This window comes from Sander vitreus, chromosome 6 (assembly GCF_031162955.1).
Source record: "Sander vitreus isolate 19-12246 chromosome 6, sanVit1, whole genome shotgun sequence".
NCBI lineage: Eukaryota > Metazoa > Chordata > Actinopteri > Perciformes > Percidae > Sander > Sander vitreus.
In genome coordinates this window covers 22,524,975-22,796,006 of record NC_135860.1, presented here as the reverse complement: position 1 = coordinate 22,796,006, position 271,032 = coordinate 22,524,975, and the positions used below count along the sequence as shown (strand labels likewise).

At 40.9% G+C, this 271,032-nt stretch overlaps 12 protein-coding genes across 16 annotated transcripts in view; 3 read left to right on the top strand and 9 right to left on the bottom strand.

Moving 5' to 3' along the window:
* Window positions 1-134,176: 134,176 nt before the first annotated feature.
* On the top strand, window positions 134,177-151,939 carry rspo3 (R-spondin 3). Its single transcript, XM_078253472.1, has 6 exons — window positions 134,177-135,143; window positions 140,446-140,640; window positions 141,200-141,343; window positions 141,562-141,708; window positions 145,012-145,197; window positions 150,869-151,939. Exons 1-6 carry the CDS (start codon window positions 135,044-135,046, stop codon window positions 151,084-151,086), a joined length of 990 nt encoding a protein of 329 aa, XP_078109598.1. The 5' UTR covers window positions 134,177-135,043; the 3' UTR covers window positions 151,087-151,939.
* A 1,211-nt stretch (window positions 151,940-153,150) lies between these two features.
* mdh2 (malate dehydrogenase 2, NAD (mitochondrial)) lies at window positions 153,151-154,726 on the bottom strand. The gene has a single exon (XM_078253469.1). It carries the CDS (start codon window positions 154,618-154,620, stop codon window positions 153,607-153,609), a length of 1,014 nt encoding a protein of 337 aa, XP_078109595.1. The 5' UTR covers window positions 154,621-154,726; the 3' UTR covers window positions 153,151-153,606.
* Window positions 154,727-154,808: 82 nt separating this feature from the next.
* On the top strand, window positions 154,809-158,170 carry LOC144519933 (E3 ubiquitin-protein ligase rnf146-like). Its single transcript, XM_078253468.1, has 3 exons — window positions 154,809-154,942; window positions 155,553-155,616; window positions 156,735-158,170. Exon 3 carries the CDS (start codon window positions 156,747-156,749, stop codon window positions 157,899-157,901), a length of 1,155 nt encoding a protein of 384 aa, XP_078109594.1. The 5' UTR covers window positions 154,809-154,942; window positions 155,553-155,616; window positions 156,735-156,746; the 3' UTR covers window positions 157,902-158,170.
* A 2,947-nt stretch (window positions 158,171-161,117) lies between these two features.
* echdc1 (enoyl CoA hydratase domain containing 1) lies at window positions 161,118-164,762 on the bottom strand. 2 transcript variants are annotated; one of them, XM_078253470.1, is made up of 7 exons: window positions 164,713-164,762; window positions 164,130-164,204; window positions 163,322-163,488; window positions 163,022-163,164; window positions 162,860-162,912; window positions 162,232-162,312; window positions 161,118-162,080 (listed from the first exon to the last, which is right to left on the bottom strand). In XM_078253470.1, the coding sequence occupies exons 2-7, from the start codon at window positions 164,201-164,203 to the stop codon at window positions 161,663-161,665; spliced, it is 936 nt and encodes a 311-aa protein (XP_078109596.1). In that variant the 5' UTR covers window position 164,204; window positions 164,713-164,762; the 3' UTR covers window positions 161,118-161,662. The 2 variants fall into 2 exon arrangements, with proteins under 2 accessions (XP_078109596.1, XP_078109597.1); XM_078253471.1 differs by lacking the exons at window positions 164,130-164,204; window positions 164,713-164,762 and having other exon boundaries at window positions 163,317-163,402.
* Window positions 164,763-170,709: 5,947 nt separating this feature from the next.
* Window positions 170,710-187,422, bottom strand: mtcl3a (MTCL family member 3a). Of its 3 annotated transcripts, XM_078253465.1 has the most exons (8): window positions 185,619-186,534; window positions 185,064-185,231; window positions 177,962-178,264; window positions 175,578-176,132; window positions 174,706-174,785; window positions 172,745-174,599; window positions 171,840-171,875; window positions 171,667-171,757 (listed from the first exon to the last, which is right to left on the bottom strand). In XM_078253465.1, the coding sequence occupies exons 1-7, from the start codon at window positions 186,030-186,032 to the stop codon at window positions 171,846-171,848; spliced, it is 3,405 nt and encodes a 1,134-aa protein (XP_078109591.1). In that variant the 5' UTR covers window positions 186,033-186,534; the 3' UTR covers window positions 171,667-171,757; window positions 171,840-171,845. The 3 variants fall into 3 exon arrangements, with proteins under 3 accessions (XP_078109592.1, XP_078109590.1, XP_078109591.1); XM_078253466.1 differs by lacking the exons at window positions 171,840-171,875; window positions 185,619-186,534 and adding an exon at window positions 187,312-187,422 and having other exon boundaries at window positions 170,710-171,757; XM_078253464.1 differs by lacking the exon at window positions 171,840-171,875 and having other exon boundaries at window positions 170,710-171,757.
* A 1,172-nt stretch (window positions 187,423-188,594) lies between these two features.
* mtcl3 (MTCL family member 3) lies at window positions 188,595-193,571 on the bottom strand. The gene is made up of 10 exons (XM_078253467.1): window positions 193,220-193,571; window positions 192,788-193,012; window positions 192,151-192,309; window positions 191,545-191,616; window positions 190,862-191,181; window positions 190,442-190,601; window positions 189,876-189,945; window positions 189,109-189,649; window positions 188,853-188,982; window positions 188,595-188,705 (listed from the first exon to the last, which is right to left on the bottom strand). The coding sequence occupies exons 1-10, from the start codon at window positions 193,358-193,360 to the stop codon at window positions 188,595-188,597; spliced, it is 1,929 nt and encodes a 642-aa protein (XP_078109593.1). The 5' UTR covers window positions 193,361-193,571.
* Window positions 193,572-200,173: 6,602 nt separating this feature from the next.
* elovl4a (ELOVL fatty acid elongase 4a) lies at window positions 200,174-206,736 on the bottom strand. Its single transcript, XM_078253463.1, has 7 exons — window positions 206,514-206,736; window positions 205,438-205,520; window positions 204,609-204,796; window positions 204,347-204,427; window positions 203,550-203,721; window positions 202,923-203,050; window positions 200,174-202,309 (listed from the first exon to the last, which is right to left on the bottom strand). The coding sequence occupies exons 2-7, from the start codon at window positions 205,502-205,504 to the stop codon at window positions 201,992-201,994; spliced, it is 954 nt and encodes a 317-aa protein (XP_078109589.1). The 5' UTR covers window positions 205,505-205,520; window positions 206,514-206,736; the 3' UTR covers window positions 200,174-201,991.
* A 1,414-nt stretch (window positions 206,737-208,150) lies between these two features.
* On the top strand, window positions 208,151-211,770 carry prelid3a (PRELI domain containing 3A). 2 transcript variants are annotated; one of them, XM_078253462.1, is made up of 7 exons: window positions 208,151-208,510; window positions 208,961-209,129; window positions 209,562-209,651; window positions 209,812-209,882; window positions 210,039-210,141; window positions 210,906-210,980; window positions 211,144-211,234. In XM_078253462.1, exons 1-6 carry the CDS (start codon window positions 208,479-208,481, stop codon window positions 210,963-210,965), a joined length of 525 nt encoding a protein of 174 aa, XP_078109588.1. In that variant the 5' UTR covers window positions 208,151-208,478; the 3' UTR covers window positions 210,966-210,980; window positions 211,144-211,234. The 2 variants fall into 2 exon arrangements, with proteins under 2 accessions (XP_078109588.1, XP_078109586.1); XM_078253460.1 differs by lacking the exon at window positions 210,906-210,980 and having other exon boundaries at window positions 211,144-211,770.
* Window positions 211,771-214,414: 2,644 nt separating this feature from the next.
* Window positions 214,415-222,497, bottom strand: fbxo32 (F-box protein 32). Its single transcript, XM_078253459.1, has 9 exons — window positions 222,223-222,497; window positions 221,550-221,671; window positions 221,134-221,183; window positions 220,918-221,010; window positions 218,046-218,139; window positions 217,204-217,388; window positions 216,528-216,710; window positions 215,845-215,988; window positions 214,415-215,701 (listed from the first exon to the last, which is right to left on the bottom strand). Exons 1-9 carry the CDS (start codon window positions 222,333-222,335, stop codon window positions 215,612-215,614), a joined length of 1,074 nt encoding a protein of 357 aa, XP_078109585.1. The 5' UTR covers window positions 222,336-222,497; the 3' UTR covers window positions 214,415-215,611.
* A 6,979-nt stretch (window positions 222,498-229,476) lies between these two features.
* Window positions 229,477-234,021, bottom strand: LOC144519037 (kelch-like protein 38). The gene is made up of 5 exons (XM_078251919.1): window positions 233,759-234,021; window positions 231,474-232,694; window positions 231,220-231,361; window positions 230,960-231,065; window positions 229,477-230,745 (listed from the first exon to the last, which is right to left on the bottom strand). The coding sequence occupies exons 2-5, from the start codon at window positions 232,691-232,693 to the stop codon at window positions 230,423-230,425; spliced, it is 1,791 nt and encodes a 596-aa protein (XP_078108045.1). The 5' UTR covers window position 232,694; window positions 233,759-234,021; the 3' UTR covers window positions 229,477-230,422.
* Window positions 234,022-265,474: 31,453 nt separating this feature from the next.
* On the bottom strand, window positions 265,475-267,883 carry lratd2b (LRAT domain containing 2b). The gene is made up of 2 exons (XM_078253458.1): window positions 267,757-267,883; window positions 265,475-267,462 (listed from the first exon to the last, which is right to left on the bottom strand). The coding sequence occupies exon 2, from the start codon at window positions 267,255-267,257 to the stop codon at window positions 266,427-266,429; it is 831 nt and encodes a 276-aa protein (XP_078109584.1). The 5' UTR covers window positions 267,258-267,462; window positions 267,757-267,883; the 3' UTR covers window positions 265,475-266,426.
* A 2,181-nt stretch (window positions 267,884-270,064) lies between these two features.
* The window catches only part of nsmce2 (NSE2 SUMO ligase component of SMC5/6 complex), a 4,657-nt gene continuing 3,689 nt past the window's right edge, over window positions 270,065-271,032 (bottom strand). Inside the window, exon 6 of the mRNA XM_078253457.1 lies at window positions 270,065-271,032. This exon is cut by the window's right edge and continues 13 nt beyond it. Within this exon, the coding sequence (XP_078109583.1) occupies window positions 270,934-271,032 (99 nt within the window). The 3' untranslated portion in view covers window positions 270,065-270,933.

Below are 271,032 nucleotides of genomic sequence, written 5' to 3'. Positions count from 1 at the left end.
CTTGCCAACCTGCAGCCATGGTGAGCATGACTGGCAGGTGTTGGTGGCTGTTTCCACTGGTGGCGTTTCCCAGTATGGTTCACACCATACTGGGAACCGGCTGCATCTGTTTTAAAAGCGGCTATATGATCTGAGCGGTCAACACAAAGGCTTTGTAAAAGGTTGGTACTTTCATGAGGCATAACGGATTTTATGGTTTTTGATGGCAGCCATACTCTTTTTTGTCTTTCAAGTTATCGGATATTTGACATATGTTTGTCTGAAAAAATGCAAGCAACAAAGCTAATCGGTTCAGCTCTACGCCACACTGCTCCACACATTTAGACCAACATCACATGCGAAGCACAGTCGCATTAAAGGGAGGGAGTTGGGTGTGAAATTCCTCTCTGACTTCATAAGCATTAAAGTCATTTTTCTTGAAATGTGCTCTCATTCAGTCAAATAAACTGACCAATTTACCTTTCAATGACTAATTGAAATGGTTTTGAGGAAACCTTAATTTTTAAGGAAGAAAAATAGGACTTCATCCCTCTTCCACCTCACCAGCCTCCTACCTCTCCTCCCTCCCTCCACCCCTCATCAAAGGTACATGTGCCCGCAGTATAACACTGTGTGCGCCTCCAACGGTCATTTATCATCATATACTTGTTTCCAAAAAAGAACCATTTGTGTAATGAAAGCTCAGAGGGAAAAAAATGAGGAAAAAAAAACTTTTAACCTGTAATAAAAAACAGACATGCCATGTAGGAGGCGAGGAGGTGACGTCTCATTTGCTGCCAGCACTCCCCAAGGTGGTGGTGGTGGTGGGGGGGAATGTTACATTATAAGGAATGAATTAAAGCTTGGATGCAAAGAGGGAGCTTTAGATGCTCTTCGCTTTTATGAGGCTGCAAGCAGAACCAAACGCACCGTTGTTGGGTTGGCTCTTTATAGCTGAATGCTCTTGCACAACGGCATCACCACCAACTGCCATGTTCCCAGAACTGAGGCACATTTTTCCACTGTTAAGATGTCACCAAACAAATGTTGAGAAGGTATGCCCAGCAGAAGGCAGATGTAGGAACAGGCAGAAAGGGTTGGAGAACATCTGCAAGGAAACAGTGTTTGTGCTGAGATTGTAGTGATGGTGGTAGACATTAAACAAATCAAAATTTAGCAGATTTGGACAAATTATTATTTTTAATAATTTTTTCTATCATTGCTAAACATCTATGCACAAGTAAAGGGATACTACTTAATTGTTGCAATAGTTTATCTGTTTCAATATACAGTACATTTCTGTATATGTCAAAGCTATTTTTTGAAAGTGAAAGAGGCACAGATGCAAAAAACTAACATGCTTCCGTGATTACAATAATACCATATAGGTGGTAATAATAATAATAATAATAATAATAATAATAATAATAAGTTTATTTGATATAGCACCTTTTACAGACAAAGTCACAAAGTGCTTCACATGATAAACATTTGTAAAAATACAGTAAGATCCAACAGAAAATAAGCGAGGAAAAAAGAATTGAAAGACCAATAAAAATAATTTAAAAGATTAAAACTTAAAGTTAAAAACATGAGTCAAAAGCGAATTTAAACAAGTGCGTCTTCAGCTGCTTTTTAAAAGCTTCAACAGAGACTGCAGAACGTAAGACAATAGGAAGGACGTTCCACAGGTTTGGAGCCACCAATTCAAAGGAACGGTCACCTTTAGTTTTTAAGCGAGTGCGTCGGACCTACAGTAATCCCTGGTTAGAAGACCTGAGGGACCCGTTAGTAGTGTACGGATGGAGCAGGTCCGAGATATAAACAGGTGCCTGACCATGCAAAGCTTTATAAGTCAGAACAAGAACTTTAAATTGGATCCTGAACTTGATCGGAAGCCAATGTAAGGAGTATAAAATTGGAGTGATGTGCGACATCCTGCTGGACCTGGTCAACAGCCTTGCAGCAGAGTTCTGGAGCAGTTGTAGACAGTCCTTGGACGACTTCTGGGACAGGTGAAAATGGAGTTGCAGTAATCAAGCAGGGATGATATAAAACCATGAATGATCATCTCAAGCTCAGAATGCAAAACCACAGCTCTAAGTTTGGCAATGTTTCTTAATTGAAAGAAACATGTGCGGGTCAGTGATTTGATATGTTGATCAAAATACATGTTATGATCAAATATAACACCAAGATTTCTCAGTTTGGACTGTACCGCTGAAGAAAGGGACCCCAAAAGCTGAATGACCTTGGAAGCTGTAGTGTCCGGAGCAACAATAAGGACTTCGGTCTTATCTTCATTAAGCTGTAGGAAGTTGTTTGTAGAGAGAGGGACATCCTTTCCTTTTTGTACTTGGTTTTCTGTTTTCTGTTTATTGTGCCTTTGAAAAACAAAAGAAAACTCAATAGGTATGTTTAAGAAAAAAAAGTCTACCGCCACATGCTCACAGTTACAGTGCTAACATGCCGATGCTACTGTAAGTGGGTATAATGATTAGCTAATTTTCACCATCTTTTTAGCAATCAACAAAAAGTACAGCTGAGGCTGACGGGAAATACATACGTTTTCAAGAAATGTGCTCCTAAACCAAAATATGGATAGGCAGATTTTTTTGACTTGATGATGACTTGATGAAAAAGTTAAGCGATCACCAAAGTTGTAGCAAGTTGGACACACCAGCACATAATTCTTCTCTGCTGCAGCTGCTGTTTGGCTCCTTATGTTTTGTTCCATTCGCACACAGTTTATCAGGTCTTTTTCATGTGACTTTTGTTTTTACTCTGGAACAGGTGTGAAATGTAGCAAAGTAAAATTACTGATTTAAAATACTCAAAAAAGTACCCATTATTCATCCATAATATTGCCGACATGCATATACTGCATATAATGCTTGCATCTTGCATGGTGGAGTGTGAATTAAAACCTGTGAGGCGCTGGTCAGGGAGTGGAAGAGCAGCTCATTCTCATAAAAGCAACTTACATATAATTTAGTTAGGTTGATGCAAACAGATGTGCAGAAGTGTTTTTGTCTTACATGGACTATTAACTCTATTACCTTGGATAATCCTGAACAGGTGAGCAGTGGGTTCACTTCAACTGTTGCAAAGATTGAGCAGCAGCCACAAAGGATCGTGGTCCTGTTCATGCAGGGACCCCCATCATAGACTACAGTGTGTTTTCAAAAATGAGAATGTAGGAGTTACCTGTAAGATGAAAAATGTTTGATAAAACCCTGTTCAATCAAACCCATCTCACGCACACAGCTAAATTAAATGCTATTATTGTGAGTTCTGATTTTCACCTGTAACCACCCTGGCAACTAAGTTGGCTTTGTGAAGTACCTTCAGTAATTGGCATAAAATACCCTCTAAAATCCACACTGTGACTATTATCATACAGCAAAAGCTTTGAAGCCACGAGGTAATGGACTACTGTGCTCAATTATTTCTTGACACCCTTTTTAGCAGGGAATCAAATCCAGCACATGTGGTGGCAATGAAAGCTGATTTAACGTCCAGTTAACTGACGGTGATTGTTGGTAATTGGTTATTCGGCTTATTTATCGAGCATAAATAATTTACAATTTACAGTTTTAGCCACACCTTGTTTCCTTACCTATCTCTGCAGAGGGCACTGACCCATGGATGTGCACGAGGAGAGGTAATGCTTATTAGGCTGAGTCATACTGTACACACATAAAATAAATGGTATGGAACAACTTGAACTCAGACAGGGCTTTTTTATTACTGGTGAGAAGAAAAAAAAAGAGAACATTCATTTGCGAGAACTGTTTGTCTTTCGTAAGTGTGAGGTGTACTGTAAGTAATCTGTTATGTTTTTTTTTTTTCTCTTTCGCTCCTGTGAGCTGATCCGAGAGGCAACAAACACTAAAGAAGTGTAAGAGCTTTTATTACAGTGGTTTATGCAGCCTAACATTAAACATAAGCTTGTATATGGTAGGCTTCACTATGTTTACAATCCATCCATAACTTCTAAACTTCTCTTGTTTAATTTTATGTTCCAACTTGTAGACCATAGCAACTTTATTCTCTACTTCCGCCCACTTTGTCTGGCCAGTCTCTGTCTCATTTTATCTCGCCATATTTTCCTGCTTATGTCCTTGGTTTTCCCTCTTCTCCTCTCCTCTCACCACAAGATTGGCTACTGCTGTCACTAAGGATAACAGTTAGGAGAAAGTTATGAGATGAGATGAGTGCTACCGTGAAACAGACTCAGGGCCGGTTATGGTTCCCTTGAAGCAGCGGGTCCTGGATCATTTTGGCAGTTGTCCCTAAAGGTTGAGTGTACAGTACAATGTGTTTACCCCCCCGTAAGGTGATCCAACAGCTAGGGCAGCAATTTAGTTTGAGTCATATTCAGAGTGATAGCAGTGCCAAAACACCAACATTGGCATTAGCTACATTACACATTTGTATTCGTAGAAACGCACACTCAAACACACCATATCAAGTCATCCATGTGTGAAGGACCTCATTAGGGAAAAACAATCAGAGATGACATCACTTCTTGGGCTCAGAAGAAGGACTTGTAGTGGAGGTGTCTGGGCAAAGGAACAATAAAAAAACAGTATTCAGGATTCATTTCTTTTCGTTTCTTTACTCTTGTGCTGATGATGAAATGGCATCATGAGGCAAACATGATTGTAATTTCGAGTTAGAGGTTGGAGGATATATACAGATATATATATATATATATATATATATATATATATATATATATATATATATATATATATATATATATATATATCACTGTAAGAGAAAGGGTTATCATTAGAAAAAAATAGAAAAAAAGATTTTATTGTTCTGATGTTTAAACCTCATGAGGTTTGTGAGAGACTTGAGCTCCTTTACATCTAAACCAGACTGAGGACAACAGAGTAAACACAGATGATAGCACCGATATGGATTTAGTTTGCACATCATGTGACATCTGACATATTTAGAAGGGAGAGAGGCTACATGTGGTATCTTGAGACGTGTTCGCTTTAAAATGTATAGAAGTACAATAACTGTAGGGTTGACTCATGAAACATTTATGATGTATGGCAGAAGTTATTTTCAATGGACATTGACATTTGTCATTAGATGTATCATTGCTTCTATGTTTTTCATCAAACTGTTGGTTATGGTTTTCCCAGGTCTTGTCATGTCTGTATGGCTTCTCTTGTGTTATGTCTCTTAACTTGTTTTATTTGTATTCTGTTTGTATTTTATACCTGTGTGAGTTATGTACTTTATGTCTTTATGTCTTCTGTACAGCACTTTGGTCAACTTTGGTTGTTTTAAAGTGCTCTATAAATAAAGTTTGATTGATTGATTGGTATCAACATATTTTTGCTAGCATGTTACAAAACAGTATGTGTAGTAGCATGCATGCGTGCCATGCATATTTGAGAGCTGCGATGCCACAGATAGTGTTTCGGAAACTAAAGCAGACGTTGGATCAGATGAGGATCTGACTTTAAAGTTATATAATGCGCCAAACTCTGTCATGACCAACTCTGCTCTACGACCAAGTGGAAAACATTACCTCAGTTACTTAAAGTGTTTCACAACATAGCAAGCAGCAATATGTATTACAAAAATACAAATCAGGCTCACAACCAGCTCCACAGGTGCTCATATGTGGGAGGAACACAGAAAGAAGAAAGAAAAAAAAATGGAAAGACTATGCCTTTGGTTTCTTAGAGACTAGAGACACAGTCGGTGCTTATCATTGTGTTTTATACGTGATAATTCTTTAGTAAAGAGGGCAAATGAGAAATAATAACTATTAGTGTGTTTCAGCTGTAACATGGCTTCACCTCAGGGTTACAGATCAGGAAGAAGAAACTTATATAGATAAGTGCAAACAAGTAAATAGATCACAGGTGCGTCCTGAATTGGTAACTGTCTCTTAAAAAATCCTGTTCCCATACAACGAAACTGCATTCTCAATTACATTTCGAGGGAAACTTATTTTCCAGCTAACAGTGCACGTTGTGGGGAAATGTACAGTGGGACAAGAACAGTGGTCCTGTGTTTAGTTTTGACTCATCCATCCATCCACCCCAATCTCCTTCCTACGTCGACTATAATTATAAATGTATTTGTAATGCGCCAAAGACATACGTAACTTGATGGTTAAAGGCCCCATGGCATGAAAATTTCACTTTATGAGGTTTTTTAACATTAATGTGAGTTCCCCCAGCCTGCCTATGGTCCCCCAGTGGCTAGAAAAGGCGATAGGTGTAAACCGAGCCCTGGGTATCCTGCTCTGCCTTTGAGAAAATGAAAGCTCAGATGGGCCAATCTGGAATCTTCCCTTTATGACATCATAAGGAGAAAGGTTACCTCCCCTTTCTCTGCTTTGCCCGCCCATGAGAAAGAGAGAGACATCATGGCTTGCAAACGAGCGAAGCATGGCAGTTGGTCAAGGCCGCACCCCCACCCTCCACCTTGCCGCCCCCCCCCCCTCTCTCCTCCTCAATAGCATTTAAAGCTACAGACACAGAAATGGCACATACTAAGTAAAGCTCATTGTGGGACTGGCTCTAGTGGCTGTAATTTTGCACCAAGGCTGAATTTCGGGAAAGAGACTTCAGATACAGTATTAGGGGACCACTAAGGCCTATATAAAAGAGACTTCAGATACAGTATTAGGGGACCACTAAGGCCTATATAAAAGACACTTCAGATACAGTATTAGGGGACCACTAAGGCCTATATAAAAGAGACTTCAGATACAGTATTAGGGGACCACTAAGGCCTATATAAAAGAGACTTCAGATACAGTATTAGGGGACCACTAAGGCCTATATAAAAGAGACTTCAGATACAGTATTAGGGGACCACTAAGGCCTATATAAAAGAGACTTCAGATACAGTATTAGGGGACCACTAAGGCCTATATAAAAGCATCCAAAAAGCAGCTAGTCTTTCCTTCTTCTCTGCAGGCAGCAGGCCATACCGTATGCATAGCATAAGGCATAGGGAGTGGGGGCTACTGACATTGGGTTTGAATTTGTGTTGATCATTTGCTGGAAATTACGTTTTAATTTCCATATTGTAAAGATGTAGGACAGAGATGATTGTAGATTTTGTTTAGGTGAGAATGTACTGTGTTAAGGTAATTAAACATGCAGTGTGTTAGCTGTTTAATATCTGAGTAGATAGTATAGAAATGAAGAACAACACGTGACACAGATTCTACACATGCTGGTTATTTCAACTCACGTCTACGGTAGTTTGAAGCATGGGCGTAAATCTGATCTAACAGTAGGGGGGGGGTACAATAAACATAAAATTTCTGAAGAGCAATTTTTGAAGGGGACACAAATAATACAGCCACAATTATACTCGTAGAGGACATGTGTACACAAGCCACAAAAATACCTTAAAACATAATGACTTATTTTGAAAAAGTGTCCCCATATAAAAGAAATACAATACTTTTGTACACTTGTTAAATTAGCTGATCATAATGTAAATTAGTGAGCCACTAGTAAAACTCATCAAATATGAATTAGGTTCATAGGTTCACCACGCGGTCATATTATAATTATAAAATTGCGTCTTCCGCATAAATATTAGGTTTTGTCTGGGACAGAGGCTATATATATTTAACTGCAGTAAACCCACTGATCAGCCACTTCAAACACAACTGTAGATCTTCAATATTAACCCTGACAGTTCACACACATAACGTTAGGCTTATCGCCGTGGTAACGTTAGTTGTAGTGGGTGCATTTCTATCCAACAAGCTATTAAACAAGCTAGCTAACGTTACATTATATTACACTAACATAGCAAACTTTTTGTCATAACTAATTCATTAATTACTCAGCATCATTTCTATTTGAGAAAAGAACAACTTCATCCGATGTTTAATGTGAATAAAATAGCCTTGAACCGCCTACTTACTAAATACCTGTCACTACCGATGTGACTGTGAGTCGAGTGCAGAGCCGATTCCTAACGTACGGCATGCAGTGGACCAAACCACTGTGAGGCAAGGGAGGGGGGACTCAAAATGTTTCTAAACTTAAAAAGCATTTTTTGGGGTTTGTATTGTTTTATTACTTACACAGATATTTTAAGTGTACATCATTATGTTATTTATAATACACAGCATTGTTTTAATGATATTTCTAAGGGGGGACAACCCTTAGAAGGGGGGGGGGTCCTGACCCCCCCGACCATCCTGGGATTTACGCCCTTGGTTTGAAGTGGGAGCACAATTTGGAAAGAAACACCAAGACACAATATTTTGATAAATTCAGTTTTAGTGTGGATGATTACTGTAAGGTCTGAAGCTACAGAAGGTTCATTGGGTTCAACTGCATGATTAAATGTGAGAAAACCTAAAATGGAACTAAGCTTAATGTTAGCACTGTGTTGCTTTTGGGAAAGTGGGCTGAAGCTTGGTTTGTTTTCATTCACACACTCTGAGGTATCGCAAGCACATAAACACATCTGACCTGTATCACTCAATCTCTCTGACATATTGATCTCTAAAAAGCTCAGAGGCTCTGTACCTTTTCAAGCTCAGTAAGCATTGTTATGATTCACTGTCTTTATCCATAGGCCAGAAAGAACCACATTCTAGTAGTAGAGTAGTACGTTAGCCAGTTAAAAGGAAGCATTATATTTTTGACGTTATATTTTGTGGTTATGGCTGAAACTGTGGCGGGATCAGCAAAAAGAAAAAGAAAAGAATCCTGAATTGGCCCTCTTCCTCCTAGACAGGTACAGTGTTGGGCAAGTTACTTCCAAAATGTAACACATTATTGATTACTACTGAATGTCATTTGAGAGGAATTAGTTATATTACAATATTACTGTCTCTGAATTGTAATGCTTTACACTACTTTTGCGTTAGTTTTGAGTTACATTCACCAAAATAAAAGCGGAAGTATGACTTGGCAATACTTGGAAAATGAAAATACTCAATTAAAAGCACCTTACAATTGAATCGAAGTAGCATACGGTATAGTTACTTTCCATCGCTGATAAAATGTAATGATATTACGTGTAGCAAGACAAAACAGTGATTCCCAACATGTTATCTGTCAGTTGCTTGGGCACATTGCTGTCGGCACTGACAGGACACAGATGTCCCTAGCTTACCGTCTCTGGTTCTGGCTCTGACCACGGGAACAGTGATGGGACAGCTCGCTTCAACGCAGCGTAAACAACTCCTGAAAATAATGTCCATCTCGCAAATGTATCCGTCTCTGCAGTCATTTCAACCACCGAATCCAGCAACAGGAAATAACACTCGCAGACTTTTTTTTTCTGTGCCAAAATGTTTCGCGGTGTTGATGAATTCAACACAAACGCCACTAAATGTCGGGTTAAAAAGCGTTGTAACTTGCGTTACTGAGATTGTAACGGGTATTATATTACCAACATTTCTATTTTATGTTGTGGACATAGACAGATTCTGTCACCAAGATCGCGTCACAACTGTGCAAGATTCAGTCAGGTGTGTAGATCAAAATGAAGGAAGAGTTCGGAAATGGGTTTGGTCTGAACAAGGGCACTGAAAGTAAGGGAGTAGGAAGGAGGGAATGGTCCATTACGCCCCTGGCCCGATTTGGTGGCTGGTGTGATCCCATCGCAAGATAGTCTAGTTGTGCTTGTGAGTGAGCTTTGGTATGTCTTCGTGACTGCAAATGGTGTGTAAAGCATGCATTGGCTGCTGCTGTGAAGCACCTGGCATGCCCACACTCTCTTTCTAACAGGGCCTGACAGATCTGCTTCATGCAGGTCCAGAGGAGGAAAGCACTCAAAGATGGGTCTTAAATTATGATGAGTTGGCAGGTCATTACTAGTATCTCCATGGGCTCCATACGTCAGCAAGATGAGCTATGATCAAAAACGTAAGCATTTTGGCTACTTGCATCGCAGGATTAGGAATATCCATTTTTATAAACTCACATTCATGTTATGACCTATGAGGAAAAGTTTTCAATAGTGTTTATTATTATTATTATTATTATTATTATTATTATTAGTATTATTATGCGTGCAAGCATGCATTCTTCTACCCAGACAGATAAAGCTACATGTTGGTGTGTCCCTGACTGTGTGTGTGTGTGTGTGTGTGTATGTGTCTGTGTAATGTATTGTATGTGTGCACATATGTTCTAGCATTTTTTATGAGCCGTTGTGTGTGCATGTGTGTGCATGCATTCTGTACTCTCTAAGCCCCTGTCCGTGCCCTCCCTGAGTTGAAAGGTAACATGAGAACTCAGGACCCACAATGCTGCTCTCACCTGTGTCCTTTGATGATAGGACAGAGGCTAAGTAGACCAAACCATGGATGTCTCTGTCATGAAACACACACACACACACACACACACACACACACACACACACACACACACACACACACACACACACACACACACACAGATATTCTCCATGACCTTTTATTGTGGTTAGTGCAAAACTCAAACCATTCCAGCTGCCTTTGTTGGCCGTCGCTCCGATGCGCTCCTGTTACGATGGTGGATGGATGGGTGTCATACAGAGGTGATGGCTGTGCTCTCTTCTCTCCATCACTCAGCCCTGGCTATAGGAGGCACACATCCCTCATTACTCACATTACTATACTCTTCATGCATCTCTGTTTATTCATAGCGTTTCAATTTTCATAGTTTCACTGAGAAAACAGGGTTCTATATTTTTACATTCAAATCAAAACACTTGACTTGAATTTCTACTAACAGGGCATTCCGTCTTGATTTTTAAGTGCACTAGTCTGTACTGTATACTGTAGGTTGTTAAAAATTAAAACAACTGAAACAAACCGTATACCTCGTTTAGTACAGATTCACTCTCACAATGTCTGTATTTGAACAAGTAAATTAGACATGATTGACACTTGGTCATATGTGACTGATTTGCCCACAGGAGGGAGCAAAAGGGCCATTTCTCATCATCACCCCCCACCCCCCTGTTTCCACCCCCTGCACCTTTACAGTTAAATGCGTTGCTATACAGTCACACCTGCAAAGTTACATTTCTTTTAGTCATTCTAGTTTGATTTTTCACACTTAGTGTTGAAACCATTTTACGGCAGCAGATGTGATCAAAAAGCAGAAGAAAAAAATCATTTTCTGTCTTTAGCCATGTCCTTGCATTATTAGAGCTTCCACGTTTATCTACCTGGCTCTACTGAGCGTAAATCATTATCTAAATCCCTCTCTACTTAACCTATTTATGTTAATCTTGCTTATTTCACCGTTATTGCAAACAGGGTTTAACAATAGCTGATAGTTCCATTCTTTCTGTCCAGTCTGCTGCCACAGAGGTATAATGGTTGGACAGAGAGTGATGAGTTGACAGCGGTATGAGGAGATCCCCTGTGGACAGGTGAACCAGATACTGGCTCAGGTCAGGACAAGGGCAGAGCACAGAGCGAGAGAAGAGATCTGTGTCCTTCTGTGCATGTGTGCATGAAGAGGATATTGCTTCCACGAGGTAACAACTCTTCCTCCCTGTCCTGCACTCTATCACATACACACACACACACACACACACACACACACACACACACACACACACACACACACACACACACACACACACACACACACACACACACACTCCTGACCCCTCCTACATAAACCCGACGTTTAGCCAGGCAGAAGCAACCCATTGTCAAACCAAAGAGGCGCTGAAGGGTCCTGTCCTCCGGTCACTTCATCTCTCCCTTCATCCCTCCACCCCTCAGCGGGGGTGACAATGACCTCTGTCTGAAACAGAATAGGTGCTGCACCTGTGGAGAGAGGAGGTCCCGTGCAGGCTGGTTTGATTCACTTCTCTTCTTTTACCCTCATTATCAATGTCATACAGCACCAGGTCTCAAATGCTATGTCCAGAATAGATCACAATCCTTCCTATGTTGGGTCTTTTGCATAAGTGAAGCACTTTTCTATTCTTTTCAGATGATCTTTGATTTTTGAGTATCAGCCCGTGGGAAAAATAGGTAATTGCAGCAGAATGGCAGTGATACATTAAATAAGATTGTGTCTTTTTGACAAAGGCAATTCAGAGATTGATGAGTAAAGGGGGAATCCAATGCAATTCTGATTTACTGATATCATCGTTCTGCACCGGTGATAGTTTGCATTCCTGGGTTTTTCAGTATGCAGTATGTTGGTGTATTTTCTTAGTCTACATGACAGTTAAAGGCAACATGAAGTCTTTGCAACCGTATCCACAGTGGAGCTACAATAAACTTTAGAGAAAAAAGTCAGTCCATCAGAATCCAGGTGCAAGATCCTCTGTTAAGATGCATTGATTGCACTGATGTGTCTGTAACAAATGTCTAACATGTCCAGGCAAATTCCTTACATCCAGGGGGTGAAGAAAAGCACTGTGGGAAATGTAGGAAGGAACTAACTGAAGCAAAGGGTAACGTAGTAGATGTTTCTGCTCATGAGAAAAACAAATAATTACAAAATAACTCTTGGAATGGATTAAGCAATGCCGGATTAATCATCAGAATTTAAAGGTGGAATCTTTAACGTCTGCACATCATAAGATCCAAAAAACAGATGTTCAAGTACCTACTACTCACCATTCAAACAAACAGAAGAACAAACTATGCTACACTGACTGTGCACACTGAGTGACGTCTACTCGTGCCAAAAGTCATGATAACAAAATTCCAAAATTAAATCAATTTACCACCCTTCATTTCTCAGTAAGACAACCTCACTTCTGATCTGTTTGCAAATCCTCATCTCTTTTTCCTCCCTCTCATCTTTCCTTTAAACAGTTCCCTTCCTCCTCACCAACATACTTCCTTACTTTTTATCACCCTCACCTATCACCCTCGTAGCCCCCTCCCCACCTCCCACTGCTGTCTCTATGCCAGCCCCAGTCTGTCTCCAGTGGCCCAGCCTGAACCAACAGAGCTCTAATCCCAGGATCACCTCTCATCGCTGGGTGACAGAGAGCGGGATCAGCTCTCCTCCAACCTCCAGGAATCGCCAGTCCAACTCTCGTGACTGGGCCACATCGCGCAGAGGTGAAAGTGGCAGGGCAGGGAGGACAGAAAGACTGACAGAGATAGACACTGACACATGCATATACGTATATTGTCCATGTAATTAGAATGAAAGTAGTGGCTGCTATATATTGACACAACTGAGCCTGGGTGTATTGTGTGTGTGTAATTGTCAGTCGGATACAAGGTGAACAAGGCTTGTGGCAGCATTTCCCTCATAGCTGTCATGCTGTCTGTGTCCTCGCCTCTGTAATGGTAAGCTATACTTCAGACATGCACTTTAATACAGCAGACCAGCCTGCAACAACAGGCTGAGGCTTAACATGATGAATCACATCACACACACTCACGCACACGCGCACACACACACACACACACACACACACACACACACACACACACACACACACACACACACACACACACACACACACACACACACACACACACACACAGCTTAAAGGCTGACATCACACTGGCCATAGTCCATAGTCTTTCTTTGATTCTGGTTGGGAAGCAAAAATCAGTTTTTATGGTGTTAAATGCAGAACATTCACTCATACTCAAACATACTGTACTACATATACCATGGCATGAGCACACACAAAGGCCATGCAGCTCAGGTGCAACCTTTACACATGCTGTTAGATGTCCAATATTAACACACCCAGTTCTCTCTAAACGGCCCTACAAGTAAGAGTTAATAGTTCATAATGGGTCCGGTCATCCCCCCTATTGCACTGACAGCTGCTGTTAATCAGGAAACTGTTAGAGCCGTCACGGGCCACAAAGAAGGGCAGGCAGGCAGGCAGGCAGGCAGGCAGGCAGGCAGGCAGGCAGGCAGGCAGGCAGGGCTCTCTGAAAACCGAGGTTGACTTTGGTAGCACTGTAGCATGACAAGATAATGATAACACTGAGCACATCTGATTAGTCTCAGCACTCACACTTTATGATGATCAACCATTATTTTAGGATGTTGAGAAGGTCTCAGGCCCTAATGGTATAATTCAAAATTTAAGCCTCACACACATTTTTGAATATTCCAAGAACTGCACTTTGTTTTAAGGTCATTTAACAAATTAGTAATAACTTCTCCTAAATAGCTTGTTTAAGGCAACATTGTCAATAGTGTCAAGTATTCTATTATGGGACAAACAGGCTTGTGTTGCTGCATTAGTGTGTATCAGTAGTCTGATTCTAGCCAAAAGCCTGAATCTGATTTCCTGTAGGCCAGACCCTGTGTACTGACTGTGTAGCTAAGCCTACCTCCAATTGGCATCTGCTCAGTGTCAAAGCTCAGACATTTTGTCATCAGATTTTTATATTACCATTACACACAATCCTGCAGTTAATGAGGTATCAAATGGTATTGAAAATCAAATGCAGGCTGAACCTCTGAGTCCTAAGGGTTTCCTTCAGTAGCTCTGTGTCATGACAAGATAAAACGCAGCACATCTGCTTAGTGTCAGCGATCCGCCACGGCAGAGGGTTGGAGGGATGAACTAGTCGAGGGGAGTGTGTGGCAGCGGTGGGTGATTTAAACTCATGAGCTGATGGCTCTGCTTTTCCTCTTTCGGAATAGGGGGCTGCTAAAAACACAGAGGGTTTATTGCACAGGTCCATACTGAATCAGATTTTGTGTGTGTTTTTGGGTGTGTTATGCAAGGGTTGGGTAATAATGGAGTACTTGTAATGGCATTACATACTATAGGATTCTGTATTTATCAGATTCTTTGATTACTGTCAGTACATGAATACCTGACTGATATCTGAATTTATTTTCATCAAACCTGGTTGTTTGGGGATGCATGGCATTTGAATGTGTGTGTCTGTGTGTTCTCATACTCTGCCATACACACATTACAGTACAACCAGATGTATTTGTAGTATCCTGCATGAACCGGTCAGAGGTTGACACAGCACAGTACAATCATCTCAAGGAGGAGTTGCATCCTCCGACTAATAGCTTTAGGTTTATCACCATGTCAATAGCGCTTCTCACCACAGGATGATTCACACAGTCAGCCTCTAATTAAGTCTCTCTGGAGCTGAAGATTATTGGTTTCGAACTACAGACCTGATGAATTAAACTGGGAAAGTGAGTGTGTTTCCCTCTTACCTCTGCGAAGCCACAGTGGTGCCACAATGGTGAATGAGCAAGGCACTTTATCCACTTCTTCTCATTGGAGGTACTATTTCCTTGTTAACATAAATGAAAACAGATTCTTCTTCTTACTTCCACCTAAACTGCAAATGCAACAAAACCGGTATAAATCAGTATAAATATTTCACCAATTACACAAAACCAAAGCACCAACAAACTCATATAGTCTAAATTAAAAAAAAATTATTGTAATAATTAATGTTTTGCTACAACCTGACAAGATGTCCCTCCAGCAGCAGCAACCAGCAGCGGCACCCTCAGCACTGGTAACTCCAAGAAATACACATAAGAATGACTAGAGTCACACTTACTTATTTATTTACATCAAGCAACATTAACCGAAACCTCTGAGCAACGTTAAAGGCTGAAAAAAGTTTTAAGGGAAATGTGACCGTGCAACAAAGCAGGCCTGCTTGGTTCGTTCGGGGAATGATTGTAAAGATTTTTAACCATGTATCCATCTAATTTAAATAGCTTATATTACGGTATCATGTGAACAGTTAACTTTATTTAATATTGTATGTGACGTTTTCTTTTGCAAAATGTTGTAATAGAAAATGTTTCACCAAAACAAGTTCCTTCCCAAGATCAATTTTCAGAGCCACGCTTGCTGCGTCCGGCACCTTGCGCTGCCCAAGACGTTTGTGATTGATTTAAAAAAATGCAAACAACCCCTGACCGTTTATTCTCCTATCCAGGAATGTTGTCTGGACTAGGCAGACCTTCCTCCCCAGCGCTGTGAAGATAGGTCTGACATGCAAGACTATGTGGGTATAAACCATGTAGTAGACAAATTTACAATTTAAAATTGTAACTTCTTTAGCACAAGTATTTACGTCGCTGCATTTGATGTCACATTAGTGACATCAAAACAGTTACAAAACACAGTTACAAAACACATGAAAAAGTCCGATAAATGTGTGAAGATGTAACAGATGATCAGCAGCTACAGCTGAGAAGAAGCTGCTGGTGGGTCTGTGGCCACAGGAGGGCAGATTTCCATGTCCAGAGAGGTGACAGTCTGCACTCAGCTGACACTCTGGAAGACATGTATGTTCAATGTTTACATTCACTGGCCGAGTGTCTGGAGTTATAGGGGGTGCAGCAGCACATGGGCCAGGGTTAGTCAACAGTACATAAACGCACAACAATGCAAGAAAATTAGGATGACGTCATTATGGGTTATGGTTAGCATTATTATGCTTTGCATAGTTAAAAATAGGTCGCGTCTATCTTAATTAATCACTGATATATATATATATATATATATATATATATATATATATATATATATATATATATATATATATATATATATACATACTGCAACACCCAGTGAGAATGCTAGTGACCCAAATCAAACACACCCATGATGTTGCGTGACCAACTGGGGTACACTGAGTCTGAGGAACTTTTAGGAACCTTTATGCAGTTTCTGATAATAATCCCTGATGTGATGAGCTCTTTTTCTTTGAGCACAGTCGGACAGAGAGGCTGTGTGGACTGGTTATAGTTGGACAGTGAGGCTGAGTAGACTGGTTACATTATGCTTTGAGAATAAACAAGCAAAGAAGTTGAACCTAGAGCAGATTGAGGAGGACTTTTATTATTGATACATCTGTGTTGTCTGCCTTTCTGATGAATGTACTGTCGGTCATTTTTGTTTAATTGTCTGAGTCTGGCTACACGTGACCATAGTAAGCTACACTGTGACTGAACCATATTATCATATATCATAACATTCTTTCTCTACCTCCTTACTTTTTACTTTGATCTGAGTAAATTTTTACACAAGTACTTTTACTTGTATTTATGATTTTGCATTACATAAGTAGACATAATTATCATGTTGTCAAGTTTGCATAAGTTATTAGTTCAAGTAAGAACCAACCGCTTTGGCTTTACTAATGAAAGCGGAATCATGTTTCACTTGTTTAAGTCATCACTACTTGGAGCTTCTAGTTTATCTACCTTTACAACCCCATTCAAATGTACTGTATGCCATACTGTTACCCCCTCAGCAATGTGAGATAAAATGATAAAGAGAAGGTACGCTTGGCTACAGTGCAGTGTAAGACATCTCATAGTGTGATGAAACACTTTCCTCATGTTTCTATTTCTCTCAGCTCTCTCCCCCTTCCAAAGACAGGACACCTGCCTTGCACAACATCCCTGTGGCATGGCACACACTCACAAGTAAACAAGGGTCTTTTCTCTCCTTCATTCTCTCTCTTTCTCCACATCGCATTGCACTGCATTTGCTTGCTCTGCCATGCAGCCCTTTCTCTTATCTTTCAGTAAAAACAGCTAAATTACATGAACATGTATCTTAGAAATTGGGAGGATTCATGGAAAAGTTAAGTACAAACCTTAAGAACAACATTGGTTCATGTGTAAGTCATACTTTTGGTCTTAAGAACGTCCATGATGGTTATTATTTTATGTGTATCCTATTCTTTCCCTTAAAAGGTTTGTGTGTAAGTCTATACATATGTGTCTGTGTTACAGTATCTGCCTGCATGTACAATCACAGGTCTATCACAGAGCAAAATTCCCATCCATCGTTCTATGTGTGTGTTAAAAACTGTATGTATGCATCTGTGTATGTGTGTGTTTATATGTGCCTGAGAGTGTCTATGTGTTACCTGGGGTCATAACTCTGCCCAGGACAGTTTTATAAAGTGTTGTGCAGCCAGTGAAGCGGCAGTAAATCAGTTTTATTTGCTGTGTGTTGGGGGTCAGCTCTCTTGACACCCTGGACCCTGACACCGCAGGAATGGACTGGCTGGATTTAGCTATTGCAGCTGTGTTGTTGTAGGCTGGTAGTTAATTTTTGCACGGGTGTGATTCACCTGAGGAAAAAGAACGGTTGCCATTGCTTTTTGCAATATTTAGTTTAGTTTGGATAGTGCACAATTTTTTTCAGGAGACAGTTACTTACTTAGCTTAGCATAAAGAATGAACACAGGGGAAACAGCTAGCCTAGCTCTATTCAAAGATTACAAAATCTGTCTACCAGAACCTCTAACATATTGATTAGTGAGCTTTAGAGGTGCTCGTAGGCACATTTTGTTCCCTTTGGACACATACATGCTAGCTGTTTTCCCTTTTTTCCAGTCTTTATGCTAAGTAAGCTAACTGGAAGCTGGCTGTAGCTCCATATTGAACGGCATAAAAAGTGAATAAGCGTAATAATAATAAAAACTTTTGTTGATTAAAATCCAGCTCTGTGTCATGAAAGTGTGGGCGCTGTGTTTAGGTGAACAGTGTTTGGCTTTCCTCCATGGTGCCAGTGAGCAGCGGAGGTCTGCCGAGATCCGCCGGATGATACGAAATGATCCACTGGATCTCAGCAGACCGCTGCTGCTTGGAGCTCTGTGCACTAGCACCATGGAGGAAAGCTAGTCATCGTTCATCTTAACACACTGCCCACACAAAAACGACACAGAGCTGGTTTAAAATCTGCAAAGTATACCTTTAAACCACTGATACCAACAAAATTCTTCCTTCTTATTCAACAGTATATTTCTTCTGCAAAACACAACCAACTGAACTGGAACGGACGGAAAGTGCATAACTGTAGAGGTTTTTGACAAAGCAGAATAAGCTATTATGCTTTTACTTATTGATCCATACTGTGGAGTTGGTCTACCACTACAGTTAAGATTTACTACAAAGCATAAACTTTAAAGTCAGACAAGATTAATAATAGATTATGTTATTACTTTTAAATAAATATGTTTCTCATAATTGGGGAAAAACAAGTTTGTTGTACAGAGAAGTAAACTGTAGTGAATTTTGTGAATGACATGTCCTTGGTCTACATGTCAGGTCTAATGGTTTCACTTTGCTGTCAAAGACTCACCCCAAATCCCAGAGAGAATGATTCATTATTCACCGATGATATAAACACTATGTGGGAATGCAAACAAACTCCCTTCTCTCTTTCTCTTTCAGCAAACCTCTTCTCAAAAGGTCATTTTCTCAAAGCTCATTTCCTCAAGTTCTCAGTTTCAAAGTTACCAGACGTAACAAAAACGTCTTAGAAATTCAAGACTCTTCTCATATAAGCAAACTACTGATTTATTGAATTCAACTTTGAAGATAATTTATAATGAATATGGAAACTCTCATGCAAGCAGTTTGTGACTTAAACATATGTGTAAGCTAGAAAATAGCCATGGGTGTATTATACACACCTGCATCATGGGCCTTGGCGGGCACTGAACTTGTTACAGTTCTTAGTTCTGCAATGCATGCTAATGCAAATTTTGGAGATTTCATTCTGAATGAAAATGTATTTCATATTTTGACCTCAGAATATTTACTCAATACATTAAACAGCAGGTATATCTACTCTACAGTATTACTGCATGGGAAACCTGTAAAGTTAATTCCAGGTGTTTTATTATTTCCTTTGTCAAAAGTAAAACAAAATGTGAATCTCTAGAAACTGAAACATTTTAGAATAGTACAGCTGTGATACAAACAGAAAGAAATTATGACAAATTACAGTTTTCACTGATATATTTAAATACTTTGAAAGACAGTTATATCACATCAGAGTCAGATTTTTTTAAAAGGATGTCTCTCTGGAGATGGGGTGTACAGTCACAGTAAGTAACTGTAAAATATCTGTCAGCAACCTTGTCCGTGTCTGAATCATTTGCTGGCTGTCCAATCTTCCTCTCTTGACCTCCTCCTGGATCCTCCAGGCAGAGAGCTAGAGGAGGGCACTGATACTGCCTCTTCTTCCTCAGCATCGCTGTCATTGTCACCATCAGAGATGGCGTTAGTCAAGCACCTGAATCGCTTGCTGCTCATCTCATCACCTTCATCATCTTCCGCTCTTGACCTCCTTCTGCATCCTCCAGGTAGGGAACCTTCTGCTTCCACAGGCTGGTTGACGTCCATGTCAACTTGAGGCTCAGCAGTAGCGTCTTCAGCTTGTAGAACTTCATCACTGTTGTCAAGATTGTCATCAACAATGGCAATGCTGTCATCATCGTCATCGCTGGGCTGCCCTTCATCCATAATTCCCCTCAACAAAGCAATTTCTTCGTCCTCCAGTCCGTTCATTATTATAATATGTAGCCTGCCGATCACTCCGGCGCCAAGTCGCTCGTCCTGTGTAATATCCTCAATTGCATCAAGTCGCAGGCGAAGTTCTGACAAATACAACATAACAAGTGTGTTACCCTTACCACTTATATGATAGGAAAAGTATCCACACACTTGCAATATTCATTTATTGATGAATTAATAAACTTTCATCACTTAGTTTAAAGTGTGTGGATGCTTTTCATATCCTTACACATTGTGTTTTTTATCTGCAGTACCTCCAACAAGCCTTTATGTGGTGAGCAATCATCCGTAAATATTGACTGATCATAAAATTCAACATGAAATCAGTATTTTATAGCTTTGGTAAAGAAATATCTTGTGTTGTGACAACTTGTTAGTTTATACATAAGAAATGGGAAAAAATAGGAGTCAAATTCTTACCCTGATTAGCACCAATGTGGGTTCCGTCTCCTTTGTCCATTTTAACTAAAAACATTATAACAAATAACATACCATCTTAAATGCACATAACCGTATTGTCAATCCTCAAAATAACCTTAAAACGTTTTCAATACATTACAGGAAATTATTGGAAATACTGTACTGTAACTAGAACATCCGCACTCATTGACAGCAGCATGTTTGTGCTTTGTGAGAAGTGTTCAAGACAAACAAATGTGTTCATTTAACAATTAACCAAGGATTAAAGTTCCTACCAGAAAAGTTATTTTAATATTGTCTATATAAATAAATATAATATAATATTTAGAAAATTATGCCATGTATAGGTCTCTGGACTTACCAAAAGAAAACGTGTCAGTAAACCACAAATTACAGACAAAATGTTTGGTTATAGAAATACAAATATTTCTGAAGAATTGTTTGCCTCTGAGAAAACGTGTAGTGATGCAATGTGTTATCTGCTTTAGATCATGGTTTTCTATATCTTATGATATTTATGACTAACTTCAGAGATTGCAGTGGAATATGTTCTACTGGGAGAGAGCAGTGTCATTATCAGCTGACGTCACAGAACATGTGAGTTCCGGAGCTTTCAACGCACAGGAAGATTTTGGATTCTAATCCCCTGAAAAATTTCGAAACAAATCCCAAATTTCCGACAATTAACTATCTCTCCCTTATCTGTCTCACGTTGTTTTAAAACTATTTGAGTTTAAGAGATATTTTTCAACTTAGTCTCCTTAAAGTTGTTATTTAGTTTCTCTTTTCTATTTTAAGTTAACTCAGTTCTAAGTTCTTACTTTATCCTACTTAGGCCTTTTTTTAAAGTTGCACCTTGTCATTAGTTTAGATTTTGTAGTGACACACTTCATTACATTTCCAATTTACCAGAAAAAAAAAAAAAATACAATTCAGTGTGGTACCAAGGTTCACAACTCAAAATTGATAGATCATTCTGTGATCACTAAACTCAAACTCCACAAACCAATATATAATTAATAGAGCATTCCATTAGTCCCACTGTGTGATGCAACAAAACAGTGAAGAACAATAGTTAAAGGGCAACTATTATATAGTATTTTCAGGATAATACTTGTATTTTGTGTTTGTACTAGAACAGTTTACATGCTTTAATGTTAAAAAAAATGCCTGTCTCTTTAAGGGCCTTTTTACAATCGCCGCAGCCGACCTGGCGCGTGCCAATGTGACGTCAAAATTACATAGATCTCGTAGGATTTTGAGTGCGCGACCTCCACTCTATTTTTTTCAGCGGTGCGCAACAAAGCGGAAACAGGAAGCATGGACGAGTTTGAGGGCAACCGGATGCCAGGACTCTCAGAGTGACTGCAATTCTCTCTTGTAAACTTACTGGGTTAAGATGAGTTCTTTTATGGTGAATGAAAGGCTTTATCTGACAAAGTAGGTCATCGAATCAAATCGAAACATTGACGTCAATGCTGCTGCCAGTTCTGCCGTTATTTACCTTTTTCTTCTTCTTCTAGTCCGTTGAAATAGCAAAGTCGGTAGCCTTTCCTCATTAGTGACACCTCTGTTCAGGAGAAGACTGCAACTAGTGTCGTGACCACCACGCGCACCCCCACGAGTATAAATAGTTACGGCGCTCCCATGACATGTGGCGAGTATACCACCCCCGTCCTGAAAAAGCACTGTCTGCTCTGATTGGCCAGATTGTTTCGTGGAATCTGCGCTCCGCTCCACTGAAGCCTGCTGTTGTTTCGCTAGTTGAAGCTGGAGCTTCTGCAACGGAGTATATAGCAGGACTTTGTAACGTGAAAAAATCACCAATAAAGTTAATAAAGTAAAGAAATTACCAGCATTGGCCGCCAAGATTACAGCTATCTTGCGTTAGCATGCAGCTACTTAATATTTAGCACTAGGCTAATGTTAGATTGTAATGGAAGGAAGCAGTACTTTCTACGGTCAAAAATAGCAGATAAAGGCTTCTCAACCAAGTACTACCCAATCGGGCATGTTTCAGCAGTAATGCGACCCAGAATTGGGGAGAATTTAACAAATTGGTTGCCGAGATGACATCTTTTGTTGCCGTTAGCATGTAGCTACTATAGTTAGCAGTGGACACTAATAGACTAGACTAGGCACAAGGCTAATGTTAGATTGTAATGGAACGAAGCAGCACTTTCTACAGTCAAAAATCGCAGATAAAGGCTTTTTAACCAAATACTACATAACCGAAAATGTTTCAGGAGTAATGTGACCCGGAATTGAGGAGAATTTAACAAAACTGGCCAAGATGACATATTTTACCGTCGTTAGTATGTAGCTACATGTGACAATGTTACAGTAACACTGCAGTAGCTAAAAAAAAACACTCCAGTCCTGTCTACCTGGAGCAAATGACCAATCATAGCAGGCCGGCTTAGAGTTTGGTAACACTTAGCCGAGAGTAGAAAAACTGTTGAAACCTTAGCATTCAGAACAGTTGGAAATCTGAACGTTTTAGCTCACAGGGATTAATCTAAAATACATTAACCTGATTATTTGAAGTTTTGGCCACGTTTAACATGAAAATCTGACATTGTGACATTGTAGATATGACAGAAAATACAGAAAAGCATAATATGTACACTTTAAGTGCTACTACCATCTATCTATAAATTGCAGGAACATCTGTCTGTCTGTCTGTGTGTCTGTGTGTCTGTGTGTTATGTGAATATCTCTCGAACCGTTAGTTTGATGGATTTCAAACTTGACAGGTGTCTTGCTACAGGCACCAGTAAGTGCATTGCCAAGTTTGACATTGTTTGAATTAGAAATGCAAAAGATATCGTTAAATATATAGGTAAAAGAAGCACACATTGGCACGAGACAACACCGTCTTCCTCTCTCGCTCTCTCTCTGCGTGCACGCGTGCGCACACACACACACACACACACACACACACACACACACACACACACACACACACACACACACACACACACACACACAGTAGTAGGCTATATAGTGGAGTTGCATATTAAGTGGTTTGGGGTCCTTCTGTAAGTAATTTTGGGGTACAATTTGGTTTTGAAGAATTCTACAAGGAGCAATACCACAGGCCAAGCAATCGCCCGTTCCAAACAGGCACATTTTCAACGGGCACTGCACTAGTTCAGATAAATAAAGCAATGTCCTTACCAGAGTAGGTAGTTCTAGCAGAAGGTAGATGTCTATTCAGTGTGATTCCTTTTATGGATGGCTAGTTTTTCATGATCTGCGTGTGAACAGCAGACAATCTACAAACTAAAAAACCTGGCCGGTTGTACAACAAATAAAACTAATTTGTGCTCTCAAATTAATAATTTGTTTTCTCGATTTAATATTTTTGTGCTCACAATAATTTGTGCTCTTGAATTATTAATGACCCTAACCCTTAATAAAGACCAGTTAAACTAAACGGCCAGTCAACAATGACCAGTAAAACAGAATATTTATACATTTCTGAGAATTAAGAAATGTCTTTGCGAATCTACTCACTGACTGCTACTTGCGTTAAATAGCAGTCCACTTCATGAACTGTACTCGAGACCACCTTTTTGTATGGATTGATGTACTGTGCCCAGCTATGGTACACAGTGTTCACACTATTATCCCGAATTAGTTGACTTTACTAGAAATTTGCGTGGAAACCCATTGCCTTAAACTGTCTAAGTTTTTACACAAGGTGAAACTTAACGGGTCAAGTTGTATTAACACAGAGCATAAGTTGATGAGGTAGACAAATCAAGTTTATATTTGTAGCCATTACAAAAAAAAATCATTAGTAATCATAAATTATTTTTTCTGGAGTCATGTTGTCTAAAATAAGCATGTTAAGTTAAACATGCAAAGAGACATTACAAATACAAAACATTAGGCTGCTTATCAATATTACAGAAATAATTTGTCTATATAAATATTGTTTTTTTCCTTTGAGTCAGCATGATTTTTAGAATAATGTATCCAATACATTTATTCCCAAAAAAAAACCCACAAAGAAAATCAATCAACATAAAACATTAAAATTTCCAACATATTGTAACGCATGGAGACTTTCTCTCAGGAGACAGAGTTTCTGATTTTCAATCTGTATATATATCATTGAATCCTTTCTCACTGCCCAGAGGCCATCAGTTCCCACCCGGGTCTCGGTCATGGTGCAAAACCTTTCAGAACATATTTTTTTTCCCATGAGCCTTTGCACTGCTTCAGCACAGAACAGTTCAAATGACCCCACCCCTCCCATACAGAAACTTAACATCCTTAGTTATCTCCGCTTAATATGATCTGTGCACTGCATACTTAATCTGATTATTACAAACCACTAATGTGATTTAGTAATGAATATGATTTTAACAAAACATGAAAGAATAAGTAGTGACCACTAAAAAGTTTAATTACAACTAAATCTGGGTTTACAGTGGCATAATTGAACAAAATGGATCTTTGTGGTCAAGTGTAGGCCTACTCAGATCAGAGGCTGGGTCCCTAATGAAAGGTTTCTAAGTCAACAACATAGCTAAGCAATTCTTGCCCTCTCTTTCCTGTTATTCTTTGATAAATGTTATTTCATAGATAAGAAAGCAGAACAAGTCATATTTCACACTAGACAAGCGGAATCATTAAAACCGTCACATTCTGCCAGACCCCCTGCTGTTTCTAAAAACCTTGACAAATTGCTCTCCCTGCATTCCTGATATCTGCAATAACCTGCGTCTGGCTACTATAGAAATACATATGCATACTCAGCAGGGGGTAAATAGCGGACTCTCTGATGCTGTAGGCTTTGTGAGATAAGATAAAAAATATATAAAGAGCTATACAGTACTTCAACTGATCTCCTATTTAATCTGAAATGTAATGTATGTTGTTAAATACTCTAAAATGTATCTGTGAGGACATTTCCTGATCCCATAATGTTATTATAATAATGTGTATTTTACACTTTGGCTTCCTGCTGAGAGAGAGAAGAGTATTAGATTAATAAAGTGTATTTTATGTGAACAAATTGTTCTAATGGCATCCTATTTTACTGTTTTTCATCTACATGTTTGCCATCAGACAGCATATAGTAAGTTGACCAACCAGATTAGATGAAGAGCACTTTGACAGGTTGATTCATTCACAGTTCCATATGGTAGTTTCATCCCATAAGTAGCTTTTACATCAAACGATGCCCACACACCTCTGCACATGTGCTTTAGTGTTTAGAATAAGATGCATTGATATTCCGCAGGAGCAGGAAAAAAACACTTTGCACATTCTCTGTCAGAATCTGGGGGCCATTTCCTCTCTTTTTCTCTGTGTGTTTGCATGCACCTGTTTTATGTTTCTTAGCCATCAACTCTGGAGGTCTTTCGAGGCAGGTTGCAGAGTCCAATAGTCAACAGATGCTTTTTCACAGGGTCAAGATTGGCTACAGCCTGTGTGTGTAATAGAGGAAAAGAGAGAGGAATACAGTAACAACAGAGACAGAAAATATTTTTTATTGTGTGCATCTGACCCTAATTGAACTTTTCTCCATGATAAGCTCAATACAATGAACTTAAAACACAAGATTCATCAACAAACACATGTGGACAAATACTGCAGTACTGCTGTTATTTACAAAAAAATTACTTGTTTTCATTCTTAATTATGTATGCATATATTTAGGTAATCATGAGTGAATGTGAGTGAGTTGAACTTGGATTGTATTCATCTGCTGTAGGTCCCTAATTGGAGTAGACACAGCGCTGGTCACAGAGTTAACCTATCAGGTAGTGAAGCCCTCTGGCAAGGCAGACTCTTTTGTTCGTGTGTGTGTGTGTGTGTGTGTGTGTGTGTGTGTGTGTGTGTGTGTGTGTGTGTGTGTGTGTGTGTGTGTGGGTGGGTGGGGGGTATGACCTCAGGTTGCCAATTCTTGGACCCAAATGACATCCAGATCCAGCACTCAATCAGGCCTCTTAGACGACTGGAAACCATTTCACCTCAACAGGCCCAAAGCCCAGCACTTTAACACCAGGGAGAGAGAGAGAGAGAGAGAGAGAGAGAGAGAGAGAGAGAGAGAGAGAGAGCAGAAACATGCTCCCTTGGGTAACAAAGGACACCTGTATGCATGTATGTGCATTAAAACATTTTAAAAGGTTCTATATTGTATTGAGATGCACTATTCTCTGTTCTCTTTTCAATGAAATCCTACAACTTACATGGTCTAAATTCATTCAAAGTACCAGCCGAAATGCATACAATTCCATGTTTCATAATGTTAGGATATCAGTTATGACAGAGTTATCAATTTTGTGAGATTTTATTTTTGCAGATCACATTTTTACTTACAAATGGATAAATTAAGCATGATTATGATTTGACACATTTGGTTTTATTTCCAGCATTTTAACTTTTAAGTAAAAGGTGATTAACTTGACAGTTTGTTGTCTAATCAAAACTTATGTGGTCAAAAGCGTTGATGCTGTAAGAAATCTGTAGGAGCTTCGCCAAAGCATCATCTACAGTATACCAACTACTAACTTTTAGGCAAGGTGGTTCTGGCAGAAGTTTTAACTACCTGCTATCATCAACTGTTTCTACATAAAAGGAAAAAATACTCAGAAACAACCTGCTGCTATTAATTATTAATTAAAAAAAGGTAAAGTTAAAGGGAAAGTTAGGGTTAGCCAATGGCATCACTAGCCTAAGGCTGTTCTCATGAAACATTCGTACGTATAGCTATGAAAAGTTATGCACTGGAATTCATATGTTTTCCATGCTTTTTTCCATGATTGCTGATGTATCTGAGCACAAAGCATTGTGTGGGGAGGATAAGTAGTTCATTAAACACAAGGCCTTCAAGCGGGGGAGTGGAGTTCTTGCCCCGAAAGAAGTTAAGGAGAAAACACAAGACTTTTACCCAGGAAACGGGTGTTCGTATCCCAGGAGTACTTCTTAAGGGGACCGGTGTTTTAAACCGAAACCACAGTCTTTTTTCTAATCGTTGCCGCATTTAAGTTAACTTTTGTCGGCTGCAACAGCTCACAGCCATCTTTTCTCACCGTAAAGACCGCTAAACTTAACTGACACGTGCGCGGTCGTCACGTGACCCACCAAGAGATGAGATTGAATGAAAAGCCACTCATTCACACACACATTCATTAGATCACACTGTTTATAAACTGGAAAAAGGAGTTGAAATTTTGAAATAGGGAGCTTGTTCCATTGTTCCACTACTATTATACTGTTATCATACATCATATTTATGTGAAAGAGATTGGGTGCATCTGAAATGAAAGGATTTATTCTGGGTGAGTGCAAAAAAATCCAGGAGAATTCAGGAAGGGTGTCAAAACTGGCAACAGCCTTGAGTCGTTATGGCAGCACTTCCTGGTTAATGGTGTATGGAGAGCCTTTGATCACCTATAAGAGCCCTAAGCCACCATCACTGCAAAGCAGAAAGTAGAAGAATGTGTAGAGGCCAGCAAATGACTTGCTAATTATATATATATAAAAAAAAAGGGGTTTTGTATAATGGTTATCTACAAAATGAGTTTAAAATAGCTTCCTTAGTCTGTCCAAACACATACAATGTGAATGAACTCAACTCTAACAATCTCTCAGGAATATGCAAGCCTGTCTGGGGGTTTCTGATCTTTTCATTTTCAGCATCACAGTTTACTGTTAAAGCTTTAAGTCACTATTTGATTTACGTTACAGATAAAATGCCAATAGCAGCTGCTACCAAGCTGCTCTTTTCTCGACCAAACTAAGAAACTATTTTTGAACTTTTCCATAACCTTTCATACAGCATGTCATACCATCTGTGGTGCATAAATGGCCTTCATTAAAGGGCAGGTTTCTTTATTCTGCCCGCTCATAAAAGTTGCATTCATATTAAAGCAATCAAAAAAATAAAACTGTCACGTAACTATGAAGTCTGTCCACTACACACAGTACTCTCTGATGTTGGATGATACCACTAATACGTTCTAAAACACTACAGCAAATATCAAATGTAAACGGAATTATAATGTAGTGTAACATATGTACGATCTACTGAAAAGCATTAGAAGTACCAAGCGTTGGTATCAGTTAATCTTCACTGTTGGAAGTTTAAGTTTTCATGCTTGAGTTGTGTTTCCGTAAGAACATTAATGTCTTATCAGGCTTCTTATCATCATGCATAGCTGGAACATTATATTCACACTTAATTTAACCTCTTACCAGACACGGACACATTTGCACTTCAAGCTCAGTAATTTAGGATGGAAAAAGTGAGGTAGAAAAAACCTCCGGCTTCAATATGTATTTTTATTAGTAAATATGATGTATTTTGCCTGGGGCTAGTCTCTTTCATTTCAGCTTGCTGCCAAACGCCAAAGCCCAGGGTAAATTAATACAAACCATGAAGCCATGTGCCAGTAAAGTGGACTCAATATCCTGGCAGAGCACCAGACGCCCATTATTATTTATTAATTTATTTTTAATTCTGCAAATGCTTTGCAGATGTTTCGCATACCACATGTTTTTTGGGAGACAAAGTGAAAGAATAGTAGTGGTACCTGCATGTGCTGAATGTTTTTTTTCCTATCACTTACATGTAACAGAGAAAAATGCTGCAGCTTTTAAAATGTAGTCTGTTCTAGTTTATTTTCAGGTGCATGTCTATCTGGAACTCCCTTGTACCGGCTGTGAGATAGAATTTGTACTGATCTAAGTAAGCGGCCGTGAATCATAAGGCTTTTCTTGTCCTCCGCTTCTTTATATTTCTGACATGGAAGACAACATCAGGATTAAAAAAAAGAGTTCATGAGTATGCCGTTTAACTGCAAGGATGCCTATAATCAATGTGTTACAATCTTGGTTTATAGACAGCTTTCAAACCTGTGCTTTTAGGAATAGAAAATGCTTCCAAAGTGGTATAAAACACTGTGTAGTTTGACTAAATGTTGTGTCACCACTATGTTCTATAGATCTGAAAACCTTCTTTCCTTTGAAAAGGTTGGATTGGGTCATTAAATCCATCCGGAAGTGCATCTATGTGCTTATATACAAGAACAAAAGCACATTAAAGTCATATACTGCCTACGCAAACACACACCAATCAGACCACAACAGTCCAAACCAGAACTGTTTATAGAGACCTTACTGTTTTCTCTTAAACCAAAGCAGAAGACCGCTTCTGTAATGGAGGCTGTTTGAAGTCCTTAATCAGTTTTTAATGGTACGGAGTGAGGTGGATATTAACTACTACATGTGTGGTTTTATGGTTACTTGCCATTGCAGTAGTTTGCGTGCTATATTAAGCCATGCCAGATGCACTTAACCCACAGGCTCTTTTTCAGATAGCTGGCTAATGACAGTAATAAACAGGTGCTCTGCGAAATATTTTCTATTTTGTAAAGTAACATTTAGTTCCTCCAAATGGATGCAACTGTTGGTCTGTTGACTTGGAAGAAGAATTAGATGACGTTGCCTGTTGCCATGTGCGGCCTTTAGGGAAGTCAGTGAAAATGTGTTTGTATTTTTCTGTTATGATTGGAAGGGCAGTAATGACTCAAGTTATGAGGCACATTATATATACAGTATTTCTAATGTGGTAAATGTGGGTTTTAATCCGCATGTGTATGTAGGTGCATGTCCACTATTTGGCAGTGGCTAAGTATGTCTTACTGGAACTTGGTGGCCTCGGTGGTTAGCGGTTCACACACATACACAACGACAGAGAAAGTTGTTTGAATAGAGGGCACAACATAACAAAAATAAAAAGGTCTAAAGCCATGCTAGCAGCTCTGTAAGTCTGCACTTAATCACAGCAGTGCTTTGAGCTCAACGCTAATGTTCCAATGCTAACATGTCATGAAGTCATTAGGATTTATCCTCTGGGGATCATGAATATATGTCCTCAATTATATTGCAATCCATAGTTTTGAGGACATTTTACTAAAAACCCAAACTGTAAACCTCATGCTGGTGCAGGGGAACCACCAAAGTTATTAAGCTATGTCCTCTACTGTAATAATGATCATGGGATTTCACAGCAATCCATCAAATAGTTGTTGAGATATGTCAGTCCGGACCAAAGTGGCGGACCAACCAACCGACTAACCAACAGCCTGAAATTGCCATCCATATAGCCAATGCGCTAGCGTGGCTAAAAAGGTTACCAAAGATACCCAGTTACCTGTGGACCTTTTTGGATGCTTATTTACCTGCCTGTTGCTCTGTTGTCTCAACAGCAACTCTGTTGTCTCCCTGCTTATCATTTTCTCTGTCAATGAGTTCTGTCTTTCTGACTTGCTTTCGCTCTCTGTCATGTAATTAATTAAATTCATCTGTCAAGGGCCAGCTGGCTGGACTTTATAGGTGAGACCCCGGTTGCATGTAAAAGTAGACCCAGTCTGCAAGGTGCAGTGCTTTACAGGGGTCTAATCCAGCAATAAATACATAGAAGAGAAAGAAACAGAGAGAAACAGTGAGTGTTCTTTTACATCGGCCCACTCTTTCCTTCACTCTGGTTTGATCTAGCCTCCGGTGCCACACGGTTTAACATATTTTTCCATGATTTAATTGGCATTTGTTTGCCTCCAGTTTTTACACTGAGGGTCATGGGGTTTGTTGAAAATTAGCAACTGTTCTGTCGCTTTTATAGCTCTGTTAGTACCTTTCCAGTGAGACCTGGCTCTTTTCTGGTCATAAATCTCCCCTCATAAATATAAAATCAATGCATGGACATATGATTTAATGGATAATTGTGGCAGAGAAAAGCCATTCACTCCAATCTTATGTCACTGTTATTAGTCCAGCATTTGTGTTCTTAAAGCGGTACTAAAAAAGCTGTTAGTGGTACTGGGTTTAAAAAATGAATACAATGTTCAAAATTCATTCAGTTAGTTTTTTATTCTCACAAAAGTCTTGTAGCTGTTTTTCTACTAATCATTTCCAGTTTAATAATTTAGCAGATTTCCCTCAGCATCTGCAAAATAAACTGACATAATATTGTCCATTATAAATACACAATACAATAATCACACAATCCTAAAACAGTGGACGCTTCAGAAGTGAAAAGGTGCTGACTTCTACAGCACATTTTCAGCCTGTCCTGTGTTTATATGTGCCGAGCTTTGAGGGTGGTTGTCATGACTTTGGGCTCGTTCTGTTGTTTTCCCTCTGCACTTTCGTGGCCATGGCCACGTTTGATGGTTGATTGAACGCGAAAACACTTGGCTGCATTCTGCGAGAAAGCCGTGAAACTGTCAGCCTCCCCTGTCGAGACTGACAGCGGTGGACAGACAGATGATCTTCTAGACCTCAACACTCCAAACTTAACAATCCCATGTCGACAACCAGTAGATGAAGTGCTGAGTAGTAATTGGACGAGTTTTGGGAAATGGGAGTCAGTCTACTTCTCAGGGTTCCTCTCTCTCTCTCTCTCTCTCTGCAGGTCATCAGTCACACCCAGGTTAATGAGAGTTTACTGAGGCCTATGTGCTTGTTTAGAGATCTTAATGGAAAGCAGTAGTGCTTTTAAGTAGTGCTACCATTTCTCAGTCTGAATTTATTTCTGATGCTGGACAATATACTTCTTGGGAAATTATTTGACAGCCTTGAAAAAAACATACATTTGTCTAAAATACTTTTTGTAAATTAAGTCACACTGTTCTGAGTTTAGAAAGGAGATTATAAATAACGGAGAAATGCTTCTCCTTGCATACTGAAAATCAACAGGATGAAAAGAACTTAGCTTTCTATAAACAGTCCAGTGAGGCTGCTGTTTGATTTTGACTGATCCAGTAGCATGACAGCTGGACATATTTTAATGCTTTATTAACATTAACGGCTTTAAGGTGGTAGATGTTGATTGTTTTCCCCTCTAGATACATAGGGTTGGTATTGTTGGTGAGTCAAGGAACAATCATATGTAGTTTGATTATACAGTTTTAAATGGCAATAAAAAGGACATTCTCTGCCACACATTTTAAAAAGCCTGTCAGTTTTCATTTTATAATTTAATGAAACGTGCCAAACAATCACCTTTGATTTGACAGCGTAACTCTAACCAGACTCCGAGCTTTGATTATCTCCCTGGCCAGACTAAATTCTGCTTTGCAGCCAGCTGTTGGGGAAATATCCAGACACCCCAGAGATGACCCCACAATTATGAAAATGAAGTATTAATAGCTTAAAATTGCACCCAAATGGCTATCATGCAGGCGCACAAGAAAAACCTGTTTGTTTTTACTTTCCATTGAAATCATTAGCAGAGTTTGGAGAAATTTCTTGGATGAGGTTCAGAGGTATTCTGGACATTTGCAGTGTATTAAAATAAGGAATGTGTGTGTGTGCATGTAAACCTGTCCATTGAATTTCAGTATCTACCATCTCTACCTTAAAGCTCAATCTGACAAATATCCGGCAAATATGCTGTTGCCAAGTTAGTGTCAAATTTGGGCAGACTGGGGCTGTGTGTGTGTGTGTGTGTGTGTGTGTGTGTGTGTGTGTGTGTGTGTGTGTGTGTGTGTGTGTGTGTGTGTGTGTGTGTGTGTGTGTGTGCAGGGGGGGACCTGATCAGATGTTAAGGGCTTTATCTACATATTTTCTCTATCCATTCTATCCAACAAGCTTCGAGGCTAAATGAAACTTATAATTGAGAAGTGCATTCAACTTTAGCTCAATTATGAATTTGACGTATTAAGGAAAATGTATTTCCAAAGCAAAGAAGACACGATTTTGGTCTATTTTGTTTAAAAATATCAAAAGAAGCAACGTGATGCTTCTTGTTTCCCCAGTTGCAGAATGAAGGTCACTTGTTTTATTTCTGCAATGTTTCAGCTATTCAAAGTGAAGTAATAGAAGGGGAACGTTGACGTTAAAGCTCTCTTTAACGTCAGAGCATTGAAGAAACCCTGAACAGTCAAGGGAGCAGACTCTCATAATATATTAGGTAGCAGTCAGAGAAAAACCTCCTTAGATATTATGCACCTTTTAATCTGTTTTTTTGGCAGTAAAGCTTTCACTTTTTGCTGACAGGGAGATATAATTGGTAACATATCTTCATTCTTGTGAAAGAGTCACTCTGTTATTGCAGCTTTTTTCTGATTACCTCAATGCTGTTCCCTTTTGTGCATGAGGGTGCTGAGGACTGTTTGGTTCATGTGTGGAACGACTACATCAATCCAAACAGAAATCACTCACGTTTTTGTTGTTAACATGTATTTAAGTGGACCTGTATTATCCGGGCCTTGTGCGGCTCCTGTGTGGACCCCTGCAGCTCAGCCTCTCGTGACGAGCCGGGGTAAGATGGATGAGACCCTGAAAACAAGACAATTTCCTGGTCTAATCCCAGGTGGAGGCAAAGAATGGTGAGACAGGAGGAGATCCAGCAGTGCATGTGTGTTTACTACTGTCTTTATGTGCGACCTTGCTTTATAGTTTTATAGTTTGCATACAGTAGTATTAATACAGACCACCCAAGGATGTCAAGTCCCTTATAAACTAGTGGCTGTATTCCTACACATCTTAATCAAAAATGTTAAGGCTTAAAGGAATAGTTTGTCATTTTACTTTCTCGGCGAGGGTTAGATGAAGATGAAGATCGATACCACTCTCTCATTGGATTGAATGTAACGTTAACTGAATGTCCACTGGTTGCATTTTAGTTGTGCCACAATGACTTACAAAGATACATAACAACTACAAGTGTATGCACTATACAGGATTTACCCTATTATACTTTATCGACAGGAATTGATAGGTCAAACAGCAAACAGCCAGCCACAAATAGTCTATAAACAAAGCATCAGGCTGTCTTTGAGATTTCACATGAACAACGGTTAAAGTTACCCAGGCTACCGAAGAATACCATAATTCCTCCATTCAATTAGACCTAAGCGATGCACCCCAAGCTTCCATCCTTAACAAACAGCCATGCATATCGACTCTTTGAGTCTCTCGACTGCTGGCTGTTCCAATTTAACGGGAGAGAGGAGCAAGAGGGGTTAGGATCGTGACCGGCCTATGACGAGCTGTTACCACCACCATCTTCAGCCAGAGAGGACAATATTTCTTCAGCTTCTTCTTGCGTTGTCACCCCGGCGGGAGGTGTGCTAAAAGGGCTTGCAGCAGGTGAATCGGTCGTGCTATTAATGTCATCACTACACAATTTCTGAGTAAAACCAAATTGAATTAAACTGCCTTGTTTCCTTTTTGTCATGGCTATATGATGCTAACTGCAGAATGGATTTCACGGACTTTGCGTGCCGATTAATGGCCTCCAACGTTTATATTTTTTCTACGAATCTTTGAGTTAACATGTACTAAACATGAGTTGAATGTGCACCGCAGCGCCGCCACGCCTTGATGCTCATGACAAGAATAGCATGTATAGTTATCTGAAGTGAATTAGGTTTAAATCACCATGCATGAATGAATGATATTTTTGCAATTTTACACATAATAATCCACGATGATCACATTACACAAAACTGAAATTGCACGTCAAAATGACACATTGTCAATATTTTTAGAGACCCCACAAAATTTCACAATTCACATTTTCAGGGGAGCCCATGTCTTATTAAGGGGAGCCGAGCTCCCCCTAGTTCCCCCGTAGTTCGCACCCTGCTACTTCCGACTACAAAATAATGCATTTGAATTTAGGATAAAAGCATTCCAACAACAGCTAATAGGTGAGACAACTAAAAAGGCCCAACACTAGATGCAGGCAATTGCTTTGCAACTTTACAACATTAATGCTGTATCCTGTGTGTATTTATTACTATTCTTTCTTTAAACATGGTTTCTTCTTTCCAAAAAAATACCCCAACTGTGCCTACACAATGCTACATAAGGTTACTATTGCTGATTTTATGGCCCATTTCCTCTTCTTCCTCACTCTCTATTTCACGTATTTCTCCAGCGCTCAAGAGAAACATGCTGCATCTCAACAGGGACAGGCAGCATTACCTTTGTTTCGATGTGAGCCACCTCCAGCATTATTGGCCAGAGAGAGATTGAGTTTCCAAGCCACATATTAATTTAATCATGCAGCATTGTTAACAGATGTCACTGTACCACGCTTGGCCCATTGATCCTTCATCAGCATGTGTTACTGCAATCAATACCCTCATTAGCGAGTTGTCAGGGCCAAGGAAATGCTTAGAGAGAAAGCCTTTTTCATGTTCGATTACACTGCGAGCACTGAGCCGCTGTCCAACTTTGGTGCTGGCTGAGCTTTCAGTGAGCTCTGGGAGTGTTTCACTTCACACGAGGGATTTTGGACCGAAACAAGAAACACGATTTTACATTTGTTGGAGAGTCTGATAAATGAACAATGTTTACGCCCATTCTGCGGCTGATTGTAATGGAGTCTCTGGTGATTCCTCTGGTCGAAGAATGTCCCAGACAGATGTATTCACACGCAAATACTTACATACACAAACTCCTTCTCCGGTGCACAGAACACGCATACAAACATGCATAGTTGGTGTTTTGGTGCAGACACAGACTCTAGAAGATTGTGGAAAACATTTACATACAATAATGCACATGAGGGACACATACAAACACACATTCACAGGCATGTTGATGCTACAAAAATTACATATTTTCTTTTGCAAAAATACTTATATTAGTTTTTGCAAAATGTACTTTTTATCTGTAGTTTAATTTTTGACCTGTTGCAAGTCTAACTGATACAAACATTCCATCAGCCTATAAGCTGTCCACTTGACACTCAGTGTCTCTGTTTCTTATCTGACTCTTATCAGCGCTTCAATAAATCCTTTTCTCTCTGTTGGAAGTCAATTTGATGAAATGCCTTTACTTTCTGGACTTTATATATGAGGGTTTCTATTCTGAATGTTTCTTTGAGTACCTATCAGTGCTTTTGTTTTGAAGGTACAGTACTAGGCAGTCTGAGCCACCAAGATTACATATACGGGTAAGCAGGGATAGTACCAGGTAGACACCGAGGAGGGCTTGTGGTTTTTGACCAGGGCAAAAGAGATGTCATTGTTCTTTCTTTGTTTGTATGCTTGTCAAAAACGGTGAAATAAACCTCACAAAAACGCCACGCTTGCCTGGACAATGAACGTTTTTAAGATTCATTCCTTCAGTGCCTGTTGATTTTTTTGTTTTGTTTTTGTTTAGTCTGAGGACAAATCGCCACTACACTTAATCTGATTGGTTGTCTGGAGCAGATGTGTGAGTTGGCCTGGTCCTTTCTTGATGTTTGAAGGATTCTGTTTTTCTGGATTCTTATGAATTTGTTCCTAAACTAGAGAGTTTCCTCATGTGTCTAGACATGTATGAACAGTTGCTGGATGTACATGTGTATATGTGCATGCTCTCTTACCTCTTGACAGACATTATCAGATCTGTGTATCTGCAGGCAGCCCTTTCCCGCCCTCATGTATTTGGATTTCACTATTACTTAATAGCTGCTAATAAACATTTATGCCACTTAACTGGGGTAATACATTATATCCTGACACACGATTGAGTAACCACCTTGACTTTCTCTCCCTCTCCTCTTCCAGCTGTGGAAAACAAAATATTTGGCAAACGTCCACAGACAACACTGAGGCCCATTATCTTCTGCATGCATGCTACAAGGCAGCTTTGAAACAAGGGAAGTTCAGCGAGTCCTCTCTTGCTGACCAGGTATTAGGTATTAAATAACTGAATCGCATAGTTATGAAATATGGATACTGCTGCGGTTTGTGAGTCTGCAAGCACAATCACCACCAAATTTTGTAGATTTGTACAGACTTTGCAGCAATTGCATTGATTAAATATCAATCTTGATCCTTTGTAAACATGTAATGCAAATGTTAGACATTATTACAGCTCAGAAAAAAAAGACATAACTTGTATGTGACTTGCATATGTGAACAAATCTCTGGGCATCCAGAACTTCCAGATGATGGAAAGTTATAATGATAGATTGTAATGATATGATGATGGATTATATGGTAATTTAATACACCTGAAGAGGTCCAGAGGATTTAGTAGAGACAGTAACATATGCATGTTTGCTTATGCCAGTGCACATGTATAAACAAGCATGCCTGCACAGATACACACACAGAGATGCACGTACAAATAGCTCATCCAGTACTCACACATGTCTTAGGAAAACAAATGATTCCCCCTGTACTCTCCTTTCACACACACACACACACACACACACACACACACACACACACACACACACACACACACACACACACACACACATTCACACACACTCCTCTGTGTGCTATCAGTCCTGTGTGTGTCTCCAGAGGGAAACTGTATCAGACAACAGGGTTCACGTGACCTGGGGAGTCAGCCTTCCTTAATCCTACTGTCAGCCCTAATTGGGCAGTAGGGGATTGATCTAGTATGCCCCCCCCCCTCTCTCTCTCTCTCTCTCTCTCTCTCTCTCTCTCTCTCTCTCTCTCTCTCTCTCTCTCTCTCTCTGTGTGTGCCCTAAATAGCTTCATAGCTGAGGTTCATTTAAAGATGTACTCCTGACTCCACAGTCTAGAGAAGCTAGGCGGGAGTAAAAGAGAGACAAAGAACTGCCTTTTTTGGCAATTGGTCTTTTTAAGACCAATTGTTTAATTAACAATTGAGCAATAAGTTCAGCTAATATTTGAGTTTCCCTTCACACCCCAGGTGAAATTTTAAAACTGGTTAATCTACTGTATATAACACAAAACAGAGTGAAACAAATACTGTACCGGTGTTACTTTTATCCCAAATTAGTTGTTTTTACTAGAAATTTGCATGGAAACCCGTTGCCTTAAAACGTTTTTACACAAGGTGAAACTTAACAGGTCAAGTTGTATTAACACAGAGCTGTTAGGCTGGGCTGGGCTGTCCAGATTCAGGAGTAGACACGGAGGAAAGGTTGGAAACAGGTATAAAGGTTTATTGAACACAAAGGTAATAATGGTGTTTAGAAATCCTCTGGGGCTGAGAGCAGGCAGACAGGTGGGAGGCAGGTCCAACAAAAACAACAATTCGGCTCAGGCAGGCAGACTGGGCTTCCAGGGGCCTGTTGCACAAAAGTAGAATGAAGAAATCCAGGATAACTGAAAAAGCGCAGCTTGACTTAGTGTGGTCCGCTCATCGCGGCTTAATCGGTTGCACGTTTGCCGAGCCAGGATGAGATGGTGAAGCTATGTCAAGCCAGGTGTAGATAGCTGGGATAAGTGCACGTTCAGGGAAGACGCGTGCGGCATATGTTTAACTCGCTGAGCAGCAGCTGTTAATGGAAAATTACAAGGAGGTGAAACATATAATATGCAAAAAGTGAAATACGGCTGTTGTTATCAGACAGAGAGAAAAAGTCCAACAGACAAAACAATGCGTAAGGATTTAAAAAGATCTACTTAGGGCCTACTAGTCACTCCACATTTTTACAAAGTTTGAATTGCTTTTAATATGCTTGTTTTGTGTTGGTTTTATTGCTGTATCTGTTTTTATGTGCTAAATGTGCTGGTTGTACTGTAAAGTGTCTTTGAGTAGCCTGTAAAGCACTATATAAATAAAATGTTTTATTATTTATTACTTTGCCTTAAAAATGAGCAGAGGGAATTCATGTTCCTCAGGCAATTTACCCTAAGGACTAGGCTTAATTTCAAACCCTTACTCATAATGAGAGAATATGTTTTACAACCATATCCACAAATCTCTATAAGCTATAATTCTAAATATCTTTCTACAATTAATGTTCATACAGAACAAACATGACTGAACAAAAACTAGAAAAAGAAGTAAGTGACTTCAATACACACTGTAAGCATATCTGTAAAACAATATAGCCTATTATTCATGTTTTTTTCTCACTCCTAAGCTCCAAGATGCGTGACGGCACCAAAATAAAAAGATTAAGAAGCTTTGTGGCATTCCAACACATTCTCACTCCCATCTCGTAAAATACGGACGTTTGGTCAGGTGCCATTGTCGTCGTTATTGACACTAAAAGTCTCCTTTAGAGTCCGCTGCACGGTGTAGGGAGGATCCCCCTGCCTCCCCCCGCCTCTCCACGTTGCACGGGGCATATTCACGGGGAGAGCAGTGGAGGAAAAGCCCCTTTCCTCCGCATTGTCCCACTTTATCTCTGGTGCATGTGCAACCAATTCTTACCATCCAAACAACTGCAATAGAAGGATTTAAATCAAACTTGTGACGGCAATAGTGACAAGTAATGCATGTTATTAAAAATAAAACAGAACACATTCAGAAGACAACGGAATAACTGTTAAACACGTTTATTTTGTATCAGAGCAGCAGCTGATTTAACACATCAGAGTCCAGGATTAATCTTAGCCTGGCTGTTAGCCTGCTCTGGAGCAGGCTAGCTGCAAAGAATAAATCTCCATGGTTACTTGGCTGGGTTTAATTCAACCTGCTTTTGTGCAACCAAATCAAAGCAAAATTCATCCAGGATAACTTGAATATCCCGGCTTAATCCCTTATCCTGGTTTTGTGCAACAGGCCCCAGGACTGAAGCAGGTATCTGGAGCAGGAGCATAAAAACACACAAAGTCAACAAAGCTTGAAGGAGGAGATACTAGAGGCAGAGCGTCAAAAAACACTTAGGCTGGCCGTAGCGAGCATTAACACTTGGGTGAACGGACGATCTGGCAGAGGCTGGTTGGAAAGCCAGGGTTTAAGACAGGAGCGGTGATTGCTGGATCTGCTTCAGGTGAGTAGGAAGCCACAGGTGTCCTTACGAGTAGGGAGAGAGAACCAGGAACCCACTCAACCCAGGACAGACAGATGACAAAACAAAAACACAAGGGAGAGGGAAAACAGACAGACTGGGGAGGCAGCAAGCCAAACCATGACAAGAGCGGTAAGTTGATGCAGTAGACAAATCAGGTTTACATTAGTAGTCATTATTAAAAATCATTAGTAAACATAAATTATTTTTGTTGTCTAAAATAAGTATGTTAAGTTAAAGCTTTCGTGCGTAACCTTTTGATATTAATGAACATACATTCAAGCCATTGCCAAATGAGTTGATAAAAAGCTAATTAAGACTATCAGCTCCACACAACTCTCTCTGTATTTCTCAGTATGTTCAGAAACTGGTGTTGTCCGGCGACTTTCGCGCTCAGAAAAACGAGTGAAGATGATTACCTCTTCTGAAGAGTCCATCATGTTTTTGTAATCCTCCGTGTCCTCCTTGACTACAAGTAACTGCGTGGAGGAGAGGTGGGGGTGGTGCACGATCACGGAAGGCTTGTATCATGTGGATGTGCCGAAAGTTTTATTTCAATTCATTATTTTGAATTCCTCATGGGAGGAATTCTAAGTTACTTATAGCTTTAAGCTGATTATTACAAACAACTAATGGAGCTCAGCGTAAGTTCTTTCAGGAAGACTTCAGTAACCTGTTACATCACTCCTAGTTGATCAGCTGTTTCTAGGCATTCACTTGTCAGTAACCAATCGGATTCAGCCATGTATGTACACAAGCCAATCACAGCATGACATCCTGTTTTAAATCTGAGGCCTGTACTACGGAGCGAGATCAACATGTCCTGGATTTCTTTCAGTTACCCGGCTTCACCTAACCTAACACCCGCGGTCCCGCATAAGCTGTATCACGACGCTGGTTATCAACTAGTTCAGTCAACCCAGGGTTTCCCAATCCAGCGGCGCACGTTCACATAAAAGAGGTGGTGTTTGCACAGCACGACCAATCGCAAACATCTACCAGAGCCACATATTTTACATAAGAAGAGGAAATTATAATTCTACATAAATATGAATAACACAGACACGGTTTTGCAGGCAAAACGCAATACAGTCGCTGCTTCCTAAAACAGTCATGACCGAAAGAACAAGATCCAGGGTACAAGCGGCCGAAATGGGTTTCCTCAGGAGGGTGGCTGGCGTCTCCCTTAGAGATAGGGTGAGAAGCTCAGTTATCCATGAGGAGCTCGGAGTAGAGCCGCTGCTCCTTTGCGTCGAAAGGAGCCAGTTGAGGTGGTTCGGGCATCTGGTAAGGATGCCCCCTGGGCGCCTCCCTAGGGAGGTGTTCCAGGCACGTCCAGCTGGGAGGAGGCCTTGGGGGAGACCCAGGACTAGGTGGAGGGATTATATATCTAACCTGGCCTGGGAACGCCTCGGGATCCCCCAGTCGGAGCTGGTTAATGTGGCCCGGGAAAGGGAAGTTTGGGGTCCCCTGCTGGAGCTGCTACCCCCGCGACCCGACCCCGGATAAGCGGATGAAGATGGATGGATGGATGGATGGCTTCCTAAAACAGGAAGGAAAGCTGGCAAAAAAATAGCCGATGCTGTAGATGGGTAAATCACAACGCTTATTAATATCACTTCCCCATCAGTCAGGACCAAGATCTGACCATAATTACACTTGTGCACTTTCCATAAACTGTCATTGATTTAGCCTAGTATTTCAGTTGCAACCCTGGCAGTGGGAAGCCATCGTGAGAGCAAATAAAATATAGAAAAGCAAAATTCAAACTGATGTGCGCATTGGCAACACACGGCTCAAGAAGCCGAGCCGATATGTAATTCCCTGCCATTACAATCTATATATTTCATAAATATACACATCAGGGAATGTTAACGGGGTTGTCGGTCTCTAAATGTTTTAACTTTTATGTGCACACCCCTTTCTCCCTCTCTCTCTCTCTCTCTCCGCGCACCGAGCTCCGCCTGATCTTCTAAGAACGGTGACGCCGTTATCAATCGAGTATTGATTGTTCAGTAGGCGGTGCTTTTACACTGGTTGATCTCTGATCTCCAACTTAACCTGCTCCCGACCAGGTTAGGCGTTCAGCATAAGTTACCACAGTGATTGAACCCGATCACAAGTGATCCACCTTCGTAGTACAGAAAACCCTGGGTTGAACCTGAAGTTAGCTCGTTAACGCCAAATCTCACTTCGTAGTACAGTCCTCTGGTCTCCCCTCTGCGGTTGTCGGTTGTCGTTTCAGGAATAGAGTGCGTCCCGCCTCCTCCCCTTCAACCACCGGTCGTTTCACCCATGTACCCTGGGTATTCGTCAGCTAACTATCCCCTTGGCACTCTCGATTGGTTCCTGTACACCTTCGTCACCACCACCAGTGTCTGGACTCCATCGGGGTATATGTCTGGTTTTCCCTACCCCTTTAAAATATATTGATAAGATGGAGTCTAATCTCCAAAGACTTTGCACATTTCATATTTTCGTGTTTCATATTTGCAAGGAAGTCTCTCCTGATTGAAATGTGATTTAGTAATGAATAGGGTTTTTAACAAAACATCTAAATCTGGGTTTACAGTGTAGGCAGATGTGTGTACCATGAAAGCTAGTCATAATTATTTCATGTTTCCTTTAAACTGTCTATTTGATGGTAGGTAATACCATAAAGCACGTTATCTAAATCGAAAGTCCATTGCACTTCACCAGTAGAGGGCAATACTACTAAAACCACAGTGACCAATGTCCAACTCCCTCTCAAACAAACAAATCACATCCATGATCTCTGTTGTTTCAAGAAGGTTGCGTTGCTTTCAGAGAAGACATATATTTGTAGAACAAAGAAGGAAATTATAACAGATAATACTGTGATGTGTCTTGTAACAGCAGAGAGAGATGGGAGGGGTGGCCCTGAATCATGACACCCATGACCCATCATTGCATTCAAGACCAAAGGAATTCATAATTCCAGCTAAGATCTTCCACATCTCCTGGACCGCCATTCATCTGCATGCTCTTTACTTTAAGTAAAGGAAGTGGCTGTGTCTCAGCCTGAATTATTGAAGGCTAAAGGTGAGCAGCTTAAAGTAAGACAGTGCAAGATGAAAAAAAAGAAGCGAAATGGATGAAAAAGTGACCAGCTGGGTGAAACTAACCAGACTTGGCACTGCAAATCGCCAAGAACATCCATCAAAAACAGTAAACTCCATCACATATGATGTTACTGCTTTTCTTTCTCCTTTTTCACCATTTGGAAGTTTTTCTTCTGTGGATTTTCTTTTTCAGTTTGGCGAGAGGACAGTAAGTTTAGTCACGCAATAAACGTCAGAGACACTTAGCACTAAAACCAACAAAACAGGATCCCCCCACTTCACGTTAGTTTGTTTAATCACTCTCTTGCTAATAAGTTTAATTTATTTCCTTTGCTTTTTTATTTGATGCCACTGAGGTTCCATTGTAAACCCAGCTAAACACAACCTTTGTATGACATCATGGGTACAATTACACATTTTGATTGGCTATTAGACCTTGTCCAGTTACCATGAAGACCAACACTTTAGAAATTATTTGTTTCTGCAGAGGCCAACAAAATAATCTTGCAAGATGTGAGAATGTGGGATGACACTTGCACTCCCCTCAGCTGTCCAACAATGCAACAAAATCCCAAACTAACCAAATGTATAATCAGTAAACAAAATAGTTGCCAACTCTAAAATACAACCCTAAACTAGCCACAAATGTCTGCCATTTGTGAGAAATTACTGCCCTGCAGTCTCGTTTTTGTCTGTGAGCTCCCTCTGATCTAATCTAATGCAGACCATTCACATGGTATCATTCATAATATTTAGTGAAAAAGTTATTGTGCTGCACATGATCTGATGATCTGCACTTTGAAGACTCTACACTACAATGTCACTCTTTTGTTGATCCCTAATTTATGACATGTTTTTTTTGTCACCACATGTTTGCAAGCATCAGACAACACAGCTTTTATTAATAATAGTAAAAACAACCAGTGATTGTGTATCTAAGAAACATCACTCGATAGATGATGAAATAGTTTGATTTAAAAAATATGAAATATACATTTTAATATTTACAATCAAATTTCTTTTTGACTGTTACAATTCTTGCCATGAATGAACCCCAGCGTTGTCTTGTACTCTCCCTGAAGATTTCTTGAATGACAGATGTCCTTACAGAGAACTGTTGTTTAGACAGGTAATGGGCTGAGAAAAACCCGACCACAGAAACCACTGTTACGCCGGATCTGGTTACAAACACATAGCCTTTGTGTGTGTGTGTGTGTGTGTGTGTGTGCGCGCGCATCTGCTTCTATACATGTGTTCAGTGTGTGCATGCTGTGTGCATGCTGGTATGATTGTTCACACAGCTCATACAGTATGTGTAAAGTGTGTGTGTGTGTGTGTGTGCTTTTGTGCGTGTGTTCGTGAGTGCGTGCGTGTTTGTGCATGTGTGTGCGTGTGCGTTTGCACACTCACCATAACATAACAGCAGGTTATGAGGTTAGGGTGTCCGTGTTTATTTGTTTGCCTAGCAGATACCCTTATGCAGGGCACTCAGCTTGTGGTTCATTTAACATATCCACATATTTACACAGCTGGATATGAGCTGATAGGGGGACGCTTGTGGTCAAGCAGTTTAATGTTAAAGGAAAGGCAGAGAATGTTTGACACATTTAGTTTTTCTTCTTGACATATTGATAGTTCTGCAGAGTGAGTGCAAAGAAGCGATGACTTCAGTTCCACATGGACGCCACTGTCTCTCCCATCATCTATACCTCTTTTCCCTTATCAATTTAGCACCAGATACTTTACTCCACCATCTCTATGTCCACATGAACTGAGCCACATTTCTTTGCCATCTTCCCATCTCTTTCTTCCTCTCCTGCACTTCACTTCCCACCTCTCTCCATAGTCTATCACTCAATTTGTTGTCCTTCACTCTCCCCTCTCCATGCCCACCATGTCCACCTTACACTCTCTCCTCTGTTCTACCTTTCCACATTTTTTCCACCTCGTATATCCCTCAGTCCTCCTCTCAGTTTCACCCTCCCTCTTACTTTTTCTCCATACCTACAAAAGCCACATGGAGGGTCTGCTTCTAATCTCCACATGCTGGGGTCTTCATTTGTTTTGCTTGTCCAGGGACCCCACAATGCCGTTTCCAGTGCCCAGGACCCACTGAGTGCAGATTTAATTAGATAAAGCGAATGGTGGAAGGAGCTGGAGGATTGAAATTGGAAATGGGGGTTTTACAAGGAGGGTTGGTTGGTCCTTGGCACTGCAGGAGCCCAGCACACAATGCACTTCACACTGAGCGGTGCAATGAGAATGTGGGAAAAAAATGGGGAATGAGAATGAAGAATGGATATGGCATACTTAACTCTACCCTGGTAGTCACTAAGGGTGTGTGTGGCTATTGTGCTCCATGTCTATAGGCTGCATGTGCCACACCTACTCATGCCAGTGAGCCTGTGAGCCTAAAGTACATTCCTACACCAAACAAGATAGATAGATAGATAGATAGATAGATACTAATAATAATAATAATAATAATAATTTATCTCAGGAGGGAAATTCATGTCACAGCAGCAGTACATGAGCGAAAAAAACACTGAACAAAGAATAGTGCATGGAATTAAAATATCAAGATCAAAAACACAATCAAATATCAAAAACACAAGTACTAATGTAAGAGTTAAAAGTAAAAAGGTAAAACAAAAAGGTATGCCCTTTAAACGTGCATGCATTTGGTGTGCAGATTAGGTGTGCAGAGGTTAAATTAATGGATAAGTCCTATGTAGAAAAATATATATATATTGCACTTTGCTAAAGTTGCAGAGAATGTAAAGAATTATAATGTTAGTCCAGTTACAGTTAGTGAGTGAATCCAGCAATGGAGTGGGGATGAATAGTTTGATGGCCACCGGCAGAAATTGGTTGAAGCCGTCCTCTTATCAAGCAGCATGTTGAGGGGGAGGGAGACATGCTAACCAACTTGGACAGCATCCTCTTCTCTGTCACCACCTCCAGAGAGTCAAGCTCAACTCCTCCACCAATCACTGAGCCAGCCATCCCAACTAACTTGTTGAGCTTGCTAGCGTCTCTCGCCATTACGCTCCGTCCCCAGCACATGGCAGCATAGAAGATGGCGCTGGCCACCACAGACTGGTAGGACATCGGCAACATCCTGTTGCAGACGTTGAAGCCTCTGAGCCTCCGCAGGAAGTAGAGCTGGCTCTGGCCCTCCTTGTAGACAGCCTCTGTGTTTCCAGCCCACTCCAGCCTGTCATCCAGGTGGGCTCCCAGGTATTTATAGGAGTGAGCCACCTTGGTATCGACCACTTCGATGGATACAAGGGTCAGAGGACAGAGGCAGTGTGATATGTACAGTAATCACTACAAAAGGTTTCGTAAGAATTGGTGATATTTTGTGATTTTGTTGTTTTTTCCCTCTCATATTTTTGATGTGTTTCTCTCACATTTCTGTTCATGATTCACTTGTTTACAGTTTAGGTTCAAGATTTTTATTCATGCTGTAACCTTGCTCTGACCAAGCGTCAGCTCTCAGGTCACCAGCTTATTTGCTTAGCGTGACAGAAAATATCCCAATGTTTTGATTTCCATTTGTCTTCCATGTACCTTTTTTTCCCTGGTTGGCACTAAAACAATACTAGCATGTATGATGACATCATTCTTACATTGACAACCAAGGGTTCTCATTATCCCACCTGTCATCACAAACTCACATTAATGTCTAGGAGACAAAATAACAAATAAACATATTGGAGAACAGATGTAAAGCAGAGATGCAATGGTAGAGGGAGTGTAGAGTGAATAAGAAAGACAGGGTGAATGTGTGAAGAGAAAGACAAAATGGATATGTCAAAATATTGGATGGAGTATTTCCCTTTGATGGAGAATGAGTGTCTGCACAAAACTGAGCATAACAAGTGTGTAGTGGCTTTTGTGACCCTGGGCAACAACCCTGCCATCATGTAACTGCAGCTGCTGCATTTCTTAGCCACAGCATGACTATTAGCAGCACGATTCAGCTGGGTTTGAATACAGAGCACAGGCTGTACCAGATAGTCACTAAGATTATTGGTTTTCAATTGGCAGGTGGAGAATGTTGTGATATTGTTGCTGTTCATTTTTGATGATCGTTTTAATCATGAGGGGTTTTCCTGCACTTTATCAGCATACACACTTGCAGGAGCCCACTGCCATACTTAACATGTTTAATAGTCTTTGTGGCTCAAATTCATTCTTTTAAAAGTCTTCCTTCATAGTATTATTGTCAGCACATGAAGTTTCAGGCATGTCTCCTGAACAATTCACCTCATTTAACCAACACACTGAACTCTCTGTATCTTTGTAGCTGTTATGCACTGCTCCTTATTGTTCTCCTCTGCCAGGCTTAATGCTAAATTACAGCGGTTTTGACTAAATAAGAGACAATCGCACTACAAGGGCTGCAGTGGAACATCTTGTGCCTTGTGGTCTGAAACAGACCGTATCACTTCTCTTTCCTTCACTGCCCTACAGCCAGCAAGTCCATAGTTGTATTTTATTTATTTATTTTTTTAACCTGTCCTGCCCCACAGCCTGGTATACAGTATGAAGAGCTGAATACCTTGTTGTGCCAGATTTTACTTTAACAAGAGAGTTTTAATAAACTCCTTTGTTTTATTATTTATTTAGTCATGTTATGATTTGTCACCGGGCCGGACAGGGGGACAGAAATGGGGATGGGGGGCACAAACATCACACAAACAGACACCACAGAGAAGGGACCATACCTGCAAGAGAACGGGGATGGGGGGTGGGAACAACAGAAAACAACAGAGGAAGACAACAATTGCACAAAGCAACGAAACCTGCAATGAGAACGGGGAGGGGGACTTAGCAAGTCCATAGTTAACAATGTGTTTTATCTTTCTTTTTTTGTTGAGGAACTCTCCCTGTTGGTTCTTCTTCTCTTTAGTGTTCCCTCTGTTTTCTCCCTCCTCTTTTGCAGTTTATCTGTAGAGACGCCTGCATGTTGATCCATCCGTCAGCCAGACTCTAAGGGGCCCCCATCACTTTTGAGCTTCCTATCACAACTTTCCCAACCTTACACACACACACACACACACACATACACACACACACACACACACACACACACACACACAAAACACAGATGTTATCTTTACGCCATGTCATTTTATTTGTACTCTTTCTTAGAGAGACTATTTCTTTGTATTGTGGGTTTGCATGTAATGTGTGAAAATCCTTGTGGGGAGTAATTAGAACTAAATATAAATACCAGGAATTCCCCAGGAAACTGACCATACAAGTCCAGCTGGTCAATATAAACTTTTTGCAACCTTTAACTCAAGGCTCTATTGGGAAACATGTGTCTAATTGTTGGTTATCAAGATAACTTCAGCCTGGTGTCTGACCTGCAGTGCAGTCACACTCTAGCACCTGAATGTGACTGTTTTGAGCTGTTTGTCTCTACTTTTCCCAACTTGTAAAAACTCGCGCAGGGTGTGATATCCCATACTATATGTGTTGTACCAAGTGAATCGACTGAAAGGGAACTCAGAATGTTATGGCTGCTGTGATGAAACTGTGAAGCGAACGGACGATGTGACCGATCCATCACTTGCTGAACTGAATCAGTCAGATAGTGATGCATCATTATCAGTGTAGTTATTAGTAGATGTTTAAACAATCGCATCACTCCTCAAATGTATAGCCTTTGCTGTGCAATACCCCTTGCTTTACCTAAAACTTAGAGTAAAGTCACAGTGAAACGGAAGTTTGAGCGTCTTTACCTTCAGGAAGTCATCAAAAATGTGTTTTACAGGTACATAAATTAGATGGATTTGAATATAACAATACTCAAACATTATTTAATTTTACACATATTAAGCATGTTACAAGATGTAAATGAATAACTAACACAGGGACACAGAATTAGAAAATGGATAATGTGTTATGATTTCACTGTCTATGGCTAATATTATGTTTCATAAAAATGTATTCTTCTGACAATTAGCAGAGATGCTCTTACTGTAATTTCAGGCGAGGTGGGACGCCTTCACTAACCTTACTTGACACTTTCTATTCCATATATATATATTTTAGATTGTGCATAAATAATATTGCCAGCATATTACCAAATGTAACCATTTTCAAACGCAGTAAGGACAAACATTTCTGCTGCCTGTGTGGATTGTAACAACAATGCCTTTTCAGTACAGTATATGGATGATTTCCCACTTCCATATCCATCCTGGTATGTTCTTGAAATAGAACAGGAAGTGTCCTCTAATGATAAAAGTAGAGGTCTCACACTTTGTAAGCACAATAAACGAGTATCACTTTTCCGCTGTCAGACATCACAGACTTGTTGTTCTGTGTGAACTGTTTTCGCTGTTTATCTATACAGATTCCAGACAAACTCTCTCTGAAAGGACAGTGGCCAAACATCTGTGTGCTGGCACTGAGCAGCGACAGGTCTGCTGCAGATTGGTAACGTGCACGGAAAAACATGCAAGCACATACACACACTTCTGTATGCAGACAAATGCTTGATGTCATGTTCTCGTCCATGGTCTCATACCCTGGATACATTTTCATAATCGGAGTCAGAAACACTCATTGATGTGTATTTATCAGGTGCTCAATAATTTTACTTTCAACACAGACGTGGAGAGGTGTAACAGCTGGAGAGACATGCAAAGAGTCATGCACACCTTCCATTAACTCATGGCTCACCTTGAGGCTGCCGGCTAGAAAGTAAACAAGCCAAGCACGAGAAATCCTGTTTACAAAGCTACTATGTCCTTGCAACTAGAACCTCAAGATGTGGAAGCAAAATTAGGTTACAAAGACCACAAAAGCAGGAAAAAGGTTATCATCTAATTTCCAGGACACAGATGTGATTGTTTTAGCTGTGATACTGTTCCAGTTGGCAGCTATTCTCAGGACTAAAGATGTTATTAAGCCTCTCCCCCTCATGTTTTCCTTTTTAAACCATGCTTTTCTTTTATGAAGGCAGTATATTTACGACTAAAACCGTTTTCCACTGTTTGGGATGACATGGAACACCTGCTGTTCACGCAATGTGCTTATATCCATTCCAACATAAAAATCATTCTTGTTCTTTCTGTTACAAAGTCAAGGACACTGAAAGACAGATCGTGATAGTGATGATGTTTAACAAACTCAAATCTTTTTCTTTTCATACTTCTGTGTCTTTTTTTGGCCACTTTTCTCTTTTTTTTGGCTTGAAATAAAACACGTCATGTCAACAAACCAGACCTGATGACTATCCAGAGCAGAGGTAATAGCACTGAGGACAAGCTATGGTAGTTGATATTCACAGACCGCTGCATAATCATATTCTGAAAGAGTCCAAGTAACGTTGATCTACCAAGCATTGTTTTGATGTTCTCTTTTTCCCCCCGTGAAAAACAGCAGGTTTGTGTTTGGGCAGATGGACGGGAGTTGGCTGATGCTCCCTGGGGATGAAATCAACTCTGCCGTAGACCGAGGTCCATGTTTATCTTTGGGCTTTATTAGATGTTGATGTTGGCTGTGCGAGAGAACCACTTGTATAAAAAAATATTTTCAAGGGAAAAGGGAGAGAAAGAGAGAGAAAGAGGTTGGCTGAGGAGGGGGAGAGAGAGAGAGGGACAACAAGAGTACGTTTTTTGGATTTCATCAACTGTACATCTAGATAAAAAGATACACATGAACATAGGAATTTAGTCTCTTGTTTTGCACATATAGTACATGTTGTTCCAGAACTAACGGAACGTAGTTGAGAACTAGGATTTGTATGTTTGCCTGAAAGAAAGACTGTCTGTAAGTGATCAGATTTAACTCAGCCTTGAGTCACACGTCTTAAGCCATCGGTCTGATTAAAGTTGATGAAGTCAAGTTATATTCTCATCTCTGGGAGAAGTGCTATCCTTGGAAGGATCAGTCATTGGTGCAGCTGTCTGTTACACTGCTGGAGACATGACTTATGGTTTTGGGCCTTTAACACTCGGTGCAGCGCTTGATTTGACCCAGTGTTGGCCCCGTGTGTTTAAGTGTATTACACTATGTGTGCTTTGTCAGCACTTGGAAAACACACAGTTTTGAACTACACCTACAGCGGGACTGTGAGAGATGTTTTTGGTTGCCTTCCATTTAAACAAGCATTAGTCATGTTGGTTTAAACCACGTGTAGAAAGCAGCCTTCTTGCAGCACACCAGGGCATTTTTGACCTTGCAATTTGCAATAGTAAAACATTTTGTATTAGTTAAACATAAATCATATATTTTGCTCATTATGACATTGTTTTTTTGTGGAGAACCTGTTTTTTCCCAACCAAAAACCAACCAGCAGTGATGTTTCTGAGGGCAGGCATTTCCCAACTCACACCCAGTTGAAAAAAGAGCTGCCTAAGGTTTTTCATGGATATCATTATCCAAATCACCTATGTGACTTTGACACAGAGGTCTGGTTGCACAAGACCGTGAGTATCCTGGATATGTAAGGTGAAAGCTAGGATTAAAGGAGGAGAAGAAGAGCAAAATATAAGTAGAAATTATCAATTTGGATAGGAAGACAAAGAGATGGCACTAGCAGAAAAGAAGATGAGAAGAAAATAGCGGGAGAGCTTGGGGGTGGGGTGCGTTTCTGATTGCCAGAGGTGCACCTGAGCGCTGTTTAATGATGACTCATGGGAAAACAAACTGTGGATCCATTGGGCTGAGGCCACAGCTGGCAGACCTTTGGCTGCTGCCGCCATGTTGTGTCAAACTGCAGTGATGTGGGGAGACACAAGCGGAGGGAGCATTACTCTGTCTTCTTCTAAAATGCATTCTGATGTTGATACAACAAGCTGGTGTGATCGGTGTACAAAAATATTTTATGAAAACACTAAATGAATGCTTATTTCTTTGGCCACTGAGAGACAGTCAAATGGATGAAGAGGGAAGCAGGAAGACGTATAGACAGACTGGAAAACAAACAAGCAGATGGGAAAATTGTGGGCAAGTGCAAACACACACACAAAACAATAAAGTAAAGTGACCAATCGCTGGGTGGATGGATGGATGGATGGATGGATGGATGGATGGAGAGCTGAGTGAGGAATGTGGAAATGATGGATCCACAGATGGATGTGAGAGAAGACAGATTAACACACCAAATGAAAGACGAATGGAGTTTAATGGCAGGGTGCAGTGGCACACTGACAGACAAACAGGGGCCTACGCTACACACACAGGAGCACCAAAAATGCAATTATCCTATCAGTTTTACATGCAATGATTGTCGACCGAAAAATGCTGTTGATGACACTCTTTGACAAGTGATGGTGTTTGACCTGGTAGATGCAACTCTCTGATTCTCTTAAGAAAAAGACCTGCATTGTGAGTTCTCCTCATGATAAACGGTGAATATGTCACCTGTCCAGCAGCTGGTGTGTGCCGGATCAGGAGAAAGTGTGTGTTTGCACCTACCCCTGCTGCCTTGTGTATGTATGTGTATGTATGACCACATGCGCTTGTGTAAAATACACAAATGTCATTGTGTGTACAAGCAGTTTTTCGTGCTTGTTCAGTCCAAGACAGAACATGTCTGGCCGTGACTAGAGGTCACGTCTGGTGCCAAACTAAACAAAGAGGTGTATCTGCTTTCCCTGCGAGAAAAAAAGACCTGGCAGCACTCTGGTGTCCACTGGATTAAGTTCAAACATGCTCTGTTTTTGGCACAGTGCTAAACCTTGCAAGGTGTTTGATGTTAGTACCTTGCAGAAATTGGATCAATTAGCTCTCAGGTTTAATAATGGAATAGTTGAGTTTGAATATAAGTATTTGTCTTTCGTACAGTTTTACATTGTACACTAGCTGACTGGTATTTCCCACCGAAACACTTTATGACTTAAAATGCAGAATTTGAATTGCTAGAATTGCAAGTTTTAGGTTGCAATTCTCATGTATTACAGTTATATTCCAACAAATAAAGTCTGCAATATTCTGTTTCAGAGGCCCTGTCACCATGTTAGGAAAATATGCCTCTCATATAGCAAGCACTCAAGATGAAAGCTCAGTAACTTGATTGAAAAGACAGAAGATGTTTTTGTGATCTATTGTAAGTGGTTGGAATGAGTGACCACAGTTTAAGAGGAAGGAACGAGAACAGGAGGGGTAAAAGAAGATGTATTGGTCCATGAGGTCATTACTGATGGTTGGCTAGAATGAACATCTCTGTTTTCCTTCTCGCCAACTCCCCTTGTCTGTCTGTCCACCCCCACCTCCCATATCTGTCATCCTGGTGTTATTTATTGCCTCTGTCCTCAATCCCCAGGGTTTATTTACCTGCTTTGGAACCCCTGTTCCAAATGTGTATGTGCGAGGTGATGTATTAATGGGGTGTCGAAGACAAAAGGATAGGCTGGGGGAGTTGATGTACATGAGGCTAGAGAGTTAGTCGCCCAGTTAAGATGAATACTGAATCTCTTTATGGCTCTGTTCTGTTTGTTAACATGTTCCTCATGTCTGCCCTCACAACCTCAAACTGCCCCTCACAGACAAACCATCAGATCAGGATCACGGTGTGAGAGTGAATGTCTGTATACTTCTTGAAGAGTTGATTGCAACCTTCTTGGCGGATAAGATTAATAGGATTTGCCACAAGTGCAAAATGTCCGACCCTGTAAGGTCAGGGTATGGTTTAGGTTAGGCAACTAAAACATTCAAGTTTGGGAAAGCTCATGATTGCTAATACAAAGGTGAACATTAACTGCGGGTCTGTGATAGGATGCAAACTTCTGTCACCTGCATGAAAGTCACACACGCAACCGAACATGCTCATCCACCACCCCAACCTCCACACCCTTACATTGTGGATAAAGGATGTAAATTGTAAGGTGCAAAATTATCCAATATAGACTCATCTCCTAGGGAAACTATAGGCTGTGTTCAGCTGTATCTTGTTATATTGTGGCATATCATGTAATATCGGGTAATATACCACTTGTTTACTTATTCCTTTGTACATGCGTCATGAAATATCTCACTTTCAGTTAGACTGTGACAAACGTGGTGCATTTCACCACAGTGTGCCACAGGAAACACACTAAGAACACACAGTGGTTCCAGATTGGCTCCGACTTTGATTTAATAATGTTTACTGTATTCATATGATGCAACACCATGTTTCCAAGACTTTCTGTACATGTCATAGCAGGGAAATGACTGATTGTGAAATGGTGCAGTTAAAGTTAGATAGATTCATCCCTACTTTCCTTGGTAAACACACACACACACACACACACACACACACACACACACACACACACACACACACACACACACATACACACATGCATAGCCCCCCCTTCTCACCCCATCTGTGGCCCATGAAATAAAGGTGCTGATGAGCAGCCCCTATCAGCAGATGCCATCTTGGCCTTGTCATCGGTGGCTTGTATGGTCACAGAGAAGGGGGCTGACGGCTTCTCCTTTCAAAGGCTCTTCGCCAGCCGCTGCCTCCCCTCAAATTCCTTCGCTCTCCATCTCTTTATGCTACATTTATTACTTGCACTTAGATAATATCCTGTCTGATCGTCCCTTTTTTTCCTTTCAGGTCAAATTGCAGTGACTCCGAAACCACCAGCCTCTGGAATAAGTAGGGGTGTTGAAAACCTGACATCACCATTATGACGGCCATTTTCCCTTATTCACATGAAGTTTCTCAGAGGAAGATGCAGAATAGCTTGGCTCAGTGTACTTGTGTCAAAGTCATCCATTTTATAGCTGATATGTTGATATCTCATTTTATATATATATGGACTTACAGACCAATAAATTATATTTATTATATCAGTATGAAAGTTAGAGTAAAGCAATTTGGCAACCTCATGAGTATGAAAATTGCAACATAAGTCTGTATGTACGCGTCAGTCCATCTGGTTCTTGCACTTATCTGCATACATGTTTGTCTGCTTTGTCTATATCCAAACGATGTATTTGTGTCTGTGTCTAGCACACACCGTTTCATCTGGTCTGTGTGAGTGTTTGTATGAGTCGAACTTAAAGTGTCAGCGTTAGCATGGCAGGAAACCAGGTTGAACACTGTGCCCGTCTGGTTCCTGGACTCCACAGGAAACAGACATTTTCAGAAGACACCTGGTGCCTATTTCCTCTTCAAACATTTGAAGAAAAACAAACACCTGAATGGGAAGGCAGGGGATTTCTCTCTGCTGGCCTCCATGACGTCAAACAGGGCCTCTGGTCCTCATCGCCCTGCAGAACTGACACTAACAGAAAAAGGAAGAGAAATAGAAGCAAAACAAATAAAAATACTGAACAAGTGCTTTACAAAGTAAAGGTAATGAACAAGCCTTCAACTAAAACGTATTAGGGGTGCCGTGCTGATTTTCATTTGATTTGATTTGACCTCAAAAATAGCACATATCACATGACCATCCACGTAAACTGGGCATGCATGTGCTGGTGTAAACACTGTGTAAGGCTAATAACACCACTGGAAACGGGAATTGTCACAAATCACTTGAATAATAGCTTGCCTTCTGCACATGTAAGCAGTAGAAGCATCATACAATTCAGAATTCAACTGCACAACTGCTGCTAGCATTGACAACAAGGTCAGCAATGCCTATAATCTGTTATTTGAGGGGTTTTTTAAAAAAATTGAAATGGGGTCAGTAGTGTTTTCAAATGTCTCCATTTTAGGGGTGCAAAAACGCTGGAGTAATGTGGTGCCAGGTGTAAATGTAGCTAAATCTATGCATTTTAAAATGAAAACGTACTGGTGTGGATGTAGCCTCAATGTGAGGACGGGACATGACTGCTGCATGCAGTCACTTGGGCTAACATAAAGATAGCTGGGCCATTTGCCATTTAGGAGATAAAATCATTCAATCATTTGACTTTTGACCCAGTCTTTCCCAGTTTTATGATTAATATCTGAGCAATTGATGTCACATGTATGATATAGAGTAATAATATTTAGAAAAAGCTGCCTACAATTAACAGCATTGTCTGAGGTGGATAAGAGTATTATCATTTTTTTTAAATCCAGTTAATCCAGGTTTCAATGAAGAGCAAGATTCATTGACCTCTAACTTTCGTGCTTGTTGCCAACGTCTCTCCATCCACCATGTCACACAAATGTGACCTTTTTCATCTGTTGCATTGCCTTTTCCACCCAAATTGCAGCATATATGAACAAAGCTAATTGTTTTGTTAATGTTGCCCGTTTGTGTTTTCGCAGGTGTGCTTAGAGTGTGCCTGATCATAGTCCACGTGTCTTTCATTGTGTTGTGTGCTGTTCAATGGTTATATACAGTGGTGAAAGATGTATTCAAATCCTTTACTTTAGTAAAAGTACTAATACCACACTGTAAAAATACTCTGTTAGAAGTAAAAGTATTGCATTGAAAATGTTGCTTAACTGAAAGTATGTAAGTATCATCAGGAAAATGTACTTAAAGTATTAAGTACTCAATACAGAAAAATCCTCACATTTTAGAAACTGGAAAAGATCAAAACAGATCTGTCAATCAACTAAGTGTTTAATCGGCTAATCATTTCAGATGTACTTGTAGGCCATTATATTGTTGGGTAGTTTAATTTATAATAAACGTCCTATTTCATAAACTACATGTGTTTTGTGTACAAAAATCTTAATTTGTAAAGTAACTAGTAACTAAAGCTGTCAGATTATTGTAGTGGAGTAAGAAGTACAATATTTCTCTCTGAAATGTAGTGGAGTAGAAGTAGAAAGGGGCATGAAAAGAAAGACCCAAGTAAAGTACATGTACCTCGAATTTGTACTTAAGTAAAGTACTTGAGTAAATGTACTTAGTTACATTCCACCACTAGTTATATAACTCGAATCACGTGGCGTGTCTAGTATTTGTAGTTTCCATTAGCTTCAGGTCTGTTCCCAGCTTTACACCCCTGAGAATAGCCATTAAACTGCTGCAGTTGTCCTAAAATGACTCAACAGCATCATCTCATTCCCAGTGGGAATGTCACGAATACAACAATGATGCATCATCTGTTAACTTATGACAGAGTTCATCGTGTCACTGTAAATTTTCTCCTGGAACAGCAGAGGAAGAGAAAGGGACAGAAGGCCACCCATCTCACAAGAGCATGTTCCAGAAACGTATCCACAAAGGACTCACTAACAATTCAAGATATGGTAGAAGATGGAGATTTCGGACGGTTTAATGTGCTTTTTGTTGTGTTTGTGTGTGTGTGTGTGTGTGTGTGTGTGTGTGTGTGTGTGTGTGTGTGTGTGTGTGTGTGTGTGTGTGTGTGTGTCCAGCATTCTGATTGTAAATCACATGTAAACAGATCAAATTACACCCTCTGTTCATGGATCCACAGCAAGTTAACATGCTAAGGAAATTTAAAAGGTTAAATAAAGAGCAGCCGTGTCTTTTTGGCCAACATAAAACCCAGGTCCTCAATTTCAGAATCAGGGCCGATCATTGCACGGCTGTCAGCTGCTGGACCTGTGACTGTGTAGGCGTGACGGACACACACACTTCCCTAAGTATACCACACACACACACACACACTCACACTCAAGCAAGAACACGCTATTACTTAAGCGTCCGTAAAACTGCAACCCCCCTGCATGAGGAAAGACACTTTCTACCATTCGCTGCAGAACTAATTTTATAGACAGTGGTTTAGTACTCTAACTCGTAGAAACTTAGAGACACAAACACACTAATGATCACACGTGTTTATAAATAGAAGGTTTGATTTCATTATATGGCATGGTCATGCATGACAACATGAAAGACAAGCTGCATTCCCGCCAAAGGCTCCAAACTGTGAGGGACAAATGAGTTAGCATGGTGGTCACAACCACAGATCCACTACTTCCTCACATCGCCTTGCCTTCATCCTGTTCACGTCGGGCAATCTCACGAGTATCAGAAACCCTGCTCAGAAATTAATCTTATTTACCTATATAGACTACAGATGTAGCTTTTCTTTAAACTTCTACTTCCTAATGCTAGACTGCCCCCAAGAAGAATGAAAAGAAAACTCAAACCTGGTGGTATTTTTTTATCAGCCGATTAATTTATAAAGTCATCTAGTAAAAAAAACAAAATACTGACATGTTCAGTATAAAGATTTACAGACAGATCAAGATAAATCCCAGTCTATATCGGCACTCCAGGAAATAGATGTTTTCTAGAATCTTGAGTCTTTCTCTAATACCACACGTGTCAGCGTATCATTATATTCAGTCATTTACAAAATTCAACGTTGATTCAATCCATTTCATAGATCTAGTAAAATCAGAACTCGGTTAAAAAATTAAACAGTAAATTATTCATTCCTTTAAAGTAGTACGCTAACCCTCAAATTATTAGCTTAAGTGTTGGTGAGAAGAGGTTGTTGCTGTAGGTTGCAGTCTGTTGATCCATAATGGCTATCGCCACTGTTCTCTCTTCTCTATTATTTCAAACAAATAACTGTTGGTGTTGAGCAAGTCTCTGTACGCTAGAGGATTTTCAAGTTAGCTCTTTCTGTTTATAAGGACAACAGCTTGCAGGTTGAGTCACTGCTATGTAGCCTACGGCATGGTGTCAGGGTAGTTCATCTCAGAGTTATGTTTCTGGAGCTGCAGCAGTGCAATACGCCTGTGAAACTCTGCATTTTCACTATACTTTCACCTCTAGGTGTTCCCAGGCTGCAAAGAGCTTCACAGGCTAATCAGATAGGTGTAAAAGATATAAAAGTACACTTCCTGCTGTTTTGTTGCTCTGTTGGCCATACCTGTGTGTGGGGTATTGTCTGCACGTGGGTGCCCACACCGCATAGGAAAGAGAGTCAAGGCATGTGTGTTAATGCATCTCCCCTTTAACTAGAATGGATGAATGTGGGAGTCTGAAACAGCACATACAGTAGGTCTTTCTGATTGTGTTTAAGTGTGTGTGTGTGTGTGTGTGTGTGTGTGCATGTTGGGGATGGCCTGGGGTACTTAACTGGGCTAGTAAACTTTTGTAAGAGTAGTGATTAAATACAGTTAAAGCGGCTGGTTCTGCTCTGCCGCCGCCTGACAAAGCATTGCCCACCCCTGGAGACTAGCATGTTAGCACAATATTAGTAAAAATGTGCTTTTATGTAGACAGGGTCGTTGGTTTATGTGTGTGTGTGTGTGTGTGTGTGTGTGTGTGTGTGTGTGTGTGTGTGTGTGTGTGTGTGTGTGTGTGTGTGTGTGTGTGTGTGTGTGTGTTTGGTGGGTGAGGAGGAGAGAGAGAAAAGACCTGATTCAGGCTAGTGTGGTTGTTTGTTGCACTGCTGTGGACGCAGTCATCTTTTTGACTTATGACCCACAATAGACCCGGTCATATGAAAATGTAATATTCTTTAAAGCACACTTCGCGTCGAAAGGAGCCAGTTGAGGTGGTTCGGGCATCTGGTAAGGATGCCCCCGGGCGCCTCTCTAGGGAGGTGTTCCAGGCATGTCCAGCTGGGAGGAGGCCTCGGGGAAGACCCAGGACTAGGTGGAGGGATTATATCTCTAACCTGGCCTGGGAATGCCTCGGGATCCCCCAGTCGGAGCTGGTTAATGTGGCTCGGGAAAGGGAAGTTTGGGGTCCCCTGCTGGAGCTGCTACCCCCGCGACCCGATACCGGATAAGCGGACGAAGATGGATGGATAGACCTTTTATTGTGTTTTTTTAAATAAATGTCCCATTCTCGGGTTGCCATATGTCATATATGGATAAGTGCATTTCTCATAGACCTGCAGTCTGAATCAGCCCTACTCTAATTCTACAATTTCTAAATAAATAGTAAAAGTACTAAAAAAAAACACACAAACAAGACTAAGATCTACAGCCATGGTAGCTCTATGAGGCCATACCTAAGCACAGCGGTGCTTGAAACTAAATGTATCAGCACACTAACATGCACATTAAAAGTCAGGAGATCAAGTGATTAAAATTCCTGCTGAGGGGGACAGATATGTCTGTTCAAAATGTCATGGCAATCCATTCAGTAGTTGCCAGAGCATTTCACCAAAAGCCAAACACGACAACCTCATGGTGAAACAAGAGGAAAAGTCAGGGAACAGAGTCATTAGGATTCATCTTCTGAGGACTAAAATGGTGGACGAATCGGCTGACGGACCAAGCAACATTCCCTTTCCTAGAGCCATACAGCTAGCATGGCTAAAAATGACACAATTTAAGGACTAAATTGTAAAAACATGACTGAAATGAAAGAACAATATAAACATTTTGTAAAAAAAAAAAATGGATATGTAAGGCAGTGGTGTGTGTGTATGTGTGTGTGCGTGTGTGTGCTTGTGACATGCTGTGTAATTAGCCCTGTGGTCACTAGAGGTGACGAGGAGAGCAGGCTCTGGAATCCCATCCCTTACACACGCACGCACACACACACACACACACACACACACACACACACACACACACACACACACACACACACACACACACACACACACACACACACACACACACACACACACACACACACACACACACACATGCAGTCTCTCCACCTTGACGAGCCCCTGCAGCCCAGTCTTCATTACCCTCCAGCCCCCCTGAGGGCCACGAGGCGGTGGGGGCAGACAGAGCTCAATCCCCCCTTCTATCCGGAGCCCTGGGGCTGCACTGGAATTTACACCCCTGGTCCTGAGAACGGACAGGATCCACACTCCTCCACTCTCCCATTGTTGTGGAGGAGGTGAAATGTAACTGATTTCCCATGTCTTGGAGAGGGCTTTAGTGATCATGCCTCTTAGGGGTTCTGAATGCTGGAGGGATGGAGCTCAGCAATGGGAAAAATCTCATCTCATGTTTCCTGTTTATCCTCATCTTTCAACAAATCATCTCCTATAAAGTTTCCCCCTTTCTCTCTTTTTTGTCTCCTCGCTGAATGTCTCCATAGCAGTGTTTTTTTCAAAATTGTTCCACAAATGTTGTAACCCCCATCAATGATCATTTCTCTGCACTTAACAGGCCACATTACACCCATAATAATCTTAACTGGTAAGGTGAAAATTAGTGCCATCATTGCCTGTCTTGTCTACAGTGCACAGGGGGGTGTATGTTGTAAACTGTTTTATAAAGAAATTTACATTGTTCTGAATTCATTAGTTCACACTCACATTGTGTGTCTGTGCATACTGCCAGAGAGGCCTATAAAAAAGCACTTCCCCTGTAATTGAGGACGGTTTCATCCCCTCCCGTCCTGTTAAAAACAATCTGAGCAGTCAGACAGAATGAGAGAGAAGGAGGGAGGGAGGGAGAGAGAGCGAGAGAGAGCGAGAGAGAGAGAGAGAGAGAGAGAGAGTGAGTGAGCGATCTCTTACCACCTGAGGTCTGTGTGTGTGCGTGCGTGCTGGCCTGCTAACCATGAGTAAACACAGTAAATGGTTTAGACTCTAAAAGCTTAAGTTCGGCTGCCCTTTCTCACGAGGAGGGAGCAACCAAGCCCTGCTCTCCACACCGGCCAGCCAAGACAGACTCAGACAAGCTCTATGAAATTACAATTCAGCGATGTATGAATCGGCATTGTCACTGATGCTGACATTGCTTTGCTCAAGTTGACGTCATTAGCTTCACCGTGCCTTTAAAAGCACTCGTTCCTTCGTTCCTTACAACGTCTGTGCTTTTGGAGTCTCACAGTAGAGTGCTCTTCACATAAAATACAGTAGGCCTAATTCTGAATGATTTTCTGGAAACGCACAGCCTTCATGCTGTTGACACCTGTGTTTAATTCTACTTACGTGAGAGTTGCCGATTCAAGTCTATTTAATGCTTTGTGAAGCCGGCTCATTGTGAAATGTTTACACCAACACACTGGAACACGGGGCCCCATTGTGCCTGGTCCCGGCCCTGGAGCTCGCGAACTGAGTTATACCACCGGCTGGGCCAGAGTGCCCCATTAGCTTAATGGCCGTCTAGGATTTCACAGGGGATGCATTGCTGTTATGGCTGAGAGCTTTGCGTTTCCCTTTTTTTGGCTCCTTTCGGATTCACAACACCCAGACATAGGGGTTAGAGAAGAGAGGAGAGGAGGAAGAGGTGGAGAAAACAAAACAAAACAAACATAATGGCAACTTTATACCGGCTAGGGCTGGGCTCGGGCAGACAGGTCAGGCAGGGAGAGATGGTACAAGGAAGAGCAACGGAGGAAGACGCAGAAAACAAAAAGGGAAACAGAGAGAGTGAAGGAAAATATTTTACAACACTGAAATAATAAAACAAGGGAAGTACAGCATGGTGATAAAAAATAGAAGCTGCTGTTTTATGTTTTAGCAAAGAGTCCTGGATCTCATAGTTTCTCTTTAAGTGTCTCTCCTGGGTATTGACTGGCAGTCAACTCATGACCTGATTCTCTTTCCCATAGCTTTGACCTTTCACCTCAGTGACTTCCCCAGCTGGTCAAAAAGCAATAGGAACAAAGGGTCAAGTTCCATTTCAGCCAAGGGGTGCATGTAATATTTTAGCATTTCATTTGCTGACTTCCAGCCTTCTTTTTCACATACATCAGAGAATAGGTATATAAATATGTCAATGTCTTCATAATTACTCTTACGGAAGCCATTAGAGAATTTTTTTTTCATCTGTGAAAACGGGGTGGACATTTTTATTTGTTTTTCAGGCTCATTCTTTCTAGCTTTTTTTTTCAGTTTTTTCATCAATGAAAAGAGGTGAATTTTCGGGCTAATTAGTCTTAGCATTAATATTTTCTCACATCACTTACAGCTAACAGCAGAATAGCTCTGATTAAAATACATTTCTAGCCAAAAGAAAGACATGACAGTAACGTTACATAACTTGCGAACAAACAACAAATGCACCTTGTGTTCAGCTTGCATGGAAAAGTTAAAACTCACCTGGAAGAAAACATGAATGCTTTCAGTCCTATTTAGAACAGAACATTGGCACAAAGCCTCTTGTGGCCAAAATGAGTATGACAACAACAAACACTTCTGAAAAAGAAAATGTTTCACCTCTTTTCACAAATGAAAACAGATTTTTTTTCACAGATGAAATAAAAAAAAATTAAATAAATAACAACTTCAAAAAATGAGACTGAAAAAAAGAATTTCTCACTGGCCTCTCAGGGCCTCCGTATCGTCCTGACAAATATTTTAACATAACTTTTAACTTAACACTGGTAAATCATTCTGTCTATTTTTATGTTCCTATTTTTCGTTCTTCCCTCATTTTGTCTGTAGTCTGTATTACACATATGAAAATCTAAAAAGAAGCCAGATATCCAGCCAAGAAATTCAGAATACATCAAATTGCCCAAACATGTTGTAGACTACAATAAATCACAAATTCTCTCATCCTTCGTCAATAGTCTTATATTAAATCTGTGATTTATACATTTGCTGGTCCAGATGGGATTTAGCATTGATAGCTGATACCTTTGTGGACAGGCATTGATCAATAGCTCTATTATAAACTAGCATTCCTTTTTCATGAATACCACTCTGCGTGCTCTATTTTGGTAACTGCAGCATGCATTTGGGTGCCACAGAGGATATATGCTAAAGGCTTTGCCCTTCTTGAATTATGAGGGGTGATTTCATCCTGTCTTGCTCATTTTACGATGTGTTATTTGATGCTGTTACCAAGCACAATGACCATCTACATTGGCAGTGAATGTTTTTAGTCAAATGTTAGGCTTCACTTAAGGACCCGCAGTATCATATCTGCTTGGCATACATAGGGCACATGGCCAAAGCTATTGAGACTAACCACCCATGACATACAGTACGTTTGTCATGCTATACAAAGTAACTTGATACTATTATAGGGCTCTGAGGATTATGAACTCGGAAACCAGCCATCTGGTAGGCATTAAGGAAAACTGATTGTGATGAATTGGCTTTTATATGAAGATGAGTAAGGCAATGGGTAGGATGATACTACAGCAGCACCGATGACTTACAGAAAGTGCTCTAGTACAGAAAAACAGACAGTTCCGATGAACGTTTTAAATTAGTTGTTACTAGTACTTTTGTAATCCTATCAGGATGTTCAACCAAAATTCACTCAGTGATTAGTGAACAATGGCTTAGAAAGGGGATCACATAACACATAAAGGACTAGTTTTGGGAAATATGTTTTTTTTACCTCCTGTCCTAGAGTTAAATGTAAACACTGACACCACTCTCATGTTTGTCTGTTAATAGTCTCACTTTGCCAGATCTTCCTCCACAGCGCTGCAGATGAGGGTCTGGCTAGTCCACACAGGGATGGGAGAAAAACGTGCTCTGGGAGAAAAACGTGCTCTGGTTTATTGGCATTTCTTTAACCCAAACACAATCGTCATGGGCAGCAGTTAGCGCCGGACAGAGCCACGGTGCCGCTACAAAATAGCCTCAGGAAGGAACTTGTTTTGGTGGAACATGTGTATGTTCAAAAGTTGTTTTAGTCGTGCAACAGAAAACTCAGATTGGACAGATAGTCTAGCTAGCTGTCTGGATTTACCCTGCAGAGATCTGAGGAGCAGTTAACCATAGTCCTCAGAAATCCACCGGAGTTTAAAATTACAAAACAAAGAAAGCGGAAGGTAGCGGACATCCGGCGGAATTTCTGGCGGCACCGGAGCAAACGTTGTGGATATAGAGTCTGTTAAGTATGAAGCTACAACCAAAAGGCCATTGATTTAGCTTACTAAAAAGAATAACAAGCCTGAAACATCACAAACAAAACACTAGGCTGCTTATTGCTACTAAGGCATTCGTTTTTTTACTTATCTTAATATTGTTTATTTTCCTTTATGACAGTGTGCTTTTAAGGCAAATGTTTACAATACATTTCATCTAGCAAAAGAAGTCAGGGAAACAGTCAATTTGCAACAATGACATTTTACAGTGTACTGCACTCCATGGGAAGACTCTCTCAGGAAAGCGTGGCTGATTTTCAACCTGTATGGTTGGTTACCCAATCGCCATCAGTCCCCACCCGGGTCTCGGTCATGGTGCAACAATAAATGTAGATAAACATGAACACTAAATCAATCATACAAAACTAAAACCCAGATAACATAAATGCACACCCAAAACATTAACAGAACATTATCACAAAAGCCTTTGCATTGCTTCAGCACAGCTCATCAGCTTATCTTTGCTTAATATGATCTGTGCACTGCATACTTAATCTGATTATTACAAACAACTAATGTGATTTAGTAATGTACATGGTTTTTAAAAAACATGAAAGAATAAGTAGTGGCCACTAAAAAGTTTAATTACTAAAAAGTTTAATTACAACTAATAAACAACTGGGTTTATAGTTGGAGACCTTATTTTGATACAGTCAATCAAATTTTGCATAAATCAGTAACGTCAGTGTTCAATCATAGGTAGAGAAGATGGTCACACTTATTCCAGACAGCAGCCTGCTACACAATGCAAGAAGAACCCCAAACTCTGATCAACAATATTAGCTTTCCTTCCAAAGTCTCCTTCTTATCGAACTTACAAACATGAACACACGTCTTGTCCTGCACCTCAGCTTGCTGAACGAGCGACCAAGCAAACTTTCACCCAGGAAAAAAGTGCACTGCTAACGTCAGTTTGCAGAATAGATAACTAATTAGCTGCTCAGCTGCAGCACATTATACAGCATGTAAACGTAGTAGGGCTGCAGCTATTATTATTATTTTAGTAATCGAGTATTTTACCGATTATTCCATCGATTAATCGAGTAATCGGATAAGAAATACTTAGTAAGAAATACTTAGTAAACAGCTATAGTAAATATTTATTATTGCTGTTTACTAAAAAAAAAAAGGAAACCTGTCTTTTGTATATATACACAAAAGACATGTTTCCAAGACCCTTAAAAAAAAGTACATTTTTTGGTGGCCCAAATGTTAATATTTTTCTTCCCCTTCCCCTTCTTGCCTCTGGCTCTTTGCACTGGATATGCAAAAGAGCTATTCACTAACCAGAGGGTAAATGTGACTGTACAAAGCTTACAGCAGGGCTATTCAACTACACTGTTCTGGGGGACACATTTTCAGAAGCCTAATACACAGTGAGGAGAAAGAATAAAGAATGCAGACATCACCGGCATGATGACGTCATTCACGTGCATATTAAGTGGCCATGCTGGGGGGAGGAGCCGGTTTGTCTCTGGCAGCAGCTAAGTTTCCAAAGATTAGTAGCAAACTAATAAACAGTTAGACTACAAACCGACAGCTTTCGTTTTAGCTTGTTGGTAAAACATCGCTATTTGCAGAGTAGCATGCTGTAGGCTAGTTGAGTAAAACCTTGTGTTGGGTTCACTCCGTGGAATGGATGAGTACACTGAATGTTTTCTACAGAGATGATGTAGCACCATGTTTGCAGCTTAAAACGATCCCAAACTTTTTGTTGTTTTCTCTCCCCTGTCTCTTCTCTTAGACCCTCGCTATTTTTGTCTTCCTTCATTTGTAATCTGGGCGGAAACACAGTGAGCCGTACAACCTTAATTGTACCTTAGTATACTATAATTAATACTTTGAGAAGCTTCTCCACAATCACAGAAAATGTTATATAACTGTTTTAACAGGCTGAGTGGTACTCTTTGTGACGAGTAAACTGAACTGGACAGACATGAGCATGGTATTACTCTTTTCATATATAAGAAGTCAAATATGCATACTTCTTAAAACTGTTCCTTGAATGACACCCTACATGTTTTAGTTAGAAACTTTTTGTGTCTTCCATAACGTCTCAGTAAGACCATGATTTGAGTGGAATTCATTTTTCATTTCACTTAGACTAATTTAATTTAGTTTTTTCGACCTTCTGGGACTCAGTTGGCATCACCAGATCTCAAGGTTAGGACATTTGGTATACATGAAGAAATATGTATTGTGACTAACCTATGATTTTATACAGCCCAAATTATCACAATGGGCATTGGCTGGTGGAAATCATTAAAGACAGATATTAAAGATGGAGTAGGATGATACAGTATTTAAAGAGGAACAGCCATTATTCTTCATGTTTAGCCAGGAGCGTTTTCACTATGTGACCAACTTTCTTTGATATATCTAGCATGGAGCACAATGTGGTTATTGAACTTAAAGTGAGCATCTGCTTGTCATTGACAACATGTGACTGTGATTTATGACTTAGATTCAACATCAAGACATGAATGGGATAGGATAAGAGATGTCTTCAGGGAATCATAAACAGAACAAAAAAAGATTGTTGTCTTGATATTTACCTTTCTGAGCCAAGGTCAAATTGTGTATCATAAGTATGACGAAAATCTTCAGATACGTTAGCACTGTGATGAATGTTCATACCAAGATGAGATCATGATTGCGTAGGGAATGTCATTAAAGGGATAGGGATGTTATAAAGAGAGATGTGTCAGATGTATTTTGTCAATTTTACCTACTGACTCACATGGACTGCAGAGTATTAGGCTGTGAGCCATCAGTTGATGTTATTATAACACAGCCATAATTCAATAGGAACTTATCTGATCTGTGTCTCTGACAGAGTTGACATTTTGTGAATAAAAACACTGAACTGTAAGCAACAGACCCATTCTTCTGGTGACCCAAAAGAACAAACTTAAGAAAATTTCAGGACCAGTTGCCATTAAAAACATTTTTGTTTTCGGTGGAAAAATAACAGTTATTTTATATTTGAAAAAATAGTAGACATGATCCTTAATTTGACAATATTTCCATTGTTTATTAATGTATTATTTACATTAACTAATTGTTTCAGATAATTTGTTTAAAGTAGATTTTTTTAAAGGTTTTAAAAATATTGTAAAACATAGTTTTGATGGAGACCAACGACAGGTCCATCATAATGTTGTGCCGATTAATGTGGGTCAGGTCAACACTTGAGCGTCTGTACCACTACAGGGACAGATGGAGGTCCATGCACTTGATACCACTCTACAGGACGTCAATAGTCCCCATTTGAACTTTACAGTAAGCGCCTTCCTGTTCTTCCTTCTGTTCATCTTTTATTATTTCCCTCTAAACTTCAGGCCATTGGCACGCTTGGCTATCTAGATTAAAGAACCTGGATTGTTGGGAATAAGAGGGATCTCTGGGATCGAAGAGAGCCATAAATGGCTGCATTCACAAACCTTACCCAAACTGACTTCAGTTTTGAGTTCCACCACAAAGCAGAACTGTGTACTTTGATTTAGTAAATATGACTAGCGGTTTGTCATTTGATAGAGGGTTTGAGTGTGAGAAGCATGATACACAATAACATTTGGACATATTTTGTCAAGATAGGGTCTAGCTCAACTGGTCTAACCCAAGCTGGGATTAAGCATGTCACTCATTATCAAAATAACAGATGTGGTGAACTTTAGAAAACATTGTGCCATGAAATGGGTGAATGCTCATTCTGGTTTGCTGGATGCTCTACTTGTTTTTTTCCCAGAAGACGGACTAATTTCTCAACATCTGATTAACTAAGAAATGTGTTACTGTAAATGTCCCAAGTCTTGAGTATAAAATAAATAAAACATTACATTATAGTCAAAGTGAAGGCAGTATTTGGGCTATTTGCAATTGATATGGGATAAATGAAGAATGATAATCACATTTAATTGCAAATGTGGCCTTCTGTATTGTCCGTGTAACACCTTCAAAAAAGATGAGCTCAGTGTCACAAATAACTATTTATCTCCCGCCGGCTGTAAGTGGCAGAGCAGCCAGGGCAGCTCTATCAGACTGGCGCTCTTGACCCTGCATGACTCTGCTCGAGTACCAGTTCCTCTGGCCAACAGTCAGGACACCTTAGACCACTTTAGCCAGTCTGCTAAACAGAGGAGTAATAGGAGATATCCACAAGGTGAAACTCAGAGGATTGCAACAGTAATACAGGTATCCTTCATTATGGTTAATTTGAAATGTATCTTTTTATTCTGAATAGATAAAGAAAATACTCTGTTTACTCTGAAATAAACAGATGAGTGAAGGAAACTGGAGATAATGAACCGGTTGTGCCCAACTTCCTATGGTTCTCACTGCTTTTCTAAGATTATTTTTTTGGGCTTTTCCGCCTTTAATGGACAGGACAGGTGAGAAAGGGGAGAGAGAGGGGGAAGACATGCAAGAAATCATCACAGGTCAGAGTCGAACCCTGGACCTCTGCGTCGAGGCATAAACCTCTAAATATATGTGCGCCTGCTCTATCCACTAATGCAACCCAGCCACATGGTTCTCACTGCTTTTTAAAACTATTTCTGGTTTGCTCATTCACCATCTCTGCATTCTTTACTTTTCACTATCTCATTGTTTCATTACTTCTTTCTATCTTCTGTACCTTCTGCCTATCGAACCCTTTTCATTCACATATTGCTGTCTCTAAGTTTTTCTACTTTCCTCTTGCAGCCTCTTTCTCCCCTCTCTCGCCTTCAGCTCACTGCCCTGACACCTCATCATCAGGGAGCTGTGCTAATCTTTTTGACCTGCCACATCCTCCACAGGCTCTTCCGCCAGCTTAAGTAGGGGCTCTACTACAGTATGTGTGTGTGTCTGTTGGGGAGTCGGTGGAGGGTAGAGTTTGTTGATGTTGTGATGTGTCTTTCTGTAGTTGTAGAGGCCTGTTTGCTCGCCTCTCAGGGTCACTGAGCTCTTGGTCATGTAAGCAACATCAGAAAAGAGCAGACGGGGCAAACACAGACACATCAGGTCTAATTAATACTAACATCAGCTTAGTAATTCAAAAATGATGTTATTTTATAAATTGTAAATAATAATAATTTAAGATTACAACATTTTAGAATCTCTGATTTACCCAAATTAATCTGTGAGTTTAATGCTGTCATGATATGAGCAATAAAACATTATGTTTCCCAGCTTATCTTTGTAATTACAAGTACATCAATGTTCATGCATGTTCATATTATTTAGTTATGAGAACATGCTAACGGTTTTACAACGGTTTTATTTTGCTGAATTAACCTTTTTACATTTATACATTGTTTTTCTACAATTCTTATAGTTATATTACTTTTTAACAATTCTTACTGTTGAGTGTACTAAATATTATATGAGTATTTCACTACACAAGTTGTGTGCGTGTTCGTTAAACCTAAACCTCTGAATCCTTCGATATCTAAACCATACTTGCAGGACTAACAATTCCTAAATAGAAAGTGAAATTTGATTGTGATATCAGGCCCAAAGGGCCACACACTTTCACCCCTAAATTAGCTAAATCTCCCTCACAAAAACACACAACCGCACCCTTTCACATTTACATACAGTACAGTACATATTAACACAAAAGCACAGCCCCACATCCACTGTGGATGTACAAACAAATGCACAAAGAAAATCTAGACGCAAGCACTCTCCTCAACCCATAAACACACGCTCGCACACACTTCTCACTCATTACCCAGAACTCTGTTACCCCCCAAGCCAACGTCCACTGACAGGCGCTCGCCCCGACTTCTCTCTGACACGTCCCCCAGGGTCAAAGGCCAGCTCAGTAGTGTGAAGAGCAGGGGGGTGTTGAGGGCCCTGTGGTGTGGTTGGGGGATCAGACAGGGAGTGCAGTCATATTCCTTTTGGTTCCTTGCGGAGCAAAGGGCCAGGGGGACTGAAAGGGGGCACATTGTTGAAGAATACTTGTGATAATGATGTTATTTGGGTACTCGCAAGGCCTGCTCAGCAGCTGTTGACAGTAATGATGTAGTGTGTGTGTGTGTGTGTGTGTGTGTGTGTGTGTGTGTGTGTGTGTGTGTGTGTGTGTGTGTGTGTGTGTGTGTGTGTGTGTGTAATTAATGATTCTCACAGCTCTCCTACATACCAGCTGCTGACTGAGGCAGGAAGTGGATGATTGATGGGAATTATTGATACCTTTCTCCCTCAAACACACACATACATGTAGCAGCACCATACTGCCCAGGGTTGCTGGATCCTTGATAGGGTCTTTAGTTTGTTGCTTTTTCTCCACATATTCACAAATGGACTCATCAGTCATTGGTGAAGGAATGTCAATACTCCACTTTGTTTTAAGTTACCATCTCCCATATGCTATTTTTTCCTCCTATACTCAGTCTATACTGAGTCCTTCTAATACAACAACAATTTACATTTACATTTGTGATACATTTATATATACGTAAGGAAAGATTGGTGGATGGCATTTGGGGCCAGTGTGTACATGATTGGGGATTGAAAACCTCTCATTAAGGATGTTTTACTGAATTTGGTCCCCAACTTATCACAATGGTAAACATGAAAACATAACTTTTCACTAAACAAAATGATTCATTAGATATGCTTGATGATTTTCTTTAAATTTAGAAATTGTTAAAAATGGACAAAACGTCAACAATCACACAATAATTAGAGAAATTATTAGCCAGAAGACCATTCATATAATATTACAAATTCAGCAAGAACACCTCTAATCACAGGCGTCAGTATGCTTCTATCAATGTGCTTGTCAGATGGTCGAACAGCGTCTGAAAGCCCGTCCCAACACACCCTTTCAAAATCACAATTTGCATCTGACAACTTTTGTAACTTAAATGGACATTTCCAAAAGTATGTCCCACAGCAACTACTGGCCGGGTGTGCAGAGGTAAAAAAGTAAGCAGGGTCTTTTCTCTCAAGCTCTCACTACTTCACTACTCACTACAACCGATCAATACTATGATGGCAGACCATTAGGAACAGTTATAAAACCTTTTGCTGACTGACACTTTAAACTAAATATTTGACCCATAATGTGTCTGTGTTACTGTAAACACCTAGGTGCTGCCACATATGCTGCCATAGCAATATATGTTATAATAACACATTGTATTATTAAATGTAGTGACAAAAAAAATATCATGTGTAAATTCTAATTTTAGCCATGAGAAGGATTTCCATCCTTCCACCTGATCGTGGTGTTAGGACCAAGGGGGTAAGCTTCGCTTCAGAGCTCGAACCTCCTATGGCGCCATTTTGATGCTACAAAGCGATCACCCCCCGTTAGCATTCCATTGACTGCCATTCATTTTGACGTCACTTTGACAGCGAATAACTTTACATCTGAAGCGTTTAGAGACTTTATTTGTCCATTGTTTATTTCTAAAGAAACACGACCATGTATAAAAGGCTCCACTACCTTGTACCTCACGTTATGGCTCCGTAGTAGACGCTTTTGTAAAAATAGGCTAACGATTGTGTCATAACCACGCGAATTACTGTCGCATAGTAGAGGAATTACCGTATAGTACAGGAGAAGCTCGCAGGCAGTTTCGACTCAGATTAGCTGTTTAAGTTTAATTACTAATGTTAACTAGCATTTTAGTTAGCAGTAATTAGCCTGTGTCCATATTATCTCCTTACATATACCTACGCTCTCCGTCTCTGCAAGATTGGGAATGATTGAGATTTCTCTTGGCACAGCTACCAGAAGACTTACAACTTTCAGACAGGTTGCTTACGTCACATTTACATTGTCTCTCTCAGTTGGAGGCTGCGCAGTAACGCTCAGCGCTCACCAGAGAAAGTGCTTCTAATATCCTTCACTGGTCTCCGTCCAGAGCAACGGGATCTGTTGGTCCATTCTTATATACTTTCTATGGTTAGGACTTTAAGTTTCTGACCTGTGACTTCTTAAAAAACTAGATGTGAAGCTCAGGGATCTCTCTCCTCATAAATAAAGAATTATTCTGTGTGCACTGTGTGATGTCATTGCGATGTAAAAAAACATGTGTCTAATGTCTTGCTGTTTTCTTTTAGCCAAAACACCTGCCAGACAATGTGTTTTATTTTTTTATTTTTACCATTTGCGCCTATTTGCATTTTTATGTGTAAGAATTTTAAAGTATTTTTAATCATCAACTTATCTCATGGCAGGTACTCTGAGGGAATGCTTTTTATCACTCTGTCATCACAGATTTTAGGAGAATCTTGCCAGCAGCTGTAGCCATCAGTAATGTTGTGTTATACAGCATGAGTCAGGAGGGCAACCATGTTGATTTTATTCCATTTCAACCCAAGCACTGCTGACGAATATTCATCCATTGAGTTATGAAGTCCCTGCATGTGCTCCATACACACATGTTCAATCCATTGAATTTTTAAATTTGTTAAATTTACATTTATCACATGTGCCCATTGGTGATACATATACAGAGAATAATACGCCTCTTAACAAGTTAAATTAAGAGACCACATTTAGATGTTGATCTTTGTCCTGATCTGGATCTAGATTTACAAATCATGCAGCACTGCTCACATCCAGGAAGTTACAAATCAATGGCGGGTCATGGGGGCATGGAGAGGGAGGTGGAGAAAAATGAAGACAAAGGATGGGTACAGTAGAAGGGTGGGGAGAATGAGACACATTGGAACTGACAGGGTACGAGAAAAAGTGATGGACCAAAACAGAGGTATACATGGCTCTGCATTTCTGCATGTCTCATGCTCCTCTGCATTTGTTCAATGTGTGTCTTGGTGTGTGTGTGTGTGTGTGTGTGTGTGTGTGTGTGTGTGTGTGTGTGTGTGTGTGTGTGTGTGTGTGTGTGTGTGTGTGTGTGTGTGTGTGTGTGTGTGTGTGTGTGTGTGTGTGTGTGTGTGTGTGTGTGTGTGTGTGTGTGTGTGTGTGTATTTACAGTAAAACAGGTTCTGAAACATGTGGCAGCTATTATCACCACAACTCGTGGTCAGTGTAGGATCCACTGCCTCTTGTGAGAGCATGTGTGTGTTTGTGTAAGGCTCATCTAAGCTATAAGAGAGCTGTGTCGGAACTGAGTTAACCTTTATAGCATATTATTGTGCCTACCACATACATGAGCAACCTGTGGTTCTAGTTTTTGTTATAATTTTGTCTCTTTTTGTGTGCTGCTATCACTGTCAATAAGTAGGCTACTTTGAATTTACACTCAAAACGAATGATATTCGTCACTAGTTAAGGCACCGTGATACCCAATACACTGTAAAAGAAAGGAGACAGATACATTAAAAACATACCAAAACAGGTAAAGACAGGGCAGAAGGTAAAGTTGAGCTAAGTGAGTAAAAGATACAGATTGAGAGAAATAGAAGGAATAGAAAATGATTTAAGAAATCCTCAAGTGTAAAACACTGCCTGTGTTTATTCCAAGACACTGTCTGTCTGTTAGCAGGTCATAAAGTGGAAAGTCTCTGGCAAGACTGATGGATCTGCAGCATTTTAATTGATGTGATTATTTAAACGCAAACCAAGGTATACAGAACGAAGGAAGAGTTATTACTCATCACATACGTCATTGGTGCTCAAAAGTCAAAAGTGTTTTAGTGGCCTAACCCTAACCTTAACCATAGTTTATATACCAAAACCACAATATCTAGAAGGTATTAATAAGCTACTATCCCGACTATGTGGCAAGCAAGAACATCTCTGCGTCCATCTTCATCTCTACATCACAAAACATTCTCAATGATCGTTATCCAGGGTTTTGCAGAACTGTCTGATAATGATAGCATTGGGCTAACACACAGACACACAAAAACATTCACACCAACAAACAAGGCTAGAGGAAACTAGAACACACAGACATAACATATGCATCCACAAAGCTAAAACCCAGCCAGCTGTGTAGGGCTTACACCCGGCACCTTCTTGCTGTGAGGTGACATCGTGTTAAAATAGAAGACCTGTGAATTGGAGGTACTGTACATTAGTTGCTGACATAAAATAATAAGTACAACCCACATAATAAATTGCTGTCTACTGTCTACTGTACATGTAAATAGGACATCAGCTGTCATACACAAAGCATATCCGGAATTAGATTGAAGACCACATGTGAAACAATTTTGATTTAAGGTCATACAGCAACACCCACTTAACTCATCCTAGAGGCTTCAGTAGCTGCAGAACATCTACAGCTTGTATTCAGTGTACTGTTTGTGTCTTGCATACTGTTGACAGTCAGTTGGTAAAATCAGACATCAAACAGTGAGGCCTGATGTTCGTCTGCTACATCTGTCTCAGTGCTGCTCACTGTTTATTGTTTCATCTCTACTTTATTTACTGTTGGCGTAATTATTTCCATGTTTGATCTTTTCGAGGGATGTCGGGGGCAGCCATTTTCCTGATGTATCCACACAGTCATACACGCCAAACGCCACACACACAGTGTTCTTCTATTAACTTGCAGTACAGGTGACAGAGACCTCAACAACAAGATGGATGAGTGTCTGACTGCGACATCTTAAACCTGTTACCTCTGAGTGGATGTTTATTTGAATTCTCCTCCCCGCTGTATCACATACAGGGGGGAATTCTCTTGAACTGCAGCAACAGGAGTGTAAATATTATGGGGAAAGCCACTGAGACATGGAATGTAGCTTTAATTACAACATTGATATATCGAGGTCAGTCTCTCAGCGCATGTGGAGGGAACTTGACCTTACCTTTTTCTGCCCATGATTTCTTGTTTGATTTGGTGTACACACTCATTAAACAAATGTATATACTGTATTATATATGGTACAATATGTTTGTATAAGAGCAAGATGTATGGTAAAAGCTAAATGGGGAGGGGGCTGATTTTAAGGCAAAGGCACAGATATCAAAGGCCAGTTATGTAAAGCCATGATTCATGCAATCAAGCTAATGGTTCCTTTTTATCAAGTATGTAGGTATAGTAAAACAGGTTTGCACAGGGTTAAAAGTATTCATAAATAATTATCGAATTTAATAACTATAAATAAGCTATTGGTTGAAAACTGCATCTGAGGCCATCATTTATTCATTTTAGAGGGCACATCCTCTTCTGTTTCTCTACTCTACTGTATCAGTGTGTCACACCATCACATTTTCAGATCAATAATCTTGACCTTAGAATGGCGTTATTATTGTAAGGCCTGTTAAACATGTGGCGTGCTTAAGCTCCAAGAAACTTGGTTCATGTTTCTCTAGAACAACACAAATTCATGACATACCATAACAATCAAAGTTAAAGTTCAGAAAAAACATCCTTATTATCATTTACTTAGATGAAACAAAGTAAATAAACAAAGTAAAAATAAGTAAATAAGAAAACTAAGTAATTAAACTCAGCTAGCTTTAGTAGTCTCGCATTGTCAGCCCTATCTCCACAGCGCTGCGGAGTAAGGTCTGGCCCCTCCACACATACATTCCAGGATGGAAGAAAAAAACACTTGTCACAATCACAATTGTCTTGGGCGGCTTAAAACTCCGGTCGCAAAGACTGTGGATCTGCAAAATAGTCTTTGGAAGGAACATACAATATTAAATCAAGTTAACTGTTCACACTTATTCAGAGACCAGAGACTCAAACGGGGCTGTGTGTCTGTCAGCAGAGCAATCACATAATGCACAGCAGGCTATGGTGCAGGTAGATTATTTTCTGAGATATAGTGACTTTCACGACTCCTCCAAATCTCAGAGAACACAGATGGAATGAGTTATATTTTGAATGTGCACACATTTTTGGACATGAGCAGAAATCTTGCTCAAACATCTGAAATATTACAGTCCAGGGGTTTATTAATAAATGTATAATTGAGGTGAATAATTGGCATATGCACATTTAAGGAGGTTACTTCCCCAACAAAAGACGCAAAAGAGGAGGGAAGAGTAAATGATGCCTAGGCTACATGTGTGCTGACTCAGATAGAATTAGAAAAGTCGATCCAAAGGAGAATAAATAGTTGAAAGCAATACAGAATACCTGAGAGCCTTACTGCAATATTTTCTATTATTTTTTATATTTGGATTGTAATCTATGTTTCCCTTTACATAAAGATATTTCCAGCATATTGATTCAGAAAAAGGTAGAAATAGGTGCATAAAAATTCACCTGAATGCAGGAAATTAAGTGTTCAATGCACAGAATCCTCCCCCCATCATAAGTCACCACACAAATCTGGAAACCAAACCCTGGCCTTTGGGTTGCCAGGCCAGTTATGATTAGGCCAAATGTTGGTGCCATCTAACTAACATCTACAAACTGGCCAACTGAAAAGACCTTACACTGGCTATTAACAAGCTGGGCAATCGCCGTTTTGCATTTCATTCAGTTTATTGTAATGTGTCCGGGCTAAGCCCTGAACCTCCTCAAGTCCTAGAAACGCCCCTGGCCCTGAGCTCCACAGTTTATACTGTAGGAACACGATAACCATCGCCACCCCCTCTATTCTGTCAAGATTAAACCTCTATCTGTAAAGAGAGGCGTTTAATGGCAGCCATCTATCTCTACTCCTTTCTATCTTTGGCATGAAGAGGAATCCATGGCATATTGTAACGGTATGTTTTAAAAATCATGTTCTTTTCATTTTCACTTTACTTTCCATTTAACCATTTTGATGCTGATGACTGTATGGTTACACAAAGTTTTCCATCATATTCATTTTAGAAAAACAACTTTTTGTACAAACAGCAAGTCATTGTTCAGCAGTGAGAAATGAGAAGGCTTTCTTTTAGGCCGCAGGTGTGTTTCCATGTGGGGTCGTTTAGGTTTAAAACAGACAGGCACCCAGACTCCCCCAGCTTACTGACCAGGCTTTATGCTGCATGGTCCCCAAGAGCAAAACAATCCCTCCCCCACTTGCTATTCCCAAAAGAACCCAATATAAACTTATGTCAGTAATGTCAGACATACCTCTTGTTGTCATGCCTACTTCATAATTTAATAAGACATAAACCAAATGGATGAGCTGTAATAAAGATGGTATTTACTCCCCCCAGCTAAATGCTCGTAACCCAATACTCAGCACTGGTGGAATTTAAGACCTGGTCTGGGCCAAGCTGTGCCGTGCCAGGCTAGTATATGCCTGCTCTGTGGCTCAGGGAACTGACAGGCTCTCAAACACAGAGGAGGGACTCTCATGATGCTTCACGGTGGAGGTCTAGTTTGATTGTTTTTTGGAAAGTAAGGCACAATGTCAAAAAGGCATAACACATAAGGTACTGTGCAACTGATCCTCTGCCCAGTTCTATGTGGACTTTTTATGGGTTTCCTCTTGGTGATGAGCAGGAACGCTTTTGTCACAGACATGCCAGTCAAATGGATTACTGGAGTGTGTGCAAAATGTCTTGTAGAAACAACATGAGTGCACTTGTCTGTCTGTTTGTGTTAGCCCTGTGATAAACTGGCCACCTGCCCAGTATAGGTACTCTTGGTCCCTCACCCATATGCCACAAAATGTGTTTGTTTCAAGTTAAGAATATCCATTCTAACATATGGGTACTGAGAAGGATTAATTAAATGCAGTCTTGCTGTGGGTGAACAAAATGGAGGAGAAAAAAATATTTTTTTGTTCATTCAGTGTCGGCCGCTATAGGCTACTCCAATGATGGCTCTGTCGGGAGTTGGAATTTTTTGGATGGGCTCACCAGCATGTGAAAAATTACAGAAGATCAGTTACTGTTGAATCCCAGTGTTGTGTCACAAGAGTTGAGTGTCTCTTCCAATGAGCTGTATTAACAAGGGGGAAACACAAGGGAGCCTAAGCCATTGACAAAGTAGATCATGTGTTTGCTTGCACGATATAAATCACTGTGGTGTTTTTATTTTATTTTATTTTAATTAATTATTTTCTTAATCGTGATTAATCGTTGAATTTCTATAGTTAATCGCGATTAATCACATGTTTTATCACATTATTAAAATTATATTATTTTGCATTTCAGTTTTTAACTGAACAGTTTGTAACAGAACTGTTTTTAAGTACATATTAACAATGGAAAGCCATTCTTACCAGTGTATCTTGATTGGGAATCAAATGAATGCAAAGAAAGTGACTTTATGAACTTGATTTTAAGATTTGTATTTGTTTATTATATATTTACTTTAGTCACACATTTGAATCTAGAGTCAATATTAGGGTTGGGTATTGTTTAGTTTGGATACCGGTGCTAGAGCGGTACTTTTAAAACGGTACCGGTGCCTGAACCGATACTTTTTAAGAAAGTTAAAAAAAAGAAGGGTACTAAACAGTTGGCAACATTAAAAAACAGCTTGTTTATTGCTAAGGCCATATCGTCAAAATTAAATGTTTAATAATAATGTAATCACTATAACAATAACGTATTTCACTAGTAAATAGCTGTTGAATGACAAAAACAACCACCAGATGGGAAAACGGCATTTAACAACAACTTTGAATGCACCACGAGGCTGTAAATTACTAATTAATTAGTTTCATTGAACGCACCGTCTGTGTTTTTCCGACAACGGCAGCTGCAGACTGCTACATCCCGGTGTTGAATGACACCATTTAGCGTTAGCTGTCAGCATTGTAACAGTGTTTAATCCAGCTACTAGCTAGCGGTAGGCTAACGTTAGCTCCTGTCGAGTATAGTGTTAACTAACGTCACGTGCAGCAATGTTTCTGTTGCCTGTAACATCTGTTTCAGAGCATCAGAGAGAAGTGCAGGCATATCAGTGGCACCAGAATGAGGCACCGAAATCCGCGTTGCTATTTCTGCAGCAGCAGGATTTGTTACGAGGAAGTACGGCAAAATAGTAGCCTGTTAGGCACAACACAAAGCCGAGTGAAGTGAAAATAAATTAATAAATAGCGGCATGCGATTAATACGATTAAAAAAAATTTACGCATTATGCTCGGCCCTTAATCGCATCGCGATTAACGTGTTAATGCTGACAGCCCTAATTCAAACACATGAGAAAATTGCTTACTTAAATGTTTGGATGCACACTGTTATCATTATCATGTGGGATACAATTCCCAGTAGATGAATGTGGTAAGGGCACATATATACCCTACCAATCCATCAATTAAACTTTACTCAAACATCAGCATTCAAGCATCAATCATGTATTTAAAAAGAGCAACTGATACTGTAAAGCTGAGAATCGGCATACATACAGATTATGGACACCAAGTGTTCCTTTCCCCAGTGGCTGTCTTGTGGTTGAGGAAAACATAATGATATGCTTCTAGCACAATGGCTAATCCAACAAACATAATGTTGCTTCAGTGACGTTGTACCATAAATAATGTGTATCAGTCCTTTGGGCACATTTTAAAGCAGGACAGTCCATATGAAAATATTGCGCCAAATAAAACACCAGATCGATGTTTCCATTTAGGTTCTTCATTGATTGACTCCAGTGGGACTAAATATATTTGTAAAAATATTTATATTTGTAAAGAAATATAAAAGAATCCACCCCCACTCTACTGCATATAACACAGATTTATCAAATTAGACATATTGAGTATTCATTTCAGTTCGACTGAAATATATTTTTTATACCATTCAGTCTAATTGAGCCGAAACCAAACTTAACTTTCAGTGGCTGTACTATGCAATCAATCAGCCTTCAGCCAGAACAAAATGGTAAAACAACATTAACCTCACAGGAGTCAAGCAGCGCATGTTTAATGTTTGGACCAAAAGTAGAAATCACATTAGATTTTAACAATGTGGCATTTCTATATGAGGTTTGGACCAGCCAGACTGTTCACAGGAAATGTGAAGTGTAGCCAATTCTATTGTCCTGATAGTCTTTTATCCCAACATGGTCCCACTGTGGTGTATGCAGCAGATAAACAGTCACATAGTTGGGAAGCCACCACAACTGTTTTCTATAACACATAACGATGCAGGGATCCCATTACAAAACAGATGGATTGAGAAACAGGGAAAGAAAGGAAGTCAGGGGAGAGAGAACAATCAGAGAAAAATGGTTCCGACAATGATTTAGAAATAGGATCTGATCATTTGAAGGATTGTCCTGATTGGGAAATGTCTAAATAAGCCGTAGTGTCTGCTCACGTTTGCAGTGGAGGGCAACACACTGTATTATGCAACCCACATCCGTAACTAAAGTCTTGTCAATATATCTGATAAATAAATGTGTCAAATGAGAAGCCAATTTTAAATGAAATACACAAAGTAGATGGTGGTACCCCACTCTACACACACAGTGTTACAAAACTTTGTCCTCAGCGCTACCCCATACCTCCTGACAAGAGTTAACAGTCATGCTAGAGGCTCTGGGAGGCTGTTCTTAGGCCCAGAGGGGCTTTGAGCTGAATGCTAACATGCTCACAATGACAATGCTAATATTTACCATGATAACAATCTTATTTTAGTGTTTTAACATGCACAAAATACACAGGTAAAGCTAAGGCTTGTGGAAATGACATTAGTTTACAATAATTTAGTCATTGGAGAAAACATTTTACATAATGATGGTGCTACATTAAAAGTCAGGTGATTAACAAAAGTCTACCAGAAGGGGACACATATGTCTGTAAAACATATAAAAAGTTATGGTAATTCATCCAATAGCTGTTGGGATATTTCACTCAAAACCCTAAATGTCAACCTTAAGATGAAAAGTCACTACCATGAATTTTCCTGGCACGTCCTGATCTGAAATATTTGTTATTCCCTCACTTGGAGACGGCCAGGTTTTGGCTATTTCTGTTCTTTTTTTTTGTGCTAATTCCTTTTTTCCTCCCTTTTGGCCTCAGGAGGATGTGCCTCTCCAGCAGGGCATATCAATACCCCCTCTTTAGATTCTTTCTTTCTCTGCACAGTTGCTCCAACCATCCAAAAGGAATACTGCAGTGACAAGAACATGATATTGCCGGCTTCCCACCAGCAAACCCTCAGTGGGGTGAAACGGCATGAGATGGAAGCATTGTACACAGGGATTGAACCCATTGTCCCTGCAGAGGATTGGAAGTGATTTCCCCTCTACACTGAAAAGGTTTGTTTGATTTGTTATATACAGCACTGTGGGATAGATGTTTCCTCAGTTGATGGATCTGACAGTGGTTTGACCAATGTGAATTAATTTGGTTTCTGTGTGATACAGATGATGTCCATCAGGACATAGGTGGGGTTGCAGTAGTATCACATTCTATTGCTTTTTAAGTCTGACAGAGGAATAAAAGCTCATTTAATCCTGTTTTGGTATTTATAGATACCATACGTGCTTACCAGTGGTCTGTACGGGCAAGCCTTGTTGCCCACCTTGCAGAATATTCTTTTATCTTTACTAGCAATTCCACCACACCCATTCCCACCAGCCTCCAATCCCCCACCTCTGTCACTGACCTCCAGTCTCCATGGTGGATGCACAGCTAAAGAGCCCTGGAGGCCAGGGTCACTGCTCCTGACAGGCAGCCTTCACTGATCTGTCTGTTGGCTAGACACATCGACAGGGATTTGGTTACTGTCAGCAGGGTACTTCAGAGGACGACCCCACACACATGCACACGCACACGCACATGCACACACGCACACACACATACACACACACACACACACACACACACACACACACACACACACACACACACACACACACACACACACACACACACACACAGAGCAAGTCACATACTGTAATATGCATGCATGCATATTACAGGGAAATACTGGAATTGTTGGGTCTTTGTAAATTATAGTGTGGTCTAGACCTACTCTGTCTGTAAAGTGTCTTGAGATAACTCTTATTATGATTTGATACTATACATAAAATTGAATTGACTTGAATTGAGTGAATGAACAAATGCTTTCTCTGTCTCATAGGAACAAACACACATTTAAATCCCTTCCAGTTTTGACACATATACACTCACATTCACATCCCACTAGCCTACAAATTGAGACACAACCGTACACACACACACACACACACACACACACACACACACACACACACACACACACACACACACAGAGACAGAGAGAGAAGGAGCTTGGAGGACATGAGTAAACTCAGGTTTTTTCGTGATTTCCCCATGAACAGATGCTACCAATTAACATCTGTTGTCATTGCTGCTGAAATAGATGCACCGGCCTTGCTCCAACACTATTTCCATGATGACCTTTTCCCGGTAGCGTTTTTTTGTTGTTGAGGGAGTTGTTTTGTTGCCGTGAGCTCTTCCGAGCAGGAGCTGGGTGTGCTATACGCCTGTTACATTGAGAGTGTTGACAGTCTAACTCTCCAACATGCTTAAAGGCCTGTCTCTATAGTGGAAGTTCTGAACCTCAGTCTTTAAGTGTTCCAGTCTGCAGAACTGCTGACATTTATTTCAAACTACTGATTTTATATAAATGATGACAGTGTCAAGTGTTATTACTGTAAATGTCCACTGACATTGTTAATTTACGTGTTGCATTCTACAGTAGTTTCGGTTTCTGCTTGAAAAGGCCATTAAATTTAAAGGCATACTGTATTTATGCCTGGAATTATGTCAAAGAAATCTGTTATCTGTCACCTGCATCAGCTTGGTCTGAGTGCACCTGTGCAAGGTTAGTTAACTCAACTGGAATGTTTCAGAGATATAATTGGAAATACAGTGCTTCATTCGGTCATATTGCTTGTTCACTTGTACACCAGCGTACATTGAAAAACAGAAATGCTCACTTACTGTATGCATGCTTATATCATTTTTGTAACATTTCTTCATGCTCTCTGCCTCTGGCCCTTTGAGCTTTCCTCCCTTTGCTCTGGTAACCCAATCCCTGTGAATAACCAGGTGATAAATGATCATTTCTTTCCAGCAGAGTATGGGTGGTTTCGCCTGACCCTACAGCTCGACCCTCGCTCACACAGACATAGAGAAAGCAGAACAACAAACTGCCATAGTCTTGACCTGGCACGGTAAGCTCCCGGCTTTTTCCTCAAAACACCAGGGATATCTGTCACACAAAAGAGTACGGGAACAGAGATTTTGTTGTATGTTCAACAGAAGTGAAGGTCAAAGTCAAGATTATAAAAAATGTCCTACCTTAATCTCGGATGCAGAGGAGATATACAGGTAATTTAAACAAATCACTTTTGACCCAGTGACCTGTTGCAACCTGTATATTTAGAAACAATTGCAGTAATTTATTGTACAGTATGTGTACATTTAACCTGTACTGCTTTGTATCAACCTAAATCGTTCTGGTGTGAGTTGTTGGAGAAATCGGCCATAGATATGTCTGCTTTCTTTCAAATATAATAGAGTTACATGGCATTGGACTTGTGGTCTCAAAGTGCCAAAAAAATACATTTGAGGCAACAGCAATATCTCTTTCCAGGAATCATGACCCGGTCACTCAAAATAATCCACAGACCTGGTTGTGAGCAGTTTCATGTAAAAACTATTTTTATTTCCATTGAACTACACCCGCCATCCATATCACCACACAGGTACGACATTGCTAGTTGTGTGGATTAGTTTATGGCTAAGCGATACTGCTAGCTCATCTGAGTTAGCTAACGGTACAGCTCAGTTGAGTACGCCATTAATGTTTACATCTCGCACTGTCACGAGCATGAGCCTCTCGTCCGTGAATATGCTTCCTTCTGTGCGGTGATACGGTTGGTGGGTGTAGTTCGGTAGAAAGAAAATAGTTCCTATACGAAACGGTTCACAACCAGGTCTGTGGATGATCTTGAGAACTGAGTCATTATTTTCTTTGGGGTCAACTCTCCCTTTAAATACTGATTTGTTTGGGTTTATCAGTAGTTAACGCCTATCTATAGCTGAATGTTATGATTATCTCTAGATTTATTTGTAAAAGCTTGGTTTAATACTCAAGGAGTCATGACTGAAATAGTTCTTGAAATTATTTTGTAGGCACAAATGTATGTATGTATCCTTATGGCCATTAACAGAATAGTACAATATAGTCAGTTGCATGGATCTCATTTCAGGCCATGGAAATCTTTTTTCAGTTTATTTATGTTGCTGATTTTCAGGATCTTCCGATCGGTTTCTGAGGAGCGTGTGACTTCCTTGGTGAACGCTTCTCTGTTAACCCTATCAATATAATTAGATTCAACTGAGGCTTACAATCCCTGGAAAAGACTTTCCTGAAACTACATGTGCACACAATGTTATCAGGTATTTCCATCTGCGATTTCAACACAGCACAGGTTTTCTAGACAAAAACAAGGAAAGGAGGCTCGCAAACTTTGAAAAAATGTCGATATACTGTAAATACCCTCCGATTTCCATCATGATAAACATGACATGCCCTATTGAGTGTAACAACCCTTGATCTGGTTTGAGGATTTTAATCAAGAGTGACAAATGGATGTATTGGACTACAAGAGTGGTGGAAAATTTGTGATCGCCTTCATCTCGGTGAAACAACATCAAAGTCACTTCACATCCTGCACAGGATACATTTGGGTAATGTTCCACAATGAAGGGGAAACAAAGGAATCATTAAAGCTAATATTGGACAAAATTAACATCAGCAACTTTGATGAAGAAATGTAATTGCCAGAGGAAACTGGCATACACTTGAACAATGGAATTAAGTTTCCAGTGCACCTGTAAGATTCCTCAACATGACGTCGGCCCTTCAGTATGCCTGTCATGCATGGCTCACGGGTGGCTCAGCCGTGGGAAGCAGTGGTTCCTGGTCCGACACGCATTCCTGTCCCTGAGTGCACACATGAAGACACACCTAGACAAAAATACACACACACACACACACACACACACACACACACACACACACAGACACACTCCCCCAGCCCGCCCACCTGGGCTGGATGACCCCGTAAACAGCTCCAATTACCAGGCACTGAAAGACAGACAGATTAGGTCTGAACAAGGGTGCTGAGGTCTGCGCAGACAGACAGATAGAAAAGGCAGGCAGACAGAGACAGACAGACAGACAGACAGACAGACAAAGAAACAGGTAACAACATCTATATGGCTGCCACAGACAGTCATGGAGAAGGAAAGAGGGATGGGAGAGAAAGAGAATTCACAAGGGAATTCTGTCATTTATTGCAGTGAGTATGTATACATGAAACCTTCATCAGACCAAACTAAGGTGGAGATTAGTTTGCTCTTTCACCATGACTGATGTTCATGTGCCTCCCTCTACCTCCCCTTTGTACATGCACACACACACACACACACACACACACACACACAAACACAATTGCGGCAGCCACCTTCTCCATGCAGTCACCTTCACTCATTACCTAAAGCAGACTATAACACAACCGCTATTAATGTGAGTCTGAAGGCCTGGAGCCACACACACACACACACACACACACACACACACACACACACACACACACACAGGCATGCATGGACACACTCCCCCTCTGTGTCACTCTGAGTTCACACACTGCCTGACCAGCAGCAGGATAAATACATTTTCTTTTATGAAAGTTTTTCCTACTGACGCTAGAAAAATACAAATGCACAGGGTTGAATGCCAGACCTCAGGAACAAACAGGGCATTTTCAGGGTTTAACTAAAGACCAACCAATAAATTGACTCCCGACCACATTGACAGCGTGAAGGTACCAAAGCGTTTTGAATGATTATTATTCAGAGAATTTGAACGTTTTTCTGTGTTTTGACTTGTTTGGTCAGCCAAATGTTTTTTTTTTTTTTTTTGGGAAGACTTTGGGAACATTGCTGGTTATGGTGGATTTTTTTCCCAATTAAGTCAACGTTTACGCATAGTGGATGAGGTGATGACAGAGCACACTATGTGTTTAGACAGGGGTGGAAGAGAGACTGCCCTTCTAATAAGGATTTTGGGGAGCACGATTAAAACAGTGAGTTTTTTGTTTGGAGTGCCTGACATGATACAGCTGATCCCCCTTTGTCTCAATCCGACCACTAACCCACTCTGGAATAGAAACACACAAGTACACACACACACACACACACACACACACACACATACACACTGATTCCTCACAGAGCTCATGAGGGCAACTCCGTGACAATCATCTGACAGTCAGTAAAAAACATTAGATCGGGTTGTCCCCAGCAACGGGTCATGCTCACAGCAGCTGTGGAGGAAATGTCAAGTGTGAAACTTCTTTTTTGTTCCCTAATAGATCTCATGTGTGACTTTGGTTTCTCTCAATGTTGCTTTCTTTGACTTTCTGTCACTTTTTCTGGCTGTGATATTGAATGTTTTGCATTTTGTGCTTTGTTTTTTTTCCCCTTTGTGTAAGTTACACCAGTAAATGGAACTGAGGGCCTTTACAGGGTTTAACCTTTGAAGGGAAAGTCAAAATGTGGGTTACTAGCTGTTATTAGCGCTACTAGAATTACCAGCAATAGCGTTATTCAATTGCTAAAACAGTGGTTGTCAATCTGAAAAGAGCTGAAATAACATTATGCTTGAGAACATATCTTGCTCCCAAAGCCTGAGTCTTTTGTTTTTGCTCAATCACAACCAACTGTTTCTGTCAAAAGTCTGTCCAACTTGTATTTAACCCGTTGTTTTATACGTCTTTTATTGTTTGTAAATCTCTCTAACCTGATTCTTGACTATTGTTCCTTAATAACTCACTTTTTTTTCACCTTTTAGGGAAATATGCTTACTCACTTTCACTTTGTTAGATGAGAAAATCTGGCTTTTCAACTTAGCGCACAGATATGAGAGTGGTATAACTTTTCTCATTTAAGTCTTGGAAAAAAGTGAACATGTGTCTTTTCCAAAATGTTGAACTATTCCTTTAAATGGTATTACTGGGAGCTTGTTGGGTTTTGGGGAGCATTTCTGAAATAACATTTGAGTTACATTTTATTACTGATATTATTTCTCATTAGAAATGGTGACTGATGAGAGCAGGTAGCAGTATTCAGTGGCCACGATGAGAAATACAAACAATATTTGGGGTAACTGAAGGACAAGCACTATGCCTCTCTAGAGTCCTCGCTCTAAACCTAATCACGTCACTCTGTAACTTGCTCTACCGCACACTCCCCACGCACACACACATACCGGCGCTGCATTTCTCTTAAAGAGATCGATGCACACACCAATGCAAAAGTATAAACTTCAGGCGACTTACGTAGGCTACCGCAAAAGCTCTGCATGAAGCCTCCACAGAAGCATAAATCCTGATTTAGTGGGAGATATAATGTAACTCACTTCATTTAAAAATCACAACATACCCCCTGACATATAAAGGTAACGTTTGAAAAGCAGTTCAGAATACATTTGCGGTGTTTTCAAGAGCGTCTGGCCGAGAAAGACTGGCTCAGCAAAATGTCTGATTATAACCACATTTTCCCCGCTAAGTGAAAGATCGATTGAAACAGAAAACGGAGAAAAGGGAGAGAGCAAAAACACAAGGACAGGAGAACTAAAAGAACCCGAGAGCAGAAGGCGCGAGAAGGTAAATCAAAGCGAGAGACCCAGAACAAAGAGTATAGGAGAAAGAGAGAATTGTGTAACTCTGTCAGGGAGCCCTTTCAACAAGTTCAACAAGCAGACTTTCTCTAAGCAGCTCATTGGATCCAGATGACAACTTCCTCACTCTGTCCAGCTCAGTGTAGTATTGATCAGCCAGGAGACCCACACTTGGCAGAAAAAAAGTGCTGCTTCTGAAAAACCCAAATCAGTCATTATTTGGATTGTGCCTGTGTATATTGTATTGACAAATTGTTGTTTTTCAAGTTGAACAGATCTCTGTGGTCAAAGGGCTATGGAAACAGATGGAGAAATTGGATGGCTTACAAAACATTTGTTGTACGCACGTGCTTTTGGCTTGATTTCTGTTTTTTCCTGCTTTACAAGAGACAAATCTCGCTGCCTGAATGTCGACAGACACAAATACATCTGAGAGATATGACCTGATGTGTTTGAAGAAAAAGTAATAAGTTAGTTGGATGGGATATAATATGAGATTTACAACAGGAATCTAATTAAGTTACTAAACCTCATCATTTGAAACTTCTTTGGAAATGATGTCAGGCTGACTCGATTCACTTTCAACAGTACACAAAGATAATATGGGTGAATGCTTTTTGTTTGTTGTCCAAAGTCCAGTTGAGTTTCCATGTGATTTATCTTCTTCAATGTCAGTGAAGCAAAGTTTTCTTCCCAACATTCCAGACTTAAAAGTGGGCTAAACTCTTTGTCATCCATTAGATTAAGAAAAAGGCTCATTAGGTTCATTTGTAAGTTCATTGTGACTGGTTGGTGTACCTGTTGAGCACCAAGGTATCTTAATAGTGTGTCGTCTCTCTCCCCCCCCCCAATGGTAAAATGAAACGCCAACATGTAAAAGGGCTTACTGGTAGTGGAACCATCACCTTATCGTGGTGGAGAGGTTTGTGTGTCCCTATGAACCTGAGGGCTGTGTTGTCTGGAGCTTTGTGCTCCTGGTAGGGTTTCCCAAGGCAAAGTGGTCTCAGGTGAGGGGCCAGACAAAGAATGGTTCAAAAATCCTATGAAAAATCGAGGAAGGGATGAAGTGACCCTGCCCGGAGGAAGCCCGGGGCCCCCGTCTGGAGCCAGGCCCAGATGGAGGGCTCGTCAGCGAGCGTCTGGTGGCCGGGTTTGCCACGGAGCCCGGCCGGGCACAGCCCGAAAAAGCTACGTGGCGGACATCTCTCCATCCCATGGGCCCACCACCTGTGGGAGGAACCGCTGGGGTCGGGTGCGCTGCCACATGGGTGGCAGTGAAGGTCAGGGGCCTCGACGGACCAGACCCGGGCAGCAGAGGCTGGCTCTGGGGGACGTGGAATGTCGCTCTCTGTGGGGGGGAAGGAGCCGAACTTGTGCGGGAGGTGGGGCGCTACCGGTTAGATCTGGTGGGGCTTACCTCTACGCACAGTCTTGGTTCTGGAACCATACTCCTGGATAGGGGTTGGACTCTTTTCTTCTCCGGAGTTGCCCAGGGTGTGAGGCGCCGGGCGAGTGTGGGGATACTCACAAGCCCCCGGCTGAGCGCCGCACGTTGGAGTTTAACCCGGTGGACGAGAGGGTCTGTTATATTGGAAGACTCTGGACAGACCTGGTAAGCCCAAACGGGTAGTGCGGGTAAATTGGGAACGTCTGGAGGAGGCCCCTGTCCGACAGACTTTCAACTCACACCTCCGGCGGAGCTTTTCGTGCATCCCTGTGGAGGCTGGGGGCATTGAACCCGAGTGGACAATGTTCAAAGTTTCCATTGCTGAAGCTGCGGTGAGGAGCTGTGGTCTTAGGGTCTTAGGTGCCTCAAGGGGCAGTAACCCACGTCCGACTGAAGAAGGAGTCTTTCCGGGATATGTTATCCCAGACGACTCCGGAGGCAGTTGCAAGGTACCGAAGGGCCCGAAGGGCTGCAGCCTCTGCCGTGAAAGAGGCAAAGCAGCGTGTGTGGGAGAAGTTTGGAGAAGACATGGAGAAGGACTTTTGGTCGGCACCAAGGTACTTCTGGAAAACCGTTCGCCACCTCAGGAGGGGGAAGCGGGGAACCATCCAAGCTGTGTACAGTAAGGATGGGACGCTGTTGACCTCAACTGAGGAGGTAATAGGGCGGTGGAAGGAGCACTTTGAGGAACTACTAAATCCGACTAATACGCCCTCTATGGTAGAGGCAGAGCTGGAGGATGAGGGGGGATTGGCATCACTTTCCCTGGTGGGGGTTGCTGAGGTAGTTAAACAACTCCACAGTGGAAAAGCCCCAGGAATTGATGAGATCCGTCCAGAAATGCTTAAAGCTCTGGGTGTGGAGGGGTTGTCTTGCTGACACGCCTTCAACATTGCGTGGAAGTTCTGGGGACGGTGCCTAAGGAGTGGCAGACCGGGGTGGTGGTTCCCCTTTAAAAAAGGGGGACCAGAGGGTGTGTGCCAATTACAGGGGTATCACACTTCTCAGCCTCCCCGGTAAAGTCTACTCCAAGGTGCTGGAAAGGAGGGTTCGGTCGATAGTCGAATCTCATGTTGAAGAGGAACAATGCGGATTCCGTCCTGGTCGTGGAACAACGGACCAGATCTTTACTCTCGCAAGGATCCTGGAGGGAGCCTGGGAGTATGCCCAACCGGTCTACATGTGTTTTGTGGATCTGGAGAAGGCGTATGACCGGGTGCCCCGGGAGATACTGTGGGAGGTGCTGCGGGAGTACGGGGTGAGGGGGTCCCTTCTCAGGGCCATCCACCCTCTGTACGACCAAAGCGAGAGCTGTGTCCGGGTTCTCGGCAGTAAGTCGGACTCGCTTTCAGGTGAGAGTTGGCCTCCGCCAGGGCTGCGCTTTGTCACCAATCCTGTTTGTAGTATTTATGGACAGGATATCGAGGCGTAGTCGGGGTGGAGAGGGGTTGCAGTTCGGTGGGCTGGGGATCTCATCGCTGCTTTTTGCAGATGATGTGGTCCTGATGGCATCATCGGCCTGTGACCTTCAGCACTCACTGGATCGGTTCGCAGCCGAGTGTGAAGCGGCTGGGATGAGGATCAGCACCTCTAAATCGGAGGCCATGGTTCTCAGCAGGAAACCGATGGAGTGCCTTCTCCAGGTAGGGAATGAGTCCTTACCCCAAGTAAAGGAGTTCAAGTACCTTGGGGTCTTGTTCGCGAGTGAGGGGACAATGGAGCGGGAGATTGGTCGGAGAATCAGCGCAGCGGGTGCGGTATTACATTCAATTTATCGCACCGTTGTGACGAAAAGAGAGCTGAGCCAGAAGGCAAAGCTCTCTATCTACCGGTCAGTTTTCGTTCCTACCCTCACCTATGGTCATGAAGGCTGGGTCATGACCAAAAGAACAAGATCCAGGGTACAAGCGGCCGAAATGGGTTTCCTCAGGAGGGTAGCTGGCGTCTCCCTTAGAGATAGGGTGAGAAGCTCAGTTATCCGTGAGGAGCTCGGAGTAGAGCCGCTGCTCCTTTGCGTCGAAAGGAGCCAGTTGAGGTGGTTCGGGCATCTGGTAAGGATGCCCCCTGGGCGCCTCCCTAGGGAGGTGTTCCAGGCACGTCCAGCTGGGAGGAGGCCTCGGGGGAGACCCAGGACTAGGTGGAGGGATTATATCTCTAACCTGGCCTGGGAACGCCTCGGGATCCCCCAGTCGGAGCTGGTTAATGTGGCCCGGGAAAGGGAAGTTTGGGGTCCCCTGCTGGAGCTGCTACCCCCGCGACCCGACCCCGGATAAGCGGATGAAGATGGATGGATGGATGGATGGTAGGGGAGGGGTTAAAATGTTACTATTCACAAAATAATTGCCTCATGTGACCAGCTAACATATGTACATGTAAAAAGTGGCAAAATGAGCAAATGTCAGTTATTGTTCCCAAAACTTTGTGCTGGTAGTTTTTTTTTTCCCAACCTGATCTCACAGAATTCCATGAAATGAACATGGCCCCTTAGCTCAAACTCTGTGGCAGTTTCACGGAATCGCAAAAAATTCCACGATGGGCCTACGGAAGAATTCTGTGAAATGAACACGGTCCCTTAAGTTACGGAAAAGATCGTGGGTGGGCTTACGTTTCCATGACACGTGAGACAACAACGGGACGGTTGGGTTTAGGAAAAGAATAAACGGTTGGGTTTAGGAAAAGAATAAATGGTTGAGTTTAGGAAAACAATAAATTGTTGGGTTTAGGAAAACAATAACGGGACGCAGGACAACAATGGGACGGTTGGGTAAAGTAAAAGAAGAAAGCGACGGTTGGGTTTAGGAAAGGTGACACGGGGGACACGATCCCTGGTCTCCTGGGTGAAAGTCCTGTGTTTGACCCATCCACCACCCCAACCAACCCCCCTCTGCGGATCTTCAGGCTTTCATACTATTCGCTACCATAGTCGCTCTTAATGCTACGTCATCTTCTCATTGACTTTACATTGGTATTGTTTTCCGTGTTGGCCATACGGAATTTTCACACATTCCCCGTAATGCGGCGTTAACAGTTTGTGATCATTTCATGGAATTCTGTGGGACCGGGCTGTTTTTTTATCTGTAAGGGTTGAACTGCTTCCAAGACAGGTTTTCTCCTCAGTGGCTCTTCAGGTGCTTAGTACGTAAAAGTAAACCTGAAGTGGTCCAAACCTTTGTAAATAATTATCTTTCATCGGTTGATGACTCAGACATCTGTGCCAGTGTGTGACAGCAAGACCAAACATTACTGTCATCGTTACCAAACTCCTGTCCTGTCTGGGATGTGTTACCGTAACAGCCTGCTGATTGTTGCTGTTTTAGTTTCACAACAGGTCTTATTGCTGTACACCATCATACTTCATCATGCTAAATATATATATATATATATATATATATATATATATATATATATATATATATATATATATATATATATATATATATATATATATATATATATATATATATATAGATATATATCTATATATATATATATTTTATTTATTTTTTATTTATTTATTTGTTTTTTTTGTTTTTTTAAAGCTCTCCAGTACTAGAATAAAAAAAAAAAAATTCACCATTTTATTTGTAGAAATAAAACAGCTCTTTTTCAGCCTTTTTTGTTTGGTCAATTATACATTTCCTATGCATGTAGTCAGTATTTGGTCAAATACATTTATTTGATCTATTGAGGCATTGTTAATCGTATATTGTTTGTGTGCATGAAAAGGTTTTGAAAAGAGGGTAAACCATTATACTATTTACCATTAAACAAATATGGTGAGATAGAAAAATGTATAATAATGATAAGCAGTGATATTATTCACCCACCTCCTTTTTCTTCCAACATCAGTATCTTGTATGGGAAGTTATTAGTGCCATACAAGCAGACACATGAATGACTTGTATTTTATATTAACCAAGTGATGAAAATGCTAATATGTCAAATAGTACCTTCAAAAATGCAATGTGTAATGAATAATTTATACTGATTAAAATGGCTTGAAATTCAAAAGTTACAATTGTTATTCCTAATTAATTTCAGAGTTGAACGTTTCTACCATTATTTACTGTAAATTTGTTTTTTTTCCCAAACTTCTTAATTTAGATTCCGTTTTGTACATACCGTTTGTAAAACCGGCCACGCTAATGAAACCAGTTGCTCCGAGGCTGGCAACAATGTCATAAAAGTCATAGGTTATGGATTGTGTTTTTCTAGGCCAGCTGTGGTTTAGCCGATAGGGCACTAACTGAGGTTGGCTGGATTCCCACTAAAGACTCTGACAGCCACATAATAGCCCGCCTTATGTTTGTCTTATCTGGGAAAAACTAAACAGTGTGTTTACAGAGGGGCTGCACTTAGACAGAGAGCTTAATTGAAGGTGAGTGTTGGTATCTGGGTCTGGCCAAAAGAATGCGCATGGCCCCAAAGACTCATGGGATGTCACACCCACTCCTTGGGCTTGGTTTCAGCTGCTTTGCATGTCTAAAACAAACCACTACATCTGTTTTTACTTTGTGTTTTGTTTGTTGATTGAAAAGAGAGGAAAAAATAGTAGCTTCAGTAAAAAGTAATTACATTGGCTTTTATTCTCCTGGATCTCCTGGACTGAAGGAGGAGAGTGAGACAAAGGAGCAGAGAGGAAGAGGAGCGATCGGGATGAACATAGAGCTGTAAAAATGTTGTGAAAGGAGAAAAAAATGACCAGTTTATATGACCGTGCACATGCACACACACACACATGCTTAAACACAGATGGATAGGATTTCCCTGAGAATGGAAACATCAAGACATCTCTGCCTCGTTCACCACGGCTGGAACACATTGAGGTTTACACATCAGATCCGGACATTCAAGGGGAAAACTACTTTCCCCTTTCTCTACTGTACACAGTGGCATACCCAGCATCTGCTACTTACACAGTACCTCTTTTCTACTTCCAAGACGACCATGCATACAATTCATAGACTGAACGATCGGCTAAATCCCCCTCTAGTCACATCTTTCACCAGTTCAGTCAGGACCACTTTGTCAAAATAGATTAATTCATCTGCAATTTGTATTTGGCAGTATGGCTCTGTTCTGGGGCCTCCCCGCACTTCCACGTGCATATGTGGAAAGCATGAGGTAGGGAGAGCACATCGCCCTGCCCTTCCATGTGCATGTATGGAAAGCCTTAAGCAGGGAGAGCTGCAGTGCAGGATCGCCATAAGGTACAGAACAGAGCAGCATCAATGACAGAGACACGACATTGATTAAGTCAGACAACATGAATTTAAAAGGAGGAGCTGGGGTGGAGGTGAGGTTGCAAGCGCTAGCAGAGATGCAGCAAGGTAGGCTGGGAAAAGCAGTTTAAATAGAGTGCGCTATATGGAAATCCAATCAAAAAAGGGAATCAGCTGAGCCATCAGCTGGTGTGCTGGCTTAGGAATTGTCAGCTAATAGCTGAGCTTGACTCTGTGACCTGCCAGAACTTACGCTATGCTTCATTTCATGCATAAATGATATCATCAGGTTTGTATCCAATAAAAAAAACATCCAGTGTGACTTTGTGCATTAATATAAGGCAAGACTAATTTCTAGAACTTCATTGTAAATCTCTAACATATAAGCAATACTTTCTTAGCTTAATGTGGTCCCTCCACACCATCTGTTACTGTAATATCAACACACTAAGACACCAAATTTTCTCTATGTACTTGTCAAATCTTCTATGCAAGCCAGGTGCACAACAACAAAGGAATCAGTTTTTCCCATTGGATTTATTATTTATTCTTCTATATTAACGCCACACTGCTGCCAAAGTTTTTAGAGTTCTTTCTCACAACTCTACTCAAACACACAATTGTCTGGCTGCTCCTCATCTGTCTCTCTGGCCTATCTGCCTATCAATCAGTATTTTGAAACATTTTGGGTTTAATATGGCAGTACAGCTCATAGACAGACATGTAACACCCGGCCCAATATCTGGTGCTTATTTTTAAGAACTTTGGCTACATTTCTTTTACAAGTACAGTCACTGGCGCAGATCAAGCAACACAAAATATTATTTATATATGCCTATTTTTGATTAAAAGTAAAAGTGTTTTTTTTCTTCAGATTGATAAGAAGGTTGTTGTGTATAGGTTTAGTGATAGCTTTATGAAATGAAATAGACACCTATGTGACATTGAATTTGGACCAAAACTGAACTGTTAATGACCAGCTTTTGGCTAAGTAATGGCAATATGTTCCATATTTAGTCAATAAAATGACATATGTGGACACTGTAAATGAAGGAAAGGGATTATGTTACTGCAGATTCATATGGATTTGTATCATTCAGTGATTGTGTCACATCTTTACCAACTTCTTACCTGAACTCTAGGGTTTAAAAGGGAACACACTCTCTAAATAGGTTAAAATGCTTTTCTCTCGACACACACAAAAATGTAATATTAAGAGCCAAAGGGTCACCTGCTCTTTAACTGACTGTCAGCAGACTTGTTGATCCATCAGTGAACTCTCATCTTGGAGGGAGAGAAGGTGGGGAGGGTGGAGCATGTGGCTCTCAGCCCCAGCTGTTGCTGTTTGCATTGAGCGGATGGTAATTGCACACGCATACACCCACATACACACATATAAACATTGCTGTTGGCATTCAAATGGACGACTAAAGATAGAAGTCCTGACATGGGATGTGATTATGATGAGTAAGTGTTGAAAGTGTAGTCTGACATACAGTATGTATACAGTGTACCCCTTGTGGTTTCAAGTGTCCATCTGGCTATGACAGAATCTGTGACACACACACACACACACACACACACACACACACACACACACGTTTGTTTTGAAGGATCCTGCTTCTCCTCTCACAGTTCTCCACCTCCTCCCTTTTCCTTTTTCACCCCTTCTCTGCTTTTCTCACATACTCTCAACCACCCGTTCTCCCACCTCCATGAACAGCTTCTTTGGTCCTCTCTCCGCATTTCTTAAATACCAGTTCATCTCTTTTCATTCTTCTCCCCTTAGACAATCCACTCTTTTCCTCCCCTTTTGCTTGTTTTTATTCTCTCCCCTGTCCTGACACAAACTTTCACACACACACACACACACACACACACACACACACACACACACACACACACATTCAGAGGAATGTCGAGAATGTGTCCGTTCCTGCAGCATCAAGTTGTTGTTACACATATGACTGCAACCCCAGAACTTGAGGAGTGTGAGTGTTTTTCCAGAGCCTGTGGATGGATGGACGGATGGATGGATGGAGGCATAGAGTGATTGATGAAGAAGTGGAATAGTGTTGACCCAGCCCTCAAGGCTCAATGCTTAATCCAAAGGTAAACAATAAGGTGCCAAGCCAGCAAGAAAAGTGCAGCTTTTTTCTGTGGAACGCTCTCTAGCAACATGCAGATTAATTATTTGTCTTTTCTTCTGTATAATCCTGTGGACAGTTAGTATTTTGTAATAATAAACTGTAGGGCTTTGATTAAAAACATTTGTCAGCTAAGCCCTTTTTTTTCTCTCACTGTAAACAATATAGACGACTCTTTATCAGTTTATAAAACCTGCCCAGTGTAGGTCCAATTAGCACAGTCCCAAAGCCAGGCATGCCTCAGACCTCCTCTACCGTGGGATGGAGAGGTTTATCTGTCTCCATGGATGGCTGACCTGATAGAAATGGAGATAACCTGCCTGCTCATCCCTGTTTGGCTGAGGAAGCCAAACTTCTGTCTTCACTTTTCTAACAAAAGCTGGTGTAAACAAATAACTGTCAGTTAATGGGCATTTAGTTTGCAAGCAACACGTGATCTGCTTACTTTAGGTTAAGCCATCTGATTATTTTAACTGCAGGATGTGATGGATGTTAAATATTAAATCTAAAACAACAAGCAAAAGACAAATTTTCCTTCTGGACGAACACCAGAATGCTAAAATGTCCAGCTTGTCCTAGTTCCTCCGCTCAGAGTTATAAAAATGTGATTAGTTTCATTTAGATACCAACCTGAAGCTAACTTTCTTCATAAAACAACACCAAGCAGTGCATGTAATGTTAATCAGCAAAATGCTGTACTGCATACTGCTATACACTTGATAGTATAGCTACAGCCTTTTAGCCAGCAAGGTAACAGCTTGCAAGCATCAAGCGAACATCTTAATAAAGTTGCAAAACACGCTGCATGCCTCCCTATCAAATCACCAGTATCCAAATCCCCATCCTAACGTCTCTGGTTGAATGTGGAGTTCATTTCTGAGAGGCTGATGACAGTACGCACCTCACATCCCATCTCTCTTATCAGCTAACTTAGCTAGCTGAGAGATAGAGGATTGTCTCCTTGTTTGTCCCTCTGATTGATAAAGGTCATCTGCTGAAACCTGCTCTGCATTCTCTCCACTGGTGTTTTACAGTGATGGTCTGGAGGGCACAGTTTATTTGGCCTATAAAATAGTTTACAGTTCTCGTCGTTGATATTTAAACATATTGTGTGCTGCTTTATTCTGCATTGACATGCTCTTCCTAAATTATTCTACCTTAAATGAGTCCCCTATTATTCTTTTTAGCTACACGTCACAGAATCTATTGTGCATCAATTTCATATCCTAAGGAAAATTCAATTCAGGATGCAAAGGTGGAAATAAAGCAGTTCAAATGTATTACTAAGAACACAGCCATCCTTATTCTTAGCTACAGTATGTCCTCAAACTTCTCTAGAGGTTCCGCCGGATGTCCCTCATTTTCGGCCAGATGTCCCTCACCTTCCGCTTTCTTTGTGTTGGCATTCTAAACTCCGGTCGATTCGAGAAACATCTTCCGAGCTAGAACCAACAATCAAATTATGTTTATCTTTTTTTTGAGTAAAATTCTCATCACACTCGACAGCCATTTTAATTACAGAGCTTGCCTACCTACGTGCACATGTTCCACCAGAACAAGGTCCTTACGGAGGCTATTTGGCAGCGGCACCGTTAGCGCCACACAAGATGATTGTGTTTGGTTTAAAGAAATGCAAATAAACCAGAGCACTTTTTTCCTCCCATCCCGGAATGCTGTGTGGACTAGCCAGACCTAATCCACAGCGCTGCGGAGGAGGGTCTGGCAATGTGAGACCACTGTGAAGGTAACTAATTTCAGCTGCTTTTATCTGCAATCTTATACAGCTTCTGACAGCAATAGATAAGTCCTTAGCTTTGCCATCTGCATCCAACTGCAGTTACAGTGCAAATCCACCTGTGCCACCAGCTCCATTTTACATTTCCTTGTAAGGTTTGGTTCTTGGAGGCGCTGTCTTTTACATTTTGCAGCAATGCTCAGAGTGCCAGAGGTCAATCATAAGCCTAGGTATATCATAAGCCTGCTTCAAGTCCACAACACACAAAGAAAGACTGGGTGGGTAGTAACTGACTGACTAAAGTGACAGTAAAATGAATGCAAGGTTAAAGCCCTGTCTGCACCTTATAACCTCAAAAATCTGAGTCATAATTTTAACAATTTACTCTGGCACTAATAAATGCCCTCTGCTTAAATCTCCAAGTTAATATTTTTAAAGGAAATAACGTATGCCATTCAAAGCTGTCTGGTGGAAGAAATAACAGCAACAGCCTATACTCCACAGCACATCCTAGGGCTGGAAACCTGTACTCCAAGCAAAGGAAGATGGGGAACACAAGGTTATGAAAACCTCTTGCTTCACATTCTGTCCAAACTATTTGCTTGTGGGCAGCTAACAGAATTAGACCCTTAACCTGTTTTTTGGTCCAGACCTGAAGGTTATGAAAACATTTGCAGTTTTGATGTGATCCAAACGTAGAGCTGATGTGCATGTGTCATTTGCAGTTGAAACATTTAGTTTCCATAGTTCTAATTCTAGTTTGGAGGCACTGTGGATTGTGCGGCAGTGGATGAATAAATGTATTGTGTATGAATGTATTCTTTACAACATTGAGCCCGTAACCCTTTGAGACCAAAGTATAAATAAAACTATGGAAACACTCAGAAATCAGACAAATTACAGGGTACTGAAGGATGCATCTGTAAACCAAACTATTTCAAACTATTCAGAGTGTGGTTATTCTGTGTAAAGAGAAAATACAGCAGATTTTTATTACCTGAAGATAAATGATTTCCAGTTTGTTGATTGCATTTGATTGGCTGGGTAAAACTATCCCAAAACAAAGTTTGTGTTCTTTCCTAAATCTGACTTTCTGATTGTATACCATCTACTGAATCGTGCCGGTTTCCTTTGCAGTTGCATGCAAACACAGATAGGAGAAGAAGATGTGGTACACTGTTGTGGTACACAAATGTGTGTACACTGCAACTGTACAGCACATGCACAGTCATGACATGCATCTATTAATCCAAACTTAAGTGTCTCATGTAATATAAAACCAGACATATCAGCTCTGGAATGTGTTTAGTTGGTCCGCTCTGTTTTGTCTGAGGCCTAAACGATTTTGATTGGAAGTGTTCATAATTTATTAAGCAAACTCAAAAAGAACTCACTGGCAACACACAATGACCATGAAGCACTCAACCCGAGCGAAAAACACCCACCCAATGATGTTTTGGAGATTTTGGCTGACCTTCCAGACCAAAGAGCTGTTTATCTTAAATGTTAGGAAACAAAACCATTTGTGTTTGCTTGAATTATCCCTGATTGGAGCCAGATATAACAAATTAGTTGCTAGAAAAATGTTTCTCGTTAAAGGTGAAATAACACATTAGATAAAGTTCCATTGTTTTATCCCTCTATCTCTGTTTATTGATACCAATCTTGTAGAGCTATTTGATATACCTGTCAAAGCAAACAAAGAACAAAACACACACACATATATATATATATATATATATGTTGGGATCAAGCTGACAGAAAAATATGTATTCTTTGTGTGTGGTTTAATACTGCTGGCTTGAGAGGACAAGAGAAGTTGGAGAGATGACATATATAGATATGTCTGTCATCTTTTCATGTGGAATTGAAAATGTGTGTGTGGAGCTCACACTGTTACAGCTCACAAAGAAAGCTCCTTTCATGGACTTGTGAAACACACAGGATCAAATAGCTCGTCAAAAGTCAAATTATTTGATGCAGTTGATACGTGTGTACACAAAGAATATTCAGTAACAAGACAGATGAGAGGGAAACAATTTTTTAGGATAATTTACACAAATCCAAAAATCAGTCAGCTTTGCTTGAGTTATCAAAGCCAGATAAAGCCCCAGGAATGTCTTCCCCACAAAGAACAGAATGTATGGGATTCTGGCATATTATCTGGAAGTCACAGTATATGTCTACAACATATTAGAACAGTTTCCCTTTTAACATCAATTAGCTGGTCTCACTAACCACTTGTCACATTCCTGTCTCTTCATTCCAATATGAGTTCATGAGTCTCAAATATACTGTAAAACAATGTATTGTTTATTAATTCCATGCAGTCATTTATACCATGCCAAGAGAATGATGTCTGTCTAAACATTTCGCTAATGATCTACATCACACTTTCATTTGATGGCAGTAATAATGATGATGCCCTCTGTAATTTTCTTTGATTGATTGATTCAGTTTGACATTGTGCATTTATTTTGAAGAATAATTAAAACAATTTGAACATGGCTATGAAAACCACAATTTTATGAAAATGATTGTTTAGGGCTGCTTTGGCTGAGGAAGTGCACGTGTCAGTTTTTGTAGCTGTAGGCAATCATCAAAATTGCTCTCAGCAAAACTACCCTGCTTACATAAAAATGTATAATGTATATATTTATTTTCATTTACACATTTAATCTATTTCATTTATCTTAATAATCTATGTGGCAGCCAACCAGGAGCCGGGCAAAACTTTTTTTTGTTAAAACAGTATTTCTTGAATCATGACTTCATGCTATGCAGTCATGATAGACAATAATAAAACCTACCATAATTTAATACATACACAAAGTTTGCCTTTATTATTCTATGGTTTCTATGAATACCATACAGAAAACCACAATAATAACAGATCATTGCAGATTTATTCTGGAAAAATGTTCCACTGCGGTACTGTCAAAACCACCTGATGTTAATTCTTATTCAACAAAGAATGCTTGGCCATTAACTTGTGGTTCTTCCCATGCTTCTTGGTTGATTTGCATCTTTGTTTTGTTGTCTTGTTGGGTTATACTCCTTTGTCCTTTGCTGGAATCCATTGTTCTCTGTAATCTATTTTGTGGTAGCATAACTTTCTGTGACTATCTTGTGACCAAGTGGAGGACTTAGAGTGAGAGAGAAAAGAGACACATAGTTTGACTGGAGCAACCTGAGTCTGCACATGTGTGCAGAAAGGTCCCCATTCTAAAAAAGAAAACCACACACTCTGTTTCCCTTACAAGTCTATTGTATTTAAACCTTTGAGGCTGGCTATACCGTGACTTCCGATTGCTATGTCAAACAAACACAAACTGATATAATGTCTAATGGCCCTGACACACCAACCCGATAATCGGCCGTCGGACAGTCTGGCGAGGTCAGTGACTCGAGTCTGTTCGGTGTGCTCCATGCCGTCGTCCGTCCAAGGGGCCGTCTGCCTTCATTTTGGCTGATTTGACATGTTGAATTGGAGGGCGGGCAGTCGGACTCAATGACCAATCTGATTGGTGGAGCGCTAAGCGGGATGAGCGTGACGAACGCCTCTCAATATCTGACGAAAATCTTTTAAACTGACCTTTGTCGATCTGAAATGAAGACAGATTCAGCAACTGCATGGCCTATTTCTCGCTTAAAATGTTTTCAGAAACATGTTTCAGTGAACTATTTTCGTAAAATATGAGATCGTATTCCGAACGAGCCGCCATTATGGCCGGCTGGAGAAGTCACACCCACGTGACGCGATCGTCATTTCCAGTTTTCATTTTAGCGCCGCCTGCTGTTATGGAGACGTGTTACGTCTCGCTCACGCGCAGAACGTACGCTCAAGTCGGCGTCGCTTCGGTGTGTTCTAAGGCACTTTTTGGACCTCAGGAAGCCGACTGATCAGTCCAACTGCCTTTTCTGCCAACAGTCGGCCTTCAGGTTGGTGTGTCAGGGCCTTTAGAGAAGACGTTTACCCTTTGAGGAAGTGTTGCAGGCTGAGTACAATATATCCTGGGCTGTTGTTCACTGAGCTAAAACCGCCCATCCTAATATGCATCTAATCATCAGTAAGCCTGGCAATAGTTACAATTTATCACAGGCAAAGTCGAGTTTGGACTGAGTTTAAGGAAGAAACAGATGAATGACTAAGACAATTTACTGTAAAAAGTTCCAGATTATCAGTGTTGCAAAACTTCAGGGACATACCATCCTGAATGTACCTATCCTGGACGAGCACAGCTAAGAGGCATAACTCTGACAAAGGAAGTGGTTTTCAGGCCTACACACTGAGGTTAATGCCTTTAAACCTCTACATGTGTCAGTGATTGTGGTTTAACAGGGACGGCCCAGTTGGCTCTGAACAAACACTCAACGATGTTGCCATGCTTTAGCCTCCTATTTGACATGACACTGGGATTATTAACATGCCGAGGAGGAGGAACCAATGCTGTATGGGTGGTGGTGAGCAGAGTGAGAAACTAAGAAAGTCAAGTGTAGGTTAAAACCATTTCTTTAACATCTTTAAAGTAAAACACAAAATCTTCTTTGTGTACCCCAAACATATGTCCTTTCACCTATCTATCCAACATATGTTACCTGAGATAACCTTTTGACTTTCATGTCACTGGGACATAATTTTGCAACCTTTTTCTGTTGTGGTAAAAAGGTCAATTACTCATGAATGAGTGAATCACTCATCCATGTCCATCATGTAAAAGGCAACACATGCAAACATTCTCTCACATCTCCCTCTGTCACAGTCAGGACTTAATGGGAGACAATGGAACATGGGAGTTTCTGTTACTGACAGTTCAGAAGTCAGGAACATAGTGTGTTTCTGTGTGCAATGATTGTGCCGTCTGGATGTACATACTGTACGTGGTCATGGAACTAGATGAATTACTTATACTTTACACTATATACTCTTTATTGATCCCCCATGATGAAATTACAATTTACACTCTGTTGTTATTACACACTACAAACAGGCCTGAATTATATACACACACATACTCAGGTCCTATACATGCACTAATGGAGAGATGTCAGAGTAAGGGGGCTGCTGAACAGGCGCCCTGAGCGGTTTGTTCTGAGTTTGTTGCTTGAACAAGTTAGTTCAATTGAAATGTATTATATCATCATCAAATTCCAACCAAAAGACACCAAAAGAAATAGGAAAGACAGAGAAGGGGAGGCTAAAGAAGAGAGACAAGAAAAAAAAGGCAAACTCTATTAGGCTTAGCAACCAGGCTAATTACTGCGAAAGAAGACAACAAACAAAGCTTTTAGTCAACAGCAAAACTGTCAAACACATGGGAGTCAGAAAACAGATTGTGCTTCTTTGTGTGTTTCACATTTTTGAAGAAGTGGCAAAAAACGCAGATATTCCTGCTGGCAGAGCTTGGAAGGGACCTGTCCCTCTGGATTTCCTGGTCGGACAGAAGCTAGATATGATTACCCCTGCGGAAAGCTGAGGGGACTACACTCCAATTAGACTGAACTGCTGCTGGCTTTGATAGCTCTCATTAGGAGAGGCAGATGGAACTGATATGTGTGTGTGTGTGTGTGTGTGTGTGTGTGTGTGTGTGTGTGTGTGTGTGTGTGTGTGTGTGTGTGTGTGTGTGTGTGTGTGTGTGTGTGTGTGTGTGAGATGTTCATTCAAAAAACCTCATCCTGGACATTGCCACAGTTTTTCAACAATGCTAAAAGCATACATTCGTAGAAATCTAATAAAATCCATAAATTGTTCTGGTGGAATGTTGCGGTGCAATGTATGGTGGGCATGTCACAGGAAGCAAATGAAAACCACCCACGAAAGACAGAGAGCCCAGTGTGTGTGTGTGTGTGTGTGTGTGTGTGTGTGTGTGTGTGTGTGTGTGTGTGTGTGTGTGTGTGTGTGTGTGTGTGTGTGTGTGTGTTTGTGTGTGTGCATTCGATATGAGCACATGTGTAAGTTACAGCAAGTAGCCAAAATAAATCAAACAAACAAAATCTGCGATAAAAGCAACACAATGATTTTGTTTACTTGTGTTCTAACCAGTGTGTTGATATTAAACCTGTAATGGATGCATGACAGGAAATAACTCACCATTATCATTAATGTTGTTTTATACAAATATTTGTTCTTTCCAAATTTGTTAAGTATATTTTGTATTCATGACGAGGAAAACATTCAAATCCAGCACGCAATTACCATCACTTTAACACACAAAAGTCAAATGTCGGATTAAGAAAACTAAAGCATGTTTCAAGTGTAAGCAATACTTTGTAACAGCAGTGCCAATGAGAGTAATGTGCAGCAGGTGCTGGTTTCAGGATGACCTCAGTCTGTCAAGAATTTCAAATAAATATCAAAATGCAGATAAAACTCCCCTATCAGCAAGAAATAAAGAGTACATTATTACTGTAAATGAAACAATGTTAGGAACAGGAACACTATTACAGCCAGCGTGAAGTGCAACTGTATGTAGCCAGTACCTGAAACATGTACAGTGTTGTGCACACTGTTTTTGGGATGGGTGCTGTGGTTAAAATGATTACATTAGTAGTAGTTCATGACTGCTTTCCTTTACCTCAGTGATGGAAACAGAATATGATCTCATTGGCAACAGTGAACTCACAATACCTTTTGTCTTGCCTTTTTAAACCAAATGTTTCTTTGTTTTGTTTTTTTACATTTTCATCCTAAAAATCATGAATTCTTTACAATACTGCCAAACTGTTACAAAGCACACACTGGTCTTAGGTGTGTGTGTGTGTGTGTGTGTGTGTGTGTGTGTGTGTGTGTGTGTGTGTGTGTGTGTGTGTGTGTGTGTGTGTGTGTGTGTGTGTGTGTGTGTGTGTGTGTGTGTGTGTGTGTGTGTGTGTGTTTACCCTTTCCTTTTGTCAAAGTATTGCATGTTAAGGCAGCATTTCCTCCATTTTACTCCAGAAATGTAGTATTGCTCTACACAATTCTCACAAGAGACAGGTTTTAAATGGAATGGTCAAAATTGTTGCAGCAGAAGCCAAAATGTCCTGACCTTCTGACTGTCTCTAGTATGGGTCAACCTCCAATGATCCTCCCGCTTGAATCCATCCTACAATTCCCACAATGCCAGTCAAGCCACAAGTCAAGTCATGCCAGCCACAGAACAAATTGCACAAGTATTTTTTAGACAGCTGTGCGTAAAATCGGAATGTTAAAAGAAGTTACAGCTCTTTGAATCTCTAAATCTACATCTGTGTGTTGCTGAAACATTGATGGTGTCAGCCAGGCCCTAAATACAGGATCCCACTGAAACAGAATTCCCAGTCTCAACAGCGCAGGGAAACACTTTACCAGGATGATTTAACTCAAAGGAAATGAGCCGGACAGCGCAGTACGTTATTTCTCTTGCAGTCTCAATCCGCTCAGCAATTCATCATGAGCTTGAGCCACACAGCTCAGCTCAACGTTAGTTTTTCACCAAAGAATGACGTTTGGGCTTGATGCTAAGACACACAAACATCCTGATGGCCTCTCCTGTGAAATGTAGCATCAGTCACAACTACATTTAAAGGAGGAGATGAGTGAGGAGCCCAAACCTCTTAAATGCTATTTAATCACTTAAGGCAGCAGCAGTAACCATGCAATCCAGCACTTAGACTCTCCTTTGCTGTTGATCTCATCTTTATAATTGGGAAGAAGGTTGATGGATGCGTTTAATAGCTGGAGAGAACAAGAGCACTTACGAGGTTCATCAATCTCAACCTGCTTGGGGTGAAAAAAGACAAGAGCCTTCTCCATATCCAAGGGATTTTGCTGCACCTTTTAAGGAGCTTTTCCCAGATGCATCGAGACAAATTGAGTCCTTTTTTTGTGGTGGGGGGTGGGGAGGACGCCAAGACTCAAAGGACGAAGAATGAGAAGAAGAGGGAGGGGAGGTGAGAGGGCGGGAGAGGTGATTGGAAGAACGAAGGGAGATAGAGAGTGAAGATGAAGATTCAAGATGGTGAGAGCTTGCTGGATTTTTTCTCTCAGGCAGGGAGAGCAGTGGATTTGAAAAGAAGCATCACATCCTTTTCCTCATGTGCTACTTTGAGTTCAGGTGTACAGTCGCAGGGAAAAGGGAAAACTGGGGACAGGCAGGAAGGAGACAGGAACAAAAGGGTAAAGGAGGAAGAGAGAAGAGACACATTTCCTGAAAAAGTTTCCACTAGGTTGATTCATTTCAAGCTTATCTACTGTCTGATCTGAAATAAGGGGTGTAACCGTGAGTCTTGGCACCTGCTGTCTTCTTTTAATTTTGTTTACAACACAGAGAACACACTTTGTAACAGTGCTCATGAAAGTGAAGATGTTTTTTTCTGTAATGATTTAACCCGCAAGCATATCGAAATAATTGATCAATCAATTGTTTTTTGTCACGTGTACAATTCCAGTGAAGGTTCTCCAATCAGCTCCTTAAACGTGTGCACGTTCGCACAGCGCCAAGCAGCGATACATATACTAACCCTTTACATGACACAAGTATAGTTGGTGTAACAAATAATGCACACACAGGTTGAGTAATGTAAATATTGCATTCTAAGCTTGACATGAAGTCCTCCTACATGAGTAAACCCATGAACATGAAGCAGCTTAGTGTTGACACTTGGCTTCATTTTCCAGCTTATGAAAAGAGATTTTGAAGTTGAACTTTAACATAACAAAAGTGTTGGTTATGTAAAGGAAGATATATAACTTTTGAAGTAAGATATATCATATTCTTACTTTTACAAATTAAAGTTCAGTTCAATTGACCGCGCTGCCTTATTTGGTCTGGTATGACCAGTAGCTTATGTTGGCTAATGTTATCACACTTTACATAGGTATTACTCCGCAACTAACACTACTATGTTTTTTTGCTGACTTCATGACGTCTTGTGCTAGTGTTACACTATATTTTAACATTGAATATTATCCTGTTATTGCAATGGTTACCCCTTTTTAAGCAACAGTTTTAGCAATGCTTTAAATCTAATCTCAGCCCAACATGGTTTTACTTGCCTATAACTGTCTTAGGGCTCTCAAGTTTTGAAGACAGGCAAGAGTGACATTCTAAATTCAAAATGTTCAATGCTTGTGCACATTCAAAATATATCTGTGTTCTCTGAGATTTGGAGGAGTCGTGATATTTGGAGAAAAATAAAGTTATAATAGTCACTATATTTCCGAAAATAATCTACCTGCACCATAGTCTGCTGTGCATTACGTGATTGCTCTGCTGATACGGTAGATCTCAGACCTTCTGACAGACACAGAGCCCCGTTTGGGTCTCTGGTCTCTGAATGAGCGAACGTTTAGGGAAGTGTCTGTACGCTGCTCTATGCTTTTTTTTTCATTGGTTGTTGCGTTAAATCTTACCCAGATACACTAGTGCTAGCTATTGGCTATTGTGTAGCCCCTTTCTTTTTTTTGATTGGCTGATAAGTAGCAGGCTCAACTAAGAACTCCAGGGGAGACGCGCTTGATTCCTGCTGGATCCATAGTGAGAGCGGCGCGCCAGAGAAATGTTGGGCACTGCGGCATATTAAATATATTATAAATAGTTTTTCCGCGTGAGAAATACAATGTGTGGCGGGAGTGCGTGACAAAAGACCGAAATGAGAGCCCTGCACTGTCTGCTGGCTAAACATATTCATGTGGACAACACATGAAGACGGTGTGTCTAATTCACTCATAATCCTCTCACAAGGAATAATTCATGCAATCCTGTATTCATAGAAAAGTAGAAACTCTTTATCCCTCTTTTCCACTTCATGTCAACACTTGCTGCATAAATTAAATGCATCCCAGTCTGGCTGGCCGTCAAGTTCCACATTACTCTGCGCATAGCTCCCCTCCTCTGCTTTGCTTAGTTAAGAAATAATATGACTGTGATGATATGAATGTGACTATTTAAGAGTAAGTGCTGAGGTATTGACAGAGAACGAGAATGATCCTAATCTAATTTTCTTGGTTATACATCCGCAGGTCAACATCTTAATGATACCTTTGGTTTTGAAAATTAGTTTTATCCAGGGAGGTTTTTGGTACATTCTGAATTATACTCTTTTACACGCATGAGGTGGGGGGTGGGCGGGTTAACGAAGGAGGTTATGGGGGTAGCAGGAGGAGAGAAAAACCGGGACAAACACCTGCTTGCAATTTTGCAGAAAAAAAGAAAACTTCAATCTGGGCTCGGATGGATGGCTGGCTGGCTGGCATAGGAACACGGCATTGTTTTCAGATCAATCTGATATTAAGCCTACATAAATGCCAAGTGCTCTGGAGAACTGGCCAAGTGTTGACATTTTTGACTCATGGCCAGAGGCCCTTGTAGGTAGGGCTACTCTAAAGCAGAGAAATGTGATAAATGTCTTTAACAACTTATATACCATTGGATATTCAGCTCGTCCATATGTACATTCCAGGCAAAGCTCAGTGTCATAAAATATCAAAAGAAGACAAGCTGTCTATGCCACTGTTTGGGTGTTAAAAGGTCAGATGGGATTTAAAATGGGTGGGGTGAGGGGTCGCCACAATAATAGACTTGTTTAACCGTCCCATTGGGACACTGAATCCAGTCAAGTATGACAGATTAAAACTCCATTGTCTCTGTGAATCATGTTGACACTTTCTATAATTATGGAAATATCTTTGTTTAATGTTCTGCAACTTCTTAAAAACATAGTTCTTTACATAAAAGGGTGATTAGATTTATAGATTGCATATCAACAGAGTGGTCACACTGGGTATTCAACCACTAAAACTATGAAGGCGGTCATTTCATCTTCCACATTCAATTACATAACATTCCATTTTTGTGAAATCTGAAAACCAGTTTTGATTTCACTAACTCGTCCTCTGAGCTTAAACATTTTTTTCAGCCGCGTGCGGTTGAGTGTCTGTATGAGTTTGTTTGTATATGTATTAGGGGTGGAACAGTACATGTATTTGTATTGAACCGAAACGGTACGGGCATCTCAGTTCGGTACGTGAATTTACACGGAGAATACACGGTATAAAAATAAATAAAACTTGCATGCAAATTAATTAATGTAATGCAAAACCAATGTAATGCGGAACTGCTGTTACGCGGGTTCTAGGGACACCTAATCTGTAGCCCCACCTTAGCTCTGAAGCTAGCCGAGCTCCGCCTACATGCAGTTTTTTGCAGGTCGACGGTCCAGTGAGTGAGTCAGAGATAGTAGCATTAAAGGACGAGTATGGCGAGTGGTGGCGAACTTAAGATCGCAAGTTTGGGAAAACTTCGAGACTGTATGGATGAAGCCTGGAGCCTCCCATCTCATGCCAGGAGTCTGGAGATGATGTGGGTACTCTTTGTTTTCTGTTTACATCTTACTTTACACACTAAAGGCTGTTGCAGCTAGCTCAGGGGATAGACTGTATGACACTAGGTGGTACAGCCAGAGACATGCACAATATAAAAAGATTTGCCTTCTGCATTTTTGTTATGCTTTTCCCTCCATTGTATTGAACCGAACCGTGATGTCTGAACCGAGGTATGAACCAAAACGTGACTTCTGTGTACCGTTCCACCCCTAATGTGTATGTGGTTGTGGGTGCATTTATGTATCTGTGTATGTACTGTACTGATCAGTATGTGTGCATGCATGTGTTTATTCAAGCATTCAGAGCCTGCTGGAGATTTGGAGATTTGAAGCACCCCAAACCACAGTGATGTGGACCTCTGAGTCTGTACTGTCTCTCTGTCTCAGGCTGTATTCTGACTTTCTGGCCTCGTCAAGAGAGGAGATATCAAAGGACTGCCATCTGGTTCTCTCAACCGTTCCTCCCTCTGTTCCTCTGTCTCTGTCTGTTTCTCTCCCTCTGTCTTGGTTTATGTAGTAAGAAGGGATACAAGTTGAGGATTCTCTGAGCTGACTTGTGGGAAGTGATCTTGTCTTGATGTCACAGTTGAAAGGACAAAAGTATGTCACTCGCTCTCAACCAAGTATGACCAATGTAGGTAACTATTAAGTAACAATTCTCTAAATATCCAACGTTTTAGACATTTCCTTTCAATACAGAAAATAAATGGTATCTGCAGTATTCAGTCATTTTTTAGATAGTAAAGCAAAAGTATAAATACAAAAAAAAAAGTAACATGAATGAGTTTGAATATATTGACGTAGATATTGCACAAAATGGTACAGATGCTGACATCTTACCGCATTTATCCAAGCCTTATGAGCCAGGAGCCTTGCTTTTTATCCCACCGCTGGTACACAAACATTTGAATTCAATGATGCATGCACACACTCACAAACACACACACAGCTGTCAGACACAAACACACACGGTAAGATATCATCTCCACCTGGAAGCCAATCCTCCACCATCCACGTGCTGAACTATGTGCAAAGCTTTCATGGTGACTGCACTTAGTGTACATTTCTCTGGAGCTGGACCACAACCTGCAGTTTAGCCTATCTGCGACTGATAAGAAGAATCTTCCAGAACAATGCGTCCAATTATGTATGAACTGTAAGGCTCTGCAGGGTGACTGAGGAGCCGTGCAGATCTGCACACATCCACACTTATTCTTCACCGAATTTGTTGACTTTACTAGAAATTTGCGTGGAAACCGGCTGCCTTAAACTGTTTAAGTTTTTAGACAAGGTGAAACTTAACAGATCAAGTTGTATTAGCAAGACTGGTAGTTTGATGCAGTAGACAAATCAAGTTCATAAGTAGTCATTACTAATAATCATATGTAAACATGAAACTTGAAATGTAATAAATATGAAACTTTAGGCTCTACTTATGAAAACTATAGGAAGGATTCAAACTTATAAATATGTTTTTTTCTTAATAACAGTACAGTGTTAAGAAGAATGTACTGAATACATTCATTCCAGTAAAACAGAAAGGATGACAATGCATAGATTATAATGTCCAACATGCTCTGCATTAATGTTTCACCATACACTTCCTCACTGCCCAGACCCCATCAGTCCCCCGCACTCTCATCTTTAGTGTGCTTTGCCATAATACTAAAATAGTTCAAATTGTAGAAAATCCGTCAGATTGTTCACATGCACAGACCTTGTCATGGTCATTGCATTTCTGTGCGTGATTTTTATTTTTATTTTTATTCTTATGTATGTGTGATATATGTGTGTATATGTGTTTGTTGTGTAAGGTTGTCTAAGCTACTGGATCCTAAAATTTCCTTCAGGATGAATAAAGTATCTATCTATCTATCTATCTATAAGTATCTATCTATCTATCTGTCTATCTATCTATCTATAAGTATCTATCTATCTATCTGTCTATCTATCTATCTATCGATCTATCTATCTATCTAAATATTTGCAGATACACACACATGCTGTTGAAACATTTATGTTTTTATTTTTAACCAAACAAGTCAGTGCAACATATGCACAGCAGATATATTTACATAGGACTGAACAAAAATATGCTCACAAAAAACAGTAAACTGAAAAAGAAAATTGCAGAAAAAATATATAGAAAAAAAAGAGGTGCTCACCTGTCGTCTTTTCATAGTGCTTACTTCCTGATTGAAGTGGTAACAATTAAGCATTGAGGTGTTTGGCCAGGTGGCACATATGTTGGCCAATTAGCTCATGTAGTGTCATTTCATTGTTTTGAAATGGCAAACATGTGATTTTATGTCAGATTGTTGTGTCTTATGCAGATAACTGGGTTCAGTGCATTTAAAAAGTGCCATTTTGAATTGCAAAATGTGTGTAAAGCAGAAAATGTGTTTAGACTTTTGGAGACTTGAGAAGAGGTTTTGCTCTCTGTGTGTCAGTTTAAATAATTGTGCTATGCATGTCATTTTAGTGTGTTAGCAATCGGAAAAAAACTGTAACTAGGACAGAAACCGTTCAGAACACATATATTCTTCCCATGAGCCATGACCCCACCCCTCCCATACAGAAACTTAACATCCTTAGTTATCTTTACTTAATATGATCTGTGCACTGCATACTTAAGATGATTATTACAAACAACAAAACATGAAAGAACAAGTAGTGACCACTAAAAAGTTTAATTACAATTAATCTGGGTTTGCAGTGCAGCCTTAAGGAACTATGAAAACAAACACCTTTTTAGGATTATTAATGATTCATTTTTCACTGAGTTACTTGAGAGTATTCATGTCATCAGAGAGAAGGGAAGAGTGTTTATTCAGGCAGCAACAGGTTCATTCTTATGCTTAAGCCAATACGTAGAATATTTTGAGCTTTAAGAAAGCTAAGTAGTAGAAGCAAACAAGGTGCTTGGAGAAAACACACATTAAGATCCCAGGACACCATACTGGATGCTATTAAAACCACTTATTGCATTCATGACAATGTCAAAGACATGCAATGGCATGACTCTCTTTCTCTGATATCAGGAATATATACAGTACAGTATGCCCTATTAGCACATATTTCAGCACCCTGGACAGCGAATGTGTAATTAGTTACAACAGATAACAAAATCAAATCAAAAAGCTAATGTAGCATACAGTATAAGCACATTTGTTGCAATTTTAAAACATTTAAGCACACATGAAACCATTTTGACAAATCCTAGACGTGATTAGACTTCCTTGTTGGTCCATTGGAATTGACTCACATTACATTAAATTCATTCAGTGTCTGTTAAGCATGATTGTAATAAAAGTCTTTTGTGCATACAATACTTAGAATGTTGGTGCCTCTGTAAAATCGTAGTTATTTATATTGATTTATATGTTTTGAAGGGCTGTTCACGGGTGGTCAATATGCTGAGATTAATACGTTTAAAAATGTTAGAATAAAACATATTTCAGTGTATATTTTTGAATTTTAAAACAAGAATGGTAGTTTATCTTTAACCATAATTAACACTCATGCCCATCATTAATGTTGTGTGAGTCACTGGTGCGCCCTATTTTATCTGAAATCTGACACAACGCGGAGTTTTTGCTACAATCTCATCTCCGACATTAGTTGCTGTACACGGGTCTCCACACATCTTGTTGCAGACAGAGATCTATGAAGGCGTTATCAGTCGGCCCACTTACACACAGGAACACTGGGGCTCCTCATAATTCTCTGTAAATCTCTGCAAGATAAGCTGTGCTAGCTTTCCTTTGTGTGACGACAGACACCAGTATATGAGTAGAGATGAAAGGATAGTCTTTCAACACTGAACGGAAACAAACAGGCTGAAGAGCCCAAGCATATACTTCCAACCCCCTCCTCTCTCTGTTCCCTCCACTTCTCCCTCCTCTCCTCTCCTACATTCTCTCTTTCCATCAGTTATAGGGGAGTCCTCCAAGTCATCAGTCAAGCATGCACAGGATTGATGTGAGGATGTTAGCTGTTACTCGGAGGGTGCTTGAGGCTTCATTTCCATCATCTGAAGTTGCCTGGATGTGCAGTATTTCCTAAATAATTTTGTTGTTGTTTTGTTGATGTCAATAAAGCACTGTTTCACAAAATAGGAATGTTGCAAGTAATCTAAACAGATTATTATTACTTTAAGGAAATCCACTATACCACTGTCTGAACACACTGCGGAAACAGGGGACAGATAGGAGATCCAGTGCACGCACGCGCATGCGCGCGCACACACACACACACACACACACTCTAATGCACACTATCATAACAAATACTGTTGTAATGGATATGATTGTTGGTATACAATAATCATGTATAGTCACATCAGAGCAACATAGCAGCACCTAATTAGGATAAAATATATCTGGGACTTCCCTGGTGCGTGATTGCAGCACATGGCTACAGATAGTATCGCCATTTTCCAGAAATGTTGGCTGCCAACAGTAGCTGACACACAATTCAGCCAATAACACATTCTCCCATTCTTACTCACTGCACTTACTCATCCTGTTGGAAATAATGTTCATTTGGTTGAAGAATGTTTTTGTCTGGGGTTTTAAAAAACAGAAAAATCTGTGTTAGGGTTAGTTTTTGTTGTGGGTGGTTGGTATTTCTTTGTTTCATTTTTATCTTTTCTGCATTTTCCAACCAATCTTGAATTTCCTATGCAGTAGCCTTGGTCACTGCTAACTCTTCTGTTGGAGCGGGGAGATGTAATGTGGACCATATGCCCCTGTGATAAATGGAGACTCCGACCTCTTCTCATCACCTACCGGCAAATAAGCTTCACTTGGAGAGTGTAACGTGAGCAGAGGTTCACAATAATTTCCTTAGACACCCCATCTATCCTTTGTGCAGGTGCCCCAACAAACCAGACTCACCAGTGCAGTAACCCATTCTTAGTGCAAGCTCATGATCTCTTACTGACCTCCCACCCACAAAGTCAGCCATGTTTGATAGATTGCCCATGGCGGGGGAGTGTGTTTTGTTTATGTTGCTGTTGATCTAATGTTTGCCGTTGCTGGCTAATGAGAGAACCACTAAGAGAACCACTACTGAGACGAATGCACCAAATCTGAGTTTTAATTGGAATGGCATTTTATTTGCCAGTTAATTTTCTTAAAGTATGAAAAGTCAAGTAAAGTACAACAACCTCAACATTTGGACTGTAAGTACAGTACTGGAGTAAATGTACTTACACTAGTTACATTCTACCACTGGTGTTAAGTTTGTAAAAATTTAAATAATTCTTTATGTGAATGATGTACAGCCTTACGTTTTTCCTTTTTTTAATGTTTTATGCCATTATAACTGTGTTAAGACATTTAGGAGCTATTTCCACTTCTTGTCATTGGTTGTGCTTATTAATTTGAAATGCCAGACTTGCAGATAGAGTGAAAATCGAGCCCACAGTAAGTAATAATGTCATAGGAGCAAAATGGCTTGGTTTCCACAGAGGTCCTAGGCCTCACAAAAAGACCTAGGTTGCGTTGTCGGCCCAGATTTTTAAACAGCAGAACTTTTACCAACCTACCCAGTTGTTACACTTTAATGCAGGATTTCAGTGCAGGCCGATAGAATACACCCTCTTCTCCCACCCGTTATTTCTACTATTAACCTCTCATTGTTCCCAATGACCTCAAAGACATTCCCGCAAAGTCCACACTGGCTTCATTCAGTGACTCAGACAGTCTCAAGCTCTCCTGTCATGGAGAAGCTATGAACATATGACAGAAACAAGGCAAAAGATGAAAGCATGACACATCACTCCAGAGAACTTCTTTTTGCTCTGCAACGCACTGTGCTCATCAATGAAGGGCTTTGACTTCAAACAGTCGCAGTCCAGCCAGAGAATGACACACAGGAAAACAAAGCAGCACTCTGGGACTTTTGATCCTGTCAGGGTCTGTCCAATTCACCCAACAATAGTTTGAAAAAGGTTGCTTTTAACAACATACATTTGTGTTTCAGTTTGGTCTGAACACTAAGGTACCAAACATTTGCTGTCATACAACACTGTTGTACTTTTTTGTATATGCAACTTTAAATGCATGTGATCACTGAGAAATTGATTTTTAAAAATGTTTTCTCTTGAAAAGGTCAGTGAATTAGTAAAATATGTTTATTGTTCACTTTCTTCAGCAACAGGATCATCTTTTTTATTCTTAGGTTTTACTTTAGTCAAGTCATACATCTTGTCTGCAGGGGAAATAGCATTAAGCATGCTTTAGTATAAATCCAGCATGAATGAATGGAGATCTTGTTTGATTTCATTCCGAAGCAATTATCCTATTGGTAAGGAAATTACAGCTTCTAATCACAGTGGAGAAAAACAATTCAGACAGGATTACTTCCTCCCTCCAGACAAAAGCATTTAGACTGTCTGCTTGTTCACCAAAGTCTATTTAATATCCGTCTGTTTCTTACCATCCCCTGGCTGCTCTGCTTATCTGTACTCATATTTTCCGCTGTCCAGCTTCAATTTTAACAATCGACCTCAGTGTAAAAGCAAACCCACAGGACTCGAAAAAAACCAAGGAACTTTTTTTGGTTGCACCCAAACACAGAGTTCAGGTGAGCATTTCCTCTCTGTTATCTCCTTCACTTTGATTGTCATTTCTCTACAGAGCGAGCATCAGCCCAGCAGCCAGCATGGAGGATCACTCCTGGTGATGCGCCCTGCTTCCTAAATGTGGAACTGATTCAGGAAGCAGAGAGACATGGTGGTTGGCTGGTGGCGGCGTCACACTTGTTATAGAGCCCTTGGGTCTTGTGCTTGCCAACAGTAACCTTAATCAACCTCAACAATCTCAAAACCAAACTAATGCTGAATATTAAAAATATTTTTACTAAAAAAAGTCTGCACTTGCATTAAAACAGGAAATGAACTCTTTTCACCTCTTTTCCTTCTCCTCCTCAACTGTCTCCAATGTCAATAGTTGGTAGCGTTTTTCTCCTATTTTATTTGAAGGTGGTGCTTCGTTCAGTCCACCTGGTTAAGTTGTAGCTAGCGTAAGTAGTACGCTAGTGGTTTTGAGTTTACAACGTAGCAGTTAGTGTTGACTTACCACTCAAACAATGTTAACAATAAAAGCTGGTGCAACAGGCCATGTCCCAATTTGGAGAAAAGAAATATCAACACTTGCCTGGCCCTGCCTCATCTGGATGGAGCTGTATCTGTTTTGTCTCCCTCCACTTTTGCACCATGCAGACAGAGTCAACATGTATTTATGTTGTTTTGTTAAAATGAGAATTTCTGTGATATGAACCAAAGCTAACTTAAATTATTCTGTGTTCAGCATATGGATCCTCCTGGATTCTCAGGCTCAGCAAGGGGCCATACTACTGATTCCACGCATGCCTTCTCTCCAGGACACCTCCTTTCACATCACACCAGCAACCACACAACAACTCTCCCTCTGCCACTAATTTTATGTTGTGTTTGGTTTTTTCTTGCCCTCTAAGAGCTTGTCTAAATGGCTGACGTTGATGAATGCATGTAAAGGATACGCTGCAGGTAGGATATGGTTACAAGCTAAGCTGGGAGTGAGGGAGAAAGGGATGAGGGGATAAGAGGGAGGAATAGAGGGAGGCATAGTTTATAGATGGGCCTGGGGGGAGTGGTGCTGGTGTGTGGAGGGTCAGGATGTTTGTCTTCCAATGAGCCGTGACTCTGAGAGAAAGAGGAGGGGAGAGTGGGATGAGAGAGGAGAGGAGGGTGAGAAGAGATGAAGGCACGGAGCTTTATGAAGAGGGCCACAGCATCTTCATTGACAAGGCAGGAGGAGGTGACACAATGTCAATTTAAAAGGGACTTTTTAATCTGACTGTATTATTTCTGATTATGTAATGATACTGGATACTCTCTTTTTCAGTCCTTATTTAATTGTCTTTTTTATTTAAATGTTTCTTTAAGCATATCTGTACGCATGTCTGTATGTAGTTGTGTGGTATTGAGTAATAGAAATCAACACAGAGAGAGAGAGAGACACACACACACACACACACACAAACAGACAGCGGGAGAGAAAGTACACGTCTGTTTTTGGAGTGTGTGTGCCATTGCTCTGTGGGACTGTGGAGTTTTTTTTATTTGTTTTTCTAGATGGCTCATAAAATGTGTGAGTGTGGTATGCATGTTTCTCTTAGGGCACATACAGGGCAAAGGGAGTGTATCCGCGTAGATGTGTAAACAGAGCATGGCATGCAGACACACACACACACACACACACACACACACACACACACACTCATAGCCCCATGCTGAGGTGTTTATAAGTCCTGAGAGTGGAGATTCCCTTTGCACCCTGAGGGCGATCTCGTTCCAAACCAATTAAATGTGTATACACACACACACACACACACACACACACACACACACACACACACACACACACACACACACACACACACACACACACACACACACACACACTCACTTGCACACAAGAGCACACAGGAATGCTGACTTAAAAAAGTCTCTGATCATTAAACACATTTACCTAAACATGATAAGAGTGTGACATGTGGAAACAACATTCATGTCATTTTGACTTGGGGGGAAATTATTGAAATTGTTTCCACATTAAAGACACAGTAAGGCTTCAAAACTGTGTAAAGGAAAATTACATCTTTTAAGTTTTTTTTTATTAAAACAATTCAAAGAAAATATCAAAATGACACACCTGTATTTGAAGTAGGAAAAATATTAAATATGAAAGAAAAAAGTATCTTGGGTAAACTTAAAATCTATAATCATCAATTAAAGTAAAAAAAGCTGTGTCTTTATAAAATAAATGTTCAGTGGGATGCAGAGTAAACAAACAGTTAGAGGTCTTCCCCTGTAGTCATCCTGAGCCCTGACCGTCACTGTTCTCACAATTCCTGCCACCTATTCGAAGAGATTACCTTGCCAAGGATCACACACTGTGGATTAATACAGTTTTTTACAATCACTTTGGCACTAATTTCAGAACCTTGACGTCCTTTTTCAAAACTCTTGACACAAAACTCACAACCAATGATCACAATGCACATTTTTCAAAACTCTAACATTCAATTGCTTGGATACAACACACATAAACCAAAGATCATTTGTTCATTTAACAAAGATCACCTGTTCAATATGACACAACTTAACATCAAAGTACTACTATTTCAAAAGGCAATTCACACATTACATTTCAGATGATTGTCTATTCATTCCATTACAATGATCTAACTATCAATCAATACAACTACTCAAAATCATAAGTAACTGTTGCATTACTCTTACTGCATAGTTGTGAAAGTTTCAAGATAACGAGATTCATTGTCACCAATTAGCGTAGAGCATGAACCAATTAGACTACATGATCTGTGGATGTAATATTTCATCAACATTCTTTACTGTAATGTACTACTGTTTACTGTATCAGACACTGTTTCTATGCTCCCATGTACCACCTTTAAGACTGTTTACTGTACTGACAGTATTGAAAGTGCTGTGTATATATATATATATATATATATATATATATATAGCAGTTGTATATACTGCTCAGTGGCCAGTTGTACTGGACAGCTTCCAGGTATGAATGTGGAACTGTGTGAATGTGACAGATCGTCGTTGCAAATGAGAATTTGTTCTCAATCGAATTACCTGGATACTGTAAATAAAGGTACAATACAGTAAATATATATATATATATATATGTATATATATATATATATATTCGTACCACATTGGTCTGTAGTATTCTCTCTACTACTGCAGTACTTTTACAGGGATATATTTATATATAATGCCATAATGAAACATGTATCACCTATTTTGTACTATAATATTTAATGATTGTACGAACAATAACACAGTGAAACTATTGGTAGCTTGCGTGTGGGTGATCTAAAGTAACGTTTCAATGGTATTTCACAAGAAATTAGTTTTTTGAACCAATGATTGTGCAAGTGCAATATTTCTTTAAATGCACAATGCAATGTTTTGAACATTGGATAGCCTGTGTTACAAGTGATGACCGTTTTGAGTTTTGTGTCTAGAGTTTTGAAAAATGAAATCAAGGTTCTGAAATTAGTAGCAAAGTGATTGTAAAAAACTGTAAAACAGTCCTGTAATTTAGCTGTACCAAAGATTAACCTAACATTTCTAATTTGTGCTTTTTTTCACTGAGAATGTTACAATAGCCTATATTAGAAATGTCATAAATCTTAGGTGAGCAGTTTGTTTTGCCAGCTGTGCATGTTTACTGTAAATACTGTAATTTGGCATCAGTTGGTGTGTGTGTGTGTGTGTGTGTGTGTGTGTGTGTGTGTGTGTGTGTGTGTGCGTGCGTGCGTGTGTGTGTGTGTGTGTGTGTGTGTGTGTGTGTGTGTGTGTGTGTGTGTGTGTATGTTAAGCACAATACATTGTGTGTCTACATTGTTTGCCTGTGTCATCACTATAGTGGTGTTCATGCAAAATAAATGCCTTGCGTTGTTTTTCCAAGGCGCCCTGGCACCTGTTATCCACTAACTCAACTTGGTTCAGTGTATTTGTTTACCCAGTTGCTGATGAAAACAATACTGGGATGTGTTGCTGCGTTACGACTCCAGACATATTTAATGCAGCGGGTATTCCTCCAAGAGCGTGTACATTCTCGGTGTGTGTTCTCTTGTACACACATAGACTTGTCCTTGCATAGCAAAGAGGTGTTCAGGATCAACTGTATGGGCTAATATTCCTGTTCAGAGTTGTTATGACACAGCTGTAAATGAGATATAGATAGAGGAAGGAGGCAGCAGCTTGATAGCGAGATTGTAATCCAGAGAGAGGTAAAGCTCGACCCAAAGTCAGCGTCATCCACACTGCTGGGTTCAGCAAGGCTATGTTTTTCCGTTCTCATGCAACACCTCTCCACACACCAATAACTCTCCACTACTTAACTACCAGCACTAAAACATCTCTGCTTAAATAGGTGGAAGACAACTCCTTATACTTGCACACTGAGAGCGAGTATCCGTCTTTATGGCCTGTCTCCTCTCAGATTGTTATCCAATGGGGTCGGGCTCTGTGGGATTTGATCTGCAGTTACTAAAAGTTTCTCACAAATATCTGCTCTGTAATAACTGAACTTAAGTCAGTCGCTATGTGACTTACGCTATGTTGTCATCACTCACTTTGGCACAGAAGGATGTTGTGGGTGTTTGATTTATATGCAGACACATGCCATTTCAACTTCCCCCATCCCTCTCTGTCTCTTCCTGCATTCCTCTTCTCTTTCTGAGCTTTCTGTTCTGTCTCCCACTCTTTCTCTTTCTCTTTCTCTTTGCTTGTGTCTTTGATTAAACATTGTTAAGTTGTGGCTGTGGAAATCAGAATGATTCAGAAATTGTGGAGTAATGTAAACAGCATGGATATTAGTGCACTTTTTATGACATATAAATGTTCCAATTGGTTTAGTGCTTAAAAATTCCAACAGTCTGATGTGGAAGACATTTCACAACTAAAACAACATTAAATCCAGCTTTTTTAGAGTAAGCCACCTTTTCTCAGAGGAGCCAGGTAATGCTCCTTAGTATCTCTGGTGTCAAATAGTGGTTCTTCCTGGTGTAAATCCACGACCATTGCTGTAGACCAAAAGAAACCATAAATCCTCCTTAGCACAGAGCACAGATGGAGAAAAACATCTTTTATCTCCCAGAACCAAATATACACAAAACTACAGCAGCAGGGAATCAAGCCACTATCCTCATCTTGAAAAAATGATTATAGCCTAATAACTTTGATTTAACACCTTATAATAAACACATCAATCTACTAATTCACTGTCGGGCCAAAGCTGATGGCAGCTATTTGTTCTGCCGTTTGTTTTTGTTAAATGATAGACTGTTTCACCATCAACATACTATTCACCACTAATCAGGCTTCAGAAAAGTTATATGGTGGACTAAGAGTGGTGTAAATGGAAAATGGAGAAGGCAATAGAAAAGGAAAGCAATGCTTCATGTGGCAGAGCATACAAGAAGTTGTGTTTGGTGTGAGCCACAGTGAATCAGCAAGCTGTTGTGAACCGTGACTGCTGCAGAACAGCATCAATTATCTGTCAGCTGTTAATCTATTGTGGTTTTTTTAGTGTGAGCGTATGATTATATATATTATATATCATTCATCTCTGCATTGTAATGTTTATGCTATAGCTTGTAAGGCCTACACACACACACAGACACACACATGTTAATAATTTGAAAATTCTAGTAATTAAAATGAGTCATCTATTATGATGATTGGTGATATCCACCATATCCTGTGTGTGTGTGTGTGTGTGTGTGTGTGTGTGTGTGTGTGTGTGTGTGTGTGTGTGTGTGTGTGTGTGTGTGTGTGTGTGTGTGTGTGCTCATGCGACTCCACCCCCATGCTTTTGGTAGCTCACCACAGTTTTTCTGTTCAATTAGGTTATATTTCCCAAGGTAATTTTGATGCATGATTATAATACATGTACATTGTACTAAAAGGTAAGTGGTATCTCCTGGTGTGAACCATCGGAGCCAACTCACTGCAGTCACGATTAAGGATGGGAATATCTACTGCCAGACAAATCATCCAAGTACAACAAACCTGTCCATATAACTCACATCCAAGCACAGTCCCTCAGCGCCCCCAATTCTGTGCTGCATTAGCCGTTCCCAACAGCCAATCCCACGTCGCGTGACGGTCTATGTCCAAAGACGTTTGAACTTTGAGCTGGGTGAGAGTTCTTCTGAGGACACAAAGATCCACTTGATTGAAGAAATGCTCTATGCCAAGGTTTTTGACAAACACGTTTTCCAGTCAGGGTCCAATCAAAGGAAATTCAGCCTCATCCAGGATCTCAGACTCATTCAGATGCATTAGGACTCATGTCATTTAGGGACTGTGCAGAAAACCTTTTTAGGTTCGGACCTAAAGGTTAAGACACTGATACACACATTTAAATCAACCTGACTGTGGCGTCGAACACTGAACCACCACTGATGATTGTAATAGCAATCAGTAATTGTTCACCCTCGGGAGAATATTTTTTGCATGTTGTCTGCCTTGTCAACCAGGAAGATGATTCTGTTTTCCAGATGGTGAGGTTTGCATATGGACATATTTCACAACTAGTTACCAATTTGCGTTGGGATGGCTAACTGCTAACTTGTCAACACAGCATTCTGGGATGAGAGGAAAAGAGCTCTGGTTTATTAGCATTTCTCAACCAATTACAATTGTCAAGGCCAGCTAAGCGCCGAGCAGAGCCACGATGCCTCTGCAAAATAGCCTCGGGAAGGAACTTGTTTTGGTGGAACATGTACGGTGGCCCGGAAGTGCAAATCACAACAGCAAATACAAAAACGCAACAGCAAATCATAAAACACAACAGCAAATAGGAAAACACGACAGCAAATAGGAAAAACACGACAGCAAATAGGAAAACACGACAGCAAATATGAAAACACTTCAACAAATATGAAAACACAACGGCATTAACTTCTACCGGAAAAGGTAGGGCCTATCTAGTAGAGGATGGACCCTCCTGATAAAAGCCTGTTAAAAGACAGACGGACTGTCTGTCTTTTAACAGGAAGGAGAGGTGAAAAACACGGAAAAGTGCCTACTTTTAACAGAGAGACAGTCCGTCTGTCCTTTCAGGAGGCTCCGTCCTCTGCTAGATAGGCCCTACCTTTTCCGGTAGAAGTTAATGCCATTTTGTTTTCATATTTGCTGTCGTGTTTTTCTATTTGCTGTCGTGTTTTCATGTTTGCTGTTGTGTTTTCATATTTGCTGTTGTGTTTTCATATTTGCTGTCGTGTTTTTCTATTTGCTGTTGTGATTTGCACTTCAGGGCCACCGTAAACATGTGCACGTTCAAAAGTTGTTTAAATCGTGCAACAGAAAACTCAGATTGGACAGATAGTCTACCTAGCTGTCTGGATTTACCCTGCAGAGATCTGAGTAGCAGTTAACCATAGTCCTCAGAAATCCGCCAGAGACTAAAATTCCAACACAAAGAAAGCAGAAGGTAGCGGACATCCGGCCGAAATGAGAGACATCCGGCACCTCAACAGTGACGTTAATGAAACGTCGTTGATATAGACTAGTAGTGACCCATTATGCCTTTTATCATCGAAAGTAGGACAGTAAATATATAAAACCCACGACTGAAAGAGAATAGGATGAATGTAAAATGAAATATTATACAAAGGAAAAAATAGATGATGTGTCATTAGAAAGTGCGATGCATATTATTTTATTCTTTTATTTATTCTTTTATTTAATTTCAAGGTTTGGATATCTGTGAACACTTATTTGCACGGAAAATAGATTCTGATATTGTTGAACATCATTGTGTTGTTGTAAAGATGTTGCTAACTGTTAACTAATACATTTACATTGCGAAGCGACAATTACTGTGTTTGCACTGAATTGGAAATTATGATATTTTACAAAAATTCACTGAATTACAAGGCTGTAGAGAACAGTGCGCTATTGCAGACTTATATACTAATTACTAATAATTGAATTACATTATATTAATATAGTCAGTCGTGAAGTAAAATTGGGCGACTTATATACTAATTACTAATAATTGAATTACATTATATTAATATTAATAAGTAAAATTGGGCCGGTCTAAGGCATGAAACTCCACGGCTGAAAATGAGTCCCACTCTGGCCCTGATAATAAATATAAATGAGCACAAATCAAAGATGTTTGCAGTGCTTTCACCTTTTGCCACAGCTTCCATTTGGAATTGTGTAATACCTGGCCTACCACAAAGGAGAAGAGATTTCGGAGGAGATTTGCGGCACTGGCCATATTCGCCCCTCTCCACTAATACATGCCTACTTGTATTGCATCTACTGTATGTGTTTGGCTTCATATATGTCTGTAGGTAAAATAGTGCAAAACATGCAGAGAAAAATCTTTTCCACAAACTTTACATTAAATATTAAACCAGTGGTTTTAGTATGAATCTGTAGTAGTCAGCATGAATGTTTTGTCTGACACGTCAATTTAAAAAATGCACTTTGCAGCATGCATCTGTTTTACAAAATACACAAACTCCCGACACGAGCACAATTAGCCTACTGTTGCTTTTATATGGAGGCCATTATCACTGGCTATAAACAGCCACTGTAGTCAGTCGCCCCTCTCTTTTGGTCAGATGCAGGATCAGTCCTGTTTTACTGGCCTCATGTGCTTCACATACGTCGAGCATGTGTGCTGTCCAGCTCCACTTAAGTTCTCTGTGGGTAAATACTGTAAGTAAATTCCCATAGGCTGAGGGATCACAGTCAGGAGGAGTAATCTCCAAGGCGGGCACTGATTATGATTTGAAACACAATTACTTTCTGGGATCACTGTAATTGTTGTGGTTGCTATCACTGGTGTTGTGTAAAAAAAATTTGCAAACATTGGTGATTTATTTTTTTTTTTTTTTCATTTCCATTGAACCATTACATGCTTGCCTTTGGGTCGAAAAATATTTTCCAACTTATTACATCATCGGAGGTTTTATGATTTCTTTTCAAAATTGGACAATGTAATAAATGATATTTGATCACAATGCTGTTATTCTTAGTTTCTCATCATTAGTTTCTCAAAAGTTAGTAATAAACAATATTTTCAGATAACGATACAGTACAGTATATAAAACCATATGAGCAGTTATATGCCAGTAATATATAATATTATATATACATATATTCTATATTGTGCTGTATCATTGGAAGTGAATGATTCATTACTTTATAATGTGTCATAATAATGTATGGCACTTCTCTTTTCTTTATACATTTGCTTAGACACTTTGGTTACAGCTCCAGTACTTATAAACCCTGCTTGCGTTGGTCCATGACATCAAATCATCCAGAATGTAAAACTATAATCAGACCAGCTCTGCACTTACAGGCTTGGCTCGAAAAGAGGAGCATTCAGAGACACTGAACCCTTCCTCATGCTTATACTTTCACTTCCCAGTTGTTGCTTTTTCTTAGTTTCTCTTAGTTTATTTTCTGTTCTACAGCTGCTGCAGATCACATCAGCTAGATTTACCCTGTGTGGAGCACGCATTGTCCCTGCTAAACATTCCCACTCTGGTCATTAGCAGGAATGAGCTTTGGCTTTAATTATAAAACACTAGCCCTTGCTGTTTTATGGGTCCTGGGTATTTTTATATGACTGGTTTTCAAACATGAAATGGATTGCTTGTGTGTGAAATCAACACTTGTTAATTTTAGAGCCTCCGGCCTCTGGAAGGAAGAGATTCTTTCTCTTTTGTTGAAAGATAACTGATGTTATTTTCACAACCTTCTTGTATTTGGGTTTCTGACTTTCACAAAGGTATTATGTTACATTACATTACATTACATTACATGCTAGGGACACATTGGTTGATGTATCGCAGTGGGAATCGAACCCAGATCTCCCACACCAAAGGCATGTGTCATATCCACTGCACGTTTTTTACCACTAGCTCCGTGGCTCTAGGGATGGCAATGCCAGCCGGTGCACAATGGCAAACTGTATTTCAACATTTTTTGGAAGCGTTACCATGACATTATATACAGATATTCAAGGTCCCCAGGGGATGAATCCTTCTGACGTTGATGATCCCCTGGCTTTTCCCACCTTGCGCCACCATGAGGTTGACATTTTTAGTTTTTAGATAGACAACGAATGAATACATTGCCATGACATTTGGTACACATTACAGTTTTTCTTGATTGCTTTGATGCAGCAGTCAACTCAAACACACAGGCCAAAACAGTGGCACTCATGGTCAAAATGACACATTTTGTTTGCAAAAGGCTCTAACCGTGCCAAAACATTTAAAAAATATGCAACAAAAGCTAATTATGCCTTCAAACAACACAACTTGCAAACAAGTGTATGAGCTCTTCCAATCAACCATTACACAGTGGACACCAAAATACTAAATACAGCACTCAGTGTGAATCAGTGCACCATTGCTTGTCACGGTAGTCTATTACTGGACGTAGCTTTCATGCCAGTGCCATTTGTTGTCAAATTTGCCTTCTTGCAAAGAATTGGATCCAGAATCAGAAATTCTTTGATGCAAATTGTATTGATTCCATTGATTCTTATTTTCAAACTGTGGCTGAAAACTGAAATACTGTAAATATTACACATAATACATGTAAACCAAAATAAAATCTATTAGAGTATAAGAAATTAAGAAAATTAAAATAAAATCTATTACAGTAAAGTATAAACATCTATTACTGTAGAGTATAGGAAATAGACACTATTGATACTCAGTCTCTTCTGTCTTGACGATGTGGCCACATGGCCTAACCATGCAGACTGATTGCTAACTGAAGATTTGTGTGAAGGAGTGTCAAACAGGTGCTTCAGTGATTTTCATACTGATGTAGGTAGTTTCTAAACAGATGGTTTCTGTTTGGTTACCATAGCTAAAACAATGGAGTTTGGACTGCTTGAATGACATCCGTGTTAACTGTTCTGCAAAAGGGTGGGGAAAATGTGTCAATCCAATGAGAAAGGGTTAACACATTTGCAAGAGGTGTCTTCTGCTCTGCTGAGACAGTGATGATGAAAACTGAGTGGATCGCAGTTTCTTTAAGCAGGTCAAAGCAATCAAGAAAAACTGTAATGTTCCCCAAGGTAAACTTTTAATAACTTTGGTCATCCCCTCACTGTAGCTGTAGTCTAGCACCATCATCAGGTCACAATTTTACTTTGGTTTATACCAAATACTGTACCTGCAAAACTAATGACATTTCCATCAGCTTTAGCTGTACTTTGTGTTTAATGCTAATTATCTAATTTTAACTCAATAAACTAAGATGGTGACCATGGTATACATTATACGTGCTAAACATCAGTATGTTAGCATGCTGACATTAGCATTTAGCACCGCTGGGCCTTAGCACAGCCTTATAAAGCCGCTAGCCAGTAAACTCAATCTTGTTCAGAATAAGAATAAGTCTGTATTTTGTTTGGGTGGAAGCTGTCTGGATAACTTATCTTGGCTCATAACAATTAGTTTCTGTGTATTCAATTATACGTACAATTTCTAAAGTTTCAAAAGTCGTCCAAGTGCTCCAGTGTGATATTATGCGATGCATTTGAGAGAGGAGAGGCATCATTCCAGTGTCTTAATGTTTGGAACATCTGAGACGCTATGTGTTGACTGTTAAAGCCACACTGTCTCAATAGTTCCTGAAATCAACAACCTCACATTAGCCACTGGTAACTCCAGCAGAACGGATCTGGCCAACGCTCAGCTTTGCTGGAGGAGGGAAAGAGTCCGAATTTTTTCACTGGATGGAAAAATGTCTGCACCAATTTACTTCATATAAAGACAAAAAAATGTTTCAGTGTGGTTCGCTGGGATTGTTCTGCATGGGTGAAAAACGAAGGGGTAAATTGGACTTTCACACATGTTTTAATTCAGGGTCTTTCCATTAGAACCTCTTAGATTGAGAGGAAATTGTTCACTAGAAAAATAAAGCTTAGGCCATCTGCCTTCTTTCAACTTTCTATAGCGAGTAATCTCAAAGTTTCTCGAGAGCTGTTCCTGGACCATGTGTTGTGAAAAAGTCAACAAAAATGATTTACAGTATTTGCATGACAAACTTTCCCTGATGACTACAGTGTTCTGTATCTCTCACACAGACCTACACCTCCTCTGACACAGGCTCTCTTTGAGGGGATGCTTGACACGGGTCCCTGCGGAGCGGAATGATCACAGGACAAAAGTCGAGGGCAGAAGGACCGCCTGCCATAAAGAAAGAGCTGAAAGGGTTTTATCAAGAAGAAAAAGAAAAGACTCCCCATGCAGATTAATAAAATGACCCCAAGGTTCTTCTATACACACCCTGATCTGCACCCCCCTCCCCTCAAATTCCCCCACCAGCAATACCACACACACATACAGAATATCTGGGGTCTGCCACACCTGTTGCCTGGCAACAACTGATGGGAAAAAAAGCTAGTGGTGCTCCGTTGATTAAAATTTCCTGGGTAGCAGTGTTTGATCCCCAGTATGCTGTCATTGTCTCTCCACAGCTTCATAAGAAACCCAGCGCTGGGGTAGCAAGAGGGAAGAGAATATATAAACTTTCTCACTCTTGTCAAGAGGTGGCTGGCTTTGCTCACTGACTTTTCCTCTAATTTTTGGAGGATAATGAAGTCCCCCCACCACCACCCTGACTCAAGTGAACTCAGGACTCACGGTACTTTTCCCCCCTTCTGTCATACTAGTCACTTTGACAATGCACCAGTCAGTCCCGTTTTTCAAAGAGAGGCTAAAAAGAAGACGAAATACATCAATTAAGGTCGTACAGAGGGTCAGACACAGAAAGTGTCCTTTCTTAACAGCCCCATGCTCAGTTTATTTAAAGTGCTGCTGTCGAGGGGGAAAGGGAAGTGGAGACACCGCTTTGGAAGGAATGTGTAGTTAATGCCACGCTCATGGCCAAATTAGTCAGGCCTGCTGAGGGGATTCCTACTGGGGTCACTTCCACAGTAAAGCACAACACACTTCAGTACATCACATCCACACAGATATTTCTATACTTACATGTGCAAATACACATTCATCTATAAACAAGCACACATACAGGGGAAACTCTGATGAACATGGTGAATGTGAGCAGCAGCATTCAAAAAAACTTCCAAGTCCAGGAAGTGTACCATTTCAGAAAACACAGACTTGAAGGAATAGTACACATATTTGTTTATTACCAAGAGAAGATTGCTGCCTCTCTCATATCTGTACAGTAAATAAAAAGCTGCAGTCAATCAGCTTAGCTTAGCATAAACACTGGAAACAGGGGGAAACAGCTAGCCTGGCTAACCAAAGTGTAAAAACTACAATTTGTAGTTTTATGTGGGTCATGTGCCAAACTCCCAGTGCAATTAATTTTTGGCATCTCTGCTGGTTGAAATTAAAAATTAAACAAAAGAGATATAACATAATAATATAACATAGCCTATGAATAAGCTTTACAGGTGCTGGTAGGCAGACTTTGTTACCTACCTTGTTACCTTACCTTGTGCTAAGCTAAGCTACAGTAACGTCTACCGGCTGCAGCTTCATAATGAACGGACACACATGAGAGTTACAGTAGTTCTCATCTAACTCTGAGCAGGAAGCGAAAAAGCGGATTTCCCAAAATATCAAGCTGTTGCTTTTAACACAAATTTAACACAGGAGGATTATTTGTTGTTATTTGAGGGGAATACAGGTCTTGGTGGGAAGTCGTGTAGTAAATGCCCCCCTTCACCTCTCTCACACACACACACACACACATACACACACACATACCCTTTTCTTTTGACCTTCTCTATGCAGAACTCTGACCTGCTTTCCCTCTGTGTGTACAGCTGACAGCTCTTGCTCGCAGTGATTATCTGTCCTTGACTACCTTCTCAATCCCTCTTACTATGAAATGATCCCCTCAATCACCCCAGCATACACACAGAAATGCAGCCACACAAACATGCACACACACATTTAAGATGAGTTTGCCCCACCTTCCGCCCCACAACACATGCACCTGCTTATCCTTCTTCATATTAATCTAATCCTCCCCGTCTCTGTGTATAATAGAATTTCAAGAATCAAAAAGTATTTATTGGAACTTCTAGATCCTGTATGTGTGTGTGTGTGTGTGTGTGTGTGTGTGTGTGTGTGTGTGTGTGTGTGTGTGTGTGTGTGTGTGTGTGGGTGTGTGTGTGTGTGTGCATGTCTATTTTCATAACTTTGTACAGCCTCTGCTGCCCCGTGTCCCTGTCTCTCTCTGCTTGCTTCACTCTGAGAGAATGCACAGGATTGCCACTTGGCTATTTGCAGCTTTAATAGATGCAACGTCAGGAAAACCTGCATATAAGGCCACAGACTGAGCCACTATGTTTTCACAGACCCCAGCGAGACACACGCTGTCAATTGCTGTCCACACTGAGCCCAGCCTAATTCATTAACTGATGACAGGACAGCGGATCAACATTGTCACTGTCATCTGGGAATTTTATGAGTCATAGGCCGGGGAATGAACAGTTTGGACATCACAGACATGAGCTTTGTGCTGTAGTGGTATGTTTGCTAGTCTGATCTGAGGATTAAGAGCGTAAATGGATCTGTGCAATGTCATATGAATATAACAAAGTGGACATCTGCTTAACTGAATGATATTAGCCTATGATTGTAACCTATGATTGTAGCTTAGACTGGATAATGATAAATGTAATTAGCTTCTGATACACTTTGAACTTCAGCCTCTTAATGTAAGCCTTGCATGGCATTCCCCTTAAAGGAGTCCTGTGGAGGCTCCTTGTAAACAAACAAAAGTTATGTTTACATTTAATATTACGTACCGAAATGCATTGTGTGTAACCTTGAGCTTTAACAAACACTTCAAACAAAACAGGGACTCCACAGGGTACCTTTAATGCTGCTGTAATCAATAGTTTTATATTTACAATGGAAGAAATGACTATGCTCTGATAAACCAACTGTACACCAAAGCAAAGCACCAAAAGAGAGGCAGACGGAGTTAGCAACTAGCTGGTAAACACAGTGGAGCATTTAGCAGCTAAAAAGTCAGATATTCCTCCTTAGGAGTTGGTGGTAACCAAAGTAGAATTGTTTGATTTTGAGGTGTATCTGCAAACTTTATGTCAGCATAAAGTTTGGCCCTTGCGCAAGGCCTACAAGGCTAAAATAGGACTAAATGTGGTATTATTAAAAAAAAGTTGTAGTGTGCATCCATCCTTGGTCGGGAGGGTTTATGCACCTGCCCGACTTCATTTACAGGTGTCGACTGATTCACTCACTGGACGGTCACAAGGACTGACCAAGTGACCTTAACCTTGCGCACCCCAATGCCACATACACACACACACACACACACACACACACACACACACTCACACATACCCAAACACACACACACACACACACAAACACACACTCACACATACCCAAACACACACACACACACACACACACTCCTACCCCCAGGGGATGGTGGGGCTAGTTCAGACTGGGACACAAAGACGAGCATTATTCTTCATCATCCCTTACACCAAACTGCTGGGACGGAGGATAGGGAGGAGGGAGATTTCATAATTTCGTCAGAATATTTTACAATTTGTCGCTATTGTTTTGCATGTTAATTTAACACAAATGAGCTTACATGTGATTTCAAATTCCATCCTCTATTACATTACAGTGCTTTTATCAAATATAAATCTATAAAAATGACTTTTTAAATTTGCAGTCACATGCCTAATGCATCACTTAATGTCCTGGGTAAAGTTTGGGTTCAGCAGTCTGCCTCAGTGTAGGTGAAAGGGTTTAAAATAATGCATCAATCTCTGTTATGTTTCACTGTCCTACCCACACTGTGTTTGCATTGCTTTCCTCAGTACAGTGACTTATGAAAGCCCAGAAGCCACAGCGAGGAGAAGCACTGGACTTGTGCATACTGTTCCCCCTAAACATCAACACACCAGTTAGACAAATGAGGCTTCAGCTCCCCCTTTTACGCCGCTCTGCTTCCATCTAAAGAGGCCACCATTCACTAAGCCTGGCAGCATACAGCAAAGTCTCTTCATTTAAAACCAATTATCACCAAAACTCCCAAACCTGCCGACTGAGGCTCTGACAACTGCTCCGGAACAATGATTGATGATCGGCAAGTTAGTATTATCATTTGCTCAATGTGATGAAAGTCCGGAATGCTCCCGTCATGTGATTTTTAAGATACGCATTTTAAATTTCTGTGGCTTTCTTTCCTCTTGATCAGTCCTCACAAACAACATCACATTTGGACAGCAGGAAAAGGTCAAGTGCAACAGTTTACTATGACTCATTGATAGTCATGCTTGTGTGTTATGACAATGTGCTTCAAGCTTTTGTGGAACTAACTCCCTCTAGAGGTCATAAGATGAGATGCTGCTGCTGCTGCTGCTGCTGCTTCTTTGGCTGATGTCAACTGGGGAGTTTTTCAGCAGATCGGTTTCAAATGCTACTTATTTTCTCAAGAAACCATTCTTCCTAGAGTAATCTCATAAACATATGCACAAATGTATCCTGAAGAAAATCCATATTAATATAAGGTGACTGTAAAGTCAGTAATATGTGTGCTAATCTCACATTGTCAAGGTGGATAAATAATAGTCTCAGTCAGGATAAGGAATGACATGTCACCTCTCTCTTTGAACATAAACTTGTACTAACGTTTGGAGGAAAGGAGCCAAACCTCTAAAGGCACAAAATGACTTGACACAAAAACAAAAACTTGCTGTCATAAGGGAGCCCTTCTTTTTCTCATTGAGCACTGATGGAATCTAACCTGGCTGCTGGGGTTGTGTCCAGCATGTGTTGTGTTTGCCAAATGAAAAATCATTCTCAAGGACTTTATTGGTTAGAATGACATGCATGAAAAAAAAAAAAAAACACTTAACAAATAACAAGACAATTTAGAAATGGAAAAAGATATCTAGTTTATCAGTTAAAAAAGAGGATTTGGGTTCTAGTTGAGTTTATTCATTTCAATCATTTTGACATGCAGTTCAAGTTAAAAGATGCTGTAAGGGAGCACAATGCCAGACAGGACTACTCTCTCTCTCTCTCTCTCTCTCTCTCTCTCTCTCTCTCTCTCTCTCTCTCTCTCTCTCTCTCTCTCTCCTGACGCGGGGCGGGGGGGCTTTTGCCCTCTAAATAAACTTTGGAGCTCATAGGGGGAGAGAGAGAGACAGAGAGACAGCAGAGGGCTGAAGTCATCAGCCGGCCGGCAGGAGAGCAGTGAATGGGTCCTGCACGCAAAGCAGAAAAGCGCTGAAACTGCGGAGATTTACTTTGGTTCAGTTGCCTGCAGCCACCGACAACGAGCGAGAGCAGGAGTGTGTTTGACAGCCAAAAGAACTACGAAACCTTCAACTTACAGATTTACTTTGTCTTTACTAGTGTTGGTCCTGTGGTGGCTTTTCACTTTGTTTGTGCTTTAGCTGATGCTGAGATGAAGCCGAGACCCTCGGCGCGCCTGGCACATTAGGGTATCCACACACACCGGGACGCACGGCGCATCTCCACTGAGAGAGACGGGGAGAGGGGGAGAAAGGTCCATTTGGAGTTCTGCACATGGATATGATAACGCAAACTCTTTGAGGGTCATGTTTACTCATGAATAATAATTATATCCATCTTTCTGACCTATACTAATGATTGATTTTGTTGTCCTCTTGCGCACACCGTATGAGAATCCAGCTTTTTGGCGTGTTTGTTTGTTTTTTTGGAAGGCATGGTATTTATCACAGCACGGATAACGGATCCTTGACTCCGTCTGGCTTTCTTGGCACATATGAAGATCCTATCCAGGATGTTACAGTCTAAGCGGCCCAGGCATCATTGGGCCACTGTACACTACCATCACCACATATCACCACATAGCTGGGGGTCCTGCTGTATCTAGGAATTATCTACCCTCCACACTCTGCCTCCGTCTGGGTGAAGAACACGGAATCTTATCCAATAAGTGACTTGGTAAACATTGACATTGGCTTTAAGAGTCTCATCTCTGGGCTACTATGCAATTACAACTGATCTCCTTTGTTTTGATCATCTTGCACTGCATGGATTACACTGGTTGTCAGCAGCACAGCAGCTCCAGGCACCGGCAAAATAAACGTGAGTAAAGTGCGATATGATGCGTGTGCACGTGTACACTCAGCATGTTCTTTTTTTTTTATTTTTTTTTATACAGCATTTATTGGCCTGTTTTACTCAAAAAGTCGTCAAGTCTCCAACCTACATTCTACATATTTTGCTAACAAAAGTGCGAATCCAATTGTCTATTCCCAATGTCTAAATGAATGACTGGCGACAGGTATCAATTGGTAAATTTGTAGCAGTAGGTCACTAAACAATCCTACACAGGCGCGCAACTGCCACAATGTTCCTTTGATGTAAGTTTTTTCTGATCTTTGCTGTTTTCTCTCTCCATATCCTATGATTAAAAACTACAAGATCAAAACTCAAATTATTTTCTGGCAGCATATAAGAGTGGTTTAAAGCTATTCAAAATAATAGAGATATTATCGCCAATTTCCACACTCCCAAAAAGCATTTCTGCATTATGAGGTTTATGCACTTCAACTTACTAAATTGCTGTTATAAAACGGGGGAGCTACTCTTAAATTGGTTGATGAAATTCCAGCGCATGCTCCAGCCTATTAGCTCTTTGATTGTATGGTCCATCCATGATACCTTTAGTAATTTAACCATTTTTAAACCACTTTTATAATGTTTCCTTTGAATCTTAATGTAATAAATGAATTGCTGTGCGTGTCACCTGAAGCCTGCAGCCGCTGCTCTCTGGTTCCCGTCGCTCTCTAGCGGTCAGAGCAGCAGACTTCAGGCGCGGAGTGTGCTGCCCGGCTGCCAGGCCTGATCACATATATGTATTCACAGCTCGCTATGCTCCCCATGTTTCGTTAAATAACCTCCATGTTCAATTTACTCTCTCACATTGCCACATTTTGGAATTCATGCGGAAACGTTTTTTTTCTGATGTTGGCCAAGATCATAAAGAGTAGGCTAGTATTCATCTTTATGCCAGTCAGAATATTGAACTCTATCATAATTTAAAAGCATGTCCCATCTTGTTCTTTTTACTGTTCAAAATCTGAGTTAATGCAAATTTGCTAGCAGGCTCCATAAAACACCAGAGATGTTCCATACTGAAAACACTTTCAAGTCTGGTGGTATTTCATCTCCCATATATCTCCCCGAGGTCCAACATTATGTCTCATCTCCTGAGCTATGGCCAGCCTTTTTCCATGACACTGAAAAAAGTATCAATGAAGTATATTTTTCTATTCTTCCTACGCACACGTTATCACTGAGGGTCTCCAGATGTGCTCTGTGACTAAGTCTGTTAGAGAAGAGCAGTGACAACTGAAATATTTCGTGTATCGCTTGCCAGCGTGGCCGAAAACTGCCTGTGATCTACAATAATAGACCTTCAAATTGATGTTTTTATCCCTGCCACCTGGGGCTGAAACTTCTCTCTACATTTATACACAGAGCTCAAATCTGTAATCCGCACCTGGACCGTTTTCGATGCAATTTCTTCCCTCTTGACCACCAAAGTGGTGATTTAAAAAAAAGAAGCAGGGAGTTGCAGCATCTGGGGTTAACGGTGTGTTTATTATGTAGTTTTAAAGGGGTCCAGGGGTAACCGTTGCTCTTGGAAGCTGTGTTCAATGTAGTTTAGGTCAGACCTGACAAACTAAGCATGGACGTATTTTTCTGTTCAGCAGGGTGAAACAGCTTATACATAGCCTATATATACTGTAGATCTTATTTAAACTGCAGCAAACTGACATATAATGGCATCAGACATCAGTTTTAATGATAAAAGTCAATGTACATCTCCTACTGTATGAATAGGTTGATTATTCTCACTTAAATGTGTGTCTGTGTTGTACTATTGTAGGACATTTAGACGTTGTAGAGTCTGCTTTATACCCTACGCAGCATCAAGATAAGCAGATTTCCCTTTGAATGTTTATTTACCCCTAAACAATATTAAAGAGCCTCTCAACACAGTGGGGGGAGGGTGGCAGGAAGGTTGACTGAGAGTACTCTAGCGCTTGGTTTCTTGAATCATGTCCTAAAAATGAAAACAGTGTTAACAGTGTGCTTCTTGTGACATTTCCATTTTACAATTTAGTATCAATTTGTTTTGGTTCAAAATGAGATGCTGAAAATGTGTTTTATGGACTCAACCATGATGTAAATCACTTGTGAAATGGCAGCACCAACACATTAATTAATTTCTTTGCAAGCTGAAGGTTTTGTTCACTTTTTGCAGTAAGGAAATAAACTTCTGCCTCCGTACCCATTCATTGACAAGTGCTTCTACAGTATCCAAACTTCCTCCAAGGATGCAGATATCTAAAACTCCCAGAGATATTGGGGTGGATGGAAGAATTAGTTGGTGAAGGGGTGAATGAGTACAGACTTCAGAGGGAAAGAAAGGGGTAAGAGAAAGATGGGAGTCAATGACCATTGAGTCAACTAGCCGAAAATTACCATGCAGAGACTGAACCCGAGCTCTGGGCTTCCTGTCTGTGATGATGCATCCACAAATGAAGGCATGTGGGTGCTAACAGTGGGGTTTATATATATTGTATAGTTTATCAGGTCAGCTCAGTGGAGGATGAAAATGGGGTTATTTATAATTTGATTTAAAGTTAAACATAGAGGTACACATTCATTACTAAAGGTACTGTTTTTTCATGTTACCTCTGTTTTGTTGCACAGTTCTATTTTCTCCATGAACCATCTGCGTTTGTGAGTGCAGGCATGTGAATGTGTTTATTCATATGTGACTTTGTTGGTATGTTATGCAAGTCCAACTGAGGTTTTGTCGGTGCAAGTGCGAGGGCAAGGCCAAATTCCTGTGTCTTAAGACTTCTGTGAATCAGGGCAGCTTGGCAGGAACACATGTGGGCAAATGGACAGCAGTTGTAAAGATTGTCGAGATATTTCAAACAAAGTATCCATGATCTATGGTAAACCGGCAGCCAAACCCCAAACATAGAGAAGAAGGAAGAGGGCTAGCTTAAAGCAGTGGCATGAGATGCCAAGGCTGGAGAGGAAAAGCAATTCCTGGGACACTTACAGGGGTTGCTTTTGATTTGCCTACCATGTGTGACTTCTGCAACTTGTTCCAATCAATGTCTTTGGTAATGGAGTACCAATGCAGCATAGGTGCACTGCACAAGTATGTAAAGCATGGAACGGCTCTCATGTCTAATGCCTACATATTGACTTTATGTCACAGGTGTCGCTCCTATATATAAGTAGGCTGTAACATGCTTGTCCCTGAGTTGACTTTCTCATTCCTTAAAGCCCTGTACCATTTTCTGGATTCAACTCAACAATGGTCTTTCTAACAGAGGAGCGAGGAGTGGAACCTGTCAGGTGTATCTGGTATATATGTTTCAGAACATATATACATCCCCATCCAACCACCCAAGCCCTCTTTTTGTTACAGTTTTTGGTCACAAAGTGCAATCAGATACTGAAAAGGATGATATACTGTACAAGCTTTTCCAGGAAACTGGCTGAAAGAAATCATTCTAAATGTGTATCTTTTTCTTTAAAACAAATTAGTTCTTTAATAATTTAAGCCCTAAGTTTTTCAAATCTTTGGATTTTTTTTATGAATACACATGCTGTAACTTTAGAGACATTAAAATGTATGTGACAAATTGTCAACATACAATTAAAACGAATAAAACCTACAACCAGAGCTTTCATCCATGGCAGACAAAGTCTGGTGAATCATCCCACAAATTAGTAAAGAGTGGGGGATGGAACCCCTACTGTAAAATATATCACCATAAACTAAACACTACAGGGCTTATGTATGTACATAAACAGGGTTATAAACATAGTATAAATAGCTGTCATTGTTATTGTCACTGTGCTGAGACAGTAGGTAATTAGTTATATATGATACTGTAAATTAACACTTCATAATAAAGTTGACTTTCTGTTTTCCCTTTGCCCTTATTGTTGGAAAAACATGACACAAAACTTGACTGAAATATTTTAATACTTAAAATAAACTTATTTATCAGCTGTTAAAACACACAGTTTCGGATTGTTTCCTCATTTGAAAAGAACTGTATGAAGATGCTATGCTAAATCAGTATAGTATTTTCGGTTAAAATATTTAAAAAGATTTTCTCTTTCTTTCTTTTTTGTTACTGATTTGTTCACTGAAACTGGAAGAATGATAGGTGAGATGTAACATACACTATAATATAATGTAACATTGTTGATCCACTGTGAAACTTAAAAGCATCTTTAAAAATCCACTGATGTTGGTATAGTAGAGCCAAGCATATTACAGTGGTGCCACAGGACAGTCTGACCTGATACCTGCACTGCACTGACCCTACAATGTTTAAAATGTATAAACTCAAAATTCCCACAATCTGGTTGGAACTTTGTAGATTCATTTATCAGCCTGATCCTGATTTGTGCATGACACCATAACAAAAAACAGTTAAAACATTAACAAAAAATGTAATTTCCCATCATACTCTGTACAAAAGACATTCATACCATATGGTAGACATCCGTAGGAGGAACTTTTTGTTGCAAGTATAGTACACAGGATGCTTTCCTTTGTTCCTTGGCTGTTTTAGGTAGCAAGATGAACGTTTTAGAGCCTGGGTAGTACAGGGATGTGTGTTAAAGAGGCTGGTATGAATGGGAAGTTGGATTTAGTAAAACTCAATAAGGTTATGGATTTTACCACTTGGTGTCTTATTTTCTAGGACTTAAAATAGATCTAACATTGGGTCCTTAGCTGAAGAAAATATACAAAAAATATACAGTATATATTTCCTTCCCTAAATGTTTTAGTGCTAAATTGATTACAATTTTATGGAGAGGCTACCAGAGGTTACTAGTGTACGTCCATCCTTGGCACCAACAGAAAGTTCTTCTCTGCTATGAGCTTTGAATAAGAGGGAGGCTGGTGTTACTACTTACAAAGTGCCTGGTATTAAATAGGTGCACTGGGGCTTAAAATTGTGTAAATCCAGCAAGCTATCCATTAAGATAGATTCCACTTTCATATATTAAAATGCCTGAAAAGTAAACATCTGTAACACTTTACAATAAGGTACACAAAAAAATAGGTAGTTAATGATTAGTTACCGTTTTTAAAAGAGTAACGAAAGATTAGTTACTGTTTTTCAGAAGGGTAGTTACTGTTTTTTTCATTACTCTTTCAAAAAACAGTAACTACCCTTCTGAAAAACAGTAACTAATCATTCGTTACTCTTTCAAAAACAGTAACTATCATTAACTACCTATTTTTTGTGTACCTTATTGTAAAGTGTTACCTAAAAATCTTGTACCATGTAAAAATCACACTTAAACACCCCCCTGCGTCTGTCAACAGAGATCTCTGGTGTGAGCTCAGGGTGCCAGCAGGGTGGCTGTCTGACCTGCTCTGACTACAATGGATGCCTGTCCTGCAAGCCGCGCTTCTTCATGCATTTGGAGAGGATTGGGATGAAGCAGATCGGGGTGTGCATGACTTCCTGTCCTCCAGGCTTTTACGACACACGCTCCCCAGAAAGAAACACCTGCACAAGTAAGCCACAATGAGCAACTAACTGTATTTGTGTAGCAGAATATTAATGTAAATATCCCTGGCATTGCATGCTCCCGATTTAAATAGACATAATTACCACACCTACAGACCTCCGTGTAATTAATTGCCCTCTGAAGGGACGGGCATTAGTATTCAGTTTAATCCTCTCTCATAACAAAAACAGAAAAGTACCTTGTCTTAAATGTGGCCTCGTAACAGTGTGTTTTACCTTCTTTACAAGAAGTTTCAAGACCTGCTTGTGAAATATAGCATTATATATCCATACGGTTTGTACTCAAGTAACTTGATCCCTGTTAAGTATGTTTCCTTTTGCTGACATTAAATTAAACCAAGTGTTGCTTTACTTAAAATCATATATCCACCGTGTAACACATGAATCTGACTGCCGTGGCCTATATTCCTGACTGTATTTTCAGTGAGATATGCACACACGAACACACACACACACTGACACTCTGTATATTTAACACACAGGACACACGCGATAACTTGTGCAGTTTAAATAAACGCTGGCGGTGGGTCTGTGTCTCTCTGTCAGAGTGCAGGTCGGAGTGCGACTCCTGCTTCAACAAGAACTTCTGCACACACTGCCGAGCAGGATTCTACCTTCACCTGGGCAAGTGCCAGGAGAACTGCCCTGAGGGGCTGGTCCGCAGTGACACACAGAGGGAGTGTGTTCCCAGTGAGTATTTAGAGTTCACAATTATCAGGGACAGAAAAAACACAGGTTTTGCCATTATTTAACTCTATTTACCTTGTAATTATCCCACATTATTCATGAAGACAATTACTAAACTACTAATTCTGACTTTGGAATGAAGCACACATACAACATGTTTATGTGTAAACTTTGGCTACTACTATATTCATGGATACATAACTGTGCTTTTGTCTTTGCAGGGTGCCCTGCAGAGTGTGAGGCGTGTGTGAACAGTGAGACATGCACGTGGTGCAGGCCAGGCCTGTACCAGCTCAGCGGGAGGTGCCACCATGTCTGTCCAGAGGACTACGAGCCCAATGACATACTCATGGAGTGCACACCACAAGGTTAGTCCAGTGTGTGTGTGTGTGTGTGTGTGTGTGTGTGTGTGTGTGTGTGTGTGTGTGTGTGTGTGTGTGTGTGTATGTGTGTGTGTATATAACAATATTCCTGACGATCCGTCTACCTGGAGAGAGATTTCCCTACTACCAGTCTATAAGGTATTCATGAAATGTATGCTGTCACGAATACTTCCCTGGTTAGTAGAGACAGGAATACTCACACCAAAGAAAAAAGCATATATCAATAGGCAGGGGATGAATGAACACGTATTCTGTCTTAAAACAGGAATAGACGACTTCAAACATTCATCTACAAGTTCTCCACTGTCTTTTTGGATTTCCGTGACACATTTGACACACTGCCCCATAATGTCATGCTTCACGCATTAGACGAAATAAGACCACAGCTGTATGTGGACGTAATTAAAGACGTTTATAAGAACTCTTACATCCAAGTCATATGTGGAAGTGCCCTAACCGATCCCATACCACTCAAAATCAGCATTAAAACAGGGTGCCCATTAATGTTATACTGGCGATTAACTCCTGGATGAATTGGATGTGCCAGTGCACACCAGCAGGTGTGCGATCCCCAAACCCAGTGCAAGGCTTTGCGGACGATGTGGAAATCTCCTCAAGAGGTGAAAGTGTAATCACCAACATGCTCCTCCGCACAGATGAGTTCATAAGTTGGTCCGGTTTGGACATCAAACATACAAAATGTGCTGAATTTTATGAAAGATGCAGTGGAGGAAACAGATGGTATAAAGCAAAGTCTGACAAACCCCCCGCCTTTTCATTAATGCAGAAACCTATCAGACTGTATGAACGCCACGAGACATATCCTTATCTGGGCCATAAATTTAATGTCAGCGGTGATTGGGAGGAACAGATCACAGAACTGTGTCATGAGTACACCCAAAGACTTGGACAGATTTGATTCTGCCCCCCCCCATAATGATGAAAATCAAGGCCATCAGGCTTATTGCAGTGGCTAAAATCCAACACACATTATTGGCGATGAACAACAAAACGGTGAAGCTGGTGAGAAAATGGCTCTGTCTCAAGAGTCGCACAACTTGGGACATTATTTTCCAACCATGCAGAGACGGGGGTCTAGGCGTCCCAAACACTGAATGGCTTTACACCGCTTCCAGAATAGGGCACCTTCTCAACATGCTCAACAGTGACGATACAACTGTTAGAGAGCTATCACGCAATCGCTGTTTCTACATCTACAGCGTCGCAAAATACCTGCTGCTTCTACAAACGAGCCCCAGTTTCTTGGATTCAAACTAAAGCAGAACGGAAAGCTAGACAGCAGAGCAGCCGAATTCGGCGTGCACTCCGACTGGCTGGATTTAAATTACCTCTGCCACTGCACAGGACTACAGCTGTCCTGGCTGGGACCCGACAGAGCAGTAGTCGCTCTCAACAACAACATAATCACGACCCGCTGGTTTCCACCCTGGCGATCCTTAAAAAAGACAATACATCCCACCAGCTACAGATTAAACATGCAAGATCCTCAATTCTTCACCTTAGACAGACCTAAAACGGACAGCACTGGACGGGCCTCAGACTGCAAGGAAAACTCGCATTACTCCAGTTTGCTGACCACTCTGTATCTCATTCTGTCCTGACAAACCCCTCAATCTCAGATGACATCCTAATATTTATGATTAAAGCAAGATTACAGTGTTTCCCAACCAGGTACAATCTGGCAACATGGTACCCATCAAAGTACGAACCCTACTGCATATTACACCCAACTCAACAGGAAAACAAAACAGTTGCACACATACTAAATGGTTGCTATAATTATAAAGGACTGTATGACACGATCGTCTGGTTGATCTGGTTGCAAAGGACTTGCAAAAGATAAACTATGGACATGATAGCAAGATCTACAAGCACAAAACGCACAAAACATTCCAAACACTCCTGACATTGTAATTGTAAATGAGACTATGAAATCTGTCTTTGAGGTAGGCTGCTATTTTGATCTTTATATGGACATTTGCTACTATTCCAAACTATTGAAATATCAACCACTGGTAGATCTCATTCATCAACTTGGTACAACTGTAAACTAATAACTCTGATATTTGGAAGTTTAGGCCATGTCCATAAGATTGTGGTCAGGGGGATGCAGCTACGGGGGCTGCAAAAAAAGGAGGCAAAAAGACTTGCAAAATTCTGCTCTGTTTTAGCCATCATAGGGAGCATGTAAATATGGAGACAGAGATGCTTTGTTTATCCTTAATGTGTTGAGTATTATAAATGGAAAGACCTGTAAAAGTATGTGAGCCATGTAGACCTGTCACCTTGTCAATGACTCTTCCTAGACTATTTGGATCTTGTATGTTTAAAGGGGGGGCAGAAACTAGTACACACTATGGCTTTAAATATGCAAAGAAACATAAACAGACTACTTACCAACACTAACAAACAACTCGTTCATATAAATATAATTTGTTTTACTTTATGACAGGCTGACTTTAAGAACACTGCATTCAATACATTTGTTCCTATAAACCAGATTGATAACACGCAAAACATTGCTATTTTCCAATGTATAGTACTGCATGGAAACTTTCCCTCCTGAAACAGCATTACTAGAGTCCAATCTATACGTATTCCGGTGAACACTTCCTCACTGCCCAGAGACCATCAGTCCCCACCCGGGTCTCGGTCATGGTGCAACAATAAATGTAGATAAACATGAACACTAAATCAATCATACAAAACTAAAACCCAGATAACATAAATGCACACCCAAAACATTAACAGAACATTATTAAAACACACTTTAATTACTGTAGGACAGAAACTGTTCATCTTTTTTTTCCCCCATGAGCCTTTGCATTGCTTCAGCACAGAACACTTCAAACGACACCGCCCCTCCCATACAGAAATTTACTGTAAGATTATCTAATCTATTTGTAATTATCTCTGCTTAATAAGATCTGTGCACTGCATACTTAAACTGATTATTACAAACAACTAATGTGATTTAGTAATGAATATGGTTTTTAACAAAACATGAAAGAATAAGTAGTGGCCACTAAAAACTTTAATTACAAGTGGTGTGTGTGTGTGTGTGTGTGTGTGTGTGTGTGTGTGTGTGTGTGTGTGTGTGTGTGTGTGTGTGCGTGCGTGCGTGCGTGCGTGCGTGTTTGTGTGAAGGGATGTGTCAGAAAAGAAAAGATGCCATCATGTTGGTATAGCCCGATGCCACCTTTTTGGCTCTTGATGGCTAAACGCTTTCTCACCCTCACTTCTCTGTCTCAATTCTTCCCCTGTCAGTGCACTGCGAGGTGGGTGAGTGGAGCGAGTGGAGCCCCTGCTCTCGGTCCGGTAAAACCTGTGGGTTCAAGCGAGGACAGGAGACCCGCACACGGCAGCTCCTCCAGTCTCCATCACCCTTTGGAAATCCCTGCCCTGGGATGTCAGAAACCAAACAGTGCCTGGTCAAGAATAGGAAATGTCCAGGTAAAGAAAACATTATCAAAGTTACAGTTTTTTTTTTTTTAAATGGGCATATCATAGACATTGTCTTGTTGTAGCTGCTGTTGGCCGATCACACTCATTGTATTTGTAATACATGGTACGATTTCTATGAATTCCAGACCTTGCTGCTTCAGCTTGTCCCATCAGAGCTAGTCGGTCTTCCGCTCAGGACTACGATTGTTTACTCAGAGCATTGTCATTGTGGTTAGAGTAGGGACAGTGGGGGGAACACACATGTGTGATGTTGCAATGGGTATGTTGTGTGTTTTCCCACGAGACCTCTTTGAATTTTTAAACAGTAAAACAGCTTTCTCTGCTCCTAGTCAACAGGGAATAGCGTGATCATTTCTAATGAAGAGAGTGAACTGCTTTCAGACGGGGACAACTCTTTATAAAACCCGATGCTGTGGCGCATTTACGAGTACTTTCTGTTATGTTTGTACTGCGTGTGTGTGGTTACTGTGCTGGTTGGCGGCTACAGCTGGTTGGGATCTGTAGTGTTAAATGACAGATCGCAGACAGGCTAGGAGGCTGAGATCCAGCCCCCTGGGGCCTCACACTTACAGAAAAAACAGTGTGTGTGTGTGTGTGTGTGTGTGTGTGTGTGTGTGTGTGTGTGTGTGTGTGTGTGTGCGTGCGTGAGTGAGTGTGTGTGTGAGTGTGTGTGTGTGTGTGTGTGTGTTTGTGTGTGTGTCTGTGTGTGTGTGAGATGCAGCAGAAAAGCAGTTGACTCTGGAGCAGAAACAGCCAGCTCAACATCAACATCCTCCCCCTGGGAGGCACGCGGCGACCAGGGGATCAGTATTGGTTTATCCCCACAGCTGCCAATACACACACGCACATGCACACACACATGCAAACCAACACATGCACAGACAAATACGCACTTGCAGACTCACTTGTGCTCACAAAACACACACACACATGCACACAGATACACACACAACATCTTTGTCTCACTAAAATAACTACACAGCCATTGCTCTTGGTGGTAACTTGCAAAGAGTCAACTGGGTCGACGTGATTTGTAAGGCAGACTGTGAAATGTGCCCTCTGTCACCCCCGCTATCCATCTCTCTCTTTCTCTCTCTCTCTCTCTCTCTCTCTCACTTTCTATGTGTATCGCTCTACTGATCCATTGCCCCATCCTCGTCCCCTCCACACACACACACACACTCCCTACCACACCAAAGAAAACACAGACCCCCATATAAGCTCCCTGTTGGCGCTCCCAGTCAGTCGGGTCGGGGCCGAGACTTTAGTGTGGAGTCGACGGCTCTGTTGATCTAGCCTGAGCCTGGTGAAAGGAGGGGGTACCGAGAGAAGGGCGGTGGATTGAAAGAAAGAAAAAAAGAAAGAAAGAAAGAAATAAAGAGAAAGCTGCAGTTTATCGATGTTGCCCCATGCTTGTGATTACCCAGTTGCCCTTGCTCCAAGAGCATCTGCAGTAAATGAGAGCTAATTATCTGCTTCGGCGCGTCCTCTCCTCACTGTTTACGTTCTGCACACGCTAGGGGGTCAGTGGTCCGACCTCAGAGAGCCCCCAGTAATCCTCCAGCAGCCCTCAGACACTGATACATCCTCCTCCTCCTTTTCCTTTCCTCCTCTTTTGCACTTTCTCCTTTTGCCTTCTCCTCCCTCTCCGTCCTGCCCCTCCTTTTCCCATTCTTCTCCTCGCTATATCATTTTACTCCTTCACACGAGTTTACTACTTTACCCATTGCATCTTCTTTCACCATTTGTATGCCCTAACTTATTAACAATTTTTTAAATCTGCCTACCAGCACCGTTAAAGCTCACAAATGAACACTTATTTTGTTTGTTTAAGCCATACACAAACAAAAAACAGAAAGTTGTTGTTCTATGGGGAGTTACGCACTAAAACTATTTTTTGGTGCTGGCAGGTGAATTCTCATAACTTTAAACAAAGCCAGGCTCTGTGGCCTTTATGCAAAACTACAGGAATCCTCTCCTGGCTACAGTGTCATATTTAATGCACTGATTATCTGGTATCAATCTTGTCATATAACTCTTGACCGGAAAACGCATTTCCTAAAATGTTGAACATGTTGAAACTTATTCCTCCAGCCATTACCTCCTCCAGTTCTACAGAACCATTGCAAATAATTTCCAGTTTGTGCTGATTAACCCCGAAACAATGTTTTAAATTACAGATATTGTGTCAGAAAAGTTGTTAAAACTGGAAGAAAAATGCTGACATATTTGGGCTAAGACTCTTAGAGAAACTTGGCTCTGTTCCTCCGTTATCTACGGCTACAGATTACGAATGTAATCATCCGCACCGCCGTCTCTCTCAAGTTAATGCTGGCTAATTTGTCCTTCGATCGACCTGCTGTTCACCTCTCTATCTCTGTGGCCGGATATACCGTGTGCCCTCTGCAAACCTTCGCCCCCTTTAACTCCCACACACACACACACACACACACACACACACACACACACACACACACACATACAGACAGAAAAACATACAGTTGAGCAAGCTACATAGCATCAGACAATAAGGAGGACTGATTCTCACACACGTGTGTGCACACACACACACACACACACACACATACACACACACACACACACACACACACACCCAGAACCCCCCTCATGACATCCTGGCGGCCATGCGGCAGGCATTCCTCTTGTGGGACAGCCCATAGCCTTTAATCCCAGCCTGGCTCCCGCCAAAAGCTCCCCGGACGACAGAACGCCTTCCACGGAGGATGTGCCACCATAAAACACACAGTGCTCCTCCAACCGCACGCACACACACACACACACACACACACACCCCTTACCCAGAGTGCCTTTCGACTCTCTCATTTTCTCTCTGTTGGTTTCCTACTCTCACCTTTATCTTTAGTTCATTTAATACTCTCTCTGGATTTTTAGTCATCTCTTTGACTGTTCTCTTTCTTTCTCCATGTCTCTTTCACCAGCATGCTCACGCTCACACACACACACACACACACACACACACACATACAGTGTGTAGTGTCCCACTCAGTACGTCCTGAATGTGGCACTAATTATATGTGGAACCTAAGAGAAGTTCCAGACTCTGGATCCAGATTTGCTCTCATTTGAAATGAATGTCAATATTTATACTGTATCGGTCATAACTAATCTTTTACAGTGTCTAGTCTTAGTACAAATGACAAAATCTTAAGTGGAGCATGTATAATGTATATATAGGCTATATAATGATGTAACAGGTTAAAGAGTGAAAACAGAGATTTACAAGTGCTCTCTTATATTACACTATTATTTGTGTTGTATATTTGTACTCACTTTTATGAGCTATTGCTAGACAACAAAATAGACAATGAGGTGTTAAATAAATGTTTCAGTTGCTTTACAGTTGTGTCAGTTACATCAACGGAAACCACATAAAGGAAAAGTGTAACATTTTTATTTAAAAGTGACAGCAAATGATTGCTGTCACTTTTAAATCCATACTGATCCAGAGCCAGGAGACGGTTAGCTTAGCTTAGCACAAAAGCTAGCATACTTACAGTGCCATAAGTGTAAGTGATACAATATGAATAGTTCATCATTTGTCCGTGTCAAATATTACAATTCCTGAACAATCCTATAGTCACTTTTGGACAAACTTTAACACAATGTTACCACCTTATTTTGTAGAAAAGATGTATTTCTATATATTTTTGTGTAGTACTTTTGCAGCCTTACAGCATATTGTACAAGTCTCAGCCAGAACAGGACTTAGTGGTGATGTGAGCAGTTCCACTTTTAATTAAGGCAAATGTGGAAGCTTTTCTTAAACTTTTAAAATCAAATGAAGCTATATCATCGCAGGTGCAGGTTCCAGTTCATAAAATCACTGGAAGATTTTCATGTGTTGTCTCCAAAGCCAACCTCTCACTCACTACCTGTCAGACATTATTCATTCAAACTTGGCTTTGGGGAATGTGCTAAATGTCTGTTGAAAATGGTCCAAAACATCTAAAGGTGTCTCATTCGGGGGCCATTACACACATGTCATTACACAGTTTACAAAAATCCCAAAATGTTCCAACGAACGAAACGCAGGTTGGTTGGATAAACACACTCCTAATCATCTTAACACTGGCATGGATTAGGTTTCTCCTCTGGCTCGACAAAAGCAGGAGGGCTACCGTATGACTAACCCACTGAACTTGTAAATAGTTGTAAATGGTGTCAGGACAGAGAAAACAATGAGAGCATAGGGGACTTCCTGTGTTTATAGAGGACGGGGGACAGACCCTGAATGAGTCAGTGCACCAGATTACTCCATCTGTACATCCATCAATCCATGCACCCACCTATCTTCAATATCTTTGGATTATTTTTCTTACCTACTGTTCACTGTCTTGTAATTGAACACTGTGCTGTCCATACTACAGTTTGTGCAAATATTCACAAATGCACAAGTCCATCTCCTGTCTTCTTTCATTATTTCCAGAAGATGATTAAACACAGTGGGCAGGTAGAGCTTGGTATCACTAGCCCAGAATGTGTCAGATATGGTCCTTGGTCCAACCAGAGCCCTGGCTTGAATAATGAACAGACAGAGAGGGAGAGGATGAGCATATAGGGGGCCGAACAGGACAGAGACAGAGAGAGATCTCTTTCTCTCGCTCTCCCTCTCTCTCCCTGTGTCTGTGCCTACTGCCTACTTCAGCAGTTTCACAATCCCTGACTGGCCAGCCAACCGGCCAAGCAGGCCGTGCTGCTCCGTTCCACTCACACATGAACAGCAGCAGTACAACAACAGGAAAGGGCCTCCTCTGCTTTCACTTGCAGGTCCTGTCTCCAACCTCCCTGGGGATGGATCTTGTTATTATCATTAATAACTGTAGCTCGAGCAGAGATAAACCTTCAGCATTCCAAAACTCTTGGTTTTGTTTATGAGATGGTGTCGCAAGAACAGATAAATTATGGGTTTATTTAAAGGTTTTCTATTTTGGACAAAGGTCTGCTCATCACAGGGAGAGGGTGTGCTGTCTGTGATTAAAGACTGCCATCTAGTGGTGAATATAGAGCATTGTCATAAAAACTGCACCCTGTAACATGCTTGTAGTGTGTTCACTCTCACTCAACAAGGGAGATTTTGATATATATATATATATATATATATATATATATATATATATATATTTTACTTACAGGCTGATGCATGGATGAGTTGAAGATATGAATCCCAGTAACTAGTGTTTGCCAGATGAAAATCAACAGCAGGAAACTGTGTTGAGCTAGAATATTACAGCTTTAATATAGCCACAGCAAAATACTGTATAAGAAACAATCTTAGTATGGAACATGTGTGATTGAGGCTCCCTATCTGAAATATTATACACGTTAATTTAGACAATAAGCATACATGTTACAAGACTGACTTCTTAAGTGGCAAATGCATAACAATTGGTACTATTTGACATGTAGACCTACATTTTGGACATTTTCTATTGCTGTATCAATTGCATTATATGATATAAACGTTTTTATTGAAATATATTGATTAGCAGTATGAAAAGATTCTGTAGTGAAAGATTTGTTAACTGAATAATATCTCCTGATATTGATGGGGACAAGATGGCGAGCTTCACCCTCTTCCTTGCTTTACTAATCTTTATTTCATTTTCTGAACTTCCAGGAGGACGGAGGAAGAATGAGCAAAGAGGACGGAGGAATCGCAACAACCGAAAAGATATGGAGAACCAAGAGGGGCGACGGGAGAGGAAGAGAGAAAGGGAGCGAGAGAGGGACACAGGTGAACGTGAGGACTCTGATAACAGGAACAAAACGGAGCACAGGCATCGCAGAGGCCACAACACAGACCCAGTCTCCCCTGAAGACAGCCTTGTACAGTAGTGCTCTGGACAGACAAAGTCTAGCGCCTCCCCACCCTCCTCCTGTTATCCTCCCATTCATCCTTCTCCAAAACTTGCCCATCCTCACCCACGGTTCACCCCCCTCGACCCCTCTCTGCAGGGGTGTTGCTGCTACCTGTATGATTTGGATATAATGTTTATGCACAAGCGGGATGGGGCACATTCAGCCACAAGGCTTGGGCCACTATGGACTTCAAAAAGTGTTTTTTTTTCCCTAACCTGTAGCCTTCACTTCCACCACTGAGAGAGTGTCTCCGTTGAAATGTGCAGGAGACACTGCTGAGACTGCTATTGGGACTGAAGAACAAAGTGAGAAATGTCTGTGACTGTGTGGCGGACTGGCGGGCTGGCAGACAGACGGGCAGAGAGACAAAGACGTTATACTATGTGCTTGTTGATATGGTTATTTAATGGGGCCCTGGTACATTGCGCGTCTTGGTTTTTGAATGTAGATTTTGCAACATTATGTAGAACAATTGTTTATTGTTGTTGTTCCTGTTCTGTAGATCTCTTTACCTTATTTTATTTGGTGCAGAATTTGTAAAGAAAAAATAAATGTGAGTTTGCTAATTGCCATCTTGTGACATCTTCATAATCACTACAAGTGACAGATGTAGGAGAACCTGCATGCTGTGAATCAAAGGAGTAAAACCGAATATCATTAACATGTGTTCTGTACGTCTTGAACAAAAGCTAGTTTTATCCAGATAAGTGTTAAATCTAATCTACCATTGGTTTTTCTTTTTGTGTAAATGGAATCTGTGCTCTCAGTAAAGCTCCTTGACTAGGAACCAAACCACCTGTATGTCAAATAAAACTATAATGGGTTTGTACCTGTGTCTGTTATCTGTTCCTCTGCCATCATGTGCAATCCACTTGAACATGCTTAAAACCTCAGAGTAAAAGGAAAGTGAAACTCCGTACACTATGCTGCTAGTCATTGATTCAAAGGTTGCTATGAGCTCATTTGGGGTGAAAGATGAAGCTGTAGTCGGGCATCAACATACTGGAATACCCGAACACTTGTCGTAGACACTGACTGGTATCTCTTAGTGCAGTGGTTCTCAACCTGGGGTCCGGGGACCCCTCAGGGGGGCGGCAAAGATCACAGGGGGGATGCAAGTCTTTATCTGGTTTGAGGTTGAGGTAAAAAAAAAGATGTGCACATGTTAAACAAATTATAATAATACACTAGAATATATAATGTATACAAAAGTCGGTATAAAAACTAAATATTTTTGTTCTGGCTTCAAATTGTAGGCAGGCTACTTAGTAGGCCAAACCCCCGGGACCTCTTAACCTGTGGCCCTTGCTGTCATCAGGTCAGCTGTTAGCTGCTATCATCCTCGTTTTTCCTGCCGCCACGGCATCACTATTTTATGAATGAAACATGGCGGAGAAACGTAAAAATGCTGATAACTCCTCTGTATCAAAAAAGAAAGTAAGGCTCTATCTCGAGAGTCACCTCAACTTCGGTTTCGGGGGGGTGGGGGCTCAGCTTTTCTTAGACATAAGTAGGGGGGGCGCCAAGGACAAAAGGTTAGGAACCACTGTCTTAGTGTCACTAAAGAGAAATATAACATTCTGTTGCAATTGAGAAATATACAGAGCTACCAATAAATACCAGTAGCAGTTATGTCCATGGTAGCATGGAAGGTATATCACTATCACCATAACTATTGTGTTGTGTTCCTCAGCACATATTGTGAATCAAACATGCAGTTTAAAGTAATTATGCTACCTCCAGTCATTACTCAAGTCAAAATTATAGGAGTAATTATTGGTTTGGTTTTCGCAGGGACAATGGATCCTCTTTCATTTTTCTGCAAATAAGAAACTATGACAACTACCATCAAGAAGCTTCAACTTCACAGCAAGATAGACATGTTGTAATTTAATTCAATCATAAAGTACACAGAATTCATTTAAATCCCTTCTCTAATATTAAGTTGCACGCATTTGAACCCATATATTATCTATTTCAGTGTCTATAAAGTTTGTCAAACTAGATTTGACATGTAAAATGAAGGTGGTCACAAAAGAATCATGTTTTAAAGCTAAACTGTTTATTAGTGGAGTGAGTATTTTGCTCATCGGTAACATCTACATTGGTATCATCAGGCATGACCACAGTATTTCCTCCTCATTCATTAAGCAGAGAAATCCCCATTAATACAGACTGTACATGAAAATATATGAATTTGTTTAAATTTGACATTTGCAAAATATAGACAAGTCACAGTACAGTATGTACACAAATTATAAGTGCAAGATAAAGCCATGTCTGGGCAGAGAAGACAAATTATACACAGTAAATAGGACCTTGGTTAAGACCAGGATTTCTGATTAAGATGATCTCACTGCTAAAACAAAAACAAAAAAGGGGAAACACTGACAGATCTTGAAATTAACCAGGATGCCTTTTATGTTTAAGATCAGGAACAAATGATCAATTACAACTGCTTTTGTCTGTTTTTAAAACTGACTTAATGTCCCCTGTTCACTTCATATTAGCCACAAAATCTTCGCCCTTCTTAATAGAAGACTTTAGCTCATCCATGGCGTCGGCGACCAGCTTCTGCTCGAAGGCAGTCAGCTTGCCCAGCCCAAGGTTCTTCTCAATGCCGTTCTTCCCCAGGAGAAGAGGTGTGGAGAAGTACTTGCACGCTGTCTCCTCAGACCTGACATAGCCACACTCCACCACACCCTCCTTTCCATTCATGGCGTCCAGGACGGAGAAGGTGAAGCGGGCACCAGCATAGGCCATGGAGAGGGTGGCAGATCCGGCTCCAGCCTTGGCCTTCACCACCTCTGTGCCGGCCTCCTGGATCCTACCAGTCAGAGCAGCCAACTGGTCAGCAGGGAACTCAACTTTTGGTGTGCACTGGGAAATGAGGGGAATGATGGTCTTCCCAGCATGACCTCCAATGACTGGCACATTGACACGAGCTGGGTCAAGGCCTTTGAGGTCTGCTACGAAGGCGTTTGCTCTGACAATGTCCAGGGTTGTGACACCAAACACTCTGTTGGGGTTGTAAACGCCATACTTCTTCATGACCTCTGATGTAATAGGTATGGTGGAGTTGACAGGGTTGGCAATGACGCAGATCATGGCTTCGGGGCAGTTGCGGGCGCAGGCATCGGCCAAGGTGGCTACAATGGTGGCGTTGGTGTTGAAGAGATCATCGCGGGTCATGCCGGGTTTTCTGGGCACACCGGCGGGTATGACCACGACATCGCAGCCCTGCAGAGCAGCATCCAGCTGGTCGGGACCCATGTGGCCGGTCACCTGGGCCCTCGTCTCGATGTGGCTGAGGTCTGCAGCCACACCGGGGGTATGGGCAATATCATACAGGGAGAGGTGACTCACCAGGGGGCTATTCTTGAGAAGCAGAGAAAGCGGCTGGCCTATGCCGCCTGACGCTCCCAGCACCGCCACCTTGGCGTTGTTCTGCGACGAGGTGGAAAGGCTCCGAGCCAGGCTCACAGTCGGTCTCACTGCACGGGCAAACATTTTTTGTTTGTTACTTCTTTTTCTTTTACTTTAGTGAAAATAAAAAATGTACGACTAGCCGCTCTCCTCTGTGACTCAAACGTCCTCTAGCCACGAGCAAACAGGAAGACAAGCACACTGTCATGCGTACAGAGTATAAAGGGCGTGCGTGTGTACGTCAATTTGCGTCAGCGCGTACTGTTACGTCGTCGTCTTTATCTCAGCTCCTTTTTCGGAGGAAAACAAAGCCAGTTAACATTGGAAGTCGGTAAATTAGCGTTAGAAATTAGTGCCGTTTCACGAATTGTAATTACACACCAGACCAACGCAGCAACATCTAAAGGTACGCTACCTACGCAGTCGTTGTATTGCCTATGTTGTGAGAAAAATCATTATCCTTGTTGTTTGTGTCTCCCTGCTAAAAAAAAAAAAAGCTAGCGCCGTCCGATGATCTCCGTCTATTTGCTGGAGTCAGAATGCTGCCATCAGCCTGGCCAGTTAGCTACAACAGGTCCTATTGTTATGGTCGCTTTGCCAGTCGAGAAATCCTTCTGTACTGTTTGACCTGTGTTTGTACTTTGTAACAACAAACGGCTTACTTTTTTGTACGTTAGATTAACTAGTTTGTCACCAGCGAATATTAGCTAGATCGTTAGCTGTGTTCATCATTACCGCTGTCATAAGCCAGCTGGGTTTAGTTAGCTGACACAGTTTACTGTTTGTAGTCAGTTAACAGAGCAGCCCTTTGTTCCACAGACTTAAGTAAACCCTTGTATTTTAGTCATAGCTAAGTGAATTAACGCTTGTAACGTTAGCTAATCCGTTTTCACATCAGGCCAGCTTGTCATATAAGGTTTACATAAGGAATAACTTGATATTGTGTATCACAATTGTACTTATTTTCAGGACCGTCTGAAAACAAATTCATTTCACCGACTGCTTTCTTTCTTTAGGCAGTGGCAAGCTTGAAGGTCCATCGGCTCTCCTAATGATACATCAGAATTAAGGGTAATTCCAGTAAGTATCAAATAGCTTGTCTGTCAGCCCTGTTTGAGGTTACATATGACTTATAAAGTAGAGTATCCTTCGATACTATATGCTATACTTTATGATTCTTAGTTTAACTTCATCTTCATCTTTTTGCTGTTTAGTGGCAGTGACCTGCAGTTGATGTGATCATGGACACCAGCAGCAAAATATAAAAGTGCTGTCATTGCAGATTATATATTGTCTCACTAGAATTTTTGATCAGTGGTGGACCTTAAAACAACAACAACAATAATAATCTTAAATACTGATTTCTCTTAGAGATGCACCGATTACAACTTTCTAGGCCGATTCCGATTTGCTTTGAGTTAGGCCAGCCGATACCGATTTTAGCCGATTCCGATTTCATTTTTTCTAACCTCTTTACAGCACACACAAATATTTATTTTCTATCTTTTCTTTAATAGAATATTTTGCACAGAACATAGAACATTTTTTGAACAGATAATGGATCACTATAAAATAGAACTAATATAAATTACTCCTGGTGTGGGAAATTCACACACATCTACAGTGCAATATTAGAACCATTTCCTTCTTTTCACATCCAATATCCAACTAAACAAATGTGATTTTGGTTTTTGGTGTCGTCCCTCCACGCCCTACTTTTTCCTTGCAGGTGTTGCATATTGCAAACTTGTTATCTTCTGCACACATGCTGAAGAATTTCCAAACAGCTGACATGTTGCAGGTTAATTCACGAGGTTCCCTACATGTGCGAGAATAGCGCGGAGACGCGCTTCACACCGCGAGCGGGTACGCGCAACACACGGCGGAAAAGTTGAGAGAAAGGAAGAAGAGACTGTGCTGTCGCGTCCGTGTGTGCGTGCGTCCTTGAAAACTGTAACACGTATAACTTATGTAGTCCGTTAATTGTAGCATTGAACGGCATGAAATCGGCATATGTCAGACTGACCTGCCAGTCATGGCCGAGCACGTGAAAACCGGCCAATTCCGGTCAACGGCCGGTCTATCGGTGCATCTCTAATTTCTCTTTTTTTAAATGAATAGTACTGATAAAAGAAGTAAACATAATAACTCTAACATGCTCACTGTAACCATTATTTACCATTGCCCCCTTTCCTTAGTACTTCCTAAGGATGGCTAGTTGTGGGGAGGTAGACCACTCGGTTAGCTCGCTTCCATCAAGTAAGAAAGGCAGCAACAGCGGTGGTGGAAGTGGGAACAGTGCTGAATCGTCACGCTCTGGCTCCAGCAGCTCATCCCCAGCCCTGTCTGTACCAGAGTGTGCCATCTGTCTGCAGAGCTGCGTCCACCCAGTCCAACTGCCATGCCATCACGTCTTCTGTTTCCTGTGTGTGAAGGGAGCATCCTGGCAGAGCAAACGATGTGCTCTCTGCAGACAGGAAGTACCGGACGACTTCCTGGAAAGGCCTACACTTCTCTCTCCGGAGGAGCTAAAGGCATCGGCGGGAGGTCGGGGTGGGGCTGCAAGTGATCATGCCTGGTATTATGAGGGCCGTAATGGTTGGTGGCAGTATGATGAGCGAACCAGCCGCGAGCTGGAGGACGCTTTCTCCAAGGGCAAGAAAACGGCTGAAATGCTGATTGCTGGGTTTTTGTACGTAGCCGACTTGGAGAACATGGTGCAGTACAGGCGCAACGAGCACGGTCGTAGACGCAAGATGAAGAGGGACGTTTTGGATATCCCCAAGAAGGGGGTGGCGGGACTGCGTTTGGACACTGAGGGTGTTCCTGGGGCCATTGGGGCAGCCGGTCGAGAGAACTCTGCTGATGGGGCTGATACCACAGTAGCAGGTGTACAGCAGCCGGTTACAGGTATCCCCTCTACTGTTACAGCCCCTGCCAGACCTCCCACCTCCCTTGGTGGTCAGCCTGACAGCAGCAGCAGCCCCACTCTGGAGGATGCTCTCTCCCAACTGCAGATCAGCCCAAGGCCCACACCTTCTCACGAGCGGTCTGAGGCTGGGGAAGGAGAGGAAGAAGATGAGGAAGAGGAGGCCTCACCCTCCAGGTCCTCTGACCCTCACACCTCCGTGGACGAGTCTGGCTCTGGTGACTGGAGCGACGACGAGGAAGAGGAGGAGGAGGAAGAAGAAGAGGGGGGAGACGGAGAGCGCGTGGAGCCCTGGGAGGATAGGCCACGGAGGCAAAGACTGAATCCAGAGGACAGAGCCCCTCCTGGCGCAGAGTCCGACTCTCCCCCCTCTTCATCCAGTAGCAGTGGAAGGTCCAGAATGCCTGATGGCCAGTGTACAGTGACTGAAGTGTAATGTCATCAATGATACCATCATCACTCAACGGCTATGTTCCATTTCATTAATTTATTCCTCGCTGTATGCTGTCGTTCATTCTGTCACAGATTGGATGTGGGTGGATTGCTCGGTAAAAGAAGTTAAGCATAACATACTCCCATGTTTTTAGGTAAACAACTCAAATTTGGTGCCTCTATTTGGCTCACAATGATCTGGATGTATCTGTATGACTTGTTTGTCAGTCTCATCGTGTGTGTGTGTATATGTATATATATATATATATATATATATATATATATATATATATATATATGTATGTATATGTGTATATATATATATATGTATATATGTATATATATATATATATATATATATTATATATATATATATATATATATATATATATATTTGTGTGTATATATATATATATATATATATATATATATATATATATATATACACACACACACACCAATGAGAAGTAGAAGTAATGTTGGGTTTTCAGTTCTAGTACTGAGCGTTCTAGTACTGAGACGGGAGGTACAGCTTGGTAATGAGTCAGATAGGTACAGCATGTTGTTGTGAGCCATGGCATTTCCTGATTGTCAATCCAGCAAATCATGTGAGGAAACAGACTTATTATGGCGTTCAGCTGCCATCAGTCTGCTCACTTTTTGCCATTTTGGTTGCACGAGTGTTCTTTTTAAATGGTGGGATTTGAAATGTAAAAATGGCTTGGCAACCTGCTTCGGCCTATCCTAGGTAGTCTCGTGTTGAAATTGATTATCCTAATACCCGCAGGGTCTCTGGGAGTCTCAGCCAGATCTGTGACAGTCGAGGGAGAGAGCATGACTGGGGATGTTACTCCTGGAAATGGAACTGTGTCATTATTATCGTTATCATGAACCGCTGCATTGTAATCATCGACACTTTAACTCTCTCAGCTAACATAGCGCGCAGAATTGGGCTTGTTCGAGCTCAAGCCATCTGACTACTCTTGCAACAAATTTAATCCTTGATAACTTCTTCCCAACTTCACCATACCTAAATAATGTCCGTACTGAAGATTTAACTGATTATGAAGCCTTTCCTTAAACATTCTGAAATGTAACTGTTGACTTTTGAAAGTGTGTCATTTCAGAGCAGATTGTGGTTCGACAAAAATCTTCAGGTTGTTTATCCAGATAAAGAAAGGAAACGGAGAAGTGCTTCGCTATTAAGCAATGTAGGTATTTTAAATGTTCTACAACAGGAGCTCACAGGATTATCTGTCTACCTGTCGATGGTTTGTCTTTGATTTCAATTAACCCACAGCTTCTAAAATCTGTGTAGATTACAAATAATGTTTTAAATAAATGTGCGTGATAGAAGTACATATCAAATATATTTTAACCTTTCCCAGCTTTAAATAATTGGCATTTTAATGTGAAGTATCAGTGTTTTCATTTTGAAGCTGTTGAGGCCTCTGTAGCCTCGTTAGTATTCGTTTTGTTCCTGACTAAAGTATTCTCAATTGGTGTTTCTAAAGTGTTGTGATTTGTGCATGTTTGAAGAGAGAGTTATTTGAACACTACTGGTCGGCAGGATGATGAGAAATATTTTTTTGGTTGAGTTTGAGTAAATCCTTTCGTTTCATTTGTTTGTTTTTCTGCGTTTCTTAAGGTTGTAAATCCTCTTATGTATGATATCTTGAGGCAGTAAGAGAACAAGAACATGCCACTGCTATTGGCCATGCTGCAGAGGTTTCAAGTTATGTTATTTCTTTTTATAATTCTTACATGCTTGCACCATCAGCTCAGTCTGACTTTCCATTCTGAAGAATAAAGTTTGTGTAACAGTTTTTGATTGGCAACGTTTTGTTACATGGTTTGTAATTTAAGAATAAATTGTCATTTCATCATCCTAAAATGATATTTGAGCACCTTGTCTCTGATTATTTGTATATGATTATGCTTTATTTACTGTGTAATAGGGTGCATGTGAGTTTGTCCATTTTAAAATATATATATATATACAGTACGTGTTACATAAGTAGCACTATCAATGGGCCCATTGTAAGATTTCACCACAGTTTTTCCACACTATCACCTCAAGTATTTTGTAAGGGGGGGGTCACATTCTTCCCACTGGATTCAGCTGAAATATTCATTATCTATTTTTCATATAAAGCATCCACATGACATATGGACAAAAACAGCTTATAGCAGAATAAGAAGTCATTGTGGTTTCCTTGAGTAGCTATACATATATTGTCAGCATAGGTGTAACAAGAAAGATACTGATAACTAATCCATAACACAAGAACACCTTTTTTTTCTGTTGTTGGGAAACCATATAAACAAGTGTGTGCTGTATGTCATGAGGTCAACTCCTGACTTTCCCTCACTCACCTTGTAGGTGTTTGGTATTCTGGCCACAGCAGCTATCAACACTCCAGCTGGTTGTCTGGCCAGGAAACACGAGCTCAGGAAGGGAAACGGGAGCTAAAGGCCTGGCATCGTCCAGGGATCGGTCCTATTGACATTTCAGTCGGTGCACTTTTGTAATGCCTCACTTGCTGCATGGGCTCATAAATATATAATAAATGTGAAATTTAAAAAAAATACCTGCTTCATGTAGTTCTACTTGAACATAGGGTCAGTCTCAGCAAATATGACAGAAAGTTAGTTTTATAAGTCTTACCTACTGCACCTTTAGCTGTTTCATCTGGCCCTGTGCTTCAGCATCTTTTCGCATGCATAGACGAAAGCCATTGTCATTGTGCAGAGCCAAATAATGCTCCTACCTACAGCTACAATAACAATCTCCCAGTAAAATAGAAAGGGTGGGGATGCTCAATGACACACAATGAGCACGGAGGAATCTAAAGGATCCGCTGAGTTAACCTACAAAACTGGTAGGCAAAGCGGAAAAATGTGGATGCCTTATGTTTGTTATACCTCATCAGCATCTGTATGCTTCTATCTGTCAGGGCTTCAGGGAAGCAGACAGATTAAGGGATTTAGATGATGGAGTCCTTTAGGCCCTTGTTTTCATCCATACTGAAAATATAAGAGTATAATACCCATGGAATAATACAGCATATTCACTGTTCATTACAGATATCTAAACCTAATAATTCTTCATATACAGGAATCAGTGTAGAGTATTAATGAAACAAAATCATTTCTCAGGTCAGCTGACGCACCACAACTAATACATGTTTTGTCGTAAACAGGAGGCTGCAGAGTCCAGTTTCTAAAATATAATAACCCCAAAGGAATGGGAGTTTTTATTTATGGTGTTAATTCAGTTTTCATCCCCTAAAAAAACTCCCCTAATTCCATCGTTTCCCACAAAGGTATGTTTGCAATATATGAACAAAACAAGCACATTATCAGCATCACTGTTTATAACTTTGTTATCTCAGCTCCTCCTCTTGTGATAATGAGCTATAATGTCACATAGAGAGATACCAAACAAAATACATCACAACCATTAACGTATGTGACAATGACTGATCTCTTATCAGTGGATTAGAGACAATGATGCAGCTTAAGTCCTTGTCTTTGCAAGCAAAACATGTGTCTCTACATTCCCAGAGTCCACACAACATTCAGATTATTAAATGAGAAGCACTTGTAGATGTCTTCAGCACACCAAAGAACTAACTAAGTGTACTGATGTCAATCTAGAGTCAGTTTGTAGCAGTTCTCTTCCACACAACTGTGACCTGGACAGGGCTTTCCAAAAATGTGTCAGTTGAACATCTTGGCTGATCTCAGGAAGTTCTTAGAAACTCATCTGTGTTTGGACTTGCTGGCCAGAGCCTGCAGGTTAGCTGGACCGCCCCACACTGTACCAAATACATCCTTCTCAGTCCTCAGAGCCTCTGACAGAGGGAGCTCTCTCCCTGACAGCACTACCTTCTTCACAGCCTGGACCACTGGGGCAGCTCCATTTGTATAGTGACTGAGCCAGTTTTCAGCCCGCTGGAGGAGAGTCCCTGCACCCTCCTCTGCCTGGGGGACGTCCAGGACTCCATCTGCCAGTCCAATCTGCAGGCCAAGTTCGGGATCCACTTTTAGAGCACCACCAAGCAGCTTCAGTGCATTCTGGCTTCCGACAATGCGGACAAGTCGAGCGGCACCGCCCCAGCCTGGGACCAGGCCCATGTGTTTATGGACAAACTGGATCACACTACCAGATGCCATTAACCTATATGAGAGAGAGAGAGAGAGAGAGAGAGAGAGAGAGAGAGAGATGACAGACAAGTTAGATTATCAGCAAACCTTTGGATGAAAGGTGATGGCGTAGAAGAGATTCTAAGGGATTTTACTTTTTTTCGTTTGTATTAAGAAAACATTACCTGAAATCACAGGCAGTGGTGAGTTCTGCACCTCCTCCCAACGCTCTCCCCTCCACCAGAGCAACAGAGATCAGAGGCAGCCTGCACTGAGAGAACTACTCTGTCAGCATACTGTGGTGCACACATTACATGACAGCTGACCTCCAACTCCTTTAACTCAGATGGGTTGCTGCTGAATTAGTCTGCATTAGTCTCGCATTGCCAGACCTTCCTCCACAGCGCTGCGGAGGAAGGTCTGGCGAGTCCACACAGCATTCCGGGATGGGAGAAAAAAACGTGCTCTGGTTTATTGACATTTCTTTAAACCAAATCACAATCATCTTGGGCGGTGGTAAGCGCCGGACGGAGCTACGGTGCCGCTGCAAAATAGCCTTGGGAAGGAACTTGTTTTGGTGGAATGTGTGTACGTTCAACAGTTGTTTTAGTCGTGCAACAGAAAACTCAGATTCATAAATCCACCGGAGTTTAAAATTACAACACATGGAAAGCGGAAGGTAACAGACATCCGGCCGAAAAGAGGGACATCCTGCGGAATTTCCAGTGGCACCGGCGCAATCCCGGAAGTGGAACGTCGTGGATCTGCATTGATATTTATCAGAGCAGTAGAGAGGAAAATGAAAGCCCTTACCTGAGTAGTCGTGTAAGAACATTCTGCATGAACATACACATCTTCATCCCATCCTACAAGGAAATAAACAGAGGCAACGGTAAAGAGATGCAGACAGATTGCCTGCAGCAGTATGCAGACAGTCACAGCAGAGAGATACTGTCAACTATTTTACTTTGCTACCTGTGGGTTAGATATCGCCCTGACAGCGTTGAGGTCCGATCCAGAGCAGAAAGTTCCAGAAGCACCCTGAACAATGAGGCCTTTACAGTCTATCCAGCTCTCCAGCTGGCTCACCCTCTCCTCCAGATCCACCATCATACTGCCTGGGAGGAACGAAAAACTCCAAACAATAAACTGGGCTGCAGAGCCATTTGTTTATGTTTGTGTACAACTGATTGTGTACAAATGGGTTTCATCCTGAGAACAAAAAAAAATCTGCACTAATTAATCGGAATATATACAGTGTTACAGTCACCTTACCGGAGAAGGCATTCATGCGGGACGGGTAGTTGATGCTCAGCACAGCGATGCCAGACTCCTGTTTGAGCAGGTCAATGGATCCTCCAGGAAAGGCCTGCAGCTTCTCTCTGATCTCCCCCTGGTTGAAGCAATGGACGCTGGAGTACACGCAACCTCTCTGGAGCAGCCTTGGACGAACAACATTTATAAAGTAAATGATATTTGAGTGATTTTAAAATCAAATCAATCAAATTATTAGCCCGGGAAAACCCTGACGAACTTCCAGCAAATGTGAGATTTGCTCTGCAAGTCAACTCTCAGTTACAACTGAGAAGGGTCTTGTGTCAACCAGGCTATCAAATTATTTCAAATCAAAATGAAAATGCATATGTAATTGTAAGGGTATAAACAAATGGTATGAAAACTGCCTAATGGAAATCAGACTGGTGTTGCTCAGGACTGACTGTTCATGATTGCACTCACAAACAGGAGTTGGAGGAATGCTCTTAAAACACTCCCTTACCTCCCTGTAAATCAGCCTGAAGGAGGCATAGTACAGAGCCACACAAACAAACTAACAAGAATGAACCATCTCTGATTCCGACTCATTGAAGTCATGAGTCAGAGAAGTTATTACTTTTATAGATTGGCATTTAAAAAATAAAATAAACAAGCACCTCAGAAATGCATTTTGCTTGTTGGACTGGTTTCTGTTTACGATTTGTGAACAAATAATGTGGGTTCAATTCGGTAGACTTGATGTAATTTTATTAATGACTTTATTTGTTGTGACCAGCATGGTGATAAACAATGCTGGCTTAGCCCTTACCTGGCCCAGGCTCCATAGCAGCTGCTGCTGCTGCTGCTCTTTAGGAGATGTCGCCTCACTGCACACAGAGCCATCCTGCAGCAGCATGGAGATGGAGAAATGTGGGCGGGAAATATTCAGACATATTACTTTATTAAAACAAAAGGAGGTGGGCACATATACAGGGGAAGAAAGTCAGAGGGAGCATTGCCAAGATGTATGCTACTGAGTCTGAGAGAGAGAGAGAGAGCCCTCTGACCAAAAAGGCACTGGCAAAAAGAACTGTATGCAGAGGGCACATTTCGTTTCCCTGGGAATTCTTAAGACAACAAAGGCAAGGCATCTTTATCCTTTAACAGCAGCAGCTATTGTTTAGTTTTTTAGCATGCTGTACAAGTGTTCAATTTTTTTACAAACTTGTTTTGCAGTAACGTTAAACCATAACCGTCATACGAGGTGTAAGTGTCCCTTTCTACCTTTAATAGCCTACGTAAGTTACGCATAAAACGAGCTGCGGAGAAAATAAATACATTCCGTAAAACATTTGTTAACATTACACTAAAATAATTACAAACCACTTAGAAACAAATAAGCAAGCACCAACCTTCCTATCGTGTGGTGTTACTCTGAAATTCGTCCCCCCGGAAACTAGAGGTCACAGGAAGCAGATAATGGCAACACACAAATGTAGTTCCTCAACGTCCCCACAGGGGGCGGAATAATACCGCCACGCACAGAGACGTATACGGCTCTGGTCCACGCAGCAAATGTGATTTGGGGTTAAATTGTAGGCCTATTCTATCAACTCTTGCATAAAGGCAAATATATCCATTAATTATGTCATTGTGATTTTTGGGTCAAACACATTTTACACAACACTCTACAAGCTATATTTTAATAATTTATTTATTCAATATGAACTGTAATATTATTCATCATTGGCCAATGCACTGCGCAGAAAGATCTGCTCTTTGTCTGTCACAAGAATAAACAGAATACTGGGGAACTGGCTCTACAGACATGTCCTTATTCAGTAGTATTAACAGAGGGCTATAAATAATGCCTATGCGTTATAATACAGCGTTGGCAAAGGCAGCTTACAGTTATATTATAGGATATAGGCTATATTAAATTAGTCTATTGTCAACTAAAGTTTGCATTATTGTACTGTGTCTGTGTGAAAATGGCAGGTTTTTGTGTTATTTTTAAACCCTAAAACACATTTTCTTGACACTAGTGAGCTGATTAAATCTTAAAGGTAACATCGCTGTGGACACTTTCAGGTCTAATACTGTCACAACATGCTCTGAGATTTAGTTTTGTGTCAGGCACTAAATACATTTTCAGATTTCAATGATGAACATAATAGGTATAGTTTTCAAAGATATAACATAATGGTGTTGGAATAATATCAAAATGAAGGTTAGGATTTGATTAAGCAACACTTAACTACTTGTACTATTGATTTAAGTGCAATATTTTTGTTCTAGCTTTGCACTTTTGGCATTAAAAAGCATCCTTAGAAAATGCAACCCACATTTGAGAAATGGTCTTGTTCTTCTCCTCCTAACATAACATACCAAGAGGGATTACCACCTTTCTGAAGTGCAGTAAAAAGTGTGAATTGCTCTGGGATCATTCTACTGTGCAAACACAGACAGACTTAAACTACCACAGACTTGTAGGCGTGTTATTAAAATAATTTGTCTGAGTATAACTGAAGCATCTGTGTAAATACTGAGGTTTGGAAAGGATTTGTACAATTTTGGTGAGATATGAGATAAATGTAATGCTCAGTGAGTGAGAGTAAGAAATGAGTCTGGTCTGTTCAGACAGTGAGACAAACAGAAACAGACAAACAGAAAAGAGGAGGATATGAAGACGATGTGCAGGAAAAGGAAGGAAAATGTGTCAAGACAGAGGCAGGGTGACACTTCCTGGTCTGATCTATGGTTACTGGGAGCATAAATCCTTCACTTCTTTCCTCGACTGCTATTCACAGCCCTGAACATATCTGTGTAAACAAACACTGAGGATTCCAGAGACATGCTGAATCAAAAGTCTAAAATTAATTTAAAGGTGACATATTATACAAAATGCATTTTTTCATGTTTTTTGACATAAATAGGCTATGTGTCCCTGGTGTGTCTAGAGAACCCCAAAGTATGAGAAAAGACCACGTTCTCTGTTTTTCTCCTTCTCTACCTATCAGAAAACGTGTGTAACATCGAGCCAGTGGGACTTGCAGCTCCTTACGGCGTCCTGTGCTGTTCTCCCTTCAAAACTTCAACAGTTTCACAACATACTGTGACTTTCTTGACTTGCGAAATTATCTTTAAAATTGCCAAGCATCTTATGGATAATACATGGCACAATTCAAACAGGATAAAAAAAAAAATATTTGTCTTTCGCCACTGACTACCATACATATTTCCTCTGAAATAAGGCCCCATTGGGGACACCTTAACCTTAACTTTGAACATTAAAGCTATAGTGTGTAGTTTCTGTCGCCCCCATGTGGAATTCTAAGTAATGACAACACCACTGTTGTTGCATATAGAGTGCGGATCGGGCGCATTTTTATGTCCAAGCCCGGCCCGCGTCTGACAGAGCAGTAACCGAACCCGACCCGAGCCCGACAGGTATTAAGATATTTATGTTCTCTTTTCTTAAGCAACTGTAGGAAGGCATTCGGCATACGTGTATCGTTGTCACAGCTACATAAACAAATTTCCGCACACAGGAAGACGGATGTTAGGGTAATATTTTCAATTTATTTTAATCACAAAAACGAACCTTTGCATCAAGTGAAACAGGCCCATTGGCTACCTACATAATAAGCTGTTTTAAATTTAAAATGTTCAATGCCTTATTGCGCTGATGTGACCGAGCCCGACCCGAACCCGAAAGTCATTTCTAAATATCTGTCCGAACCCAGCCCGGCCTGTTGGGTCCCGTCGGGTCCCGTCGGGTCCTGCCGGGCTCGGGTTGGGTATCCATCCTCTAGTTGCATCCACATGACACAAGCCTTCCGTAATCGCACACCGCCCCCACCCCTACAAAATCATGATGGACTCTTCAGAAGAGGTAATTATCTTCACTTGAGTTTCTGCACGCGGAAGTTTCCAGACGACACCATGTTCTAAACATAGCCATACTGAGAAATAAAGAGAGAGTTGTGTGGAGCTGATAGTCTTAATTAGCTTTGCATCAACTCATTTGGCAATGGCTTGAATGTAACGGACGTTCATTGATATGAAACAAAGTTACGCACTAAAGCTTTAAAGCATGTAAACCTTGTCTTGTAAACCCTTAAATAAAAGTATGAACCTGAAATGAAGCATGTATCCTTCAAGTGTAGCAAAAGTGACTGTGTATTGTACTTTATTCACATAATAATCACCATTGAATTAGATTAAATCATATTATGTGTTTGCAATGACCAATCAAGACTTTTTTTTCCCCTAAATTTGTGGAACCAAGTTCATTCAAGACTGTACTGCAAAAAGGTCATCAACAAGGATACAGTGTACTCTACTGCATCCAAGACTGCAATAGACTCAAAAGTCCATACCTCTCCGGTCTATTTAAAAGGGGGGAAGGAATTCAAAAAGGTCGGTGGGACTCATCCCAGGCATGCATTCCAGACACGCTGACTCTCCTTCTTGCTCTGTACAGTTCTTTCAGCTTGGTCAGCTAGCCTGCAACCTGTCTCTACGTATCTCTGTGAAGTGCAGCACCTCGAGGACATGGTGGCTTCAGGGAATCTGCATACATACGTTAAGTTGCCCTCAAGTTTGTGTCTGTGTGTTAGGTGAGTGATGGACCGGCTACCTGTCCAGAGTGTTGATACTCTTTCATTAACGCTTATTCCCTAACCATTATCTCACTGTGCCTGTCCACTTCCATTCATCCTGTGCTCAGCCCTTTCAGTCATTTCAATTCAAGTCAGCCCTGCTGGTTTATGATCTATCTGGATATCAGTGATGCAGCCACAGACTCCAGCTGATAATGGAGGCCTGTCTGAAATTACAAACTGGCTAATGGGAGAGAGAGAGAGAGAGAGAGAGAGACATACACAAATGCCGTTGCTTGTATGTCTGTGTGTGTTTCAGTATGTGGTGCTGTGTGTACTGTATGTGGCCTCTGTAGTGATGCATCAGTGTACTGATCAATATGCAGCTGTCTGGGGCTCCACAGGAAGTCAGGGAATGCACTGCAGTCAGCATTGCTCTATACCAATGCACACACACACACACACACACACACACACACACACACACACACACACACACACACACACACACACCAGATATGTGCCAGTAAGGGTCTATTTCAGGGCAGGAAGAATGGCAGGTTGGCAGGTGCCAGAGACTCACAGGGGCCTGGAGGTTTCCTATGAGGTGTGGGAGGTCAGTGGAGCTGGAGGGCAGAGAGCCAGGAGACACTGGAGGGCCAATAAACACTTTTCCACAGCAGCAGCAACTGGGATGTGTCTGCAGCAACTCCTTATGCTCAGCCATTAAAAGACAAAATTCAACCGTCCTAAACTGTAAAAACCATATGACCAAATGGCAAAAATGGCATTATCTCAAACTGCTTTATTAAAAAGTAAAAAACTTTAAAAACATTCCTAAGGAATCTGATATGACCCTCATCTCTGTTGACATAAGAGGGAAATATTCTGCAAATATATACCTAATGGTTTGGCTATGCACTGCAGTGGACATAGCAGTGCTAAAGATGGCCAAGAGCTTCCTTGCAGGCCAATCAAGCTTTACCATGTACACTGTTTGTATGAAAATTGTATCTCAGTTCTTTTACTCAAAGTACTGGTCTAGACCAATCAAATCAAATTAGATCAAACAGTGTACGTGGTTAATGGGTGTGTCTGTGTGGACCTTTATTGGAGCATCACTGGAAACAAGCTGTATCAGCCATCTGATTAGACCCTTGTCTCTGGCTGAACTTGTGTTCTATGTTTGCATGATACAATACATATTGTTCCATACATTCTTTCCAGTGTTATTGTGGTTTAAGTAGCACTTGATTTAAAACAGTTAGTACTGGTTATATAATGTTTTCAGCATCTGGAAACCTCCAGACTTGAGCACAGGCCAGTAGTACTAGGAATCCACACTCCTGCCCAGCCTTGACGCAGGAAAACAGTGAGAGACAGCCAACAGAGCGCCATAGGCTAGGCATCAAGAAGGATGACAATATTTATATTTATATCAGTGCCAGGGTAGGATTTCTGGCACCATAACATTGTTGCACCTGTTATTTCAGTCAGCCTAGGGTGCAAAGTTTCAGGTTGATGGGTTGGGTGTCCGTCCCTCTCAGGGCCAAGGATGTGTGTGTGTGTGTGTGTGTGTGTGTGTGTGTGTGTGTGTGTGTGTGTGTGTGTGTGTGTGTCCCTTTGTTTGTTATGTAAGTGAATGGGCATATTTGTGTGTGTGAAAGTGAAAAACTAAATAATTGACTTGACAGTGCAGACAGGCAAACAGAAACATGAATAAGTAAAATGGCGCTTATTACACCATCTGATGTAAACAGAATCACACACATTTAGACAACACAATGCATGACACATTTATGGAGGAATACATACATACTGAACACAAACATAAAAACAACACACACCCACGCTATCAAAGGGATGGATGGTCCCTGTGCTGCTGTCACGTAGCTCTGCAGCCATCACTTAAGATGCAGAGATCACAGTGTCACCAGAGATGTCAGCCAGCAAGATTGAAGGAGCCAGACAGTCGTTTGGTCCTGGTGCTTCATCTTTGTGAGCTAGACGGTCACCTAGGACTCATCTTGATGCAGAAATATTTCTGTGCCATGTTTGATTAATTGAATTGTAGGCTACGGATTAAAGAGGCCTGCACTGGGGCACGGAAACTGCACAGCGGCAAGGTCGGCTTAGCTTGTAGTTTGTTAACCCAAATATTGAAGATTATTGTGGAAATTGATACATACAGAGTGAATGAGGCTAAACAGGTTTGTGCACAGGGTTACTCAACTTTTGAAACACTACTGTATAATAGCGCTCTCTTTATAATGTGTTATGCTGTACTGGTGCCTTCACAGTCACGCGTCACAAATGGGTTTAAAATGCCAATAAATCATTTTTAGAAGTGTAATTATTCAATCAGTCAAAGCTGCACAGCATGTCAACATAACATACTGTACAGTATAATGCAAGTTTATTACAAATGTAGATACTTTGGTATGTGATGTGAAAAGAGAGGAGAAAGCATTAAGTCCTTATGTTTATTACACAAAAAGAACAGCAAAGGCCTCACCTTTATCATATGATTCACCACTTTCACCGAAAAAAACTGTACTACTCAGCTGAGTAATGTCCTGATATATGACCATTCAGAATTAGTAAAAGTAGAAAAATGGTCACAAGCATAATTATTTGTTATGCACAAAAGCAGGCTCTCGTGAATTATGTTTTACATTTTGATTGTAAAACATCAGCAATGAATTGACAGCAAGAAATTAAAGCCATTCCAAACAATGCATTTCACTTTCAAATCAGGAAAAATGCATATAACGAAACCAGCCTTTGGTACAAAGTTGTAAAAAGGAACTCACAATCACATTCGTGTTACTGTAATCATGAAAATAAATGTAAAGCCAGTCATGGATGTAAAGCAAAATGTTTAAGTCACAGGCAAGGTACAGTCCAGGCATGTACTGTAGGTAATATTCAAGAAGGCAGAAACCAACACTGCTTTATTCAGCACACAGAGTGATGCTAGGGCTAGGGGGGAATGTCTCCTTCACTGCCACTTTATCTCCGACCCAGCATGATGCTGCATATTGTGTTTGTAACATCAAATTTTGTGCAAAAAGCACACAAAACATGTTGCACACAAAATACAAAATACAGTACATATTACATACATCACTCTGTATTTCATTTGGCTGGAAGTTTTTGGATCATCTGAATATGAGCAAGCATCGCTTTTAAGGTGTAAAAACAGTTTATAGAACAGAAGGAGGGTGTGTTGTTGGTAGATCTGCAAGGCTACACTAGTCAAGGCTAGAATCCAGACCTGAGCATTTGACATCCATTCAGATGGTTGGCATGAATGCATGATCAGTGGATGGGATGTTTTCACTGTCCTCTGAGGCTATGCATGATGCCTGGCAGGTTCATGGGAGCAAACTGCTTCAGATCCTTTTCTTGCCTTCCTTGGTCAGTTAGGCTCCACTGGATGCCACATACATTCTAAAAGGTGAGTGGATGAACTCACAACTAAAGCACTTCTTTAGTCTGTAGGAGTGGAGAAGCAGTCTGGGTTTGGTATGTACAACAGTAATGAAAAGGAACGTTCAGTGTTCAGAGGTTATCACTGAAGACTTCTTGTTGGTTCAATCATACGGGGAGGTGGATGTCAAATGATGACGGTCTCTTTGTGAAAGGCGTGTGAGTAGGTAAAAGAGGAGCTGTGTTTCTGGAGGGGGAAGGATGGAGGCACAACAGGGGTGGTAGAGGGAGAGGGGGAGGCGGAGGAGGAGGAAGTGGGGGAGCGGCTGGCCCATCGAGAGGGGAGGCGTCGGTTGGCTGGACGGGCAGGTCTCGAGAAGTTCCTCTGAACGGAGGAGGAGACAGAGGTCTCTTCCTTCTCCTGTGGAGAAACAAATGAATTACCATTTAGGATTATCACACCGTTCTATCAACAATTAAATTCACACACTCAGATACTTTACATTTTGTCACGTGTTCCATCGGAAGTCTTCTTGACCCTGGGGGAAACAACAGGCATATTTCAAACAGGAACATGCTCATGTGGAAAGGTCACACAAGTAGATCCCATTCTTTTTGGTCGAGAGAACAGCATCTGAAGCGGAATACCTTACACATGCTGTGGTTCTGCTGCCAGATTTATTTTGGACAGTGCTCCTGGGTTAAGGTTAAACTAAAGTGGTGCCTTCTAATACGTTTTTTCTATGAGGTCAAATAAAATTGGTTTGATAATCGCTCAAACGATTTCGTTAACATTTGCATGACTTTAAAGCAGCGTAATCACTTCAGCTTTCTCATTTCTGTGCTCTGCCAAGGGCATTTATTCAGCTGCCTTCTTGCAGATACTTCTGTAATTACCACACAAAGGCCAGAAAAACACTTCCACTACGAGGCCCCATAGAAAGACTGGAAGATGAAAGACAAGTTGTTGAGGGTGACAGACCTCCTGCCAAGTACTTTATATGCCACACTGCCAGTTCCTTTTGTTAGGAACCTTTAAGCAATGAAATGGCCCAGATGCCCAGATAATAATGGAGGCTCTGGCCTGCTTCTGTCTCTTAGCACATACCAGAAATAAACAACATTCCCACCGGAGCTGTACTCAGTCAAGGGCAATCGCTTAGTGTTTCAGAATGGAATGAAACAGAACGAAATGTGCAAGTTCACCCAAGTCCACTGGCGTAATTGGCCTTGAAAATATAGTTTGACTTAATGTATTTTAGTCAAATAATGTGCAGACTTCCATATTCCAAGAGAGTGCCTCTAAATCCTAACATCTGTAGAGTGATTAGCACACCTGCTGAGTGGCAAGGCAGTAGCTTATATGTGAAAGTGTGAATGCAGACTGTATTTTTCAGACGCTACCCACCTGCACTGTTAGATGTATCTCTTTCACACCCATGGCGCAGTGGCTGCTGAGCTGTGCATGTGTGGTGTGCGTCTGTGAGGTGTGTGAAGTCTGTGTGTGTCTCGGAGTGGGAAGTAAGGGCAGAGGGTCCATGTCCAGCATGTCCAGTTCTGTGACGTTATCCTCCTGCCTGACACTGACCAAAGGACTTGAAGCCATCTCGTTCGGTTGGCTCTGGTTCTGTTGAGCCCGGGCTGCACTCTCATAATTCTTCAGAATCCTTTCCACTGCACCGTAGTTGGATCTGGATCCCTCAGGCCGTGGGTACGCAGCCAGAGTAAGGGCCCTCCAGGGATGGTCATTCATCATTCGAAGCCCAGGTCTGGAGGAGTCGGACTGGGAAGGAAGAACAGACGCATGCCTTAACTGTGCCTGTTGCCCTGGCTGTGTCATCTGTCTTTGTTTGTTCTCAGTAGACGGCTGCTGGAGTGAAACACCAGCTCTGGCCGACTGAGACCTTGCTGCCTGGGGATTCTCATTCTTGGAGATGTAACTGTCCACATTCGGACCTGGCTGGGTGTTTGCAGACAAGACAGACTCAGAAAAGAGATCCTCTGTGGCCCCTCTACGCTGTGTTTTCCTGGAAGGACTGCTTGCTGTTGGAACTTTGTGCTTGACCTCAGAATGGTGTGCTGGACTCTGAGAGCTTATAATCTGTGGCTGTGGTTCAGATGAATGGTCAGAAAGGATTTCTTGCTTCAATTTAACCTCTTGACCTCCAGTACCACATCTCATTCGCCTTGGTTGGAGCTTGGGGTTCTGAATTGTAGAAAATGTGACTTCAGGATGTACACCCATGACGCTAGTGCTGACATCGGTACAATTTGGATGAAATGTTGTCTCCCTGGGAGGTAAAATCTCATCTGATGCACAACTTGGGGGAAAGACTGGTTGGCAACCCACTGAGCCGGCATCTGTACGTATAAAACTGTCTGGTTCCTCTACGCCACGGCCCATCTCAGCCTGAAACAAAGTTCTGTTGAACTCAGCTGTTTTTTGTTCCAGCATTATGTTTCTTTTGGAGCCCTGGAGGTTGGGGCTGGCAGGTGGTATTTCGAGAGAGGACAAGAGCAAATCTAAAGGCAACTCTTTGACAATCTGAGGCATTTGTTGCTCAGAGCTTTTCAAGTTCCCGACACCAGGGCAGTAATCCGAGCGCAAGTCTTTTCCAGCAGTCAAAATGTTGACTTCAGAGAAGCTTTTCTGGACAGTCCCGTATGTCGACAGCTTACTGCTAGTGAACTTGCTTGCATCACAGGACCAGCGGTTGTGGCAGCAGCCCATATTACATTCAGAGTTAGCAGGTACAGAGCACGATGCTACAACACCGTCTATTAAAACTTTTCCTTCATTTTCTTGTAGCATGGCCTCAAACTTCCTGACAATAGATGGGCTGCTACCTTTTTTGTCCCCTAGAACACAGGGGCTATGGCACTTCCTCGCTGTCATCACGGGGGATTCCGGGATGTGGAGTTCTGTGTCTGGATGGGTGGGGGAGCTCAGATTCCAGGAGGAGGTGCGGGGAGGGATGGGTGGACCTGCTGTATCAATCTCAGAGAGTACTCCAGGGTTTGTCTGTGTTTCTCCATAGCTGTCTGGATCAACAGTGTTTGCTTTCCAGGATTTGCTTGGCCCTCTGTCGGCCTTCCAGGTGTGATCTGGTGATAGGGTGATCCAGTTTTCCCTCTCCAAGGCCTGGAGGTCTTTGTAAATCTGGCTGAGGTCGCAGGGGGCTTCCTCCACCTCCAGTAGGGTGTTATCATGGCCACACAACATCTCACTCTCCTCAGGTAGACACAGGGATTCAAACCGATTCCTGAAGGGAACGAAACGGTGAAATGCATTCACTCTTATAGTAAGAGCATCAAGACATAACAGGCACAGTGATTATCACAGTTCCATAGCAAAGGGGATTTAATTACCTCTTATCCCCACTCTTCTTTCTGATCTCATCCTGGTAGCTGCAAAGCTCCTCGCTTACAAGAGCTATCTCCTTCAGAGCCTGAGACACAGATAAGGGAGAGACAGAGATACAATCAGACATGCTGGATACTGTGTATTGTTGAAGTACCGTAAAAATAAAACTTAAAATTGATGATGAGATAGTTTAAGAGGATTATATAGACTATAGAAACCAAGGAGTGACTGTACAGTAACACTGATGATTAAAGGAGAACTATGCAGTTTTTTTAGCTTAATTTACCTTAACTGAACAGCTTCGGAGTCATTGGAATGGTTATGTGACTTTTTTCGAGTTGAATGGTGGTCGTCTCGCTTCTCCCTACCGCCTGTGAGCGGAAAAACCACCCTTGCAACTTTTGGCCGGCGAGCCGCTGGCCTCAGCATCAGGAATACCGTATGATATCAGGTCTCACGATGTAACGAATTGCTTCACGGCACTGCACACATACGCCCATTCAGGAACCGGCTAACAAGGTAACGATGGAGTTTTTCACACTATCGTCATGGCTGAGCCAGCGAAAAAGATGCAGAAAGCTAGGAAAGCATTGTCGGAGGAACAGAGAAAGAGGAAACGGCAGAGTGACCGAGCGAGGAGTCAGACACAAGTAAACATAGGAGCTGTCAAATATCTATTCTGAAGCTGTAGGGGGAGCTCTAAAGAGAAACCTGCAAGCAAAAAGCGAGAAAACAGCGAAGAAATGGCCAAAACTGCATAGCGCCCCTTTAAACAAGTATGTGTCAGCAGAGCAAAAAAAGACAAGGCAAGGAATGACGACCACACCAATGTGTCTATACTATATATACATATAGAAACATGGTTTGAAACACTCACAGCATTGAGAGCGGTGGTGTTCTTCTTCTTGTCGCTGCCGTAACTCAGCTGAAGAGGACTTTCTTCAGGACGAAAATTGTTTTCATTCCCGTATGAGACATTCTTCTGGGGCACTCCACATCCAGGAGCTCCAGGAAACATAGCATCCAGCTCCATTGTATCCACAGCTTCCTTGCTATCAGTGGCTGAGTCTTGCTGCCAAGTGCCTCTGGATCTTAACTCATCTAGCTGCTCAGGTTGTGAATGCTCATTCTGAGTGACCTGACCACCGACGCCAAATTCAAAGAGGCTGTCTGCTTGGAAGAAGGTGGAGTGGTGACCATCTCTGCCAACGCGATCGCTGCCACTGATGTTTCTGTTGCGACCAAAACCAGGTAAAGGAGGATGTCTGATTGGCTCTGACAGACTGCTGCTGCTCAGCGGCTCGTTGTCACTGAGCAGGCTGGATCCAGTGCTGGTTGAGCGTACGCTGAGTCTGTGCACAACGTTATCGTCGGCCTGCCTCCCGCTGTCTAGTCCGGTCCCTTCTCGCTTGATCCTCACATCACAGTACAGCTAGAAACAGGAAGAGGAAATAGAGGTCATCTTTTTTTTTTGCCTTATTGCATTACTCTTATGTTGAATGAAACAAACAATACCCTTTTGTCATTTTAAAATGTATTCTTTAAAGATTAGAGTTCAACATTAGATTTGGCAAAGATTGAGCAAACGCAATATTACATTAAACAAATCAAACATCAGTCAAATACACCAAATATAAACAAAAACTTATTTAAATATTGACATTCATACATTTTTTTTTATTTATCTAATATTATTATATTGTCTATTAGATCAAAAAGGTACACCTAAGTAGAGTATTGTGTTTAAAGGGGCATACATTATGAATCTACTCTAATTGGATGCTTAGAATGAGGTTAGACAATATAAAGAATGTCAATGGCATAATATTATTATAAAGTAATACTTCATCATCACACACACCCTCACAAACTAATATGGGATGATGAGAAGACAGCATAGCGCTGAATCGTTTGAACGTATTTAGACCACAGAGGATTGAAAAAAAAAAAAAACATTCAAAGAATTCTTTCAAATAAAATTGGATAACCTCTGGCCTCCTAACATGGGATCCCAAAATAGTAACTATTTCATGTTGACTGGGCTCCCTTCCCATCACGCAAAGTCTAGATGGGACTAGTGCCTTTTCGCCTGCTTTATTCCGCTGCTGTTTTCCTCTCTCATTTTCTGCTCTCGGAGGGGCAAATGAGAGCCACATGTTCTTTTCATAGAAAATTGTTCCAGTGCCTTCACACTCTGTCCAACTACTTTTGTATGGCTTCCCTCATTAAAAACACTAATCTGCTCCTCTGGGCATGTCAGATTTTGACTCGGGCTTTGTCACTACCCATGCTTTGTCCCTCTCTCTTAGGGCCATGCATTTGCTCTGAATTACTTCCCTTTTCTGACAGGCCTTATCCTGTTATACTTTCTTATACTAATTCTCATCTAAGTCGAGCCTTTCAACAAAAATTGAAAAATATTACTTTTTGGTCACTCTACTAATTGTTTAGTTGACTAGTTGTTTTAGCTCTATTTCTCTTATTCCCCTAGCACAATTCTGCTTAAGTATACAAACAAAAACTAAAAGTTAGACCGATCTAATATTTAATTTGCTCTAACTGACATGGTCGGGCATATTTCCAAACACAAACAATGAAGAAGAACATTCAAGTTTTTGTTCATTCATTCAATTATTTGTCATTATATAATGTAAATGCACATTATGAATGCATGCAACAAATAACAAAGAAATTTAACAAAATGAAAAGATGTGACTGTCAATAAATAAGCTTTTCTGTTTTGGTCTTTTGACTATCACATATGATCAACAGCCACCTATGGAGGAGTATATTACAGTAATCTCTCTCTTAAATGTTCTTTTTGTTACATGCCAGCTTCTGTCTACATCAGTCCAGGTCATAGGCTGTCTCAATCACTGCCTCTGTCTCAGTACACAGAGATCAGAGAAATAGCAGAACTCTCGCCCTCCTCCTTCCACTCCTTCCTTTCCTCATACTCTGCAGCTGCACTGATCAGGGATATTGTTTTGACAGTGTGGATGGTGAACAGGATGTGTAGGAGGGAAGTGTTACACACTGTAGGCTGCTCAGTGCATAGGAAGCCATATATCATACACAAAAAATGGAGCAAAGTTTCATACGTTTGAAAATGGCATTACATACTTTTGAAGGTTTTCCTTTATCTAATCATTCACTTGCCTAGCTTTTACCTAAATCCAACCTTAACCCCAAAGCAAATAATCAAACAACAAAGACAGAATGCAGAAATATTCTCATTCCGACACATTTGGAGCATCTTACCTCTTCAATTTTCTTCTGCATATCCTTCAGCTGGCACTCCCATTCCCTCCTCTCCACGTCGAACCTCTCCAGCAGCTCGGCTTTCTCCCTTAACCAGTCCCTCTCGTTGTGCTCCAGGCGACAGCGCAGGTCCATGGCTGTCGAGTGTGTGTCCGCCAGGAGCCTCCGCTGCTCTTCCCTCTCCCGGCGGAGTATTGATGTCTCGCCGTTCTGTTCTTGAGCGCTCCGTGACGCCACAGAGCCAGGGCCTGCCGCTGACTGGACCCCTCCACTGATCAACCCAGCACCCTCTCTAGCCTCCAACTGAAGAGAAGGAAACAGACAGGGAGTGCAGAGGGCACAGAGGAGGAGAGAGAAGGGAGCAGGAAGATGGAAAGGGAAAGAGTGGGAGAAAACAGTCGGTGGTGATAAAGGATAGATTACAATTGGAGAAAAAGAGGATGAGAGCCAGATGATAAGACAAGCAAGGAAGGAGAGAAGAGAAATTGTTAAAAGTGGAATTAAGAGAATGAAGGAGTGGCAGGAAGAGAAGGTGGAGGAAGTGGAGGAATAATGCACCATGGGGACGAGTGTGAGTGGGTTCAGAGGAGGGAAGAGGGAGAAAAGAGAGAAGAAAGATGAAAATATCCTGTAAGAACTCACACGCAGGGTTCATGGGTTCAAGTCTCTTCTCTATGGTACTTCACTAACACAGGATGCAGTGCAGGATATGGCAGATTCAGGCACAGAAAAATGTGTCTGTAGAGGATGCATGTGGCCTCAGTCAAATGATACTCAGTTTTCAGAGAAACACAGATTCAGACAAAGAGGATCTTTCAAGACAAATATGACAGGACTTCCGATTCCTTTCAACACATTATAAAAATGCCAATTTTATTAGTTAAATTGGATGTTTTTGTTTTAATGAGAATATTACTGGGTGCCCCTGCACAATGCCCTTTTCAAGTGAAATACCCTGGGCATTTCCCCTGGAAATTTCACTGTGTTTGGGCCAAAACCGTAAGCCAAAAAAATGTTGTCACGTTACTGAGAATGAATAAGAAATATTGCACAAAAAAAATGCTAGAAAAAAGGGCTTAAAAACAGACTGAATTTGATAACATCGAAGGTTTGTCATGGTGGTCTGATTTGTACATCTGGATAAGATAATGGTGTTAGGAAAACTAATCTGAAATGTCCTCCACCAACGAGATAATGCAAAGGAATTATCTGATAGAGACACTTTCCCTTTTTTGTAGTATTTAAGGATAAGGGTGTGTATAGATCTGTGCATTCTGTGGTAAATATGTGCATTTTTGTTGTGCGTAAAAAAAGGGAAAGAAATGTTGGCTCTGGGGCTGGAAAGAGCCCAAGACAACGCCTGAGCATATGTACATATGTGTGTGTGTGTGTGTGTGTGTGTGTGTGTGTGTGTGTGTGTGTGTGTGTGTGTGTGTGTGTGTGTGTGTGTGTGTGTTAGAAAGAGGTAGAGAATGCATATGAGCATGCCTGAGTGTTATTTCAGTGTTCAGTCACAGACAGCGACCAAAGCCTTCTTACAAGCCTCGGTCATGGTGCTATTTCTGCCTGTGGCCTGGGGTCATGAAATTATGGTGTAGAAAAACAAGTCAACCCTTTCTGTCTGCCTGTGGCTCTTCTCGAAGTTCTCCACAATTACAGACGGATGCAGATGGGTGCTGTCCACAGTCTATTTAAACATCCAAATGTAAACAAATAGTGAAAGTGCAAATATAAGAGGTTTGGAGTCAAAATAAAAGAGCTGAAGACCGTTTTTTTATTAATTGAGACAGCAAAGAAAAAGTGTCTTCTTAAAAAGAAAACTAAAGGAATTTTACATGCAAACAGGGACACGGGTCAACATCATTTTAGCCAGTTTAGGGAAAACACACCCATGCATGCACCCACACAATTCTATCAGAGCCATCTCCTGCTAGCCTTGGACACCCAGTCTGTCAGTGTATGGCACAGGGTATATAAAGGTAACTGTGTCACCACGGTGACCCACTATAAATAGCGGACACACAGCCTTGTACAATGTCACATTCCGAGAGGAGGTGGGGAGTCGAGGTAAAAGGAGGAGGGGAATTGGCTGCTAAGGCAGAGTGACATGTCTACTAGCTGCCCAGCAGCTTTCATAAATCAGTGGCATGCGAAGAAATATGCCAGGAAATATCCGGCCTAAGACCTCTGCCTGGGACCTTTGATGCTCCCTTGGTATTTGGTGGTAGAAGTGCCCAAAAGGGATGTGGAACCAACATACAGTAGCTACATTCACAGCCATATCCTACTGTGAGGAAAGGTGTGTAATTAAAATAGCAAGAATAGAACAAGCATGTAACTGTTTGTAGCTACCGATCTTTAGTTTCTCGACCAATCAATTGACCAACAAAAGGGACGTAAACTGGCTGCTAACCACAGCTCAGAAATACGTAAACATATCTAAGATGTGGAAATTGTATGAATAAAACTTGATTAAAAAGCAACTAGAAGGGCACTGGGAGAGCTGAGACTTTCACCAAGGCATGCCCTATCTCACAATGTTAATGCAGTGTGAATTTTCCCAGTCGGGAAGTCATTTTAACTGATTATTCCGACACCACATGAATGCAGCACAATCACCCTATCTTGCAAAGGTAATGAAAGTGATAGTTTGTGTGTCCACCCGTGATTTGCAGTCGCTCCAAAATGTAATGTTCTTCCTTGGCCAATGCTACACCTTCCACAGTTTCAAAAAAATCGGGCCAGTAGTTTTTCCATAACCTGCTGATAGACAAACAAACCAACAAACAGACAAATCGAACTGAAAACATAACCTTCTTGGGGAAGGTAATTATGCAGCGCTTTAGTCTGTGGGTTCAATCACACTCTCCTGATTAAGTACAGATATGGATATCTTCACTATGACACATGATTTGCAAATACCATTTCACTTAAAGTGACCTCAAAATTCCAACTTACCCTAGACCCAGGTACTAAATTATCCACCACTTGTTCCATTCATTACTTTGGGTTTGTATAATACACTTGGCTGCTTGGATAATCCTCTACAGTATTCTGGGCGGCTCCTTGTGATTTTGTGCTACCTCTTTTAAAGTCAAAGTGTAATAACGAGCAAAAGCTAGCTGTCCAGCTAACAGTGCAATACCAACAAGCTTAACATAGCAAACTGCAAGAAAGAGTTCAGCTGAGCCCTCTTTACTGTATGACTCATTCAGCTAATTACCTCATCTCAGACATACATTATAATTGTACAATCACTTGTCAAATCAATGCTATTCTGGATTGTTAGAAGCATGATGAGTATCAGCATTCAAACAACAATTACCTAACAATTACCTTCTTTAACACCCTCTGTTTTCGCTCTCCATCTGAGCTAAAAATGAATGGGATCTTTTTTGCACTGGTACAGTGAAGCCAACATGTGGAAAATAAAAGAGGAGTTTCACACCAAAGCTGTTCACCAAACTGTACACATTTCATTTCAAAGTGAAATGAAGTTATACCCATTTGCTCTACTGACCTCCTTGCATTGGTTTGCATGCATTCTTGTCCATTTCTTTGACTCCCCCACATTGTTCAGCATTTTATATATATATATGAATGAAAGTGAAACAAAAGGGCAATTTAGTCTGATTATCAGGCTATTCATGTTTGTGTTATGTCTAATAACAGAAAAATTATTATAGATTAATAATAGATTAATAGATATAAATTATAGAAAATAGGATTTCAACAACCTTGTCTAAGATCAACAGCCATATTCAATTTGATGCTACTTTCTTGAACTAAAAGCTGACCAAACATTGGTTAAAGACTCATTACAAATTTACTCTAAACTGCCCAATGAGGGATAGTCTGTAAATTAGTCATTTGATGCTAATGATTTCAGAAAACTTGACTTGTGGTGTTTTGAACCTGATGAGCAACCCCAGATTACCACTGGGTAAACACATACCCAAAACTATAAATTGTGGCAGGATGTGGCATCAAGACAAAACAACTTTTACAATGGAGCCATCCCCGCCCAGCATGGCTTAACTCCAAGTCACATTTCCCTTGGTCTGTTTGTGCAACAAATATAGACATTTCTGCATAGTGTGTGTGTGTGCATGTTCCATTCCAAATTATTGTGTACCCATGTTCACACACACAAGTAAAAACAAATATGTAAAGAAACAAATCATTCAGACATCTCTCCTGTCCCAAACAAATGATTACAGGCAGTTTTGCCTGTAAAACTCCGCTACCGCTTTGCAAAAGGCAGACTAGTAAACATCCAGGCACCCACTCGGCTGTTGTTGAAGCTTCCTGTGACAATCCTAGTTTTATGGTAAAAAAAACCAGCGAAAAAGCACAGTGAGATGAAATGTATGTTGTTGTTTTTTCAAAGTGTGCGGGGACCTGTGATGTCCAACTGTCATTTCCAACCAATCACATAATTTGCCCCGCCAGGCTGTTAGCGGCCCAGGTTGTGCACAATTCACATTGAAATCAACCCTAGTCTACCCTGATCAATCCCACCTGGCGACCTGGGTCGGGAAGTCGAGTAGATCAAGAAGGATTACCCCATTCAAACACACAGTCAACCTGGGTATAACAATGATTGAGCCAATGATTTCAGTGTGAAAGGGGTATTAGAGTTAGCTGTTAAAAGCTAAGTTGGGTGTCTCTCTGGCTAAGCAGGGATAACGTGTGTGTGTGTGTGTGTGTGCGTGCGTGCGTGCGTGCGTGCGTGCGTGTGTGATTATGGTATAAATTCCTGCAGTAGATTAAGCCTCTTTCTCCCACTGCCTTACAAAAACAAAACAGAACAGTAAAAGTTTCTGTTTTTATAAGGCTCTCTGTCAACCACACCGTGAAAAGGCACAGAGCCAGCAGGACAAAGAGAAAAGCTGAGCAGTAACACTGTGCCATCTACTCACACAGAGGGAATGACATTATAGCAGTTAAACCATCTGTGTCTGGGAAAGGCATGTTAACATGTTGCATTCCTGTGTCGTCGTGTCAGCAGCAGTCTCGTCCAACTGCTCTGCAGTGTCATTGCACATTGCACCTTTTTTTCCTTCCAGCACCACATTTCTGAGCTTCATCACTTCACTCAGAGAATCATTTAATTTGTATGCCTCCGCGCCGAAAATAGCTGTGACCAGAGGCATTATGTTTTCAGGGTGTCCATCCCATTCATGTGAACACAATTTCTCAGGACCCCCTGGAGGGAATTCCTTCAGATTTTGCACAACGTCCACTTGGACTCCGGGACAAACTGATTAGATTGTGGTGGTCAAAGGTTGAAGTCACTGTGACCTCACAAAACATGGTTTTAGCCATAACTCAAGAAATCCTACGCTAATCAAATGTCTAATAAGATAAAAATATAAAGTAATGACATGTTAGGTATTTATGGAATGGACCACCAGAGGAAAATAGGGGAGGGTCATGTCTTTTTATTCTTTGCTGAGGGGAGGGTCATCCAAAATTTTTCAGTCTGGGGGGGAGGGGGGGGTCACCCAACTTTTGTATTCATGAAACATTTCAAAGTGGCTTGTTTGGTGCATATGTTTCCATGCAGCTCTTAGTCTCGGCCCTCCTTCGCTACCAGATGGGTCTGACCCATGAGTTTGCTGGGGGGCAGAGGGAGCACTGCCCCCCTGGTGGCTGAAACGGTTAATTGCATTGTTTAAAAAAGGAGTGGAATAATTACGTCTGACATGATCAGATATTTTATAAATATCTTAAATAACACAAAACAATTAACTGGTGGTAGGTAATACATCAGATTTCATATACTGCTTTAGTTTAGTTTGTGTGTTGAATGTTACCCAGAGTGCCTTGCTGAATGGTCTCAATATTTTATTGTTTTATTTCATGTGAATACTAGTTTACTAGAGGAGTAACTTAGTATTTGAAGTAATGCAGGAAGTGTGCATTTAGTTTCCATGCTTATTGTGTTTCCACAACAATGTCAGTGAGTAAATCTACTGAAATGGCCACCACACCATAACAGAGGAGTGGGATGTGTAAGATGAGAATGCAGAGGTTTAGTCACGTATGTCATGGCTGTAAAGAAAACAACGGGAATCTATATATTTGCGAAGCGCAAACCAGTACAGAAGTTATTGATAAATTGCTGGGGGAGGGTCATGCCTTTTTTCCAAATCGTTTTGGAGGGTCATAGAAACTTTTTTACTGGCGAGGGGAGGGTCATGTCTTTTTTGGCTAAAGGTCCCAAGACTCCTCTGGTGGCCCCTTACATAAATAAGGAACAGTCCCTTATATCCAAAAGGTCAAAGGTCAACGTCACTAGATATTTCATGTATTGGGGAACGGTCTGTGAGAGCTCTGTGGTGGCAATCCTAGCCAGCTGTTTATTTTAGCATTTTGAGTACAGCCTCTTTAAGGCAACCATACAAATCCATCTTCTGATATAACCAGAAAAAAGCTAAATCCCTAAAAGCATATTGCTTTGAAGAAAAGCCATGGTCCTTCAAGTGTTCCATGCAATGCCTGACACAGCGTGGCACAGGTATGCAAACTTAACTCTGTAAGTATTTTCTGCCCATTTCAAGAAACACTTAACAGTAGCTGTCCAAAGGCAACAATAGGTTAATATTTTACCTTCTTAGAGTTAGCTGTTAAAAGCCAAGTTGGGTGTCTGTGTCTAGCTAAGCGGGGATAACATTTGTCTACTTGGTGCAAATCTTTTGTCTAAACTGAAGCTTGAGTTGGATGAATGCCAGGGTGACTTATCACCCTGCCATGTAGGTGGCAAACGGGGCGATCCCAATTTACACCAAACTGGAGGCCAGACATGCAAAGACATGACAAAATACACAAACATGATACACACAAGAAACAATATACATATTAATAGCAATAAAGCATTCTTTATGTCAAGTTACTTAGATATTGTTGTTAAACAAGATTAGTATTAATTTGTATTTGGACAACTGTCCTCAAGCACACACACCAGACATGCACAGCTATACATTGCTCTAACACACAAACACTAAAATTGCAACTGACTTAATTATTTGTTTGGAGATGCTTTTGAATACAGACTTAACCCTCAAAACCCACCCACACATCACCATTCCTGAGTTACCTGTGCAATCCTGCATTTGAGCTCAGCCTTTTCCAGATCCCAGGCACATCTGTCTCTGGTGTACTGCAGCTGGAGCTCGCCCCTCTTCTCCTCCTCTTTCTTCACCTCTGCCTGCACTTCCTCCAAAACCGTCTTCAGGTCCAGCAGAATCCTTCTGTTCTCCCCCCCCTGCATGGAAACACATTGGCAGCAATCTTGTCAACCAAATATGCTAGATGACCATATTTTAAAAAGTTAGTCAGCCAGTAGGCTATCACACAGTGCAATCAGAGAAGAACTAAGGAAATCGGTACTTTATAATAAACTGATGCTTAAAATGGTGTATCAAAGTATATCATTTTTCTTTTTATTTGAACCCCTGAGGAATGTTCTGGGAATATAAGAGATGATACCATAAAACACAACAAATTCACCTTGAACATATGTACCATTGACAAACTAACTTCCCATTTAATAGGCTACTGGTACAGAAAAAACAATGCATGTTTACTACAGGTCGCATTAAAGGCAAACACAGATATAGCTTTCACAGGGGTAGAAAATATGTTCAATCACTTGTATGTCAGCTACTTCTCTCAACAATGACTCCTTCTCGCGCATCCATCCTTCCTTATCCTGTACGTGTCGCTTTTTCAAATCCTCAAATTTCTTTTTAAGCCGCGTGTGTTGTGTTTGCTGCTGCTGGGCTTCGGGACCCGGCCACATTTGTCCCCTGAGGAGTTCAAGCTGTGTCCCTGCTCCACCTTCTCTACCATCCGGTGAAGCACCGAACTGGGAATCGTAGATGTGACTGAAGACGGTGGGCGGAGAAGAGATCCTCCTCGACGGGCTGCGACTTTTGCCCCTGCCTCTATCAGCCCTCTCCATCCTGGAGCACGGCACAAACTCCCATCCCTGAGACGGGACGTAGCCCCCACGAGCACCGCCCCCGCTGTGCAGCCCCGAGCCGTTCATAAACGCACTCCACATTTCTCCAGCGCATTAAAATAAAACATTAAAAAAACAACTTAATGAGATAAATTATCAGAAGTTGCAACCAAGCTATTTTGTAAGTATCCATTTCTGCTCTGTAAGCATACATTGAAATACTTTTTACAGTTTACTCAGCCATCTCCTAATTGAAACTGTTTTTCAGTTGGTGACCGGTCACATACTGAAAGCGCCAGTTATCCAAACCCGGCCAAATCCCCCGTCGGCCGCACAGCAGCGCTCGGGACAGCAGCCCCCGCTGTGCTCATACAGGCGACGGGACGGGACGCTTCGGTCCCTTCCATATCCTCACAGAGACAAGGTCAAACCGCCATTCGTGTGCCAGAGTCTCCACGGTGCTTTTTATCTCAAAGACTTCCTCACTGCTGCACCCCTGCGCTGTTTTCCTTTTACATTATGTCGAAATCACAGGACGCGAGTCGTTGCAGGCGACAATCAAGGGCTGGCAAAGACAGACACCCAGTATAACCACTCCGACGCAAATGGTTCCCAAAAATATCACGGAGCGCACTGATGTAAGAGCAGTGGAGTATTTTTACCCACTGTAACCATGAGTATTTTCCTAGAGCCAGATTAGCTGGAAGAAGCAGCAGGAGCGACAATTAGTCAACACCGGATTGCTCTAATTACGTCGCAGGACACCGCCATGCGCTGTATCCATGGCAACAAATCAATTTACGCCGTGGTAGACTCGTTGATAGTAAAAACAAAACAAAAAACAGCAGTAGCTGTCACTCATTTTAGAGGCAATAAACCACTTAGTAGGCTACGACCTGAGGGCAGTATTTGTTACACTAAATGAGAGTGCCCCTTGCAAAATAAGCGGTAGGTCTTACATTGCCCGTAAAAAAAAAGCTATTTTGCCTAACGTTACCTTTCCTCTTTCTCATCCGTAGCAGTAGTAGCTACTCCCACTCTTCTGCCATTTCTCATCTGCTAACTTAGCATGAGAGGGGGATGAGTATCACGAGGAAAGAGAGAGGATAGGGTGGGGTTTTTCATCTTGATAGAGATAACACAAGCTGGACCTTTAGCCTGTCTGTGAAAAAAGTAATTCGTTGCTCTTGTTACTCGCGACATATAGCCTATAGGCTAAGTAACGTTAGTAGTAGGCTAATAACGCGCGAGTTAGCTTGCTTTCTACACAAAACTTCTGATGTTGACGGTTTTTGTTCCGCTCGAGCGCAAAATCAAACTTGAAACGACTCCCATCTCCCACCATATGAAGCACGTGCCATTTGGATGAAGCGACCCTTACCTCTTCCTCTAATATTGAACGTTGCAATAAATATCCTTGAAAAACTGGCACAAGAGCCAACGAAGTAGTTGAAATGAAGTCTGGACTGGAATGCAGTGGCAAAAACAACTGGAGAGCGACAGCCTACAGCTGAAATGATGCTTTCATTAACGGGAATAAAATCCTCCTTTCTCTCTCTTTTCCTCTATGTCTCCCCCTCTCTCTCCACAGCTGGCCCTAATATGTGACGTAAAACTTCCCACCGGTGGGATGAAAGAAGTGGACCTGTTCCGCCCCCATCCTGGTGGTCAGGTCCGTTGGTTAAACAGATCAGCACATTTCTGCCTTGATTATTCAGACCCAACCATGGGCATTTTAAGAGTCCCATAAGTCAAATCCAAATGTAGGCCTATGGGTGAAATGCCAACGCTTCTATCATATTCCCCATGGGCATTTGTATGATTTGTTACAGATTATGTTGACATTCCATCATGACTCAGACAGTTGCAGAAGAAGAACTTGAAAGACACTGGCCTATTGTTTGTTTCAATGTCAGATGGTGTGTGAATGTATGAATTACAATGTTATTATTGTGACTGGGCATGCACAGTGTCTGTGTATAGTCTGTGTGCATTGCCCCAACAGTCATAACACAAACGTCAGTATTTACCATGTACTGCTCACAGACCTGATTATTGCTGCGGTCATGTGCAAACTTCATACTGTAGAGACACATTTGCAGCAGTAGCCTAATGGTTCAAGTATCTGTGTGGGTAATTTTTGACCTTTTGGCTTTACAGACATATTACAATCTCCACTATATACATAACATTTTGAATCTAATGAAAGACCCTCCACACCCATCACACAGGTGTTTTTAGTTATTGTGGCTGATTACACGTCTGCTTAGGCTGAAATAGGACTGAGCTATGCTGGGAAGAATTACATAATGCCCCCAATCTCTAATAAGAGTGAAAAAAGTGTAAACTAACAGGAAAGTGAGACAGATCCAGATAAATTAGGCACAAGTGAAAACACCTGTGTGGGTAAGGAAATCAGATTGGCAGCAAAAAGCTCATTACTCACCTAACAGTCTAGTGTCGCTCCAAGGTGTTTGGTCTCCAATAAATGTTGAAAGCATCTGAGTAGATGAGTGGCTTGGATCATACATGGAAAATGATAATGTCCTGTACCTTGAGTGACCTTATGTGATGTGTTCAAAATAACAGAAATTAAAAATCAATGAATAAGTAAAAAAAGAACCCATTAAAAAAATGTACATAATATGATGTTGAGGGTGTGCTTTACAGAACAAAGAACAGGGTGAAAAGAAATACCAATTTAAAAATGGTAGCATAAGAGAGTGAGGAAAAAAGAACAAGAATGAGGATCAGCAAAATAATGGGCTGGAACATCTTGATGGATGACAGGTAAATGAAAAGATTGGGCGGGGGGCAGAGGGATTGAGGGGCAGATTGACAATTCGTAAGAAAAGTGAATATTAGAGAACACAGAAATTACAGTCATTCATGTCATTCGTTCATGTGTTTGCATCATCTTACAGACAGTGGCTCCTCTTCCTGTTTATCCTCCTGCTTGGGGACATCCAGCCGGTCTATGAAGCTCTGCAACTCCTTCCTGAAGGCTTTCATCTGGGCGGTGATACGATACAGCAGCTCATGCTCTCGGATCCTGTTGAGCACAGGTAGAGTGTGTTTGGACTCGAAATAGCGCTTGACATGCTTTAGTTAAACAAAGGGTCAGGGTGAGTTGAATGGGGAAATACTGTGATTCCTAACCACTTTCATATGTTTATACCTGCCACCTTCCTCATCGTCATCCAGCCTTGCAAACAGCTCCCCGTTGGTGACATATACTCGTGCCTCGGCGATGATAGTGCTGGTGTCAGTGATGAGCCTATCGATGGTCCGACCCAGCCTCTCCGCCTCGCTGCGGATGTCTATCATGTGCTGCCGGTCCTTCAGGCTTCTGGATAAAAAACGGCTGTCTATAGGTGAGTAAAGGGAACGTGTTGGGGTGAGGCAGCGGATGTTCCTCACCTCATCTGAGTCACTCTCCCCTCCGATAGGGCCCTCTCGCTTGCGGTGGGGAGGGAGGAGGCGGGGAGAGGACGCTGAGGCTGAGGGGGTGTCGTCATCCCGTCCTCCGTCGCTCTCTGCGTCACTGTCCCGAGGGCTGCCGCGGATGCCCAGGTGGGATGCCAGGTCATAGCGCTGCATGTTGGAGAGCAGCACGCGGTTCTCGTACTGGAGCTGCATGACTTTGCCGCTCAGTTCATTGATCTGCAGACGTGCTGCTTTCAGCTCCTCCTGGAGGGCCTCCACTTTAGCGGGGTCAGCTCCTCCTGGGGTTGAAACAAGCCAACAATGAAAAGTGGAACGCCTCTGCAAATGAGACTTGAATGTGCAGCTCCTGGAGGCTTTATGAAACATATGCATTTCACATCAGATAGAGATTTATCAAGCTGAAAAAGAACAGATATATCACGCTCTGCAGTGTAGTTGTTTTGTCTCCTGCAACAATGACTTACTGACAGACACTGAAAAGATGAAAAACAAACAAACCTCCTCCATGTCTCGATCCAGCTTCATGGGATCCAGCCTTGTATTTCAGTTTATTGAGTTCATTAGTCACCTAAAGATGGAAAAGAATGTTATTCCCATGTGTATTTAGTGCTGCGAGTATGATTAGTTCGCACATTTGAATTTCTTATGTATGAGGCTTAGATAACAGACAGCTTTTATAAAAGGGCATCAAAAGTCATAGATGATACCAATAATAGCACAAGGGAAGAGGAGACACTTTACATCTTACATCGCTGAAATTAAAGCAAAATTATTATTAATATCAGAAAACATACGTCATATACTATTTACAGTCTGTTGCCATTTTGATTGAAACATTTAAAATGTCACAATGCTTAACAAGGCTTTAAATTGAGGGTGAACTACAGTATATAGATAGCAGTCCCAGACAGAGAAACTAAGGGGGAGTATTTCCATTCAATGTATAAAGTTGTTATTGTATTACAGTCACACTGTAAGTAGTTTTGTCCTCGGATCTTACGTAACAATGCAATGGACCTGCTGAGGAAATTGGCCCTTTTTGGAGCACAGTCTAATCCATCTACCTTTTTGTTCTCTTCTTCCACATCTGCTAAATTCCTGCGGAGAAGTTCTGCCTCATCCTCCACCAGCTGAAGCTGCTGCCTCAGCTCTGACAGGGCCTCGCCCTGTTCTCTGCACTGTTGACCTCCAATCCCAGAGCTGTCCACTCCTGCTGCCACCAGACTAGGAGAGGAAATAAGCATTGATAACTGTGACTGAATGTTTTTACAGCCCCCTCATTTCTATTCCATTTTTTTTTTAAACAACATTTTCACCATACAGTCTGGATAAGCTCAGCAATGAAAATGATTGTCCTTGTCACAAATTAAGGATTGAATTCTCCCTATGGGAATATGATGCACTTCCTTTCCATTACAACTATTACTACATTTCAACAAGTCTTGTGAATCAAGATCAATTTCTAATGAATGAGTGCAAAGTACCTGTCCTCCCTCATGTCATCCAGCTCAGCCTTCAGCCCCCTGTTCTCCACCTCCAGCTCCACAATCTTCCTCCCCAAGATGTTTGCCTCTTCCTCCACCAGGCGTAAGCGGAGTTTCAGTTCTGATTCGCGGGTGGTGGGAGGCCCTCCGGCCTCACCTTTAGGCAGAGGGCTGTCCACATCCCCGTAGAAGGAGCGGTACTTCTGCAGCTCCTGTTCTAGTCGGTCCTTCTCCTTGTCAATCTTTGCCATTTTTTTCCTCATCAAAATGGCTTCCTCCTTGATGAAGGCCAACTGGCATTTTAAATCATCATTTTCTTCCTGTGGAGAGAGAGGAACTATTCTTCATTTGCCCATTACTTTCAGTACTCAACTTAGTTGTAAATATATTTTCAAAAAGTTAACATGGGGAACAAAATACCCTAGCAATGTAGTTTTTCTCGTGTAAGTTATAAATGTACATTCCTGGGATCAGTTTCATTGCCTCAGCACATAGCCTATTGCAGTGGGTGATAGTCATTTTTCCTTACATTACTTGCACTCACTACAAAGTATGACTCTCTAATGCCTAGTTCTGCATATAACATTTTGTTTTTATCTGGAAACAACAACCTCATTATTAAACATCTTCATCGTCATTCAAGTTTATAACTATATAATCTAATAATGTAAATGCTGACTCACCTCAGTGGGGGTTTGTGGAGTCTTTCTCTCTGCTCTCTGCCCATCCTTGCTTCCTTTTCTTTTCAGCGAGAGCTGCAGGGAAACAGTGGTTACATCATTATCATCAGCACACTGTTTTCTTACTGAAGGCAATGATATCATCCAGATTTATGGAGCACTGAAGACTCCGTATTGGAAAAACAGGACTGTTTAAAGCCATCCTTGAGAACATATCTGGTAAAGGCCTGTTTAAACTGTAACTTAATGTTACTTTTAATTCTTTCCTGTATAATAAATGAAATGAAATAAAATGAAAATATTCAATTTAAACTGAAAGTGCAAGTGCGATTTTATAGGCTTAATTTGTTTTTTCCTTTTGTCATGTTTGTAAGTATGAATGATTATCTCACAAATCTTAGGACTTTTAGGAATTTATTAGGACATAAATCTGGGCAATGGGAATGCACCATTACCACCTCGAAAACACTCTATATCTTGCACAATATCACAATATCTTCAACCTGACTGTTAATATGGTTCAGGCCAAATTTGCATTGCACTTGTATAAGCACACAGATACAGTAGGTGAAATAAACAATACGCAACACACTGTCATCAGCCCTTCACCTCTTTGGCTTTCTCCAGTTCATTCTGCAGGGCCTGCTTGGTGACCTCCACCTTTATCAGCTGCTGCCTCAGCTTCTCGTTCTCGTCCTCTGTCTTCGTCCTCTTCTCCTCCACATTCTCCAGCTCGTGGTGCAAGCGCACAGACACATCCTTCGCCACCTGGGAGAGGGACAGAGACAGAAGACACTCAGGTGAAAACATAGCATACTTTAGTGAATTAGAAATATAATTCAAGTATATAAAATGTATTGCTACTACGTACTAAGTACACTTTTACTTTCTTTGCTTAATTTATATAGTATATTTAACATATATATGTCTATACTGTATATACATATACGTCTAAGAGTGTACTTCAAAATAGATGTAAATGAAATTGATGTACTAATAATAAATATACAAATTCTATAATACATAAAGTGGTATTTCAGTGTACTTATTAAAAACGTACTTTATTGTAAGTATTATGTAAGTGTATTGTAAGTTGTACTTAAGTGTACTTTTAAAAAGTATACTAAATTGCAAATACAGCATTAACCTCATTTAACAATTGTTAATATGATTATGATAATTCACCTGGGCAGAAGGAAAGTGAGAAGGATATTATATAATGATGCTCAACCTGCCACAGACTCACCTTGAGGTCTTGCTCCAGACTTCTGAGCAGCTCTCCATCCACCTGGCCACTCTCTGCGAACCGCAGCCTCTTCCTTTCGGCCTTCTTCAGTCGGTACTGAAGGATCCTACAGTTCTTGTTGGCTCTCTCCAGCTCTCTGCGCATGTCCTGCAGCTGGCAGGCGTCTTCCTCATAAAAGGTGTCCCGCATCTCATCCATTTCTGCCCGCATCTCCTCGATTTCAATCTAGCAAAACACGGAGAAAAATACGAAAATGCGTGTTCAGGGCCTTTTCAGAATATATTTATCGAAATAAAGCCTGCAGCTATACGTGCAGTAGTCATTATTCAGCCGGTAACCAAATTCAACAGGTGCAACCATTGCGCACGCTAAAAATGGCAACTTCTATAAACAAATACAAATTGTTAGGCTTGTAATATATTACTAATTTACCTTAAGATCCTCGTTTTCCTCCTCCAGCCTCTCCATATTTTCTTGTAGTCTCGTGTCCGGCTGTGGAGCTGCTCGTGGACTGTCACGCTCGGGGGACAGCTCCGGCTCTGAGGTCGGCGGGGATGCTGATTTCGTCTGCATCTTTGTCCCTTTCTTCCCCAAGCTCTTATTTAAATGAAACTGTATTAGCTCGGACTGCAAGCATCCCTCCTTCCAGAAACCGGGTCCGCATCCTATTGTGCCTTTGGAGCTCTTCTTGTTGCCGCTCGTCGCCGCTGCCGCCTCCCCACCTCTCGGGTTTTTGCTCCTCAGTTTGGGGGATTTGGATGCGCAGGGCTGGTCGGAGACGACGCGGTTCGGATCTGCTCTAGAGGATGAGGAGGTATCAGCGACAAGGCGAGGGGAGTCTTCAGCTGTTTGGATGCCACCTCTGTCTGCCGCCGCCGCCGGCCTGCTCAGCGTCGGGCTTTCAGCACCAGCAGCCTGGACAGCAGCCGCGCCTCTGACTGCAGGAGCGCTTCCGGCCTGCCGCTCCCTGCCTGTGGAAACGGGAGAATGACCTCGACTGTTTCTTCCTCCTCCTCCCCCTCCCCCTCCTACTTGCTTTGACGTGATGGGTTTTGACGAGTTGCTGCCCTTCTGTGTGGCTTTAGATCCACTGTCTTTGAGCCCGGCCGGAGACGACGACCGCTGCTGCTTCCGGCTGCTATTGTCTGGCTGCCGCGGTGAGTCGGCAGAGGATGGGTTCATCATGGTGTCAAAGGCTCAGTTCATCCTCAACAACATCCTTCCCCTCCTCCAGTATCCCTGCAGTTGGAAAAGAATAGCCTTTCCAGACCTAAAAGCTACAAAAAGATGGATATGATTAAGCCTAAATGACACTCAACAATGAAAGGTTATTCTCTACAGGTCGACCAAATAGTCCAAGTTTGTTACCAGATTCAAAAACGATATAATGTGGTTATTGAAAAACAGGCACTCCAAAAAAAAAACGCACCGTGAATGTTTTAGATGGGTTTTTAGGCTACATAAAGCGAGGCTAATTAGGCTAGCGCCCAGAGACAGGTACGTGACCACCAGTGATGATGCACTCGGCCATTCAGCCCTTGTTTGATGAGAGGAGTGTGAGATCAGCTGCAGCTCGGGTAATTAGACAGCCATTTGCTTCATGTGCCGAATGGGCAATGGGCGAGAAAAAGAGAGAGAGAGCAAAGAGAAGAAAATGTCATTGGCTGTTAAACCTGGAGCAGCAGCCAGCCAATTAATCCGCGCCGCCTGTTCACTTGACAGGAATAAGGGTTTGAGTGGCCTCTGATCTGATTCTCGATCGACCCAAAAGAAACAAAGCACGGTCCAGTTTGTTGATAGATCAGATCAGATGAGCCACATCCAGGCTTACAGGAGTTCTGCCGTTTTCCGTCAGCCATCATCTTACTCTTCATAGGCTATCCAACATGCCCGATGACTCATTACTCAAGTGGATGGAAGATGAGCAATAAAAGTATCAGAAGCAACGGACACAACGCTGCTTTGACCTGTTCCACAATTTATGCATTTGTTCTTTTGTCTCTTTGGTATTTAAAGCACAAAAAACGACTGCCTGCCACACAATCTCTCACTCAGTGCTGATTAAATAAAGAATATCAAATTAGTCTAAACAAGGAAGAAAGCATAACTCCGTTTCGTGTTTTCTTCATATAAACAACTGGGAGCAGCAACAGTCAATCAAACCACCTTGGAGGCCTAACAGTATACAGAACATAGGGTGGACTATGGCAAGCACAGTCAGACATTTGCCCTTCGTACAGTTTACTGTTGTCACATTCATGTAAAAAACGCATGTGTGCTCAAAGACAATGGATTATCAAATCATGAAGCTCCAAAATAATTTCTTACCTTTTCTGGGTGTTTTGTCGGATGCTGAAGGGTAGTGGTGATGGGGAGGCAGAGGGGATGCTGACTCGAGCGCCTCCCGATCACCAAACAACCTGTTTCAATATTCATGACATTACATCATCGCTGGGAGGGCCGGGGCTGCACGGAAATGAAGCTGCAAGCAGCAGGCTGCTCTCATTGGAAGAAAACTGGATTTTCTCTCTCTCTCTCTCTCTCTCTCTCTCTGTCTGGCTGTCTCAACAGTGATTGGATGCAGCCACTTGCAACTGTGCATTCACCTTGCATTCAGTCATTTTGATGTGACCTTAAGTATATGGATTTAAATTGACCACTAGAGAGAATGTGACTCTTCCAAAGTTTTATAAAACATTTAACTTTCCAAGGGAACATCATTGCACATTATGCCAGTAAAAAATGACTGAGACCTCAATGGACAATATTCAACCGCTGTCATCGAACTACAGCATATTTATCAAGAATTTATGTTAATTTTCGACACACTGTACAGGATGTGATGATGGATTGTCTCATACAGTTTTGGCCTTCATTGTTCTATATTCTTGGCTACTGTCCTCTTTCTCCCATTTCTCATCCTTCTTCCTTTCTTCCTTTCTTTCTTTCTTTCTTTCTTTCTTTCTTTCTTTCTTTCTTTCTTTCTTTCTTTCTTTCTTTCTCTTAAACCCCAAACTGAAGCTGTTGGACAAAAGTTTTCCATGAATGCACAGGAATTAGTTGCCAAACTCTTTAGAGTTTGGAAAGGGGAGAATGGGCCTTACTTAACGTTGTCAAGGGATAAATAAGACATTTCATTTTGGAGTTCTGCCTGCCATTCATTTCTCCCAGAATATGTTTTTTAATCTTGTGTAACAAACTGGAAATGTGCAATTATATTGGATTTGGTTTGAAAACAGGTTCATGTGTGAGGTTTTCCATTGGAAATGGTTACTGAGGACTTTTTATTCTGTTTGGAAACAGGCCCAACTCTCATTGGTTCCTTAAGGCATCTTCACTTTGATTGAATTATATTACAGCAGACCAGACCTATCTCACCATCATGTTTTTAACTCTTGGCCCAGTGCCGACAAGATAAAGCACACACAACCATCCGCAATGGCTCATGGTTGTTTGAAGATACACGGCAAAGGAGGCGGACTGGTGTTGCATGCATCATTCCTGAGTAAACTGACAAGTAAGTTTGCAGGAAGTAAGGGATTGACTTGTGAGAAAGCTAGGATTTTCTCTGCTCTGGAAGTTTTATGGTATGGATTTTAGCTTCTGTTAAGGCTTCAGTAGTCGGCCATTGCCAGAACTTACTCCACAGCACTGCTAAGGCTTCAGTAACCACAGCTGCTCTTAGCCTCCTACCTCTGTGCAATCCATTTGCTTTCTGTCACTGTAGGCTTTTACAACACTATATCTTGATCTATTCAGAAATAAGACTGCTCTCTATTGTAATCACATTTCAATTACCAGACAAGATGTTGCACTGCCAATCAGCCAGCTTTGGCCAAGAATGATGATCCATTTTCCCTGAATGGGATAACAGATGTTTGGGGTTTTGCACTCCCTTTCACAGTGACACACACATACACACACATGCACCACTTCCCCCCACCTATCCTCTCCTTTTGCCCCAGGACTATTCAATCATTTGCTTGCATTAAAGTGACAGATGTCTGCATCATGGAGGCTCCCATGTGCCAGACAAAATGACCGCTTTGTCTGAAATAAAATTAAAGAGAGAAATGTTTGGCCGAGAGAGTGTCATTTCACGCACTGAGAAGACATTAGTTTCTTTCATTATTACATTAAAACCCATTCCAGTATAAATCCGTTTGGACGAGGTACATTAATTTCGACGTGGATCAAATACCTTATCTTGTCTTTTTGTTAAAATACATTATTAGCACTTATTTCTGCACTTTAAGTTGCCTCTCTGTATCTTATCCCATGACAGAAAATGTTGACATGACTTATATGCAACCCCAACTGATATGAGGCTGAAGGAATTGTTGCCAATATTTTCACAATTGTTTTAGTTTTTCCCATTGTGTGCATCTTGAGTAGTACATCTTTCACTTCCCAGTCCTTCATCCCACACCATGTACTGATGAGAGTGCTCAGCTTTGAGACAGAGACAGACACAGCGAGAGAGCGAGAGAGAGAGAGAGAGAGAGAGAGAGAGAGAGAGAGAGAGAGAGAGAGGCCGTGATGAACTTTCATCTAAAAATATCACCCTCATTCATTTTACACTCCCAAGTCTCTCTCTCATTCTCACTTTCTCTATATTAACACCCTTACCCCAGATCATCACAGTAACACCATGTGTAGAGGGGGATCCCAGGCGCTGTACTTGACACTTTTTATTACACAGTCAAGAATAATCTGCAGTGTCATGTTATAGTTTCCTATTTTTTAAACTGCAATGTGTTATTTAAGATGGCTGCATAAAACATTTTTGCATCCTATCCTTTCCACATGAAGTTTGATACATTAGCATAATTGCCATATTAAGTGTGCCATATTAAAAGAGGACACAGAATTTCACATAGAGATTGTTGGTTTTGGCCTTAAACTCCAGTGTAAAAAATTATAATTATTCATTAATAATTATTGCTAAAACAATGCTATGGATGAGGTAATGAAAAAGAATAAGTCGTTAAGCCCTTATTCTGGCAGGTATACACAGAGGAGGGCTTTGTGAAGCCTGTGCCTTATTGGTGCAATACGTTTCTCCCATGAGGCATAAAAGAAACACACCTGTCTCCGGTCTCAGTTGTTGTGCTCCAGATATCAACTGAGCTTCTGACAGGCAGGAAAATGTTTTTACTTTGCTGTGAAATCCACATGGGATTTCACTGAAGGAGGTGCTTCTGCACAGACAAAGACACCCACTCATATAAATGCTGATGTAGTCATTTGCATCCTGTACACATAGACATTTATGTATAATGGCCTACACAATCTAGATGTGTTTAGTGCTTATGCTATATTCATGTTGTGTGTGAAGATATAGAAAAGAGTGAATGCATTGGGTTGACTGGCATGAAATTGAAAAGCTACACATTAATGAGATTACACTAATGAGGGTTAAAACTAACACGTACAGTAACCGATGAACTGGCAGACAAGGCTAGTGATGCATGCAGGCCAAATCTGCCATTGTGTCCATTATAAAAGATGTGTAATGGCTCACGATTTAAAAAGCACTTCAAGGCGTTTGAGTGCCAATGAAAAACCTGCAGCTATAAATCATTTTCCCTTAAGAAAAACCTCATTCACAGAGCTCTCACGCTACAGAGATGTGTTTGTCAAGCAGAAGAGACTGGAGGAAAGGGCTGAAACATTTGGAAGGATATGGGGCCACCATCCAAGGGAAATGCTGATGATGACGAGGTTATGGTTTTCTGTTACCGAGTTGTGAAATTATTGCTCTGGGTTGAAGAATAACACAAACATCATCCATGTTATACCCCTCTGCTAGTGGAGGCCTCCCACTCATAAACTCTGCGGGGGATTACACACACATACTAATGTGTTTCTCAATCTCTCCACCTATTACACACACACACACACACACACACACACACACACACACACACACACACACACACACACACACACACAAATGAAACCTCCAATCTCTAATCCACACACCCACCCCCACACACACAAGCACTAAAACACTGTTAAATAGTTTATTGCGCTGGTACTGTTTCCCACATAGACCACAGCTGATTCAGAAGCAGGAGGAGGAGGAAATGCAGTGGGTGGGGGTGGAAGGTATTTGGGAGGATGGGTGGGTAGGAGGGGTCAGGCAGCTGCTGTGTACAGTTTCCATGGAAACCTTTGTCTATACTCGTCAAAATGGGAGGAGAATTCAGGGATGGGATGAGCAATGTAATAAATTAAATTTTAGGAGGGTTTTCTCTTTTTGTCTACCAAACAGGTTTCCAGAGATTAACCTTTAGCACAGCTATTAAAAAAAATTTATCAGACAAGCAACATATAAGCAACATATGACTCAAGACATGACTCCACCCTATATTGGAACCACACTTCTATACCGCTACAGATTTGTTATGCTTATTTGCTATATTTTATAAATATGGATCGCTGGAGGGGTAGGGGCCTTTTAAAATCAATAAAAATTGTAATGTTGATAGTTTATTTAGTTTGTTCATAACCAAACAAAACTGGCAAACAGACATACAGTACATGGCAAAGTGAGAAGCTGAAGCTGTATCGCAACAGTAGGCCTACTAAACACATTTCACACCAGGATTTCTTTCACTGCTGAACAGTTTGGGAAAACCTGTGAACAAATATTTACAAATGAAGGTATCTATTTTGGCTTCCACAGAGTTGGAAGAAGTATTCAGGTTCTTTGCTAAAGTAAAAGTAGCAATACCAAAATATAAAAATACTCCATTACAAGTAGAAGTCCTGCATTAACTGTTACTTAGGGAAAAGTAAAAGAGTAGTCTTACCTAAATGTTCTTAAAGTATTAAAAGTAAATAAATAACTAATTTGGCTGAATATCCCATTTCAGAGTGTTAAAATATTGTATGCTTTTTAATTATCATTGCCAATGCATTAATATGGAAGCAGTGTTGTAATGTTGTAGTTGGTCAAGGTGGAGCTCATTTTAACTGTATTTGTATTGGCACGCACACGCGCACACGCGCACACGCGCACACACACACACACACACACACACACACACACACACACACACACACACACACAATCATGTAATATATCCTCTTGAAACTTGATGAAGTTCTTTATCTTGAGGAGAAGTCATTTCCATAATAACAGTGGCTGGTTGAAATCGTGGGGAACACAGTAAGCATTCTGTACAGTAACACTGATGTCAATTTACTGCCATACTGCCCTCTAGTGTTGGAAAGCCACTCTGCTAATCTGTAACCATTATTGTCTTTTCAAGTCATCAATGTCAAAACATAGTCTTGATGTATATCATCATTAAAGAAGCATTACATTTACAACATTATGAAGTATACAGTGAAATGAAGTGGCAAAAGGAAGCCATCATTTGTACAGGCATTCAGTTTAATTGAATTTGAAGAGAGTTCAAAATTATGATACTTAAAAAAAAAACAAAAAAAAAAACACAGAAGCAATGTGGAGGTGTTTTGTCCAAGCTAACAAACTGGGAACATTCCCAAATGTGCAGTGTACAAAATATCACAATGTAATACAGTATGTACAACACAAACATAACACAAATACATAGACAAGCACTCTCAATAACATGAAAATTTGTATTTACATAAAAATAAATAGAAAAAAACAACAATAAATAACATCAAAATGCATTGGTTAATGGATGACATAAAGCTGATTTGCTGATATAGAACCGGCGACTGAATTATACTCTATATACTACAGGCAGAGCAAAGTTATTCATCATAGTATAACATACAAAGTCACTATAGAGGTCCACCAGCTCTTTTTGTATATAATTCATAACGTTTATCTTCTTAAATCCAAATCTTTCCCATGATAAATTTACAATCAAGCCAGTTCAGATTAAGCCTAAAAACATAGACACAAAAGATCTCTGATTGAACATGGGAAGAAAATGGTGCTTAAGGTAAGCCTAGCTAACTTGATAAAAACTGGCTGTAAGCTAGTTCTGAATTTTCCACCATCATTTCTTTGTTCGGCACACATTTTCACCAGCATGTAAGACAAACAACAACGTCAGATATAATATAAAAAGACAGGTAAACATCTGTAGCGACAAAACTCACTCCACCGGCTTTTCTGTCAAAACGAGAAACATTGAGATAATCATCAGATCCATAATTTCTCTGGATAATATTCATTACATTTTCCTCGCATTACATACAAGTAGGGATATATAAAACCTGCTATGGATGTATACAGAAATAGAACACTTTTAACCTTCTATGAGATACAGTTGGCGATTGTTCCATCATGAACCAGTGATGGAACAATCTCATCCAAGTCTCAAAGGATTAGATCTATAATTTCTATTTCTATGTACATCTTACCTGTGGATATTGATTTATTTTCCTTCTTCAGAATGTAACTGTATGCTAATGGCTGACAGCTCAAATATGGGTGGCAGCTGAGTCCACAACTTGAAATAAATAAGAATAAATAAGACAATTCCATGTTCACAAATAAGTGGACAACTGCAGAAGTGTCTATTCAGTAAACAAGAGCTGTAAACGTAAGTCTCTCTCATGGAACATCAATGACAACTTGAAGAAGATGAGGACAAAAATGACATGGTACTGTACATTAGCATCAGTTATATCTGGAAAAGTGAAGAACAAAAAAGAATAGCTCAAATATCAATGAATGGTTGTGTGCGTGTTATGATGTGTATTCCTGTCTCAATACAGCAGTAACAATAAGAATGGTATATCATCTTTTTCAAGCAGCTCAGGCGCATTAAAGTAGCTTTCCCAGCATGCCAAATGGGCCTGGTCGACTCTTTGTTTCCTTTCAAGGCTCAGTTTTTAGTAGCTGAAAGTCACTTTTTGAACCAGATCTACAGTACTTGGCACCACAATAAAGAGAGGGAATACTAAGATCTATCCCGTACCGTACCATACACTACTGTATTTTGGGTTATTTGTGAGAACAGAGCATGGCCTTTGACACCTCTTACTAACAGAATGATCCTCTCTCAACACAAGCCTGTCTCATATTTTATCTACAACAACTCAGATCATGGCTTAAATAAACACATCTCACCTTAACGCGTCCATCCATCTAAATCATACTCAAATGAAGTCTTTCATGTTTTTAGCACTGTCAACCTAGAACCCAAAGCAAGGCCCTACCTCACCTCTACCTCTCTCGCTCCTCTTCCTCTAATCTCGCTTAGCTCTTCCTTTCCTCTTCCTCCTCCCAGAGTTCTCCTGGGGCTTCTCCTCTTTGCTCCCCGTCAGCACTGCTCCGTTGGCGGCCTTGCTGAGCCCGTTGAGGGTCCCGTTAGAGAGGGCCTTGCCTGCTTTGGAGGAGGCATCGCGTCTGGGCTGCTGGCGGCGGTAGGTCTGGTAGTAGAAGTTGCCGAAGAGGATGATGAAGGTGATGGCGTAGCAGATGAGGGAGTAGTGCATCCAGTGGGGGAAGTCGCAGTTGACGTAGAGGGACAAGGCCGTGTGGCCGATGGTGATGTGGAACTGGATCTGAGACACAAAGAGAGATCTGTGAGATTCACTGTAAAATTCAAGACGCGAGTTAGGGTTAACCTTCCAAAATGCTCATATTATGCCCTTTCCTTTATTGTGTTATATATCTTTTTTGTGCACGTTATAGGTTTACAAAGTAAAAAGCCAAAAGTCCACCCCAAAGGGACTTACCATCTCCAACAGAAAACACTGTTCACAAACTGCTCCAAACAGCTCTATTGTAGTCCAGCCTTTACTTCCGTGACGAACGTGTGTCACTTTGTAACACACGTTATAATGCTCGCCTAGCTGCTAGCATGGCACGCCCTCATACTCTGCTTCTGACTGGCTAGTAGTCCTTACTGCGCATGTGCGACTCCCAACAAAGATGGAATACAAGTGAGATGCCTCACTCTGTAGCTAAAACAGAGAGCTCAACACACAGGGTGAAAAGAGGAGCTGCAGGAATGTGCAGTACAACAAAAATGTGGTGTTTTTTGAAAATTAAACCACATAAACCTATTCTGACATAACCTCTAAATACAATTATGAACCTGAAAATGAGCATAATATAAGCACTTTAAAGGAATAAATTAATTTCAATCAGCAACATGGTAAGGTGATATCTTACCATCTGGATGATGGTCAAGTACTTCTTCCACCACAGGTACTTTTGGATCTTAGGTCCACAGGAGGCCAGGCCATAATACAGGTACATCAAGACATGGATTGCCGCGTTCATGTGTGCATCAAAGAATGCTGCAAATAAAAGAAAGTTTTGTTATACAAATTAACACTTTATCGTACTTTTTTCCATTTAAGGTCAATAATGGTAGTTTTTTTTTATAATATAATGACAAATTGTGAATACTTGACATTATTGATTCATTTTCAGATTAACGTTAACACACATTAACACAGTTTTTTTTACCAAGAAATAATTTGGCACACGTTTTTCATACTGTTGACATGGACGTATTGTGACAAAAAGAGCGCCTGGGCACAAACATGTAAAAGGCTCCTCTTCCTACCACAAAAAGCTCAATAGGAAAGGACTCAGTTTAGGATCGGGAGCAAAACAGAAACACACAATCAAGCCCTTTGACCCTCAAACAAGAAATGTTCATTTTAACAAGAACTACAGGAAATAGATGGTAAAGACCACAATTTTCATTGTTGGGTGACAATGTATTACTTTACAGGTTAAGAATAAGCATTGGGCACAATACAGAACTCTATTGTAGCATGAGCTACTCACACTGTCCTCCTGCCACCCATTTGATGCCGATCCACCAGAGCGTGAACATGGTGCAGTGGTGGTAGACATGCAAGAAAGTAACCTGGTTGAATTTTTTCCTCAGGATGAAAAACACTGTGTCCAAATACTCGATGCCCTTAGAGATGAAATACCACCACAGAGCTCCTGCCATCTGTCTCACACAGAACATGAGAAATGGGTTGATGGGAGAAGATAGACACAGGTGGAGGAAGGAAGGAAGGAAGGAAGGAAATAGAAACAAAGAGGGGAACACAGACAGTTAGAGAAATAGAAGAGTAGTTGGACTCTCATTTCTAATCCTACAACGTCACCTGAGACCCCACCAACAGATGTGTCAGATGTGTAACTACGTCATGGAGCAGTTGGAAGGAAGGTGAAAGCAAACACCTTCCATGATCCCTCTTCCAGCTTGCACTTTTTCTGATAACAAAAGCAGGGTCCAAATGAACAGAAGCTGATCATGTTTCTAAAATCCACTAAGCGCAAAGCTTCCCTGGCACGCTGGAAAGGATTTTCTTAATCACTGGAGTACAGTAGAGCACTGAAGTAAAGTTAGATGTATCTGTGAGACATGTTACATTGTAATAAATTAGCCGAGGTGTCTTGTTACATCTGGAAGCTTATTACTGCACACACATACACCATAAGAAAGTAAGTTACATAATAGGGCAGGTGCGGTGTGATCCACTGCAGTAAATGTTGCATTTTCTTTTAACACAAGTGGGTGTATGTGTGCATGTGTCTTGTATTTGTGTGTCTCAGCTGCAAACACTCACCCTGACTTCATTGGGGTCCTCTGAATAGTCCACTGGTTGACAAATGTAACTGTAGCTCGCTGAACGTGCTGCCATAAACAGCTAAAAAAAAAAACGAGAGAATATCTCTACTGAATCACTGATATTAATGGACAAAGGCAGAAGCACACAGTGAGAGTGACAGAGCGACTGAGTGCAGGCAGATTCTGTGCAACAGATTCAACATTACTCACTACAGTTTTTTCACACATGCCGTTAAACAGAAACACATCTAGTAACCTACCTCTTTAAAGATGAAGAAGTTGAGGAAAACCATGCTGAAGTTGTAGACAATGAGGGTTTTGCGGAGCTGGAAAGGCTCTCTGTTCTTCATGTATTTGGGCCCCAGCCAGAGGAATAGCAGGTAGGAGATGCTGATGGCCAGTGTAGGCAGGGGGTTGTCCATCAGAGGCCATTTCTGCACTCGCTTGTCTGTGGGACAGAGGTTCTCATAGCATTACATAACTATTCTTAATGTTGGCATTACACTGACACAGCGTGGGTTCCATGGCAGTTTATTTTAAGGGGAGTGCAGGTCAAACACAACAGGAGGACAGATGCCAGATTTTGTCCAGAGGTGACTTGTCTGGTGGTCAGTTTGATGTAGACCACCTTGTTTAATTAATAGTGCATGTGGTATGTTCAGAATATTATATATGAGTGTGAATTTTAATTATCTTATGGGGTGAAGGAGACAATATTCATACATTGATTTAGTGGGTGAATCAAAGTGAAAGATATGATCCTTTACTGCATGATTTCATGTAGGCCTACTGATTCCAGTTTAGTTATAAAAAAGGAGGTACAAATGAAGGAGCAAAATGGAACAAGACACATTAAGAATCCATATATTGCTGTATATTATGTCCCGGCGCATACACACATTCTTGAACAATGGTGCAACTTTGACTCATCCTTTCGCAAACTGACTCATTGCAGGAAAAACATACCTGTAGATGTAAACGTAATGTATACAAGTGCACACACAAGAACTTGCGTATTTAGTCACTTGCAAAAAAACACACTATTTCTCTCAGAAAGAGCTGACAATGACAAACATACAAGATTATTACCTGCAATAGTTAGAGTCCATTTGTAGAATTCTATGGTGTCATTAATGAAATGTGTGACAATCTCCATGACTGTGGCCAATGACCTGGAATTAAAGAGACAGGTGTGAGAATAGAGGCCTCTATAAAATCTCAGCAGCTTTAACCAGCATTTAGTTTAGAGCGCTGGATCCACTGAATAAGAATGGTGTCATTTTCCATAAGATCAGTAATCAACAATGTCACTATATGCTTGTTTTTATAGTAGAACATAACAATAACTAAAAAAATGTTTTAAATGATTCATCTTTAAATAGTGTGAAGCTTTAAAAGAAACGAGCCCAGGCCATCAGAAGGCCAGTTTAAAGCCTAGGAGCCTGTGGCCTCATGAGGCCATGATAGATGGGCTATAGGCTTCATTATGCACAAAAGCTGGGAGCACCGGCCGGCAGAGCGCATGTGTCAGCAGATTTTTGGCGTGAGCACGACCACCAGCCAACCTGGTGTGACCTTATAAGGGCATCGTGCCCCACTTCTACATTGAAATGGGTCATCTCTTATACGGTACCAGACTGACGCTGATAAGTAGCAGGGTGCACAGTCGGACACAGTGTAATTTAATGATCCCTAAAAAGATGACGCCCCCCCTCTCCCGCCCTGAGAGGATCAAGCGCTGCTGCAGCATCTGCCTCAGTCCCGCACGCGCTGTCCTCGTAAACTGCCCTTAGAATAAACCATACATCATTGTTAGAATAAACATTTAACCGCGAATGATATGTTTCTAAAAGGCTTAAATGCTCATATATTTACAACAGGACTATTAACTATTTGAGTGGCGAATAATTTGCATTCTGCGGTAGGCTATGCAGTCCGGCCTTCACCTAGGCTATAGGCTGCATGAGCAGTCCTATCATCAATATGATTTTTTCCAAAACGCCTGAGCTGTTTCCTCTTACATCTGTAAAACAACACGATTACAGTCTATAAAAGATATTATCTCAAAATCACGACTGCACACAGGCGACATACTATCCCGTAATATCGACATTGGTCTCGCCTTGTAGGCTACTCCGTGCGGATGAAGATGCTTATTACCTTACCGTGTCGGTGCTTTAAAAAAAACCCGTCTAATGACATTCAATGCAAGGTCATGCAGTGTGCGTTATCCCGGCTTGTAATCGGCTGAGCCTGTTCTCTATGGATTGATGGAGTGTTCCGTATCCGGAGTGAAATAAACGGGCCGCTGAATAAACGGCGATGGCATGAATTCCTCGTTAATGGACCACACTAGCCTACACTGCGCGTCTGCTTCACTGAATTCCTCCTCTGATCTCTTCCCCCCCCCCCAACACCAGCAGCAAGACAAAGAGAATACACCTGACACTTCCGGTCAAACTTTCCAAATAAAAATGCATTAACGCAGGTTTTCCTTACAGCACAGTAACAATGTTAATTTACAAAATGTGTAATATATATGTAAATGTAAATATGTATGTATGTAAATATGTAATGCAGGGACTTTGGTCAACTTGATTGATTACGTTCAGTGGTGTAGTCTACGTGATACGCAGGTCTACACAGTATACCCACTAATCAAGATTTCCATATACCCACTTAAAAATGCCCAATGACGTGCAACAACATACTTTCCATTATATTTTTGATATATTTTGAAGTTTCATTGGCTAAATAAAAGTATTTCCGCCATAAAGTGGTGCATAAAAGTGTATCCGAATGCAGGAAATGAAGTCTTTGACGCTGAAAATAACCCTGGGGGAGGACTCCCAGACCCCCCACTATGATATGCTCCCCCTCAAACCAAAGGCAGATTCTGGCCCATATTTATAGGCCAATATATAGTACAGTATACCCACTATAATACATTAGACTACACCACTGGTTAGATTTTCCTTCACGTATTTAACTGCTGCAGTTAGAGGGCATGTTCTAGTGATTATTCTTTTAGTCTCCAAACCAAATCCTTTTGTTTGAAAGCGGTGTCACTATATTTCCTGCTTGCTTCTTGCCGTCTGTGTCTAGCTTGATACAGCTTTGCTCTTTTGGTGCCACTTGACCGGGATGATGGAAAGATGCTATGCGCATGCGCACAAATGGAGGCGGACGCAGCAGCAGCAAGGCTACATATCAGCTTCGTCAAGTCAGACAGACACAACCACAGTAAGGCAGGAAACGCATTGGTCTTGTGTCGCCTAACTGGACAAAAATAACAATTGTACATAAAAGTTCTTGGTGGACATAACACATTAAAAGTGAGTCAGCATCGCTGTAAAATAAATCCAAGAGAATAGCACCATAGTGCATTAAGGTCTAATGATAAAAGTGGGTAATGGATATAGGCTTATATGCCTAATAAAGGAAACGTATTGAATGACTCACCCAGCAAACATGTTAATGAATTTAGGAGTTGGTTATTAAGATAATGTGTATTAGGCTATTAAAGTATTTTGATCCCCAGCTGTTCAAAAGGGTGGCCTAAACTAGCCTGTACAAACTTGTTGTGTCACACAGAAAAAGCCTCGTCTTAAATCATTTGTAATTGCCTCAAAATGTATAACGTTTCTAAAACCTTAGGCTCTATATCTTTATCAGATATTTCAAAGGCTGAGGATGATGTCGGTTAAACGGAAGTTTCAATCGTGACAGTTGAATTGTTTTATTTTGAAATCTATGACAATACCCCTGTAGGCTATCTCACTTTGTCTGGCTTGACATTTGGTTTTTCTCCGCTGTTGCACCAGCCGGCTTCTCTCTTGTCCTCTACTGTACGAGCTGTCTGTTCGAATCTCTGAATTACATGTTTTTCCTGTGACGGGGGATCAGAAGAGCATATTGCGCACTCTTTACGCAAGGTCGATATGCGAAGAAAAGCAGAGTTGTGCTCTCCGGACTCACTTCATTGATGGTCGTGAGCTTCCATCACAGGCCCTGTAACGTTACTATCCGATTACTGGAGCCAGTTCCTCATATGAAAATGGTCCGTTGAAATGTAGTTTCCGATCAAGGAGGGTTTCTCAGCGATAAGGTCAAGACTTGTCTTTTGAAAAATGAAAATTTGGAGCACGGAACATGTTTTCAGGTTGGTCATCGGTTATTGTTTAGGACATTCCTAAAGGAGAATGAACTGGTCTGTCATATAGGGCTAGGTTGATGGGACCTTCAACTTCAATAACTCGTTTTAAAATAAATCTGAATTTAATAGAACTCTGAAGCTCACGACTTTATGATTCTGGACAGTAAATCCCACCTGCTCTGTATTATAGTCCATGGTGATGGTGATCACTATGAGCCTTTAACATCAGGAGTCAGCCACAACCATAGCCTCTCCAGTCACAGTTTTGTCCCAGAGAAGCACATTAGGGAAGGTTTTTAATCACTTTCTGCAATAACCCTGCACACTTGACTTAATAAGATCATAAAACACAGTCCCATACACACTGTTAGATAAGTCTTTTGTCAGTTTATCAAAAAGATGCCCAGCATGTTTTAGCCAACAGTAAAATTGAATATGTGGATGTTTTGTGTGCAGTTACCCATGGGAGACGGTGATCAAGGCTGCCATGAGGAAGTACCCAAACCCCATGAACACTAATGTGGTCGGGGTGGACGTTCTGGACCGCAGCCTGGATACACAGGGACGCCTGCACAGCCACAGACTGCTCAGCACAGAGTGGGGCCTCCCGGGCATTGTGCGAGCGGTAAGTCATCAACACACACACACACACACACACACACATTGAGATGTATAGAAATATAGAAGAATACATGGTCAGAGACAGACAGGTGAGGTGCATACATGGAGAAGACTAAGACACAGGTTCCTTGACTGGGTGTTCAGTGACCTGCAGGGGTCTGGACAGCTAATGTGTTGTTATTCATCTGAAGTCATTTACAACAGTTTCACTCAGTCCATTCCCCACCGACAGTACCGTGCTGTAGAAACAAACCACAGCTTCTAGAATGGGTCGTTCAGCGGTCGTTCCATAGAGGTTTTCAGAGCAAAGATTCCAAAGTGTGTCCTGTAAAAGTTGTAGCACGTGCATACACAAGGCAAGTGATATTTGGACTGATTTTATTGTACTCAATGTGTATTATTGTGTGTGTGTGTGTGTGTGTGTGTGTGTGTGTAGATACTGGGAACCAACCATACGCAGACGTATGTGAAGGAACACTCCATAGTGGACCCAGAGGAGAAAAAGATGGAGCTGTGCTCAACAAATGTAAGTTAATACTGAGTCCATCAACTGCCAACATAAACCTAATTTACAGGAAATACCGTGGTACATTATAATAAAAATTATTTCCAAATCAATGGCATGCACTGTGTTTGCATCATAATATTCCATAAATAAGGAAATCCAAATGTATTTTATCTTCCAGATTACTCTCACCAACCTGATTTCAGTGGATGAGAGGCTTCTTTACAGACCGCACCCAGACAACCCTGAGGTGTAAGTATTTGTTCAACTTTATTTCATTTCTGAAAACATCTCTGGGTACAGAGTGTGTGTACTATTGTCCTAGTTTCATACTTTCATGCAGGTAAGTGTGTTATTCTATTTGTTAATGTCTTACAGTAATCACATTCTGTCCCCCTCCCTCCTTAGTACCGTCCTGACCCAGGAGGCCATCATCACAGTTAAGGGAGTGAGTCTAAGCAGTTACCTGGAGGGGATGATGGCTAGGAGAATGTCAGCTAACGCCAGGAAGGTAACCAGGGTTTTTCCTGGCTCAGAATGGGCCTTGGGGGGGGGGGGGATGACTACGCACGACAGTAAGCATGATCGGTCCGCGTACAGTAAAGGCAATGAGTCTGTGTTACCTTATTTGACAGAAATCTGTGTGCCTTTGCCTGTTATTTCTGACAATTTGATTAAAAAAAAATGTTGATTACACCTGAATAAGTGAAACCCCAATCAACAAAACTGCTTAAAAAAGTAATATAAATATTTAAATACCACCGTTAAAATCACCAGGAGAGCCTTACACAGCCAGGCTCTGGATGGTAAAACTGATATAAGCACTCCTATTTAAGTTTATGTTCTGCTTTTGTAACTGTTGTTTGGTAAATTGCTATTAAACACAGTCAAAGAAGATTTGAATTGCTATTTTGTCTCTCAATTCTTCTCATTTTGGCACTGATTTGCCTTTTGGGCTGGCTATAACCTCTTTGGGGGCACCAAAAAGTCCTCTATGCAGGAACAACCCTGGTAATACAAATCAGTACATTTATACCTATACGCTCGTTGTATCTTTTGCATGCAGTCTAAACGTTGATGCAAGTTATAAAGACATTGCTGAGGATTTCTTTGCATGCCTTCTAACTGGGACTTTACTGTCTCTGCAGTTCCAGGGTGAGTTCACTGGACCTACAGTCAAAAGTTACTATTTCCAGCACTGTCTATCACTGTGTATGACTTTTTTTCTCTTTTTCTCTCTTTAATCTTCTGTTTCTCTTCTGTGTGGATCTGTAGGGTTGGGACGCTATTGAGTGGATTATTCAGAACTCTGAAAGCGAGAACATACCTCTGTGACATTTACTAACTCTGGTAACTCTTCTCCTGATTTTTCCTTTGCAACCTTCAGTCTTACCAGATCATTATAAGCATGCCACTCTTTTGTTCTCTCTCAAAACTACAAAAATCAAAAGTCTTCCATGTGTGTATGCACGTGGCACATAATGCTCAGTGCTCATTTTTTTTGCATACACAGGACTGCAGTTCTACAGTGACAACTGCTTTCCCCGCTACACCTCATACACCACCGGGGGATTCTCACCGTCTCGGGATCCTCTGCAGTTGGTACTTATATCGCCATGCACTGGAAACTCAGACAGACAGTGAAATGTTGCCAAAGCTGAATGGTTATAGAGCTGGATTTAAGGGTTGTGTTTCCAAGTCTAGTAGGTGTGGCTCAGTGCTAACTCAGTACTTTAAAACCCATTAACAGCTATTCTAATCGAGGCAAGTGAGGTGAAAAGGACATTTTTCCCTCCACGTGTTAAACAAGCTGTACCGTAAATAAACTGAAGGTCTAAAATGTAAGGGTGCTGCTGTCAACATCATGAGACTTCACTGGTTTGAATATAATATCACTACCCCACATTTCCGTTGCTCTCATGTCATAGCTTAGCATACTGTGGAAGAGATGCAGAGGAGGAGGAATGCAGGAGGTACACACATTCTTAGAAAGTAAGGTATGGCACAATAACAATATGCAACAAACTTCATAACTTTTATTTGAACTGATGTAATTCTTCTGTAATGTCCATCACTGGAGACTCCTATTGCAGGAGTTTACTTTTTTTTAAATTTAAAAATAAAAGTTTTTTTACTGGTGCTTATGTGTTTCAAAAGGCACAAACTGTAGATGATATGTTTGCATGATAGTCGTAAAAAAGGGGGTTATTAAAGAAAAATCTGTAGTAGCGGCCTATACATTTGCTAATGCAGCTTTAGAAAGAAGAAATTATATTGTTTATGTCAGAAAAAAAAGATGGGAATGTACCGTTGACATTGCCTTCTTTTTCTGCTGTCAAGGCAACAATACAGGGGCTCCTTTTTGATGTACACATTCTGGGCATTACTGCCTTAAACCAGCAGATTTGTAACTGGGTTAACCCTCTGAGGATGAAAGACGCAAACGATGTTTGACAAAACTCCTACTCAAAAAGCGATATTACAAAATTTCATTTCAGACATTTATTTACTATTTTAATCATATATAACCTAAGACTTTGGTAAATTCATTTCAAGCACTGAAACAACTTGTACAACACATCAGAAGTTAAAGGTCCTATGACATGCTGCTTTTTGGATGCTTTTATATAGGCCTTAGTGGTCCCCTAATACTGTATCTGAAGTCTCTTTCCCGAAATTCAGCCTTGGTGCAGAATTACAGCCACTAGAGCCAGTCCCACAATGAGCTTTACTTAGCCATTGCCACTTGCCATTTCTGTGTCTGTAGCTTTAAATGCTATTGAGGAGGAGAGGGGGGGGGGCAAGGTGGGGGGGGGGGGTGTGGCCTTGACCAACTGCCATGCTTCGCTTGTTTGCAAGCCATGATGTCTCTCTCGCATTCTCTCATTCGGGCCAAATTCTCTGGGTGGGCAAAGCAGAGAAAGGGGAGGTAACCTTTCCCCTTATGATGTCATAAAGGGAAGATTCCAGATCGGCCAATCTGAGCTTTCATTTTCTCAAAGGTGGAGCAGGATACCCAGGTCTTGGTTTACACCCATCGCCATTTCTAGCCACTGGGGGACCATAGGCAGGCTGGGGGAACTCATATTAATGTTAAAAAACCTCATAAAGTGAAATTTTCATGCCATGGGACCTTTAAGGTTTGTTTTCATAAGAGATTTGAGGACTTTCAAAAAGCCAACATCAACGTTCCAGCTTTAGCGCCAAATTATCTCTATACACATTGCTCTAGAAAAAATGTGGGCATCACTATACGGAAAGCTGAGTTTGTTCTGAACATTTTGATATGAAACACATGGGGATCAGGTATCTGCAAATACCCTAAAAAGGTCAACTTAAGAAGATATGTGAAAATGCCTTTAGACCTCAGAGGGTTAAAGAGGAAGATGCATGTTTAGCTTTTGTGACCAGTATAGTAAAAAGATAGATTGAATCTCTCTGTGGGCAGGATTCCTTTTTTTTAATGGCCTTAAATGATGCCTGTGTATTATTGCTTTGGCAGCTGTATCATTCATGCCTTTGCAAATCACGCACACGATGCTACCAAATGTTGAACTTCTCTGTAAAAGCTACCTACACACCCTGAGGAGCAGGGCGCTACTGTGTGCAGAGGAAGATGCACATAATTACAATGACATATGTGCTAAATCATATTTCTTTGTTAAAATGAATAATATTTACATATTTGTAGAAATATTATTTATAAAAAAAAACATTGTGTAACAAGCAGTCAATTATTACATTGTTTATATTGTCTGAATGACATGCATTTCATTTGCTTTTTACATTTTGTTTTAACTTCAACTGTTCTCCTATTGAAAATTAAAAGATTTGTTTGAGAAAATGACTTTCTGAAGCTTGAACATAGTAGAGATCGACCGATGCTGCTTTTTCAAGGCCGATACTGATACAGATTATTAGTAGTTAATGAAAGCCTTAACCGATATTTGGAACCGATATGCATTTACAGTGAAAATGAAAATCTTTAAGTCAAAATTAAGATTTTAGAATGTTACAACCTCCAACATAAAACTTTGTTTAGATGCTTTAAGCAATTATTTAATAAATGAGAAACTTTCGACATAATACCCAGTAAAAGATAGTCCGATAGTGTTGTGGGCGGGACATTAAGTCAGACTCAGTGGTAAGTGAAACCGAAGTAGAGGGACAGAGACAGAGCTGTAGCAGAGCCAAAGTAGCACACTTTTTAACTAATTAACTTCATCGGTTATCAGGCAAATAAAACACCGATACAGATAATCTGCAAACGGCCTAGAACATAGTGTTGTTGATCAAACAGTTCATTGTTTAGCAACCTAGTGTTATTATACTGCTGCCTAATTAACACTAATGCCCCAGAGTTATTATTGGACACTGGAGAGGTCCACTTGTATTTGAAGATAGTGATTACGAGTGGTGGGGGAAAGCCATTTGTTTTTTATTAGAGCCTCAGCTTAATGTTTCATCATCTAAGCACTGTCCCACTTCTCTGCTCCAGAAAGAAGCACTCAGGTATGACGAGAATGAGACAAGACGGAAACTCTGAGGCAGAGAAAACATCATCACTCATACAGATAGTTGTTGTAAGGATGTCCTGAGTACAAACAGTACCCATACCAAGATTTCTGGGTTTTTTTAACCACTATCTTGCAGTTCATCATTTGTCCAATAGAGAGCACAATTTTGCCATCAGCCAAAGCCTGGCTTCTTACTCACCACCAATTGTCCTACATAATGCTTCAGTGTTTGCTTAAGATGTGATGACTACGTAAAACAGATGGAGGTAAGATTATTTTCTTTTATTTATTCAACAGAACATAAACAGAATGCATTGCATAGCATGTACATCATTCCTCACTGTCTGAGCAGTAATAGAGGAAAGTCTAGGTCAAATTGCACCTTTATACAAATATTTCCATTCCTTGCCAGAATCTCAATTAATAAATAAGTAAACACAATCAGCTGGGTGTTTATAAAAAAAAATCATCATGCAGGAGGCTACAGAAAGAAAACAAGGTGTTTCACCAAGACAGTCAACTTTGGTATCAGAGCATCAGATCTTAAATACCACTCTTCTGTAAATGAGACATTTGTTGATGATAAAAACAGCATCAGGATCTGAAAACATTGCAAACAAGGATTTAGCTGTATCGGTTTCAAGTTTCGTGATAAGGCACATGCCATCTTTATACTGACTTTGATTACAATCTTTGGTAATACTGCACTCCTGTGCTGTTGCTATAGCAGCCACAGCAGAAAACAACACACAATAAAAAATAAAAAAAAGTCATATCAAATCTTTATAAAAGTGAAAAACGAAGAAAATAGAAAACACACTGTGGTGTGTCAACATATAGAATCCTCACTCAATTTCGACTCCCTTGCTTACATTCAATATCTCTGCAGCAACTCAAGATTTACATCTCTCCGTCCCAGTGCACAGGATATTATTGCATCTGAACATCAACACATGGCACCTCCCCCATGTGAGCAGGCTTTGTAATATAAATAACAAATCACAATTTCAAACAGGTTTGAATTAAAAAAAAAAAAAAAAAAGGGTTGAAAACCAAAAATAAAATAAGCAAATTCTCCAAATTTGGAAAAACAAGTGCACACATCTGAGGTCAACAGGTTTACTGTTTACTTTGGAGGTGTACTTCCAAAAAAAACTGAACTAAGACCAAAACTGACAGCTGAGTGTTCCCTTTATCCGAAGCTCCTTCACCCACAGGCCGACTGGCTGCTACATCTCTTTTCCTCTCTGTCACATTCACTTGCTTTCAACTGAACTCTCCCAGAGGTCTCCTTACCCTTTCAAAGAAACTCGATTGCATAATGTCCCACTGCCTGAACCCCCTTCAGTCACACCTCAACTAAAAACATCCAGGAATTGATTGTGCCATTAAACAAAAACAATATTGTACATTTCTATTTACAGTATGTACAGTCAGTTCATCTGGATTTGGGGGGGGGGGGAATCAGAAGTTGAAAAGGTTAATAAAGTCTTGAGGGTAGAGGGACATGGTGCAACTGTCTGGGTTGTTGGCTGTGCAGGGATGGTTTGTGTCCTGGGAAAAGAAACAAAGACACACAACTATCAATATTAAATGGTTTATTTTCTGTTTTTGCTTTATTAACAGTGACATTTGAGTTTCTTATCCACTTTGATCAAGTGCACAAAAGGAAGAAGACAAAAAAAAAAAAATACTACCTTCCAGAAAAGGATGTGGCAGTGTGTGCAGAAGTGCAGGGTGTCACTGTATTGCTCTCTGTGAGGATAGCAGCGACTCAGCTTAAAGTACATCTTCTTCCACTCCAGCTGCCCTTTGTCTGACACCATCAGGCGCTTCCGGATCTAAAGAAGAGGTAAACAGACTTTAAGACAGGGCCCAAGGAGAGAAAAAATACTTTGAAATATCTACTTTAATGTCAACGTTCTTGAGAATTTCTTTTGTATCCCTATTCACTACTACACACAGCGTAAAAGATGGAACATTAATAGATAGACACAAAGGACAAAGCACTCTAACCTGTAGGAAAGCTTCACTGTAACCTACTTTTAACGCCTGAGAACTTATCGCTTATCAAGTGCATGCTTTTGAGCATGGTGCTAGGTTACTCGCTAGGTTGTCAGTATGCACACTAAGGCCTCCTATTTTCCAGTGGCAAGTCTCGTTTATCCGAGATGCTTGAACTCCTCGTAGAGTGATTTTAATGATGTGGATGTCGAAAAGACAGCTCTGTCGTCTTATTTTTTAGGGTCTCAAGTATGTAACCTTGTTATTGTGAGGACAACGAGGAACACTGGCAACCTGCCATGTATGCAAATGTGTGTAAGGGCAAGGAAGAGTGCATCATTCTCATTCTATACGCATTTATTTCATTTCTACATGCCTGTCTGTCTGTGAAGTGGTACTGGCAGAGTCTCTTCCACAGCAGCCGGTCCTCAGTGAGGGCCCCCAGCTCGGGGCACACCTGGCCCAGGCTGACCAGGTCCCTGCCATCCGTCAGACGCTGCATGATGTTCAACTGGAGACTGACAGGCAGGTCGGTCAGAGTCATGCCTGTAGATGTGGGCTGAAGAAAACAGGAGGCATAAGGAAAGTTGTGAATATACAGTAATGGACATTTGCATTTAGGCCCTTCTTGAATTCTCTAAATTGTCCATCATAAGTAGAGATGCACGATATGAGGAAAATATCTAATTGCGATTATTTTGACTGATATTGCGATTGTAATAAGATTTGCGATATTGGAGGGAATGATCATTTTTGTGTCATTATTTTCTATTTCATTCAAAAATATGTGTGATTTTTGCGAGGATCTGTACCAAACAAAGATTTTGTCTTTAGTCTGTAGGACAGCATTTGTAAGCCGGGACGTCTCTGCAGCACCGTTCTAATTAAGAATGGTTTGACGCATATTTTGCCTTTAACAATAGTTGCGCCACTTGCGATTTGGATATTGCACTAGTCCATATTGCGATAAAATTACAATTAATTGTGCAGCCCTAATCATAAGAGAACTTTGGTGAATCAGGCTCCTAGCCCTGTATTTTGGGCATGCTTACCCTGTTGATCTGGATGTTGTCTAGCTGCTGCTGCCACTGCAGGATGTTCTCCATGCGGTGCAGCCAGGTGTTGATGTTCCCCACCAGGACAGACTTGCCCATGTCCTGAACCAGACCACACAGGGAGACATAGAGCATCTGCAGCAGCTCTTTGATGGGGCGAACGTTCTGCTGGTCATCCAGAACTGAGGAGGAAATCAGAAGATATTCATTTACCTCAATGTATTACTCCAATCGTGACTTATAAGTGAGGTTTTAAAGCCTGGGTATTACAGAGAGATTAGCAGCTACCATGCAAACCGCTAAAAGTGAAATATGTATTGTGAGTCATCGAAAAGCACATTACTAAAGCAAATGTTTTGGAGTGGCTGTACTCTTCTCCTGTGACGTTTATAATATTTGGCCAACAGGTTTCAGAACGCCACCTAAACAACCTGAATCTCTGTTTAGCAGAGGGAACATTTAGTTTACACTGAGGCTTGCTGAGGCGTCTGGTGACTGTCAGTGTTTTTCACTGTGCCATTAAAGCACTAAATTCACTCCTCGGTCTTCTTTACAGGTCGTTAGGGCTCATTTCCTCACCTATTACTGCAAACGGAGCAGGAAGGCCTCATTCGTCTATTAGACAGATGAGGAGTCTTTCTTAACATTTGATCCAACAATGAAGAAAATTAAATAGACTGAATGAGGGGCCATTTGTGCGTTTGTGTATTGTTGTGCATGGAAGATGTACGTATGCGTGTGAAGCAGAAAATCAACCCGTGGACCAAAAGGAGAGAAACTGAGAGGCAAACTAGTTGAGTATGAATTTAAAAGAATGGGAGAAGAGCAACAGGGCTCACCTTTCTGTACCACTCTCTCCAGAATATTCATGTAGTTTTTCTGCGCCACTCCACTGAGCGAGGGGAGCTGGGACTTGGCGATAAGCTCCAGAAGCTAGAGCAGAGAAAGAAAGAAAGAAAGAAACGCAACATAAATTTCATCCTGTCAGCTGCTCAGACTCCCTGTTCCACTGTCTCATTACTTTAGGTTTGTTATGCTGCATTCTTAGAAAAGGCACTTGCAATCCGAACAATAAATGCTGTCCAGAACAAATTTGGAGCCGCTCCGACTGGTCATTCCTCTCAACTGAAGCTGGATCCAACAACCATAGAACAGCATGTTTGGCTCTGATTGCTCTTGATCGGAGTCTCTTTTGGGAAAGAAGCTACTAGAAAGCTGTGTTGGACAACAGCCCGTGCTGTCAACAACATCAGCCTCTGTAAACAAGCGTATAATCATTTGACACCTGACCCTCCTGTCATGTGAATTAGCTGAATCATTTGACAGTGTGTCTGCACTTGTGCGTCCATGCATGCATGCTTGTGTGTGTGTGTGTGTGTGTGTGTGTGTGTGTGTGTGTGTGTGTGTGTGTGTAGTTGTTGCCGTTGGCTAGCGGACAAACAGTGGGTTCCAAGGTGGCATGTCTGTGACATCATGGAGAAACTTAAGTTCCCCCTTGCTCAATTCTGAGCAGAGCATATGACCTTTGTCATCATTCCATATTGTTGGGAGCTTGACGGGATACTCGCTATAGTAAGTTATGGAAGGCATAAAAAGAAGACAGCACAAACGTTCCTCATTGCATAAAATCTAAGCTCAAAACTGGTTAACGAAAGATGCAGGTTCATTACAAACCTGCATCTTCATACAAATTGGGCCTACTCAAAGTAAGTATTCAGCCAAATCCTAAATGAAAAGGGGTTTGGGGGTCTTAATAGTACCCAACTTTATGTGGCTGGGTTGGCTCAGTGGTAGAGCAGGCGCACATATACTGAGAGGTTTATGCCTCGACGCAGAGGTCCAGGGTTTGAATCCGAACCTGTGACGATTTCCTGCATGTCTTCCTCCCTTTCTAACCTTGCTGTCCTGTCAAAAATTAAAGGCAGAAAAGCCCAAAAAAAATCTTTAATAGTACCCAACTTTAAACTAAATTACTTCTTCTACATCCTCACCCTTCGTGCCTGTGTTTTTACCAATTTTAAGCTTCTTTGCTTCCTCCTGGCTCCCCTTTTCCATTTTTTTCCCAGCTCCATTCCTAAAACCTAATCCCATGCCTCTCTTCTTTTAGCAGCTCATCAAGTGTTCCTCTCTTTGTAGAGCAGCCGTGCAGAACAATGTGCGTTTCCATATCTACTTTTAGCTCCTACTGTTTGCTAAACTGCACTTCACAGTTTGGCGTGTGGCTCAATAGTTTTCCACAAACACACCCAACAGTATCAGAAGCATGGCATCTTCTTGTTATTTTATAATGGCTCTGCTAAAACACGTTCATTTTAAGGTTTCTGTCTCCTTGAAACAGCCTCCATTGGTCTGCTTTGAGGAGAAGGACCTCTTGTTGTCTCTTTGTGGAAGAACCCGATCCCTGTAACTGAGACGGAGTTAAATGAACCCGCAAATGCCATCAGACACAACCAGTGAAGAGCAGTGACCTAGGACACCGTGTCCAGACTAGACGCTAGTGTTACACAGCGATATTGTTTTTGGGGCTTACCACACTGCACTTGTTAGCTGAAACCTGCACTAAAAGGTCAATCCAAAACTTCATATGTCAAACTTTCTGTTGAAAGTTCTGTGTAAAGAGATTAGAAATTTAGATCACTTGTGGAACGATGGATTATTTTATATTCTGATATCTCTACCCTATACTTGTGTTTATGACTGTAGATAAAAATAAAAAAGTCATAAAACATAATCCTCTGCAAGGTTACTGTTTGGCCAAAATGGAAAATTGGTACGTCTCATCCTGGTCAAGCAGCAATTGGTACATCCCATCACATTCATTAGGCAGGCACTTAAATAGGAAAGAGAAAGCTCAACAGAAAATTGAGGCATAGGTTAGGTAAAGAGAGAGACATAAAAGAGGATTAACACAAAAGGAGGATGCCCGAGTCTGGCAGAGACAAGTAAGTGATATTTAAATATAAGTAGTATATTATATATATATATATATATATATATATATATATATATATATATATATATATATATATATATATATATATATATATATATATATATATATATATGGGTCTGAATCCTCTGGCAACTACCAGGTCTGGTTTCATAAACCCCTGTCGGGTGGTCGCACCTCACCGCACAGCTGTCACCCCCCCCCACACCGGCACAGGAGAACACCCCATGCATTCAGCTCACATGGGAGCACATGTGGGAGAGCTGGTGTTTGGTTAAGTGTGATGACACTTTGACATGGAGGGGAAAAGCTCCAAATTCAACTAAGGGATTCGCTATTGATATCCCATAATGCAATTACATTATTGATAATGATAGTGCATCAGATGTACACTTAGAATTCAGAGTCATATAAAATGCTTGAAGTGAATAAACAGCACTGGTTAGCAAACAGGAATTGATTTTTAAATAAAGCGTTGGGTTGATTCAATTTAGGGATGCCAAATGGCTTTACAGCTAAATGTCATGCTATGTCACACTTTTACCCTACCACAAAAGACACACATACATTCCCTGGGTTGGTATCGTCACCATTGAGAGAGCCCTGTCTGCAGAGCATTGATAAGAGCCAGGCAGAAGCATACACCCCCCGCTTAACCTTAACCTCTTCTCTGCCACTGACAAAACATTACCTATTAACAACCACAGAGGAAGAGAATCACAAGGGACAGAAGAAACTGGAAGAAAAAGAGGAGGACTCACTCTGACGACATAATTAAATCTCCTCGTGTCCTTGATGGCACTACAGAAATCCAAGCGGTTGAAGGCCTCTCCCAGTGTACAATATCCGTGGCGCTGGGAAAATTCAATTATCAGGGTATTGGATTGAGATCCTTGCCAGGAGTACAGGGTTTTTTTTCAGCATGTTTACATTAGCAATGTTGATATGATGAGAAACTGAATGACTTGGTTTGTTACCTCCTTGGTGCTTCCTTTATGAACATAAATCCAGTTTTCCCTGTGGAAATCTGTGAGAAAGCAGAATGTTTATATTAGTGGCCTGCCCTCATTAAGCAGCTTAGAAGCATTCTGACAAATGCGCGCGCACGCACACACACACACACACACCACACACACAGCACCAATAAGATGCAATTTCAAAGTCAGTATAGTTATTGAAATAGTTTATAAATGATGGAAAATTAATCAGAAACAGTATTATCAGGGAAGTGTTCCCCTCATGAAAACTGCATAACATCCTCCCAACCCTCTCCTGTTAATGTTTTGGTCTGGAAGCTAACTTTGGGATATTATTATGCGAATTGTAACCCCACATATTAAATTACAAAAAAATAGTATCCTTTGCACTGTGTGGCTCTTTCATTGTGACTCACAGGGGACCTTGGTGTTGTTGTTCATTTGGTCTTTTTTCCTCTTCTTGGCAGACATGTCGAAGCTAAGAGAGAGCAGCAGGTTCTCCTTGTTGAAACGCTCCTCCTTCTCGGCTTTGCAGAAGCTGGAAAAACACCACACATATTTCATTAAGCCACCACTTTACAATTATATTTGGTATTTTTGATGCTTTTTCAACGGTTTCTTTTTCAGGACAGAGAGCATACTCATCACAACACCAAAACAAGCTGTCAAATACATACTGCCTTTGTTAATATACATATATGTGTTTTAACTGTAACCATAGGCTGTGTTAAAGGAAAGCTTTTCGTGTTAGTGTGGGCATTTTGGAAAGTGGACAGACTCAACAGACGTTTGTTAATCCCCTCACTTGTTGTGAGCGTATTAATAGCTCAGTGATTAGCCTGGAAAAGGAACATATGGTCTCAGAAAAAAAACAACAACAACAAAAAAAAACACATGAAGGCCTACTGTGTGTCTACCACTCTGCCTTTGTTCATAATGCTGCTTGGACTTTCTTTAAAGTATCTCCCCCCCCCCTCCCTCCCCTCTCCCCCATCTTCGTCTCACTACTAGTGATGGCGCATTTAAGAGTTGCGCAAACTGTTGTGATGCAGACAGCGACGTTTCTCAGGACTTGTTTTCAGGACCAACCTCTCCACGGAGACATTGTTGTTTTTCTCGTCTGCTGTTGTCTTTTTCCACCCCTCCTCGGTTTTAACCCAACTCTGACCCGGCGACCTCCAGTCCTGTCCGAGGAAAGGCATCCTGGTTCGATGACGTCGAGTTAAAATAAATCTAAAATAATATCAGGAAACAGTCCCTGTTTGAGTTAATGTGTATCCCTTCTTGAAAGCGATGTGTTCGGGACGTATTTCTGGTCTAATGTTGTCATTGCGCAGCTCGTCTTATATCCTCAACTCAGAACCCGGAAATACATGAGCTCCGCCCTCTTTGGAAACTTCCCTGCAACACGTGGCTTTGTTTATCAACTTGAGCGTTGCAAAATCTCTTGGCGAGAACAGCAGAGGTAACAAAACTGTGTCATGTCATGGAAAGGTAGAGACACGGGACACCAAGGCAACTAATTTGTAAGGATTTTAATAAGATGAATCCCATAGGAAAGCATTTATTAAATGTGAAACGGCTTGGGAGACTATTATGCAGGTTAACCTCTGCTGTAGGGTCGAAAGTAGCTAGGCTACATTAACAAATACTGTACTTACTTTGAAAATACATACATTTACTTGAGTGTTACCAATTTTTGATACTTTGTACTTCAACTCCGCCACATTTCAGAGAGAAATGTTGTGCTTTTTACTTCACTACATGTATTTAACAAGTCAGGGACCGATTATCAGACTCTGTGTAGTTGTTTCACGTCTCTACTAATTTTGTGTCGCTCTGTCGTTGTTCTTCTAAGTCTCTTTGTAGTTGTTTTAAGCCTTTTTGTAGTTGTTTTGAGTCTTTTGTAGTTGTAGAGACATTGGCCAAAACATATAACCAACTTATAAAATATGATACATAATTATGGGCTATATTAAAGGCCCTGTCTTCTAACCTGTCCCACAACAAAACTAACGAGAGCCCCTGTAATACTGTGTCCTTTTACAGAGGTAGAATTGTCTATGCAGAACCTTAAAGTATTTTTACATTGTGGTATTGCTTATTTGCTTACATCAAACTCTTCATCCAAGTATGTGATATAATAGTGAAACCAAACTGCAGCCTGCTTCTGACTTTGTTACAGACCCCATTCAGGAACCCACAGTTTGAAAACCTCTGGACTATAACAATAGTAGCACTACAGTTTTTAATGGCTAATGCATTGGTGCTGATAAAAGTAATTACCGTTCAGGAAGTGTTTTGCCCAGGCTTTTCAGTACTGGCTTTATGTTATTGTAAATATAAAGGAAACATTCAGCCTCACAGTAACGTAGCTACAAAGTCCCCTGATTCTTAGTCACTCCTGGTATTATAAATAGATCAAGTTGTCCTCCAGAGTATCATGTTGCATTGTGGATTGTGTGTGTGTGTGTGTGTGTGTGTGTGTGCGTGCGTGCGTGCGTGCGTGTGTGTGTGTACCATTGTATTTCAATTATCCCAAAACAGCACCAACTGATCTGTGAAGACTGAATCAGGGTATTATGTTTATTTTGGATGATGTCATCAAAGACAATGTGTAACTAAGTCTGTCCAGGCCACTGGGTCAACTCTTATCAGCTTAATTAAACACAAGACATGTTTGCACACTCATCTGTGAGGCTTTTGGGAAAGACCAAAGTGTTGTGTATTGGATTTTTTTTATCAGCATACAGTAAGGATGATAGCGAAGGCATCAATTGAGGAAGTGCTGTTAATGTCTCACCTGTCTCTTACCTTGTGGGTCCTCATAATTCATGACAAATTCTGGAAATATAAGCGGTTACGATCTGGGAAACATGTCAGCAGCATCACATGGTGCACAACAAACGTGCACTTCTTCCAAGAACCAACAGGCCAGTATTTCGGCTCATTCAGTGCTTGTGTTGGACACATCGTGTGTGTATAGCATGACCAGGCTTGTTACCGGTCTGGTTTACGCAATGCAGGCTCTTCAGTTGTGGTTACAAACTATCATTTTGTGTTATAAAGTGAACTTATTTTTGACAATGGCTTTGTTGATTCCTTCTGTTCTTCTGTTTAATTAGTTGCCTTATTGTGACATTCACAAAGAATGAACAAGTATGGGAAGTGGTTCTCCCTCAGCAAAAGTGCATTTCAATCTCAGTGTTATTGAAAACATTGAATTAATTTCAAACATTACTGCACTGTTCATTACAGATCATGTGTTGCTGAAGTTTTTGAAGCAGGTGCATCTGGGGCTGTGTGTCTGGCGTTTTGATGTAACACCCTGATATATGCAAGAGGTCAAAGCTCTGCACACACTCTGCATTTTAAAATCTGTCAACAAGACGTCACATGAGAATATGTACTGATTACAATTACAGACACTGCAGAAGTGAGCCACGCTGAAATAGTTCAACAGTTCCCCATGCGTATAACCACACAAAGCCCAGTGGTGTGTGTAGAAAGTGGAACTTTGAGACTATTCAAGTTATTATAGTGTGAACTGCAGGGGGTATACAGTAATGTGTATGGTGTTGTGAGTCCCTGAAGTTTAATTATGTCTATTTCTAGACTCCAAACTCCAGGATAACATGGAAAGTCCCTGCAAGTGTTTGGTCAGTTGGTGGCTGACTAACTGAGAAGGAAGCTATGACCTACTGCTGAAAAGAGTATCAGTTTAGTTTTTTCAGTGAATCACAAACAATGTTGAATCAGAGATGTGCTTGGTTTAGTGTTAGTGATGTGGCTCTGTGAAACTTCAGAAAAACTTCATAAATCGTCTATACAATCAGCAATATGGTCATATTAATGTTAGGAAGCCATAGTAATTATGACGGGAGCGCTTTCGCGTAAGGAGTTAGGTTAGGTTGCTGGATAGGTCAAACAAACACAGGATTTCACGAGACCGGGCTCTGTTTCCTGTTTGAAATTAAAAGTAAATGGCGTTTTTTTTCTAACTTCACGTAACAGACAGAACTACATCACATTTTGCATTACCTGCATAACCAGAAGATGCATAACAAATGTACTGATTTAACCCAAACAACAATCTTATTCTAAACTTAACTAAGTAGTTTTGTTTCCTACACTGTAAACCCAGATTTAGTTGTAATTAAACTTTTTAGTGGTCACTACTTATTCTTTTATGTTTTGTTAAAACCATATTCATTACTAAATCACATTAGTGGTTTGTAATAATCAGATTAAGTATGCAGTGCACAGATCTTATTAAGCAGAGATAACTAACTATTGATTTAGTGTTCATGTTTATCTACATTTATTGTTGCACCATGACCGAGACCCGGGTGGGGACTGATGGTCTCTGGGCAGTGAGGAAGTGTTCAGTGGGGTGATTGCGCGTTTACTTCCCCCGCCAGGAACCAAGACACCGCTTGATTACATTAGACTCGAGCGGTTGCGGTTACATTCGGTCTCGACATACTATACACTCATACTGACCGACACTAGCCTCACACACTGGCCACGGTTACATTGGGTAGCCTGGTGCGCGGTCTCCTCGTGACAGTCTAACTACCACGTAGCAACATTCACTTCTAACATTTAACTTAACATAACTACCAAGATAACATTACGTGTATTTGTATGTGATATCATACTTTCCCCTTGGTAATGTAGCCTATGAATTTCCATGAACACAATTCTAAAATGCACGAGACATAAAGGCTTCTGGGATCGGTTGATAACTCAAACTTGCCGAGAACCTAGACACCCGTTTGATTACATAGACTCATGCACTAGGCACGGTTACGGTCTCGTTCAGTAGCCTGGCGCACGGTCTCCTCGTGACAGCCTACCTACCATGTAACAAACATTTAACTTAACATAACTACCAAGATAACGTGACGTGTATTTGTATGTGATATCCATCGATAATGTAGCCTATGAATTTCTATGTACACAATCATCTAAGATGCACGAGAAATAAAGGCTTCTGGGATCGGTTGATAACTCAAACTTGCCGAGAACCTAGACACCCGTTTGAATATAGACTCATGCAGTACCCTCGGTTACGGTCCTTACGGTCTCGTTCAGTAGCCTGATGCGCGGTCTCCTCGTGACAGCCTACCTACCATGTAGCAACATTCACTTCCCTAACATTTAACTTAACATAACTACCAAGATAACATGACGCTTATTTGTATGTGACGTACTTCTCCATCGATAATGTGTGAATTGCCATGAACACAATCATCTAAGATGCACCAGAAACGAGGCTTGGTTAATAACTCAAACTTGCCGAGAACCAAGACACCGCTTGATAGACTCGAGCGGCCGGTTGCACGGTTACATTCGGTCTCGTTCAGTAGCCTGGTGCGTGGTCTAGGTAGCTCATTTCACGAGTCTACCACCACTACTCCAGTGGAGGCGCTAATGAGCTAGATTACTACACACACAGTAGCAGAAGAATACCAGCTACACACAACGGCACGAATGAGGTAAAAGAAAAAAACAGGAGTGAGTCGGTTCATTGACGTATGGCACTCGATTCTCCCGGTTCAGTGACATGAGTCGGGTTAATTAACCGGCTCTTCGGTCAGTTCGTCAACACTAGTTTAAAGATATAGTACGTAGTTCCTGTCTCCCCCATGAGAAATTCTAAGTTATGATAACAAAACTTTCGGCGCATCCACATGACACAATCCTTCTGTGATTGCGCACCGTCGTGTTTCCTGCCACCGCTAGGGGCTCTAATTTATGAAACGCTCCAATGGGTCGTATTAGAGGTTAGGAATTAACAACCTATATCGTTATATGGTTTGGGGGACTTGTTGGGCTCTGTAGATAGCAATGCTGGTTTGTTTGTTCACCACTTTGCTCCAGGCTGCAATATATCAACATCTGTAAGATGGATTGCCATGAAAGTTTGTACAGATATTCATTGTCCCCTAGGGATGGACCCTACTGACTTTGCTGATCCCCTGACTTTCTACCTAGCACGACCAGCAGGTCAAACGTTTTTACTTATTGAAATATCTTAAAGCATCTACTTAATTGATTGCCACAACAGTTTGTATAGATATTTATGTTCCCCAGTGGTGGAATGTAACTACGTACATTTACTTAAGTACTGTACTTAAGTACAAATTTGAGGTACTTGTACTTTACTTGAGTCTTTTCTTTTCATGCCACTTTCTACTTCTACTCCATTACATTTCAGAGGGATTTTCTTTATCAATAATCTGACTGCTTTAATTACTAGTTACTTTACAAATTAAGATGTTTGCACACATAACCATAGACTGTAAAATGAGTTAATACATTACACATGACACATTAGGGCTAAACAATTTAAGGAAACATTTTTGCCAGATATTGCGATTCGGATTCAGTTTGAGATTTTTTTAGCTAAAGTTCAATATTGTCTGTGTAACAAATAAAACATGTCATGGAACATTATAACATGAGACACCATCAAAACTGCTCTATATCTTTATGCGTGGAACATAGATATGAATTTCCAGCAGTAAGTGATATGTAACATTATTCCAGCATTTATCTTATGAAAAAAAACATACATAAATATAATAATAAAAAGAGAAATAAATGTTAAAATGTTCAACCAAATGTTACACCAAACTAAGTATTGCACATTCGATTATCACGGTCTTCACGATTACCTAGTCGCATTATTTCAAATCTCAATTTCGATTTGAAAACAATTAATGGTTCAGCCCTATAACACGTGTATAAAATACGATGTTTTATTATAAATTAAACTACCCAACAATATATACAATTATACAAGTCCAGCTGAAATGATTAGCCGATTAAACACTTTTTGACTGATTGACAGAACTGTTTTGATCGAACCAGTTTCTAAAATGTGAGGATTTTTCTGCATTGAGTATTTTTACTTTTAATACTTTCAGTACATTTTCCTGATGATACTTACATACTTTTACTTAAGTAACATTTTCAATGCAGGACTTTTACTTGTAACAGTATTTTTACAGTGTGGTTTAACACTTTACATAAGTAAAGGATCTGAATACTTCTTCACTGGTTATCCCCTGACTTCCCATCAGCCTCAACTGTACTTTGTGTTTAGTTTTAAGTAGCAAATTAGACGATAAACGATTTTAAAGGTTAGTAGTGAATCATCCCACTGCCTCTCTCTCCTCTGTCCATGATCCCTGTTTTTGTTGTGATGTTGTGACTAGATGAGACAGCTGTCCTTACCCTCCAAAAAACGTAATCACAAACACACACACACTCTCCCATATAAACATAGTTACACGCACACCTGTTGCTGCTCCTCCTGGATGAGTTTCATCACACGCTCAGATTCTCTGTTGTGAAACCCCGCTCATCAGTCTCTCTCTCTCTCTAAGTCGTCTCTCACATCTGCCAGCTTGCGTGGCAACCAGCAGGACCACGTGCCTCACGTGGTGTAACATTCACCCTCTTGTTTGTTTCTCTAAATAACATCAGATCACCTATAGTTTTTCCAGTCCCCCACCTCTTCTCAGCTGCTCCACCCACTGTCCCCTGGATTCTATTTACTGGCAGTGAGCAACTGAAACATCCGACCCAGTGACTTCTAGTTTTAACGAAATGCACACAGAGAGTCCTGTGTTATATCGCCTGGTCACATTATGTTTACTCCACACAAAACAGCTGACATTGGTCTCTAAAAGTAATTGATGAATGAAATTAATATAATGTAATGTTGCTGATTCTTACTTTACTAAAGATCTGAATTGTTTGCAGCAATATATATTAACAATTCCAGCCCTCTAAATTGTGGTCCGACGAACACTTTAGTAGTTTTATTGTTATTCTGTCTTGCTGGCTAAACAGGCAACAAAATCTGGCTTTAATGTTTCCCATTTTCAAGGAGGCCGCATTTGAATGAGCCTTCGAAATGAAATTAAATGGGACAGCCTTTGTTGCGCCGGTGTGACGCAATCAGTCTACAAATGCAGTCCCGAAGGCTGCAGCCCCTGAATTGGGACATAGCTCATGTGTTTTCTGCATGAGCAGAAACATACAAATCCATGTTAGCCAGCTGAGACCCCTTGATGCACCCCTGGCTTTAATTCCACCTGCAACAGGTAGAGCAAAGCCATTTCATCCTGTTCCCCACTGGATAATTTTTAAAGCTGTTCTTTGTAAAATTATACATTTTCTATAATATCCTGTGTGTGGATGTCAGGAACCTGCCTGGGCATGTTAAAGGCCTGTGTGGACAGGAGTGTGAGCGGACACATGATGACACATACCGGACGCACAGACGCTCAGATTGCATTCACTGTCAACTGACTAAACACTGTGAAGACATGCTGCACTGACAGATGGAGAGAGGCCTCATATATGGATTGGATTTTTTATTGTGAAAAATCAGTAAACAAAACCAGAAAAAACAGTACAAAAACATAAGAAAAAAAAAGGGTAAAATTGTACCTTGTACCCTGTAAATTTGAAAGAATTTGAGACTTTTCCTTTAGCCACAGATTCATAAAGCAAAGTCAGGTATTATTTCAGCATACAGTAGATGTATCAGTAGATATACGGTATATGCTGATAATGCAGAACTATGTTGTGCAATATATTACATAGGGTAATGGGTCCACAGCAGTGGAAAAATACAAAACCTAAAAACACTACCAAAGTTTTTATTTAAATTTAGTCTAAAGCTACATTTTAAACACATGTTCATTGCTTCTATTTTGATTTCAATACTGCATGAAATATTTGGATATTTGATGTCTCATAATATTTTCATCATTTTGCATTGAAGCAACAGATATTGACCCAAACATTCACTAGACACAGCAGCAGGTTCAGACCTAACAGCTGAGCACAGCTTTGACTTGTACCAAACAGCACACAGCCCCGGGATTTAAACATGACAAGTAAAATCTCATGATTTAAAGCAGGCCGAAAATAGCACTTTCACCCTTTGTGAAGTCAGACAGATTGAGAAGGGGATGTGGAGCAGGATAGCTTGTTTTCATAGGTTTAGTTAAGTAAAGAATATAAAACATATAAATGTTATACATATAAAAGTACATTTCCAGGTATAAAAATGACTTACGCATTTAACAAATCATACAATATATATATATATTTTGATTTCTTGAGGTATGCTTGATTTAATGTGTCAGGGACTTTTAAATAAGTCCATTACTCATTAAAATGGAAATAGTGCAGATCTGCTACAACATGAAATCCTCTGAAATTAGTCCTTTTTTCTACATCGTCAGTTATAAATAAACTGGTTTCAAATAATAGCATTAGAATATGAATCAGAGCTTTGATTTTGTCCGTGTCTGTTTGAGAAATACGTCAGAGTCAGCGAGCCATGGTCAAACAGTTTATACGGCAGAGACCCCTTAGATGTCCAAGTGTCTGTCTTCGGGTCATAGCACTCAAAATTGTCTGAGTCCTCGATGACGTCGTGGCCGTTGATGTGACGTCCGCCAGTGACGTAGACTTTGTCGTTGAGAACGGTGGCAGAGTGGTGCATCCTCCTCTCCTTCAGGTTGGCACACTTGACGAACCGGTTAGCTTTGGTGTCGTATGCGATCATTCTCCTGGTGTACCCTGTGACAGGAGAGACGTTCATTTGAGAAAGCAGCACGTGTGGCTCAAGCAGAATGCCATGATGTAACTCTACAATCTGATTCATCAAGACATAAATCGATAGTAATGAATTATAGCAAAATGAATAAGGTTAAATTTTTTTCCTTCTTCTCTTAGTTGAATCAAAGGTGCAATGTGTATACATTTATTAGCCCTTATCACCGCTAGTATCTACCTCCAATGATGTAGATTTTGTCATCCACAATGGCCGCAGGAGCAGACACATTCTTCACTGTTCTGTTCTCCATCTTAGACCACATGTTCCTGGCAATGTGATACACCTACAGGAGGGAGGGGGGGGGGAGAGCAGGGGTGAAGGGAAATAGATGCTTCATGAGTAAATAAATGAGAATGGATAGATGGGTGAATGAATAGGGCCGCAGACTAATCAAAATGTAAACCGTGACTTAGTGATTAAAAAACATTGTGTCGTACCTGTATTATTCTGACTGGGTTCTGCATGGCATCCGCTCCTCCAAACACATATATCCTTTGGTTAGTAGCAGCCACTGCAGGGTGCAACACAGCCTCAGGCATGGGCGCCATCGTCTCCCATTGGTTGAACATACTGTTGTACCTGATAGCATTATTGCCAGATGTGTTATTATTTGCCACGTTTGTATGCTGTATGTGTTGTAGGCTGTTACCAACAGAAGTTTTTGATTGAGGATAATTATGGTGCACCTTACCTCTCCACGCTGCCTGTCAGTCGTTTGTCAGGCCCCAGGCCCCCCAGGACAAAGATGAAGTGGAGATATGAGACACTCTGGTGGGCAAAGCGTGGCTCCAGCATCGGCTCTGCCATCCGCCACTGGTTGGTCTTGAGGGAGAGTGTGTAGACAGTCGTTCTGACTTGGCTGCACTTTGTGTTTGCGGTCAGGCCTCCGATAACATACAGGACACTGTGAAGGGCGACGTAGGAGGCTTTGTACAGACGAATGGGCAGCTTGGCGAGCCACTGCCATTTATCGATCTTCTCATCAAAGAAGAGGGCCTCCCTCGAGGTCTGCTCGTTGTTCTTCCTCCCTCCCACAACCACCAACATGTCGTGGTAGGAGTAGCGCCTCGGTGCCACCCAGAGGGATTTGAAGCCAACTGCTGAGTCACCATTGCATTTTGTGCTGCCGGAAAACATCAGACGTCTCACAGATTCTATGAGCTCGGTGCAGAGCGGGGAGGACTGGATCAGCGGATCATTGGCTATGAATTGGAAGAGGTAGGTGGGATGGATGTGACGTAGGCGAACTTTCTTAAAAAGGTCACTGATGGCGCCACGCCTTGATAGAGGATCATGGTGGATCCAAGCAACAAGTGTCTCAAAGACCTGCTCCTCCTCCGCGCAAAGACCATCATCCTCCAGGTATCCCATGAGCTCTGGTAAGGAGAGCTCACACAGATCCTCAGATGCAGACACATCGGAGAAGCTCTTCACGGCCAACTCCTTTGCTTTGTCTCTCAAACTGTTACAAGCCACGATCTCGGAGAGTCTTATCATGCTCAAACAGTTGTCAGGGCTCAGTTGCTCCTGAAGGAAGCTTGAGCAGGCCTCAAAAAGGCGGCCATATTGCAACATGGAAGCCGCCTGCATCAGAGGCAGCACAATCTCCATGCTGATACTGATGAGTCCTGTGTAAACATAGTCAATGATGCTGCTCAGAATGGCCGATGGGACGCCTTTCAAGGTGATCTTGGTCTGCTGTCTCTCTATGAAGTTGTTGCAGAACATGGCTCTGAAGTAGGGGCTGCTGGAGATCAAGACGTTGCGATGGCATGGGATTTCTGTGTTGATCCCTGAACACAGTGACACATCAGTCAGGATGTTCTCCTGTCTCAGTCTGTTGAGCTGCAGGAGCAGGTTGGACGACTGCTCCTGGTCTTTGTAGTGGAAGACCTTGACTGGTCGGTCCATGCTGAGGAGAGAGACCAAGTTATTATTAACTCGGTTGGTTTGAAGGCTTATTTAAAAAAGTTTTAATTGAAGCTCAAACCTCCTCCATCAACTTGTATAAGCAGTCACATACTCTCACAAACTCAAGCATTTTTGCTATATGGTCGCTCCCTAAGTAGCCATTTGAGGGCTTGCTGTGAAAGAACCATTATCAACCATAATATGAGTGATCAGTAGCTCTACTTAAATGCGGCGTAGACTTCATCAAAACTGGATTACAATTTAGTTTTAGTACAGATTTTAGTGCAGCAATAAAAAGATTTTGAGAAAAATTTGCTCGTAAGACATCTTAGAATTAATTACTGTCCATACTGATTAAAAGCCACAGAATTTACAAAGATCATAAGGGTAGTGAAACAAACTCATTACCACACAACCAGGCTAGTGGAATTAGATTTAATAAAGTCCTGTATCATGTATTCAAATATAGCTATATATTGTTAAGATTTCCCCCAAACCACTGCTTAATGTCTAGTTTACAGATTGCAAGTAATTTGAAACCTGTTCAACTATAACAGAAACTTCATCATATGGCTTTAGATCATTGCCTTCATGCACATGGACCCAATTCAGCGCTGCTGCACTCAGACATTTTCCAAATAGAGCCTACAGAAGCCTGTCTGATTACTTTGGAGACTAGGTGTCTAAGAAGATTACTCCAGAAACACCTGCACAACTATTTCTGCTGCTGGAGTCATTCTCATGGAAAAAATACTGCTTCTGTTAGATGATGGTATTTTATGTGGAGCCTCACAAATTGGTTTTCATTTTGGCTTTAAAACTGGATACATTTTACTGCAGCTTTACCATTGCATGCATCAGATAAATTTGTAAAATAACAAATAAATGTATTAGTCTACATTTAAAGCAACATAATACAAAATGTCAACTTGAACAGATCATTGTACACACTTAACTAAGTATAAAAAAGCTTTTGTTTAATATTTACATCTAATGTATTTAAATCCATGCCAACATTATAGCATCCTGGCAGCTCATGAAGCCTTACTGGAATACATCATTTACCTGTTTCTCGTCTCTCTCTCTTTAAATGTATTCTCAGGTCCCGCTCTGTTTTCGAAGCAAGATCTCAGCAGATAATCGGATGCCTTGATTTTTGATTTTCCTGTACTTTCTTCCTCTTTGCTCTCGTGTTGATGCTGTGTGAGTGACTCAAAGGGGGCTGTCTCTTTGTAAGAGTGTGCTGCGTACTGTTTGTTTGTTATGATCTCCTCCACGAGGCCTCTGTGTACATTCCTCCCCTAAAAATAGAGCCTGTCTTTGGCAACACAGCAGCAGACTCACATGTTACAGAGCGTTTTCTCAGTATGTGCCTGACTCCCTCACTTAATGTCTGTAATATCTTAATGTCTTTCTTTCCCTTTTATTGTACACTTACTTTAGTGCTTCCTCGCCTGATCTCTTCTTTCTTCTCTATAAAGGGCATTCTTATTTACTCCATCTCTACTCTGTCTGCTGCGTGATTGTAGCAGTAAAAACAGCACTGATACTTGATAACACCCATTTTGGCTGCTCACACCGACAGTCTGCTGGTTGAAAACACAGAGATACAAAAACAGGATTAGGTTACTGTAGAAGCAACATAAACACATAGATAGCAACCCCATTTTAAACTGGCCAAGACTATTGGCATCACAACAAAGTCGCCATGAGTTATTATGCCAAATATGTTTCAGATTTACCAAGAGCCTAAGGTTAATAGAGAAAAAATAGTTTTATTATGGCATTCATCCTTTAAGCATAAAGAAATGTCCTCATTTAACATGTTGTACATCAACAACAGATGCTTGTGTTTCCTATCCTTTGTATTTGTTAAGCTCATTTCCATCTCATTTGTTCCATGCTCCCTGAAACAAAGCAAGTGTATTCATCATAGTTCCAGCTTTCATGGAGTGCATCCCACTAGGTTTCCATTCCTTAAAGCCGGAGAATAATCAGTGCTCGCTGGTCTGTTTCATAAGTGTGGCGACATAAAAACAACATTAGAGTGCATTTGCATGACATTTTTTCTTGTACTTAGGCTTGTTAACACAGAGCTCGGTAAATCAGACATAAATAGCTACTTGAGCTTCGACAACCACTAGACTGCTGTTAATTGTGGACACTTTGTCATATTGTGTGTTTGTGGACTACACTGCAGCGAATACATTCAATGAAACTCTAAAATTGCCAAATGACATGCATGAATTTGATTGATGCAACAAATTTGACAAGAAAGGGAACTATATATCAAGGCAGACTGAAAACTTACATGTGATACTGAAAACTGAGGTCACAATATTCTTACGTGATGCACCATGAAGCAAGCAGTCCAAACTAAACAGCACCATCTAGTGTTTGTGTCTACAACATTTCAGTTTGGCATATTTGAAAAAACTGGTTCTTTTTCTAATTAACTCCCTGGCATTTGTGAATTTTTTAGGGGGTTGGTTCTAAGTAAAATACACAATAAACAGGTCAGCTAAATTGTAAGGTAATAAGTTGTTATCTATACTTGCAGGACAACCCTGACTGTGTCATTAAATAAAATGTCAAAAATCTGCCCTTCTTGTGTGATATTGACATTAAAACTATCTTATTGATCTGTATAGCCGAGGGCTAAACCTTAACTTGTTTGCCCAGAGGACAACAGTGACATTTTATAACCCTCACTCTCATATTCAAAGCTGTGATTGCATCCATTAAAGTTGAGCACATTGTCTGCTATCTCTGCTCCTTCACCTTGACAAAAAGGACTCATTAATGTCTGCCTTCAGGCAACCACTTATATTAAAAGTTAAGGCTTTGGCACACAGTGTGCAGCAGAGCATTTTCATGCAGCAGCATTACTGTTGCCACCCACTGCCCGGTGCTGTGTCTTCGTATCACCAAATGATTATCTTCTCATAAGCACATGGTCTAATAGAGCCTATACCCAGAGGATTTAGATCTCGCTGATTAGTATTGTCTGTGTGTGTGTGTGTGTGTGTGTGTGTGTGTGTGTGTGTGTGTGTGTGTGTGTGTGTGTGTGTGTGTGTGTGTGTGTGTGTGTGTGTGAAGGGCAGACAGCTCTCCTTGGTCAAATAAAACACTATTTGAAAGCGACATGGACTGTGAGTTCACATGAGTCTATATTCTGTTCTGTACTTGACTTCATTTGGTTGCACTCTACGTAGTGCAGAGGTGCAGGTAATATTTGGTTTTTGCATGTGGAGACCTTTGTTTTTTTTACCACTTAAATGCAAATCCTTTGTTATGAAATCAATTTGAATGTGAATAAAACCCCTTTCTATCATCGCTGTACAGTGCTATTCCACAGCCCATCAGGTAAAAGTTAAAAACCAATAAGGTTTCCTGCAGACAGTTATGTTTTTTGAGATTACAGTGCTCACCAGCACTTAATCTAGCACTAACCACTCGATAAACCTTCAGCCTTTTCTTTTTGACTCTGTATGGTGCTTGTTTCTGTCCCTCAATTGTAGGTTTCTTCCTGACTCTCTTTCCTGGTGTTTTATTATAAATGTAAGGCTTGGTCTAAAGTATATTGGTTTGTCACTGTGTCATGTCTGTTAATATGACTTGCCTTGGCCGCGACAACGATTCTGCACTTGACTGAGAATTGCTTGCTGAGACTTGCAGCCCAAACAAGCCTCACTTCCACAGCAGTGTCAAAGAAGACTAGCCAGCGCTTGTGATTTGTGTCCCTGACTTTTGAGTAGAAAAAATACAATTAATGATTCTTACATTGCTAATGGGAATGGATTGTTATCTAAGCTATACAAGGTCAGTATAAAGCTTTATGAAGACTTAGACTTGAGCCATAAATGCCCCCATTAGGTCAGGTTCTAGTAAAGCTCTTAAAGATTTGTAGTTCTGGTTGATTTAGCGACACCCATGATTGCTGGTGGTAAAGGTACAAGAATGTCTTAATAATACAACTCCTAGATTTCAGTTTGAAATGACACATTTATTCATCACCAGGGCCGGCCCAGGAGGAAACTCGGTTTATAGAGCTGTTCTGTCAGAAATACATCAGAGGTAAATGAGCAACCCACGCAGCTTGTGTGTCGCAGTAGTTATACTCGTACTGATGCAAATATGTTTCTCTTCAAATTCTGCTGCACTTCCAGATTATGTCATTACATGTGCACAAATTATGTGCAATGTGTGCATCACTGGCCACCATCTTCAAAAGTTTCTTCCAGTATGTGCATTCACCTTTTCTTGTGAATCTCTTGTGCACTTGCACGCCATTTGAATCCAGCACAGTATATACTATATTATACTGTACTTAATTTTGTAGGAGCAGAGTGCACAAAAAAAATCAAGTGATGTCATATTGCAGCTGAATCATGAGGGATTGTTGATTTTAAGAAAACAGATGGAGATGAGAAATTCTAATTCTCAGTGTCTTGCTTCCCCCTTTAGCCCAACATTATTTTATCCACTAGGTGTCAGGCCAACGTTATGCAAATGTCAGAGTAGTGATAAACTGACTTTGTCCCCTGTGTCTTCCAAGAAGTCAAGTCAAGTTTATTTCATCCATAAAAATGGAAATTACAGAAGCTATCATGGCTAAACTCACATTCAGTCTGTAAACACAACATTTGCAGAAACTGGTACAATGAGAATTGTTTCCCTATTGTTTTAACTATTTTTAGGCAATGTTTTCTAAAGAATTCACAGAAAGAACATGAAGCTATTACAGTTGTTTTTCAATAGCTAAACGACAGTGGTCACAACTGGAGCCACGTGCAAAACTCAAACTACAGTCTGCATTACCAACAGTCACCTGAGCTAAACAGTTCACATCACCTGCTAAACTCATTCCAAACAACACAACTCTTCGCCAGTGGTGTAGTCTAATGTATTGTAGTGGGTATACTGTATACTGTATATATATATATATATATATATATATATATATATATATATATATATATATAGGCCGGAATCTGCCTTTGGGGGAGGGGGGCATATCATAGTGGGGGGGTTGTCCTCCCCCAGGGAAATTTTGAGCATCAAAGACTTCATTTCCTGCATTCGGATACACTTTTATGCACCAATTTACGGTGGAAATACCTTTATTTAGCCTATGCGAAGAAGAAAAACAGATGACATTCAAAATATGTAAAAAAATATGATGGAAAGTATGTTGTTGCATGTCATTGGGCATTTTTAAGTGGGTATATGGAAATCCTGGATCTTTCTTAGTAGGTATACTGTGTAGACCTGCGTATCACGTACACCACTGCTCTTCTCAAAACAGACTCAGTGCAGCGAAACACTTTGAACAATCCTCATCGAGATAACACACACTGTCACTCAGAACACACAGAGAGTAAAAACACTTGCATCAAACACCAGTACAGAAATAAGAAACTTTTCATCTTTACAGTTTCAATCAATATTTCCTTTAAAGAAAAGAGTGAAATTCTTTCACATGAATTTATTTTGTTTTATAACATAACCAGTTTTCTAGGCAAATAAGAAGGAATGTTTGCTTAAATATATATATATATATATATATATATATATATATATATATATATATATATATATATATATTATATATATATATATATATATATATATATATATATATATATATATATATATATATTTATTTTTTATTTTTTATTTTGTCTGTAGTTATTTATGTAATTACTTGGGGGAAAAGTTACAAAATAAAGGTACGTAATAGTAACAAAGAATTGTGGGGCTAATCCTACCTGCTGTCTCCAGCATCAGGCCACATGTTTTCATCAACACATTGGATGTCCTGGCTTGCCATGCACCTGTATCATTCATTCATTGATTCCACCTCCATTACTTTCTGAAAGTGCACAGTTTTACCATAGTACAGCTAGTGTTTTCACATTTTGATAGCTGTGTATGGAACCTCAGACATATTACCTGGACATATTGGTATATTTGCTCTTTTACCTGTTTCTTGTTTAAATGGCCATTTACTCAGACACAGATAGCCAAACCAATTGAAACAGACAGTGAGAATCATATGATAATCTCTTGAGTCAATCTGCCACAGGCTATTACTCCCAAGTGCAGAGAGCTCCATGCCAGGCAACGCTAAGAGCAGTAATCTGGCTTTGATGGAGAGACGTCCACGTAAATCAACAAAGAGCAAAGAGGAGAGAGGGAGGTTTGAGGAGCCTACAGAGACAATGAGAGAGAGAGAGAGAGAGTTGGGTGGTGGGAAGGTGTGTGTGTGTGTGTGTGTGTGTGTGTGTGTGTGTGTGTGTGTGTGTGTGTGTGTGTGTATTTCTGTACATCCTCACATGCAGGGATGAGGTCTTAAAGGGCTTACAGTTAGCTGCTTAAAATTCTTCAGATGTAACCAACACATGCAGGACATGTTATTTGGAGAAAAAAGTGCTTTGTAGCGACAAAAAAAACGTGGAGGTGGAGGGGGGAATGCTTCGTGTTTACTCATTGTGCCCTCCACTGTAGCTCTCCCAAGGTTCCCCTCTTGCTAGTATGGCGGTCATTCAGTGCAACATGGCAGATAGCCTCAATATATGTCTGCTCTAATAGAGTCAGCTATGGGGGTTAGTGGGTGGTGTGCGGATGGAGGGGGGTGTTTGTTGATGTGTGTGTGTGCCTTTATGTGTGCTATACATGTGCAGGAGGGAGGTAGGTAGGTGTGTGTGTGTGTGTGTGTGTGTGTGTGTGTGTGTGTGTGTGTGTGTGTGCGCGTGCGTGCAGTAGATATTGATATTCCACTAGCAGCCGAAGCTGAAACCAATGTCTTTAAAGTGTCAGCCCTCAGCAGCCAGCCAGGTGTACCCGAGGTTTAGAAGAGAGAGGGCAAGTGAGGAAAGCAGGAAAAGGAACAATGGAGTGAGATAGAAATATACAGAGGAAAAGAGAGGGCGCAGGAAAGACAGCAGAAATACAAAGGCAGAGGAGATGAATAGGCAGACACAGAGAGAGGAAAGCACTGCAGAGAGAGACGAAAAGAGAGAAAATATATTGAGAGGGGATGAAGAGAAAGAACACTTTTGCGGGGTTTCTGGAGGTGAAACAAGTCTTCGCCCTCTGTATTCTGGCTGTCAGGCAGACAGACAGAGAAACAGATGGACACAGAGGGAGTGGTGGAAAACAGAGCAAATGAGTGGTTTTAAGATTCAGTTAGGGTCAGCGAGTCCATAATAACACAAAAGAATAATTGACAAAGACATGAAAAGGCACAGTCTGCCATTAAACAGACCACCAATCAAAAATGCTGCAACACATTAAAGGGGTTTGGCTTCAACTCTATACTTATCGTACCTTACTCTCTACAAAGGTGGTAACAAGTTTCTGATGGAAAAAATAATTCCTTTCCTTATCATCACTGTTTGAGGAACTAGCAAGTGAACATATTGGAGCACTCAGCAGCTAAACAGCCAGGATATGTTCCTCAGGAGTTGGTGGAGACCAAAAACAAAGCTAAGTGGCCAGAGACAGGACTCCAAATGGATGATAATGTTGCTCTTTGTCTGCCCGATCTGCAAATAAGCAACTGTTTCTTTTTTAGAAACATGCTGTTCAGAATCACAGAGTGTACATTCACACCTGGGCGCTGCCCAGTGCAACCACAATCTGATTCTGTGGTCCACTGAGCAGTTCAGCGATTGAGGGCCTTGCTTAAGGGCCCCTCAGTGAGGGGAAGCATTACTTTCTAATGCAGAACTTAATTGTTTTTCAAAGAAAACCTCTTAATGCCAAGCCCTCTGGCAGCCCAGGCCTACCATTGCTGATCTGACTGAGCTTCTCTCATTATGCTGAACTCCTCCTTGTGGTGGAATTTCCAGAAACACCATGTTGTTGGCACAAGGGGAAACCGTAGGTTACATCAGGTCACAAGTCAGGGGTCGAGTTAGGGCGTAACTTTGTGTTCAACATTGCGGGAGTTGAGATCTCCAAAATTAAAATTTTGAAAGTCAAACAATTCATTTTCTGCATTCTGGTGAATTTTTCTGCAACAATTTGTGCCTTTTCTGCATGAATTTATGATACAAATGTCTTCATTTATGTAAAAACATTTTTTTTTTTTAGGTTTTAGGGGTGGATTGCACTGGCCAGTTTTGATTAAAGGGGGGGTTGTAAACTATATATAAAATGTATTTTTATATATAAAATTGTATATAAAAGTAATAATAAAATGTACACAACATGGATGATAGGCTTACTGGCCTATAGGTAAGGTAGCCATCCACAGATACAGTTAAGCTTAAGGATTCACTGTTCCACATTTTAACATTAAAACGTGATGTATAAATACAGTGGTACTCATAAGTTTATGAACCCATGCTAAGGTTGACTAAAAAGAGGAATAAAAAAATCATCTTTTGGAAATTGATCTTAATGCCTTAATTAAAAAAATTAGGGAAAATCCAATCTTTAAGGACACCAATTTTCTTTGTGAATGAATAATGTATCGTAAATAAATAAATGTTCTTCCTTAAAATACAGGGGGCATAAGTTAGTACACCCCTATGTTAGATTCCCATTAAAAAGCCCAAACAGAACACTCGGTTCCAGGTAAGTATGCACATTATGCAGTATAAAGTAAGATAAGATACAATAGGAGCTGAATAAGGAAAGAAAGCAGAATTAAATAATACAGGGTTTTTTTATGTTTTTTTTTCTCTCTTTATACAAATGCTCTCGTCAGTATAGCAGAAATATTTACATTAATGTAGTCAAGAAATGGTTTCCATATTCTTTCAAAAGCATCAGTTTTGTAGTGCAGAAGACAGGTGAGAAAATCCAGAGGTATGTATTCCATTATTGTCCAATGCCATCCCATCACTGAGGGGGCCTTATCTGAGATCCAGTGCTGAAGAATATTTTTCCTGGCACAGAATGTCATAACATTATACAGTTTTTTTCTGATATATATCAGTTACACGATCACTGGGAAGACCCAGAAGGAGGGAAACCGGGTCGAGTTCAAGCTCCTTCTTCAGAACCTTCTGTATTTCAAACAGGACATCACTCCAGTATTTTTGTATTTTAACACAGGACCAGAAAAAAAGTGAGTAAGATCGCCAATGTCTGTCTTAAACTTAAGACAAAATGGAGAGACATCCTTTCTGTATTTGGAGAGATGGTTTGGACCAACATGTGCTCTATGCACCCTCTCCCAGATCACTCCCAGCGACCGAGCGCAAAGATTCGAGCAATCCCTCAGACCGGCATAAAAGGTTCTAATGGAAGCATCGCCCCGAGAAAGCAGCACTAGTTTCTCTATCTGTGTGACATTCACATCAGCCAGAAGATATGTATCTTTTATAATAAAATCTCTGACCTGAAAATAATGAAAAAGGTCATTTCTTGATATGCCATATTTTACCATAACCTGATTAAAAGTCATGAGAGTAGGACCAACAAAAAGATCACCCAGGGACGAAATTCCCTTAGCTGTCCAGCATTTGAAAGCCCTGTCCAAGGTTCCTGGGAGAAAGTCAGTGATCAGTGATCGGGGTGAAAACCGACGTAAGCCCTGATCTGCCTTCCAAATGCTGTGTAATCCTCCATGCTCTAACAGTGTTGTAATTGTAACTGGGTTGCTGCAAAGCTTTTTAATACACTTCAGTTTATCAATAAAAAGTAGATTTTTTTAGAGGACGCCCCCTGTATTTTAAGGAAGAACATTTATTTATTTACGATACATTATTCATTCACAAAGAAAATTGGTGTCCTTAGAAATTGGATTTTTCCTCTTTTTTTTATTAAGGCATTAAGATTAATTTCCTAAAGATGATTTTTTTATTCCTCTTTTTAGTCAACTTTAGCATGGGTTCATAAACTTATGAGTGTCACATACTCATTCATACGTCAATTATTATTATTAATTATTATTTGAATAGCTTAGTATTGTATGCACCATAAAAAGGTATATTTAAAGGCTCTAGGCCGCACTACACGCTATTGTAAGCCCAGTTTAATATGCAGCTCAATTTGATACATTATATATAGCAAGGGGTCCCTGCTCCGTCACTTTTTCAGCTGAGGGGTCCTTGGCCTAAAAATGTTTAGGACCCCCGCTGTAGAAGCTGAGGGAGTCGAAGCAGCTGCATGATAAGGAAATGTTGTGTTCCTGGACTGTCTCCTTTGAAGGTTAACGGAAACAGGCTAAAAGGCCCTACGCACCTTACTGACAAACACACATACACCTGCACATATACCCCTATTCCCCAGAGAGAGATAGACGGGACTTGCAAAAAAACATTGATTTAAGTGAGCATCTATGTTATGGCACCATTAATATCTTCGCATAATCCAAACTTGACATGTGTTCAGCATGAGATAAACGCCTCTTGGAAATGCAGAGTTCCTCAGAATTGGGATGGCACTACACAACACTACATTGTGGTTAAACTGTACTGCTTAATCCTTATATCTTCATACCTTATATCTTCGAGATTTCATTAAATGCTTCTGTGTAAGTTATCTATGTCTCCCGAACTTCTTCTTCACATATCCAGCTGCTCCTGAGTTTTCCCTAACTCTCCTCATACCGCTCATATCGTCCATCTTTTCCTTCACATTCTTCTTGGCTTATCATTATTGCACTCACAGCACCCTCCTCTTCTTCTATGCCTCCCCCTGTCCTCCTGGAAACCTGTTACACTGCTCTCCCTCATTCCTCTCACACTCCCACTCTTTCCTCCCCCTCATTGCCCTCACACACATTTTTAAACACTGTCCACTTTAATGGAATGTACTTTAGTAGCAGATAATGCAGCATGGGGATGATGACTGTCCTGACCTTGTCAGATGGCAGTGTTTTGTCAAACCAGACCCATTCGGTGTATGAATTCACTTTAAAGGAACATCAGTAGCTTATCATCTAAACACTGATATAAGACTATTTGGAACAAACATTTCAATAAATAAAGAATGCCTCCTTCCTGTGAAAATACTCTCTAGCCCTAAATCTGTTAGACTCTTTCCTGGAATGGCTGCATGTTGTTAAAGCTAATGTACTGGCTCGATATCAGCATCCAAATGCCATTCTTTACATGTGATAACAGCAGAAACTGTGTTTATTGGTTACAAAACAATTCCAAGAAAAACCCTCTTAACACTGTTGGGTTGTTTTATGTTCAGTGTCAGCGGCCTTGGCCTCAGGAGCTGTTTTCAAGTTTGTTACATTGAGTGCAGTCCGCTCAGGGAACTGTAACAGTGGACCTATATTTGCAGTCTGGTCCCATCTGCAATATGGGCTATTTCCTCATGACCTCTAAGTGTGTAATTGAGGACGGAGAAACTGGGTTACAGGGAAACGGCACAGAAAATTGCTATTTATCTACCTAATTTTATTATATTATTATTTTAATGTATGAGTGGCATTGTTTGCACTGAGCTGAATGCTTTAGTTTTCAATAACACTCACACTTTTGCTTCTATTTTACCATCAACATGTTGAGTTGGCACTGACCACCACCCCATGTGGGAAAGAGGCCTCTTGTTGACAAAAAATAGGGTTACATAACGAACATGTTTATATTGCCGTTCAATTCCTTTAAGCCACTAAAACTTAACTAGACTTTGCAAATGCATTTCAAACAGAAGGAACATTGTTTAAAGTGTTCAGCATTGTCCATATAAGAGGTTTATGGATTGAGATTTCCAGTTTATACTCTTATACAATGTCACAATTCTTTGCCTATGGGTTACTGAGGGCAAATATTGAAAATAACTTTACTCCTTTTATTTGGAAGACATATATTGTACAAGACATAACCTCAAACAACAACCCTGTCTCTTAGAAATTGGTTGCAAATAAACTCCTATTGTACAGTTGTATACTGTAATATAACACATTTTTATACAGTATTTTCAAATACTGAGGTTCACATAGTGCTTAACAAAAGGATGGGGGGAAAAAAACGCAGATTGGTAGGACAATGAAAAGGTTGGGTTATAAAAACAATGATTTTAAAGTGATTCTTTTTAACGGCTACGTTTAGAAGAATGTACGTTAGACACAATAAAATGGGCACCGTGTGCAAAGGCTCTCTAGTCTTTAGATTTAAATTTAGTTGGTGGGAGATCTTGGTGAGATGACGGTAGATAGATATGGATAGATATAGATATAGATGGGTAGTAAAAGGTGGTATGGTTTTAAAAGTTTAGTATTATTCTGTAGGAATGTGCCATGTAGTGCGATAATTAAAAATGAAAAAAATTGGTTTGAAAACTCACTCAGACCCAGTGTAATGAGGCTAAAACTAGACTGATGTGAGCAGAGCATTTTTGTTAGAAGTCTGGCAGCAGAGCTTTGAACAAGCAGGAGGTGATTTATAGAAGACTGACACACTGAATGTAAATGGAAAGCGCATTACCATAATCTCACCAGTTTGTCACAAAAGCATGGATGAATTTATTTCAATCAGGAGAGACTTCGTTGCAGAAATTTATTTGTAAGCTACATATGCAAAATATGAAATGTACAAAGGCTTTGGAGATTAGACTCCATCATATGAAATATGTTTTTAAAGGGGTAGAGAAACCAAGACATATCCCCCCCACCCCCGACACTGGTGGTGGTGGTGGTGAAGAAGCACGAAGACCGGATCGACGGTGTCGATGGGAGTGGTCAGCCGGAGGAAGACCCAGGGTGCCGTGGGTGACGATGACTGGAGGTGGGAGGGGAGGAGGAGGGTTGCACTCTTTGCCTGAAATGACAACTGACAGCCGCAGAGGAGAGAACCGATTTAAAGCAGGGATGTCATGCAGTGATTGAAATACATGGCCGATTCTGATTGGTTTAACTGAAAAGTGAACGCCTCGAAACAGCTGAAGGTTTTAGGAGAGAGAGGTGATGAATGGATCTCATTTTTACAATTTAAAAAAATTTAAATGTTTTGTGATTTTTTTTGTTCTCTTATAAAATAGATCTTGATCTCAGTGAGACTTCCTGAATAAAAAGTAAAACATAAATAAAGCTTTACTAAGTAGAATGTGAACACGAAACAAAATAGAATCCTACATTTTTGCACACGGGCATTAGATACAAGGAACCAGGTACATTTATCAACCAGAGTAGGGCCTATAAAACATTCATCTCTTGAAGGTTGTGGGCCATCCATCCCTTGATGTCATGAAAAAAGTCATTAAATCTGCTGAGATCCTGAGTTAGGCCGGATATCCGTTGCTTTGGACTTCCTTTGTGTTGGCATTTTAAACTCCGGTGGATTTATGAGGACTATGGTTATCTCTGCAGGGTAAATCCAGACATCTAGCTAGACTATCTGTCCAATCTGAGTTTTCTGTTGCATGACTAAAACAACTTTTAAACGTACATGTTCCACCAAAACAAGTTCCTTCCGAGCCTATTTTGCAGAGGCACCTTAGCTTTTCTCCGGTGCTTAGTACCGCCCAAGACGATTCTGATTGGTTTAAAGAAATGTCAATAAACCAGAGCACGTTTTCCTCCCATCCCCAATATGTGGACTAGCCAGACTCTCCTCCAGACTAATATGTATAGGTTAATTCCTCGCCGCAGCGGCCAAAGGTTCAACTGCGACCTGCGGCCCTTTGCTGCATGCCATTCCCCCTCTCTCTCCCCTTTCGTGTCTTCAGCTGTCCTATACAAATAAAGGCCTAAAATGGCCACAAACATTAGTTCATATTTTATATCAACAATGTTGAATGCAGCATTTGGAATTAACAGCACCTGATTGAAAACTTTGAATACCTTGTTTTACAGTTTTTCTGAATTGCTAAAACACTAAACCCCATTCTCTGAAGGATGCTCAGTGGCCTAAACCCATTTGTCGATCAATCACTCTTTTGGCAAAACCCTAAACAACATTCTCACTCGCTAAAACACATTTCACACTGTGATGCACTTCTTGTGTTGCAAAATGGTTAACACAGGCAGCAAAAGTTAAACACAACTACAAGTTGTCATCATTTACACACAACGACTCAAAATTGTACACACGTTTCTAATGTGATGATCAAGCCAATTGTAGAGAATATAAGCCAGTTCAGAGTGCAGAGAAAATGGGTGAGGGTTTCAAGAAATGTGTCTTAGCAATCGAGAAAAACTGTATTATAGGTGAATTGCTTTGAACCCAGTTTTTCTAAGATGAGAGATGGATCTGTAATTGTTGTGAAGCTGTTGTTCAAGATTTTGGTTTCTTTCAAAAATGGATGAACACCTGCATGCTTTAAATATCAAGATACAGAAACAGAGGAAAGAGAGCTCAGTAATCATATGCCGCCTTGGGCCAATGCTTCTTTTTATAAATGCGATCGCAAACCATCCACAGGGCTAGAGGAAATTTCCACATGGTTAACCCTGTCAATAAGTGTGTGGAAGACCGGTGGCTGAACCTGGATAAGAGTGCAGGGTATGTCAATGTCCGAGTCAATGATAGGATTCAGAAGACGGTTAGGCAAACCTTTTCACATTTCTTTGAGGAGGCAGATAGACCAGGAATCTGCACAAATACGTTGCAAACTTTAAAACCAGTGATGCAAGTTGAGAGACATTTTATCTGTCCAACGTCAGAAGGGGTCAAACTGAACTTTTCATCCAAAGATTGGCCAGGAATGCAGGATTGGAACTTTTTGAGAGATTGTCTGAAAATGTGCACGCTTATCCCCACTTGAACAACGTTCATGTCTAAACCCCAGTGTTGTAGTCAAGACCACCTAAACAGAGACCAAGTCATCACCAAGACCAGAGAGTATCAAGACCAAGTCAAGACCAAGACTTTGAGGGGTTGAGACTGAGTCAAGACCAAGTCCAAGGCAGAGCGAGAGCGAGTTAAAGACCAAGACCAGACCAGTGCAAATCCCACACTGCATGACACAATAAAATGTGGAAAATGCTAACTATAGGCTTATGGCCATAAGTGTATCATGAGAAATGCCCCAAAAAAATAATCGAAAGGCAGTTGTGGTCTTGAAATAAAATCCTGAGTCTTTTTTTATCTGAGACCGAGACAAGACCGAGTAAAAATGCAGTTGATTTCGAGGCCAAGACCTTCAAAAAGTGGTCTTGATACCAAGACCGATCTCGAGTACTACAACACTGCTAAACCTTTTTTAATATGAGAGCAGGATTTTTACCTCATCTTCAAGTGTGGCCATTTAGAACCTGTATAAATGCTGAGGTATAAATGTAATTGAACACATAGTAGTAGAAATCAGTACGAAATTGTTTGTCCACAGAGATTTGTAGCTGGGGTTGGAGAAGTGGGTTATGGATGGCTAATCAAATGGTGTTTGAAACTCTGGGATGCATACTTGCAGGGCAGTGAACCACCAGCCCAATTTGGAGCGAGGTAACGGGAACATTTTCGGGCCCAAGGTCCGAGGTCCAGTGCCTAGCAAGGTTAGCAAAGTCCTGTAGTAAAGCATATAGTAGGCACACAACGCTAATTTGACTACAGAGGTCTAAATTTTTCCTACCTAAAACATTTGACATACCTGTCACATACCTTAGCAATGTGTGTCTAGAGACAGCTTATACATACTCAACATAGTAAGATATACAGTAAGTACTTGGCACAAGCAATACATGCTCTGGTACTGTGGGGTTTTCCCTCCTGCGTGGGCGACCACAAGTGGCTAGGGCATTTTATCTTGAGAGGTCCTTTAGGCAGTGAAAGAGGAAGGCTCCCCCTTGTTGCAACAAATTATGAACATTGTCCTTTCAGTTTAATAGAAAAACAGAGCAACACTGGTCCACCTTAACATCTCCCCCGTTAAATATGAACAAATGTGAGCACAGGGAGTGAGCATTATTAAAAACGATCAGTCAGTCAGATTGCAACTCACACTCTCACCGCACTGCTGCCAGCCTAAAGCTGTACGTGTCTCTGTGGAGCCCCTGATATTGAATAAAGACGTGCCACACTCACAGAAAATAGCTATGCTTTAATATGCAGCAGCAGTAGAAACTTTTCTTTCCCCTGAAGGCATTAGATTTGTGTGTGCCATGGCCCGTTGTTCAATGGCGTGGAGTGGAGTCAGGCAGACCAGTATACTTTTACAGTTCATGTCTATATATTCCAAAATGCTGTCTGCATACACGTGTTTTTCAGGGCCACTTATGCTGTTAACTGTACAGGTTTTAATCCAAATGTGTGCAGTCGTGTCCTAGAATCCAGCCAAATTGCAAACCATGTGATTTCACTTACAGTTTTTTCCAACTGCTTACACACGTTTTCAAAACTGTCTCCGTTTTTCAAAACTCGACACAAAATTCCCAAAACTGCACACACAAAATGCAAAATGCCTCACATCTCTTTCAAAATGAAACACTGCATTCAAAATGCCATAAACACATCTCAAAATGAAGCATTTGCATCAAATGGCAAACACTTTTTTCATAATAGTAAATTTTTGGATATACCATGTACACACTGTTCTAAATCTAAAGCTCTTTTGTCTTTCATATGCCTATATCTACATTTACAATGTTCTAGAGAGAAAGTAATCTGCTGAAAGTGGTTGAAAAGTGCACTGTAAAAAAACAATGCAATGTTACAGTAAAACAGAAAATATTTATTGGACAAAACATCACGTTTGTAAGAGTAGCACAGTGTTGTATACAGTAGCATGACACAAGAAAACAAAACTACAAACATATGTAAACCAAAGGTATCATTTGTAGAATAAAGAAAAGTTGGTGGGGATTGTATGCACAAACAAAGTCTGATTGATTTGTAATGCTGAAATAGTCATTATAGTTGCATGCAATATGGACGCCATTGTAAAGCTACTCAAGATGGGCTTTTCTCATGGTCAATCCGTGGTTGATCACATGATGAATAAGTGTGGCCCTGATCTCATCAGAGATGGCTCTCCTTCCTCTTCTTCCCTCTTCCTCCTCCTCGTTGTCGTCCCCTGTCTGTCCCTCCTACTCCCCTTGCTCTCTGTCTATTGTTGGCATCCGTTGTTCAAAACAGGTAATCTGACCTTTGACCTCTATATAGGCCTATACTAAAGCAGTGATTGGTAAGTGTTCAGTTATGACATAATGTGTTTGCACATGTGAGGAGTGTGTGTGCCCTGGTAAATAAGTGTAGCATTTTGATTTTGATAAGTGTAGCATAAGTGTAGCATTTTGTAGCATTGTGTTTAGAAAAGGAAAGCAAGTCACTTCCTGTTAGATTGGTGTGTCTTAGGTAGAGAACTGTGTGTAGTGTTTTGAAAAAAGTGTTTTATGCAATTGAAAACTGAGTGAAAGGCTGAGAAATAGCTTATGGTTTTGGAGATTTGCTGTGTAATTTTGCACTTTGAGTGAGAGGTTTCAAAAATCGTGTGACATGAAAAGATTTTGTGTGTAAGCAGTTGAAAAAAACTGTAATGGCAAACTTTTAGTCAGACAGCAACTAGAATAATGTTGCCATGAAACTGACTGCTCGCCATATAGCCCATTTTTTGTTTTCATTTAGACTACGTTTTTTTTCCCACCATATAATTTGATCTGTTAAGTTATGTAGCTGATCAAAAAGATAGCATTGGGTTCTGGGACGTACTTCCAGTCACCTGTTAATTAGCATAAGTTTAGGTGAACTAAAAACCACAATAATAAAAATAATCATTCATTAAACATTAAAGGTTTTCACTTACATGAGCAGATGTAAGGTTTTGCAAGTCTTACTGTATTGCAGAACTATGATTGAATAATAACCTAAATGGGGGGAAAAAAAGTCTAGTTTTAATAAACGGAAATGACATTTCGTTTCGACATTCATCAGTTATTACTTATTGCGTGTCGAGCTGAGCCGGCTGAACTCATTGCCCTGTCAATCTCAATCATACTACTCAGAAGAGAGGAGGAATATTGTAACGTAGTCTAACCTTTTGTTAAGGCAAACCACCCAAAGCAGTTGCCCAAAGTATCACAATCCAAATAAAAAGTTAAATAAAAAGAAGCTTGACTGGGCAGAAAACAGCCTAATCTGACAACAATGAATACAGAAGGAGCTAACCAGGGAACTCTTGATACAATATGGTGTCTAGCAATAAGGGTTTAAGACTGTATGAAACGGACCACAGCTTTACATATGTCCAGAAAACAAGAAAACATCCTGAAAGCCTATTTAAACCACTGGTTTTCATTTTCAGCCCACATCAGAGCTCCACAGAGCATTTCTTTCCAACCAGCTAGTTAATTACATTGTCTTTGTGTCCCAGGCCTAAAGCAGTCCTTAATTAGTTGGCCAAAATGAAAAAACAGCAGGACCAGCATTTGAAGACCAGTGATACAAACACTGACTGACTCTCCCTCTCTTTGTCTCTCTCTCTGTCTCTCGCTCTTTCTCCCCCCTTCTCCCAACCTGTAATCCTGCGATCAGTTGTCCAGGCAACAGCCCTGGCTACCGTTCCGCCACGTGCCCAGCGCAGCCTTGTCAGGATGAAAGTCCCTGTAGGGGGCGATGCAAATCACCCATTGCACCCCACTGGAGATCTCCATAGAAATCCTGGGCATAAGCCTGCCCCGGAGTTTTTCTCTCAGCAATGGTGCAACACCTTCTCTTTCACATAAGTAAATCAAAGTAATTCCAGAGCTGATATTTCTTTCACTTCAAACAGATCTATGGTGTGTTGACAATCGGAGTGTATCCTGAATGTTTTGCTTATTTGCTGCTAAAGTCAAACGAATATTTCATCAATTCAATACATTATTTTATTCCAGGGCTCAATCCACAAATCAACACCTTACAAAGCATATTGTTTTGAAAGTCAACATATTATTTCAACATGCAAAATGTTGCTATGCGTCGGCTGCTGAAATGGTATACAGAGAACACAGGAGGTGGAGGAGGACGCTGTTGGAATGTGGAAAGTTGAGTATGTGGGGAAACCACATAGCAGGGAATAAGCACATACATGTACATGTGCATGTACTTATACTGTAAATCCACAATCATGTGCTGCATAAATGCAAATACACACACATATTGTCTGCTTTCTTACATGGCATCAATAACACTCATCGGGCTCACTGTTGTTGAGGAATTAGCTCATAACCTCTTGCACTGCAGCTCCCAGGCTCCTCCGTAATCTCTCCTGCAAACTTCGTGTGAACTCTGGTGCATATAATACTTTCATTCAGGAGTCAACGGCATGTGGAACAATAGCACAAAGCAGAGTTTCTTATGCGAGTCTTTGTGGCAAAAACTGGCAAATAATTGCTCAGTGTTTGGAAGATTTTCTTTCCATATGTGATTTCCTAATACTGTGGCAGCAGGGGAGGAGGCTCTCTAGCGAGTGGAGCTTCTTCAAAATAGGCATGTGTGTGTGGTACATGTACAGCATGTGTACAAAGATAGACAAACATATAGTCACTCACACCGCATTGTGTTTGATTTGAGATTAAGGTGGATCACATTACATGTGCTTTTAGTCCTACAACAAATACAATTCCCAGAATAGTTTTAAAATCCAACTTTATATAGATGCATATTGTTAATAACTGGGAGAATAAATGCAAAGAGTTATTGTTGTAATTACACGTGTCTGGCCCTTATTAAGGGTTTGAAAGGTTTGAATTTAAATCAACGTAACAGGGGAGAGTCAGTCTCTCTGGCAGAGGCACCTACTTTAAGACGTTCGATGGGAATTGAAAGTGTCCTTTTCTTACACGGTCTCTACTTTCCGTCATTTCTATTCTCATGCTCAATCTGTCAGCATCCCCTCATTCTGTCTGGACTGCTGCTTTTGGTTGTCAAACAAAAACAAATGCATGGTGCCTGATACAAATGACAAACTCTTCTCAACAAACACGTGAGTATGTTCCATTTTTCACTCGGGGTTAGAATATATTTCCCTCTAACAAAGTGACACCAAAGAAAACAAAGAAATCTGTCAAAGAGTGATGGCTGAAATTACAATCTTGCGGTTTAATGAGAAGTGGAGACATAATTTACTATTCATTGAGCAAGTTTCATAGACAAGCACCATGAGTGGTTTTATCACTCATGGTGTCTATGCACAGGACTATACATTGGGGCGCTTGTGTATAGAGAGTGAGCATTTGGAATTTATTGGTGTGTCTGTACAGCCTACAGTACACACAAATGATCAAAACCCTTTAGGGCCTCTTCTCTATACTCATGTCATTTAATTAGCTTAAATGTTACAGGATTGTAAATGTACTTAATGTCACTCTGAAATGAACTTGATGAATTCAACTCCCTTTTTGTGTCCTCTCTAGCTATTTCAGCAGAATGGGATCTGACACCTGTACCAGGGTTCACACTCGTTGCAAACTTGACTTGTGCTGATTTGATTTGTGTCACTTAGTGAATACTTTTTTCTCCCCACTGCACTGTCACTGCATGCAAGACCTGTAAATACTTATCCTGACCTCGAATAGCCCGTCAGCCCTCCGAGATAATCCTGCAGCCTCGCTGAAGAGCGGAGAAAGTGTTTAGAAAAAAATCCCCTGGGAGAGAGTGACTGTTGGAAAATTCTCACTGACTTCTTTTTTGTATTTATCTTTGTGACAGGGGGTCCAGAGATGGGGATGGCAGAGAGAGAGAGAGAGCGCGGTGTGGTGTGTCGGCCCTGCGTGTTAGGGAGAGGCTGTGATCATGAGTGGCAGTAGAGACAAGCACTGCGATGGTAATGCATGTCACATCGATGAGGCCATGCCAAGAGAAGTTGGGAATGGGGTCAGCTCCACAACCAGTCTCCCAGTATCTCTGCTTGGGGCTCTAACGTTTTACTGCTATTATTTGTTTGGTCTTTCTCTATCTCTGAATTCATCTTTTCTTTTTTTCCCCCCTAATCTGCCTCTGTTTCACTGTGAATACTCTTCCCTCCACTTCTCTACAATGGACACTATTCATCTGTCACCCCTGTCCTTTAATCTCTCCTCTCTCAGTCTCTCTGAACTATTAACAATTCACTTCTATCTTCTGGACTCTAAACTTTTTCTTGTAAAGGGAATGAAGCCAGGATTAAGGCAAGGCCCCTTTAAAGCCAAGTAAAGCCAAATAAACACACATAATAGTAGGCTACGGGATGGGACTGGCACTTTTTATTCGAAAAAATATATCTAATTTGTAATCTATTGTGAAAAAAAAATGCAACTGTTCAACAGTGACATGTCGCTAATGACACCGTAATAAGAATAACGTTCATGCTACAACAGGGTTTAGGATTTGGCTACATGGGTTATGTTCGAATTAAATCAAACAAATGAAGTGTTCGTTCTCACATGTTTTAAAAAAGAAATCGATGTAGTATGCTACAATCAAATAGGCAAAGATGCAGTGGTGGAAAGTTACAATGTATAATTACTTAAACACTATTATAAGATATTGGTACTTGGGGTATTTCTATTTTTTAATGCCACTTTATACTTCTACTCCACTACAATTTAAAAGAAAATCTATAATATTTACTTCTCTACTTTTGTTCGACAGTTAGAGTTGCTAGTTATGTGGTGTATGTCATAAATCACTAATTATGACATATCTTGTTTTAATTCAGACAAAAGCAGAAAGGTAAAAGTGACCACTTGTGGTCTTAGGGGTGTGAAGGAGTTATGTGCTGTAACTATTTCCTGGCAAACCTCAGCCTTGCAGTGATGTTTCGAGACAACCAAAATAATAGCCAGACATGCTCTAGAAACAAGTGCTTGGTGGATGGAGCAACTGTTGTTTGTCAACTAATATTTGAACTTTGAACAGAGCCAGGCTAGCTGTGACCCCTGTTTAAATGCTAAGCTAAGTGCCTCCCAGCTCCAGCTTTGTATGTACATCTCAAACATCGGAGAGTGGTATCTTGTCATCTCACTCCAAGAAAGCAAATAACTGCATCATCCCAAAATGCTGAACTGTTCTTTTACATCATCTATAATACTAATACATTATATAAAGTAATAGTATGCAACCTTGGCAGCGACAAATCTGAATACTGAGAACATTCCTTTTGACATTCCTAAGAGCATTTTACAAAATTTGAATTAAGTTTGTTTAAAAAGTTAAGTTTTGAATGCAGGATCTTAACTTGTAGCAGAGTGTTTCCTGTATTATGCTATTTTTGCTTTTACTAAAACTTCTTTCACACCACTGGTGATTATCTACACCTATGTTGTTTCTCTCCCATAGAGTGCCAGGCGGGTGGCATTAGTCTGGGTGGGCGACACCAAGGTGTCCAAAATCTCTCTGCAGCCCTCTGCTCCATTGAGCTGCACAGTGGAGCTTAGGAAGAAAGAAAACAGTGCTAATCATTACCCACACCCTCACCCACCGCCCTTCCTTTTCCTCTCTGCTCCTTCCCACCTCCTTCCTCTCATTAAAATAAGTCCGAGAGAGCTAGCCTGCATGCTGATGCTTTGTTAAACACTCTTAATTGAACTAGAGGATTTTTAATGTGCCATCATTCAAATGCTTAGTCTGTGCGCTCTCGGCTGCTTAGTCCAAATTGCCCTCTGTGCTGCATTTATCTCCACCTCCTCCACTGCACGTCCATTCAGCTTTTGGTGGAAGAGAGGAAGGGCTCTGTGGCAGACTTGTAATGTGCGGGCATGGACGCAAAGGACCTTTACTTTTTATACAACAGAGGGAACAAAAGCGTTCACTTGGTGCCAGCTGGGAGTTTCATCATCAGCGAGAGACAGAGAGGGCAAAATGAGAAAGTGAGAGAGAAAGGAAGCAGTGGGAAAGAGCAAGAGAGTGAGAAAAGTTATTGGACTAGATGGGGCAGGGTGACATCAGTAGCATCACAAGCAGGGGCACAAATTAGCTGGAGAGAGACGCGACGCAGCATGGGAGCCGACAGCTGGGGCCCCGCACGCAATGCCACCAGGGGATTAGCAGGGTTTCAGGATCTGACACAGAGGGGATGAGCGTCATGGGTAGAATAAAGAGCAACGCTGGGATTAGAGAGCTTCCCAACACTCCACCAACACTCATGAAGGGCTTAAAGGGCTATAGATATCATTAATGAATGAACAGAGAGACAGCGAGAGAAGGTTGGGGGAGTTGTCTCTTTGCTTTTATTCAGCCTGACACCCCCCCCACTCTGATTTTTAATGATCATACATTCCACGCAGATACATTAAAAGTCAATGAGAGGCAGGCCAAAGAGGCAAACTGCCTGTGTGTTGATCATTCAACATAACACACAGCACACCAGACAGAGCTGGCCGCCGCTGATGGGTGTATGTTGAGTTCATGCCACCCTCTGATGATTAGACCTGAATTATTCATCTGAAAGTCGTGGTGAAAATGCCAAACATGTATTTGAATAGTTCTACACTTTTGTTGTGTGAGTATACACTGGAACAACAACATAGTATTTTTTTTTGGTATGCATGTGGGTGTGTTGCCGGGATACGTGAAGGTATCAAATTATGCATTCAGATGCCGGGTATGGGGTGTTTTGAGGGGCCACAAGGCTGTGTCTTGTTTTCTAAAAGGGAAATTTCTTATAAACCGACCGTGCCTTAAGATAGGCACAGCACCACCGCCCTGTCTACACAAGCACTGCAGGGATTTGACACCAAGATAACCTTTGTTCCCGTAACTCGCAACACAAGACGAGACAAACTCATGGTGTTAATATGATTTTGGAAAATGCCACGCCGAAGTGAAGGTTTGCAGAATATCATATCGATCTGTGAACTGAAAAATACCTCTGTGAATCATTTTCCATGATAATGACATTTGCCCTGAGCTAATATCCTGGACAGGAAGGCATGGGGCGATAAGTCTGCCTGTTGTTTAGGAACATGGAGTTATCATCTTCCCCCTCGTCGACTGAGCTCTGTGTGTAGCACTAATGGAATCTTTATCATGAAAGAGTTAACTACTTATCACTGGTTTGCTGCCGCAGATCAAGAGCAGAACTTGATGTGCTGAAGGGGAAGAATGGTCTTTGATGAACTTCAGTCAAAGTTTAATGAAAGCAAATTTGCGTCCACAGTAAGGCATTGGGTCGCTCCTATCTCAGTCTGTGGGTACAGGATGGCTGAGAGAAGGATGGAGACCTGGAAGGAAGTCTGCTTGTGTGTTTTGATCCTTCAGACATACATAAAATACATATCCAGTTTCATGGATGTTTGTCACGTCTGAAGATAAAAGAAAAAAACCCTACGTAGAGCCTTTATGCTTATTTTCTTCTTCACAGCGTGGACTTTGCGCTCAGTATGCCCAGACGACTCACATCCAAGTTGTTTTGCAAATGAATTCTTTGGTGTACTGATTCCGTGCCACCCACTGTGTGCAAACATAAAAAGCGCTTGTGTCCTGCTGTGTCAGAGAAGCCACACCTTGTCCTTGTGTACAGTATCCCACCATTGTCCTTAGAGATCCCCTGGAGATCCTCAGGAAGGGTGTGTGTGTGTGTGTGTGTGTGTGTGTGTGTGTGTGTGTGTGTGTGTGTGTGTGTGTGTGTGTGTGTGTGTGTGTGTGTGTGTGTGTGTCTGTGTGCACCCCTTCTTTCGCTGTCCTCTATTCAAACATAGAGTGTATAACCTTATGTAATATGCCTAAAGAACAAAGATTATAAAGCTCTGTATGGGAAGTTGTTTAATTTCTTGTATTTCTTGTATCCCGATTGATGTCACACAGAAGTGCCTTGTTGCAATTATTCTGCTTCTGTACTTCTGTATTATTCTTGCGTACGACTTGGGTAGAACTTGATTTATAAGAAAAAACTTTCACAAGTAACACAATACAATAAGTGCAATACCAATTAAGTAGTTTTCTGTATATTTGTAAGGATATCAGTGTAGGCGATTTTGCAAAAATTGTATTTGAAAGCCACGTGGACAAGGTGTAGAAATTTGAATGCAGCTAAATTGCTTCTTTGTTGTCAGCACACTTTGTTAAAAATGGAATCAGGAACTTTGTTGACAATACATCTCAAGCTCAGACCTTAAAGCGAAGCATTAGTATTGCTTCACAGCAAATACCCGGGCTCTAGAAGGCAGTGGGGTAGTCATTATGCCTTCCATTTTCACATTGAGATTTTAATCATCAGCTACAGTATTTCTGATTGATGCGTGAGTTTGTGTATGAATTGTGTGTACACACATATATCCGTGTACACATGGGGGGTTGTAATACATCTTTGTAATTAGTCTCATAATTATGAGGCAATAAACTGAGGCATGGGAGACTGATCCATCTCTGGGATACTGCAATTACCCTGCTAAGATGTGTTGTTGTGACAAATCTCCAGAAGCAAAGTGGAGCTCTGCACTGTTAAAAATAACATGCACAACACAGGCTTAGTTCAGGTTTGTGTTTGAAAATTGCATGGGATGTATAAATGTGTCAAAACAAAAGGTTTGAATGGTTTATTTGGCCCAATCATTCCCCCATAAAACACCAGCGTTACCCAGTTATCCAGTACATTGTTTCTCCAATCCCAAGTCTTGAAATGCTGATGCACAACAGCTCATCTTCGAGTTGTTGCCAATCTGGTCGATGTGGTGATATCACACAGCCACTGAGTGAGTCTAAATTGGCTTTGCCTCCATTAACTCCAACAGTGCCTCATTATCAGCAGCCAATATCTAGCCTGCAGGGCCAGACCTCTGCTACTCTGCTACCCACTAGTTCCACATCACTCACACACACATGCACTGAACTCACAGGTATGCACTAGCACACACATTTGGAGATGCTCTTGCTGTGTCTCACACTCTAATACTTCCATTTCCATGTCTTTGATTAAGCCAGCAGGATGTTCAGTTTGCGACTGAGCCCACCTGCTTTCATAGCGGACACCAACAAAGGATGATGGGATGCTCATCAGCTGGAGATGGAATGGGAAATCAGAGCCAGGGTGGTGATGATGTTTTGTGAAGACAACATGCAGGTGGAAATTAATTTAATGTGAATAAATGTGAGCGTTACAACATCCCCCCGCTCTATTTGCACAGCAGGGAAACATGAGCACGTTTATTAAACACTCACTTGGCATGACTGTTTGTGTTTTTAATGTTGTGTTATGCCGTCTATGCGGAGCTGCTAAACTGCTTTTCATTGACTGTAAAGCAATGACAAATAAACTATTCTATTCTATTCTATTCTATTCTATGAACAAGTTTATTAAACACTCACACGCATGCACAGTACATCTGCACTGAGCAAAGGTTAAGTTTGCTTAAACTACACACACACACAGAAAATGTCACTTGGGTTAACCTTTTCTAAACAACGTGCAGACCTTTTTCCATTCAGCATCAGCAGTCACAGTGAACATGTCATACCCCTGCAATAATGGATCAGTGGTTCATGCCTAAATCTACACTCACAGGCTATTCAGAATTCTAAAAATCACAGCACTGAAGCAAATAACAAAAGGTTGGATAAAAAAACTAAACCCCCGGTTTAATAAAATAGAAAAGTATGATTCAAGAAGTAGAACTCATGGAGAAAGTGACTCACAAAGTAAGGAATATGGAAGGTGTGTTTGAGAAAAGGTGGATTTTAGATGATGGGAAATTAAAAAAGGCTTAAAATGATATGTTAATGTCTCTGGTCCAAACTAGTCATGTTTTATCATCAGTTCACCAATAGGCTTTTTTATCTTAAACTTCCATTCATAAAACAATTTGTTGTCATTGTTGAACTTGTTTTAAAGGAATAGTTCAACATTTTGGGAGATTAATATGACTACAGCCAGTTTCCGGTTAGCTTAGCTTAGCATAAAGACTTGAAACAGGAGGAAACAGCTAGCCTGCATGTGTCTGAAGGCAGAGATGGTTTAGAACCGAGATGCCCCAACTCTGAGTAATTTTTTGTATATGTGTCACGTGGGCACCGCCACTGCCACGCCTCTTTAGGAGACTAGCGGCAGGTCCGAGTGTATTGATTCCAATGAGAGAACACAGACTATGAGCGATCCATTCGCCCCATAGTCACCAAAGTTAATATTGGACCCATTTCCCACAAGCCACATATCTCCAGAACATTCTGACACTAAAATATTTCAGACGGACAAATCAGGAGAAAATTAACTTTGTTCGAGACCTGTTTCTGTCTCAGGACCAAACTCTCGCGAGATCTGGCAAAACAGAGAAGCTAACATCAGCTAACGTTCATGAACGCCCTAACAAAACTAATCTCCGTGATGCTAAATATGTCTTGTAGCTCTGTAAATATCTAACGTTAGCAAAAGAACATATTAATAAATTATTCAAATATAACTTTTCATCCATCCACACGACGTTCACTACACGTTCAAACGAGGCCACGCCCCTTTAGGAGACAGGAAGTGTGTGCCCGTTTCATACCATTGGCGCTGCTTGAAATGCGCTATCTTTAGTATAAAGGATCTTTGCTGAAGGTAACAAAAGACGTCTACTAGCACGTCTTAAAGCTATAGTGCATAGTTTCTGTCTCCCTCATGAGGAATTCTAAGTAATGATAACACCACTTTTCTTGCATTCACATGACACAAGCCTTCCGTAATTGCGCACGCGCCCCCACCCCTCCTCCACGCAGTTGCTAGTAGCCAAGGAGGACACGGAGGATTAAAAAAACATGATGGACTCTTCAGAAGAGGTAATCATCTTCACTCTGCGAGCATAAGTCGCCCGGACAACACCAGTTTCTGAACATAGCCATACTGAGAAATAAAGAAAGAGTTGTGTGGAGCTGATAGTCTGAATTATCTTTGTAGCAACTCATTTGGCAATGGCTTGAATGTAACAGATGTTCATTAATATAAAAAAGTTACGCACTAAAGCTTTAAGATCACTAGTTAACATAGCCATGCTAGTTGTTTCCGTGTTTCTTTATGCTAAGCTAACGGTCTGCTGGCTGTATATTTACGGTGCAGATGTGAAAGTGGTATCGATCTTCTCATCTAAGCGTATTTCCCAAAATATCAAACTATTCCTTTAAGGCTATTGTGGAACAGGCCTGCTTGTGGACTCCTGCAGACACTTGATAATGATCGGGACTCTGTGGTCGGTCAAGTGTTTTGTGGCAGTTTTTGCTCCATTGCTTCGGCTGTTTCTGTGTGGCGTGCTGGAGGGACAGCACTTCACTAAACCACCTGCAGTCATCTCAAATCTGCAAATTCATTAGAAAGAATGGGGCATAGAAGCATAAAAAGTGAAAAAGCCTGAGCCATGGACATCATCGTGATAATAAGAATAGCAGAATATAAACAAGAAAGCTAACGAAGAAAGAGTGAGGCAAGGAAGAAAGGTAGAACATAATGGGTTACTGGATTTATATTTATTTTATCGGTGAAGGGCATAAGAAAACCCAGCTCTGTCCCTGACAATTAAACTAGCACAGTTGCACAGTAGAAGAGATGTGGAATTGAAATTAAAGAAGAGCAAGAATGTTGATAAGCACTAATTTGATACCCTGGGATCTTGGAGGAAGTTTTTTTTTTTTTTTTTTTTAAAGACAGCCGCTCTAATAAAAGACACTGATAGGGGAAACACACTCCACAAACAAAACTGACACTTTTCCAAAACTGTGGGGCTCCTTTTGATTTCATGAGTCTAAAACAACAGCAATTTAGGGATTATAATAGATATTGGGTTATAAGTAATATAAGTTAATCTCTAGAGATAAAGGATTTTAATGTAACACAAGCCAAATTATCTGTCAAATCCTAACACGGATCAGAAAAAAACAGAGAAAGAATAAAACTGAGTGAGAAAAATAAAAGGAGATTTTTCAAAAGGCCTACAATTTTTAACCTCTGTTAACCCGCACGATGCTGGCTAGGATTCTCTGCGATGAGTCAGGATAAAAAAAATGTTGATAGCTATTGAATCAGCCTGCCATAAATAAATGAAGTGGCAAACAGGTCAGAGTGCTTAAAGGCAACAATCCTCAGTCACATCTCAGCTCAAATATAAGGTTTTAATAACCACTGTAAATTCTGTTCCCGCTCTCTCAGGTCATAACTCAAGCCTCCCATCTCTTTCTTCCGTTCTTTTATTCGCTCATTCATCCATCACCATCCAAAGAAACAGGGTCAGTTTATTGAAGCCTTCCTCGGGGCCCTTTCTTGTTGTCTGGCTCTGCTTATGTAAACCAGACAGCCCTGGCTGACCGGACACAACAGCTCAAACTAGAATGGGGCCTGATTCCATTCTGATGAGCTCCTCATCAGCTGCAGTTGTCTAAAAATGTGCCCTCTTCCTCTAGTCACAATAACCAAATCAAAGACATTCTTACGTGGTTTTACAAAGCTATCCTTTCAAATAATGTATTGTATCTTCACCCAGCCTGACTTGCTAAATTTAGTATTCTTGTTTCCTTGTTATTTCCTTTGAACTATCATGATGTCTTTTAAATTGATCATTTCTAAGCTCAGCAATTTCCCTGTCCTAGCTGTTAACAGAGGCTTTACCTTCACAGCCTACTGCTCAGTCCTACGAAACCACATTTGTCAAGGCGAGTGAAAGAAACCACAAAGGAAGGAAGGGAACATTGGTTGCCCGCCTTTATGTGTGGTAGCATACAAACTATATTTAATTCAGTTGAAAAGTAGCAGGTGAAGCACAAACAGTGTAAAACTAGGCTATGGGAATGTTGCTTTGCAAAAGGGGGGGGGGCAACGCTAGAACTCCATGGAACTGGGAGGGAATGGACTTTGCCTTTGTACAGCTGAAAAAACAACGGCCAGCGGTCATCCCACTGATGACAAGAAATTATCACAGTCTGAAATCAACAGTAAACACAGTTCAGTCCAAGTCAAACTGCTGGAGTCCCGTATAAATTATTAACCCAATGCAGGTGGATGGTGCTGGAAGTAAAGTTACAGTACAGTAAAATGTAAAGAAAAAAAGTTGTACGAGTTGCAGCACTGTGGATCAGTAACTGTTAATGAATGCAGTGTAGTTAATGTTGGTGTTTCATTACACTCTCTCTAATTCACAGGAAATGGAAGTGTCTCCTCAAACACAAGCATAAACATGATTCAGGGGAGTGGGCAGTGAAAATTGCCTGACAAACAGCACTCTGTTCCTGTCTATAGCAGATGTTTTTTAAGGTGAGGAAAAACATTTTTTAACAGTTAACATGATGTAAAGTGGCCTGGTTATTAGAGAGTATCAAACTACTGTTCACATCAGTGCTGGCAAAATTTGAATTAAAAAAATTATTGAAACATTCAACAGGGCACTGCTTATCAAAGGCTGGTGTACTCTTAGTCATCTGTTTAACTATCTTATCTTACATGCACATTCTCTTTCCCAAACAGCAATTCATAAATCCCAATCTTTGCTGCTTTAAGAGGAATCCTATCTATTGGCAATCACCTTAGCAGTTCAGACACTGTTTGAGCAGCAAAAGTGGCATAAAACTGGCAATCTAATAAAACCCCTGAGGTGATATACATATTCTAAATAGTGGATCACATAACCTGAAATTGTCAAATGTCCTCAAACTATCCATCTTTAAGCTACACAGTGTTTGTCCCACATGGATAACAATCTCGCAGTGGCTCAAGGCCACGTCTAAAATACACTCCCGCTTCCTGTAGGCATGTCAGATAGAATCTCCTCATGAGCACACACTCCTCTGAAGTTCAGACATGTTTGCGTGTGGGAAGAAGTTTTTGTAAATAATGACATTTTGTTAACATGGGGTGGGTTTGATTGGAGCTCTGGCTCGTCCCCAACTTCTTTAATGTTGCCAGTTTTGCCTGAAGGGTGTGGGCTTTCCTCCAATCCTCCAAAGGAAACATGACAGACTCACTGGCCAAAAGGCTGATGTGAATGTGTGTAATCAATATGTCAAATCCAAAGCTTCCCCTGGTTTCACACGTTTTGTGTCATAAAAGACGGCTCTCACGCTCATTAGCATCGGATCGAGTTTGGTTACAGATCACACTGGTGGCCTTTTTCTAAAGGGTAATTTACATGCACTGGCTCAGCTTTCTCGGGATATTGGACGGAAATGTGGAAATTGTTTAATTTCTGTGTAGACAAGCTTAATTAAATTAAATTAAAATGGAGTCTTTACCACTAGGAACATGATGGAGCAATGTTTTTGTGGGTTTTGTTGGGCCAGTTTCACGCTATTCCGCTGATCAACAGGTGATGCAACGCACAAAGAAGCACAGCATAGCATCAATAAAGGTAGAGAAGAAGACAAACTAGGAAACAATGCTTCATTTTAAATAAGAAAAATAATTAAAAAAAATGTATAACTAACTAAAAATGAGGAAAAAGTACATTCAACATGTAGATGTAGATGCTAGACCTCAAAGACACACACTATATGTTTTGGTGGGGTAACACTACACAACAAACAAACTGTTTGCAAGAAAGCTCCACAGGGCAGCTTTCACCAACAAACAAGCTGCACAATAAAACCCTACTCAGATTTATAACAACTCAGCTGACAGCTTGATGTCTTTATCTCAGCCGAGAGATCATTTTGTATCTGTTTTTTTTTTTTACATAGCTCATGGTACAGTATACGTATGCTGACAATTTGTGGAGAGAAAACTCTAATTGAATGTAATATATGATGTAAGTATAATTCCATTTCAGTTATGTCACACATGATGAAAAATGTGAGTTAATATTCACTATTACGCAACTCTACTGTCAGCTGCTTTAACATAGTGTGCGTTACCCAATGCTACTCAGATTTTCTTGGTGCTAAAAAAATATGACAGATTATCATAAATATGAATCGCACACACACACACACACACACACATTTTCCTCATCACAGTGGTAGACCACAGAAGATTGAAGAAATGCTAATGTGTCCTGCAGCTTTTCTATTTGGTACCAGTGCTGATGATGATCCTGCTTTGGGTCCAGTGGGACCTTACCTGCAGCAAAATGACTACGGTATTATCTCCATGCAAATATTACCAGAGGAAAACAAACAGGCAAAGTAACTCATCTACGGAGCGGCTATGAGGGAGTCATCTGCTTCCCCTGAAATACAGAGGGGAAAAAAACAAGATATCTCACAGTTCAAATCAACCTCAGAGCTTGCTGTAATTTCCGTTGCAGCATCTGGATGTGAACATACTGTGAAGTGTTTCACAAGCTTTTGTTGTTTGACATTATTTGGACATTGGCATTTTAACTTATTAGGTATCTCAATTGTGCACCTGTTGTAATCTCACATAATTTTACTTTCATGGCCCGTTTCTCATCAAAACTTTAATCTTATCAAATCATATCAACTGGAATTATATACAATATGCACATTATCCTCTTATATTGTATCTTTATATAAGCAAAACTGGAACGTTATTTGGCCGAGTTAAAATTGAGCCTTTTTCTGGGTGGAAACAAACAAAACTGCACCTTTGACCGAAATGTAAATTAATGCTGTAATTTCAGCAGGAGAAAAAGCCAAATATGGGTGAGAAACATTCTTAGCCTGCGGCTAAACTTTCAAGAATGACTTATCTTCAGCCAGCAGAGGTGTAAACAAAGCAAAATGTCCAGCACAGATCAAAACTGGCAGCATTAAGTGCTTTAACTGTAGGGCAGTCCAACAACAAACAAAGGGCTGGGATCTTACTGGTGGAACAGGTAGAGCGCTGGCTCCTCTGGGGTGTGAACTGGGAAGGCGAGGATGTGGCTGCTTTCAAATACTAGTCTGTGCAGCGCAAACAATGGCTGGTGTTTAGGATGCCGGGTTTGGTTAGAATATAGAATAACCTCTCCTATTTTCTGAGATTCATAGTTTGACATTGGTTAGTATTGAACCGGCATTACCATAAATCATTTAAAAAAAAAAAAAAAAGGGCAAAGTCGCAATCCTTCACTGAAAAAATAAATAAAACTTTACTGTTCAAATATATATTTATTTCCATACTCCTTAATACAAACATATTTTTTTTCCAAAAAAATAAACTGTTGAAATGGGTGAATCAGTAAAAGGTGCACAGCTGTCATAACTGTGTTTACGAAGCAGTCAGAGTGGGTAAAGCTGTGTGATGATTGGATATAAAGCAAATCCTCAAGGTTGACACACAATAATACAGCAAGTCTCTCGTCCAATCTGTATTGATCACCATCACCTGAGTTGTAGGCTACAGGAGCGAGCGTTTTAGCAGTCAGGTACAAACAAGTACATTGGAGAGGTTTTGCTCTCTGTGCAAATAGTCATTGGATTAGAAAGATAATTGTGGGCAATTACATTTTGACTTCATCCCCAAATGATTAGAGTGCAGGTGCAGCTCAGATGCAAATGTATCCATCAAGTCACATAATCTTGGGGTTGAGGGTGTAAAAACTTTTTTCTTCAAAAAAGGAGGAAGGGCATTTGCCAGTGTGCAATTTTCGGCCTTTGGCCTTTGGTGTTTTGTTTTTTTGCCCCCAACGTCTCCTCCCAGGCAGCGCGGCAATGGTTATGTTTAGGGTTAAGTTTAGGGTTAGCTGCCTGGAAGGCCCCGTTGGAGGCAAAAAACACCATCGAGCGCAATTTTCACTTTTTCATGGGAATTTTGACCCCCCGTGTGATCTGCTCTGCTAATGTACTTGAGAATGAAACAAGTGTCACCCCAGATGTCAGGGCTTTTCCTCTCATTTGGATCAATTGGAACGCCCTCTTAAAATGCACTTTTGTTTGGCTCATGCACCCAAGCCCACAGACAAAGCTCTTGTTGGTTGACTGCGAGGGATAAATGCTCCCTCAACAACACACACGTTTTGTATTTCAGCATGAGAGTTGTTCATTGAACACGTCCTTTAACCTAAACCTCCAATCCGCACCAGGTTACCGAGCATCCACAATCAGTTAACGAAATGCTCCTCTTTGATTTCATGTGTTGCGTTCAGGTGGTTGGCCAGCTCTTGCGTCACAGCATCTTTGCCGATCTGATCGTTCCTCCTTTTTTCCATGATCACGTCCTCCAGGCTCTGAAACTCCAGGACGTGACTCTTCTTTTCTGAAAAGAGTAATTTTAACTTGTACGGCTGCTTTCCTATCCTTATCTCCCCTCCGATTTTAAACTCCCGTTTGCCAAAGCGGCACCAGGCAGCAAAGCACTCAGAGTTTCTCCAGTACAGCTCTCTGTCTCTCGAGCCAACATGGTCCAGCGCGTTGCGCACGATCACCTCCGGCGGGAGCGCACGGTACCTGTAGAGGCCGTTCACTATCCTGCCTTTTTTGCCCTGGCTCACATCGGTGAGAAAGTTGTTCTTTATCTCAGCCCTGTGCAAATGAACCACCTGGAAGTCCCCGACGTAAACAGCCCAGTGAGGATACTGTCCAGTTGCCACAAACTCCAGCAGGTCTCCCGGTCTGCACTTGTTCAGGAGACTTTCCGCAGAGTGAGCCGCGGCTCCACGGCTTGTCTCGTAGACGCACTCCTCTCGGTAGTAAATCGCACACTCCAGCTCGTCCTCGGGGTCGTAGGGCTTCTCCTCATGGTTCACCACGCGGTGCTTGTCCGATGAAAAGCGGTCCAAATGTTCGTCCTGCTCGTCGTCGTCGTCGTTGTTGGAGAAAATGTAAGAGACGCCGATCCGCGGTCCGTCGTCGTCCGGGTCGAACCCATTCGGGTCCGCCGTTGGCACCTCTGCGTAATTTAAATGCGTAAGTTTCTCCACCTGGTTCCCCATAAAGGTGACAGGCGGATGAAGGATGATGAAGCTGAACACAGAAACAGGATCCACCTGTTCTTTGCGCACTCACTTCACCTGGGAGGAGAGGCAGAGGGAGGCGCACGGTGTCTTAACTAAATCCAAAGCGGTGAAGACGGGTACCAATAATCCATGCCCGGCTGTAGGCTATTTATCCTCCGAATGAACACCGACTGCGCCGAATCTGCACATAAAGAGAAAAAGAAAGGAGCTTAAACAACGACTTCAACGCCTAGAAGCCAATCTGCGAGTTAAACTACATTACAGCATACATTTCCAACAAGTGTGACCAGACACACCTGTTGGTTCAGTTTCGACATATCCTACTCACCGATATAACCACTGCTATTTTTTACTTCATATAGTAATGTACCATATCATCTACTTTTATGCTTGTCATGTTAATCTTTCTCAATTGAAGGCTACTTTACTGTTGCTCCTGGTCATTTTCTCCAGCTCAGTGCGCAGACGGACTCACCTGCGGTTCAGCGCCTGGCTGCAGCTTTTTCACGCGCTCCTGTTGTCACATCGGTATCTGTATGCTGGGATGTTGTGTGGTTTGCTCTGCTTCACACCCTGTCTGTCTGTAGTATGAACCACAGCGCTTGTTGCAGCGAAACTCACCCAGGACCCGGTGACTGTTGGGAGGTGTTGTCATTTAAAGCGACAGTACGCCTTTACGCCTCATTTACATATTCAGTTTACTTAAAACTACCCACAAAGTGAGATTATTATGAGATTATGTCAAGGAGTTTATCAAAGTAAAATACTGTAATGAATGTATAATCAATATGGTTTAATACATGTTCAGTATACTATTGGATGAAAATAAAACACAAATATTTTTGTTCATTGTAGCTTATAGTACTGCGTACGAACGAATGGTATAGGGATAGGTTACATATTAGGGAGAATAATCCCAAACGTTTATAAACAAACAGCATATGCAGATCATAAAGTATATCTGGATTATACATGCATACTTTTTAATTAACAAAAGCAGTCTTCGTGCAATTCTACTAAAGAGGTGTGAGTCCATAAAAGAAGTTAATAAGGAAATTCAAACATCAAACTTTCATGAACAGAGGAGCAGACACCTCCAGAGTGTAAGGAGAGAGAAGTCCACATGGGCTGTTTGGACCACTTTCTCATGAAATTTTGTCCTTTGTACAACAACAACGCTTGATAAATAGTCGGTCATAGTATGCCAGTTCATTATTTCATTATTTCCATACTCAGACAGTGGTGTGCTATGTTGAAATGAGGTGTAAAAGTGAAACCTCTTTGGCAATTTGTACAGAGACTTTTGATGGAATTCAAGGGTTAGCATCATAAAGACTTGAGATACACTACTAATCATGACTAAATGCTTTTAACTATAGTTCTCTTCATTCTTTCAAACACTAACCTACCAAAGTTGGTTTATTTGATCAAATCAAATGTGCTGCAAAACTGAGGGCATACATTTTTAGTCAATAACAGCATTCCATTGAACTTAAGGTTGCGTCATTCTAAACAACCAGACATAGCTTTATACAATCAAATCCAAACGGATTATATAATGTCATATGGTTCTTTGTGTATATTAAGTTTGCAGCATTTTGCCAATAAAGATGTACACATCACTGATGCATGCAGGGATATCGAAACAGTGATGGTTAAGCATCTCTGAAATGCACTCTGCCTAAATTAAACTTCACAGAAGACCTTTTTGTTCAGCAGACATTTTTACTTGTCATAGCAGGGAAAGCACAGGTGTTACTAATTAACATTAACAATGGCTGTGTTCTATACCAATATCCCAGTAAGCCATGACAGAATGACAGTGAGCCAGCATGCACAATAGCAGGACCCTGAAGCTAAGGTTAATGTAAGTCAACCATCATTCATTGTATTATTCACCTCTGTGCTTTCAATACTGTGACTGTCAAAAAACGTTTGTGAAAATGCACATTCCAAGTTTGCAATTTATGAGTAGGAACACAGGAATCCCAACACAGAATAATCATGAAACTACAGTAGTAGAGTTACATCAAGTACAGTAGTGTTGAACAATGTTTTGTTTGTGCACTTTTCACAAAACTTTCTTCAAAGTTCTGGTATGAATTGCAGTCTTTAAACAACTGAAGGCAATTGTTCCATTCACTTCAGAGGGAGAGATCATGTTTAGACACCTGACTCAAACACCAGAATATTCTCTCTCTCTCTCTCTCTCTCTCTCTCTCTGTCTCTCTGTCTCTCTCTGTCTCTGTCTGTGCCAGGAAGTGAGACTATGTTCACTTCCTGCCAAAAGGTAAAATCCTCCTTGGACAAGCCAGACATTGAGGCTTAAAGTGTCTCAGTCAGCCATTACGTCTACTGCTTGGAGCTTTTGAACAGACGAATGTGAATTCCAGATCAAACATAACCAGAAGAAAGCAAACATCTATCTCAGCACTGTATGTCTATACAACGTTATGATTGAATTTCTGAGGATATTTACAGCTCTGCCTCCCTCCAAAGAAACAGCTTAATGGCTCTGCCTGTGATATGGTGAATGCAATGCTGATGCGTGTTTGGGTGCACTTCCTTCCCACAAATTGAACCGTTGTTGTGAAATTACCTGTGACTTCACATGTTGTGCAGTAAACAAGATTAGATTTGCAGAATGCTAATTCAAAATGAAGTAGAGTGGAGAATTGCATGAGTCACCAGTCTAGATCATTTGTTGCCAGTTAATATCTTTATTGGCGAAATGCTCTTAGTGCTGCGTGACGCACTCTTAGGAGGGGAAGAGTAATTAGAGATTTTTGAAAGTGCCTGATGCAAGATTATTAAAAGATTAGCTTCACCTAGTTTGATCTCAACACAGGCTTTGTTTGTTTCTCTTTGGAACAAAGACCATTCACAAGGAGCATAGCATGCAGGAAGGCAGAGATTTCATCACATAAGTGCAAAGTGCATTCCCACAGATGTATAAGACTAGTTCGTTTATGGCTCATTCACAAATCTGTATTTTGAGGAAATTAATTTAGTATCACCAGTGTGCTACTTCAGGTATCCACAATTAGAAGAAGTTGTCTTATTTTAAAAAGGAGGATCACAAGTTAAGATTCCAACATTTCCAATAACTAACCTAAAGAAAGACTCAAATGAGCACTACACAAGTAGTGGTCACAACTCTACTAATAATCCTAAACTAAAAAATATAAATATGTATAAACCAAGAGATGAGAAATTAAATCCTTAACATAAATCCTGTGTCCTCATGCAGACACTGCTCTCTTGTGGTTCTGTCAGATTACTGCATCATGCAAAGATAATGAGGAAAAACTATCTACCCATACTCCCAATTACAAATACAAGTTTGGTCATACATTTATGAAAAGTCTGCGCCTTTTATTTACATTCAACAATACTGGAGTATGCAAAAAATGCTCCAGCTGAAATACAAACAAGTCATCACTTCTTAAATTGTAATTCAGTTTTACTTAGGTATAAATCTCGGAATAAAAAGCACATTTTCCCAACGGCTAGTTACAACCGAGTACCTATGAAAACAACTCAAAATTACTGCCAATAACATAAGCCGTTCATCGTCAACACATAAACACGATGACACAGGTTTATGATCGATGGTTCTGCAAATAAAAACGTTTAAAAAAATAAATAAATACTACGTCCGGTTGCCGTTTCTCTTTTGGCTCTGGATCTTTCTTCTCAGCATTGCGTCCTGAATCAGATCGGACTGTTTCACATCTGTATTCCCACAGCC

Excerpts from the sequence above, each read along its gene's own strand:
- rspo3 (XM_078253472.1), top strand. The coding sequence starts at position 135,044 with ATGCAATTACAACTGATCTCCTTTGTTTTGATCATCTTGCACTGCATG. Across the intron at positions 135,144-140,445 it reads CAGGCACCGGCAAAATAAAC|AGATCTCTGGTGTGAGCTCA; the intron begins GTGAGTAAAGTG and ends GTCTGTCAACAG. Across the intron at positions 140,641-141,199 it reads AGAAAGAAACACCTGCACAA|AGTGCAGGTCGGAGTGCGAC; the intron begins GTAAGCCACAAT and ends TCTCTCTGTCAG.
- mdh2 (XM_078253469.1), bottom strand. The coding sequence starts at position 154,620 with ATGTTTGCCCGTGCAGTGAGACCGACTGTGAGCCTGGCTCGGAGCCTT.
- LOC144519933 (XM_078253468.1), top strand. The coding sequence starts at position 156,747 with ATGGCTAGTTGTGGGGAGGTAGACCACTCGGTTAGCTCGCTTCCATCA.
- echdc1 (XM_078253470.1), bottom strand. The coding sequence starts at position 164,203 with ATGGCTCTGTGTGCAGTGAGGCGACATCTCCTAAAGAGCAGCAGCAGC. Across the intron at positions 163,489-164,129 it reads TGCTATGGAGCCTGGGCCAG|GCTGCTCCAGAGAGGTTGCG; the intron begins GTAAGGGCTAAG and ends TGTTCGTCCAAG. Across the intron at positions 162,081-162,231 it reads ACCACTGCCTGTGATTTCAG|GTTAATGGCATCTGGTAGTG; the intron begins GTAATGTTTTCT and ends TCTCTCATATAG.
- mtcl3a (XM_078253464.1), bottom strand. The coding sequence starts at position 186,032 with ATGTGGAGTGCGTTTATGAACGGCTCGGGGCTGCACAGCGGGGGCGGT. Across the intron at positions 176,133-177,961 it reads TGCAGAAGAAAATTGAAGAG|CTGTACTGTGATGTGAGGAT; the intron begins GTAAGATGCTCC and ends TCCTGTTTCTAG. Across the intron at positions 174,786-175,577 it reads ACACCACCGCTCTCAATGCT|GCTCTGAAGGAGATAGCTCT; the intron begins GTGAGTGTTTCA and ends TCTGTGTCTCAG.
- mtcl3 (XM_078253467.1), bottom strand. The coding sequence starts at position 193,360 with ATGCAGACGAAATCAGCATCCCCGCCGACCTCAGAGCCGGAGCTGTCC. Across the intron at positions 193,013-193,219 it reads AGGAAAACGAGGATCTTAAG|ATTGAAATCGAGGAGATGCG; the intron begins GTAAATTAGTAA and ends GTGTTTTGCTAG. Across the intron at positions 191,182-191,544 it reads CTCCACAAACCCCCACTGAG|GAAGAAAATGATGATTTAAA; the intron begins GTGAGTCAGCAT and ends CTCTCTCCACAG.
- elovl4a (XM_078253463.1), bottom strand. The coding sequence starts at position 205,504 with ATGGAGATTGTCACACATTTCATTAATGACACCATAGAATTCTACAAA. Across the intron at positions 203,051-203,549 it reads ATGGGTGGCAGGAGGACAGT|CATTCTTTGATGCACACATG; the intron begins GTGAGTAGCTCA and ends TTTTATTTGCAG. Across the intron at positions 202,310-202,922 it reads ACTTGACCATCATCCAGATG|ATCCAGTTCCACATCACCAT; the intron begins GTAAGATATCAC and ends TTTGTGTCTCAG.
- prelid3a (XM_078253460.1), top strand. The coding sequence starts at position 208,479 with ATGAAAATTTGGAGCACGGAACATGTTTTCAG. Across the intron at positions 209,883-210,038 it reads CACCCAGACAACCCTGAGGT|TACCGTCCTGACCCAGGAGG; the intron begins GTAAGTATTTGT and ends CTCCCTCCTTAG. Across the intron at positions 210,142-211,143 it reads TGTCAGCTAACGCCAGGAAG|GACTGCAGTTCTACAGTGAC; the intron begins GTAACCAGGGTT and ends TTGCATACACAG.
- fbxo32 (XM_078253459.1), bottom strand. The coding sequence starts at position 222,335 with ATGCCTTTCCTCGGACAGGACTGGAGGTCGCCGGGTCAGAGTTGGGTT. Across the intron at positions 221,672-222,222 it reads AACAATGTCTCCGTGGAGAG|CTTCTGCAAAGCCGAGAAGG; the intron begins GTTGGTCCTGAA and ends GTGTTTTTCCAG. Across the intron at positions 221,011-221,133 it reads ATAAAGGAAGCACCAAGGAG|CGCCACGGATATTGTACACT; the intron begins GTAACAAACCAA and ends GAATTTTCCCAG.
- LOC144519037 (XM_078251919.1), bottom strand. The coding sequence starts at position 232,693 with ATGGACCGACCAGTCAAGGTCTTCCACTACAAAGACCAGGAGCAGTCG. Across the intron at positions 231,066-231,219 it reads ACCCAGTCAGAATAATACAG|GTGTATCACATTGCCAGGAA; the intron begins GTACGACACAAT and ends TCCCTCCTGTAG. Across the intron at positions 230,746-230,959 it reads CAAAATCTACATCATTGGAG|GGTACACCAGGAGAATGATC; the intron begins GTAGATACTAGC and ends CTCCTGTCACAG.
- lratd2b (XM_078253458.1), bottom strand. The coding sequence starts at position 267,257 with ATGGGGAACCAGGTGGAGAAACTTACGCATTTAAATTACGCAGAGGTG.